The 227,409-nt window shown below is 39.5% G+C and overlaps 4 protein-coding genes across 9 annotated transcripts; all 4 read right to left on the bottom strand.

Annotated features, from left to right (window-relative positions):
• Positions 1-1,851: 1,851 nt before the first annotated feature.
• Positions 1,852-5,497, bottom strand: crx (cone-rod homeobox). Its single transcript, XM_084730623.1, has 3 exons — positions 5,006-5,497; positions 3,515-3,666; positions 1,852-2,766 (listed from the first exon to the last, which is right to left on the bottom strand). Exons 1-3 carry the CDS (start codon positions 5,100-5,102, stop codon positions 2,128-2,130), a joined length of 888 nt encoding a protein of 295 aa, XP_084586749.1. The 5' UTR covers positions 5,103-5,497; the 3' UTR covers positions 1,852-2,127.
• Positions 5,498-13,133: 7,636 nt separating this feature from the next.
• On the bottom strand, positions 13,134-19,224 carry h3f3c (H3 histone, family 3C). The gene is made up of 4 exons (XM_084730626.1): positions 19,066-19,224; positions 16,916-17,059; positions 15,871-16,024; positions 13,134-14,525 (listed from the first exon to the last, which is right to left on the bottom strand). The coding sequence occupies exons 2-4, from the start codon at positions 17,041-17,043 to the stop codon at positions 14,397-14,399; spliced, it is 411 nt and encodes a 136-aa protein (XP_084586752.1). The 5' UTR covers positions 17,044-17,059; positions 19,066-19,224; the 3' UTR covers positions 13,134-14,396.
• A 6,262-nt stretch (positions 19,225-25,486) lies between these two features.
• On the bottom strand, positions 25,487-194,121 carry arhgap32b (Rho GTPase activating protein 32b). 6 transcript variants are annotated; one of them, XM_084730649.1, is made up of 25 exons: positions 193,661-194,121; positions 143,948-144,081; positions 123,046-123,151; positions 114,165-114,259; positions 113,789-113,873; positions 82,211-82,297; positions 77,634-77,771; positions 76,466-76,558; positions 73,949-74,071; positions 73,434-73,511; positions 69,768-69,849; positions 66,116-66,166; positions 64,078-64,152; positions 47,051-47,200; positions 42,040-42,142; positions 39,521-39,665; positions 38,905-38,987; positions 38,426-38,533; positions 36,053-36,198; positions 35,757-35,958; positions 34,421-34,566; positions 34,223-34,297; positions 33,229-34,062; positions 31,306-31,970; positions 25,487-29,392 (listed from the first exon to the last, which is right to left on the bottom strand). In XM_084730649.1, the coding sequence occupies exons 2-25, from the start codon at positions 144,040-144,042 to the stop codon at positions 27,059-27,061; spliced, it is 6,099 nt and encodes a 2,032-aa protein (XP_084586775.1). In that variant the 5' UTR covers positions 144,043-144,081; positions 193,661-194,121; the 3' UTR covers positions 25,487-27,058. The 6 variants fall into 6 exon arrangements, with proteins under 6 accessions (XP_084586775.1, XP_084586774.1, XP_084586776.1 ...); XM_084730648.1 differs by having other exon boundaries at positions 143,948-144,270; XM_084730650.1 differs by lacking the exon at positions 66,116-66,166 and having other exon boundaries at positions 143,948-144,270.
• A 14,947-nt stretch (positions 194,122-209,068) lies between these two features.
• Positions 209,069-219,405, bottom strand: vps26bl (vacuolar protein sorting 26 homolog B, like). The gene is made up of 6 exons (XM_084730242.1): positions 218,678-219,405; positions 214,929-215,085; positions 213,726-213,890; positions 213,418-213,593; positions 213,183-213,325; positions 209,069-209,382 (listed from the first exon to the last, which is right to left on the bottom strand). Exons 1-6 carry the CDS (start codon positions 218,898-218,900, stop codon positions 209,245-209,247), a joined length of 1,002 nt encoding a protein of 333 aa, XP_084586368.1. The 5' UTR covers positions 218,901-219,405; the 3' UTR covers positions 209,069-209,244.
• Positions 219,406-227,409: the final 8,004 nt, after the last annotated feature.

The following is a 227,409-nucleotide window of genomic DNA, read 5'->3' on the forward strand; positions in this document are numbered from 1 at the left end:
GATTCACATGTTATATTTAGGGGCACACAGCACAGGTGGAACAGATTTGAAATGAAGCAGAAGGCAGACGACCTGAAAGTAGACAGGTGAAGGAGGTAGAGAAAAGAGAGAGTTGGAGAGACAGAATAAGGAAAGATGGACAAAGATAGAAAAGATGGAGCGGGGGGGGGGGCAGGAGAGAGCCAGGAAAGGAAGGGGAGGAAGAGGAGGCCGAGGTGGGTGAGATGGGTGAGACACAGAGAGAGACAGAGGGGGATAGGGCAATAATCCTAACTAATTCACTTAGGGCATTGCTGAAGGGAGGCTAAGAGGATTGGGACACTCCCAGAATCAGATAAGCTAAAATAACCAAGATGGACCAGTGAGAGCCATGCAGGCCATATGACGAACATGACGGGTCCAGACCTGACCACAACATGGCCACTTTACATCCACACTGTTCTGTCCAGTCTTCAGACTGTGGGTCAGTTAATAACTCTAACACTGGGCTGCACCAAAAAGAATTCATTTTAAACCACAATTAAATCATAATTTAACTTTATTTTATGTTGCACCTAATTTCACAACAATCTTAAAATGAATTAATTTAATTTAAACCTCTCTTTAAACCTCAGTTTGGTTTTTACTTTAAACCAAGATTAAATATAATTCTGTTGTACCAAAACTTTAAACTCCACTTTAAAATGTGATCCAGTACTAAGTTTATTATATTTTATATAGCTGCCTTTTTTAGATGGATTGAGCAAAAATAATTCTCTGCTGAGCCATCGTGAGCATAAGCTAACTAACATTTTAGCTAGCTAGCAATCGGTATAACTTTTTTGAGCTAGCTAGCAAACTGTTTAACTTTTTTTTAGCTAGCTAGCAAACAATGTAACTTTTTTCTTCTTTTAAAAGCTAACTAGCAAACAATATAACATTTTTAGCTAGCAAGCAAATGTTACAACATTTTTTAGCAAGCTAACAAACAGTATCACCTTTAATTCCTTTTTAAGCTTGCAAGCAAATAAAATAACCTTTTTTAAACCTAGCTAGCTAACAATATAACTTTTCCCACCCTTTTTTTTTTTTGGCTAGCTAGCAAACGGTGCAACATTTTGTTATGGAATACAGAGTAGCTGTAAGTTAATGGTTTCCCCATCTTTTATAGACACTAGTTCTCAACAGCACTCTAATTTATTTATCATTTATTGTAATTTGTGTAAGTAAGCATCTCCATATTGATTTAATTTTGGTTTACAGCAATAAATTTGGATTTACTGAAATGAAATTAGTTTTTAATTGTGCAACAGAGCTCTACTCCATTTTAAATATGGATTAAATCATTTTAAGCCTAGTTTTGCTAAACTAAATGAATCTTTGTTGGTGCAACCCAATCTAAGTGTATCAGAATCAGATTCCTAACAAGCTCTAAACCTGCAAACACAAACTCTCATTCTCAATGATTATCAGTGCAGAGACGTGTAAAGAATAGATCACTTTAATATGTCACACAACTAAAACAGAGGATCTAATGTTTCCATCAAACAGATTGGGATGATCTAAAGGCTAACACTGCAATACGCAACACAAATGCTCAAAAATATCTAAACGCAACCAAATTAAATATGTAAATGAAGCATAAAATAATAATAAATAGTTTAAAATAAGTAAACCCTGAAGGAGGAAGTGACCTACAGGACGTCACAGCTCCTTCCTGTCAAAGCAGCTCTCCACTCACTCTATGACGACGCAAGTTTAAAACAAAATGAAACACATGTAGTGTGTACAGTATGTGTCTGAGTCAGACAGTCATGTTAAAGAAGAGATGGCTCAGTGTGTTTCCATACGCACAACTCCAGTATGTCCCTACAAAGGCTTTTGTTCTCTTATTCAACGGAGCATGAAGAGTACAACAGGTTTGATTTGCAGTCGGGCAGCGTTGATGACAACCACTGGGTCCTTCAGCTCCACAGTCTTTCAAACAAAATGCTTCTCTACAGAGGTCACCTTTAGAAAATCAAACAAAATCTTACAAACGAGAAACTGAAGATCAAAGTTAACGAGTCTTCTGGCTGAACTGCTTCACACTATCTCACACTCTGGACTCGTCGACACACATTTTTCACGTCACCCTTTCACGCTCCCTTAGAGGACCTGGAACTTCCAGGAGTTTTGGTCCTTGTGGTCCAGGCAGTCCATTGTAGTGAAGCCCAGTTTCCAGGCCTGCTGGTCCTTGTAGTCCAGGCAGTCAACAGAGGTGAAGCCCAGGGAGGAGGCGGTGCTGTAGCCCTGCGAGGACAGCGAGGCCGGGGACTGGCTTAGGGAGCCCCCCATGGAGGGCACGGTGATGGGGCTGAGGGCGCCCACAGTGCCGGACAGCTGCGAGTGCATGGGGGACAGGTAGGCGCTGCAGTCCAGGCCAGTGAAGTAGGAGGTGGTGCTGGCGTAGCCCTGGCTGTAGGCGGACGGCTGCCCGTAGCTCATGGGGTAAGGTGAGGGCCGCTGCATGCATGGGGCCGAGGAGGAGGCCAGGGGGTCGGGCAGGGGCGAGATGGCCGGGCTCCAGATGGACACGGCGGTGTTTCCAGTGCTGGAGCTCGGGGCCAGGCTGGGGCCTGACTGGGCGGAGGAGGGGCTGTAGGAGCCAGATGGGTTAGGGACAGGATCGGGGACACTGGGTTCCTGCACGGGAGAAGCCTTCTTTTTAGGGGGGCGTGGTTTGGACTGGCCACTGCTCTGCTGCTGCTGCTGACGGCACTTGGCACGGCGGTTTTTAAACCAAACCTGGAGATGCCGAGACAAAGACACACATTAGTAATTGTCAGACATGGAGACATGTGTCCTGAGCTGTGAGAAAGGACAGTGAGTGGGTCATCATTGCAAAACAGCAGGGTGGTGCGGGTTTATATTGCATTAGTACTCAACTTTGTGAAGTACTTGATTCTGATTTAAAATACACTCTGGAGGAGCAATAAAATAATTTCAAATCCATAAAATCATTTTTAAATTAATATTTTGTGTCAAATTATTGTTTCGTTGGTTTTTTGGTAGGTAACCATCCAATAGGAAATAAATCTTTCCAGGCTGATTCCTACATCACCCTGTCAAGGTTCATTTCACATTAATGACCAGCTCACTGTACATTATCTGCTTGTTAAAAAATCAATAATTTAACAAAAATATTGATTTAAAAATGATTTAAAAATAATTTCTATTTATTTAAAAATGATTTTAATGCCTTTCTAGGGTCCATGATCAAAACTGCATCCATAGCAACAGTCTGTTATTTAGAAATAACAGATCTTCAGATGTCATTATTGAACATCAGAATCAAGTGTTTAGAAAAGCCATGTAATAACTGAAATGAATAAATATGCAGGCGATAACATAAATATAGTGTTATTCTTATTCTGTAGAAGATATATGTTGCCTTCAAAGTTCTTAACATGGCTACTCTCACTCTAACTAACCCACACACACTGAACAGGAACAGTGTGTCCTCCATCTTGGCTGTAGCCTACTTCTTCAGTACCTGCACACGTGACTCGGGCAGGTTGATCTTGAGGGCCACCTCCTCCCTCATGAAGATGTCCGGGTAGCGGGTCTTGGAGAACAGCGCCTCCAGGATGTCCAGCTGTGTGCGGGTGAAGGTGGTGCGCTCTCTACGCTGCTTCCGGGGAGTGGCTGCCAAACCCAGAGAGAGGCGGAGAGGGGATTATCATCCAGGCAGCAGCACAGAAATGACATGAATTATAACTCTTCTTTTGAAGGGAACATTAGAGATTGTTTGGGTAGTTTTCCAGCAATGTGCATGAAGATGAAATAATATATAAATAGAAACATCAAAGACATTTTGATACTTTTCATGATCCCAACTTTTTTTTTCTACTTCTACTTCTAGTGATCAATATGGAGACAGAAGTCATTGTTCATTTTATCAAATTATTATGAGTCACAGGTATATTTGGAGAATTTCAGTTGAAGACAGTTACATTTTATCCATTTAACCAGTTTGTACAGTCAAAGTCATGACTATCTGCTCTCCATGGTACACAACAAAATCCCAAGGTATATTTGCTTCAGAACAAGCAGAGTGAGTAACAATAGATGTAGTCAAGATAATGTGGCATTGAGTCTCCCTCCTCTTTAAATCTGTAGTTATCTGAATGTAAATGAGGTGAGAACATGTGAGATCCTATGAGGAAAAAAAGTGAGAAACAAAAATGTCACATTTTATCTGAGTCCTGACAGACACTGAAGTGAACACAGATGATCTGCGCTTCAATTTCAAAAAGGGTTCAAATGTCAGCCTAATAACAAATGTGTCTGAATTAACATATTAAATATATGTGACAGCAAAGTAATGTAGAAATTACAAGATTAACTTTTCATGAAATCATCAGTCTCTCATGACAAAAGTCAATTTTTGAGAATTGCTGCTCCTAGACTACCTTATCTGAGTTATGCTCCTATTCTTATATTCAGATTGATCTTTTCCCTTTTATTTATTTGCTATAAAGACATTCATTTTATCTTAATTAATTTTCATTTAAACTTAATTATTTGTCTTTATTTTGAAATTTTCATTTTCCTTTTAAAAATTTGCTCATTTTTGATACTGTTCCAATTCCAGACATACCTTTATATCATCTTCTTAATATCTGTGAATGTGCATAACTGTATAATTCTTCCATATAAATGAAAATGAGCACTGACACAACAGTTTAATTTTCTTTGGCTCAATAAAACATATTTGAAACAAATAAGCGCAGTAATGATCATTTATAATACATTTTACGATCTAATCAGTATTATTCGACAATTTTATCGATGCACGGACTCTTATAAAACAAAAGGTTTATCCTCCTGTCGTTTATTTTCGCTGGTTCAGTCGTTACGCACAGCCCGAGCGCGTCTTTACGCATCATTTGGATGCAATGTTGCACTGTAAATTACTACAGTAGCAGATAAATACTTGAAAGTAAAACGGAAAAAGTTTAACAACATAATAGTTTCTACTTACATGGATAAGCGACGGTCGTGTGCAGCACATCCATTCCGGGACCAGGCAAATTTAACCCGTTCATGGTGTAATGAGGTTGCTTTATGTAGGACATCATCCTTACAGCAGCCTTTTAAGTCCTGCCGCTGACTTGTATGTCGGACACGCAACACGACAGCCGAGGGCCCCTCACGGCTCAGCGGGGGCAACAAGTCCGTCCGTGCGTCGGTTCCAAACCCGCAGCGGAGAGAAGCTGGACGCACCGGAGAGAGTTCACCACAAAAACCTCAAACTGTTTTTTTTTTTTTTTTTCTATCTGCAGTTTGAGCTTTTACTGAGTGTCAGCTGAGCAGCAGAGAGAGCACACTGCAGGGCATCCGAACTGCTTCTGAAAGTCGAGTTTCACACCAGTGAAGTCATCACACTGCACAGGTGAAGACGAAGAAGAAGAAGGAGGAGGAGTGGCCCCTGAGTGCCTCCTGTGCGCCCTGCTGAGGATGCTCCACTGAGTTTCTTTACCGGCACACGCTGCTAATTAGAGGGAGCAAGTGGCTCCAGCTAAACCCCTCCCACCATACGCTCACGTACACACACACGCACACACACACACACACACACACACACACACGCACACACACACACGCACACACACACACACACACACACACACACACACACAGCGCGCGCGAAGGTAAATCATCCAAAGCAACAGGCTACATAATAAGACAAACTAGACTCTCACACAAAGTTTATTATTGGTTTGATTCTAGTCTTGGATCGGAGCAACCCAGAAGAAATTTTGTTTCTCACAATCATCTTTTCTTTGTCTTATGAGAAATAAATGAGATTCTTATTTTAAGCTTAATGAAGTCTCATCTGTTTCTCTTAAACTCTCTTTAGGTGAAAAAAGGAGCAAAAGAAAAGAAAAGCAGAAGATCTGTTACAGAGCTCACAGGTGTCTCAGAGATTTCTCCTTGATGACAAATTTAAGATCTCATTCCAGTTTTCTTTTAGATCTCACTGTTATCTCAAGAGCTGATTATATAAAGCAAAATTAAAATCAGTGCAGTGAGACAAAAAAAGAACATTTTAACTAGTACATTTTCTTGGGCTCAAATTATTCTCTTAGACTGAGACGAGACAAAGGCAATTTCTCCGGAGCCGAATTTAAGAAGTATGAGAAAATAGTCTCATATTGATCATAAATTGAGCTCATTTATGACCTGGAGACACAGGCTAGACAAAGACGGGACCTTATTATGAACTTTTCCTTTTTTCTGGGAACTCTTTCTCATTGATATTAAATGTAGGTATAAGTTTACTAAGAAAGTGGTTTAAATATAAAAAAAATGCAAATATTTTCATGAGCAAAATTAGCAGCAGCAGAAGAAGTACTCAAGTACTTTACTTAAGTTAAAGTAGCAATATCACAGTAGAATTACTCTGTTACAAATACAAATACTGCAACAAATACAACATTACTGCAAAATATGTGCTTTTGACTTAAGTGAAAGTACAAAAGTATTGGCATTAATATATACTTTAAGTACAAAAATTAGAAATGCTCATTATGTGGAATGGGCCATTTCAGAATAATGTATACTGTTGTTAATGATATTATAATTATTGATGCATTCATAAAGAAACAATAAGGCACTATTTTATCTATAATAATATCTAATAATTTATTGATGATTATATTTTGTATAATTAATCTAGATATCAATCAAATAAATGTAGTGGAGTAAAAGGTACTATATTTGCCTTGAGTGAAGCGGAGCAGAAGAAGAAGAAAATGTAAATACTTGAGTGAAGTTCAAGTATTTTAAAACTGTACTTTCTGCCTATTTATTTTCAAAATAAAAGTACATTATGAATGCATTCATTATCAGTTAAAGTTTTCTTTTTTTAAGTGTTATTTCAGGAACTGGTGTCCTTTACTTATTTATCTTTTACTAAATATATAACTTATATATTTAAACAAATATTATAAAGCTTCCACAAACCATCATTTTTGGAATATTTCACTTTTCTCATTGAGCGGCTTGAGTGGAGAAAATAAAAAGAACAGCAAGAATCTCAAATCAGAAATGTTTAAGAAAATGCCAGTTTCCTTTCAATTCACACCCTGTTGTCCCTTCTTTTCTTCGATTAATTAACCTGCTGCTCATATGCTGCACTTCATACGGTCACACATAATTGACAGATTACATTTATCTCCAAAACAGCTGCACACACACATGCTGCGTTCACACACACACACACACACAAACACCCAGATGCACAAAACCGACAAAGCTCATTTGATTTATCATAATATGCTTTATCTGAAAAGTAAGTATCTTATCTCCAGATAAAGGCAGGAAAGACAGAGCAATCCGTTCAGTGTTGGAGCAGGAAAGGAGGCTGGAGGGAACTACAGCTGCATGGATGGATGAGTCGCTGTGAAGACTGGGAAAAAAAGAAAGAGACGAAAACAGGAGAAGATGCAGAATGTGGCTATGGGAGGAATCAGAGGTGGAGGAAGCGACGTGGACAGTGGATTCAGAGCGAGGGGGACAGCTGCTTTACCTAATGGACACCTACAGACAGACACATCAGGTTTACATGGACATGGATACAGAAAAACAACAACAAGTGACTCCTGGTGTCCTGCTTTTTTTGTTGTTGACCACAGTGTTGTCAGTGCTGAGAGAATATTGTTCAGGAGATACACACACATGAACATGTACTGTGACTTGTGACGTGTGTGTGTGTGTGTGTGTGTGTGTGTGTGTGTGTGTGTGTGTGTGCATGTGCAGGCATTGCTGTGCACATTATAAGTTTATATCATGCTCTGAACGCAACTGACAAACTTTTAACTCTAATTTAAGAGCATTTTAAACCATGACCAGAGTTGAGTAGTAATGGATTCCATGTAATCAGATTACAAAAAAAAGTAACTATAAACAGCCCAGATTACATCTGAAAACATGTGCAGTTAGATCATTTTTAGATTGTCAATCATTTCTTGATTACATTTTTGATTATATCTTTAAAATTTGGCAATTTTAAAGGATAACCAATGCTTTGTTATCTCATGAAAAGTGCACATGACATATGGGTTGTTTTGGACAAATGCTCCATTTTGTGGTAGACTTGAAGAAATGCATTTTATTTGCATGAAAAATGTGAGAAGAGAAAATAGAGTACTTGTAGAACTCATCATCCCTTATTTTGAGTATGAAATTTGATATTTACAATATTTGATGTTAAAGTAATCTTAAAGTAATCAAAAAGTATTCAGATTTTTTTTTTTTTTTGTAATCCAGTGGATCTTGTTATTGATTACAGTTGCCATGTAATTTGTATTCAGCAACTGATTACATTTTAAAGTAATCTAACTCAACCATGATTTTATTTTGTTCAAAATAATTTTTCTTTACTTTTTGGCTTTTATTGTTTTATTGTTTCATTTAGGACAATCTGTTACACTGAAAAACTGCAGAAATATTAATATTAGACAATCAGAGGCCAAAATGTGGAGTCTGAGGTGTGATTAAGAAAAACAAAACTTTTTTCTCAGACTTATCCTCATCTACTAAAAAAAGAATACGTGTTAGATGAACACTGTCCAGATGATGTTTATGATGGCGATGCAATCTTCGCCCAACAGTGGAACAGCTCGTCTTGCAGCTGCAACAGCAAATAGGGAAGTGGGGAAGAGGACTGAGCTGGTATAATCCCTGCCCGACTGCCCTTCCCCCCTAAAGCTGGACGCAGAGAGACACTCTGAGTGATGCAAGCAGTGCTTTTATTTTAAGACTGAACACAGTTTGTGTTCCACATACTGACTGAGGCCGGAAAAATCAGGAAATAAGAGAGAAGACAGGTAGATGGAAGTCAGGTGGGAGAGAGGAAGGGGGGGGGCAGGTACACAGAGCAGAGGGAGGAAGGCGGGGTGGGGAGGGGTGGAGGAGAAGCAGGTGAAGGGGCAGAGGGTGGGGGAGGCTCCGCTCCTCGTCCCCACTGACACACTGCTGCAGTTAATCCAGATTAGAGTGTCTAAAACAGGTCGGCTAAATCTGCAGGCCAGCCAGCAATACAGAGGCTGCTGTCAGCCCCAATCACTCACCCTGCACAAACACACACACACACACACACACACACACACACACACACACACACACACACACACACACAGTAATAATCTCCTCTGTGCAAACCAGGTGCCACCAGCAGCTCAGCACAGACCGCCACTAACCAGCCCATCACCCCCCCACCAGTCCAGTTGGAGCTCCATACTGTCAGACTGGACACACACACACACACACACACACACACACACACACACACACACACACACACACACACACACAGCTCTTACACCACCAGGCACCATATTCAACATAGGAATTTCAAAGTTACTTTGATGCCCTCCTGCTTTATGAGACAGTCCAGCTATAGGTGGACACTTGTCCACCCTGACATTCAGACTCATGACCTGGTGTGTGTGTGTGTGTGTGCGTGTGTGTGTGTCTGAGCACCTTCAACCTGCTGAGTCACTATTAGGCTTAATATGAGCTGTAGATTAAACATGTCCTGTCAGGGAGGAAGGTGCAGCTGAACACGTGTGAAGGATAGACCCACAGTTTTTCCATCTTAAAAAGGGCAGTATTAGTTTTGTGTCATTTACCACACAATGTAGATGACAGGTGTCAAACTGAAGGCCCGTGGGCTGAATCTGGCCCAGCACTTAAATCTATGTGGCCCTCGAGAGCTTACAAAGAATATAATTTGCACAACACAATACTATGCTGTGTTACGGAATGTGGTGTCCATAAACTACATGCCCCAGAATGCATCTGGATTTTGTGCAAATACATGTTTGTGCTTAAAGGGATAGTTCACCCAAAAATGAAAATTCAGTCATTATCTACTCACCCTCATGCCGATTTAAGGTCAGGTTTAGTTTTTTTAGTCCACAAAACACTGCTGGAGTTTCACAGGAAAACAGTTTTGTAGAATCTCCCAAACAGTTGAAGTGAATGGTGACCAGTCTTCAAAAGGAAAAAAAAAACATAAAATGCCTCCATACTGCTCATCTGTAAGAAGCTACAAACCTATGTATTTAGACTCTAAAGAACTCAGTTCTATTTGTCAAGAATGTGGAGACACATTTTTTCATCTTAGACACTCAGAGTAATGCTGTAATGCTGATACATGGTCCACCAGGTTACCTTAGAAATCTGTAAGAAATTAACGCTAATTCAGAATGAGTATTTTAGCTACAGTACCTAACTTAAGTTAAGACTAAAGCTGAGTTTGGTTATAGATTTTCCCCTGGTTGTTATCTGAGGCCTAAATGACAATAAGGCAGCATTTCATCTCATTTTGAGGAAATGTCTTGATTTAGAGTGGTTAAACTACCTTTAAATCGTATGCATTCAAATGTAAGTGAATGATTTGATATTCAGAATTTATTAATAATTGCTTATTCTGACAGAGTAACTCAGACAAACACGGAAACACTTTGTTTCCACTCAGCTCTGGATTGAACACCTGAAGAAGTTAGCAGTACTCAAAAAGTTGAAGCAATCAGTTGCCACAATTTTTCATAAACTTAAAAGTTGGAGGTTACAGGAGATTAATTTTTTTTTTTTTTTGAGTTAGCGTTACACGCCCTCATAGTTGAACTAAAATATTTAATTAAGCCAACTCAAATATTTTCATTATATGTAACTCAGACAGTATTTTCCTTCACCTCTCTCATTGTAATATATTAACTTTTAAGTATAAAACCGCATTAATCCATGGTCAGTACACACAATGCAGTCATAAATGAACTACTTCATTAATGTATTTAAATATTTGTGTTTTTGAGACCTTTAGACACCCTATTTCCCTCAATAGCTGAAAATTATGAGATTGATAAACACAAAACAAAGACAATTGTACTGGCATTCAACATTTTAAGTTAGCAGAACCTCTACACAAAAGTGAAATTTTCATTACTACAAATAACTAAGTCGAGCATTCTGTTTTACATTGTAATAATAATGAGACTGAAGTTAATTTTCTTAAATAAACCTCTGTGGTCAAAATGGATCATAAAGCTGAGAGATCACATTTTGTAGACACTGTTGTTTCTCTGAGTAGTCTGTGAATAGTATCCAAAGGCAGACTGCATTATCTATTTTTAAATATTGTGTGGATTCAGCTTTTTGGGCTAAAATAATCAGCCTAAAAACACATGAAATGAAAACATTGCAACCTCTCTGTTTTACAGTTTGCTGTCTAACCTGAAGACTTTTTTTCCCCTCAACTTCACTGCTTCTACTGCTTTCTGCCTCTAGAGGGCAGTATTTCTATAGTTTTTGAATGGACGAAGCAGAGTGAAAAATACAGCATTTCCCTCAAACAGTATAAGTGTGCAGTAACATAAAATTAGAATATTCTGACAACATCTAAGTTTCTTAAAAATGTTTCTTAAGAACAGTACTTGTATATCATGCATAAAGCATGGGCTAGTACAGTTCAAGGTACTATGTCAGTTTTCTTTATTCCAAAGTAAAACTTGCCAAATTGTGTCCTACTGTAGATGCCACTTGTGACTGGTGCAGGCAGCTTCCTGCTACTTTGTCACACATGTTCCGGCTCTGTCCTAAAATACCTAATTACTGGAAATCTGTCTTCCAGACTCTATCTGATGTTGTTGGACAGCTGATTGAACCAGATCCTTTGGCTGCCATATTCTGCATTATGGGAGAGGGTTGTCCTCTTCAGGAAGCTAACTGCACAACTGCAGCCTTTATAATGTTACTGACATACAGTTTCCCTTAACTGGAAAAACCGACAGCCTCCCAGTTACATACAGCACTTGAAACTAGAAAAACTCAGATTAACACTTTAGGGCTCTGCTAATACATTTGAGAAAATGTGGCATCCCTTTATGATCTATGCTGAATCTATGTTTTAATTGTCCTCTCATACATCTCTCAATCATTTAGTTATTCTTAAGCAACTTGATCCCCTCTTTTTTTTCCCTTCTTGCTCAATTTGTAAAATTAAAAAAATGTCATTTGCATTGAATTTATCTGTAGACTGTACTTGTCTGAAGACCAATAAACACAATTTAAAAGACAAAAAAGATTAGTACTTGAGTAAATATACTGACTTTTCACAGTAAACTCATTTGGTATCTTTTGAATGTGGCTTTCAACTTTGGGGAGAATGAGAATCAGCTTTATTGTCCAAGGATGTGTAGCTACACATAAACTATGAGTGGACTGTGGTTTTAAGTTTTTCTCAATGTTTCACACAGTTCCAGTAGAAATAGCAGAGATATAAACAGACATACAGCTAAACAAGGACAACAAAACTGAACAATGTTAGGTAAAACTAGACAATTCTAAAAAAGAAATTTTGAGTGTGCCTGAGGCTCTCTGCTGACTGATATCCCCACCATATTATTAGAAGTATTAATAGCAGTAGCTGTATCATTGAGGTTGCATGTGTCTGTGTGTGTGTGCACATGCAGTCGCACGCATGTGTGTATGTATGCAAATATGTGTGTATGTGCATGTGTTATCATGCATGTTTTTTCAAATATCAATCAAAATCAATGACATTATATTCTGTTCACTCCTATATTTTTTAGCTTCTTTTATAAGTAAGTTGAAAAAAGTTGTTCATTGACTGTGTCCATGGAAACACTGATGAATGCAGCCATAAAGGTTTGGTTTTCTTTGATCTGGAAGAGAAAGATCACGCACCCTGGTGAAAAAGTTTGGCTGTAAAAGACAGAATTTGTTGGTCTTGCTTTGAATGGGAAATTTTTTTGCAATTTGTTGTGGAAACAGTTTAGCAAATTGTGCACACACGTCCTGAGTTTTCCACACATTTTGATGTGCTTTTCATGTATGTGCTCCCAATGGTGCAGGACTAGTTACACACTGAAAAATCCGGCAGAAGAAAAATAATCATATGAAAAAGTATGGAGGATTATGTATAGTGTGCCTGTACATCAGGCAGACTGAATAAAGAAAGTACTGTCATACAAACCATACATACAAATTGGCCTGTTACCACCTGTTTGAATAGCCGCTGTAGCACATCAGTACCTCAGTCCAACACTGTAAAGCAAATAAATCACACCAACAAGCATCAGTTTGTTTTAACATCTATTTATTACCACCATAATATGAGAAATTTGGAAAATACAAAGATCAGCTTATTTATACGTCTGAAAATCTCGAGGAATAAGAAAAATATAAAAGAAAACAAATATGAGGTTATATTGTGTATCACAAATTTTGAGAAAGGGACAGATTATATGTTCAGATCTACAGAGAGTGCAAGAAGAGACACACAGAGCCTAAACATGCAGAGTGAAGCTTCACTAGAATGTTGATTCTACTGTTGTGACGAGTCTAAAGACTACCTGTGGAGATGAAGAGAGAGACAGAAGCATCTTGTGTGATGACTGATCTACAGTGAACGTTTGAAGAGACGGGGAGATGGTGAACCATCGCCCCCGTGTGGCTGCCTTTAGAATAGAAGTTGCCTTGGAACAGAGAGAAGCCCTTCCTGATTTTCTATAGCGAATCAGATCACTGTAACAAAAACTGATGTTGACATTATTCATTGCTTTTTTTCACTTAATGTGATGATTTTGGAAGTGGTAAAGAGATGCTCATCCGTGAATTATATGTGTAAAAAAAATAGACACCATATCCACAACGATAATCAATATTCTTAAGCAACCAAAAGATTCTTGTTTGTTGAGGTTTGACAGATCAGAACTCACACGTGCACACGCACAGACCAACAGAGCGCCGTCTCCTCCCAGTCCAGATCACAGACGTGACGGAGGTGGTTTGAGAAGGTGCAGCGAGCCGTCCGGCTGCAGCTACAGAGCGAAGATGGAGTTGGTGTTCAGACGAGGTACAGAGGCCTCAGGATTAGTTTTAATAGCACCCTGCTGTGGAAGTTGCAGCTCCCCTTAAGCAGACTAGCCCCTCAGCCACATCCCTCTGCTTCAGCTCTGTTCGGCGCAGGAATCACACCCACTGGCCTCCCCACACACCCTGGAAGAATCCAGGTGAGCCCAGGTTGAGCCCAAACCCAGTGACGCGTGTTTGAGTATGCGTGCATGTGTGTGTCTGATCTGCGAAACCTTTTACATGCACGAAAAAGGTACCCTAAAACATTTGGTGAAGACAAAAAACCTATGAGAGACCAGACTTCAACATATTTCTATCTCTTCATAATCAGGATTACTCTAAAGTCTACTGAGAAGCTGGGCAGGCTGGGAGGGAGGGAGGGCGATGGGGATGGGTGGAGGTGGGCGGGTGGGTGGCCAGGGTAGAATGAAGGAGTGAGGGAAGGGGTAGGTAAAGAAAAACAGGACAGAGGTTAAACATTAGGCCATCTAAGCGCGCTCGCCACGGATGCGGCGTGCCAGCTGGATGTCTTTGGGCATGATGGTGACACGCTTGGCATGGATGGCACACAGGTTGGTGTCCTCGAACAGACCCACCAGGTACGCCTCGCTGGCCTCCTGCAGGGGGGATGGAGGGAGGGACAACACATATGAGCAGAAGTGTGTCAGTTTTCAGAGTTTCTGCACCTTTTCCAAAGTCAAATTCAAGCAGAATTTTAAGAATTTTCAAGGTGCACTTCAAGATTATCCAGCACCCTACTGCTGAGGTTAATTACATATGCAACGATTAATCAAATATTAAATTAATCGCCAACTAATATGATAATCGATTAAATTGCTTTGAGTCAATTTTTAAGTTAAAAAAAGGTCTGATTTCTGATTTCAGCATCTTAATTGAGAATATTTTCTGGTTTCTTTAATCCTCTGCAACAGTAAACTCAATATCTTTGGGTTGTGAACAAAACAAGACATTAGAGGACGTCATCAAACACTGATCAACATTTTCTGATATTTTATGGACCAAGCAACTAATCAATTAGTGGAGAAAATGATTGACAGATTGATCCTAATGAAAATAATTGTCACATGAAAGAGTTGGAAAAATTGGTCCAACATGTTTGCACCTATTTTCCAGCTGACAAGATTGTGACAGGATTCATTACTCAAGAAATCGTTAGTTGCAGCCGTAATATATTCACTTAAAATGATGAGGTCCTGTTTAATTTCTTGATCACATTAAATCAGATGCTATTGTGCTACAAACAACCACAAATATGTTTAATGATAGCATTCTGAAGAAGGGTGACGAATTAAAGGAAAATACAACAAAGTTTCATGTTTCAAAACATGTCACCTGTCTGTCAGTAGACTTAGTATCACATATATCCCTCCTGAGCCAATTTGAAACAATTACTTGAAAAGGAACTTAAACTTCAAGATAATCTTTACTATGAGTATAACATTAGCCAAACAGAAAATTCCATACTACAGCTTACTCTTACCCTTAACCCTGAAAAGTGCAGACTTTTCCATTAGTATTTTATCCAAAGACTAAGCACTTTTCAAACCTTGAACTCACTACATGCATAATAATGTGTTTTCAAGGATTTCCAGCACCTGAATGAACCTTTGTTCTTTTCTAAAAAATGTGAATAACATATTGATGACTCATCCTGTACTCTGGGGTGTGTACTAATTTGCATTGTAAGAAATGCATTCCCTCTCACAGGAGCATGGATGTAAAGGAGAGACCATCCATCCAGCCAGACTGGAGTGTTACTGGGGAACGGACCTCACTGCAGAAGCACAACTTTGTGACTTTATTCACTGATTTGAGTGAAAATGGATTATATTTTATGGGGAAAATATTTTCAGGTTTTTCCTCTGATGTCCCCCGGCTGCTCAACTCCCTGTGATTTAATTACATACTTCTAATATATTTTGCGCACACACACACACACACCTGCAGGGCTCCAATGGCGGCGCTCTGGAAACGCAGGTCAGTCTTGAAGTCCTGAGCGATCTCCCTCACCAGGCGCTGGAAGGGCAGCTTGCGGATCAGCAGCTCAGTGGACTTCTGATACCTACGGATCTCTCTCAGAGCCACGGTACCGGGCCTGGAACACACACCCAAGTTCTAGCTCAATAAACCATTTCAGTGTTTAGATTATAGCAGATTCATTTAATCTTCTACATTGTTTAACAGGATTTATCTGAATTTATCATCATAAAAAACGCCCCTGTGTGATGCTTATTTTAGTCACTTTTTAAAAAATGCCTCAGTGGTTTTTAAACTCTGAGCAGTACAAATTACATCCTGCTGCCTTGCTTACACATGAAACAATTCATCTTAATTAATCTGTTCAGTATGATTTATTTCACTGGGGGCCCAATGCACCACCTAAAAATAGGACAGAGGGAAGACGAAAAAGTTTTAATGCTGAAAATGTACAACTGTGCAACAAAGAGGTTTTAGTCAATTAATGACAATATCATTTTGAATCATTTGAGATCAAAGTTACAGGAAAAGTTCACCCCCAGATCAAACATTAAATATTTTTCCTTCTCCTTTAGCTTGTGGTATTATTTCTACCTTTTTTGGTGTGAACTGCAGAGTTTTGCAGAAATCAGCCCTTACAGATGGCCCTGGCACTTGAAAAACTCAAATGCAGCTTCTCTCTCCTGAAATAAAGATCCTGTTAGTCAAGAGAATCCACAGACCTTATTGTGAATCTCTAATCGAAATTGCTCACAACATGGTCTGTGAGCCATTATATTGGAGAGAAGGCAGACATCTCTACAGCCAGTATCTCCAAAACTTGGCAACTCACACCAAAAAAATCTAGATGGATAAACAGCTCTACAAGTAAGAGGGGAAAAAATTTGCAGTTTTGATTTGGGGTTGAACTGTCTTTTTTCAAATCCCCATCTCATCTTATTAAAGATGATTTCCTTGATGTTATGATTTGTTAAAGAAATGGCTGTTTGGAGGGAAATCGAGATGTTACCTGTAACGATGGGGCTTCTTGACACCACCAGTAGAGGGGGCACTCTTACGGGCAGCCTTGGTGGCCAGCTGCTTACGTGGAGCCTTTCCTCCAGTGGACTTACGGGCAGTCTGCTTTGTACGAGCCATTACGACGAAGTGTCACCTGAAGGGAATATTGGCACGTGCTATTATCAGTGCTGTTCTTACAAACACTACTCCAGTCATCGTGGTGTTTAATTTACAGTGACAGCATTTACATGTGCACATGTATGCTGGTTATGAGGTTTATCCTGGCTGTGATCATATTCGGGATATCACATTTAAATGGAACATGAGAAACCTGGTTATTCATACCCCTGTATACATGATTCTAACAGTATCCAGGTTTCTGATCATTTGTGTGCAGTTGCATCTCGATCTGTCACCATATCAACCATTCAATGTAAAAATAGAATGTTCAGAAACCTGGACAAAATGTTCTCATGCCACAGTATCCTGGTTTCTATTGAAGTACTCCAGGCTTCATATCCAGGTTCCTCAAAACCAGGAAAATATCTAATCCAGGTTTCTGAAACTAACATGACATTTACATGCACAAAACATAACCAGGATACTTGTGTGCATGTAAATGCACTCAATGTTATCATGGGAACTCTGAACACATTCCTTCTAAGCTAATTTACTACTGACATATTAGTCAAAATTTATAACACAATAATAATTTTTTGTGAAATATTTAGCCCGAATGTGAATTTTTTTATGTTTGGAGCCTGGAAATAGAAAAAAATGGTAAACGATCATCAGACAACTCAAAAATATAACTGAATACATCAATTATAATACTGTCAGGAAAATGGTTAAAATGAAATGTTAGTCCCATAAATAAGTTCGAAAAAAAATTAAACTCATATATTGTGATTATTTTGACTCAAATTGGAATTACGGTGTCGTTTGCGTTTTTAGAAAGAATGACATTTTTACTTTTTTCCCCCTAATGTTCCTTGAAAAACATATCAAAATGCAGGGATCTGTACCAAACAAAGATGTTTTCTTGAGTCTGGAGAATATGATGTGCAGGCCAGGATACATTTGCAATACAATATTTAATTCAAAATGTTTTTGACAGATTTGGCACATTTTACCATCAGGAAAAACTGCATCTCCTGCAATTTGAAATAGCAGCAGACCATATTGTGATTTCCATCGAATTTCAATAAACTGTTGATCCCTTAGCATCTCTATATGCCACACCTGTCAGGTAGATGGATCATCTTGGAAAAGAGCTCACTAAAACGGATTTTACCAAGATTGGGCTTCAAGTTTGAGAGAGATAAATATTTTGTTCTTTTATATTTTTGTTAAGCATACGTTTTGAAGGGTTTTAAGACTTGTGTTTGCTGTTTCTTATCACTATTACCTCCTAAATATCTGCATCAGGGTCAGTAAACTATGATCTTATTTTTAAGTACTCAACATTACAAAACTTCTGTTTTCCCCATATTTAGTTCAAAGTATTTATTTTCAGTCATTCTGGGCCGCCTGGGAAAACTTTCCTCCGGTTTGGCAGCTGTACAGACACACCGTACCGAGCCAATACAGACACCGTGTGCTCCAGACCAACCAGTCACACTGCTGAACAGAGCGTCGTTCTGAAATGCACCAATCAGCCGTATCTGTGACTCACATTATGACCAATGGTGTCTTATTCTGCAGGGTTTGGGGGCGGGACGAGCAACCTTAGCCCCGCCTCATACCGCAAGATTATGGCCGCAGACCCAAATGAACCTTCCGATATACAGACAAGGAACAGGACGTAAACTTTGACAATTTTACTAAAAAACAAACAACATGTGCACACAAGAGTAGCAACAAAACGTAGGAGACAACTGTAGCTATCAAATAAGCGCCAAAGCGTGCGAAACCATGTTATATTAAAGCCAAACAGCGAAGTGGAAACGGCCTCTGAAAGTGGAGCAGATATTTCAGCGGTGGAACTACTGAGCCGTTTTTCTCTCTGCCTGGGCATCGGGGCAGCTGCTTTTTCTCCTCTCTAAAGCGTCGAAATAACACGATATTTCAGCACGAAAACTACTTTATGCCTGTCATTTTCCTCACTTAACTACGAATACTAATGTATGGTTTAAAAATTATGACAAAAATGAAACTTACCACGGGTGAATTTAACGCTTTTTCTCCGCACGGATACAAGTGTGTTGTGGTTGTCTGGCAGTGTCAGATATTTACTATCTCTCACACAATGGAAGCAGGGAGAGCTGGAGCAAAATGGCGGCCGTGTCAATCATCTGTCTCCCATAATGCAACTGCCAACATTTGTAAACATTGTAACTTTCATTTCCTCAACTGTAACTTTTCAGCCCAAAACGTCGCTGGTTTTAAATACAATGTGACCAAACTGTAATAATATCAAAGTAACACCATTATTATGTAATTATTTTATGTTCGACATAGATGTTGTATTTTTGATTTATCCATTTATTCAGCAATATATAAACTGTTAAATAATAATAATAACAATGATAATAATAATATTACCCTATCCGTCAAGAAAGTAAGGACAAAATCTGATAATTTTGGGAAATAATAAAGCATAATCAACAAAATACATTTACAAGTGACATATTAAGTATTGAGTAAATGTCTCTTCTCAGTACTTAATAAATTGTCTTTTTAAGTTATTTTATCAAGTGTGAAGCCAAGCTTTTATCTACTTATTTTATTTATTTATTAATTTCTACTGGTTTAAAAACTATTTTATTGCTTTTCATTGTCATTTTGTCTATATTATAATCTACATTTGTGTTATTATCTTTTCAAATGAAGTTTGTTTAACTAAAGTATTGTTCTGAAGTGCGGTTCAGAGATGTACTTGACTATATTCATTGAATACTACTTTATACTTGTACTCCTCGACTTTGCTGTAGTACATTTAGATCACATTAAAAAAAAAAAAAAAAAACATCTGGCACACTTTAAGTTCTTCTTGTTTTCTTCCTTCCCCACAGTTAGTTACTTTGCAGATTCAGAGTATTAACACAAAATATAATAAACAAATAAATTATGATGGAAAATTATGGATTAAAACTACCTGGCAGTACATAAAGCCCTTGTTAAAACTAGTTAAACCTTTACCAGCTGCAATATTAAAGTGATTCATACATGAATGCCTTAATAATTATCATACATTAATATATATCACTCTGAAATTTTGCATAATGAGTCATTTTACTGTTGGAAATTCAAGTATTCTGTACTGTAAAAGATCAGATTATGTCTTCCACTACTGATTTTGACATGTCACTGAGAGAAAAAAAATAGTAAAAGTAATCAAAAAATAGTTTTTAGTTAGTATTTAAATGGAGGGACATTTTCAGATTTTAGGTTCTATATGACTTTCCAAAATGCATCTGAATGAACACTCTGGAAGAACAAACCACAATTTTCTACCAAAGAACCTTCATTAATAGAATTAGTGACATCTGTGTTATTACATGTCTTACTTTTCTGTATTGTGATATATGAATTAATGAACTAAATGACTTACAACTGCCTTATAAACTGTATTTTATTTAGTTTAAATTTAAAAATGTATATTTATGATACTTTTAAAATGTACTTTTTCAAATTCATTACAGCAGGATACATTTATACATATTAAAGTCTATGGATTCCAATTTGTTGTGACAGAAACGTTCAGTGTCTGTTGACACGCAGATATCTCAGTTTACTTCATTACTTTAGTGACAAAGATAAATCATTAGTGTAGAAAACTGTTCAGGTTATGCTAATGTAAAAAGAGTGTACAGGTGAAAACCAACATGAATGTACATATATCTGCATCAACATCATTACTGAGTTAAATATGTTTCACTCAATATCACAAGTTATATCATCTCTCAAGTGGACTGAAGGTTTATTTCCTTAATCAGTTTATTGGCTTTGGCAATTTCTCCACATATTCCAGTTCACATGGACGACATGGAAAGGGACAGTTAACCCCAAAGTCAAAAAGTGCTGTTTATCCATCTAGATTTTTTTTTTTTTTTTGGTGTGAGTTGCAGAGTTTTGGAGAAATCGGCTATAGAGATGTTCTTCTCTCCAGTGGGACTAAATGGAACTCAGCTTGTGGTGGTCAAACATACAGAAAGAATACATTCGAACAATTCAAAAGCAGCACCTCTTTCCAAAAATCATGAACCAGTTACTGGATAGATAATTCACACACCTTGTTGTGAGCAGTTTCATGTAGGATCCAGTAGATTCTACTGCAGAAAGAAAGTAGTTCCTGCATGAAACTGCTCACAACAAGGTGTGTGGATTATCTTCAGTAACCGGGTTATGATTTCTGGAAAGAGACACTGCTGTAGAATTTTTCAAATGTATGTCCTGGTGCTTTGAGCACCACAGGACTAGTGACATTTAGCTCCGTTATACTGGAGTGAAGGCAGACATCTCTACAGCTGATATCGCCAAAACTCTGCAACTCACCAAAATGATCTGGATGGAAAAACAACACTACAGGTAAGAGGTGATGAACTGAACTGTCCCTTCAAGCATCCTTATCTCAGGGATCCTTATCTGCTTCAGTCCAGTCTTAAAATAAGTGGAGATGTTTTCACTGTGTGAATTGAAAACGTAATGCTCTTAAAGGGACAGTTCATCCAAAAAGAATCAAAAATACATATTTTCCCCCTTGTTTGTTTATCAGTTTAGATTGTTTTGATGTGAGTCGCAGAGTTTTGCAGACATCAGCCATAGAGATGTCTTTCTTCTCTCTAATATAATGGAATGAGCTGGCACACACACACAAAACAAAACAAAACAAAAAACTACTCAACAGTAATGTCAGAAACCAAGACAGGATTGCTCAAAATAATCCAGATCTTGTCAGAGCAGTTTCACGTAGGAACTACTTTCTTTGTGATGGGGAGAAAGTAGTTTCTACATGAAACTGCTCTCAACAAGATCTGTGGATCATCTTGAGTAACTGGATCATGATGTTTGAAATGAGATGCTGGTTTTGAAAATTTCAAATGTAGGTTTTGGTGCTTTGAGCACCACAAGCGCCATTTATTCCCATTATATCAGAGAGAAGGCAGACATCCCTACAGCTGATATTTCAACAACTGCAACTCGCACCAAAAAAACTCCAGATGGACAAATATCATGACAGCCCAGGGGAAAATATGTGTTTTGGATTCTGGAATGAACTGATCCTTTAAGCATGTTATTATACTGCATTTACCAGATGAAAGGTGAAAAGTTTTCATTTCATTTACCTGGTTTGAAAATTTCTTCTTTGTACTTCTTTCTACTTTGTCTGCTTCTGGTCCTCATGAGGCTGATTCATATGCTTTAAATCTGAACAGTTTTTATTTATTAATAAGGTTTTTATTTAGTCTTTAAGTTTTATTGTGGCTTTGGTTGGCATTTTTATTTGGTGTTCTTTGCATCTAGGGGCTTTTATCTTATTGTTTTACTCAGCTACATTATAAATGACATCTGTACTTCAGTGTATTTCCAAGTTAAAATAAAATAAAAAGTTAAAATAAAGCTTGACTGAAAGAATGAATGAAAAGTGAACATGAATCATTTATTTGCACTGAGTCACAAGTGAAAACACTAAATGCCAGACTCTCTTTCAACGCACTGCTTCTAAAACTTTTTCTATCATGCCCCTCTTCAGAGGCTGAAAAAAGTTCATGACCCACAATTTTTTATCTATTATTAACAACGATAGGGGAGGCAACTGATAAAAAACGTTGAATTTTAGTGAAATAAAGGTCAGCACAATATAGCATCAGCAAACTCTCATATCCATGTATTTGTTCAACTTAGTTTCTCACTACATTTTCCCCCTGATCGTTCACCCCCCACCTGCAGTGGCTCTGTGCCCCTCAGGGAGGCCCAACCCACGGTTTGAGCACCACTGCGCTAACCTAGATAATAATATACATTAAGTTAAACACCTCTTTTATCTCTTGACACATATAGCTCAACAGAATGTTAATCAAAAGATTAATCTACTATGCCATTAATCATTTATTTCCTCAAAGGATAATTCCAGACATCCATTTAGATAAAGGAAATACTTCATAAAATAATACGTATTGATCTCTATGGATAATCTTCCTTCACTCTCTTCATAGGGAGGCCATAAAAGGGGGCATAATTTAGGGCTCTGGCTAAAATGTGGTAACTCTTTATCTCTAGGACACACTACACCGTAATGACATCTGCGCTTGCAGATGTTTTTCTGCACCACAAGTTTGGCAAGGACAGTACGTCTGGACAAGTGAGTCCTGAAGGAGGTCAGGCAGGGAGGACTTAAGTTATTGGAGGGAGTGAGGAGGTCATGGAGGTCATGTAGTGGGTGTGGATGAGCAGAAGTTTGTATACTGAGGTTTACTGTGGTGTACTAGAGGATACTGATGCAGTACTTGAACCTGGATGTGATGAAAGCATTAATAAGTTTGTGCAGCAGCAGGTGACAGTTTGGAGGAGGACCTGGTTCAGGGTGGTGAGGGAGTGAGAGCCAGTAGTTATGATCAGTGGTCACAAAAGTACACATGTTCTGTACTCAAGTAGAAGTGTAGATACTTGAGTGAAAAAGTACAGGTTCTGAAATGTACTCAAAGTATAAAAGTAAAAAGTCATCCTCTGAAGGACGTTTCTACTGACTGTTTCTGTGCAAAGCTAACTGAACTTCACCTTTTTCACCTCGTCTGTTTTATCTTGTTACACCTTTTGCCTTTTATCTTCTTTTTGTCTTATGTTTTTTACGTTGCAATCTTCTTGTTATGTCTTAGATATTGTTAGAGTCTTGTTACAACTTTTACATGTTTTTTGTTACTTCTTGTAATGTCATTTTTGTCTTGTTGCATCTTTTACGTTATTTTTGTTTGTGTTGTTTTTGCCATGTCACATCATTTTTATCTTGTCATGTCTTTTATGTATTTTTGTTTTTTGTTACATTACGTATTGTCAAGTCTTTTAGTCACGTTCATCTTGTGTCGCTTGTTACACTGTTTTCATCTTGTTTTTGTCTTGCATTAAAACTGAGGTAACAAGCCTGATTTGAAAATGTAAGCAGTAGAAAGTATGCACATGCATGTATACATGTGTCTTTGTATCAAAAACTCCAGAGGGAACCTTGAAGTTAATGTTCATGTTGAGCAGTTTTCATTTTCTAAAAGCAACAAATTGGGATTATGTCAGTCTATTGTGACTAGTCAGTTACTTCAAAAATGTATTCCAATACAGTTACTAACCACCTGTTAAAAAAAAAAAAAATGAAGTCAGTAACGTAAACCAAGTATCACAATATTAAAGTCATGTAACTTGATTACTTTTGGATTACCTCAATATAAAATGGGGGGAAATTGTTTAGCCTTATAGTGTTTTTAGAGCTGCAACTACTGATTATTGTTATCACTGGTTAATCAGTCGACATTTTTTTCAATTAATCAATTAGTTATTTGGTCCATAACCTGTGAGAAAATGGTGACCAATGTTGATCAGAGCTCAAGATGACGTCCTCAAATGTCTTGTTTTGTCCTCAACTCAAAAATATTCAGTTTACTGTGAGAGAGGAGTAAAGAAACCAGAAAATATTCACACTTTAACACTTGCAAGAAGATTTTAAATTTAAAAAAAAATTCAATCGATTACCAAAATAGATGCAGATTTATTTAATAGTCGATTAATAATAGATTAATTGTTGCAGCTCTAAGTGTTTGTTTGTTGTTAGGCTTATTACTTTGTCCAGTTGTTCCTTTCTTTGTTTTGTGCAACTGATTGATTGATTTAAAGACAAAAAAATGGTGAAATTTCCACTCAGTGAAGTATTTTTTCACTAGAGGTCATGATAATGAATTGCAGGCTGTGTGCAGTGAATGGTAATGCTGCTAGTAACCGCATTTTTTTTAATTAAATTTACCTGTAATCTGATTCCATCTTTTTTATCTGTAACTAATGGAATATCTTTTTTTGTATCCAGATTACATAATCCCATTACATGTAATCTGTTACTCACCAAGTCTGCTAATCAGTAATAATTACAGTTAAACTCTGAACTATCTTTGACTTTGACAAAGACATTACTTCCATTCTTCCTTACAGCTCACTGTGACATTAGGAGAAGAGTACATCACATAAATCAGATCTCACACAGCCATTATGTCACCCTTAATGTTACATGTAACGACAAGTACTTGCAATGTTTTGTGCTCCTTTCTCCTAAACAACATTTTTCTTTTACTTTTAATTTTGTCCTTCTTCCTCAAGGAATAGTTTTTCACAGCAGCCACAGAGACATGAAATAGTACAATAAACACAGGAGTTAAGGGCTCGTTTCATTTAGTGTAGCAGAGCCTTTTGAATAATCTAACACACAATAGCAGCACCTTGACTCTGTCTGACCTGACTGGAATGGAACCATAATTAATATCATTGGTAACACCTGTGTTTACACTACTTCATATGAAAATGGCTGCTGTGAGGAAGGTCTATTGTCAGACTGAATCCAGCAGTGGTGTATTAGTAACATCAGGCACATATTAAATAAAACAGATTATAGCTATTCCTGAACAGTTTTATTTATTTCATATCTAACTTTAGATACCTCTAGTTTGAGACAAGAGTGTTTTCACATTCAAGTACACGGTGCCTTACTTCAACGCCCCCTCTGAAAAGGTCGGGGCTTTAGATAAGGCAAGAGGAGCAAAACCTGCAAGCGATATAGAAGTCAAACAGTTACAGAGTACAACCTGGATTTAGACATATTGGAAACATATTGTAATCCATACATTATGGTGAACCAAAAGGGCATGTAGTATAATACCAGATGAATGTACTATACATCGATTTCCAGCCTGAAAATAAATGGCCCCAGATATTTATAAAAAAAAAAACATTCCCCCTCCCCATCCCTTGTTGTTTTAAATTCAGAACCAGTGAAGAGATATAAAACTAAATAACCCCAGTAGGTCACCTGTCAACCCTGAACTGTCAAGAATCATCAAAAGTGATCGGAAATTGAGATATCACAATGTTTGTGCATCATGACAATGGACTTGACAATGACAGTAAACAAAATATGATCTGTAGGAACAAAATTTAAGGCTCATCGCCGAATTGTTTTTCCCACAAAGCAGCGGCAACATGTTCTTCACCACGTTGTTTGAGAGGAGAAATGTTTTCAGCTTTATTCAGTCAGTCCAGTTCATGAAAAGTACCGTGAATGTGATGGGGAAAAAAAAAAGAAATAAAAAGAACCTCTTACACGTCTAAAAGGTACCACAGCCATTCATCAATCTTAACCTCTTTATCCCACATGTGCAACAACTGCGCCAATTCGTTTGGTCCCTCTTCCAATGAAGAACAAACAAGTACAAAAACATTCCGGTAGAAGTCATTGAAACTTGTTTATAGCAAAGTTACATAAAATGGCACAGTCACAGAGAAAATCAGACATTGATAACCACTATATTAACTGAATGTGACCCATCGCAGCTCCTAGTCAAACCTCACACACCCAGTCGGAGTCTTCAAGACAAATATGGACACACCGTGCCGCCTATTATCAGAGGGAGGGTGTGATGACCTACATGTATCCTCCTTCAATAACTTGTGCTGTAACATCCAGAAAAAACGCAATGGATAGTGAAGTACACAGAACTGTTCTGTAAGAGATAGAGACTGCATGCATTTCTAAAATGCAAACCTTAATCCCAGTTGATGCTCATACCCAGCGCCACACCTAAAAGTAAAAACAAAATACAACTAAAAATCCCTTTTTTTTTTTACTAGTGATTCTATTCATATATATAGTATATATATTTTACATTTTTGTGGTTCCTGTAAAAGTACCTTACGTCTTTCATATCATATACATTTATGACTGGCTACTGTCTCAATCAATCACAATAATATGACCTCTTGGACAATAATTTCAGGTACATTCAGGACTTTCTGTAAAAAGTCTTACAATTTTCTTTACAATTCATTAAAAATACAGAGGAGCAAAAATATTGGTGATACGACAGTCCACTGTCCTGCAGAGGCTGCTCAACCGTAGCTCAACAGAGTCTTTCTTCTACACAGCTAAAGATTATTTCACACATTTATTCCCCCCCTAAATGCTTCATTCTGTACGGATCTCTGTCTCTGGCCTCTGCATGGCCAGCTCAGTCTGGATGAAGGCCCCCTGGCCCAGCGCAGTGGAGTACGCTCTGTTGCTGTGGCTCGCTGTGAACCCCGGGGCGGGGTAGGAGCCGGTGCCTCCACGTTTTTGAACAGGGGCCTGAGGCTGAGGTACTGGGTGGTAATCGTCCAAGTTATCGTAGTGGGACTGCGCTGATTTAGTGCTGTGTTTCTGATATGAGTAGTCTCTGTCCAGCTCAGGCTTGCCCTGGCTGTAGTGCGGCTGCTCCCGGACGCTGTGCGATCGCTCCGGTTTGGAGCGGGCGGCTTGTTCCCTGGGGGCCGACGGCGGCTCGTCTGCATTGTGGTAGCCGCTCGGCGTTTTCACTTTATTCTGGTGGTGGTCAGAGTCAGGACACTCGTACCGTGGTTGGAAGTTCCTCTTGTTGGGATACTCCTGCTGCCAGTGTTTGGACCTGCTGCCGTCTCCGCCCTGCTTGTCGTCGTTGGCCTCGTGGCGGCCGCTCTCCTGCTGGTGGGAGAGGCTGTGGCTCAGAGTCGCTGGGAGAGAGTGAGACGACTGGCATTTCTTGGAGCCGCTCTGCTTGGCGAGCCCGTCTGACTTGTCGGCCGCCGTGCTGCCCTGGACATGCTTGTCAGTCTCCATGTACATGAGGACATCGGGGTCCGACACCATGTGTCTGGGGAGGTAGCGGCCGTCTTTGCTCTCGGCTGTCACCAGAACAGCTTTGCCTGGGTCAGATTTGCTGCGCAGGTGCAGGGTTTCGTAGCCTGAAATATCTGCTGGTGCAAACAAGCCTACGTTGTCATACTGTGAGAGGACGGGACCTTTAATCTTCTGTCTGGCTCTGCTCTCCCTGCGGATGGAGTGCATGCGGAGCCTCTCTGCCTCCTCTGGGTCCCATGCGAGGTAAGCAGCAGCTTCCTTGGGTCCATGACCAGGGGGCATGTCCCTGCTCACAAAGCTGTGCTCCTTCCCCGGTGGGAGAACGTGGCGAGCGAGGTAGTGGTATCCAGTCGCCTTTCCGCCTGGTCGGCCACCCATGGCTCCCGAGTCTCGGCCATAGGTGTGGAAGTGGCGGACTCGGATGGTGCCGTATGGGTCGATGTCGTAATAAGGCGCCTCTAGAGGGCCTGAGCCAGAGTAGGGACTGTAGCGATACTGAACCCGTCCATTCTCAAAATAAGGCTGCAGCTGGGTGACGTGGTAGTCAGCCTGTGAGGACTGCTGTGGGGGCTGCTGGTAGGCTTTGCACGGGTACACGGGCCGGTGGTAGAAGAACATATCGTCATCTGGAGGAACTTCAGTCCTCTGGATGGGCACTGAGCGGATGGTGGAAGGAACGTGGAGCGAGTGCACTCTGCGGATGGTGGGGTAGCCATGTGTTCTGTCATGGCTGTAGCCTGGATGCCCCGGCCCCGGGGACACATACACGCTACGGCTGTTCCCTCTGGACTTTATTGAGTGGTGGTAGGACCGAGGGCCTAAAGTGCTGTATCTGTTGTCCACTCGGGCACTGTAAGGTATCTGAGGCTCAGATTTGGACACAAAGGAGAGGTGTGGGGGGACGCTGTCTGGCCGGTAGTGATGTGGCAGGGACTGCGGGCCCAGTGGGATGGGCCTCTGGTGGTAGTACGCAGCTCCCGGAGGCTCGATCAAGACGGGCTCTCCTTTAGCATGGTACAGGTAGGCCGGCTGGTGTGTGGAAGATTTACGCGGAGAAAGCGGATGATGAGGCTGAGCATCCTCCAAATGGCTGGGCGCCGGACCTTCACCCAGGATGTGGTACGAGGCTTCACTTTGGCTGAGTGCTGCTGTGGCCAGTTTGCTCTCGATGGTGCGGACAGGAGGGGCCGGAGGTCCGTACGTGTCGTGGTACTTTGCAGACTCTGTGCAGGGCTGAACTGGCTTTATGGCCTCCCAAGGCTTCTCAACAGGCTCAGCAGAGGTGGGAGCCACTCTTGCGCTGGCCTTGGAAACGGGCTGAGATTGGGTCTGGGGCTGTGGTTGGACTGGTGTCTGAGGCTGTGATGGTGGATGAGACTGCTGATGAGACTGTGGATGAGACTGCTGATGAGACTGTGGATGAGACTGCTGATGAGACTGCTGATGAGACTGCTGATGAGACTGTGTTTGAGGCTGAAGCTGTGCTGGAGGATGAGGCTGTGTCTGAGCTTGGCTCTGCTGCTGCTGAGTTTGTGTTTGGTGCTGGGGCAGTGAGACAGCGTGCCGTTTGGGCTTCTGAATTGGTAGGGGTGGCTGTTCTGATGGTTTTGGAAGGACCGGGGGTGGTGCAGTCTTCTCTGGTTTGACCTGAGGAAAAAAAAACACACAACAAAACAGATACTTATTTACTGAGGAAAGTTAACAAAAACAAGCTGAATATTGCAGCAGTGGGACACCTGATCCTACGCACACCGCAGCTAGGTACCGTCCAGTGTCACCAGCGTGTTTGTGGGGCAGTTTCACCACAGCAGCAATAGGCCACAGATTTGTAATGTCTGTTTGTTTATGTCTGTATTTCTTATGTTCCTCTTTTTCATGCTGGTAGTGGTGTTGTGGGCGGATTGGGCTTTTGTTGGCTTCAAAGCAGAAAGCAGTGAATATTAAAAAGCACTGGACTCTTGAGATGACTTCAATAATCCATAATACATCAAAGACATTAGTGACACTCACAGCAGGGACTAAATGAAAATATTACCAACACAGGCCAAAAAATGTGTGATAAAATATCTGTAGAGAATATCATAGCATTCAATTTTTTGTCAACCCTTATGGAAAATGTATTGACTCATTTGGTATTCTTTCTGTATGCCACAAGCATTCTGCATTTCAATACAGTTTAGTGTGCAGGACTTGTGATGTGATACAGCACTATTATAAGTCATATTTCCTTTGGTCATTCTTAATCATGGAATTGGGATTAATAATTAATCTAAAGATATGTACAAGTAAAAGAAACAGTTGGCATTTTGGAAAACACTTTCTCAACTCTCACTTTCTTGCGAGAGTTACAGTTGATGAGAAGACTGATACTGCTCTCATGTTTGTATGCTAAATATGTAGCGAGGAGACACTTAGGTTAGCGTAAATAGGGGAAACAGTTATCCTCACATGTGCCACATAAAATATCATGTGCTCATAATGCCAGGCACAAATTTCATCTGACATACAACTTTTTTGACTTCAAAACTTTTGACTTTCTAAGGTTAGAACAGGTTAGGACAGTTTTCAAGTTCAGTTTAATATGTGAAGAATGTTAATGTAAAAGCTCACATTTGTGCTCTGTGCAATTTTCAGGGGCTCTATTCAATGGACTAACATCGTATTTTATTTATCATTTTCTTAAGGCACTAGCTGGATGAGCAGGAACAGAAACCACTTTTATGCAGTATGGAAATGATGCTGCTCCACTTAAACTCAGACAGACTGACTGGCATGGGATGTGCATTGTTTTTGGAAATATGAAGCAAAGTGTAGTCTTTAGAAGTGTATAATTCAATGTTTTCACATAATTTAGCGTTGTGCAAATCGTAATATTGAATGGAAATATTGAGAATCAGAATACTTTATATAATTGTACTTGAAGGTGTTATGGGCCACATTGAAGGACCACCTACTCACTAAAGTAAATACTCATCTGCTCCTAATGGCATCATATTAAAAAAAAAAAAAACACTCCACCCCAATTCTGATTTTGGAGTGAACTGTCCCTTTAAAGTGCAAAACAACAAGAAGCCGCCTCAAAAACAGGCTAATGATCGGACGGAAGTGAGATCCAATCTGGTCACACTAGACATGTGGATTTTAATGCCAGATGTAAACAGACCCTGAAGCAATTAACACGTTATATCTTGTTTAATTCATATAAAAAACAAAGTGTAAAAGTCTTCAGGAGGACATACAAGATGACATATTATTATTGAGCTTTAGAGGTGCTGGTACTGTAAAAATATTTTTGCTGTTTCTCTGTCTCCTGTGTTTGTATTTAGTGTCTGCTGGCAGCAGTGGTATCTATCTATCCCGTCATCTATCTCAAAGCATGAAAAATAATATGTGCATTTCTCAAGATGTTGAACTCTCACTTTATGGCTCCTCGCTCATGTTACACTGCATATGAATTATTAATACAATTGGATTATGCTGACTGCAGCAAATTACCAGAATATAATGACCCTCAATAATTTATAAGTAACACTCCACATATGAAAGTGATATTGACTTACCTCAGGAACAGGCTGTGGTAAGACTCCAGTGTCTTTGCAGCTGCCACTAGGTGTGGTGGCTGGAGTGTTACTGGATGAGCTGGTGTGGACTGGGATCTGTCCTGTGACAGGCTGCTGTCTCTCTGGACTCTTCCTGGTTGGAGAAGTTGAGCTGGTTGAAGTGGGGAGTGGGGCACACTTGTAAAGAGGAGTGTCTGGTGGAGTGGAGTCCTTTTCTGGCTGCGTATCAGGTGGGGTTATAGAGGACTTGGCACTGTCTGGTAGCTTGGTAATCGTGCTGGTTGACTCCAGTGGCTGAGGCTTGATGGTGGGGCTGGAGGTGGAGGGATACGATGAGGCTGGGGTGACAACTGGAGCAGTGCTGTTAGGTGGCGGAGAACCTCCTCTTGCTGCTCCCTCCTCTGAGCACATCTGGAAATGCAGGGCCAGTGGATGCGGCGAGTCCTGGAAATTAGAAGCCTCCTGTGGCTGCGGAGGGGACACCGGTGTGGGAGGCTCAGAGGAGCGGGACTGAGACTGAATGGAGACCTGCTGGGCGGACTCAGCAAGGGCCAGGGCCAACATGCGGGCAGCATTTTTAGGAGGGGGAGGAGGGGCAGCAGTGGGGGCTGTAGAGCTGAGGGAACGAGGGGTGAGGTCCTTCGAAGAGTCCGGAGCTACGACTCCTAGCAGGGGCACAAAAATACAAGGGAGCTAAAGTTTAAGAATGAATAAACAACAGAGACAAGTAGGTGGAGAAAAGACATGACAGCAGGCAGGGCGGTTATTAGGATCATCAAGAGTGGGAAAGAGTTAAGAGTGGTGCTCGGAAATCATATGAAAAGATTTATAAGAGTTGAAATCCATGCAAACCTGGGAAACTAAACCTAGAAAAAAACATTCATATAATTAATGGCATGATTTATCATGTTATTGTTAAAAGGTAACTTAAGTCTTTTTCAACTTGGACCCTAGTTTTTTGATGTTTTTGTGTCTAAACCCTATTCACAAGAAACCAGTATTACCAGGTTTCAAAACATTTAATGAATAATCCTGCATCAGGCCAGTTCCTAGTTAATGGAATGGTTTCTAATGACATAGTTTAGAGTGGTTTTACACTTTCTGAATGTGTTTCAAGCATAAATACACATTTGCAGCTAACCTTCTCTGTCCTCATAATTATTAAAAATGTAAACATGGCCGTCACTGACACTCACTGACAGGCTCAGATTGTATTTCAAATTGTCTGATAAGACAGAACGGATCCCTACAGAGACAGACCTTTTTCTTCAAGAGTAGGATATGTTTTGTTTAGCCAGAAACAGCTGGTTTCATTGCTCTGGACAAACTCACCAGACTCCATTTACGAAATGCAAACTTTTTGTCTTTGCTTCACTGTTACAACAATCACCAGGTTTATTCCAGCTAAACCAGAGTTATCAATTGCTGGCAAAGTGGAAAGAGGAACATAGATGTTTTTGGTGAGTTTTATTTTGTTTCTGTCGAGTCTGAATGAGGACGACAATATAAAAGTTACAGTTTTGCAAAGGAAGTCTGGTCTGGTTAGTTAGAGCAGCTGTTTGTGGTAAAACAAAAAGGATCTTATTCTTGTTTGAATCCTTTCCATAATGTTGCCAGATACCTGGAATAACAATCCGAGCCCATCAGTGGCAAAAACAAGCACTCTTAGTGGACTTACTTCAACTGTATGCAGTTGACCAGAGGGATTTCACTGCAGCTCAGTTTCACTTCTACTGGCTGCAGTGCTCTTTCTCTCTCAATACTGGACCAATTTCAAACATTGTTATCCCCACAAACATAGGAAAATAGCCTCTACGCTGGAAAATACCTAAGTCACCCTTTAATTTACATAAAAAACAAAACTGTGATAAGCCAGAAACATGGCAAAAACTACATTTAAAAAGGTCATTCTCTGCTGCCTACCCTGGTGCTCTTGGTTGCTGGCAGCTGGCACCTGCTGTATGCTGTCCTCTCCCTTCAGCTCTGGACTGTCCATGCTGTCAAAGGCTGCCAGCTTTGAGTGCAGCTCCATTTGGAAAGCTTCGCTCAGTGACGGCTCGGCCGACCTCAGCAGCACACTGCCCATCAGTGGAGGAGAGTCCTTGGCTACTGAAGGAGGAGATAATGGTTGTGGGGAGACGGCCTGCCCAGATGCACTCTTGTCAGGCATCTCCGTAGAGGAAAACTCTGAAGTGGCAAATGGTGTCAAACTAGTGGCTTTTCCACATTTAATAGGTGACACCGCCTGTGTGGGCTTATCAGTGTAAGAATAGGATGTGGTCAGTTTCTTGCTCTCCATCCTCTCTCCAGCAGCCCGGCTGAAGTCCGTGGACAACAATGGGGAGGTCAGGCTGCCCAGGAATGTGGCAGAGATGAGGTCAGAGCCGTTGGTTTTGCCACAGATGCTGCCAGGGCTCCTCTTTAACGTGGAGCCCTCAGCCCCAGCTGGTGAGTCATCGAGGGGGAAGGCATAGGAGGTGTCGGGAAGGCTGCACTGGAAAGACATTGGGTCAAAGTCCAAGGAGGCCATGCCGATGTCTGGCGGGCTGAGGTCCACATCTTCACCAGCTGAGCGGGGAGGTGAGATGAGGGCAGGCACACAGATGGGCCCGTCGTCTCCGTCGCTGTCCTCTGTGGCATCCAGGTTGTCGTAGGAGTTGCAGTGCTGCCGGCTGTCCAGCAGCTCGCCGTTAAATGAGGCTGACAGGGCGTCGCTGCTGGAGCGCGGCCGTCGGGGACGGTACACCTTGGACTCTCCTGAAGGAGATAAAAAAGATAATGTGAAACTATTTCTTTTAAAAGGCCTCATGTATAACACTTGGCTGCACTATACAGAGAGCAGTTTAAATATGCTGTGGACAGCACTGACTGATTAAACACACAGAGTCAAAGTGAGCTTGAAGACACAAATGATTACCTTCAACATTGTGCAGGGAACTCAGTGACTCTTCACTTTTGGCTGACCTTAATGTTGCCGTGTCTCCTCTGCCTCCTGAAACATAACCATTAAAAGGTATCAACATACAGCACTGTTTTGTCAAATAAGCTCTTCTCGTTGCACAGTTGTGAGGTGACTGAAAAACTGTTTCATTGCAGCTGTGGAGGAATGACTCACCAGCGAGAGCCATGGCCTTCAGCTCATTGGGCTCACTGGGGTTGCGGTGCAGCTTGCGCTTGGACATGGAGGAAGACTTGCCCAGGTTGAAGAAAGAACGCCAGCTACCCACAGGAGACTTTTTGGATTTAATAGGAGGCCTCTTCCTATAATTAAAAATGGTAGTGGACAAGCAGGCAGGGAACAGTTAGTTTCACTAAGAGGCTGTTTACACCTGTCATTAACATGCCTCTTGGGTGATCTGATCACAAGTGGACAGCTCAGGGTGGGGGTGTGAATGCAACCAGGACGCACTGAGATCTGAACACTCAGACCATATTCTGAGGTGGTCTGAGCTGCATGTGACCACATTCTTTCAGCAGCGTGTGTGCGCAGTGTGTTCTGGGCCAAATTGTGGGACTGCCTACTCAACTGACACCCTGAAGCACACACGAAACAACTGTCTGATTTCTATTTCCTTCAATGTAATACAAATGACGTGTTTGGGCACTCTTATCTGCCAAGATAAGCCGCAGATGTTTGTGAGCACTGTCTGTTTCAACTGATTTCACCTTTTATCTAGTAACCGCAATATCCCTGGACCCCAGTAAAAAACACACTGCGCTATTTAGTTGCTGAGTGAGGAGCAACTTTATAAACTTGGTAAAATGGCTATGGCATATTCTCATTCTGCCTTCTTGTAAATTCAGCATCAAATGTAATACATTTTTAATGTAATACACCAACATGTTGGCTACATATATTGGGCTGTGAGTTAAAGAGCATTTGGTCTTTGCAAACAGAATGAGGTATCTATGTGTATTGCTTTGCATATAAAGCAAGACAGTGAGATCCAATTACAAATGGTTGCTCAGGACATACTGGAGATGCATTCTAATGCCAGGTGTGAACTGATGCACTTAGAGCTCTCTACTTATGACTGACCACCCAGGATGCATGTTAATGCCAGGTCTAAACAGTCACACACAGAAATCTCAATGACAGACCCTTAGACACCAGAGGAAGATAATTAGAAAAACTGATCTGTTTTTAACAATTATTTAAAAGCTACATGAGTATAATCATATTACATTCACTTTTCTGAAAAGTCTGAAATTGCTGACAGTCCAGCCTGTGGCATTCTTGCTCCGAGACCAGGAGAAAATGTGTTCTGCCTGCAGTCTTACCAGCAACCAGCAGAGGGAGACACATTCCAATATTATTATAGTCCATGTTACATTAAAAGATGTTTTTTGCATCAAAATCTACAGTAGATCTGTACTGTAAGATAAAGGTATTTGTCTAAATTTAGGTTTTATATTGCTTGTCATCTTCACAGGAAGAGGAGTTAACAAACCTCTCGGTGGGAAACTCGATGACGGTGTGGAACTTGCCCTGCAGGGCAGCCGGGCCTTCGCCCACCTCGATGTACTTGCTGTCTTCAGTGACAGGAGAGTTGATTTGAGCCTGGGTCCTGGCCTGGGCCTCCTCCAGACTTAGAAGTTTAGTGGAAGGCGATGACACCAGCAGGGATTTGGGCCGGGACAGTGAGTTGTGACCTGGTGATGTGGAACAGTGTTTATTGCTCAAGTCCAAGCAGCAGTGGGGTGACAATTTGAGCAGGGGTCTTATCTGGCTGATGCCTGTACGTACCTGCTCCCTCTCGGATTAGTGTGCTGAGTTTAGTGCTGAAGAGAACATCCACATGGTTGAGGATAAACTCCACCACCACCGACTGGATCCGGACTTCCATGAAGGCCGCCGTGCCACTGAAGCATGCAGATTCAATCTGTTTCGACCTGAGACAATCAAAGACAAACAAGATTGAAACTAAGTAAACAGCAAGTGTAAAATTTCAAAGTACTGAATCAAGGATTCCACTTGATTACTTTGAAGTGATTTGATTTACAGTTACATAATTTGTGTAAAAATGCATTTCCAGCATTTGATGTTGATCAGTAGCCTCCCACAAACAGCTGCTTAATTCCCTCCATTCAGGCAGAATGACTCATTTAAAGCTGGAGACGGGGTACTTTCTGCCTCACACAGCCCATTATCATGGCTGATTCAAGTCTGAGAAATCGTTAATGTGAGTAGTATTAAAAAAGCCCACATGAGCTCAGCTACATAGAGGTCAAAGCGAAGATCATGAGAATTATCTTGAGATGTACTTAGTTAGAAAAAGCAACTCAAACAACAGGGAATTAGGAAAAAAAAAAAGAAAAAAACGACATCAAGACAGCCTTTATGTGATGATTCACAGTCAGTGTTTCCCACACTTAGACTTTATTTGGACAGGCTGTAGGGTTAGGTGATTGCAATCGGCCATTGCCAGTTGTTTTTTTTGTTTGGGAGGGAGGTGGTGGTGGGGTTGGGTTCTTTGGAAAGTTGTTGTGCTGATGGTGGCCGATCGATTAACTAGCACACAGTCTCCCCCTTAGCTCTATCGCACTCTACCTCTCTCGTAGTCTGACTCACCGGTTCCACACTACAGGTATAAGTCTGCCACTCGTTACCTGTTTCAAGCGGCATCACATCATCCCCTATCTCTGTTTTCACAGACCCCAGGAAACAAAAACAACCTTCAAGCTGAAAATGGCAAATTGGTTCCTGAGATGTTAATGGTATGAATAGTGATGTAGTCATTTTAATGCCAGAGCTCGCCTCCCGATGTGCATTGTTCTACCAAAACAAAAGTTCCCCCTGGACACTATTTTGCAGCAGCACTGTTGCTGCATCCTGAGCTCAGCGCTGTCCAAGGTGTTTGTGATGGGTTAAAAGAAATGCAAACATGGCAGGGTGTTGTTTCCCCTATAGCAGAATGTGTATGTGTGGAGCCAGACCATTCTCCAACGCTGAGCCCTGTGGAGAGAGGTCTGACTATGCGAGACTACCCTTCCTGTAAATGTTTGTTCTGCTATCATGGGAAAGGTAAAGTGACAATCGCACATGAGAAACACAGAGAGAGAGAGAGTCTCCTGTTATGTAGGCCTCCTTATGCCGTTGTTTTGTAAAATCCAATGTAATTTGGTTCCCTGTTTGGTTTTGATCGGCTAAGGCATCAACAACAAGCCTCCTCCACACCCAGCTCACCTGCTGTTGTGAAAACTGAACTGCGGTTGGAAAAATCCAAAACACAACCTGTGTTTTTTTTTGGGTGACTTTATAAAACATACTGCTGTCAAGAGAGCAGACACATACTGTAGAGGCTTTTCCATATTTTCAGACTTTCATGCCATATTCTTATTGCTATCCGTTTAATAACCTTGCAATTAATATAAGAGAATAAACTAGTATCATTTGACTATTGCAGGAAACTAGTTTGAAATAAAATAGCAAAAATGGCATTGTTATGAGCCTAAAAAATTTGTTATTTGCCTGTTTTTCATGCAAAATGTGGTTGTATCATGTTATTGATTTTTTCATTTGATTCCTGGTGTCAAAACTATATAAAAACATAGTTTTACTGTCTTTGTATGTTGTTTCATTCAGGAGTTATGAAAACCTGTGTTTTTTCCTCACTCGCCTGAACCTCAATTCAAGATGGCCGCTAAATGAACCCCACAAGCAATTAGCTGACCTAGACATCAGACACCATTAGGGTCCTAAAAACTAGGTTACATGTGGCTGCATGGGAACCTACTTCTCCTACTGGACTAAGGGAGAAACAGATGGGGTGGAGCAAAACGGTGTGTGTGCAGTAAGTGACCAGATGTGTGTGTGTGTGTGTGTGTGTGTGTGTGTGTGTGTGTGTGTGTGTGTGTGTGTGTGTGTGTGTGCACATGGGGAAGAGAACTGAAGGGAAAAGTAAGGTGAGCAGTTTAAAGTTGTTTGTGATTAAACACTAAAATAAGGTGCAGAAATAAGTAGAATCAAAATGATGAAACCAGAAATAACCTACTAAAAATTGGGTGATGTTTTCTTTCACAGTTGCACTGTCAATCTGTGGGAAACCCTGACAGTACAATCACTACAATGAAAAATATGCACACAAAGACCATGGTATAGAGTAGGGTGGGGCCTCACCTCAGCAGGTTGGGGGCCCAGACGATGGCCAGGTTCTTGCTGTGCATGTTTGTGATGTAGCTGAAGGCTGCCAGGCGGGAAAGGTGCCTCATCAGGAACTCCAGGGTTCTACAAATCAAATATTCATTTATTCAGATTTAATTGGCTCCCACTAGTGATGTGCAAACTAATGGCCATGATAGAGCAACTTCTTCAGAGCATCAATATTTCACTATGTGCTGAAATCTCGAAGGAATGTCACTTAGAAATTAGCATTTGTATGCTTTCACAGAGGACAGGAAAATCAATTCATCATCACCAAGATGAAGGTCCGCTGGGAGCTGTTAAATGATTCCAGTCAATGCAGTGTGGCACCACGAAACGCGTTGATTTTAACTTTAACAGACACACAGCTGGTGTGAATGCACAACGTGAGTGTGGATCTGTAGTGTGGCAGTTCCTGAGTCTGCCAAACAGGGGCGGTGTGCCTCTACACTGACCTGTAATGCGGCGGAGGAAGCTGCTGGATGACATCATGGATTTTGATGAGTCGTTCTTCGTCCGTTGCTGCTGATACAGCATCCTTCAGAGTGAAAACAAAAGCAGAGATAGGGAGATAGATGGCAGGATGTGTCAGTGTATCAACATTAAGCTCATTCAATTGTCATCCCAGGTTGACGCCGCCACATGGAGCACAGAGGGGACATCAGTCTGCAGCCACACCCCCCTCCCTCTCCCCAGCTGCCATAACAACCAGCAAACATTTACTTCATCCTCAGGGACTGCTCTGTTGTGCTTGGAGAAGGTTTTTATTCCAAGTCACACAGAGCGTGGTTTGCTGCATTTGTAATGACAGGGTGTGTCAAGTACAATGCTATGATTTTAGGGTGTCAGTGACTCACAACTCTAAGATAAATTTGAGAAATTCCAACACAATAAATGTGAGGAATTACCTTTTTCATATAGGTCAAGCAAATTAGTACTATAAGTCCCATCCTATCAGTGTGAGCACAGAAACCGAAAAAATAAAAACTCAGCAGTCAATAGACGTCTATCCACACATTATTTAGAGAAGCTGGGGTGACAGAAGCTGGTGTGTGAGAAGTGTTTGCTTACAGAGAATTTCTCGTAGAGCTGGTAGGTGAGCAGGGGGTTGGGCAGCTCTCTGAAGTAGAGCTTACACAGCGAGCCAACACAGTGGATGTCCTGGATGTAAACATCTTTGGTCAGGTCGGGGATCTGCTCTGAGTCAAACTCATGCCTGATGAAAGAGAAGAGGGCAAAGGCAGAGTCAACAGAGTGACTCCTACAGAAAAATGCATCGATCAATGATACCTGTAGTTTTATGGATGGATACAAGATAAGAAAAAGTCAAGCTGCGTTTCAGTGGTGTTTTAGGACAGAAGATGATTGATATGTGCCTAGTTTTTTCTTTCTGTAAAAAAAAAAACTGTCTCAAGTTGAGGTTCTTTGACCAAAACACCTATGTGAAGGCAGTTTATATACTGAACTAGAAAATAATAAATTATAATTAATTCATTAATCATTATAATGAAACTGGTCTTCTTGCCTTCCACAAGTCAAACAAAAGAATTAGAAAGTGGCTTAAAGTTCTATATGCTCCAACCCCTAAAATTACATTTAGTTTCATTCAATTGTGATTTGGCTAAAACAAATACATGCAAAGACTTTAAGACTGATATATACAGCAGTTTTGAGTGATGATTGTTTCAATATCATAAAAAAAACATTGTTACCTGTGTGCAACAATATATGTTTAATGTGTTTTTTATTCTAGTAGTGTTTCTGTAGTGCTACTTATACATCTAGATTTTAGATCCTCCAGATATCGCCTCTAGAGATGTTCTGGGTGATCTGGGTTACTACTAAAGTGCATGTAAATGTGTTCTCCAATCAACTGCATAACCTGGTTTCTCTGAGTAACCTGGTTACTTAAGTGAATGTACAGTAAGTGCACTGTATGTGGCCTGAGAGGCAAAAACCAGGGGAAAAAAAAGACACTCAATATGCACTTGATTCTGCTCATGAAGCATTATATTACTGCCATAACTGAAGGTGACTCAGAGAGTGCATCAACATTTCTATGAACTCTCTTCTAAGATATGGATGTTGGCAGCTTTTTGCATAATCATCAGAAATGTTTCCATTCTTCTGTATAAGGACAGCTGGATGCAATTAACAGAAAATGCATATATCCACCACTATTTCCATGTAGTTTTCCAGCGTTTGAGGTTTGACTGATGCTCTTTCAACCATCTTGTTGCATTCATTACTTTTGGCATGTGAATGGTGAATTAGCACCACCAGCTGTTTACCTCAATGCACCTAACTTCTAATATTCATAAAATATATACAAAAGTATTAAAATAACATTAACATCACATCAACATAACATCTTTTCCTCAATCAACCAAGACCAATCAAACAATCAAAGAAGAAACCACATCATAACCTCATTTTACAACCAGATTGTAAATGATAAATAAAATGTATATATATAACAGGGAAGTGGATGGAAACGTCCACTTAGTAGTGTCTTTCGCAGGGTTTTCTGTAAATTTGCTTTACATTTTCTGTATATAGTTGTGTATGATGAGGATTTGGTCTGTATTATCCATGGTACATTTCATTTTGATTATTGGTACCTGTTCTACTATTTGCCTTTATCCACTAAATCATTATATCACATCTTTGTATATTTTGATAAGAAGCTTTGTATATTTGATTCATTAAAGCAAAAGTTCACCCAATAGTGAAATTTCACTCAATATCTCCTCACCCCTGTGCTGATGTGAGGTTGGGTGAAGATCTTCAGTTCACAAAACACTCCCAGAGCTTCAGTGGAAAACAGCGACATTTTGTGTTTTTTGTGTTCTTTTTTTACATTTTAAAACTGGTCACCATTCACTTCAATTGTACTGGATTTGGCTGCAACACTGTTTTCCACTGAAGAGATATTGAGTGAAATTTCATTTTTGGGTGAACTATGCCTTTAAGTATCTTATCTGCCCAGCGTGATTTTTATTTACAAAGCCTAAACAGGAAACAGCAATGTATTATTATCTGTAATTAATAATAGTAGCATATAATTAACAGAAAAAACTATTAAATTGTTAATCACAAAGTTGTACGACAATTAAAAATCAACAAAAACTTCATGATCGTGACGGACCTAGTCACCCTCACAAATGCAGGCACAATCCCACAATCCTATCCTATATATTTACACGTGAACACAGCATTACCCTCACACATTTGACAGCATAGCAGAACAAACACATCCAGCACGTCCATAACACAAACTGTACGCTGCCTTTTATAAGCCACAACTGTTGCGCCTGACTGACTGCCAAAGTACTAATTTTTCTCTTGGTATGACAACATAAAAAAAACTGTTGACGAGGAACAACTGCTGCACTGCACAATATTATGTTTTTTTTCTCTTTTACAGATGTAATAATCTGAGATGGATTTCACATGAACTATAGTGGGATCAGATTTGTGAATCCTCCTCTGACAAAGAACATTTGTGTGGAAGAAGCCTGCACAGACTGGAGACCCTGACAAATGCTTAAATGAAATTCTGTAATTAATAGACTGTGTGCGTCTCCTACCGCAACTTCTGGATATTTGAGGCGATTCCAGAGAGGCGGTAGATGCCGTCCACCACACCGTGCTTCTCGATGAACTCGGTGCAGCTCTTGAGGACCTGGGGCACTGCGAAGAGAAAAACAGAGTGTCAATATATCTCCAGTCTCCACTCGGTGATATAGGGTTGAGAATAAAATGACCTTCCTTTTGATGTGTGACTGCAGAGTGTGAATAACCAACTTTCTGGTGCTTTCTGACAGAAAAACACTTTTGAGCTGAGGGTGGAAACACTTGAACCTTGCAAAGTAGAAACAAATATATCCTGCAGAGCTTCAGAAAAGTTTTCATTTCGTTATTTGGTGCTGTTTGTTGGCCTTTAACCTGTTGTCTACATGCAGCAAACAGTGAGGTGACATGTTGTCTGTGAGTGAGGCAGCCAATCATGCATGCTCAGCTTCAAAGCACAATGCCAGTGATTGTGTGTTGGAGCTGGACAGACAAAAAAAAAGAAAAACCTCAGAAAAACACATCTTCATTCTCCTTCTGCAACCATGAATCATAGAGACATGTTATTTATCTGTGTTTGTGTGTGTGTGCGTGTGTGTGTGTGGGAGAGAAGGATGGTGTGTATGTGTATAAGGAGGCTCCCAGGCCTCCCACAGCTCACACATCACTCAGACGATGACAGAGAGTGGGACACTCGCTGAAGCAGCTGTTCAGACGAATTCCACACATAGCGAGAGAGAAAACAAGGCGAGATTTGAGGAAACTAGCTGGCATTCTGCAGTAGAGGAGAGGACAGTGAGGGCGGATAAATCCTCTCTAAGTCCTTCATGTGGGAAAAGTCTGTTATGAGGTCCTCTTATCACAAAGATACACAGCATATGTTTGGTTGTGGAGTCAGTGCTGGACACACAACTCATCCACTTCTATGCTAGTTAAAACAACAACATTCAAAGCAACAACTTTCAACTGATTTTAGAGATGGTTTTGCTCGCCGAAACTTAAGACTTAAATGCGTTAAGAAGTGAAAACCAGGGATGCATGATATTGGATTTTTGTCATATTCAATATTCTCCAACTCATTTTGGCCAACTGCCGATGGCTATACTGATACATACACATATTTTTTCCACTTGCAGAGAACTTCAAGTCCCTCCTACAGATCAAACAGTATGAAAATTTAAAATCATGATTATAGTGACCACAACTATCATGGTTATCAGCATTATCGTGGTTTTGTTAAAATGTGCTGAAAATGTTCAAATCTAAATGTTTTATATTGAAAACCTCTTAACGATTTGAAAAGGCATCATGTTTTTTGCAATGTCATTTTTTAGGAGATCGGTGGTACCCAGCTGATGACGCTGCAGCCAGCCAACCTAAGGGCACTGGAGGAGGTGCGTCAGGCAGTATTGTCATTGCAGTATTTCATCTACCTGTACAGTTAATAATTCACTGACGCAAAACAAACCCTGTTGCTGCTGTGTCAGTGAGACTGTTGGTAATTTCTACTGTGGGTTTTTCAAATTGTGGTAATCAAACAATTGTTTTAATGATGATTCAGATTTGAAATTCTAATACCAATTGTCAGGAATTTTTATTTATCGTAAAACTGGTAATCGTCTCATCCCCAGTCTCTCCTGTAGTGGAATTAACATGTTCAACATGTTATTATGCCTTCTCTTATTATGATGTCCCTTTGGGTGGAGCAGACATAAAAAACAATGCTTTTCAAAATGGAAACATTCACTGGGCAAAATAAGAAATCTACTGCTGGCAGGTCTTTTGCTAGTGAGTGTTTCTCTTTGTTCCTCATAAATTTATCATAATGATTGAGATGATGGCCCTTGAGATGGGCAGTATTTGTAAAATCATATTTGATTCTTTTTAAATCAAATTTGTAGGGCTGAAGGAATGCAATGTGGCTCCTCCTAACATACAACTTTGCCATCCATTTCAGACCAGATCACAGACATATTTGTGTTGCACATGATGAAAGCATCATTTTATTGATTTGTTATATCAGCAAAAATGTTCATTTCAAGCAGATACCAATATTTTATTTTAAAGCCTTTAGTGGCTGATACTGATTGCCATTAGCACGACAGCAGAATGGAACTGAACACATTTATACTGACAGTGGAAAAAGAGATGTTTGGGCTAATCACCATCTAATTAATGTACCGCCTCTGTCCAACCTCCACAGTTTGGATGTGAGAGTGCTGTGTAGAGAAGCTACAGTAATTAAACCAAGCAGGAATTACTTCCTAACCTGTGATTTGAATCCTCAAACACCATTATTTCTTGTATTGTAATCTGCATTGTAACATGACTTGGCTTTAGATGTTTTGAATGTTGAAGAATGTTTCAGTGTCTGACAATAATGATAATAATAATACCTTCTTATTTTGTTTGTTTTTATCATGTTCTGTTTGTTTTTAATATATGTAATAATTTATATAGATTATTTTATGTTTGTCATGTATGATGCATCTTGAAGCACACTGAGTTTATGCTTGTCATATGAAATGTGCGATATAAATAAAGTTGACTCGATTTCTAATGCTGTAATTCATTCTTTGTATTCATGTTAAATTGCTTTATATTTGTCTGATGTCTTCAGCTGTGTTATCTGTGCTGCTGCCTGTCTCGGACAGGACACTGTGGAAAAAGAAATTTTAAATGTCAGTGAGTATTTTACTCCTGGTTAAATAAAAGTTGGAGTAGGTTTTGTAAATTACTTTTATTTAAAGGCATTTGATGATTATATTTTCAACTAATTTTACAAGATGTCTTGGACAGATGTCTTAACAAAAGAGCATAAAAAGTAAAATCCTTGTTACAGTGTTAAATGTGGGTTTACTAGTCAAGTGCCACTGCAATAAGGGTGGCTTGTTCACATTCATCCACACACTGGATTTGCCTATATAGCACAAGAGTTTCAGTGCTCTACTTATAAACAATCATAATCATTAATTGCACTTCTCTTGCTCTGTAAGATCTTAGTTACCTTTCATTTCTTACAAGCAGTCAGGATACCTTGACCATTTGACCCAGAAAGGTGTGAGAGAGATGTTAATCTCCACATGTCAAGGCAAGGCAAGATTTACAGAGGTCAACGATTGACTCCTTCACCTATGAATGTGTGACTGCGATGCAGAACAGCCAACATCGGTGACCAGATTCTTGTTAAATGGACAGCACTCACTATACTACATTGTGATCACTGTAAGCTAATGTGCTGGTAAGATGAGAACCATTCGTGTCCAGACACAGAATATGATCCATTAACATGAATAAAAGTCTTTTCAAGCTGGTGTCAACATGAACTGAAATGAAGTTATTGATTAAGCTTCACCAGCAGCAGCACCATAATTATGCTGGATGGAAGTGATGTTAGAGTATAATCGGGACACCATTATCCTCCCGCTCTGTCATCAAGACCATCACATCAGCTCACCTGACACACAGCATGCCGCTGAGAGCTCCCAAAAATCAATGTGGCTGCAGAAGATATATGTAGCAAATATCTTGATTACAACCAGAGCTGCTGTTTACATGCAGTGTGGGCTGTGTGTTTGTTTTGAGATACATACAGTATGACTTTCATCTAAAAACTATTAGTTCATAATTGGAATGGAGGAAGCAGCAGTTGTTTTGGGGCTGGCAAAATTTTCTCCAACAAAATGTGAATAAACAGCGAGTTCTGGCTAAGCCTGTAACTAATCATTATTTACAATTGTTTAATTGTTTACTCTAGAAAAAAAAAAATCCATGAAAAAAATGATGCAAAATTTTGATCACAATTTCCCAGAGTGCAAAGTAACGACTTCAAATTGCTTGTTTTCTCCAAGCAACAGTCCACAACCTGAATGCCAAAGAAAGCAAAGCAAACAGCAAATCCTCACACTTAAAAAGTTGGAACCAGCAGTTTGACACTTTGACTATTTGTTTCAATCAGTTTTCAACCAATTATCAAAATTGTTGGCAATTTATCTTCTTTTGAAAGATTAATCAATTAATCAGCAAATCATTGCAGCTCTAGGTCTGGCAGTGATGAACTGTCACAGATATATGTGAAATTAATAATTACAGCAAAGAAGAAATGGCAAAAGTTATGACAAACTACCGTGTCTTGTACTTCTAAATAGTTTAAATTCTCAAATTTATAGAACATATACATAAAATATACCAAAGCTGGTATTTACATAATAACCAAATCAAACAGCAGGGGATGCTACTTGTTGTCCACTTCGTTGAGACTTGTCATTACTGTAAAGTTTCTAGCCAACTGCCAGAGACTCAATGCAATGATGGCACCCAGCCTAGAGATAGCCTTGTGGATAACTCCCAATAAAACCACAACTTACTCCTTTTACACTCTTGGTTTTGAGCAGTTTAAACAAATGTTATTGAACTTGTTAATTAGCGAGTTTTAAAGAGGCCCAGTTGGCAGATTTTGTTACTTTTCGAAGGAGCCAGTGCAGCTGTTTCCACCTACTTACAGTCTTTATGCTAAGCTAAACTAATCGATTACCGGCTGTAGCTTCATATTTAACAGAGAGATGTGACAGTGGTATCAATATTCTGATCCAACTCTCAGCAAAGAAATCAAATAATTGTGTTTTACAGAATGTTAAACTGTTAACTGCTTGGAGACCAGGATGGCTTTTAATGTGAAAAAGCTGCAGGTATTTCACTGATGGAAAAGCAGAACCACTGGAACTGGTTACTGACTGAAAACAGTATTTCTGTCAAAAAGAAATTAAAAGCAGCAGAGTACAGCAGTGATACATGTGCGAGAACATGACTGGATTTATGCTGAGGTATAGTGGTGAATTTAGGGAAGTTCTGAGTTTTTATTAACCAGGGAAAATCAAAGTCTATCTCTAATGCAGGCCTGCTGCAAACAAAACCCTGCTTTCTCTGGTAAATGAATGTGCTGGCCACTATTTAAGAGTTTATGATGGTAACAAAAAAAAGCATTAGTGGATCCAGTAGTGCTCTCAGGTGTGCCTATATGTTTCTCACCATCATGTCCTGAGTTGAGGAGGTGTTCTCCCAGGTCGCAGCCGAACACCCTCTCCCGGAGGATGCCCCTCTGCTTCAGCTTCTGCTTGGTGGGCCTGGACTTCATGAAGGAGCGCAAGAAGGTGATCAGCTTTCCGTGCTTCTTAGACACTGAGAAAGAAAGGACGGAAGGAGGCATCTTAGATTTCTCACACATCTGTTTACCACTCTACAGTAAGTGTGGGTCTGACACTAGATCAGCTTTCACACGTCTGTCCATCTGTGCACTCGAGTGAAACCACATACAAGCTGCTCAGGATTGTCCCATTGTGCATTTCAGCTTCATTCTAATGCAAACCCTTCCTTTATGCATGTGTAGTTTTCCTTGAGGCGAAAGCTTCGTTCTTAAATACCACCTCCCAGGCAACTACAAAGGAATCCTCCACATCCAATACCAGTATCCTCCGCTTGCCTTCAAAAAAAGACAAAAAAAAGGGAGCAGACCTACTTAAAAACCCAAACCGCATTAATCAGATACTATGTCTGGGAAAGGGTCGTAAGCTTCTTAAACTACACACAAGTTGTTTTCTCTGCTTTGGAGAGATGTGGAAAGGCTATCAAGTGAATCAAACAATCCGCTGATTTTCTGGGGGTGGGGGTGGGGGGGGGGGCAAAGGAGGCGGCCTCGACCCCAGACGTTTGTTCAAAAAATCTTCACTGAAAATCACTCATTGTCAGCCGCTGGTGAGATGACAGTAGCAGAGTGTTGTACTTGACTCAGCTGTGCAGGTGAAAGGAACTGGATCTTGAACTGATAAAGCATCAAATTTCCTTTAACTGAGAAATTGGTTCAGTTTAAGCGGTCTGTCTTAAACAGACACAAAAATCAGAATATAAAACAGTCTACAATCCTTATAAAACAGTTTCACTTGTTTTTCTGAGTGACCAAAAAAGCATCAGAGTGCATCTAACAATCTCAGTGACTGTAGGTGCACTGATAGCAGTCACTTAAATGTCAGGTTAGAGGTTATATACTGTCCAGATTCTGACGCTCTCTGGAGATTATGTCATGAAAATGTGTCACCATCTTAACACTATGCTTACTGGGTTGAATTTTCAAGTATCTTTTAATACAAACCTCTGTGAGGAAGAGGATGCTATGAATCATGATATTTACAAAATCTTTCTCAGATGAAACCATTTTTTAAAAAAAGGACAGTTTTCTTACTAAGCTGTTTAAATGACAAATGAAAAATAAAATTCACATTTACATGCATATTACGATTAATGTAATGATGTCGCTTCTCCTTCAAACCAGAAAGAGGCTCTCTTTTGTGCATGCACCTCTACCCCTGTCCTGCAAACTGCTGGCTAGTTGTTTTATTTACAAGGCACAGAGCTGACTGTAAACAGGCCACAAAATGCAGTAAATGACCAAAAAATGCTCTTAAAACCTGAACAGTATTGGCAAATCCCGCATGTATTCAACAGAAACTGCTACATTCAGAAAAAGGCCTGATTCAGAACATCCAAGCTGGGTATGCTCTTTATATAACCATATAAAATGCAGAATATTGTCATATTCTTAGTAATTGTGGAACATTAGTGTTCATGTAAACCTAGTCACTGTACTTACTGGGTTTAATATTCAAATATATTCTAATACAGACCTCGCTCTGTGAAGAACATCCTACTTAATCCTGATATTTGGAGGATCTTTTTCAGATGAGACCCTTTAAAACTCTTAAAGCAGCATCAGCTGCCATTCCCTTTTTGTCTTTCATACCTTCACAGCTCTGTAAAGCTTTTGGCTCAGACGTAAGACATCTCAAAGAGGACGATGACAGACAATGTCTCCTGGTCTGCTCTCATTTTTTTTGGTCTCTCTGTTCTCTTGCCGGTGTCAGTGGTCTGCCCTCGGCCCCTGTCACCCCTTCAGGTAAAACAGTCTCGGCCTTGGATCTCACCTTTTTCTAGTCTCTTTGATCCTCTGTGGACACTCACAATGTGCTGGCCTTCACACTGACTTTGACCAACAACTCCAATTATTCTTTAAAGCACCAGTCTGCAAGATTTATCAGTTTACTGGCAGATTATGGTAGAATAGAATATAAGAATGTTATCACGAGTGTTTAATCACATAAAAAATAACAACTGTTGTGTTTTCATTATCTTAGAATGAGTTGTTTATATCTGAAGAGGGTGTGGGTCCCTCAAGCCTTATTTCTAAAGATAGTGTTTGGGCCTTTTATGCCTTTATTTAAATAGGACAGCTGAAGGTACGACAGGGAAGGGTGAGAGAGAATGGGTGGAAAATGTGCAGCAAAGGGCCATGGGCTGGAGTTGAAACGATGGCCGCTGCAGAGGACGCAACCTCAGTAAATGGGACGCACACCCCACCAACTGAACCACCAGGGTGTTCCCACTGTCATAATTCTACAAAGCCCATAACAGACAAACATCACACTGGCTCTTGATACTTCCTTTAGTGCTAAAGAAATTATTTCAGTTAAAATATGGATGTGCATTCATAGATATTATTAATCCAATTGCATGGCAATAGATCCAGCCACCCAGCAGACAAAAAAAATCATCCCCTGGCAACACCTCAAAAGTAGCCCAATTCCTCTGAGGAAACGTGGACCTGGCAACCCCACCACTAAATCCTACACACTGCTCTTTGGATTTTGCCGTCATGCGCAGCACAGCTATCCTTTCTGAATGCTGGAGACCTGACAGCGGCCACATGTTCAACACTCATGAAATGTGAAACATTTAAAGTGGCAGTGCACATGGTGTTACTCAAGAAAAAAACAACAACACAGGAACAATCGTTTAAAGTTAACCACTGCAGACAGCATTAAAAATACCCATTAGCGATATGATCGATCATCATCGTGTTCTTTCAGTCAGAGCATCTGGAACTTCACTGAGTGATCACACCAACATCTCCTGTCTGAGGTGCTCCTGGCTAAAGTGGAAAAGCTGCTGCGTCGCATCAGTTCTTTATTTATATTCCAGGACACATTCCTGTAACTGATTATAAACACAGCCACTTTTCCTCATGTGTTTCACAGCCTTGACATCGAATTTATTTGATCTGCTCCAGACTTCAGACCAGCACAAACGCACAGGTTGCATTTTTAAAGAAGACAGCATTTAGAATTCAATCAAATAAATAAGAAGTCCTTGGAGAGCTGCAGACGCAGTCTCGCTGAGCTCTGCTTCGATTGCAATACAACTGAAAGTAGGCCAGTGCTTACCAGACTCTATCTCCAGACACAAAACAAGCTGAGTTCAAGAAAGCTAAGGCTGAACTGTGTGTTTGGAAGATAACAAGAAGACAATAAAAGTGTCAAGGCAGCGTCTTTACCCACAGCTCTTTTAGTGATGATTTGTCGGAAGTAATGATTAATGTATAGAGACTAACACAGCATCATAAAGCACACACACATGTACTGTTATGAATATAATTAACCATCCAAAAACATCTGCTGTGTGAGACTTGGCCCTCTTGCCCAGAGACCATTAGGTAAAAACTAATGAGAGTCTGTCTGTTGTGCATGCTAAATGTACACTATGGAGGTAAGTTGCATGCAGCAGACTTAATTGACAGTCCATCGAGTACATTTAGAATGCAAACATCAAGACTGGAGCGAAACTAATGAGCTGATGGGGATGGAAAGTTACTTTGTAGCTGAATTAATTGAAGTTTATCATTGTGTTGGCAGAATACTAACAAAAACACATGCACACAGTGGCAGTAGATGAAAAATGTCTCTGAAATACTGTGTATGTTTTGTGATGCTTATTACTTTTACCTTATATTTGTTCTCTTAAATCAAACACTTGTCAAGGACAAGTGAAAGTAAAGGGGAAGTTACACATCATAGGCTTTTTATGCACATTTTGAAGTAGTACATTAGAAAAGGTTGATGGAGATGGCAAACATTTCTTCAATTTTGCTAAATATTTTTAATGAGCCTTTGAGGTGGTTTTTGCCTTTTTTGGAAATGAGTTAACGCACTTAATGGGAGATGGAATCACTTTGTCCAAAAAAGGTTCTGAGGTAGCAAACATTTAACTCACATGAGTGACCAGCTGTTTTTGCTCTCCTCGTGGCTCTAATGGATCTATAATACATCAGTGTTTGCTGCACGCAAATCTGATAGAGCCTTCTTCACGACAGTCATGAAAGAAACTTAAATGTCACATTTCCACAATGTTTTCTACGTTGTTTTTGACCATTTGGGTTTAGACTGGCAGTCTTTTAACCATCCGCAATAGTAGAATGATTTTCCGACTGGAGAACTGGCGCCACCTACTGCTTATCTCAATGAACCAACTCCTAATAAACACCAATAAACACACACAACAACAGTAGTGGATGGAAACAAGCATTGATTTGCATTTTGTTTTGCCATTTTACTTAAAATTTGGTTAAAAGTGGAACACAATTGGATGGAAACACAGATACAGTCTGTTTCCTGGTGTTGGGGAGTACCACAGCATATGTGGAAAAAGTTGAATAAAATATGTGTGTGTCCCGAGGGAGCTTTGCCAAATCTGCAAAATGAAAAAAAAAAAAAAAAGGCAGTTTGTGTTTCGAGTGAGCTTACCAGACGTCTGTAGCAGTCATCTCTGCTAGAGGCTCCAGGCTACATCAGCTGCTACTAGCATAACAACCACAACTCTGTGACCAAGCTGTTGGTGGTTGAGTTGTGTTGTGGGTAATGTTGTGATGCCTGGTTGTGACCAAGAGGAAGAATGCATGAAATAAAAAAAGTTGCTGTCTTTGATGATTCAATTTAGATCCTTTTCATAAAAAACTGTCCATTGTCAGTCCAACAATGTTACAGGAGCGCTATGCTGTTAAGTGTCAGTGGGGAAACAACTGGCATTTTTCCTGAAATGAGGTTTAGACTTGGTCTCCATTCTAGCATGTCTAAGCATCTACCTACTAGTCCCTCCGCAAGATACGTCACTCACACTGTGTGATAGGTTTTCACCTTCTTGTAGATGATAATCAAATCTTTTCTGTCAGTCAGTGTTTTCTACAGTTGGATTCTTTTGGCCGATGCTCAAAACACACAAGCTACTATCTCAAAATAAACAAACCCTTGCCAAGACAGATTTAGAACTACCTCATTCCTCCAAGTAAATAAATAATGTATGAATCAAACTTCGAAGTCTCGAGTCTCTATTGTGTGCCATTTTAATGAAGCAGCACAATCAATGAATCAGTCAAAAGCTGGCCTCTGAGCCAGCATCCGCAAACAAGACCCATCGGTCCATTTCAGGAAAAAACGGTGTTACAATTCACCCCTCGGGGAGAAATTCCTTCTATGCTGCTGGACCCGCAGACAAAACCGCTGAGGCAGCTTTGTTTACTCACTGTTGAGGCATCAAAAAGGGCCTTCAGTATCATGTAGAAGAGGAGGGAGGGCTGACTGTGCAACTGTGTTGGCTTACACTGACACGTCGCTTTTATTTAGGAAGCCAGACTGACGGTAAGACGTGAGGAAGAGGAATGCAATGACAAGCATGACTCTCCGGAGGACGGACAGAGACTCCCATCTGCTTACTGTCAGGGTGGATGACAGCCTGAGGGCCAGCAGCTCTGCAAGCATGCTCAGCACTGAACCGGCCTCTGACACACTCACTGCTGGAATCCAACAGGGTACAGGCATTTCATTTAAGGGTAGTGGGACTTATAAAGCCTTTAAAATGCTTTCTGTCTCTCTAATTACAAGATTCATAGCTTGGGGGCACTTAAAGGGGTATTCCAGTGATTTAGTATTACACTTTCAAAAGCAAATCAGATTTGTTTCTCAAATCAGGTCTTAAAGAAAACCTGTGCACGCTGTTATTTGCAAGTGAGCAGATCAGATTTGTGTACCCAAATATCACCAACCCACCTTCATGGGTTATTGTGGTAAAAAGCAGCTGTCACTAGGTGCATTGGTGTTGAAGCTTTCCAGTGCCAAAGCATGTTTCTGGTAGGTTCTTTCCAGCTTTGCCTGTACAGAGGCCTCCACAAACTGCAAGCTGACAATTTATTCATTATCTGTCTATGGACTTTTGTTAGCAGCATAGATTCTGCTCAGTTGCTCTGATGCACGTCCGTCTACTCTGGATTTGACATTATCACTGTATTCCGTATTGCGAGTTTTGCCATTCTAAATGTCCAGACTGAGACTCATCTGTTGAAATCCGATTGGAGTCACATTTCCAACCACCTCAAACTGTGGCTTGGATCCAATTTGCAAAACTCTCACTTCATGCAGTTTCTTGCTGTCTAGACTTTCTAAAATCAATCTGATATGCCAAAAAAACAGATTTAGGCTGGCAGCCTGAACAAGGCCTTGGTCCCTAGTATGAGTCAAACAAAAAACAAACAATTTCCCATGATGCAACTTGACAGAGTCTCTCATGACACGTTCTCTGGCTTGTAAACACACGTCTTTCAAACTCCAGTTTGTATCACAGGCTTTCAATCAGAAATTTGTCATCTTAAGCCCAAAAATCTAAAAAAAAACAAAAGAAACAATCAATGTTTGTTGACAATAACTTCCACGTAGACAACCCCTGCATTACATATATAGCAATTTAATGTCAGCTACATGTTGAGTGTTTTCCTTTCCCATGCTGTTACTGAAGTGTATATATCTCATTCATCTAAAATACTTGTTTTATTCTGTCACTAACATTGGGTTGGAGACCTAATTTACCTGTTGGACTACAGACTAAAGAAAATGACAGCTTGAGTTTACACAAAACTGTCAGTTAGTCTGACCAGCATTGAGTCGTTGGTGTTTGAGTGTTTGTTTGACCTTGTCTCTTTAAACACTACAGTTACAGCTGAAAATGACAACAGAAATAAACACGCTCGCCAAAGTTATGCATATCTGCAATTCTAATTACCTCCCTGTTGTCTACCTGACAGTGATTGTTGTTGTTGACCTGTTGACCCTGGGGACATCGCTATCTGATGAAATCATCAAGGTTATTTTCTCAGACTTGACAAAGCTCCTCCAGAGACACAAAAGACATTATACAACTGTTGTTATTGGAAGCAGAGAACTAACAATTGAACCCTTTTATACACAGAGATAAGATTAAATGGTTTCTGTAGAATATTTCCATACATTTACAAAACTCATAGTCTGATTGTATATTTTTGACATGTGAGACACTAGGAGGGGGGTGGGGTGTTCATAGCTAGGCAAATGAGAGCCAATTTCCCTAACTGGCATTTGCATATGTAACTGATAAAATCCAGACAGGACAAAGCTTAACACAGTGAATGATGGTTATAATGCCTGGAGAACAGTGACAGCTTTCAGTTGCAACCCTGAACTATCTGACTGTGTGACTGTGACAAGGCCTTTCCCCCAGAGAGCTCAGTCATTGAGAGGACATGATGAGCTGGGGCTGAGGAGAAAAGAGGCCAAGCATTACAGCAGGAACAATTACAGACGTAATGGCAAACATCATGCTCTCTTTCCCCCTGCTCCAAACCCAAACCGGCCGCCTCATTCCTTTCAGCTAGCGAGGAGCTTTTCACAGGCCACAGATTGGAGGAAAATTCTAACTTCATAGCAACACAATAGTAGAGCAGTGACAGCATACAGCCAATCAGCAGGCTCCAGCCTGAGATATTTGATACAACTACCGTGCGTGTCAGTGTTCCTTCAGTACACAACCAGCAATGGGCGTGACTGTGGCTCTTTGGGGCTTTACAATGCTCTAATCACAGCTCAGCCAGCTACCCCTTGAGACTCAGAAGTGGCCATGAAGACAGCTGAGCGGGAAATTCAACTTCCCTGTTGTAGTTTCGGAAAATCAATATGTGGATGGGACAGATATGATTACATCATCCATCCCAGAAATCCACATGCTGTGAGAACAAGGGTTTTGGCTGCAATGTGATTTGTGGATACACCAAAAGCTTTTGTAAAGTAAAGAAAATGTATAACAATCACATGAATGTTGTGAGTCTGAGAATGCCAACATATCTATACTAATGCATGGCATGTAAAGCAGTACTTAAAGACTAAAGTCACTAAGTACAGGGCTAAATCCTTTGAGTGTATTCTGTTTGGCAGAATACGTTGGCTTACAATAAAGGCAGTACATTGCTTCACTTCCTACACTAGCACTCCTGCTGCTTCTCTAAATTGTTGGGCATGTCAACTGCCATCTACTGTGCCTCATACACTTACAATTGATAAGTACCTCTTATAACTAACTATTCCTTTTAAGTCACTCAGTGCAAAATGTCACTATTTTCTTTTTGCCACAACAATCATGACAGATTATGTTGAAGGAGTTTTTCCCAAGTAATTCATCTTTCACTGCCACTTAAGGATCTTAACAGGCCAACTTAATGACTATTATAAACATCACTTCCTGACTGTGTCATTGAAACAAGGACAACGGTCCATTGAGAGGTGACTACCACTGAGATAATGTTTGCATTCCTTGTCAAACTAAAAAACAGAAAAACAGACACTGTTTTTTAACACACCCTGACCACAGATCCTGACCATCTCCTGTTGGTGGTTCTGGATGGCCGTTTAGTGTGTAAACAGCAGAGCAGTGTCTGCTTATTAAAAGGCAGTCATGAGTGACAGTGACCTCTGTTTGGACACGAGAGCCAAAGTGTGTGGTGATAGAGGGAGCAAAATGTCTTATTGTTCCAACTCTCAATGCACCACTGAACAGAACTTCAGCAGAGGGAGGAGAGAACAGAGGAGCGACTTCAGCTGGACCCTGTCTGGTCTCACTCAATAACTAGGCCACAAGATTTGACTATACATCACATCAGAGAAATCACAAATCATACACAAACAGAGTCATGAAAGATCAACTTGGGCTGGGCAGTATATGTGATATGAGACTAGATACTGCCCTAGATTTTGGATTTCGTTGGATGTCGTAAGTGGTGTCTGTGCCTGGTTTTGAAGGCTGCATTACAGTAAAGTGATGTCACTTTCTGAACTGAAAGACTGTTCCAGCTGATCTATGATTTGCCTTAACCTACTTAGTCATCTATCTATTTATGCTCACTGAGTTAATATTTATGAAAGCACCAACAGTCATCTCTACAATATTGTTGCAATATAAACAAAATGATCAAAACTGAGATATCAAAAACATTGTGATATTTGATTCTGTCCATACTGCCCAGCCCTTTAAGATCAACAACTATCAGCATCAGTACCAGGAGCATTTTTTAAACCACTGAGCTGCAAATGGGTGTGTTTAAAATTTTAAATAAATGTGAACATGAAATAAAAAAAACAATAGGTATCTTTCTTTAAAAAACACAAGTTTAGTTTAATACCTGGGAAGCTACTGCCAGACCAGGTTAGGCTTTTCTAGGCAGTTAACTATGGCACTGAAGTGAAGGCATGGTTATAAATGTTTATTCAGATGCTTAACAGCTATATATCATGAAAAATATGTCAAATGGATAACTTCTTTCTTTACTAAACAAACAAGTTATTCCAACAAACTTCCCTTTGCTACTTTGTTTTTAAATGTCTGTTACTGTGGCATTACTGGGAAATAAAAATAAATATTTAAAACTTCGGGAAAAAGGCAAATATTATTTTATAAGTTATTGAATACGTGTATTGGGAGAGAGAATGGAAAACGTGGAGTCATGTGAGGAAGGAGCAATATTTTCCACACTTCTTTATGGCCCAGGAAACCTCTTCCATCATTCAAAGTGAAGTCTCTTCACTTTGTTCAGTCCCAATAAAACACGACAGGCTACATGTTAACGTTAGTTAGCGGGAGGTTAACTGAATGTAACGGTGTCCAAATAAGGTATAGCGTATAATGAGGGGAAGACATTACTATAGTGAACAGGTTAACATTTAACTCGACACAATTCAAAGGTATTTTCTTACCTTAGCGCCATGGCTGGACTTGCCTTGAGGCTTTATGACAGGATTTCAAAAAAAAAAAGTCCAAAGTACAACTTGCTGTTAACTAGCTACTTTGTTCTAGCTTTCTTTTCTTGTATCGCCGCTACCCGCACCTGTACGATTCAAAATAGCAATGAGAGCTACAAAAACGACCAAGTCTTTTTAACCAAATGTAAAAGTTAATTTAAAGTTCAAAGTTTAGGTACAACAGGCAGGGTAGCGCCGCAGACTCCCCTCTCTGCTCTGTCAGCTAGTATCTACACACACTCACGCAGAGCTCAGCCAGGCTCCGCTCCGGATTGGTTTACAACACCACACATGCTGCCTTCAAGTGCTCCCGGAAAATTGGAATTTACCGGTCAGTCTAGCAAAGCTGTGAGTTTATTGAAGCAAATCTTACCAGAAATCAATATGATGGAGTGCGTGGGCCAAGACAACAACTTGATATATTAAAGCAAAACACTTGATGCCATGACCGCAGTCAGTGATTTTTGATTTCTGAAAAACACTACACAGAAATTCAGCAAAGAGCTCCTTTCAAGCTCCCGCAACCAAGGTCGGAGGCTGTGAATGCTGTAAAACTTGGCTGCATTTTTGAGTTCTACTGTCCAATTGAAAAATGTGTTATGGAACTGAACAACCATAGTTACAAGGTTATTAACAGATTTAAACCTAGGGGCAAAAAAGCATTTTAAATAACTGAAATAAAAATAAGATCTAGAGTAAAAAAGACAAAACTAATTGAAAGGAGAGTGTGCAGGAAATATTTTTCTTTGTCAAAAGGCCTTTTTATACAGCAGTCATTTCAACATGAGATAATAGAGTAATTAATTAAAATTAATTTTACTTGAGGTCAAACAGAGTCAGGGTGCTGCTATTGTGCATGCTGGCTCACTGCAAAGGCTCCATTACACTAAATGAAACGGGACCTTAATTAGTAACACTGATTATACCTGTTTCCTATGAAAAATGGTGGTCAAATTTGTCGATGTAACAAGCATGAGGAGGCATTGAGTACAGATACTGTCTGAATCAAATGCTATTTATATCGTAATACCTATTCTGAACTTCTTAAATCTTAACATTGACATATTCCACTCAAATTATAATAACATAAAAAACTAAACTAAAACTAAACATTTAGAAAAAATAAATCAAAATGGAATCAAGCAAACCCACTCTGGAAACCAATGGAAACTAAACAGAGTTTAAAACAAAAATTAAAAATGAAATAAAAATAAGAACCAATGAAAAATACCAAACTATGATAATTCTATTGGCTACCAGATCTCCTCACAGTTCACACTACACCCTTGCCCCCAGTCATGTTAGCATTGCTGACTTGCACATGTTTGATTCTAACATTTCTGACAGCATTTGAAAGCAGCAAAAGGGCAAGCTGGTGGTTTACACAGTGGAAAACACTCCTTTGTACTGCACACACACACGCTCCTAACAAGCAGCAACCCTGCTTTTATTCACTGTCAAATGTAAAAATTGCTTAATTACAATCATTACATGTTTATAACAACAGGCTAATTTGTAATTCTGTATACAAGGTACAAATAAAGTTGTTAAAACCCCTAAGACCGGATTAGGTCAAGTTGATACACAGTTACTATGAAAGTAGGAGCAGTTTGAAACTTCCTGTCATTCTTATTTTCTTCCCCTTGACCTAATCAAACACAAAAAACTCATCCAACTGGTCTGATGTCAGGTGGGACAGACTGACCGACAGACTAACCCCGAGATGACACCCGTCGACTGTCACAATGATTCAGTCATATAGGATGGCCTTTCCTTGACTTTAAATCAGCTCTCCCCTCTGAGGGGCCCCTCGGCCCCCTGAAAGCATTATCTTATTAATTCCTTAACTAGCTTAGTCCCTAAGCAGACATGTTGAGTCAAAATAAAGTCAAGCTAATTTGTTGTCTGTCCAGAATCACAAGACTGCAGTCAGACTGTTCCAGTCTGCATGTGATCGCTTCAGTTTGACATCTACTTAACAAGTTACACAAAGACAATTTTGGCAGATCCTCAAATTTCTCTGTGCGTAAAGGTTCTGATATTTTCCATCTTCAGTGGAAAGTACATTTATTGAGCTGTAATGGATGGCATTGGACTGAATAAAAAAGATACAGAGTTTTGTTTCCTCTAATTAATTTGTCCACTTTGTACACAGTATACAGTGCTTTTTATTTTAATATATTTGTCATGACACTTTGGAAATAAAATGATGGGAATTCAACATTTGTGGCATTATTAGAACAGTAGGAAACACATTCAGAATATGACACGATTCTGAGTTTGATACAAGTCATGTAAACAACATATTCTATTAGGCCTTATTCTGAATGGAGCATTTTCCAATTAAGACATGTGGGATACGCTGGTATTATTATGGGTTTAGGAGAATTCTTTGGACATGTATGCATTGCATATGGAATGTGTCTCAGCTGGGGTTTTTACTGCAGTTTGCAACTCACAGCCTGCCTGTTTAAGGTCAGCTCTATGCAAGGCTGAGATGCGTGCACAAAAGAAGAACACACTTCCTGATCAGAGGTACCACAACTGGTGTATGCACTAATGTTGCAATGGTGACATTTTCAAGTTGGTGGTTGAATGAATGAAAGTGCACGGCTGTGTTCACATGATTGAACAAGTCTGCCACCAGTGGAAAACTTTGAAAAAACAATTTGATTGATAGAACACTATCACAGGCATGTCCACGGTCCAGGACAGAAAAACTCTACAGTGGGTTCGTTAAAACCACCAAGAACATCATTGGTACCCATCTACTGTATGTGATACGTTACATCGGGTAGAGAAGGTGCCTGCAGAGCCCAGAGGATACAAAACGACAACAGCCACCTCGGCTGCAGCCTGTTCACCCTGCAGCCATCAGACAGGAGATACAGAAGTATCCACTGCTGTACCACCGGACTGAAGAGCAGCTTCTTCCCTCAGGCTGGGAGACATTATCATTAGTTTGTTCTATATTTTTTATTTATCTCTACAATCAGTTCAAGTCAATCAATCAAAGAGGGAACTACAACAAAATCTCATTTTACAACCTTGTTATAAACGATAGATCAATCACCTTATATCAGATTCTTTGCATTTTGATGCAAAGAAGCAAAATGACTGCACGCATGTATGCATGCCTGTATGTAGGAATATTCATTTTCACTAGCCATGTTAACAGCTTAGGAGGAATATTATTTTTTTAATAATAATAAAAAAAAAAGAATATTCTGTGTATGTAAATGTAGTCAATAAAGCAGCAGGTGTAGTTTGCCTTTAGGCGGAAAATATATTAGCAAGGATTAGGGCCAACAAAACGCTAGTTGCCTATACAGGAAGTAGTGAGCTCCTGTCCTGATGTCAGATAGCATATAATGGCTTTGTGTAAGATTAACTATTATACAGCTGCAATTTTGCATGGATCTGAATAGTATATTTCATGTAGAAAGAACGAGGAAGTGTACTTGTTTTGCAGTTGCGTGCCATGTTCAGTGTAGAGGATCAGAACACAGTGCTGTCTGAGACCTAAACATGGCTGTAAATCTTAATTCCCACCTGCTGTAAGCTTTGAAGCTTTGCAACAACACATTTCATAATAATTTGTTTTAGTGACACCGAACGCAACAGATCATAATAATGATGCAATGCAACTCTGTGTAACGTAACTACAGATATTCATTAGCAAATGTTTCGCAGTAAGTCCACTGAGGGGAGCAAAGGTGTAAAAAATGAGCTTTGTGCTTCACTCGGTTTACAACGCAGCCTGAGTTGTTAGCATGTAATCACAAGCAGCCTCCCCCGAAACAAAGGAGCAGAGCGGTCGACAACAACAGTGTCTTATTGGAGCTGCAGAGCAACACGTTACACAAGGGACCTCAAATAGTTTCACAGCGCAGAACCCGAGCACCAGGAAATGATCTGAGATCCTCGGGAACAGGAGGACAAATCTGACTCTGTCTCACACATTCTCTCCCCGTTTTCCCTTCCTCTCGCCTTCACTTAACCAGCTGTCTTGGCTCATGTACGCTCACAGCTGCCCAAATCACTGGTCCCCAGACATGACGAAGGCCCGCGCTGAGTAGGGGAACAGAAGGGGCTCTACATCTGGGTCAGTAACTGGTAGGTCTATTGGCCTGTCTGGGGAGGAAAGAAAAGAAGGCCGACTGTCATTTATTATCCGGAGCTCACAACTCTTTGTTTTGTACGGAAGAGGATGAAGGCCAAAAGTTTAAAAAAAAGTTAAAAGTTTATTCCTCAGACTTCTAACTTTCTTCCCCTCAGAATTCTTCTTCTTTTTTTTTTTTACAGGTCACATTTCAATACCAGGTGTAAATGGTGTGAAAAGGTCTGAATTCTGAAAAAAAAGAATTCTTAAAAAGTCTGAGAAAATCCTGACTTTAAATTCATAATTTGGGCTTTTTTGTCAGAATTCTGACTTTAAACTCAGAATTTTCTCAGAATTTTTATCTCAGAATTCAGACCTTTTTACACCATTTACACCTGGTATTGAAATGTGACCTGTATCCACATATGTTATCCAGATTGTTGTCTGGATTGTGTTTACACCCACCAAGATCTTCAAATGCTGTCTGGCAGATTGCATCACATTCAGCATTTACATCTTCCATTAGACATGTTTTCCTTATTTGATTACCTGGATACAGATCCATTTTAATACCAGGTGTAAATGGGATCTTTTTCTCAGAATTCTGACTTGAAACACAAAACTCAATTTGTTTCACATGTGGCCCTCTTCAGTAGTTTTCACGTTGAGGTCAACAAGAGAGTTTACTGTGAAGACAGTTGTCTCTGTTCTCAGATTCCACTGCGACAACACAAGCACATGGACCCAAGGACTAATAACTCCTAATAGCTTCTATCGTCTCCATTTTAACTGGAGCAGTGCAGCATGTTAACAATTTCCATGGTTTTACTGGGAAAGGTTAGTGGTGAGCGGCGTGGATCTAGGCAGAGCGAGCATATTTTTCCAATGCTGTGTGGCTCCCTGCAGGAATGTGCTCTTTCAGTCACCATGGAGAGGGAGACAGAGATTCTTACTGTTGCAGGACAAAGCTTAACGCTCAATGGATGGGTTTACAGGCCCCCTCATTGTAAAAGGATTAAATAAATCAAGGCCGGTCGAGACCTAGCACCGCGGCACCCCTGCCGTGGCCTTTCAGCTCCGACCAAACAGACACACACAAACACAGCTGGCCCCCGTCCAGACACAGGGTACATTCAGCGGCTTTGAGAAATGCTGCAGTAACCTGGCTCACCCCTGAGGATATTTGCATACACCTTGAGGTGCGAAGAACAGAAGAAGAACAGGCAGCTGGAGGGATAAGAGTGCTCTCTTTTCAGAGCAACATCTGAAAAGTGGGGTTGCATTTTTACACCACTGCATCTAATCCCAAAACCTTTAGATACAGTATTTTTTTTCTTCTTTTACAGACAGATGTTATGAAAGATAGACTCAGGAACATTCATCCTGACGAAAACAGAAACATATCCAAAATACGGCAGGATGAAAAGCAAAATCTTACAATGCAGAAGGACTTTACAGGGACAGTTTGGATTATTTGGAGTGAGGTTGTATTAGGTATTTATCCATAGTCAGTGTATTACCTACTGTAGATTACAATCAGCACGTACCAGTTTGGAGAAGCAGCAGGAGTAGCGACATGGAAGCTAAGCAATAAACTGCTGTGGACAGGGTCAGCAGCAAAATGAATTTTAGACACTTGAAAAAAATCAATCAGTTAAGTGAACACTATATTTAAAATACTTTACCTTGCCTTCAGACAGCCTTTTCTGACGGGAAATTGCCATTAAATGAGCTAAATATCGCTCACTCCAAAGCCACCAGATTCCTTTCATATAAACTATTTTACCTTGCAGAATACAGGAGTTGCTGGTCTACTGCTACCACAGTCTATTAGTTTGTTTGAGTTATTGTGTGGCTTCTGTGTTTTAAAGGGTTAGTTTGGACTAGGGATGTTAATGATTAATCGCAGTTAGGATTTTAACCAATAAAAAATCCATTATCCGATTAACTGGTAACAATTTGACCTGGTCTGCCTTGTTGAGGTAGAAATTTCAGTTACCGCATTTGACATTATTTTGTTGGGTGGTGACACTTGTTGAATAAGGAAACGAAGACGAGCAGCTTTTCAAGCATTTGAACTGCTTGTCTTTATGTGCGACAAGGTTTGTTTAATTAAAACTTAAAATGAGAAAATCTGTATCTTATTAATAATTGATTGATTGTTAATTATTTCAACTATCGGTTAAGGAAAATGCAACCCTAGTTTGGACTCGCCAAAGTCACACAATAACACAAACAAACTAACAGATCAAGGCAGATATAGACCAGTAACTCCTGTGTACTGCAAGCCACTTCCTGTTGGAAAAGGCTGCCTGACAGAAAGGTAAATTGGTGCTAATATTCTAAATACAGAGAACACTCAAACTGATATTGATTTTTATAGTTGGCTATAATATGTTTTACTGCTGACCCTGTCCACGGCGCTTCATTGCTTCCTACACTGGTACTCCTGTTGCGATACATCAACTACCAATAAGTACCTCTTGTATACCCACTTCAAATAATCCAAACTATCCCTTTAATGTAAAAAAACAGAAAAATTGCCATTATTTGAATCACACAGACTTGTTCTTACACGAGCACATCCAAAGCAAGACAGTGCACACAATCACACACACGCACACACAGAAAAGACCACATCACTGTGTCACACATGCTCTACTATTACTGCATAATCAGACGTGGCTCAAGGCTTATTGGTGAAGATAATGTGGAAAAGTGTGTTAAAGGTCACAGACAGGGCAGTTTATTATGTTGTGAAAGGTCCCTCTTCTGTAATAAACTACCAAAAAAAAAAAAGATTTTTCTGTGTGAAGAGTGAAGCTATAACCCCAGCTATATTCCCAGTTCTAAGTCACGTAACAGATACACAAACTAGTTGTATTAGGGTCACACAGTGCAAACACATCACTCGAAGTTGTGGAGTTAGTTTTTGGTTAGGGAGGTGGTGGTGCAGCACACCAAAGGGGTTTTTCGTCTACCTGAACTTAGGCTGTAGTGGTTTAGCGGGTCGGCCACCCATGCACTGTCCTGTATTACACTCTCCATCTCCAAGTCTGCATGCAGCCCGATGGACAGATGGACCGACAGACAGATGGACGGATGGATGATGGAGACATGAGAGAACCAGCAGAGGGGAGAGAAGCACTTCAAGTTAGAGAACAGAGCAACTGTGTACTTTGGGACTGTGAGGTCAGTAACTTTGCATAGAAATGATACTTTGATGTTAAAGCAATAAACTGCTTTGTGAAGCAGTGCATAGATAAATGTTTGTAATGAGTATACTCAATAAAGAAACTTTGCATTCAACAGTTAAACTTATCTTTTAACATTAAAGTTATAATCCTTAAGATTCTGATAGTATTCACGATCAGCATTTTTCAGCAATAGTCATTCAGTGTGTTTACATTCTGCAATTATCTCTCTATATAGTAGTTTTCATTCTTTGTGGCGGGGTCCGCCATAAAGGGATTCACAGGAAACTATGCAGCATGCACTCCAGCATTACTGTTTGTTTGCAACTGACAAGTACTTTCATGAAAAATACATTTTTAGATTATTTTCTCGATTAATCGATTAGTTGTTTGGTCCATAAAATGTCAGAAAATGGTGAAAAATGTTGATCACTGTTTCCTACAACCTAATGTGACAGGGTTGTCATAGAGGACTAAGTAGCTGAAATCACAGAATTTGGACGATTTTTATTTTAAAAAAAAGACTCAAACCAATTGAGTCAATTCTTTCAAAATAGTTGGCAGTTAATTCAATTATTGATTAATGACTGATTAATTGTTGCAATTTGATATGTTTTTTTCACTGCAATACAGCTAGCAATTACTGGCAATTAAGGAGGCTGACACCAGATATTTGGAACAGATTTACATTTACAGAAAAAAATGAAGATCTTAATGTCAAACATTTTTCTGCTACCTTATACTTCCACTCTGCTAAATTCTGGAGGAAAACAATGTACTTTTTCTCCATGTTAATTACTATTATGGACAATTATGACATATTCATATTGATAAAGCTACCCATTAGTACAAAAAGTTAACTAATCAACAGTCAGATAATGCTGTGGGCGGGACATTGAGTGAGACTACAGACAGAAAGGGGAGGCTGCAATAGTAGCCATAGTGGCACATTTTTCAAATCAACTTATTTTATTAGCAATCTGATAAAAATGTAAAAAATTATGGTAATTGTAAAAATCCTGAATATCGGAGCTGATAGTCAGTCAGCTCCTACTGCTAACTCTCCTAACACCCTATTATTAAAGCTAACCCAACATTTTCCTACTGCTACCACTTTAAAAGCATGTAAAAGCATGCAAAAATGTGGTGGCTTTTACTGTGAGGCAATCATATGAAACACAATGTATTTTTCATTCAAATTAGTGCTAACTTCAATCATTCTTCAAAAATGGGTTAGCAAAGGAAGACAATGTTCATTAATGGCCTTTTTGGATCACTTTATAATGTTTAGGGGTAATAAAAAAGGAAGGAACAACCACAGTGAGTGGTTAGATGAAGAGTTGTACTCCTCCAACTTGTCAGCGAGCTAACCAACTCCTGCTATTGTGTCCTGCTGTTGTACAGAAAAGAAGTCGTGCTGTGTGCAGCATGAAATCAGATGCGGGTTGCTCAGGGCATGATGGAAAAAGGCCAATTATTGAGCTACTTCTTTGTTAAAACAATGGAAGTTAGTTTGCCTGTGCTGTAAACAGATATACCCGTTGCTCATCTGTTGTATATCTGACAAATTAGCTGCTCAAGGAGCGTTTGCTGCCTCTAGAACTCCCGGTCCTGTAGGATTAAACCACACTTGCTGTTAACATCATTACCATCAAGTAAACCAGGATGGAAATCTTAAGGATTATAACTTTAATTGCGTTCAACCTCTAATGAACAAAATGTCATACTAGTCCAAATACGCAAAATGCATTTTGTGTGTGCGAGCGAGTAAAGGTGGAGTGAGTTGGACGGAGTAAGTGGATGGAGTGTGTATACCAACACGCACAGGGAGGGAAGAGACTCCAAGAAGCAGGCTGCAGGCCAGAGCAGGGGGAGGCTGAGGCAGAGGAGTCACAGTCAAATGCAACAAATCAAGACACATGCTAATAATACCACTGTACATCCCTGTGCAGTGAGACAACAACAGTATTAATGATGCATCGCAGTGGACAACAAGCAGTGCAGTTTGCACACATCAACAGGCAGCTTAGACACCATTACATTCAGTTATTTTGTTCAGTAGCCTAATGGGATGGAAAACAATAGATCCTGTAAGTCATTATACTCTAAACCATTATGAGAGTCTCTCATTATCTTGAGATACCATCTCATTGTTTTGAGAAAGTTTAACATTACTCTGAGATAATATGACATTATTTCAAGAAAGTTTCTCATTATTTTGAGATACTAAGTCATTATTTTGGAAAGTTTCTCAGTATTTTCAAACACTATTATTTTGATAAAGTCTGTCATTAATTGGAGACACTAAGTCATTATTTCAAGAAACTATGTCATTATTTTGTTCAGGTTTCTCATTATTTTGAGATACTATATTAGTATTTCAAGACATATTTTCTTTATTTGGAAATACTAAGTCATTCTTTTGATTTGTTTCTCATTGATTTGAGATGGTTAGTCATTATTTTGAGAGTTTCTTAGTATTTATAAAAAATAATTATTATTTTGAGACACTATGTCATTATTTTGAGAAGGTTGTAACATTATTCTGAGATACTAAGTTATTATTTTGAGATACTGTCATTATTTTGAGAAAGTTTAACATTATTTTCAGAGATTACATCATTATTTCAAGAGTTTCTCATTATTTTGAAACACTAAATCATTAATTTGAGAAAGTTTCCCATTATTTTGAGATATTATGTCATTATTTCAGGAACGTTTGTCATTATATTCAAATACTAAGTCATTATTTTGAGAAAGTTTATCATTAATTGGAGGTACTATATCAATATTTTAAGGTCTGTCATTATTGTGAGTAATTATGTTAGTATTTCAAGAAAGATTTTCTTTATTTGGAAATAGTCATTCTTTTGATTTGTTTTTCTCAATATTTTGAGATGTTAAGTCATTATTTTGAGACATTTTCTCATTATTTTCCTATAATAAGTCATTATTTTGAGAAAGTTTCTCTTTCTAATGATTTACAGGATCTTTTTTCATTGCACTGGCACATGGGTATAGCTCTGTCACTGATAATGAACTTGATTCAGGATCTGCTCATTCAAAGTTAATATTAAAGACAACAGGGCATCTGCAGGTTTTAGAAAACAAAATACATACATATAAATTATATAGATTTAATTACAATTAGATTCATTTAAAAAGTGAACAACAATATATTTCTCTTTGAAAATAGCTAAAGAATATAACTGAACAAGAACAAACAAATATGAAAATGAGCAATTAAATAGAAAAAGAAAATCTTTTAACTGTATTCAGGATGCCTAAATAATATACTTGACCTGCGGATACTCTGTAAAGGGAAAAATGCACGATTGACAAATAAGGACACATGCAAAAAAAAAAGATAAACAAAAAACAGCAACAAGCATTAAAACATTGCTCACAAGCAGGGGAGTGTGCAGGCGGATTAAGTCACGTTTGACTGTGGAGTGAGCTGTGAGTGCACTGCAACAGTTAACTCTTCACCGCAGTCACACTGTCTGACAGGCTTGAAAACTTTGGGGTTTGAGTTGATTGGCACATCAGATAACACTGGCGTCCCACAGTACCCAAAAAAACCCGTGCCTATAATGACAACAGGCCCTCATGATTGTGGATCTTGTGGGGTTGATAGTATTTTTTTTTCACTGTGTCATCATTTAATTCAGACTTCGGAGTCTCAGGGTCTTTTTGATGGTGAGGAACCCCGACTCCGCTCCGGTGGTTGTGACAGTGACTCATATCGGTTGAACCAGTCTTTGGATTTGGAAGAGGTGACGTGGATTCAGAGGAGATGTTGAGGTTTGATCACAGCAAAATGACACGAGCTGCTGGGTGCCGCAGTGTGCAACTCAGTGTGAGGCCAAAGTTCAAGTTCGGCTCGAGTCTGTATTGCAGCCAAAGTGTTGTTAAGTGTTCTCTTTGATTCCAAGAGGGTTTATGTTATACATTTGTCGCTGGCACTCAGAGGAGCGTGTTAAAGAGCTTATCTGTTTGCTCTGGACAGTGGTAGATTAGCACAGTTATTTGCAGTGGATTTGCATAGTGCTGAGTCAATATAACATGATTAGTGAGCTATTTCAGGGCATGACGTATCAGAATTATGGGTTTCCTTTCCCTGTAACATGCTCATAAATTTAAAGGGACAGTTCACGCCAGAAAAAAAAAAATCAGAATAACCATTTTCCCTTTTTACTTCCCCTTCCCCTTTTTACTACTTAATTACGTTGCAGATTCAGTTTAACACAAAATATAAATCAACTATCATGAAAAATTATGACCTATTAATACAGAAGAAGCTATCCAGGAGTGCATAAAATAGACTAATTAACAGTCAGATAATGGTGTGGGCGGGACACTGAGTGACACTACGGCCATAAAGAAGTGGCTGCATCAGGGCCAATGTAGCACCTTTTTACATTAATTTAATTTATCAGCAATCTGAAAGGAATTGAAAAAATATTTCTGATAATTGTAGAGATCCTAGAATGACATGAGCTGCTATTTTTGTTGGATGCAAAGCTCAAGTTCAGCTAGAGTCTGTATCACATGTTGTTAAGCGTTCTCTTTGGTTCCAGGAGGGTTTATGTTATGTATTTGTCGTTGGCACTCTGAGGTAAAATCAAAAACACACATTTTTCCCCTCTGTAGTGCTATTTACAAGCATAGTGGAGCTACCGTCTCTATTTTGACGGAAGTTTGTGCTTCGGATGTGACCTTTTACTAGGAGTCGAGAGAGGTGTGAAACAGGTTCGTTTTAGCTCAATTTCCTACATTACCTTCTGCCGTTTATGAGGTTTTATTAGAAGGTAGGTCAGCTCAATTTATGTGAATTCTTAAGGTTAAAATACCCTCTGCTCCCAGCAGTCTTTCGAGTGGAAAAACTTCATTCTAAAAGCAGGTGTTTTTATAGTGGGGTCATAACAAGGTCTGTGGATTATCTTGAGTAACCGGATCATGATTTTTGGAAAGCGACACAGCTGCTGAATTATTCAAATGTATTATTTGATATCTCGATATCTCCAAAACTATAGATAAACAGCGCTATAGGTAAGAGGAAAATGACCTATTTTCGATTTTGGGGTGAGCTGTCCCTTTAAGTTATATTATCTTCAACATGATGGTTGTGTATTGTAATTCAGTTCTATGAAAACAAGACATGACTGTATCAGGGCTCTGTATATTTAAATTCATTTTCAGGTTAATATTTATACCTCCACTGTTATGTCACTCATTCAAAATCATGAGATGACGGTGTGAAGATATACTAGAAAAACACTATAGGTCGACTTGTTTTAATAGGTGTGATACACACCCACATGCACACACACACATCCCGAGCCACATCACCCATCACAGACCTCACCACATCCTGAAAACGCAGTCATATCAGTGAGACATTGAGTGCTATCAGTGATAACTTCCTTCCAACACATTTCCTGTGAATGGTTTCAGAGGAGGAGGAGGAGGAGTACCTGGTTTTGGCACCGTGTTGGTCATGGACTGCGGCACTTTATCATTTATGAGCTCCACACACTCGCTGGGAAAGAAGCCAACCTGGAGACGGGACAGGAAGGAGACATGCAGGGAGAGGTGGGAGGAAATACAATCAGATTTAGATAATAAAATAAAAGACATGACGGTATCTACACTGAGGTGTGGTGGTCACATCAATCACCTGTGGTTGGTATTAGAAACACTGCGACTAAGATGGTATTTCACATTTGGTGTAGACATTTCCTGATCAGGTGATGTGGAGATGACAACATCACAAATCATGAATCCTGTGTACCTGCTGCTAAGTGATAATTTTGTCAAAATTAATTTTTACAGTAAGTTGGTTGGTGTCCTTTTTTTAATGACCAATTTGTGATAACGTAAATGAAAAAGACATTGTTTAAAAAATGACAATGAAATCTCATTACATTCATTTTGCACTGACAAGACAAAGACAACAAAAGACAAAATAGTTAGCTCTCTTCAAGTGGACACTTAGTTCACGATTATTAGCCACCTCTAAAAAAAATCCATTCAGTAACAGGAAACTGAGAAAATCATGACTAAAAAACGGACAAAAATGATGACTAAGACAATATAAAAAACATGACTAAAACAATAATTAAAATTCTGATTAAAAGTGACTAAAATTGACTACAATTGTCTAGAAATTGACTAAAATTATAACTAAAACTCTATCTAAGACTTTCACTGACAAATAAAACAAGACAAAGACAAAACTAGACTAAAACTGGGACTAAAACTAAATTTGAAATTCTTTCCATGATTAACACAGTTGTGAATAGCACCTTGATACAGCTGTGTTTGATAGATCTGATATATGTAACGTTCAGGTTTCCAGGCTGCAGCCAATCACAGGCTGCATCAACAGCCTCTCTGTGTGTTTGTGTGTTCAGAGGGAGAAGCTCTGTGGCCCAGAGGAGGGCAGTGGTCTCCAGCCGCTCACGACTCCTCTGAAATATAACTGAAGTGATCAGTAAAGGGCCTGCTGGCTGCCACCCTGCCACTGAGCCTGACTGGCAGTAGTACTTCTTGTGGGCGGAGAGCCAAAACGCACGAGAGGAGAAGAGGGCAGCAGGTCAGAGGAGGGTCAGCCAGACCTCTGCTCCAAAACCAGGCTGTGGAGCAGCACTGCTCCACAGCCTGGTTTTTTATACTGGAACCAGTATAATCTCTTCAGTAGTTTTACATTGAATATGTTCAAATAATGAGCGGCATTGATAATAACATATATGCACTTTATACATCAACTTTCAAAACACAGGTTTAAACAGCTTCATTCATGAATTAATGGACCACAATCTGTGCTTTTACATAGCTTTAAGCTCCCATTTGCTTCATGCCTCTAGACACACGGAAAGACTTTTTAAGAAAGTGAATGTGTGCAGCATGTTGTCACATATTTAGCAGCTGATTTGCAAAGACTGCATCTCACTCAGGTCCTGGGACTGACATACTGATGCATTTTGTGATGGAAGGTGGTGGAATTTATCTGAGATCACCAAGTTCGGGAAAAGACGTAATAACGTAGTGACCTTGAATCCAAAACATTTACTGTGACACAAAATACAACTCATGAAAGTACAATATCTTTCTGTCCAATTATTCATGCATTAAGATTCACAGGGCACAAATAGGACAAGTCTGACAGGACTGGTCTGAGCTCATTAAATCAAGAGGAGATCATCTACACCAGTGCTTCAGTGCCGAGTCCCGCTGCATATTGGGGCAGAATGTGCCAAATCTGCGCCTGACAAAAGCCCAAAAGCCTGAGGCTGGGTTCAGACTGACTTTACCTCTGTGTGGAAAAAAAAAAGCAGTCTTCTCATTCATTTGAATGGAACCAGGTGGTGCAGCAGGTGTGCCAACACAGAGGGTTCCAGAAAAACAACGCTGGATCGTCCAGTGAAAAAGCTGAACGTGACTCAACTTTTGCTGCAACCCAACCGGACGTCATCCATGACCAAAGCTCTGCTTTGGTCATCTTACACAGTACATGCAAGCCCTTATTCCTGGTAGTTTACTTTGTAATGTGAATTTGTCATGTGTATTTCTACTGTTTACCTCATGACTGTCGTGATGAGAGAGAAAACAGTTGCAGGTGTGGTAACTTTCCAGAATTTTAAAATCCGGTTTGTGAGTATCACAAACCATCGTGCAATGCTTTGGTGGCTGATAAGCCTTCAAACCAGCATTTCCCAAACGTAGGGTCTGGGCCTAAAATGACTTGCAGACCTGAATTTATTAGATCAACTAGCAGAGCAAATACCACATTTCCTCAAATAGGGACAGGCAGCGCAGATAAAGAGACAGAAACCAGCTCTCAGCAAGGCCACCACTTTTATGACATTCAACACAGGGGACAAGAATTTTAACACAAAGTAGCAACTAAGAAGCCAAGTCACTGAGAAAACTATAATCCTTAACAAAAGCTACAATTAGGCTACCAACATAAACCACCGCGTTCTGAACAGAACATGGTGCAAACACAAACAAAAAGTACCATTTATGTTTCGGAACATAAAAAAACAAACTTGTCAAACTGCTCATTCCAGGCATGATGGGAAATGTGGGCCATCACTACAATATTTTAGTACAAAGTCTTGTTTTGGCAAAGTTAAGGGATTACACTGTTAAAATCCACTTCCTGTAACCGTTTCAAATTAAAAACTTTCATTTCAGTTCATACAGCAAGTTTGTGATGAAGTGGAGAGAAACTTATGAAAATGTGCTGCAGTGTATTTTTTATAATGAAATACATACATTTTAATATATTTCATTTAAATTGTTGTCTTCTTTATCAGTTTTCAAATGTAGATGTTTTGGCAATTTATGATGAGGTTTGGTTCCCAGGGAGACACCAAATTTCTTTCTGGGTGTTTAAGAAAGTTTGTGAACCCCTGCTTGAGCTGGATAGTATTATGTAGTGTGTCTCACTGGCACCTTTGACTACTCACCGCCACCACAGCCCTCTATTTTTTCACGCAAAGTTTCCTCCTGTCACAACACCCACTTTGTAAATGTGGCCCACATTGTTTGGTACACATCTGTCTGGATGTATGATTTAAAGTGACTTGCAGTAAACAATGGGCTTTAATTAATTTAACAGTTTATTTGCTTGTACCCTTCGAAAAGATTTATGCTAAAAAATGTAATGGTATGCTATTCTTTTTGTTTTTAACTTACAATTTTTTCACATTATTTCAGTAAGAGGCAAAATTGAGAGTACTGTAAGCAAACAAAGTGATTAGACAACATGATGCTGAGAGCTGAGACGGAGAGAGCTAAAGTGGATTGTAACAGCACAAGTTTCAGTGTGTCACAGGATTGTACTGAGGATTGTGTAGGAATACGAATCAGTTCGGCGTTACAGGGGGGAGGCACACACCCTGTAATCTGCTCCAAAGCGTCACATAAAAGAGGATTTGAATCTTGCTTTGTCTTCCAGCAAACTCGGGGTATTTGAAATCTTGCAATCTGCTTTACAAAGCAGCAATCTCTCCTCGTCCTTGAAATACCTCAAGTACAAATCTGATCAAAAGTCAGAGGAACAGACAGAGGAAAAATAAAACGTGTGTGGGTTTTGTCTCCAGCCTGAAAAGCGTCTCGTGAGCCGTGTTTACCTGGAAGCCATGCTTGCCCCGCCACCATGTGGTGTCTTCTTTAGGAGGCATGTCAATCACTGACACTATGTCACCAACCTGCAGAGAGCACCAGAGGGAGCAAAGAAGAGAAGGTTAAAGATGTGTCTGATTGTTCCTTTACCTCTTAGTCCATAGAAGACAGGAGTGACAAGGCATTATAGTGTGAGGCTTGAACTTTGAATTGCAGTTCAATTGCATCAGTTCTGTAAAGACTGTTCTGAGCAGCATGATTTGTCTAAAAATGTACCTATTCAGCTGCTGAGTTTGCTCACAGTGAACATTTGTATTGGAAGATAGTTTTATTTCTCCTGCAGCTTTTTCTTTCTTACTGTCTGTCAGCTTCATTGTTACAAAATCTTTATGTAGCAAGTAACAACAGACAAATATCAGCCAGGAATTCTAATGGAATCTCAGTGTATAGGCTGTGTGTGTGTGTGTGTGTGTGTGTGTGTGTGTGTGTGTGTGTGTGTGTGTGTGTGTGTGTGTGTTGTCACCTCGAAGGACAGCTCATCTGAGGCCTGGGCGATGTAGCGCTTGATGACGTGGGCAGCAGCAATAGCTGGCACGTTGATGGACGACTCTTCATGGACCAACAGATGATTGCCCTTGTTGTCGACCTAGAACACACACAATGACACACACACACACAGTGGGAGCCATACTGAATGACTGTGAGAAAATAAATATGAACACAAAAATTATTAATATCAACACTCTAATTCCATTTTTTGGGGGTGAAAATTTATTCTATTCTTTAAGGATTTATATACATACAAAATAGCTGTAATTATTATGTTATTATTATTTTTTTTTTTTCAAACTTCCTCTGTATCAGGAAACACTCTTGTCCCAGACAAGAAATCACAACTTCAAACAATCAAAAATGTGTTAAAAGCCTCCAAACTCTAAAATTAACAACACCTGCTGATAACAGAGGTATAAAAATGTGATATTACAATCATCTTTGTTTTAAAATTAATGTTTGAATGAAATTGTTGGCCCTTTAAAGTTGTGTCTGTACCTGTGGACCCCTGTCTCACTTCCTGGTTCAAAAAAGGTGGAATACTGCTCAAGCACTGGTAAACTTTCTATTTTTTTGACAAATTAATGAAATAATATTGCTATAAATCAAAGCTAAATAAGAATAGTGGTTTAAAAATGTGTGTTTTGATTAACATTAAGAGAACTCTGAGCTACTTAAAAAAAAAAATGGTTACCCTCTACGTCTACGCAAAATTAACATTTTGTCAACTCAATTTAATAGCTATATTTAATAAAACATATAATCACTAAGAGGTTGCCCCATTTCAAGGTTTAATAACCAAAAGTTTGATCTTTTCAATATCTTTTCCCAGCATGATTGAAGCATAAAACCCAAACCTCCCTCCGAATACAGTTTCATCCCAACTGTCAAAAGTACAATATAATAGTCCTGCCATAAAACACAATTTTAGTGAAGTGGTTTTCTACCAGTTCATTCAAGGATTTGTGTTATTGAGAAGAATGAACTGAAACGATGAATCAATTACTGGTTATGACAGGAAGAACTTGTTGCTGATATCTACAAGATTAATTCTACAGCAGTACTATAGTATTTCTATAGTAATCCTGCAGCTATAGAAACCCATATTAATCTTCTATATTGAGTAGAAGACTGTGCAGCTCCAGGTCCTTGTTTTGGTTTCTAAAGAATCTTTCTGACTGTTTGTCTACTTTTCCTTTTTGTTGATGCAGTTTGCAATTTATTTCTCAGGTATTTTTCTTTGCTGCATTCAATAACTCTGCAGTGTTTGAAACTAATGCTCCAACAATTCAGACGGCAACCACCGCATGGCTATTGTATTGTGTTAAAAGGATTTTACTCTGCAGTTTTTTTTTAAACTGGAGAGAAGTACTATAAAGATTTTTCTCATTCACAATGCAACAGCATTCCTGAATTTCATTAAGGACCATTTCATCTGGAGGTAAGACTATTCAAAGGCAGAAATAATCAGTGGTGGAATAAGTATTCAGATCCTTTACTTCATCAAATACTCCACTACCTGTAAAAGTCAAGCATTCAAAAACTTGCCTAAGTAAAAGTATGTATCATCAGTAATATATAATGTTTTTTGTTTTAAGATAAATGTTACAATTTACTGCTGTAAACGTTTAAGGTTGAGCTAATTTAACTATATATACTGCCGGGCAGTTTAATGTACAGCAATGCATCATGGTCTATAAGATGATTCTATGTTTGTAGCATCACTGTCCTGTGAAAACCACGTATCTCTAAAGAATCAGCTTGTCATGATGTCAGAAAAACTTTTTCAGCTTCGTGAAGTTGCATTTTCAGCTACAATATACAGAATTTGGAGATACATGGTTTTCACCAGACAGGAAAATTGTAATCTGAAAAGTTACTAGTAACTAAAGCTGTCAGACAGAAGTGGAGTAAAAGGTATGATATTTGCCTTTGGATCTAACGTAGTAGGAACATAAAGTTGCATAAGACAAAAACACTCAAGTAAGTACAAATACCTTGAAATTGTACTTAAAGGGACAGTTAACAGCCAAATCAAAAGGACACATTTTTCTCCTGGCTTGTCCTGTAGTGCTATTTATCCATCTCAACTTTTTTGCACTAAATGGCACTCAGCTTGTGGTGCTCAAAGCACCAAAAAATACATTAAAAAAATTCTAAACCAGTGTCACTTTCCAAAAATCATGCCAAGAATCATGAAGATATTCCACCACCCGTGTTGTGAACAGTTTCATGTAGGAACTACTTTTTTCCTAGTAGAAAGAAAGTAGTTCTGGTCGGTTTTACTGCAGAAAGAAAGTAGTTCCTACATGAAACTGTTCACAATAAGCTTTGAGCAGTGCCATCTTCTTCTATTATACTGGAGAGAGCGCTGTTATCTTCAAAACTAGGCAACTCACACTAAAATACCAAAGACGTATAAATAGCACCACAGGCCAGAAGAAAAACAGGTATTCTTAATTTTTACAGACAGGGGACAGGGACTTACCTCCATCCATGTGAGGGCAGGCCCACAGTTGATCTTGTTGTCAGCGATGGCTGAGAGCCGGGAGAGGTAAGCTAACAACATCTGGGAAACTGACTAAGATGGAGAAAAACACGGAGGAGTTTAGAGTCATTACATGTACTTCAGACAGTGCCATTCACAACTACAATAATCCACCACTAACACACACCACACATATATAAAACATAATATTAAACTTAGCTGTTACAATGGGTGTTAATAAAAAGTCAACATCTCCATTTGTTAAGTGTTTCTTGGGTGACAACGGCAGCTAATTACACAACTTAACAGTGTTGCATGGTAGTAAAACACTTGAAATTACATTTGCAGCTATGACTTCATATTACAAGGGAAATTTAGTTTTATAGTTTCTTTTGGCAAACATCTGCACATTTGAGCTAATGATGACACTAAACTTTAAAGAGAAGTTGTGGCAGGATGCAAGTTTCTGCTCTTGTAGCTGAGATTCTGTTGTCTAAACCTGAAGTTGCATCACGGTTCGTTGTTGGGACCTTCTGACCCCTATAAACACAGCTCCTGGTGAGAGTATAATGGTGTACTGCAGGCAGCTTTGTGAAGCTATTATTCTGAAAGCATCCACACACACAATACCCCTCAGTGATAAACTGGTTTTACCAGTTTGATTTGATACCCAACCTCTGCATTCCTTTTAAAGCTTCAATCTGACCGTTAAGGTTTCGTCTGGCTCAGAATGCATTCCACAGGCGAGCTGAAGAGGGAATCACGGCCCAAATATCAAATTGTGCATTCCCGAGACAAAAGCCATGGAGATCATATTGGATATCAAAGCACAGGTGCTGGAATAGGTTTGATCCAGATAACTTATACCGTTATCTTGCATTTTGAAAGTATATGGGCAGCAAATGCTATCATTCCTTTAATTTTAGGGCAGGGATGGTTCAGTGGAAGAAAGCTGTGTGAGATTGGAGAAAAGCGAGGTTCCCCAAACAAAAAAGAAAAAAACAATTTGCATACTAAACATGAAACAATCTCATTTTAATAAGCTTTTACCTGTGGCCAAGATTAATTTGAAGTTAAAATCTAAATCTGATAAAGCTCCTTAGTGTATTATTAACACCAAACTGGAGCATTCAGGCCTGTAGCAAAAATAGACCAATTTGTTGTTTACCTCTGACTGATCGGTCAGACTCTCCAATCGAGGCAGCTCAGGCAGCTGGGAGAAGCGTCGGTCGTAGATGCAGAGGTGCAGGTGCTTGTCCAGGACACGGAAATCCTCATAGCTGCGCTTCACGATCCAACTCCGACCCTTCAGAATGACAAAAACAACACAGGAGTGTAATCAGACAATGATAGTGTTCATCTCAGCACCACATGGCCAAAACTCGGTGGTCGTGTGTGTTAATAAAATAATAATCAGTAATAATCTTTAGCCAGTATTTTATAATTAAATGTATCCATCATTCAGCTCATTGTTTTGGTTGGTTTCGGCCCCTAACTTCACTGTTCTGGTTGACTCTCACCTGCATTGTTTTTAGCTGCAGCAGGCAGCTGTTTTCAGCGAAAAAGATCTAAAAACACACAACTTTCTAAACGCCAAACTGCAGAGAAAACAGCAACTAGCCGATGAATATAGTGGAGCATTTAGCAGCGAAAGAGCCAGACATTTCTTTCAGGAGTCGGTGGAAAGCTACAAAGAGAACAAGTACCCGACTAACAGTCATCAGGTGCAAACAAACATGACTCCAAATGCAGCTGCTGGATGTGTAAATAGGCACCTGTTTGCTCACAGGTTTAACATTGCATTTATCTGTCTTCTTTTGGTCCAGCATCTACCCTTAAAGTGTTTTGGATCTGCGCGACTACAACTCTTTGATTAAAAAAATCAATTGAACCAGACATTTCTACCAGCCAGTTATCAGAAAGCACAAATAAATAAATGAATGAATAAATAAATAAATAAATAATATGACTGCTTGGTGGTACTTTTGTGGCTGTTTTTTGTGTTGAAGAACAAATTAAGAATGCTGTGCACATTTTCTGGCAAATTCCAAATGACAGAAAATTATTTTTCTGTCATTTCAGTCTCCTGCTGATTAACATGAAGTTGTGTGCAAATTCTAATTTTTTCCCCATCTGGACTATTGTAATGCACTTTATGCTGTTGTTTCATCTCATCATGCTGCTCCACTTATATTATTTTATGTTCTCATATACTGTTAACATTGTTTTATGATACTAGTTGTTGTTTTTTCTTGTATTTCCTTTTTCATTGGAAAGCACAACATAACTCTTAAAAAAGTGCCAAAGAAGTAAGGTTTATATTATTAGCATAATAAAAATTACTTGCTGTCACATCATTATCTGCTTACCAAACCAAAGCAGGCTTCTTAGCTTGTCAGTTGGATTTGGAAAACTGATTTGAACACTGACCCCAAATATTTTGTTGCCAGTAGATGAACTTTGTGGATACATTTTCAGAAAGAACCAAAAGTCTGCATCAGCATGAAGACAAACCAACTAAAACCTTTATCAGCTAAACTACTGTGACTCTCCTGTGTTTTCCCTGTTTTCTCTTGGATTGTGTCTTCCATTTTTGTCCCCACAGACACTCTTCTTTTCATGCCTGTGATACAATGGCAGGTCTAGCAAAAATCAAAAAGCAAAATGGGAATTCAGCGTCCCATGGACTTGGATTCTTTGATATTAGAAAGGTCTTCATAAACAAAGAACATCAACAGCTTACTCAGCCCTTCCTAGTAAAATGCTGTGATTAAATGCCAACAGCGCAAGTGCAAACCAAGAGAATTTTGCCCTCAATCCACCACATTAAATGTAACTTTCCTTTCTTTAAAAAAAAAAAAAAAATCTGAGAGTTCTTCCATGGATTTGTTGTTTCTTTCTCATCCAGTAAAACAGGACTCCAAACCTCAAACCCCACTGAGAGAAACTGGTGGTGGAAAAAGTATTTCGCTTTGATTTGGCCTAGAAAGCTCCGTCTGTACCGAGGCCAGGGCTTGTGCGACTGGGACTGCAGTGCACCACTCGGCCCACCGATTCTAGTGCTGTTTTAAAAGTGCTGCCTGGTGGAGACGTGCAGGGAGGGCTCAGTGGGCTGGGGAAACTCTTTATGCTTTCCTGCCCCACTTACAGACGGTGCTTCTAGTTTCCCCCCCTTTCTGGGTCTGTGGAACTGAACCAATCTCACCGTGCTGTGCTACTTTCCCTGTTGAGAACTCTGAGTGCAGACCATGGCCAACTCTTTGCCATTTTTTCCCCTTTTCAAATAGATCTAGTGTAGATTTAGCAGTTTTCCGATGGCTGTAAGAAGCTGGAGTTTCCAAGTGCACAGCCGCATACTTGTGTGGCGTTGCCAAGGTCGTGCAAATGGAATATGATCTGTAGAGGGAAATGCATGAAACCAGAATCAAAAATGTCACTGGAGGCGGCTGGGGCAAAGCTTCTGAGCAGCTGGCGTGCATGTGTGTGTTCTACTTTAAGGCTATTGGGTTAATCAAATTTCTTGCAAAACTTTGTATATGATGTAATCATAAATAATTTGGCAGTTACTTTACCCTGACATCTCTCCTTAAAAAGGAATTTCAAAGATGACTAAGCCAACTTTTTTCCACTTTGACAAGCCCTCTGCAATGAGACTAAGCATGCAGTACACAACTATTTGTAAGAGGATGACAACCATGGACACAGAGCAGTGCCAAATGAAAGGAAAGTTCCACAAATCCGCTGCCATCAGTAACAGAAACCGATACTCTGTGGATGCTGCCACTAGTAACTGTTGCAATGAATGACTTAATATTACAAACTGAAGCGTGCACTCAGAAGAGACTGACTGCCAGATGCAGATTTTAAGTGTTTTTGTTTAGTACGGTCTCTATTTTCTTAACAATGTATGGGACAGTGTAAAGGTACTGTAACTCAGCCTCTTGGGTTCATCTAAATTAACTCTTCTTCTAACTTCAAACTCCTCAATTTAAACATTGCTGTTTATTCAGAACATTTTGTTATTTATTTAGAATATTCCAACAGGTGGCTTTATAACAATTATGCACATACAAATCTACAGTTTTGGAGAAACAAAAAAAAAACTGAAATTCTAAATAACTTAGAGTTGATGTTGCCAGTTCACAGGTCGGAACGTGGAAGTTGTGGCTATTCAGAACACACATTTTTTGGCATAAAGCTGATTAGATCACCCCTAGAAACTAAAGTTAAATCCAACAAGTTACTACTATCATGTTCAAATTTTCATGTTTAGAACAGACAACATTTCTTGAAAACTGGTTCATAATTAAGTGAGATATGGTCAATTTTGTAGTCAAGTCTTCACCTGGTTTCTAAAGGACTTTGAGTCCTCCAATATGGCGACCATGCAGATGTGTAGTGGGTAGGAATGTGATGATACATTGATCTGGATCAATATTTTGATTCATTGTTCAATGAACCAATATGACTGATGCAAAGTAAAAATATCAAACTACATTATCATCTTTAAGGTACTCTCTTATTTTGAAAATCCCATGTTGTGTCTGCATCACAAATGTGTGGAAGATTTCAGTCATAAAATTGTTGAATCATAATTTAGTTGATTTTTGTAAGTAATGTAACTGACTACATTAAATAGATTTATGATATTGTCTGGTATCAAACGCAGACTCCTGAATTGAATCATGGCAGACAAAGAATCCATATAAAATTGTATTGTAATGAAGCTTGTGATTTCACGCCTAGTAGCACGCTGCTTTGTTAACAAAACAGGGATTTATTCATCTGGTATTGTGTGCAACTTTAGTGGATCATTACATATCAGGTATGGAATTAATCTGCAGATGCTCCAGTTGAAAATTTTCTATGGATGTCACTTTTTGAGACAAAGTATGGCCTGCAGACTACAGAGTAGGTCAGCATTGTTTTCAGCCTTGCAGTTGTTGATCCCTTGTAAACCATACCAGCCAGTTACCATACCAGTCAGACTAAAACAAAGCAGTCAATCAAACAAGTTTTTCAAAAATCGTGAATCACCGCAACCATGAGAGATCCTTCAGCATACAGTCATTAATGTGCACAAAATATGCAAGATTATCAGCAGACACTGACAGTCACTCCAGCTCTGTTGGTCATTCACACATACTCATACACGACCCAGCGCATGACCTTAGGCCTGGGGAGATGATAATGACATATAAACATCTTAAAACAGAAAACATATGGAACCTATCCTCCAAGAGATCAAGCAATTTACTCAAAACAAAAAAAAACCCCAAAAAATCAGCCAAGGCACCATCATAAAATATGCAGAACAATATGTAAAGTATGTTGTAAAAACTCAACTCGACTCAACTCTCTGAAGCCCTTTCTTTCCAGCATTCTTCAGAACCGTTCACCCATCCTGGCATTCATCCACAGCTCTTTTCATTTCAGCTCCAAATTCCCACATAACTTGGATTTTTGAAACAATAAGTTAGGTGTTTCAGAAATGTCTGAATCGGAGCCAGCTCTCTGCTCACAGAGAGGACTGCGCAGGATAGCTGAACAGGTTCTACTCAACCCTCATTTGTGGGTTGGAAATCACATCTGACAAGTTTTGAGCGAAAAGCTGAAAGCATAGATTGTCAAGGCGTGTGTGTCTGAGTGAGAATTTGCATATGATTACAGTACATCTACAGTGTGTGCATGCTGTGGGAGGTTAGGCGTGTATCTGTATTTCTAAATGGGTGTCTGCTGTCTTACCTGGCAGTAAATATGAACTAAGTACACCAGCTCCTTCGACTCATAGCCGTTCCGCGTCACTTCACACTGTTCATCCCCGAGGGACAACTGAAAGACACAGAGAAAGAGAAGGGTTGGAGCATTAGACAATGATTTTTCATTCCAAGAAAAGAGATCAAGTCAGATAGTAGTGATTCAGAAAACTGATTTCAGCTTCACAAACCATTTGACAGGTCTGTTATTACTGTACAAACTCATGGGTGGACAGCACTACAGTATGCACAAAACTTCAATTTAGATCCTGCTCACGATCCTGAAGTTTGCCAGACATGTCAGGCAGGGAAATGTGCATAAAACAAGACAAGAGAAACCAAGATTTTCTCATTTCATTTAATGATGCAGCATGACTGATTCAGTCATATTCCAGTATAATATGATGCAGCTTTGATGAAGTGCAGGCACAAGACAATACAAAGGCAATATCACGAATATTAGGTTTCACTTCAGGTGTCCAAGATGTTAGCAGAAATAAAACATCTCTCAGACCTACATTATACTTTCTGACATCCGTTTCTCCCCTTACAGACAAAGCGAGGATGAAAGGCAGCTTTTAATCACAGTACTGACCTGCAGTATACTGTGTGTGGAAAAAAAGGGAGCAACACAAAATAAGTGAAAGAAATGGGGAACATGTTCAAACAGTCCACTGACAGGAAGTGTCTGAAAATAAATGGATATTGTGTAAGATGATTATACAGATGAGTTCCAAGTGGAACAGTGCTGAGCGCCCACATATTGATGAAATATAGATGAGGAAACAAGCATGGAGCGCTGGCACCGCTAGAACTGCTTAGTAGAAAACAGAATCATACGGACAGCTGTGTGAAGAAGTGGCTGACGGGAGGTCTCCTTTGACAGCTTCATCTCTTCACGACTTCGCTGTCTCGTGTGTTTTAAGAAACAGATCTCAGTCAGATGTGCACCCTTGAAGGAAAAGTTCAAACTCAAATTCTGGACCGCATTTTTCTTGAAATCAGCATCAGTACCATTGTTTATTTTTCTTTATTATTAATTCTATACATAACCAAAATCATATATCAGGGTTACATAACACAACACCTATATAAAACTAGACAAGCAAACGGACCACACTGTATTACTGAGAATGAAGCCATAACCTACTAGTCTGCATTATTCTGATAAATAATGATACCGCATGTTGACTGTTCAATTCTCTAAGGACCAGGATGATCAGTGCCGCAAAGCCCACATGCACAGTAATATATTTGCCTGTATTTAATCAAATCCAGGTACATGAGAGAAATCACACAATAAACTGAACCTAGGGGACTGTAAGAAACAAATCCCCAGATCTTTGATGTAATTCCATATATTTTCCCTAAAGAGCAATCCCACAAACCGTGGAGAGTCCCATGTGTTCTCTTATGCCACCAAAACATATCGTCCTCAGTTAATCCCATTCTTTTAAATCTTACAGATGTGCAGGAAACTTAAACATAAAATCAGGTAATGCAAATTTTTCTCATCTCCAAACATCACTGGTCCCCAGTGGTGCTCAATTTCATCTGCTGAAAAGATAAATACATCACTGTTGTGCTGATTTCCCACTGAAAACTGGGACGCATGGATGAATCCTTTTGCTTAATAGGTTCTTCTTTAATTACCCCCATCAAGAGCCAACCATACAGTTCTGGAGAGGTCAAGGATGGGGCTTATCTGACGCAAGAAATTGTATCTCTTTTTTCCTGAGATGGCCCTTGTAGAGGTCTGAATGATGCTACCATTTGGCTCTCCGATCAAACTTCAACCTAACCAAAATCACTGCCACCCTGCTCAGCTAAAAGTATAAATTTCTAGATTTGGAAAACCCCAACAGCAACAACTGTTCCATTTTAATAGTATTTGGTATGGTTTGTTTTGTTGACAAGACCTATTTGTTTCAAGCATCTTGAATCAGTAGGATTTGTCCAAGCTGTAAACACAACAGGAGGTCCCAGGACATCAAATAACAATGTTTTGGGTTGGTAAAGAATCCCAAGCACAGCAAAATAATGAGGATATACAGGAAGAGAGCAGGATCTCTGCCACTAGCCACCACCACACACTTCTTGAGGGTCGTAAAACATTGCTGAAAGGGATTATGTTTATATGAGTCGATACATTCTTTTAAGAAAAATGCTGTATATTATGCTTTTGATCAAACTTTAATCATCAAGGCCTTTCCCACTTCCTGGACTTAAAACCAAACCCAAGTTCCTAAACCTACATTTGGACGCTGTTCAGCTGGTGGTACTACATCCAATTTCCAAGGTCCTGTCGAGGGAACTGCTCATTTGCAACGAATCAAATACTGCAAACAATAACAGTGGGTCCTGTGTATAGATAGGCACTCCATGGAAGTGTGTGTCAGTATACAGGCAGAACTGTGATTCAGAGTATCCATCATATGTGTTTTGCTGCCTTGTTCTACATTTGTCATTTGTTCATGTAAACTGTAGACCGTGTGCACAGATACTGTGGAACACAGTCATAACAGAATAGCAGAACATAACAGAACAGTCATAAGAGTGAGTGTGAATAAATGTGAAAGAAAATCTCACACTGCATTTAGCCCAGGGCGTAAAAGCATTCTTAGACTCTTCTTAGCCCCCTGGCTAGAAATCTTTCATACTGGCACAGATGTGGCACATTCAAAAATGGCCTAACTCTGACTTTAGCCTACAGCTTGGTGGCCCTGCATCAGAGCAGTGTAACCACCTAGCCCAACTGTAGAAAAGAGTTAATAGGCAGTAGGGATGTTGATGATTGATCAATTAATCAGTGTTTTTAACTGAAAAAAATATATCACTCTAGGGATGTCCCGATCACATTTTTTTGTCCCCGAGTCCGAGTCATTTGATTTTGAGTATCTGCCGATACCGAGTCCCGATCCATTACTTCAGCAATGCATTAATAAGAAGAAAAAAAGAAAACGCATCCACATTTTCACCACGCGAAATGCCCAATTTGCACACATTACAAGTGGCTGTTGCACTGCCTTCGCTGTCCAGTTTAAAATACCTCCAAACTGCAGACATTTTTGCTGTCCGAGGTGACATGTTTGCCCTGCGTTAGCCTACCAACTACCAGCTCACTACTATTATGTTGTCTGAATTCCCTGCCTGCCGTAAATTGTGACGTTTACAGTGTTGTTTCCATCTGTGCAATAATAAATATTGATGTTGTGGAACTTATTAAAATTAAAACTAAGTCATTGTCATTCCATTTGACAGTCTCTTTGTACCTCAAGATGAATTTAAAACGTGAACATGGCCATGCTTGTTGTTTTGTAAGATTAAATCCGATAATTTCCACCGGATTCCGATCATTTGAAAATCACGTGATCAGCCCCGATTTCCGATTTCTGATCAGATTGGGACATCCCTACTATACACTCTATAATCAGTCTAATCCACTGGGGCACCAAAAATCACACTTTGTCTGTACTGAGGTTGTCAACATTAGATCTGCACATGTTAACTAAAATCAGTCAAACTTTATTTATATAACACTTTTCATACATACAGAATGCAACACAAAGTGCTTCACACAATACAATACCGGTCCCCACCCCTCCACACACACACACACACATAAAGCGAGGACTTTGTAATGGTAAAGACTAAAATAAGAACAGCACTCATTAAAAACAGGAACTGAGGAAACACTATCATAACCAAAACCCCAATTTATACAAAGGTCTGTATACAAAATTATTTCCTCAATCAAAAATAGTAGATTGCGATCATAGGCCACAATCCTGTGACCTCTCAAGCTCTGTGATAATGAATCATTACTATTCTTTTAGTAAGGATGAGTGTTGTTTGTTAAAAGAAAACATGTTAGAGTCATACTAGAAGGTAAAAGTTTTAAGACTGGAAACAATTATAACTGATTGTATGATTATTTTTGATATATTTTTCATGTGACATTTGATTTTCTTTTTCTCTCAGGAGCATTCCTCAGTGTGGCAGAGTTTTACCTACTGAGCTTATGAAACCAGATCATTCTATCAAGATTAGGATGTAGCACATCACCTAGCCAGGTGAGGTGAGATACTTTTACAAATGCAATTAATTCCAGCTCCATGAGAAACAATGGTTATATTGTTGAAAGTCACTGAAACTGGGCCTGGCAGTACCTGCTGTTCAGGATTGGCTTTCTCTGTGTTTATCTCTGAATGCTGGTACATCTTAGTCATCTCTCCCTTACAATCCATTGCTGGGTTTTCTTTTTCTGTTCCGTTTGCTTCAGTTTTTTAGGTTAAATCTGTTTCACCAGTTTGTTCAGACAAAAGAAACTTTTTCTGCTTTCGCAGCAGCAAGCATAAAAACTGAGACTGAAGGTATTTATGTGCTCTGAAGGTCCACTAAACAGATATTGTCTAAACAATGTCATGGTGCCAGTGAGGGAGGGGGACACATGGAAGTGTTTTTGTTCCCATTAAAGAGGGCTTGATTTAAAGACAGTTGTTAATGGAGGGCCAGCGGTAAATCGAGCCTTTACAGAACAACAATGTCCTTTTCTGTGGCTGTGTCTCTTTTCAGAGACACAAACTAGTATGACAGCAAATGACCTAATTACCTCTCTGTTGTTCAGTATCAGCACCAAGCAGCCCACAAATGCTTTGCACTCCACGCACAAGCAAAAGCTTTTCTCTTGACAGAGCAGCCAGCAAAAGCAATAAAAGCAAACTTTAGAAGAGGCAGCAACAAGGCTTCCTCCCCTTTCACTGGAAGGGTTTAAGGCTTTGGACCTATACTTTAGGGAGAAGGACAGCTGCCCAATGACTAACTGTGACTGAGGAGACATATTGTTTTCATTGACTGGGATCACTGCTGTCGCAACAAACTGAGACATCATGTAGGAAAACAGATGGAGATCTGCTGTTTTAATATAGAAAGTAGAAAAACTCAAAGTTCACTCTAAGACTGGATAAGAGCAGGATTACAAACCTTGACATGATCATTATTTGGAAAATTTTTGCCATGATGGATGATACCACGTCTGCTTTAAATGTATTCAGCCCCATGTCCTTGCACACAAGTTGCTGTTTAAGTTTTAGCATGGACGTTTGTTGGATTTTTATTCATGTTAGTGGTGTGCTAAGCACGTCGGTTGGTCACATCGCTACAGACCAAGTCTGCAACTAATGTTTATTTTCATCGTCCTTTTAATCTATTGATTATTTTCTCAATTGATTAATCCTGTCACAATCTTGTCAGTTGAAAAACAGGTCCAAACATGTGGAGCACCACATGTTTGGACCTGTTTTCCAAGTCTTTCCTGTAACAATTATTTTCATTATCGAGCAATCTGTCGACCATTTTCTTCACTAATTGATTAGTTGTTTGGTCCATAAAAAGTCAGGAAATGTTGATAAGTGTTTCCCAAAGCCCAAGGCAGCGTCCTCAAATGTCTTGATTTGTCAACAACCCAAAGTTATTCAGTTTACCATCAGAGAGGGGTTAAGAAACCAGAAAATACTCATATTTAAGAAGATGAAATCAGAGAATTTTGCCTATTTTTCTTTAAAAAATGACTCAAATTGATTATCAAAATGGTTGGCAATTATGTTAATAATTAATAATCGATTAATCATTGCAGCTCAACTACAGACTGAAATGTCTCATCAAGTACAGGCTCCTGTGACCTCTTGACATTTGACTCTAGCGCCACTGGCAGGTCAGTTTTCACATATCTTGGCAACCAGCTAAACATCTACTAGATGGAAAGGCACAAAATTTAGTAAAATGTGGATAATTCATGTTCCCCTCAGGATGAACTGTAGTAACTTTGGTGACCCTTTAACATTTCATCTAGTGTCATCATCCGGTCAGAAGAGTCTGGATTATGCAGGTAGGTCTGTCTGCGAGGACACAGTACTACAGGACACACCTTAGACATGACACATGCGATACAGATACAGGCTGGTTAGATTTAGGTACCCAAAAAAAGTATGGTAATCCACGGCACTGTGTCAGGTGACATGTTGTGTCGTCTTAAAGACTGCAGATAAACCCTTATCAGTATATTTATTTATTTTACCCCCATTTAACCAGGAGGTCCCATTGAGATTGAAAATTTTACAAGAGAGATCTGGCCGAGATAGCAGCCAATCATGACATATTACACAAAAATCCCCAATAAAACAACAGCTATTAAACATAGTGGCCTCTCAAGAAAACACAAGCTCATGTCTCCATCACCACATTCTTTATGATGCCCTTAAATTCATCAATGGATACACATGTATTTAATTTTCAGGCTTTTTGTACATTGTTTCATGCCCATTGTGCACAACAGCAAAATGCAGTTTTCCCCAGATCTGTCAAAACCTGGGTTACATTAAAAACCAGCCACTTGGAGAAGCATAGCTGGTCGCTACCAGAGCTGACACAGAGAAGGGTACAGAGGTAGGCTGGAATAACCCAGTTTTGCTTTATAGATGAAAATTTACAAGCGCTGCTGTCTGCAAGTGGGCAATGACGTCCAGCCTGCCGAAACATAAAGAATGTAGAGGTGAGTAGGGACTTTGCGTTCATAATGAATTGTAGAGATGCATGGTACAGTGAATCAAAGCTATGTAAAATGGAAGAGGTCACAGTAATTAATCACAGACAGAGAAGTAGCTTCCACAAGTCTTTTCTTAGCGCTGAAAGTGAAACAAGATTTATTTCCAGAATAAAAGCCAGTCTTCACTTTGAGCTTCGTAACTAGATTAGCAATATGTGCAAAGGCTAAAATCATCAAGCAAGTTTGAGCAAGCTTTTGAGAAGACCATGAACTTCCAAGTACCTATTAAACTGATGACATTCTCATCAGCCTCTGTACTTTGTGTTTAGTGCAAGTTGGCAAATGTCACCACAGTGAAATGCTAAACTAAAATGGCTTTCTTTAGACAGTGAGTTTAATTTTCTTCCATCAGGATGAATGTTTTACTTCCCTAGCAGCGACACTAACAGATATGAGGTCATACTTTATCCTATCCAGCCTTTGTCTTAGTGACTGTTATGTGAATGTTATTTCTCAACAATAAAACAAAGAAAAGACATGAAGTCATTTATTCCACCAGCTATTGGCTATTTAAACTAAATGCGTTTTGGCTGGTTACTTTGACTACTTCTTCCTCTCTCTGCTTTCTCCAGATGTTTTTTTGTGACAAGTGAAAAAGACAACAGTGACGATAACATCTGCGCTTTCTTGAGTTTATTGCTGTTTTCATTCATTGTGCTTTTTGGTATTTATTATTTCTGACTGCTGTGCGTCGGCCAAACATAAAAACTTTGCTCTGCTTCACTGCAGACAGCGTGTCTGTAATATACTTTCATGTGAACTGTCAAGTGAACTTTGGGACGTTTAACATTTCTTTCTGCGATCTAATAGCAACTCTAGATTGGAGCAGAATTAGAGCTGCAACAATCAATTGATTACTAATGGAATATTTAATTAATTGTCAAGTATTTTGAGAATCAATTAATTGTTTTGAGTCTTTTTTTGTAAAGAATGGCCAAATTCTCAGATTTCAGCTTCTTAAATGTGAATATTTTCTGGTTTCTTTCCTCCTCTCTGACAGTGAACTGAATATTTTTGTGGACAAAACAAGACATTCGAGGACGTCATCTTGGACTTTGGAAACACTGATCACCATTTTTCACCATTTCTGACATTTTATGACCAAAAAACTAATTGATCAATCGAAAAAATAACTGTCAGATTAATCAACAGTGAAAATAATCGTTAGTTGCAGCTCTACATGAAATGGTGAAAAGTGCACTAAAATTTTGTTTTAAAAAATGTGAAAACATCAGAAAAGCTGTGATCAGGATCAAACTGTGTGTGGCTAAAGCAGCTCATTGGGAGCATTTCAGGTATCAGTCAACACAAAGTGATATTTGCTCTGGCTCTGACTTGAATTTCATTCAACACTCTTGTAGCTACTGTACAGTCAGTCCCTGTGCGACTCCACACACAGGACTCCACGATAATCATTCAACACAACCACCAGAGGGTGACACGACATTCAGTTTTTTTCTGCGGATAAACAAAGTCCACGCCAGGGCTTTAAATTGATTAATTGCTTACCGCAGTAGTCTCCACCTCATAAAATTCACACAGCACACGTACGAACAGAGTACATGTACAGCTCCACTCTTCGGAAGGAAGACACATCTTTTGTCTACATATTATGTCTAAACATAGTTTATTCTCACAGTATGACAAATTTAGCCACACATGTCAAGTCTAAAACTGTCCACTGTAGATCTGTTCATAAATTTAAGGTGGGATTTACAGAATTAGCAAGCTAGAGAGGAAACACACTGTAATTGGCACCCAGCTGCATAATAACAGAACTGCATAGTACAACAAACATTTATAAAAGTATTCTAAAGTTAGTCTTGGCACAAACATCATAAGTATAAGATGCTGACACTGGATACAAAGACCAGTGCCTGCTCCACATGACAATTCTTAACCATTTCAGCAAGTGCTTCTGCTTTTAGCCAGCAGTTTAACCAAATTACAACTTATGACGAGATCCAGTGCCAGAGCCTGTGAGCCCGGACTGAGTCGCTCGCTAGACAGGTCGTTTACCATTCCAGCCCTGTTTTCTGCAATGCATGCAACACACCACATTATAATTTGATTCCAGTCCAACCTGCGCTGCACTAGCACACGCTGTCCCTGTAGCCCCCAGCAAAGCTTAACGGCAAAAAGGGGGCTGCAATCCTGCCAGCCTGTCCTGAAGTGGATTTTTATAACTATAAGCAGCAGAATAATAAAGTGGGGGCAGGTTGTCCTTCACAAAATGCTAAATATTAAAGAAGTAGCTATTTTGGATGCACTGGGTTCAAGTTCAGCTTCACATTAAGGGAACAATGGGAAGACAGACATGAAGGCAAAACAACTACCCCAACAAAGATCACTATGACAACTAGAAAAATAACTGGAAAGAAAGTTATAGCTTTCTCTCTGTCCTCAAGCTGTATATGGTCATATTAAAGAAAAATACACATCAATGTGTGGTCTGGGCTTTCCTCTTGTTTACATCAGGCTCAATAAACTCCCAAAAGCAAGAGAAATCCCAGCCATGGTGGTCATGTTCCAAAGAAAGCAACTTACAGACAGAGGTGAAGTTGCACTGTCCCTCTAACAAAGGTTTCTGCAGAGGAAAAATAGCCATGTTTTGGACACAAGCAGGTTTTGATGAGTCCTCCAGGCACACAAGGACGAGGGGGCAAGAAGCATTGCTCTGATGACTGCAGAGCAGCAGCAGAGAAATGAAAGAAAATAACGGACTGGCAGTCAAACAGACAGAAATACTCTTTGTACTCACAGGAGCTTAAGTCTGGTGTCCTTGTTCTAGTTCCTATACTTTCCTTGCCTTCACGCCGTGCAGCTTCATGCTCAGAGTCCGCCCCTCCTTAACACTCAAACACCTGTCCCCTGCCTCGGTTTCTCTGTGCAAGTGTGAGAATGTACATCCCTGTTTCACCGGTCCAGAACACAATTCCCCTCAGCAGGACATAAATGTCAACTCTTTAGCAGACAGTGTAAGCTCTCCCAGAGCAGGATCCAGGGACAGAGGGGCGGGAGGCAACAGTATTACCAGCGGCAGCAGGAGCAGCAGCAGCAGCGAAGGTGGCGGTGGTGGTAGTGTTGTTGGAGAATGAGAGGACGAGGTGGTGATTTGGTGGATTCCTCAACAGGACAGCTTTCATTTCCTCCATTTTGCTCCCATCCCACCATTGTGATGCCCCATCCTGGATTTTATCTTCTTGGCTTCTTTTCTCTGATGACTGGCACCACAACACAACTTTAACACCCAGTTTCTTTTTGCAGCAGTTGATAATGAGAGAAGGCAAACAGATGAGAAAAAAAAATCTATTTTCTTTCAGTCCTCTGCCGACCTCACAGTCTTGCTTTCTCTGTCCCTCCACCACATGCTATTCTCTCCCTTTTTCCCTCCTCTCTCCTGTCTGACATGCTGGCTCACCCCTCCCCCTTCTCTCCTCCTCTTCCCCCTCTCTGGTTGGTACGTTCCCAGGACAAAGAGAAGGGATGGAAGGAGAGAGAGAGAGAGAAAGAGAAGCAGAGGGCAGGAGGTAACACAAAAAGGGGAGGGGGTGCGCTGCACTTGCAGGAGAGCGTTTCTTTTCCTTCCACATGTGCAGTCCTCTCCATGTTGTCCTCCTGCACAGTGGCATTACACTGAAGAAATCTGCAGCTCTTGCAAGAAGAAAATCAAGGCACGTCCAGACATTACACCTCAAAGCACATTTAAGTAAGCATGTCAATAACTGGTGCTTTGCAAGTGCAGCAAATAATAGGAAGCTCCTTCAACTCCAGGCGACCAAACCCTGCATCTAAAAATTCACCCCACAATAAATAACCACAGAGTGTGGAAGCAGCTCGCAGTCTACCGCACTTGCAAAGAAGTAGAAATAGAGTCACCAAAAATATAACCTAAAAAAGAAACGCATGTTCTCAGGTTGCAGCCAAAATACCTCAAAGAATTAAAAGAAGGGAAAGAAAAGTGTAGGTTGCATCAGCGGTGATGACTTCACATGTGCCATCCACACATGAGATGGATTAAGAAGACCTATTGCTGGAGAGGAGAGCGGAAATCCAAGCACACAAGCCAGCCTCACGGAGGAGGACATGTGGGAGCCAAGAGGCCACAAGGATACAGAGCTGCATGGGACCTGCAGAAAATCACTGCCTGCGCTGCTTGAAACACATGCAAAGTGTGTGTGTGTGTGTGGTTTTTTTTTCTGTGCAGGGAAAAGAAATCTAAAAACAAAAGAAGAAAAGTTCAAACAGCCACAGAAACTTCAGGTTCACCCCAGTGAAAGTTTTCAGTAGAGAGCAAAGGCTTCTGTCTTTTGGTCATCATGTTGTACGCTTGTAATGATGTCTTTATTGTAAATTTTACAAGTAAAAAAACGTAGTGGCAACATTCGATAGTGCCTTGCTCCGAAATGTACGTGGGAAATTGTTGTTTGCAAGAATCCTGTTTAAAATGATCTAAAATAAAAACCATAATAACTAGAGCGTTCTCTCTTCCTGTAGCGTAAAGCTTCTGTCTTTCACATTGTCATGTTTGGTGTGAGCTTCAGCTGTACATATTTTAGGGATATGAAGCATTTCAAATTATCTAGGAAAAACAATCACAAGAAGTAAAAATACCAACTGGCACTAGGGGAATATTTCTACTGCAAATAAAACTATAAAAATGTCTTTGCACCCATAAAAATTAGCATATCACTCAAATTTAAAAAAATGTTAACAAACAATTAATGGAGTTTTAAACATTTTGTTTGGTTCTGTATATCTATATTATATTTTTAGATTTAGAAATCATTTGGATCAATATGTTTTGTGTATTTATTTGGTAAAAAACTGATGAAAATACATAACTGATTTTTGTATTTTTATCACTTATGATACAATGTCAATACTTATATTTGATATTATTTTTCAATGACTTACATACTTAATGAGGTGGGAGGGATTTCTCCCTCTCTGCTTTGGATACCCCCCCAATAAATGCATGCATTTTCAGAGCCTGTCAGTAGATGGTTCAAGTTGATAAGCCGTACTAGTTATCTAAAAAACACGCTCCTGAGTGGACTGAGCTCCTGTATGTTAGAAAGGCCATGATGACTGCGCCTCACACTTGGAATAACACAATAAATCCAGTTCCAAAATTGTCCCTTCCATTGTCAAGTAATTATTGCTATAAACAGTAATAACTATACTTAGTATTCACTAGCACTGAGTACCAGTACTCCATTAAGGTATCGATTGAAATAAGCCAGTGCCGAATAGTATCAAAACTTCTCCAGTCAAACGATTCAATCCTTTTGGCACTCAGATCTGGAAAAAAATGAATGTTTATGTGGTTTTGCTCGCAACTAATCACTGCAGGTGCTCTTCATAAAGAAGAACCATCAAAATAAAGGTACTGAATGAAGTACTCTGATGTCTCTCTTAGCTTAGCTACACAGCTAACTGAGCTAACAGCAGCTAGGAGGGCAGCAACAGCCAGAAAGAGTTACAGATGGCCTTGTTTTACATGTCACTCCTTCAAACCTCAGAGGTTTATACAGCAATGTCATTGTGCAGAAACCTACATCACGCTACATGGGAAAAAGTTCTTAGAAGGGTCAGGGACAAGAGCATTTTGATGCTGACACCTATGTACTTGGACTGAAATTTAAATGTCTGGATTTGAGTACATTATGAACACCAGTGGGAAGCTACAGAATGATATAAACCCCATGAAAACTGACTAAATAATGCACCTACCAGGGTACTGGTATTGATACTGGTATCAGAATTTTTCAAACAATACCCAGCAACAGTATTGATATAGGCTATCAATTGTAAGTGAATATCAATATGAAATTGCAACAGCTTTGCACTGAAACGTTCTCAGGAAAAGTCACAATAGGTCTATGCCTATATTATAAGAACAAAAAAATGTATTCAGGAGCATGTGAAACATTTAAAAACATTCCAAGAAATGGCATCACAATAAGCAAAAACAACGATGTAAAGCATTTCTATTGCAGAGTTCAAAGGGTTAAACACTGCAACCTAATTGACTTACTTTTATTGCTGCAACCTTCATTCCTGAATTGACTCTGTGACCAAAGCTTCAAAAATGTCCCTCAGACCGCACCTGCCACCAAACATTTACAGCGGAAGTGTGGTAATGTGCCAATCTGCTAACGGTCGCCACAGAGCCAAACTCCCAGCGTTCCTGAAAAAGCAGCGTTCGCGACGAGCCGTGAGTCAGTCGCTCCTCTCACTTAGCTGGGACGTCTGGTCGGACTGGCTGCCGTAGCAGAGGATCAAATCATTCTCCACTACAAGTCTGCTTATGAATATCAAATGATAATCCAATGATGACCCAGTTCATTCAGCCCTCCGCCCTGCTGTGCTGGTGACAGCCTGGACCGATTTATCACAACCCACATGTGCATGGGGAGGTCAGATGTTGTCCAGGAAATGCAACCACGGCCAACATTTCAGCTAAAACCCTACTCAAATTACATTATTTTTCCCTACAAAAATGAAGATGCACCAGGAAAGCTTTTACTATGAAATATGACTGCACATTTTGCCAAAACAGAACCGTGGGAAAAATGTTTTTGTTTTCATTTCATTGTTTGATCCTGCAGAATTAATCTTACTCTTTACTGTGAATCCTCCAGGTGTGCTCTGGTACTGAAGTAATGCACTGAGACCCAGGATGAACTTCAATCCCAAATCTGGGGACTCCTGACTTCACTCAGGCATGAACGACTTTGAATTACTTCCACTGCACTGAGGACTACAATGTCATCTTTGCAATAGACTGCATGAGACATCACAGCAACTTGTAACCCACTAGCAAGTTACTTGACAAACAAGAAGTCCAAAACTTTAGAAAAGAAAAATAACAAAACAAAAAAAACTGTAGTTAGGCACAGAAGTGCTTTGAGTAACTGCCAGCATCAGCAACTGTGCCATGCTATTGTTCCAACAGCCCATTAGTCCAAAACCCCAATAGTCTGAAAAATCTGACATCCTGTTATCCCTAAAACAAAGAACTATTGCCCAGAAAATACACAATCTATTAAAGTATAGGTATACTATTAAGGTTTCAGAATAATGTGCAGTCCCCATCCTAACATGCTTACAGTTTTACCTGCTAATAACCAGCATGCTAGCAGTGTTATGTTTACCATGGTCATAGTTTACCATGGTTAGTTTAGATCAGTGATTCCCAGATACTGGCTCGTGACCCGCAGGTGGGTCAGAGGACATTTTATTTGGGTCAGAAATATAAAAGACTTTGAAATAAATTCTGCAAATTTAAACTAATATCTGCAGTAGAGCTTTTATAAAGTATTTAAAATGTATATATTGTTTTACTGATTAAAAGAAGCAACCTTGCCTGTTAATTCAGCCTATATGCACTTATTTTGTCTCATTTATGAATTTGGCGAAAATGTCCAATATTGTTTTACTGATGAGAGGAAGTGAAAACAGTGAGACAGTATGTTAAATCTGCCTAAATGCAGTCATTTATCAAATACAAAGTATTTGGAAAACTGGCAGTAAAAATAATCAGGAATTAAATAACTCTTAATTAACTCCTGAGATTTACTGATAAGGCCTATTGTGAATTGGGTTGTGATTGTAAAGAAGAAGGTCCCCAGAAAAAAGTTTGGGAAACACCAGTTTAGAGTGTTGCGCACTAACAGTTATTAATTAGCACTAAATATTAAATGCAGAGGCTGATGGGACTAGTATTTATTTCACAGGCATTTGGGCATAAATCAGAGAATCAGACAAAATTAAACTTTGATTTGATGATGGATGATGAAAAGACGAATGTCTGAACCAAATTTCCTGGTAATCCGTCAAATAGTTGTTGAGACAGTTCATCTTATGGTGACTCTAGAGTGTAAGCCAGTTGGATATATTGTATAGAAACCATGAATTGAGTGCCAAACCATCAAACAGATGTTGAGATATTTCAGTCTAGACCAAAGTGCTGCACCAACAGACCAGTATACTGACAGCGCCATACCTCGAGCCACACTGCTCGCCTAATAAAAACAAGCCCAGCACTGTATTTTTCAAATAATCCTCCATTTTCATACATTTATGGGCAGATTCTCCGGAGAGTTTGACCGTAAATGATCTTGCGGTTATAAATACCAACATCATCTCCCAAAGTGTTCCTCTGTGCTTTCAATACATTTCCCATGAGTCTCCCCCTTCTCTGCTGCGACCGTGACTGAAGAGAGTTGGTGAGGCCAACTCAGCTCTACACCAATGACGCAGAGCTATGCTTTCAAACCAAATGCTAAATATTGATCACTGAAAAACTAGCTCAGCTGGTGCAAATTCATCAGGGTTGTCAGCGGGGTTAGGGTAAGAATCTCAGGGTAAGACAATTTACCAATTACCATGGCGATGGTAGAAGCTTCAAAGCTTTGAAGCATTCCAGCCAACCCTAGCTGGTGGATGAGACGTTAGTCTACCACAACAAATCCCAAAAAAAGCCTTAAAAGACGATTGCTACCATTATCATAACACAAAACCATGCAGGCTCTGGCAGCGAAACCACTCTGTTTAATGAATTGTGATATAAATTTGTGTTTGTCTTTCTAATTTAATCTGTGAGGGAAAAACAGACCTCAATCCATTAGTCTAACCAAAGAATGTGAGAACTTTGATTCATATCGTTAGTGGTGAGTCATCACTAATTAAGAATAGGCATTAAATAGGCTGAAGCCTCTCATTAATGTCAAAAAAGTGAAGATGGAAATTTGCAGAAACTGGGAGAGTAACGTTGCGATTAAAAATAATGGCTGTTCTCCCATGACACTATGTTCACGCTGAGGTATTTTTGTCAGACTGCAGAAGTAGAGGGGTTTGGAGTGCAGGACTGCCTGCGGGGCTTTGCTGCAGTACTTCAGAACTAGAGGAGGAGGTGTGAAGGAGCTACGACTGAAATCACTGCTAAAGCTATAAAAATGGATCTAGTAAAGGGACTGAGGAGCACAATGGGATTTAAACATAGCGATAGATTGCTGAAAGGGGATGAGATCATGGCTTGGAGAAGGTTCACAAAAACAAATCCCATTACGAGAAAGATCTGTTTACTGTAGTGTACACGCACTCACACACAGGCTGTACACACAGCACATAGATAGGGAAGTACAAGTGGAATGGCAGTGACCTAACACACAATAACCCGCAGATGAAAGGGCACTGGATGGGGCTAAAATGGATTTCCACCTTAGTGCAGCGAGTTTATTGTCGATATGTGCATCCTACTAATTCAGGCCACTCTGCACACTGCTGTTATCTCACCTCACATTAGCTGTAGGTCCATCAATGTGACAGATAATGCAGATAAAAGGGTAGTATGGACTAGGACAGGTCTGACATATGAAGCGAAATGGACTGCATCCTTTCAAGACACCTCAGCACTTCAGTTTTGCAGAATGAATGGAATGCAGAAAACACCAAATACATCTCAGTGTCAAGAGGATATTGCGATTTTGCCTTTTCTATCTTGACTTAATTTTCAGGAGGCCAGAGAGGGGTAAGGAGTTCCAAACATGCTTTCAGCGCTCCTGGAGTGGAGCAGTGCACTCCAGCAGCTCAGCAGTTAAAACGTTCCCACGTCCCAGGCATTTCCCCCGCTGGAGGCCCCCCAGGTCAGGTAGGCGAGGAGAGGAGAGGATGGTTTGTCGAGTGTGAAGGAGGAAGAGGAAATAAATCAGTCTAGTCGAGCTGCAAATGCCATAACAAGAGAGAGTACATGGAAGAGAATTTGGCCCAGTAATGTTTCTTGCTGACTGGCTGGATGTCAGTTTAGAGGACAAATCACAAACAGTGAGGAGAGGATATGAAAAGCACTCTGGGAACATTCTATACATCTGTACACTGCCTTGATGTGTTTGACAAACATGTTTGGTACATGAATACATACACAGACAGTTTTCATATTTGCTGAGCTAAACAGATGGTTCTTTCCCTGGAAAACTCCTCTGGTGCACAGGAAGTGCTTTACAGTTCCAGTTTAGCTGGAGGTGTAAAAACAACATTGGGGCATGTTTCTTGCTAGCTTAAAGGCAGACGGACGGGACTTAATTGGAAAAAGGGGATGTTAGTCCTTTAATCACTCGTAGTTGATGACATAGACGGTTTTGGGTTTTTCGCTGATGTTGCTGAGCAACTGTTGATCTGATCAAATCATACAAAAAGTCATGGTGAGGCTGAGTTTTTTAACCATCACCAACAGACATGATCCCTTTAGCATATTCTCTGCTGCTGCCCTAAGGTTTTGGCTGAAGGCCGGTATCAGTGGCAGCGTGACCTTGAGCTCAAGACCATTGCAGAGTCCATCTCCTAGACAATCATTGACTGCCGCAGGGCAAAACCAGTTAGCTGGACATCTGCTTTATTAAAGCAACAGAGAGGCCAAGCAGAACACCCAAGGAAGCACCAGGGGCTTCTCAACTCAGCACAGGCTTGGCAGCTGATGGTCATCTTGGGGCGGCAGCTAAAGTTCCTTCAGCATGCAGCTAGGACCCGATGTTGTTCTGGTGTCAGTGGCAACGAAGCACAACATTATGATGGAGCTCACTGTGCCATGAGAGGAGCACATGGAGAGGAGAGGAAGAGCAACGCCTGCAATGGCCTGGTCAAGGTCAGGTGTGGATGTTTTGCAGGGCAGTCTTTCTGCTCAGCCGATGCAGCACTTGGCATCACAAGACAGAAGGAAAGGAGAGCCATCCAGAAAAACACAGGCTGCAGAAAGAGCCTCAAGAAGCTGAGGTCTTATCAACGCCAGCTGTTGCCTGGGTGACGGTGTATGTTGTTCGAAAGACCTATAAGACCTGATGACTCCAGAATGCATCACTGATACTCTGCCCCAGCCCCCTTAGCATCAGGAGAAGTTACACTACAACAACTTAAACTGTTAAATAAATAATACTGAGAGTGTTTTTGTCCTAAACTTAAAGGGGTGGAGTGCAGCAGGTTTCTGTGTGGAGTTTCTATTGGTGCCTGCGTGGGTTCAGTTCAATTCAACTTTTATTAATCCCACTAGGGGCAATTTGTGGAGCAGCTTGACTGAAGTAAAACAAACACATACAACAGTAACATATAAACAAGTCATGATTCCAGGGAGGTGATGTGGAACAGAATCTATAAATAATGCCAGTAAATAAAGTTGCTAAAGCACCGTAAAAAGATCATACAAAACATATACTAACAATGACAATGACTTAAAAAACTACAAAGCATTTAATAGATGGATTGCAGAGGGAATCAAATATTTAGAAAAGCAGTTTATTTTTACAGGCAAATAAAATATAACGACACCCTGATGGCAGCAGAGAAATAAGCAAGAATGTGTCCAGAAGAAGCAAAGATACTTGTTGCTTCTCAGAGGATTTGATGGTTTCAGAGAGAAGTTGGATATCTCTGATGATCTTAGAACAGGTTTTAACAATCCTGTTCAGACTGTTTCTGTCTTTTACAGTGAAGCACTGAAACCAGCACTATTTACCACTATTTAAATTAAACATTTTAGAAAGACATGTCATTTTTTGGTTGAAATCCAGGGGGACTTTGCATTGTTTTAAAAGATCACAAGCCAAAACTCTTGGCAAAAGATGCGAGTCCTTAGGCAGGCAGACAGTTTTACAAAACAAGACTCTTATTTTGACATTGTCTGCAAATTTTAATGATTTGCATATAATTTCACAGATTTAAAGTCTCAAGAACTAATGCTAGATTAATATCCCAGTCCAGTTCATTCTTCAATAACCTGCTGAACCTAAATGGACAATTCACCCCCAAATCAGCTCGGTTTGGTCGTGGTGTTGAAAGCACCTAAAAATATTGTTATATTATATATTGTAGTCCTGTTATATCCAAGAGAAGGCAGACACCTCTATGGCTGATACATCCAAACCTCTACAGTTCTACAGGCCAGGGGATACATATGCATTTTGGATTTGGGGGAACTGTCTTTTTAATTTATGCTGGTTTATAACAAAGCGCAGCAACATGTTTGGCATTTAAACTAAAAAAAACAACAACTAACAAACAAAAAGACTTAATTGGAAGTATTGATAAAATATGCAAACACTGTCATTGTCATGACTCACCAAGCTGGTTTTCCATAGATGAATCATATCTTTATCAGACCAACCAGAGTGGATTTTGTAACATTTTCTAATGTGCATTATAATTTTAAGGCCAAACACATTTTCAACCACTCTTGTTGTCCTCCAATAACGACCATGAGAGAGAAAGAGAAAAGAGAGAGGTTATGTGTGATGTGTATGTGCGCAAGTGCGTGTGTGTGTGTGTGTGTTCGCTCTGGCTGGTCTTTTGTTTCCTCTAACAAGGGCAGAATGAGTCTAACCGTTACATCATCCCCTGCTCACAAGCAGAAGAGAGAGCTCCTCTGAATGACCATGTGTTAGAGGGTCTGACATCATATCTGTGCAGGCCGTGGCTCTGTTTGCTTTGTCCAGACGGACAATTAAACAGTTCACACCAGTCGCATGTTGCAAAAAATGCAGATTATTGTCATGAATATTGTGTTAATCCACTCTGTGCCTTTAAAGGACAGCCTGCCCAGTTGGTTGGTTGGTTGTGTGTGTGCTGCCCAGTGCTGTCTTCAGTGTGGTGCTGCAGTTGATGGATTGGGTCCCACTGGGGGAGGGAATTCATCTCTATGCATCTCTCCTGGTCCTTTGTGAGTGAAGGAGGCAAGTGGGCAGTGGGAGCATATTGTGTCACGATGCTGGGCTACCACGGCGGATGCAGGAAGGCAAGGGATGGAGAGGAGGGTGGATGGACTGATAGATGGATGGGCGAGAGCGCAGACAATATGATGAGCAGATCCCCTCCCCCTCCAGACTGTTCCCGTCACGTCACAGTGTGAAGGTAGAAGCAGCTGAGGCGCTTCAGCCGTACAGCGGCGCGCACAGCGAGCCGGCACGAAGAGCGGCTGAGAGGGGCGTCAATCTTTATCACACACATGAACGGACGCATACATGCAGCCTACAACGCTCATTCTCCCGCACACTAAAATCAGAGCCTTTATAGCTGCACTGCACTGTTGTTGAGGTGAAAGAGGGGGGCTCCCCTTCACAGCTGTTAAACTCTGATTGATCGGCCGTGATTATTGTCCAGGGAGGGATACACCACCCTTCTGTCTTTGTTTTTCTCTCTCACACACAATGTCTCCAGCCACTTATCACGCTGCATGTGTATGATTAATCTATATCTGAGAACACCCTTATCTGTAAAATTTGCTTAATGCAGTTTGTGTGGGAGTAAAATTCTTGTCTCAAAATTCTATTCATATCAATTTCTTTAGTGCATAACATTTCCTGCCTACACAGCCATTAAATGTCTGGCCTCTGGCTGTGTGCATGAGGAGACAGAGCTCCTGTGTTGAAGGGCTGTCTACAGTATCTAGCTGTGACCTCAGCACCATGGTGGAAGCCCTGAAAACAAGTGGATGGCAGTAAAATTGAAGATGGTGGATATCAGGTTGATGATACACTGATAACACAAGGCTGGTTGAGCATGAAACCAACTTACAGTATGTAAAAAAGCAGGGAAAAGTAGGGCTGCAACTAACAATTATTTTCATTATTGATATATTGTCAATTAATCGTTTAATGTAGAAAATGCCCCCCCCAAAAAAAGAAGAAACGCATAATTTCTCAGAGCCCAAGGTGACATCTTCAAATAGCTTTTTTTAGTCTGACCAATAGTTCAAAACCCCCAAATAATCTTTTTATAGTGGTGTAAAACAATGAAAAACAGCCAATTATCACAATGAAAGAGCGGTAACCAGTCAATGTTGAAAAATGATTGAAATGATTAATCAATTATCGCTATAGTTGCCCAATAATCCTCTGTTAATTGACTCAATTTATCAAATAATCATTGCAGCTCTGATGAAAAGCACTAGAGGCTGCCTTCTGTAGAGATCCATCTTCATAAAAGGCTGCGTGATTAATCAAAGAGGTGGAAGTCATGTCACCACTGCAGACATTTTGACTTTTTTGACTTGTCTTTTACATTATTTTATGTCTTGTTGTATCTAGTTGTGATGCCGCAGAATTCTGCATGTGTTCATTTTAAGGTGAGCACACAGAAACTTTACCCGTGTGAAAACACATGCTTGTATTGTAAAATTCTGCACACACAACACAGAGGAGCCCAAACCCTCCGGTCAAGGAACAAAAAACAAAGGTTTTGAGTGGAATTACCCTTTAACAATCTCCAAATAACTTCAGATGCTGTTAATCACTGAACACCATACAGTAGTTGAAACCTGTGACGGCAGTTTTGGACAGCACCGGCTCCTGTGGTTTTGAAGTGTCCATTAATAGTAAAATGTGTAAGAGCTCGAACCTCAGTGTGCGACAAGGCGGGACTAAATGCTAGGGTGTAGATAAACCATATAGAAGAGCGGGGCCCAGCGGTATAGTATGTTGAAGTCAATAAAGTTGTTTCCCTGGTGTCTGGATGAATGCAGACTGGATCATGTCGAGAGTGGCCTGCAGGGCTGGGAGAAGGCTGAGGGGAACAGAGTGGAAAAGAGGGACGCTGGAGGCCATTCAACAGAGACATCAAGCAGGGCAGAAGCCATGGACAGTGACTGTCAAAGTGTCTGGAGGATAACAGTAGATATACGGTAAGTACCGTAAAATACTCCTGTTAAAAGGAAGAATAATAAGAAAGTGCCTTTTTTATTAGATACATATGCTTCCAGGCAAACCGCCTTCTCCTTTCAACAACAAACTGTGGGGCTGCAGCTCAGTATAAACAGCATGTGGACAGGCTGGGGTCAACAAGTCCTTTTCCTGCTAAAGTAGACGTTAGAATGTGAAACTTTAAATGTTATATTGTGCGATTTTTTTTCGTTGCCGGACACAGTGGTCCCGTCATATCGTAAATACCTTCCCCCTGGTCATTTTTAGACAATGCGAGGACGATCCAGTAAACCAAATAAAATAGACACATTAATAAAACATGCAGTCCACAGCAGATCTGTGAGCCAAAACTCTGTGTCAACGTGCCCGGTCAGAGGAGAAAGGCCAGAGGCATTCCCACAAATAACAGCTCGGTTCAGCGGTGCTGCGCACAAAAGGTGTTTGTCAATATTTCATTCTTGAGAATGGGGAAAAAACAGATTTTGAGGGGGTTTTGATTTTTGCTCTTCAATTATGCTAGCAAACATATTTTAAAAGATTAAATTCTTAATAGGCCAACCTCCGAGCCGTAACTTTTTTTTAAATTAAAAGTAGACATCATCTCCATCAGATGAAAAATCTGATGAACTTGACGTCTTACAGAGATGACAAAACAGTCGTATTCAGCAGCCATTCTATTTTCTTAAGTTGCTCACAGTTCTCTTCATGCTAATCAAAATACACATTTTTAAACCAGCTTTGATTTAGAAGGACTATAGAGTTGACATGTTATGGTTGAGACACATCGTATAGCAATATTATTTAATGAATTAGTTGAAAAATAGGAAGTTTACCAGTGTCTGAGCTGTGTTCCTGCCTTTTTTTTACACCAGGAAGTGATCTGGGGGTCCTTAGGGTATAGCTAACCGTTTTTAAGCCTGATTAAATCATGTTTTTGTACAAATCTAGCAGGAATCTAGGACACAACTTTAAAGGGCCAACTTTTTCATTAAAAAAATGAACAAAGATGATTATAAAAGCCCATTTCATACCTATATTATCAGTGGGTATTGTTAGTTTTAGATTTAAAAAGGCTTCAAACACATTTGTACATTGTTTGAAGTTGCAAATTCTTGTTCTATTTATTTCATACATATAAATCTTTAGAATATTTTCACCAAAAAAGTGGAATTAAAGTATTGGTATTAATAATTTTAAAGAGTTTATTTTATAGTACAGAATTTGTCCCAATTCTCAAGAATGGGTCCACAGTGGACATGTGATTGCTAAAACTGAATGATTGAGGAGTGGAGGAGAATCTGCGCATAAAGACATCAGGAATGTGTGGATGCATTCAGCCTTGTGTCAGTGTTACAGACCGTCAAGCCGTATTGGGAGGGTTTCTTTCATGCATGTACAGTGCTCAGTGCTGCAGCATACCTGAGCTTTATTGATGACCATCTGTGTCGCTTCATGGTCAGTCTACAGTTCTCAAAAGCATGCTTCTAGCACAGTTATGTGATATGGCACAAAGCCTTCATCCATCACTAAAGTTACAGAAACACAACAGTGAATTCAGTTCACTGACATTGCTCTACATTCTCCAGATTTCGACCTAAAAGTGCGCCTCTGGGATGGGGTGGAGAGAATATGTAGCACGACACAGCTGCCTAACTAGGAGTGATGCTAAAGAGCAGATTTTTTCAGTTTTTCCTAACCTGCTCTGTGCATCAGAGAACAGGCTGAGCAACACGATGCTAGTTGGAAATAATGCTCCCCCTGGTTCTATTTTTGCAAAGATTCGAGCAGTTTCTTCACCTTCAACCTCCACCTCCAATTCCAAAAAAAGGTTGGGATGCTGTGTGAAACATAAATAATTTTTTTCCTGCTCCATTCACTACAGGTCTCTTGCTGGCTGTATGTTAGGAAGAGGTGTGACTGTGTGGCAGAGAGATCTGCAGGGACTGATGCTGCTGAGTCAGCATGGATCTAAACACATTTCCAAAAGGAGGGTTTCCAGCCATGGCTGAAAGGATTCAAGCTGTTGGTTGATCAATACCAATAAATCAACCATAACCTTTTAAATATGATTTAATAGCTTTAAAAGCTCCCCTGCAAAAGTTTTGACATTCAATAGATTTCTAGACAGCCCGTGCCAACAATAATGTGCCAAAAGGATAGATATGATTGATAGATTTTTTTTTCTAGAACATTTTTTACAAAATATATTTTACAAAGAATGATGACAGCTGATGCAGAAACGAGGAACTGTTTGCTGAGACTACTTTACGACTGTAGCAGCACCTCCATCAACAGAACAAGCTGTTTCTGAAGGGCTGCATGAGATTTAAAAGTAGCGCGTCTCCCACAGGCACACAGATGAGCTTAAGTATTCTCACACTGTTCTGGCAGCCTGATTGGACAATTGTGTCTGATAGCACAGCTTTATCATTATAAGTTGTTTTCTTCTTCCAAGAGCCTCTATGCACAGTGGAGGAGGTGGAGGATGGAATCTCCGGGCCCATCAGCTATTTTCATTATATAACTTTCATGCAAGAGGCCTCAAATCCTCTTTACTGATTAGAAACTTGATATGGAAATACACAGTGGAAAAAAGTAAGAGGCTGGGAGAGTATCTAATGTCAAAGCAAGTTAAGTATGCAAAAAGTTACATTCCAGCCTTTTATTTTGGAATCACCAATGTGACCACTCTGAAGCTGTTGGTCCCCAACTCCTGTCTTCCCCTCACACTGACATGCAGAGGCCATACTTAGGCACAGCAGTGCTTTGACCTACATGCTAACATGATCACAATAACAATGCCACTGTGACTGACAGGTATCATGCCACCATCTTAGTTTAGCATGATAGTTATCATACTAATCAGTACTAAACACAAAGTACAGCTGAAGACGACGGGAATGTTTTGCAGATATTTGGTCATAAACCAAACAACAAAGTATTGTACAAATTCAAATTTTGAGCTGATAACAGAGCTGCAGGAAGTGGATTACCAAAGTTGATCCAATAGTTGTTGAGATATTTAAAGTGGTGACATTGGATAGAAATGGCCAATCATAGAGCCACGCTTGAATTTATAGGGACAGTTCACTTCAAAATCCAAAATAAAAATTTCCCCTGGCCTGTGGTGCTATTTATCCATCTATACTGTTTTGGTGTGACTTGCCTAGATTTGTAGATATTGCTATTGGATATCGTCTTCTGCCTTCTCTCTGATATAATGGAACTAGTCCTGTTGTGTTTAAAATGCCAAAAAATACACTTGAAAAACTCAATGTCAGTTTCCAAAAAATCATGACCTGGTTACTTCAGGTAATCCACACACCTCCTTGTGAGCAGTTTCATATTGGAACTACTCTCTTTCTGCAGTAGAATCTCCCAGAACTACTTTAAAATCTACTGGAACTACTTTCTTTCTATATCAAAGAGTAGATCCTGCATGAAACTGCTCATGAAGTCAAGGTCTGTGAATTATCTTAAGTAACCAGGTCATGATTTCTGGAAAGAGATGCTGGTTTTGAATTTTTCAAACGTATTATTTATTTATTTATTTATTTATTTTTTGGTGCTTTGAACACCATAAGTTGAGTGCCCATTTGTTCCATCATACTGGAGAGAGGGTAGAGACCTCTACAGCCGGTATCTCCAAAACTCTGCAACCCACACAAAAAAGTTCATCTGGGGATGAACTGTCCTTTTAAGGAGTTCCATTAGAAACCAGGAAGAGCTGAGAGTCTGATTCTGTGCCGTCATGTGGCAAGATTAAAGTCAGGACTGAAATATCTTCTATTTGCAAAACCCTTGTGAGATTTCTTCATTGTGCATGTTGTATAAACTAATTATCTTTTATACTATGACAAATCTATGGTGAACAGACAAACAACACTTGGTTATGGAAAGATCATGGTTTGGGTTAACATGATCACACCAGCGAGATCTTTTTGATGGATCTACAACTATCTTTCCTGTCGTCTGAATCTGACTTTATTGAGACATGCAGCTCAATTACATCTCTCTAGGAACCCTGCATTATACTCTGTACTCAAACACATACAGAGACACACAATACACGCATAAGTGTAAGTGACGCAAGTGACTGTGCTGACTCATTCACAGTGATTGAACGTAGGCCATTAAACATATAATCTGTGAACACTTTACCTCAAATCACCGTAAAATAACATGTCTGCATTCACAGTGAGCTGGCCTGGAGCTGAACTCTCCTGTCACATTTAGCAGCAGTCTGTGCTCAGCTGAAAGGATCAGCACACAGCTACAGGTAAACCTACAAATGATGCTGGAAATATTTACACTGATTTCCGTAAGAATGAAAAATATATGTATTTATGCAATCACTTACAGCCAGTTACATTTAGATTAGAGAAGTTATACATCGCACAACCTTGATGATATCCAGACGGAGCTCAAAGATAAATAAGAGTACAGGAGAGGTGTGACTATCTGCCTGTCTGATCACATTAATTGTCGTTTATTAGCACACCTTGGTTGCACAACTAGGTGAAAAATAAATGTGAAAGGACACGGACTAAGCTCACGAAACACAAACAAAATATCAAAATCTGATGAATTATTTACACCTTCTCACCAGCTATTCTGCAACATAACAGCTGAAGGAGAAAAAAAAACAACAATCCCCCTTTGCCAAAACATCTGGCAGGGTACCAAACAGATATTATGTAAAACACCAGTATCTTGAGGAAAAAAAAAAAAAAAGTGCCACGCAAGTGCTGCTCTGAATGCTGGCACACTCCTCTCTGGCCTTTTGTGACTATGAGATCCTAATGTTTCCACAACAAAACCTCGCCTGACTCAAATTCTCCTTTGGCAAGGCTTTTTATTATGGAAATGAAAGAATATGTCTTCCAGCAGAGGGCCAAACGCCAGCCTGAGCCCCCAAGTCCTAACCCTGCCTGAGTCCAGTCCGCTGCACACGAAATCTTTATTCTTGATTTGATGCAGAACTTCTAATGGGCTTCTAACACAAACATATACCTAAGCTTCACCAGGTGAGCCTGTATGCACGGTGGAGTAGTGGAGCCAACAGAAGTGGGTAGACTCTTAATTTGTGTCCCAGTTTATTTTAAGCAAAGAAGAACCGCCCTGTGCTACAAACAATGACAATCAAGACTATTTTGATAATCAATCATTTTGATCAGCCAGATTCTTAAAGATGAGGATTTGCTACTTTTCTTTGTCCGAAATACAGAGACGCCATATTTCGCCCCATTGCTGTGATAAGTCAAAATCATGACCATACTGGACAAGGCAAGACTGGCCTTTAAACAAACACAAGCAAATGGGTAAGCTACTGTTTCTTCCTGGATGAAAAGCACTATAAAATTTACATTTCTTACCCGATTTTTCAATAAGTTATGTTATATTTAAGGGTTTATGACCTACAAGGAGCAGGGAACTTCCTCCACATGTTGCCCTGTCTGATACAGCAGCAACACTGAAGATCCAAGTTGAATCCAAAAGTTAATGCGGCATCTGTGCACATGTGTAAACCCTGGCTTGGGGTCTCGCAATTACATGTAACATGATTATGTAACTGTATTTCATTACCATTACAGATAAAAAAAAAAAGACAATCAGATTACAGACACATTTTGTAAAACCGGGGATTATTAGCGGGATTACAAATTAAAAAAAATAACAATATCCTACCATGCACAGTGCACACAGCTAGCAATTCAGTATCATGGTCTCTAGTGAAAAAAATGTCTCACTCGGTGGAAATTTCACCATTGTGAAAAATGGTGAAATTTAAATTGATCAATCAATCAATAAATTGCACATAAAAAAAGTAAGGAACAGCTGGACAAACTAATAAACCAAACAATGAGCATAAACCACTTAGAGGTGCAATGATTAATCTGTTATTAATGGACTATTAACTATTGCATCTATTGTCATAATCAATTAATAGTTTTGATTCACTTTTTAATATAAAAAAAAGTCAAAATTCTCTGATTTGAGCTTCTTAAATGTGACTGCTTTCTGGTTTCTTTACTCCTCTCTGACAGTAAACTGAATATCTTTGAGCTGTGGATGAAACAAGACATTTGAGGATGTCATCTTAAGCTTTAATCAACATTTTTCACCATTTTCTGACATTTTATGGATGAAAGCATCAAAAAAGCACCTAAAAAAGCACCACTAAAAATACTAAATTAGGCCAAACAATTTCACCATATTTCATAAGGAGGTAATCCAAAAGTAACAGAAAGTAACCAAATTACATTACTGACTACATTTTTTAATTAGTCACTGTACCAGCCAGTCAGAGGTACAGGAGGGCAGATCATGTCTTTCTAAGGAAAAAAAAAGATCTTGTAGCAAACCACTGAATGATGCACATCAGGGGGGATGTAGAAGTGGGTGCAGGAAATAGGAACTGAATAATAAGTTGGTATACTGCGTCTATCTGTGTGTACCCTGCACTACAAAACTGTCTGAATATGTGGGGAACATTCACAACTCGATCAAGAAAAATTGGTATCATGTCGCACTGCAGACACATCAGTCAGAACGGCACCATGATGAAGGTAAAAACATGATTCAAGGAAACACTCCCTGAATGCCTAACAGAGCAGGAATGTTTTGAGTCATCAAACATATTAAGTATTTATAACACGTCAGAATCATTTGGGCAAAACAAACAGAATACATTTGTGACCAACTCATTAAACAAGCAAACATGTTTGGATGAGGAGAGATTATACATAAAACATACTGATTGACACGGGCAACAAATACAGATTAATTAATCCCCGAACAAACAAAGAAGACGTGAGTTTTCGCTTGGGGTTCGCTCATGAAGAGGCAGGAGCTGTGCTGAATGCTGAAAACCATAGAGCTGCAAAAACCCAAGCAAAACAAAAGGACCAGGATACTTGAAAGCAATATGAAAACCACAAAGGGTAATGCTGCTCTGTGCCAGTATGAGCAGCCAGCCAGCACGCACAGCTGGGATAACAAAAGGAGAACCAGACTACCGACTACAGACAATTCATATTAGCTCAGGAGTTTCCTTTATGCAGGGAGTGAATAGATGGATTCTGTGGTGTAATCGGAGTTACATCAACAAATAACCTGCAGGTGAAGTAGATGTGAGCTTTATATCAAGCTCTCTCTCCGTCCTCCTGACAGCACTGAGGAATAAATTTAGCTGACTGCTGACCCCTACTGGTTTCTTAACATAATGACAAAGTTGTCATTAGCGTGAGGGAGGAAAGGCTCTCACTGTCAGCACAAGCTTTAGGATGAAATGACAAAATTCTGCTGGACGATTCTCATTCAAACTCTCATATGTGTTTTCTAAAATTGAAAATACTTTTCATATCAAGATGAAACAGCCATAACTACTAAAATTAACCACCCTTTCATTCTCTGCAGCCATTATTTCAGTGCATCCTCTGCATGCATTTGGGGGAAATCTAGAGAACAACAGCTAAATTAAATGACTAAATAATAATTCTAATTATAAACTTCATTTGTATAGCACCTTTCATATAAGAAACGCAGCCCAAAGTGCTTTACATCAAAGAAATTACATGCACTAAGTGCTTTACATAAAAAAAAAGACATAGAATGATAATGTAAAATACGATGAACAATAAAACCCATGTGTAATGGTAAAAGTAAGATAAAAATAAAGATAAAAAATAGAATACAATAGAATTAGGGCTGCACAATTAATCGCAATATTATCGAAACCACAGTATGGCAGTTTTTTATAATGAAGCACTGTAGTGCTGCAGAGATGCTCTGGCCTAAATATCTTGTTCTTCTGATGAAATAAAACATATTTTTCGGTACAGACCCTGACAAATGTTGCATCAAGAGATATATTTTTATCTTTCTTTTAAAAATATTTCGCGAGTTGGCTTCCCTGACATCTACAGGTAGTGTGTTCAAGAGTTTTACGGCATAACTGACAAATGCTGCATCCCCGACTTTCTTCCGGCTGTTTCTGGGAACCTCCAATAAACCAGCAGCAGACGATCGCGGTGTTCTTGAAGGCAAGTAGGAGAGAGAGTTAAGGGAGTTAATGGAGTTAAGGGTTTGGTATGCAAGGAGGCAGCTAAAGTTGCTATAGCGTTCTATCTTCATACTCCTTACTTTTTCTTCCATATAGAAAAAGTACCTCTGGTCTGTCAGACTTTTCCTTTTGAGCAGCACATACCTGGAATACTACACACACAGAACTAAGGATCAACACATGTCTTAACTCTTTCTCCAGATCTATAAAACAGTGGTTACTGGGACAATCAAACATGCTGTTATATTCTACGGAAGCAGATTTGTCATAGATTTCCTAACTGTCTGTGCTTTTGTATGTTTTCTTCATGTTTTTATATGCTACATGTTTATGTCATTGTTTTACTATTTGTCTCTGCTTGTGTGCTTTTATTTCTTTTTCTGAAACATTACAGACTCAGTTTTCTCATGTGAATTCATGTATATTGTCCCTTCTTAGATAAGATAAATAAACATATGTGAATAGTGCATACTAAGCAGCACTGTGAATCATAATGTCAGTTTAGGCCCAATTTAAGAAGAAGGCTAGGACTGCAGCCAACAGTTATTTTCATTATCGATTAATCTGTTGAAAATGGTGAAAAACGTTGATCAGTGTTTCCCAAAGACCAAGATGACATCCTCAAACATCTTGTTTTGTCCACAGCACAAGTATTTTCAGTTTACTCTCATAGAGGAGTAAAGAAACACATGTTGTTATCAGCAAAGTGGAACAGATGACAGCTCGTAAGAAGCGCAGTTTGGCAGTATTTTGATGTAGGAAATGAAAGGCTGCGTCAGAACAGACTGGTATATAACCACTCGACTGGAGAAGTGTGTGACCACATTCAGCGCAGACACGGACATTAACCTCCAGGCAGAGCAGCAGCTGCTGCTAGCACTGCTAACGTTAGCCACACCGTCAGCTCCGGGTAAACAACGTTGTTAACCCCCAGACAGTGTGGTCCCTTTTCAGTCTGAAAAGCTGAGGCATTTAGTAAGTTGTCATGTTTTGAAGGATAGCGTACCATAATTATAATGCACGGCGCAAAGGGGCACACATTTCAGCCACATTAAAAATACATTCTGGTCATTGAAGAATGTGATTAAAGGCTTACAATAGTGTACAGTAGTTTTTTTTTTACTGTTAGACTAGTCAACTAGTCTAAATTAAAACTGTGTTTAATAAACAAGGAAATCATTCACCAGGAGCATCCCTAATTTTAATCCTCACTGATTCTAAGTTGTAGTGTTCACATTTTTTTCAAAACATCCCTTCATTAATGACAGTATTTACCTGTATGTTCAGAGTGAAGACAGACTATTCTATAACACCCTTGAAAGAGTTTGTTTTCATGAAACTATGACTTAGACACACATTTTAGCTATAAAACCAGTTCTGCCAGTTCTGGAATTCTTAAGACTTTCGAGTTCCAAGCAGCTGATGATGGTAAGAAAAAAAAGATTAAGAGATAGAACACATCCATGGGAAAGGAACTGGTGCGGAGAGGATCTGTGAGAAAACTGCACGAAAGAGCTTCTGGCTCTTCAGTAGTGTGGTGTGAATCAGATCAAGTCAGATGGGGGGGGGGTCTGTGAAGGTTCTCTGTACTGAGCTGTGTGACTCCACAGCTAGACGGCCACTGACAGTTAAAGCCAGAGGGGTGCTTTCATGTCAGAAAGCAATTTTAACATTAATCACCTAACTCGCAAAAGAGGCTACAGCAGCTACTTGTTTAATTGGCAGGTAGACAAGTGGTAGTTAGATCTATCACTAACTTCAACCGATTCTACACAAAGAAACCTCAGTGTGTGTGAAGCTGGAGTGAATGAGGTCGTGCTGGATGGGATATTCAACAAGATATCAAACAAATGCAAATCATCAACCATCTTCATGAGATCAACAGCAAGAAGGATGAATCCTGCTTGACGTCAATTGGAAGAGACATGTGAGTCATACTTGTGTCTTTATGAACATCATCTTTCCATTTCTCACCCAACACTGCAGGGGAATAACTACAGAGAACCTAAGTCTTTGAAAAAACAGCCAAGTTCAAAGCTTCGTCTACGCCGTGATTGACATCCATGCTGCTGTAATCTTATACACAGTTCCACAAACATTTTTAAAAACACCCTGCTCTGAGGGCTGATCAGTCCAGGCTGCAGGTTGAATTCTGGGATATATGTGATTAGACTTGTCATTAATGTCATGAAGCTTTAAGGTCTTTACCTGAATTGTGCCAAAGTCCACATTTTCATAGTGGAAGTGAGCGCACTCTGCCAGTTTCGGGAAGTGGCCCTTGGTGAAGCAAAGTCTGAAAACACAACACACACACACACATGCACAGTTTGGTTGGCACTTCATCCTCTGCTCATGATAACACCTCGGACTGTGTGTGACTAGTGTAAGAAGGAGAGCGCAGTGCAAACAGAGGGAGTGAAAAGGAGGAGGAAGGCACAGAAATAGACTCGGAGTGGAAGCAGGAAACAGAGGCGATAAACAGTCAGTTAGGAGCGATAAATAAAGATGAACAGAGGGAAGGAAAGATGTGAGAGAGGTGGAGGAGACAGAGGGCAGAGGCAGGTGTGTGTGCGTGTCTACTCACTTCTTGACATTCTTGACCTTCATGCTGGCCGTGCTGCTGCTGCAGGAGCGCATGAGGGGCTCCGTCCTCAGCTCAGGGATCTCTGCGCTCCTCGCCTAAACACACAAACACACACTAACATCAGCCATCCAGCTGGTGCATACAAATGAATCTTCACCGTTGCCACCGTTATATTGTTGGGCAATTTACCATTTAGGTTTTGCTTCACAGCAACAGTCAAACAGCCGACAGGCTTTTAACTTCAAATAGATTCACGTCAGTTGGTCATAAACATCAGTGAAGATGAAATGCCTTTCTTGGTCTTTATGGTGTTTAGTGAAATGGCTGTGAAAAGGATGATAGCCTGAGCACACGAGGCAGTGAAGTGCTGCAGTTTAACTGATTTGACTCATTCTTGAGAACTGGGACAAAACTATATTTTGAGGGGGTTTTGATTTTTACTCTTCAATTACACTGGAAAATATATTTTCAAAGATCAAACTCTGTAACAGGCCAACCTCCTAGTGATCTAATTTCTTATTAAATTAGACGTCTTACAGAGTTGACAAAATGTTTTTAAAGTTGCTCAAAGGTCTCTTAATGCTAATCAAAATACACATTTTTAAACCATTAATCTTATTTAGCTTTGATGGCTACGGAGCTTTTTTATGGTTGATATACATCTGATAGCAATATTATTTAATGCAACTTTAGAAAAAAAGAAAGTTTACCAGCACTTGATCAGTATTCCTGCCTTTTTTAAACCAGGAAGTGAGACAGAGGTCCTTTGGGTATAGCTGATTAACTCATGTTTTTATAAAAAAAAAAAAATCTGATTAGTAGGTATTGCTAGTTTTAGTTTCTTTTCAGGTTAGGGTTTTTTTCTGGCACAAAGCAAGTTTAGAAATTATAGAAATAAAGCAAAGCATAACATTTCATGAATTATATATTTTATATATACACGAATCCTTAAAAATACATTTTCACCAAAAAATTGGATTTAGAATGTTGGTATTTACCATTTTTAGAGTCTTTTTTTCACAGGACATGATTGTCCCGATTCTCAAGAATGGGTGATTAAAATCAACTCCAATTTTATTCTGAACTCAGCTTTATTTATTCAGACGAGCCAGTAATGAACTTCATAAGAAACCTGTATAAAATACAATCAGTGACAAAAGAGTCTGATTACAGAAGTAGATTGTGAGGTCAGTTAGGTCAAGTGAAAAGTTGTTAAAGCTCTTTCAACTTTAATTCATGACTATTTCTGAATGTTCTATCAAGGCTATGGTGCATCTGTTGTGTTACAGTATATTAAAGCTGCTTTTGTGACCCATCACCAGCTAATGGAAGAAAACACTGATTTGCTTCTGTTTGGATCTCAGTAGCAATTAAAAACTTCTGACTAGAACTTGTATCTGATACAGAACAACATATGAGCTCTGTTTGCTTCTTTTGATATTTACCAAATATACACCTATCAGTCACCACATTAAAACCACCTGCCTAACATTGTGTGGGTCCTTCTTGTGCCGCCAAACCAGCTCTGGACTCCCCAGACCTCTGAATGTTTCCTGTGGTGTCTGGCACCAAGATGTTAGCAGCAGATCCTTAAATTGCAAGGAGGGGCCTCCATGGATCAGACTTGATGTTCCAGCACATCCCGCAAATGCTTGACTGGATTGAGATGTGGGGAACTGCCAACACCAGCCCACCTTTTTCCATTGCTCCATCGTTGTTACGACACTCATGTTGGAGGCGCTTCCGGTGGTTGGCAGGGGTCAGCAGGGCCACTCTGACTGGTCTGAGGCTAAACAGCTCCACACACAGCAAACTGTAATTACACAGTGTCCTCTGACGTCTTTCTATCATAGCCAACATTAACTTTTTCAGCAGTTTGTGCTACAGAAACCCCTCTGTGGGATCAGACCAGACAGTCTAACCTTCGTTCCCCACAAGTAGAAATGAGCCCTTGGGCGCCAATGACCCTGTCGCCTGGAACACCCCACAAGACCTGCTGTTTTGGAGAAGCTCTGACCCAGCTGTCTCGCATCGCAATCTGGCCCGTGTCAAAGTCACACAGATCCTGACGCTGCCCAATTTCCCAGCTTCCAGTTAACTTGAACTGACTGTTCACTTGCTGCTACCTGTCAGTGGTCTTGATGTGGTGGCCAATATCATTTTGCAAAGTTTTAGTATCAAAATCCCCCTTTTTTCTATCTTTAAATGGTATAATATGTTTGATGACTCATCTGGACCTCTAAGCATTTGCATCAACTTATCAAATATGATTTGGGTGACTAGATAACCCGTCCATCATATTAAAACTGCGTTGACCATTAAGTGTGGGCTGTGGAACAGTAGCTATCAAATTATCTTAGTAGGAGGTGTGTGTCTGGATGTCAGTTGGCAAACATTTCTAACTCTATTTCCAAAGAATGTGGTTGAGGTCTAATTTATTCATTTCTCCCTCATCCTGCTCTCTCTCATTCATTTGAATGAGGTCACTCCACTGCAGCAGCAGGGGGTGCCAGCACAGAGGGCTTTAGCAAAAAAAAAAAAATCCACCCATCTATCCATTTTGTTCTGCTTATTTGGGGTTGGATCACTGTGGCACCAGGTTGAGCAGGGTATTCCAGAAGTCGTCTCTCTCCAAGCAACACTTTCCAGCTCCTCCTGGGAGATCCTGAGGCACTTCCAGGCCAGATCTGATATGTAATCCTGTACCCAAGTTCTGGGTCTACCCCAGCGTCTCCTCCCAGTTGGGTGTGCCTGGAAAACCTGGAAGGAAGGTGTCAGATGCCCAGACCATCTCAGCTGGCTCCTTTCGACGCAAAGGAGCAGCGTTCCTCCTCCAAGATCTCTCTAAATGTCCGAGCTCTTCAAAATTTCGGCTGCTTACATTCGACACCTTAAGCTTTTGGTCACAACACAAAGCGCATGACCACAGCTGAGGGCTGGAACGTAGATCGACTGGTTAATCGAAAACTTTGCCTTCTGGTTCAGCTGCCCCTTCACCGTGACAGTCTAGTATAATATCCACATTATTTCTGACACCACACCAATCTGCCTGTTGATCGCATGCTCCAATTCATCATCACTGGGGAACAAGACCCTGATATACTCCTTTGCCTGGGTAGTAATACATTCCCAACCCACAGGGAGCAATGCACTGGTTTCTGGAGGCAACCTTGGTGGACTTCATGCTGAGGATATGGACGCAGCTCTGACTTTGCATATACAAGGACCAGATGGCTCATAGTAGGGTTGGGTACTGTTTACATTTGAACCGATATGGTACAGACACTGGGATGTCGACGCCTCACTTAAAAGTTTCAGTGTCAGGTTACACTGTTGAGACGCTGGCTGCAGGCGTGCTGACATTAGCTGCACCTTCCATGGGGGATCTATTTTTTTGGCTATGAAAACGGTGCACTCTTTAGCTTTTACATGCACTATATTTTATGTTTGGTTAAACATTTTGTCCTCGTCAGCTTTGCATTTCATATTTCATACAGTATACTGCAGCAAGGGTTGTCTGTGTTGAGTTTTGAAAAGTTTAATCACACTTGTGAGCAATTTTGGCTCACTACCACTGACTCACTCACTCCGCTGTTGCCCGCTCTAACACCGCTCTCTCTCTCTCTGTCTTTTTCTCTTTACCCTTAGATACTCTCTCACCCATATGCGTCCCCAGGTATCAAAATTTGGCACCGACTGATTTAATGTGAATTGGTACTCAATAGTACGTACATAATTCAGTCTGTAACCTTTAAAGTACAGAGTTCCTTACCCAACCCAGCTCCTAGCAACAGGCCCAGTACCTCATATTTCCACAGTACCCCCCAAAACAATTCCGAGGGGGGCATGGTCCTGAGCCTTCTCTAAGTCCAGAAAACACATGTAGACTGGTTGGTCAAGCCATGGTGGCCATGAACCCCTCCTCCTCCGGTCCATTGTTGCAGCAAGTGCAGGACAAAAAAAGTCACAGTGCGATGTTATCTGGCGAGGCACTGCATTGACCAATCAAATAAGTGCAAATGTACGTTCCTCGTAGATTAGCCTCAGTCGTAATATTCATTATATTCATATATTCATTATATTATAACCTTTTGTGCAGTGTTTTGGTGTCTGATAAACATTCAAACTCATGGATCTCCTCCTAAACTGCCTGGATCATATTTTGTATTCACACCATACCTGCAGCCTCTGGCTTTCTTTTAGTAAGGCAGGGCTGTTCTGGGGCCCATAACAAGGCAGATGAGGGAGGTGTGTGCACAATATATTCATTATTATATTCATTTCTAAGATGAATCAGTTCCAGACCTAACTTGCCGAAGGTGTGACAGGACCACACAGGCGGGGACTATAAAGACAGAGTGTCTCCTAATGTCTACTGCCTCACCATATGGTGTGCAAGCTCCATGCTGCATATGCGGTGTTATTAAACAATCAGATTTCACCTTGCTGTGTACTTCATAGATCTTTACTCAAGTTCCTTTCTGTTTGTAGTATATTTCTGTGTTCACTGGTATTGATCAGCGAACGCCTGTTTGCTGCCATGTTGTCTCCCACATCGTTTGTTCGTTGGCATCATGTCGGGAGTGAAACTTGCTCATTTCAGTTTTGTCCTACATGAGATTAGAAACCTCTCAGAGGAGAAGTCTGAGCATCAAGAAGTATACAATAGCTGCTTTCAGTTACATTTTCTAACATGACACTGGCAGGATGAATAGGCACCTACTAACGCTGCAGAAACTGTTGCTAGACATAATATATGCTGCTCATACATTACAACCACTTCATGAACAATCAGCCGCTCACCTAAATTAGGCTTAAATTAGAGTGAAAATCAAATGCAGCTGTGGTCAACAAAACATTCTCAGAGTCTGGGGAGTCTGTTTTGCTGCAAGCAGATTTTATCAGTGGATATATTCTTTGTTGAATTTTCATTTCAGTAATCTGACTGCAGTTTGTTGGGAGACCTGGAAGACAAAATCACTTCAAAATGAAGGTAAGGAAAAAAGATAAAGAGATACAAAACACATCTATGGGAAAGTAATTGAAAAACTCTGTGAAGCGAGAAGGATGCAGGAAAACTGCATCAAAGAGCCGCCGGCCGATTGAGGTGTGAAGAAGATTACGTCAAGGTGGACCAGAGCTGTGAGAGCTTCCTGTATTCAGCCTATGACTCTACAGCCAGACGGTCAGTGGCAGTAAAGGTGGTATGCAGATGAGGTTGTGGTTTTTGAGACAGCCGAGTCTACAGCACCTCTATCCAAGGTGTTAACTGGACGAGGCTGACAGAGTTGTGCAGACAAAGCAGTTATTTTAATGGCTCATATACAGTATAGTCCAAAGACAGGAAAAAAAAATCGATTCATTGTTTAAGACATTTTTTCAAGCAAAGATGCCAAACTTCCAGCTTCTTACTTGAGTGGATTTGCTCCCTTATCCTAGCCTGGCACCGTGAGACTAATTCACAAATGTGGGGTGGTGCTTGATTCGTTCTCAAGCAATGCATATCTGAATGTGTTTCTGAAAACATCTGAGGCGAGCACACCGGCACTATAGTTTGACAGTTTTATTTGAGTTTTGTGAGCCTGCTGCATAAAATCCCCTTCCAGTGTGCCTCATGGAACCTAAATTCTGAAAAAATATTGTCTAGGGCGTGAGTTTGAATTGTGGCACAAAATACACACATGTTGTTTGTCAATTTAGTGCATAATTTTACAAGTCAAGAAAGTTGCAGTTTGTGTAGGTTTGTTGTGGTTTAGCTTAGTTTTGTGTGAAACCACACAGTAAACTACAGCGCTTGTCTCACATTATAGTTCAGTTTATTTGATTTCTAAAAGGATAGTGTGCAATGACATTGATCATTTACAAGAAATAAAGATATGGTTGCACGAGATTTAGCAAAATGCTAATTTCCATCTGCAGTCCTACACATAACAAATAGACGCAATAAATAAAATTAAAGGTGAAATGCAGACTACAGTAAATATACGTCATCAACACCAATCTTGCTGCCCCTTGTAATATATCCTCCTGCCGCTTTTATCAGCCATGAGGAGAAAGAACGAGTGAGACTTGCTGTTGTGTGACAACATCCTGGTACAAAAACACACACAGGCATCGTAGTCATTGTCATTGGCTAACATTAGCTTTTGGATGAAGAAAATCTAACTGTGTGTCTTCACAGTCTGATACTTCAGCAGTTTAACGACAAAATGTGACTTTCTTGACTTGAAAAAATATAGTTGAAACTGACAATTAGTATATGTTTCAAACAGGATCAAAAAATATCAGTCTCTCGCCAAAGGTAGGTCCCATAGCGGTCTACCAGAAGGGATGTAACTTTAGCACTTGATTGCGCCTGAAACATGTGATGTCACTGTCATGTAGCTTTTAAAATCTGTGTGATAATATATTAAACAAAAAGCTGTGACTGGGCTGACAGGAAACAGGTCAGGTGTAAATCTGTCTGAACAAAAAGGTGACCAGAACTATCTGCCAGAGCAAATAAAACAAGCTCACAGAACAACAGGGACCACAATGGAAATAGGTCCTGGACTTTATCGCGTTATCCCTGACAATGTCATGTACGCTGGTATTTCTTTTTATTATTGCATTTGATCCTTTGTCGAAAATACTTAACTAAAACTAAACTAAATTTTCCCAGTTCCCAGGCCAGCCTTATTCTATTTTATGTTAGAATAAAGTAAACAGCTCTGGGTAGTGGACTGCTGGTCACACAAAATATTTTGAACACATCACCCTGGACTCTGGTCAACTGTGAGGACTATTTTTTCACTACCTTTATAGAACAAGGTATTAATCAATTAATCTCCCACAGCACTGAGCTAACAAGCAAAGCAATAGTTAATTATATATGTATGAAAAATCAATTCAGCAATCAAAAAGTCAATTCAGGAATCATAAAAAAAAACAAGAATCAAAATACTTAAGAGAATCGATTTTTTCCCAACCTTACTTTAAATTAAATTGGTGCCAAAAAGGACATGCGAAGATGTCTAAAGAGTCAATACTCTTTTAACTGGGCTAACTGGTAACTGGAGTTGAGGTCTGTGGTCATCTCCTGAGCAAAGGAGAAGCAGTTTGTCACTGAGAATAGCTGGCCTGGTCCACTTTAAAGGTCAGTGATTCTGGGTCTAAGTTGTCGTTAACCCACTTCAGCAGCATGCAAAGACACAGGAACTTGGCTTGGGTCTTGAGGAGTTGTAGCATTTATTCACTGACAAATAACCTAAATTGAACAGACACTGCACTGCTACGTTCACAGCTGTGCTGTCACACACGTGCTCTCTCAACTGCATACTTGCTAACGGCTATGTTAGAGCGAATTAACGTTATATGAATACCGATAGCAGCACCATTCGTCCAGCATCAGTATTTTGGCACTGACCAATCAGGAACCAGTACCAATTAAGCACCAACTCTCAATACCCATCCCTACTGCATACAGATCAGATTTTAATATTAACAGGGTGTGCAAGCTCATCCAAAACCTGCCGTGGATTCACAACTATGGAACTTGAGCTTCTTTAAGACTTTCTGCCAGTAAAATGGTGTGTGTGAGTGTGTGTGTGTGTGTGAGAGAGAGAGAGAGAGAGAGAGAGAGAGAGAGAGAAAGAGAGAAAGAGAGAGAGAGAGAGAGAGAGTGAGTGTGTGTGTGTGTGTGTGTGTGTGTGTGTGTGTGTGTGTGTGTGTGTGTGTGTGTGTGTGTGTGTGTGTAACCCAAAACAGCCACAGGCACATTCCAAATGCTTTTCTGACTGTGTGACTACGATGCTGTAAATGAATGTGAAAGCTTTGAACTTGTTGGAGCCTATTCCCAGTCCATGATCTACAGTAAATGCTGAATGTCATGCTGAATCTATAATTATTGAAAATGATTTTACTGTTCATTTGATCATTATGTTGCAGGGATTGTGGGAATGTTTTGTCCCTTTACACCCTGCTCTGCAGTCGACACAGAATACAATCTAACCAACACAGTGCAACAGGGCGTTGGTGTGACAGCTTACACTAAGTTGCTTAGCGCTTCTCATCACCTCCTCGAACCACCGGAGACATGCATAATGCATGCCACTCCAGTACAGAGTCCCTCTCGTATCAAATATTCAACAAAGAATAGCAGACATGCAGTATTAAAAGCCCCGCCTCTGTGATCAATATTCATTAGCCTGGTGAGGTTGTTGTTTCTCTTTCTCTCTGTTGCCCGATCGAAGCGAGCCGTTGCGATAGGGCTCCAACCACGCGCCGACCACGGGTGGCTCGGCATGTTACCATGGAGACGGCCTCATTTTCACCATGCTGTTGATGCAAGAAGCGAGCCCCGAACCAAAGATGGGAGGAAAGGAAATAATGAATGATGTTGTCTGGTGAATGGGATCCAGCGTGGAGAGACAGACTGAAATAAATAAATAGACAGGCAGGCAGGTGACTATCTATGCAAAGAGTTTGGAGCGGGGGAGCTTTAGGACGCCAACAGTCACCTGCATTAATCATGAATGTGTGATAGAGTTTCAGGAACACAGGAGACACAGTGTAGACAGGAGAGAAAGAGACAACTAATCAATCCACAGACGCAGATAAGAATGAGACAGGCAGCAAACAGCTGATCACAGCTGTCATCACTGGATGTGACATGTCAGGAGTGATGAGACTGTGACACTGACACCTACATGAACTTTGGTTGATCTGGGATGAGAGCAGGACATTGATGAATGCACTGGATGTATTCAAAACAGAGACCGTCTCACATCTGTCAAAGTGTGTCAGTGCAAAAGAGAGACCATCACAATGCTCTGTCACTCTGTGTGTGTGTGTGTGTGTGTGTGTGTGTGTGTGTGTGTGTGTGTGTGTGTGTGTGTCTCACCATGGCACTGATGGTCTCCTCCCAGTCAGGTCTCTCTCTGGGATGGATGTGAGCCAGCTCAGGCACAATATCGTCGTCCTCCAGGTGACGTCCAGGCCTCAGGCCCCTACAGCCAACACACACATACACACACACACACACAAAAACAAAAAAAAAAAACAAAAAAAAAACTTAGAGCTAAATTCATTTCAATTTCACACAGATTAAACTTGGCTGTAATTTCTTAAACGATTTCCAGCCCTAATGGATTCTTGCTGATATCCAATATGTTAATATTTTCCAAAACCTCCACATAGCAGACATACTTGCACGGCGTGCACATAATTAATTGATCATCTTATCGGCCGTCATATCCGTAGAAATATTAATGTTGGGTTGATACTGAGATTTTAAATCCTCAATCACCCACCATTGATGATCTGCTGCTTACATTATTGTGCATCCCCAACTATTATTTTCATTACTGATTTATCTGGTGATTATTTTACTATTTAACTTTATTTTACTGACATATATACTTACTTACTCTTACTCTTACTTCATATATAACAATATATCAATATATATCAAACAATAAAATAATTCTCAAACTACTTGCAGAATAGCTTCTTTTCAATCAACAAATCCATGAATTGTTTCAGCTCTATTTTGCGAAGTTTAAATTTGCGTATCAAATTTAAAATCAGCACTTGAAGCCCAGTGTTGTACCATGTTAAAAAACCTCAGGGAGAACAGCAATGTAATTAAGCACCGAGCATTTAAGATCCAACATGACACATTTCTCACGTTTTATTGATTTATACATATCCAAGAAGATGAGGATCATTTGGGTATTTGAACGGAAAAGCTAGAAATGCATCAATGTATCAGTCAGCAAATAAGATGACACTTGCCAGTGGGCATTAGCTGATGTTATCTGTTTGGCTGCATAAAATTTTGCTCACTAAATGCTGTGTATTTGCAGTTGGACTAAGACATCAGTATCTAACACACCCAGCTGTTGCTTCAGAGAAGAAGACACCGGCTGGACATGAGTCTGGTATGATTCAAGAGGCCATTGGGTGCTGTGTTTTTTATACTTAAGATTTTTTTACCCAGCACAAGAGAGGGGATAAGTAACAACAGAAACAACATAAACAATCACAAAAAACATCAGTATCTGCACCAGATATCAGCCAAATTGTCATTGACTTCTACCCATAATTTATCTCATTTTAGTTGAGAAAATAGAGCTGCAAGAACTAGTAGATCGACAGATTTTTCTGCATTTTTCAAGCAAAAAAAAAAATTTTTTTCTTATTTCAAACTTCTCAAATGTCAGGAATTTAAAAAATGTCAGAAGATGGTGTAAAATGTTGATCAGTGTTTCCCAAAGACCAAGATGACGTCCTCAAATGTCTTGTTTTGTCCACAACCCAAAGATATTCAATTTACTGTCATAAAGGAGTAAAGAAACCAAAAATATTTAGAAGAAGCTGGAACCAAAAAAGTTGGACTTTTTTTTCCTTAAAAAATTACTCAAACTAGGTAATTGATTATCAAAATAGCTGGCAATTAATTTTATAATTGATTAATAACTGATTAACCATTGCAGCTTTAGAGAAATTGCTGCATTTCTCTGATTTATCATTGTACATGGAATATTCCTGACTGCTGGTCAGACTACATAAGCAATCTGAAGGTATCACCTGGCCTTCAGGAAGGTTTTTCATTAAGTTTTGGACATCTTTTAGACTAAACAATAAATCAACTGAATTAGAAAATAATTAGTGGATGAATCAATAAAGAAAATAAATAAAGAAGAAGATATGAAGTCTGGGTGAATCAATTACCAAGGCTCAGCAAGAAAAAAAATCTTCAGGACACTTTGAATATAGGTTAATGCGGTCAGCGTCCAGAGAAGAACAAAGGAAATGAAACAGGACAAGACACTGGACAATTTGATGAAGGTAAATTTGAGTTAACGTTGCCTTCAGAGAACAACTGGAAGTTGATTGAGACTACGCTCTACAAAGACTTCTCATCAACTTCAAAGACCGTCCTCGTTTCCAGAGAGGAGAAGCGGAGGACAGGGATGGAAATAAAACAGACCAGCACAGCTACATTTTCCAAATTGACTCGTGATAAACACACAATATCCCAAGGATGATTTTTAACCATTATTCTGAATGCAGTAGTGACGTTACATCTACACGAGCCCAACAAACAGGAGTAGACAACAAAGGAAACAGAAAGAGAAAAAGACCTCTGTTTTGGGGAGGATGAACAGTCTGGAGCAGCTGCAAGATGACAGCGTCTAGCAAACACTGAAACGACGTCTGTGCATTGAGATAATTGGACTTAAGGGCCGGGGACTCTGAGTCAAGAAGTTTAGCAAAAAGCAATTCTCTGTCTGCGTCTCCCCACTCTCCCAAAACCCTCCTCCTCTACTACTCACTGATCTGACTTCAACATTCAGGCACATTATGACACTATTTCCCAGAAAAACTATTTTGAGCCTTTATACCCACAAATTCAAACAGCAGAACTCACAAATACAAAAAGGAAGCTTTCCCAGTAGTCTTCAGACGAAAATGAAAGTCCTGATTGTAGTGCTCGGAGACTGTACTGACAGTTTTAGGGGCTGTTTATGTTCAAGTTCAGTTCATTAATAAAAAAGGAAATTTACTTGGTCAGTGGGTGAAAATATACGAGATAAAACACCACTGCATTAGAGAACAATAAAAACCAAGGACCTTTTAAGCAAATGGTGCTCAAAATCGACTTTTGCCCCATAAAACTTTTAATTCAAAGAATGACTCATCTACAACAAGTAGTTCCAACCAAGTGATCTGATTGGTCAACTAGACACTTGGAACGTGATCAAATGAGCATGACAGCACACTGTGCTCATCACTAAAAATATCACACTGCCATTTAATTCATGGTGCTGTTAGACTGCTGCTAGACCACCTCATTAAAGGACCAGCATGGAGGATTTAGTGGCATCTACTGGTAAGCTTGCAGCATCACCCTCCCCTTCCAAGTGTGTAGGAGAAGATACAATGGTCATGAAATTGGTGCACAAAGCAAAAGCCCATATCTCGAGTCTGTGTTTGGTTTGTCCGTCCAACAAAGTTGTTAGGCCTAGTGGCAAGTATCTTTTGACGGGGGCCAGCAGGCGAATGTCTTTTTGTTGATGGGAGCTGAGCGCCGGCCAGCCACAGACTGATGGCAGCATGAAGGAAATAACGGCCCTAGTTTTCTGTGACAACATAATCATGGCCCTACATGAAGTCAGTGCTAAAAGCTGATAGAGAAAATATACAAATATACATCTCTCTCTGAAAATAACATTCCTAGATGCCACCGAGATTGCAACAGATTGAGGGAAAACCAACCATTCTGGGCTACTGTAATAACATTTTGTACAACATGGTGATACTCATGGAAGGGGACCCATACTCTCTGTAGATATCAAGAGCTCATTTTAAGGTAACAAAAAACGCAACAATTCTTATTTATTTTCAGGTGAATGCACACTAATGAAAACATATACTATACTAACATATACTGAACCTTTAATACGTGCTTCCTTTGTGTGTAGCAAGCCAGAGAGAAACCAATTTTGTGTAAAAATGTTGTTTTTGAAAGGCTAAACAAACAAAACAAATATGTACTGAAGCAGAATATTTCGTTTGGTAAATTATGCTGTGAATTTCAAATTTGTCCATGGAATTTTTTTTCAACAGATATCTAAGAACAAGACTGAGCTAGCAAGGCAGTTTAGTGTTTGTGTATGTGGTATTTATTCAGTTTGAGAAATCCAACAATCTCTTCAAAGCATTAACATTAGCGCAAGCTGGCTGCTGACTCAACAGCGACTATAAATCGTCTCTGTTGCCGGTTATTGCTAAGGTTCAGACTATTTGCTGGAGTAGTAAACTAGGTTTCATTACATAGGAGTTCTACTGATGTAACTGATTATTTTCAAGGTATGAGTCAGACCCTGTGTGTTTCCAGGGAAACTGAGATAACAAGCAAAAAGTCATCATTGTGTATTGGCAATATTACACTTGAGGGTTAACTTTGCTGTCATTAGCACTTCAATGTGGCATATGGACTTCATCACCGTCAAGCCAATAACAATGGTAAAGGTCACCCTCATGTAAGATTGCTTAATCAGACAATAAACACACTGATACATTCAAGGTTCATCAAAAAGTAGAGCACTGCTAGTATGAAATACAAAAACATAGCTATGGAAAATGAAAATAAATGCAGACTGCATGTATTATATTCCCTCCAGCTGCACCAAATCCTGAACAAGGTACAGAACGCACACACCGACACAGCCCGAGTCCCAGTGGACCTTGTTAAAGCCAGTGAGGCTGAAAAAGATCACTGAAATTCTTAAGCAACAGTGCAGATACTTCACAGCTTTGGGACCCACCAGGTCAGTAACATAACCTTCATTAGAAATTACTCAGCAAGAGGTCAGAGAGAAAATAAGGCAGGGCAAACAAAGTGCTACAACAGAAATGTAGTGGGAGATAAACATTCATTAATATTCAAAAAAAAAAACTAAGTAATCTTCTGACATTCTTAAAGTGACGCTTCAATCAAACTCTTATGTGTATCAAATGCTCGTCCCTGTAGTGGCTTTAAAACATTTGCAGTTGTAGTCTAAAGATGAGCTCATTTGCTGGTGCTTACAGAGGAATCAAATCATCAACCAGGTAAAGAGCAGATGATCACCTACAGCTGTACTCAACATCACAACACAACTGGAAGATTTAAACCATCACCTGAGTCTAAAAAAGGCAGAATTTACTTCAAGTCTGCTGTATTGGATTACTTAAAAAAAGGTGTTGCATTTATCACACTGACTCACTTATATAGGGTGTGGAAATATTACGTTATAATATTTAGCTCTTGCTGGTTTAGTGGTGCTTCATTGGCAATGAATGAATTGTCCTCTGTAGTGATATTTCTACCATATGGCTGAAAGCAGAGGACAATAAATATGGCAAGTTTGTCACCTTTCATCAAAGAGTATTCTTACATTTGCACAGTGGTGATTGATTTTGTATAAGGCATTTTATTTGTGCTATTTTGTACACCATTAAACCATTATAAAATGTTTATTTTAAAGGGGCCAGTGCTGTGTTCATTGTGAGTAATAATGAACAGTATCTTTTATATTTAACTGTAACTTTATTCATTCAGTGCTGCACATCCATGTTGTTTAGGTTGTTCTACTTTTGCTGCTACTATCGTTGCTACCTGCATGCAGCATGTATGGTACACTGTAAAAGATCACGTTTTGGACATTGCCAACAAAATATTTGATCACAATTCAACATGGCAATTCAGAAAAGGTGACCAACAGTAGACCACTTTTGACCATTCCATTATTAGAGATCTGGCCATTATTAGGACTGAATATTATTAGTGTCTGGCCCACGGCAGCCTGATCTCATCTCATCTGGTCTCCCATGAAAAATAATTACCCAACCCTGCCTTAGCCAAAATGATTGCATAAATGCTTAACTAAACTTTGAGCAACATGCTGTAGAGAGAGAAGTGTGATAAGTAATATAGATTTTGAATGTCTGAACGGTACTGACCAATCAAAAAAGCTGCTGAAAGTTAAAGAAGCAGCAGTATTGCATAAGTGAGTCATGTTGTGGGCTGTGTATTTCTTCCTTCATGGGAGAAGAATATTTATTTCACAGTTTGAACATGATGTTTTTAGGTGGCTACGTTAAGAAAAGTGCATCAGTGTATTATTAACAGCTCAGTTGTTTAAGAGAGAGGGAAGAAGACAATGTTGAACTGGTACCGGTATGGACAGATACTCAAGGTATTGTTACCCATATTGGACTTGGGAAAATGGTGTCAAGCATCCCTAATTTGACTCTCAGCTCTGAGTGAACAAAGAGGCATTTTGAGCATAAAAAACTTATCCACAAGTTGTATTTTGTAGGGAAATGTGTAAAGCACAAATGAATCTGAGCAAATAAAAACCCCTTCTGTTTGCTTAGAGAATTCATTTTTTGAAGATACATTAATGGTTTCTATACTGTTTTTACATTGCACAGACTTTTGACACTATTTATACTACACATACTGTTTATCCTGTCTTTATACTGTGCATGCTGTTTTTTTAATCTGGTTTATACTGAACATACTATTCTTATATTGTTTAAGCCTTGTCTACTTCAGTCATCCTGTTCTCGTTTCTTAAAAGCTAAGAATTTCATTGTGCTGTGTTTATTTTTGAATATGACAATAAAGCCTTTGAAAACCTTGGTTATAATGCTTCAAGTGTTACTGACAATTATTGAGTTGGCCAATAAGCTGCTGATTATCTGGCAGAAGTTAGCTGGCAACGTACCTAACTTAAAAAGGGAAATTTAAAAAGATACAGAGTACCAGGTATGTAAACTGTGTAAAATACATACTGTGGTTTTCCCTCATAACACTCTACCAGCATTTCCTTACGTCACTGTGAGGGCAAAAAACTCAGAGATGAAAAAGTTGGTTTGCAGATAAAACAAAACTGACACAGACTTGGCAAGTGCTGGGATGCAGTAGTGGCATTTTCTTTTGCTGATTTTTTTTGCAAATTTGGTTAAAATTTGTGCTACGTTTGGACGGAAACCTGGCGAGTGTAACACTGTCAGGTGGAGTGAGCATGTAGGAAAACTTGTTAGAGCAGAGAGCAAAGATGTCGAAAGAGCAAGAGAGACACTGAACAAGTGTCCGAGGGTTTGGCGGCACACAGAGCAGAAACATGTACAGAGGGCAAAAGTGTAACTGTGTGAGAGTGGTTATCAGAGAGCACTTGTGTGGATAATAGCAAATAGGATAATATATTAACACAAAAAACAGATGTTTGTTTACTTAAATCATTCTTTGACAATTCCTCTGCAAGTCTGTGCAGCTAAAATGATGTGATGTGCTCTAAATATCCCACCATGTGTGCAACAGAAATGAGACGCAAATAAAATTCCATGTTGTTGTTTATCTCACAGTGTAAGAAAGTGGTTGTCTTAGCAATGTAGATTCTCTGTCATGTGGTGATAAGAAATCATTTGTGAGGAAGCTTCCAGAATCTCTGGCCCACTGACTGACATCCCACAGCCACAATGACTCTAATGACATGCTTTAAGCACCACTTACCAGGGAAGGCTTGAGAACGACTGACACAGTGTGAAGCACTTTCAGATGCCAGAGACACAGGCCAAGCTTCACTCTCCATGTATCACCTTCTCTGTTCAGAAGTGCTGTGCACTCCCGGCATTCCCAGCATTCCTTGGTGAGGAGGCATGTAAGGAGAAAGGAACTACTGCACCTGCTCCAAATGCTCTCAATAACACCGCAGCCTGAAAACCTTTTTTCAACCTCGTGTTGAGCAGCACTCTCGAATGCTGTCCGCCTACCCTCTCCCCTTCTAGATATAAGGAGAAACTGTCGGAGGAGGAAGGACGAAGGCTTCCCTCAGACTTCTTAAGCTCCTTGCCTGCTGTGTCTAATGTTTCTCTCTCCAAGAGAAATAACCTTCCGTTTAAAGGAAATGTTTTAAACTTAACTACTTTCCAAACATTTCCAAAACCCAATCAATTTTGGTGCATAGAAGCAACAGCAGCTCCATTTTGGTCAGAAAATGACAGCCATGAATCTTTCTCTGCATTCATCTTCAGCCACCACGTTTTCATGTCTCTGCTATTAGGCTGCCTCGCCACTGAATGCCTGACTCAACATATGCTCGACCTCAAACAGAAATCATGTGAATCCTACGTGCTAATATTTCAAAACAGTTGCCATGGACAGTTAAATCCCCCCACAGAGACCAACAGGTTTGACGGTGGATGAGATGTGCACTTAGAAATCTGCCAGAGGAAGTACTGCTGTCAGACAACCTCTGCTGCAATGCTTTGGGGCAGATTCATTTGTAGAAACTTGATCACTCTCAAAGGAAAATACTACACCACAGCAGCAGGAGTATTAAACACAAGCACTGTGCACAGCTAATTCCAGAACATGGAGTGGTTCATCGCAACAAAACCAAAAGCACAAACAAACCAGAACTATTTCCAGCTACTAAAATGTTGCCTCGTGAGGCAGCTGGATTTGCGAGATCACGTGAGAATCCATCTTGCCAGACTTCAAGTTATCCATTTGTGCCCGCACCAAACGTGGTGCAGCCAGTCAGCATCCTAGGAGGGACTACTGGCAGCTACAGGTGTGGGACAACGAGAAGCATCCATGAAAACACTGATCTGATTGGTTAAAGTTAACCAGCCTGAGACGTGATAGACAGATTCAGTGCTAACCACTGCACCACCACCATAGATTTTTGTATATATTTGTACATTTGTGACATATTAATAAAATCTAATTAATTCCTGTGACCAGTCCTGACTACTGTAGATATATCTTCAGCTTCCGAAGTCCTTTTTATGAGCAGCATTCATAAGGGGTGGGTGTGTGTGTTACTGGAGTCCAGAATGGTAGGCAAAAATGAAAATATTATTTTTTTTTTATAATGTGAAAGACAATTATGTTAGAAGCTTTTATTTGCAACTGAAACCACTTTAAACCTGATAAACAGCAAAAATCTATTTAGGAGGCAGGAAATGAATAAAAGCAGCCAAACTCAGGCAACAAGTGCTGCCAGTTTGGATGGCTGTGATCAATGTTTATAAGAGAGCAACTCTTAAGAGCATTGCATGTTTTCTGTACTGGACTGAACACACATGGATACATGCCACTTTTAGAACTGCCAATAATACCCTCCAGAGAATATTATGGCACTGGTCTGATGAAAGAGATATCCAATGAGTGGTGACTGAAGGCTGAGGGGAGCACAGTGCTTCATGTTCAGCTCTAAAAGAATTAAAAAGTGTTTTTGGTTTAGTTGAAATTGTTTTTTTTTTGTTTTGTTTTTTGTAGTAAATAATTTATCCACAAGGAATACACGGCTGAATGACTTTCTCTCTTTGAAAATAAAGCTGTTCAAATTTTCAAGTGTGATTCTGCTAAAATAAACCATGTGTTAAGAAGCAGTTATGTATGTTGTATATAGTGGTAAGTGTGTCTCACATGCTTGTCACAGAAGAGTTTCTTTTGGTGCTTTGGAACTATGATCCACAAATTATATTATTACATATCATAATATAATTATAAATATTGTGAGATAAGTTGAATAATTGTTAGTTTTAAGGGTTTGACTTGCTTTTACATGCAAGATCTTCTATTGGTTGATCAGTAAGGTAAAGTGTGACAAGTCTTCTTTCCTTTCTATCTGAAAATATGTTCCTGAGTTCGCCTATGTTGACAGGAATTCATTAACTGTGAACATGAATCATGACTCTGGCAACTCACTTGCCTGATGAAAAGTTAAATTATTAAACTATTTTGAAAATGTATTAATTGCTGAAGTAATTTTAGGGGGAAGTTAATCTGGTCACTCACTTGCCTGATCGGGCAAGGAAAAAAAAAATATTAAACCATTCTGACAATGGATTAATTGTCAGTGTAATTCTTCATGCAAAAATGACAAAAATGATTCTACTTTCAGCCCTTGACCTGAATATCTTTTTGACTGGGACAGACATTTTTCACTTTTATCTGACATTTTACAGAAATTGAAAGCCTAGACTAAACATGACAATTAACTTTAGTCTTTGTTGTAATTTTGTATCCACTAATAAATAAAACAATTTATTAGGGGAAGTAAAAACTGACCCAAGGAAAATAGATTTCTGACCCACTTGCCTGATAAGGCAGGTGAAAAAAGCATTGACGTTGAACCCTGTAATGAGTTTGATTTACAGCCTCAAGGAATGTTTGAGCTTTAATCCAGACAGAAGATTTACTTTAAAAGAGTCACAGATTGATAACAGTGCCGGCTGCGTCTTTCTTGCTCTGGGAGATATACTAGCACATGAACAGTGGCAAATCTAGGCCAAGCTATCCAATATCTTTAGTAAAAACTTATTTTCGGGTGGATGTTGCTGTAATGTCAGAGTTTCTACTCGCTGCCTCCGGCTGAAGCTGTGACAGCAGAATTTGTGAGGGTGAAATTCAAGCTTGGTTTCGGGGTCGCTAAAGACGTTCAGTCAATGACGGGGAATGTCTTTGTTAACCTGCAGAGCTGCAGGGAAGTGGAGATAAATCAAGCTACAGGGTTTCTCCAGGGTTCACCAAGTTCAATTCAAGACTTTGCAAGTACTTTTGAATACTATTATAGAATGCTATTTAAAGGTACAGTTCACCCCTAAATAAAAAATACATACCACCCCCCAGCCCATAGAGATATTTATCCATCTAGATTATTTTGGTGTGAGTTGGAGAGTTTTTGAGAAATCGAATGCAGAGACGTTTGTCTTTTCTACAGTATAATGACTATAATGACTAAAGAAATGATATTTACACCATGTTTTCAGCCTGAATTTTCACTGTAGATTCTTAGCTTGGAGCCACGTTCACATGCACATGCACAACATCTGAACTGGGTGTGTGTGGTGTGACAGTGTGCAAATGGCATGTCAGGGCTTTAAGAGACTTGGATTACAACAGGCGAGCAATATGGAGGCATTTTGTTTTGGGTTTTTTTCCTGGTTGTTTTTTCCATTTGAAAACTGGTCACCGTTCACTTCCATTGATTGGGAGATTGTACAACGCTGTTTTCCTGTGAAACTCCAGCAGAGTTTTGGGGACTAACAAAATAAACCCGACCTTCAATCGGCAGGAGGGTGAGTAGATAATGACTGAATTTTCATTGCTGAGTGAACCCTTTAATACCTGTACTGGAAAACTAGTAGGGACAATATACATGTCAGAAAACTGCTGGATTGATAAACCAATTAAAAAATGAGAACACTAGCCTATTGTCTATGCCTAAGTCAATGAGCTTCCCAGCTAGTGTACCTTAAAGTAGTAAATGTCTGCTGGAGCTGACTCAAACTCCACTTTTAGATTATAGGTGTAACATCTCAGCCGACAATCGCATACAGAAGCATCAACTAAACTCTGACCCTAAGACAACTACCCTAGACTGAATCAAATGCGTTTTTTTAAAACTTTTCAAGAGCTGCAGATACCATGAGGCAAAGAGCACAGTCTCTTCATGTTTTCTATTGTTTGAAACTTCAGAGTCTCTCTTTGTTGCTTCGTGGCTTAGAAGGTATAAAAGGCAGATGCTTGTTACCCCTTGTCTTCGTTGGCTATGCAACAAGATTAACATGTCAGAAGCACAACAGCAGCACCTCTGTCATCCCTACTGTACTGCTGTGCAACCAAAAGTTAAACACAGAGCTCACAGCCCAAAAAAACAAGCATGTAGTTATGTGTACAAGTGAAAACAAAAAAGATTTGAGGCATAAAAAGATGCTTAGGGTTACAGGTATACACAGACTAACGTGGCAGGGGTAGATAGCTGGGAAGTGTAGCAATGCCCATTTTAAGAGAAGTAATCAAATTAGGTGGTACATTTACTGAAGCTTAATGTCAGTTCTATGACTTAGAAAAATGACAAAAAAGAAACCTTGGCTATGGCCTGGTTATTATCCTCACTCTGCATGCTTTTGTATGTCTGTACATATTGATAAAAGATGCTTTTTTCACCAAGGCAGAAGGTGCCACTCTGTTTAATTTTTGATTTTTGAAAGACCAAGAGAGTGGCAAGTCTTTTTTTTACATAATCAATCTAAATAATCCCCTAAACACCAACTCTAGACCAACAACTCTGCAGTTGTTTGAGTGTTTTTATACCACAATTAGCATGTACTTCTTCTTTAAACACCGGTAAACCTGCTAAAGAATGGGCGATCAACTCCTTTCCCATTGCCAGTAGACCCAATGGTCAGTAGAAAGCAGCACGGAGGCTTACGGTGGTCACTTTTTAAAAATCTTCTACTTCAGTACCTCTTTAAAACTCAATGCAGACTAATTTGGAGAGATATTCGTGCGCTGTCTGAATGGATATGAATGATATTAGTGACTGAGATGAGTTGCAGAAGTTACTGACGAAGGCAAAAAGCTTTCATTGCATCGTGCCGGAAAAAGGATGAAAATGACTATGTCCACTAGAGTTTGGCAATGAGAAACATCACGATGGACAATGTTGTTGTGGGAGATGTTTTTGACTGTATTAGGAAAGCTTTACCATAGCAAAAAAATCTGTCTAGGGAGAAACGTCAGTAGCTCACCACTAAGGAAGGTAAGCTAAGAGACCAATAGCGTAAATAATAACTGCACGATTTTAAGAAACATCGCTGCCACCAACGTAACCAAGCATCTTGGGTTTGCATAACTGGAGACATCATTCGCAATGACAAGCAGAAAAACCTTCTTTTATTTTCTCTCCCAAAACTGAATTTCGCCGACAGCTCCTGCCTTATTGCAACTCTGAAGGGACACACTACCTCAATACAGAAGGCTTTTAAATCACAATTCCAGGATGGCAGAAGGCTCACTAGTTGATGACTGTCAGCCATCACAATGCACTGTCCTTCAGCCCAACCCCAGTGTCCACCTGGGTTTCATGTTTCCATCACTGCCAATTAGAGCCGGAGCCAATAAATACCCGAGACTACTTCAGAGTCATGTGACCTGGGAACAAATGCTGATTGTACCCTTTCCCACTGAAGACAAAAGCCAGATGTTAGTGGGTTACTTGTCCAGTGGGAAGGGGGCTTTAAAGAAATGACAGACAGCTGATGAACAGAGTCGTCAGAAGCTGCCAGTTAAACTTTAAAGCAACAAAAACATACCATTGTTTTAATCCCATCACCTAAAAACTGATACTGAAATGAGGCCCGCAGGATTCTGGGATGTAAAGCAGTCTGTCCCGTCAGTCTGTGAAGCTAAAGCCGCTACAGAGCAGAGCTGACAGCAGGAAGCATTTGGGGCTGAGAGTCTGATATCAAAACATTGTCAGATGTGATTTATTTACTTGTCAGCTCACCAAAACTGGCCAAATGTGTAGCTGTTGTGAATCTCATAATTATATTTAAATGTTTCTGAGTAATGCCCAGCATATCACTACTGTAATAACTTAATAAATGTAGACTTAACTGTTCGGTTTTATCCATAACACCAGAAGTTTTCTTTTCTCTGGCTGACTGCTGAAAACAACAAGCAGCTGTGTTATTTGACATGATTCTTTTAATGGTTTGCTATACTCTTTAGTACAATCTTATCCTGTAATGAAAATGACATCATAATTCAAATGACAATCATAACTTTAAACACAAATGACAATTAGATAAGTTAGGGTGGTATCTATTTTTTCATACCTTCCTGACATTTTACTGGGATATACCATAAATGAGGTAATAGAAGTAATATATGGCATTGTCTAGTGAACAATGTTGTGTGTCTTGCTAGGTTTAAATATTTCTGGCCCATTGAATAATGCTGTGGTTCCCAAACTGGGGGGCAGGCCCCTCTGAGGGGTTGCAGAGCCACTGCAGGGGCATAGAAGACCAGGGGAGAAATAAAAAGTTACACAAATTTGAATAAATATGATCTATTTAGGGGAAATAAAAACACAAGAGTTTGCTGATTCTATCTTGCAAATCTTTATTTCACTAAAGTTCAACTTTTGAATTTTAACTTTTTTTTAATCAGTTCCATCCCCAAGTATTGTTAATGGGGCCTGAACTTTTGTTTTTTGGCTTCTGTAAAGAGGGGCATGCCAGAAAAAGTTTGGGAACTGCTGAGTTAACAAACATAAGCAACCTTACTCTAAAGGACCAGATGACACTTGTTGCCGTGGATACCAAAACATCATCTAACTGTACAAAGGTAATTAGTAGGAGTATCATGTGGCTAATTAACTGATTTTGTAGTTGGAAGAGATCAAGTCAGTCTAAAAATCAAGCTTACTTGACAATATTTTCATGATTCATATCTGGTCATATTTAATTTATTAGCTAGGAGACCGAGACTACAGAGCAGGAATAATAAGCCAATTATTTCTTTTCTGCCTACGAATAATTCTCCTATTATTCACAATGACGGTATTGAAAATCATACCTTCAGGAGTTCTAAATATCCTGGTATACAATAACACCTGGATACCTCCCAAGCCTCAGTCCTACTATAAACCTAAGAGTGGACGAGTCGAGACAGTCTCAGTAAATAAGATACAACTCATTAGAGCAGTGCTTCCCAACCTTCCTTTTTCCTTTTTCTTGGAGTCCCCCCCACGTGTACCTAAGCTGATAATTTAACTGATTAAACATGTATTAATTGTTAATTAATTAATTAACTGATTGCACCTTATTTGACATTGTTTAGTCTGGTGGAGCCATTCACTGGATAAGGAAAATTAAAACTAAACTTAAAATAAGAAAAAAAAAAATATAGAAGAAAAAAAAAGAAAATGAGAAAACCAGAGAAAAGACATTTATTTTATAGCTATATTAATTATTAATGATTCATCAGTTAATCAATTGTTTGCATTTTCAACTAAGGAAAATGCATAAAATGCATAACCCTAATAGGAAGTCTCGTTGACAGGTGACACATTTTGACATTAAACTTTCTGTCACAAAACATCATTTTAGTTGGCAATAGCACAATAACATCTGGTTTAATGCAATGAAGAGGTGAAATAATCATTTTGTATATAAACATGTCATTTATCACAACTATAAGGTGCTGGGAAAGATTGAAAATCCTTGAAAAGCACTTGAATTTGACTCTGGAAAAGGCGTACGAACCCTGAAATTGTGCTTTTAGTTAACATGTGCAAATCTGATTCTGAGGACCTAGAGCAGACTAAGTCTTGGGGACCCCCTGTGACTTCTGGTGCCCTCCCAAGGGGGTCCTGGACCCCAGATTGGGAACCAGTGCATTCAGGACCTCTAATGATACATGAGTTCATGGTAGCCTGTCCTCCTGAGTACATAATCAAAAGTCAAATCAGTTATTGGGCCCTGCATGTTTCCTTTCCACTGCGAAGGAAAAGCCGTGGAAAGCAACAAGCAGGGGAAAAAACAGGGAGGAAGCCATTAGTAGGCAGCGCACAGGATTTCAACCTTATGCATGTTCTGGACCTCGTCCACTGGCTGGAAGACTCTCCAGTCAGCCAGCAGTTTAAGCTCCTATCCCACTGAGGCCGTTTATCTGGCCTGCATATGGCATAGTAGACGAGACACGAGTCAATTGTCTATCTGTTCCTGTTTCTATTAGCTTCTGTCATCCAGATATTTACACCAGTAACTTTATGAATTGGTGTCTTCCTACAAGAGGAAACTACCCGAGCAATCTGATCTGGCTTATTGCGATGTTCCAGTTGTATTTAAAATCAGCTCAGCCAGCCATCCGTGTTAAACTGAAATATGCCTTGATGTCTCCATAAATATTACTCCGCTGTTGATACAAATTTATAGAAACGACTCAACACTTGCATGGTCACTGACTATAATGGTTATTTTTTTCCCCCAGCAGAACTCAGGCATGGATTAAATGGACAGCTGTGTTTGTAACTGTTCACTGAAGGGCAGCATGGCTGTTGTGCAGCATTGATTGCTAGAAAAAACATGGAGGAGTTGTGTGAGAGCAACCACACGCTTGTTCAGGTGCAGTATGTGATGTAGCTGGGAGACACTGATGGAGAAAATATATACAAAAATCATCTTTGGAGGTCACATGCTCTTCACACATAATAGGTCTGTTTTAACATGTTTTGCATGTATGTTATCTAAATGTTATGGGGTTGAGAAAACCTTTTTGTTGCTTGCATCAAAAATTTCAGTTTCACAAACCGAATGAGCTGCAGCTCCAACTAGAGATCAAGCTTGTGTTACCTTCACATGTCTAAAAGAAAGATCCATTTAGAAAAGCCCGGTCTCATGTTAAAATTATCAAGCCAATACATAATCTTGAGAATTCAACAACAACCTCTTTTAAATAATCCCATAATGGCCATTTCATTTTAGTGAGACCACTTTTTGAAACTTGACATCACTGTATAAAATGACCTATCATGACCTCTAAGATAATCACAGCCTCATGAATCTTCACAACCACAAACTAGAGACCTGGGGCGTCGATAGCTTACTGACAATAAGGGTGTCTTTGAGCAAATCCCAGAATGACAGTGCTCGCAATCCAAAGCGATTCTATGTTGTTCTGTAAGGTAGTGGTGTCTTACTGTGGTATTCTGGTGAGATATTTGACAATTTTATCAGTTCTCCAGAGGTAAAAAATGCAAACATTTTGCACCAAATTTGTGTAATAAATGGTTAAATGTTGCGTTAACTTATGAGACATAATAGAGCATAACCATCATATACTTCTGTCCTAATGTTCTAAGCCATTATACACTGTGAAACTTCAAATTCTGAATAGGCACGTAAAGAAAACACAATATTTACTACAGATTTATGACTAGATAAACCTGGCACAACGCTGCATCTTAATCTTAAGGTTCAGATGATGTAAACCACCTCTGTGAGGCATATACTGTTGATCTTCTATGTCCCTCTAAAAAATGGCAAAAAGGGTCTGTGGTAGGGAGTGGACGGAGTGGAAGAGCTTAAATTCTTTAACTTTGCTCAGATGTGTTAGCAAAAGCTCAAAGTGACGATGAGCAACAGTATCCATGGGATACTACAGAGAGGATTTTTGATTTTTAGACCCTCCCTGCCTGCTAAATGCCACCAACAATTCCTAACACAGGAATTTCTGTCAGACATTTGGTAATCTCCAGACTGAATCCAAAAAAACACCCCAATGACATTACTGTGATGCAATCAGGGTGTTTTCCCAGACTTGACAAAGCTTCTCAAGAGTCACAGATGACATTACACAACTGTTGGCACACACTGAGTGGGACAAGCACAGTGAAGCTACCCCCTTAACTAAAAGAATGATGGCTTGATAAGACAACATCAGAATCCAGACAAAATTAAGCCTACAACCTAAAATAAAAGATAAACACAACTTGCTTAGCTCAATGCCAATTTAATTACTAAAAACAACAAATTCCTTATGTTCAATTGACTCCCTGTACAAGCACATGGAAAACTACACCCCTCGCTGCATGTACGGACCTTAAATTAGCAGCTACATGATCTGTTTAGCTACAGATTCAGGAGAGCTTGGTTGCATCCTCCTCTGCACAGAACTGCTCTGTTGTCCACTCTTCTGTCTGACTACATTAGGGAATTACACACAGTATTTACTTTAACAGCATTTTCATTCCTTCCCTCTCTACGTCACCTCCTGGGGGGGCCTCGTGTCCCCAATCTGCCCTCCTCCGTCCTGGCTGCTGATCCTCTGATCCACCCCTGTCCACCAGGATTCACCGGACAACTTTTGTAATGCCCCAGCCCCGGCCAAACGCCCTCCCTGTCGTGTCCGATAAAAGAAATTATCTGCTGCAATGAGCACGCACACACCCTCGTATATATACTGTACATGACATCATCCACCAGCTATTCGGCACGAGAGAAACATCTTTTTCCCTTTTTACATTTCATTTCCTCCTTCTCTTCTTCATCTTTCTCTCTTTTTTTTCATCCTCTCTTCTTTTCACTCACTCACTCTCAGTAGTAAATGTTGGACCGCTGTCTAATGTATGCTAAGCTGCTGCTGCCATGGTAACCCCGGTGCAGGATTTAGACCCAGTTCAGGACTGGAGGGGCGGTGTACGAGGGGCAGGTGGAGGGACTGAGCAGCCTGAACTGTAATCCCCCCCGCCACCACCCTCCAAAAAAAAGATAATAAACATCAGCACACATTTGCAAAAAAAACACAGACAGATGTACACAAGTGTATACACACATACACACACACACAAACACAGACACACACACACACACACAACTAATCCAGCAGTGGGAGTAAACCCACATCAATGCTGCCTTAGCAAGAATGTAGGGGGGAGAATCCATTGGCTACCTGGTTGGACAGCGTGAGAACATGCAGTTGAACATGTCTGTATATTTCGGTGTGTTTGAGAGAAAGCTGCTGAAGTCAGAATGTGAGCGCTGACTAACAGAAATAGTAAGGAAACGACAGCCAAATGAGTCACGGACTTAATTTCCATCTCTGATTGTACAGTGTGTCAAAGGAGATCCCCAGGAGGTGTTGGGAGATTAGTTATCCCTCATTGGCAGAGAGAGTAACAACTGTAATGTAGAGGAGATAAGTGATATCCCAACAGCACCTGATAGATGGATGATGAGAGAGCTCGCCGTGCACATGTCGGGGAGACGTGCGCGGGAGCCCCTGACGACAAAGATTAATGGCTGTTTGCTGTGTGTGTGTGTGTGCTGTGTTTATCACCTACATGTGTGTCAGCGATGTTTGTCCTAAACATTTCAGCGAAGTAAGGCTAGGTATCAGTGTTCGATGCCTTCAAGGTATCAAGTAGTATCGAAACTTCTCCAGTCAAACGATACCTGCAATTGATACTTTTTGTACTCTAGAAAAAAATTACATGGTTTTGCCCACAGCCAATCACTGCAACGGTTCTTTGATATAATGTGACGTGTGATTGGCTCACTGCAGCAGCAGCTACAATCCATGCAGTCTGTGGTGTGGTGAAGCCGAGCTTGGTGTATTTGACGGAGTTGGTGTTTAATCGTGCCAAGATGCCACCAAAATATTAAGTATGGTAATGACTATGCGCCTGTGGCAGCTAATAAAAATAACTGCATAAAATGCAGGATTATATCAGAAACACTTCCATTTAGGGGTATAAAATGAAGTAGAAAAAACAGGTATCAAATTAAGTACTCTCTTGGTACGTTGAGGGTATTAGTATCATAATTTTGAAATGATACTCAGCCCTAAAAGTGATATCCCAAGGCAGGAATTATACCACAGCCAAACAGTCAGAGTGTGGCTGTAAAGCCCCTTTTATCCACATGGCAAGTGTGGCATACCCGTTTTGAATGTTGTGGATTTTCTCATTTAAAAACTGTCACGCCCAGAACGCACTGCAGCACGTGTGCACTGTGGAACCTCTTGCTTCTCATTCTGGCGAACGTTTGAACAGGTTAGAGAAGCCACACAGCTCACACAGAACAGCTTACATCAGCACCTAGAGATTTGGCACCTCCGCTGTGGTGTGAGTGATTCTAAGCAAAAATAGACAGCGATGTCATTGTGTTATTGACATCATGACATCTTTCACTACAGTTTCAATCTGTAGAATATGTCACAGACATGAAAATATCAGGTAAAAGGTGGCATTTTTCCAGTGCGCTCTCTCTCTCTCTGGATTATTACTGATGCTGAACTGACAAGAAGACTGTCGACATATGACACCTTTTATCTTGAGTTTGCAGTTATGTGTTTTTGCAGACACATAAGGAATCTTAAAAATGTTATATTTCTTAAATGGAATTTGGTGTAATATTTTCCCTGGAGAGCGCACTACAAAAAAACTCAGAAACAGTTAAAGTATGACAAGTTTATTGGTTTAATTGACTGACTTTATTGGTGTAATTCATGTTTTACTGTCTAATAATGTGTGTTTGCACTGTTTACCGACAATGGCTAAGTGTACTAATACTGTTTTGTCTTCATGCAATGAAATGATCACTTATTGTTATCACACCACTGGCTTTAGCCTTAGTTCCCTACATTTTGGTCATGATGCCCCAAATATTAAAGGCCAAAATATGATTTATTTTGAGGTCTGATATCCAACAGCACCTGACAGATGATGAGGAGGGCTGGGTATTGGTACTCAATACCTTTAAGTTATTGACTGAAATAACCTAGTCCCAAGTAGTATTGAAACTTCTCCTGTCAAATGACACCTGCATTCAAACCTTGTGATATCCAGATCTAGCAAAAAATGCACTAAATTGGTATCAGTATCACTTTAAGTGTACTGGTATCGTAGTCTTTTACCCAGCCCTAATGACGAGTGAGCTCGCCGTGCATGGAGAAACATGCAGAGAAGCCCCTAACAACAAAGATTAATGGCTGTTGTGTGTGCATTCATCACCTGCACTTGTGAAAGTGATGTTTGTCCTAAAACATCCCTGTCAAGCATGTGTATGTCTACTGGATACACGTTTATATGTGTATTTGTGAATGTACATGCTTGAGGGTGTGTGTGTGTGTGTGATGACAGTGCACAGGCATGTGGGTGTACAGCTGTAATGATGACGTAACTAGCTGTAAGCTGATACACTCGGCCCCTTGCTGGAGCCAGTGGTCGGTCGGAGCTGGGAGCCAACCAGCTCCGTCACTTGGTGAAGGAAATCTGAATGAGGGGTTTCCAGCGGTGACGGTTAGTGATGGCTGTCACCCAGTTGCTATGGGCTGATGGGGTGAGGGTGGGGGTTAAACAGGGGGTGGGGTGGTGACTGTGCAAACTCGCCCTATCGGCTCAGCTACGGCGCTCAGGCACGTCTACCGATTGCCTCCCCCTCCTCCCCTGCATGCGCATACCCTGCTGTCATTTCTCCTTGAGGCATTGAGGAAGCCAAGTAACACCCCCCTTCTATCACACACACACACACACACACACACACATACTCCGGCACATGCACGCACACACACATGCACACTCACTTTATACACTGGTGCTGCTACGAGCACAAACCAGATTCTCCAACTGTCAAAACCTGAGTGTTAGCCTCACATACAGTGAGAGGAATGATACAGAGGAAGACACACACATGCACAGAAAGCATAGGGAGATATACACACACACACACTCAAAACACACATCAACACACTCTCCATGCCCCCTATTCTGACTATAAACAAACTAGCATGCTCACCAAACCACAACCCAAGGTGTGGTCCTCCTCTTCTCTCCATACATACACTCACATTCACACTCTTCCTCCCCTCTTCTTCACTCTGATGGAAAACGGGGGCAGTCGGCTCCTGAGGGCGTGCACCGGCCTCATCCCGTGCTCTTTCTTACCTGTCCAAGATGTCATGGCTGGACGTGGCTGTGGCTCCCAGCAGTCCTAGTGCTGCACTCCCCACCGCTGCGGCAGCCCCGCTGCCTGCCTCCATGATACTGACTCACTGCAATGAGCAGCCTGCCAGAGAAAGCTGAGAGAGGGAGGGGGAGGGAGGAGGGAGAGGAGGGAGGGAGGGAGAGGAGGGGAGGATGTGAAGAGGTAGATCAGGAGGGAGAAAGAAACGAATGAGATAAAAGAAATCACATGTAGAGGCAGGAGGGAGGATGACAGGGGGGAAAACAGCAGAGGAATGTGGGGAATAATGAGAGAGGAGACGAGGCTGTGAAAAAAGATGAGTGTTGAAAAAGGGAGAGGAGGGAAATGAGCGGGAAGATTGGCATGGGAGCAGGATGAGAGAGGGTCGGAGAGGGGAGGGGAGAGAGAGAAAGAGAGAGATAGAAAATCATTAATTGTGTGTGTAGTCTGTAGATCAAATAAGTCATGCTGATGGAGGATTTCACTTCGCTGTTAACACATGGAGATTCTGGCACACACATTCCAGTGTGAATCAACAGTCAAACACCAGCATGGGCTTCCCTGCTGCCCTGTGGTGTGACTGCGCTCTGCTCGCTGAGGTCTCTATCCTCAACCCACAACAAGCAACGGTCAAGTCCGTTCTTTTGCAGATAAGCCAGATTTAATTCAAAATGACATTTTCTTTCTATCTCATCTACAACAGAAGGCTGTCCAGACGTTCACTAACTTACTGACAGCTTTCATGCAAAAAAGATGAGCTCAGTGCTCAATGTTTCAAGTTAGTCTCACACAGGCAGACCTTCACATCGCTGGAGAAAGACCTGGGTCCACACATTAGAGAGCAATGAAGATACCGATACTAATGAGCAAAAATAAATTCCAATACTCACTGGTAGTTTTAATGTTAAAAATATTTGAATTAAGAAAAATTATAAAACTAGGGCTGCAACTAATGATGTCTGACTGTCATTGTCAATTACATTCTCAATTAATCGATTGATAGTTGTTCGATCAGAGTTTCCCAAAGCTCACGGTGACATCCTCAAATGTCTTGTTTTACCCATAACCCAAAGATACTCAGCAAAGGAGTAAAGAAACCACAAGATATTCACATTTAAGAAGCTGGAATCAGAGAACTTTTACTTTTTTACTTAAATAGTTGGCGACCAATTCATTAATCGCTTTATTTACAATTATTTACCAATTGCTGCAGCTCTAGATCAACTCTACCTATTAAACTATAATATAGGGCTGTACCCTAATAGTCAAGTTAACTGTTAGCCAGTGCCAAGCGTCTTAGTCAACCATGTTTTCATTTATCATTAGACACAGCCAGCGGACTGCTGTTAACTGTGCTGTATCTACCATGAGCAAGTTAGCTCGGGGATACAGCCTATGAGATCAATAGAGGCCAGTTGCAGGAGAAGAGAATACAGTACTGAGGCGATGTAGTGTTACAGTGGCTCCGACCAGAACTCTGAAGACATGACAGGTTCAGGTGTGGACAGAAGGTGTGAAGCGGTCAAAAAGCGAGTTTGTAACTTAGCGACTTAATTCGAAAGTACACATTGTCCATAGCGTTGACAAGTCGACAAGTATCTCTTCTTGTTAAGTTATTTATTCCCATGTTTTTGAGAGTTGTGTGGTTATTTTTTGAGTCATTACTCTGTCTGCCAGGTGGCTGCCCCAAAAATATGTGTTTAAATTATATATTAGTTGTCACATTGGAACAAGTCAACATATACACTGATATACCTGTGATTGGCTGACATAATCAGATGACCAATATGTCTGCTTTGCTTTAACCACACAGTGTCATTCTGTTACAAGGGAAAGATTGCTATGGCTTGTACGGATTTCTTCAAACCAAGCAAAATCGTCTTATGTGGTGCCAAGCCCAAGATGCAGCAATGGTACCACTGCTAAACAGTGTTGGGGAGTAACTTGTTTTGGTGGAACATTTGCACGAGGTGGCAACCAGGTGCTACCTCGCCATTTTCAGCATGTAGGTTGCAAGCTCTGAGGTCGTTGTTGTTTCCCATGTGTAGGGGCAGAGAGCAGATGCTGTCTGAAATAAGCCGCAAATGGCAGGTTTATACCCACAGTCTTCATCCGGTGAGTCAGACTAGTTTCAAGTGTCAACCGTCAAATGTAAATTTCAAGCAATTCCTCACCCGAGACTAATATTCAAATGCAACATAATCCCACACAGCCTAGGACCACTTGTTGTTGTTGTTGTTATGCAAAACGAAACTTACTATAAGATTTCTGCAAACACAACAGACTTTGGAAGGCTCAGACAAACATAAGGCACTACAGTATGTTCCCAGAATAGCTTCAAGTCAGCAATACTCGCAGCTAGCTTGTGAACCTTGCCCCATTACTAATGCTTGGAAAGCATTCTATTTTTTTGTCCACAAAACAAATCTGACATGTAGGATATGACATAAGTATTAAGAACATTGTATTGATGGTATTGCAGTGCTGTGTGGCTTCATGCTTTGATACAGGAAAGACAACATGGAAGTAAAGACAGTGATTTCTATCTCAGACAAGCAGATGTTGAAGAATGTCTGCATCAGCATGTGCTGCAATCAGCGATTCCAGTGATGAGTCTGTAAAATGCAAAAATAGTCAAAAATCCAAAGTAACAATTTCCTGAAGCCCAAAGTGACAATCTCACATTTGTGAATCTAGAACAATGGAACGTCTGGCACATTTGCTTGAAAAGTGACTTTAAAATTCATCACTTATCAAAATTGCTGCCGTTTATTTGTCTATCAGCTATACACTAATCAACTCATCATTTCAGCTCTAAAAAGCACGTTGAAAGGGGAACTAATATGCTCATTTCCAGCTCTAAATTTTTAGTCTGGGACTCCAGTGGAATAGCTTTGCATGATTCACAGTTTTAAAAATTCCTTACTTATCTCACACTGGCCTTTTATGCAGCCCCTCAGTTCATCCTGTCTGTGTGCTTGTTGGTATATGAATATGACGAGACCAGATTACTGTACACAAAACACAACTTCATTCATTTTGGTGAAACTGGGTCAAATTTTAAGGAGAACTTGATGATTTATAGAATACCCTGACAGACAGCTTTACCTGTTGTTAAAGTAACTGTTAGCTGCTGCTAAGTGTAACTAAATTAGCTAGATAGCCTTGTTAGCCTGAAGCTAGTGGCTCTATCAGCTGACACAGGAGCTTTGGACCACCACGAGATTTCACATTACTAACTCAATTAGTCTGGCTTCAACACTCCACACTGAGCAGCTACAGCAACCTCAAAGGGTCAGGTCTTGGCAGGAGAGGGCAAAGCACATATTTATATTTTATTTATTACTGACTACTTTGTGAACAGGAACAGCTTGATGTATCAGTTCTACTTCAAAAAGTATACTTTTTATTCATTCTATTGTACATTTTATTTACCATGTTTATATGCAGACAACTCCAAGGCTTTGAAAGTACAGTTGAAAAGTTCAATTTCCCATGTAAAGGACATTATTCTAAAAGCTCACATTGTGCTGTGCACAGTTTCCAGGGACTCTGTTCATGTTGCTAGTTTATTTATTATTTTCTTATGGCACCAGCTTGATGAGCAGGAACAGCTTAAGTTTACTTCTACTACTTTTATATGCAGTATACATAGTAATGAAGCTACTGAAGTAAAAATTCAAAGATTGACTAACATATAATGTGGACTGTTTTTGGAAATATGAATTATGTTATACAGTCTTTTTCCCATGGCAGTGTTCTAAACACAAACAAAAATCACAATCAATCATAATATAAAATCGCAATACATACAGAATCAGCACCCAAGTATTGTGATAGTAACAAATCAGGAGATAAGTGTATCGTCCCAACCCCACAGATCAGTCTGCAACCTGAGCTTTTTGCTAACAGGGGTTACTTTCACACACGTTTACTTCATTATTTGAAATTTTGGCTACATTAAATATGAACATCCAACATCGACACATTATGTATAATATAGAAAATAAGGGAAAGCATAGCTCCCCTTTAACCGTATTAAAAAGAAAGGCCTCCAGACATTTAGAACTGACTCTTCTCCCAGTTATTTATCCCAGTTCCTACCAATCAGACAACCAGTAAGCATCTCTTCTTATGTTCTCATTTATTTTTATGTATGCACACTACTTTCCACACAGTACATGTGTTGCTATCTGTCATTTAAAACACACATTTACTGCGATTAAGGTTACTTTGAGGCTATCAACAGTGCTCATCTCCTATCCACTGAATCATCAGTGTACCCATAATCACAGCAGAGAACGCCCTCTCGGGTATTATTGCTATAATACGAGCCGCCACATGACAAACTCCCAGAGAAATTCAAATGTGACGTTGTCAGCAGACGAAAATAGACGGCAGGGACGCAGCAGGAATGACCCAATAAAACAGGGGAGGAGAGAAAAGTCCACGCTGCCTGTTTTTTTTTTTTTTTCTGTGGCAGTCAATGGCTATGCGCTTAAATCCCAGGAGGATGACGCCGAGAGGAGAGAGATGGAGGGAAGGTGGGAGGGGGGGCGCAGGAGGAGAAAGCGTGGGAGGAAAGGATCCTCGCAGGCCACACTGAAGCAGCTGGTTCTACATCTGAGGAAGACTCACTGGGCATATATAATCCCCAGGGCTCTGTGTGCTGTACAATTTAGCCAAAAAAGCTTCACACATACTGTAATATACATACTGTTTGTAACAATAGACACAAGCAGAAAACAAATGTATCTATTCTAAAATACAGATTTTTTTTCTTTTACTGTAACAGGAATCTCTCTAAAATGCTGGCGTTAATTTTACATCTTTACTAAAGTTTTTCATTCAAAGTGATTCAGGGATCTTTTTTCTAAAAATATCAAGGCAACAGAATGAATCATGAGTGATAAAGCCTCCCTCTGAACCAATCAAAAACTAATGCATCACCGTGTTTTGACCTGTGATCGTCCACGGCATAAGAAGATCCAGACAGCCTGCGTGGAAAGATTATCAACTCCTATACGTCCTCAGCGGCTCAGTTCATCTATTTAAGCCAACACAGTATTGACCAGACAACTGCAGCGCGTGGTCATATCGACTGCTATGAACAAGTGAGCGCTGTGACATGTGCACGAAGGCCGGGTGAGTTGTGGCTACATGTTGAAATTCATCTCATGTCCTGGGTTTACAGTAACCTCCTGCCCAGTAAATCACCCGCAAACAGCTGGAAGGACAGGAGCTCAACCAGTCTTGTGTGGCAGCGCCTGTATGCATACGCTGCGGGCTGGAAAACACACATCTCTTTTGTTATTGTGTGCAGAGGGAATAAAGTGCGTGCATTAGTTAGAAGGGGAAGTGAGTTTGTGTATGCCAGGCAGGCAGGCAGGGCAAAGCAGGCTGAGCTTCCCACAAATACCTGATGCAGCAGAAAACCCATAAAATGGCCGACCTTGGGAGAGGACAGAGCCTCGGCTCCGAGGAGATTAACAATCAAGACTGAATAGTCCCTACACAGTAAACATCCTTCGCTCTCATCAGGAGGGCGGCATAACTGATGACAATGTTAGAATCCAACATACCACAGCTCTGAGTCAGGATATGTTGAACTTGTCCAACTTAACAGTGTCTGACAAGGCCGTTCTGGGTTTATTTAGGCCAAAAGCTTAAAAGGAATGTACAAACATTGTTTTTGTTTTTTTCAAAATGCATGTTTTGTAATGACATCTGTTGGGACTGAGATAGACTTTCTGTTTAACCACATGTTCATCTGATCGCAGTGTTTCATTATGGACATCATCATATGCAAATTCAAATTCCCCCAGTCAAACCCCATATTAAAACAGGTAAGTCCCACATCAAGTTCCAAGTGCTAAACCCAAAAGTAATTTTAACAGCAGACCCCTCACCTATCGTTCTTTGTGCGACTTTAAATGTCAAACAAAATTTGATGTTGCTGTGTTTCACTCTGTAATGTTCAACCTGCACATTTTGCATTCTGCAGTTTGTTGATGACCGCATGGTTTTTGTACGGAAACAAAACTATCTTTGGTATCATTTTTACAACTGGAGCTCAGTAACCTAACTTTAGTTTCATGGTTTTGTCCTGCAACTTGATTGGATGCTGTCAGATTGGTTTAAACAAAGTGGATCAGGGGAATTAAGTGTGGACTTGATGAGAATGGATAGCATTAAGGTTCAGGAAATGAAGGAAATTGAGAGTTCATTCATTTCACACTTTTATCATCTTCAGGCTTGGGTGAAGGTATCAAGTATTTTTGAGTCAAAAGACTCAAGTTCAAGCGAAGTCACAAGTCACTGGTGTTAAAATCCAAGTGAAGTTACAAATCTGTCGAGTTCTGTCAAGTGTAAAGTCATCAAAACCCACCTAATAAATAATTGCTTTATTCCACAACAAACACAAGATTAAAAGAAATAAAAAGTATGATGAAATGTATTGTTATTTTATCAACAAAAAACTAATCAAGGGCTAATTATTATTTTAATTCAAAGTCCTATCCAATGACCAACAGGCATCTGTGGAACTGCACACTGTATCCACCTGATAAGTGAAACAGTATCCTCCACCACCAAAAACTGTCCTTTTCAGATGTTACTTTAGTATTTTTTTTCAGCATAGTTTTGTCTCTGCCAGTAACGCTACCCAATATAACCAGTTCTTGGAATGAAGAAAGTAATAGACTTATCAACTAAATTCTCTTACAATGCCACTGAGAATTTAGAGAAAAAGGAGCAACAAAACAGCTGGGTGAACCTAAGAAAACATGCAGGCAGCTCTCCAACATTTATAAAATGGTACGCTAAAGTTAAAGTAACTTTATCAAGAGCCACACTGTACGTGGGTGTAAAATTAATGTTACTTTCAAATGCCAGACGAGCAAGACTGATAGTGAGGGAGCCGCTCTGTTCACACAGCAGAGTTTGGGAAGGACGACTGGATTTAGTGATCAGAGTCAGCCTGTTGTGTTAATGCAGAACACGGACGTTGTCTGTGCAAATTGTACAGTCTGGTATAAACAAGTGAACAATGCCTTTTCCACTCACCTCTCTATAGAACAGAACAGCAGCTGTAACCATGGTAATTGGACACATCAAATATGGTGACAGCTGTAGCCTCGAATAAATTGAGACTAACATGCATTTAGTTTCTGTCGAAAATAACTAAATTTTAAATAAAACTATTAATCATATTTGTAATAAGACTAAAACACTAAAAACTAAATCAAAATCAGGTGCCACATGAACAGTACCAACATAAAAGATGCGTTTACATCCCATGAAGTCTGGAAATTTCTGGTTGACATCTTGCTGCTATGGCTGCATTTCCTCTCACAGCAGACTCGCTCTCATTCTGAACTCCCCGGCTGTGAAGTACACGAGTGAGTCATGTAAATGCACCAGTCCCTCTACATGAAATCAATACTGAAGGCAAAGTTCACTTACATGTTCCTTCCAATGTAAGACACTGCAGCTACGATTTAAAGAGAAAATACAGACAGAAATTCTATAACGAGGCCAAATATGAGTCATGGATTTTTCAGTTAGAGGTGAGTGCTTACTTTTGGCATATGGTTAAATTCCCTAATGACTGAAGCAAAAGCAGTTTGAGATTGAGACATGTCAGTCAACCCAAACAACAGATGGTGTGCGGCAGGGTCGGTGACCTTTCTTAATTCCTGCTATCGTTACCATTGGTCTTAATCTGGGCAGCATACACTGGATGTTTGTCCTTCTATTTGTACTGCGCACATTATTACTATTACTGATCAGCCAGTGGCATTAAAATGATCACAACTGTGATTAAAAATTCATCAGCTGTTAAATTCAGTGTAATAATGCAGGAGCCTACAGAACAAATTCAACGTGCTGCGTTTACTGTCACATTTTATTGTTCTGGGGACTTTCCTGCTACAGTATTTACTGTCCATTCAGATTAACTGGGGATTTAATTCTCACAAGTGATAAGCATAAGTGTCAACCGACCAATAAGTTCATCTCTTGTCTAAACTGTACAGCTATTAGCAATTTGTACTACTTGCTTATCAAATACAAAGCAGTGTGTTTACTACATTCAGTCAAACATGGCAGCCTGCCAGGCCTAAATTTGCAATCCTCTGAGCTTAATACTGCCTTATTTATCACCATATTCCAGCAGTCATTCAGTTTCATTTGCTGCAGTAAGCTAATGTTGGGTAAAGTGTTTGTGACTGCATCAGAGAGGCCGTCCCATTGCAGAAAAGCTGACTTGATAAAGTGAGTAAGGAGAATCCTCACCAGCTTTTATTGTTTTTTTGTTTTTTTTGTTTTTGAGGCTAAATAAAGACTTTTTTAAAGATATGTATTATTTACAAACAGGTTCTAAAAAAATTGTGCTCAAAAATTTGAGAGAAATAAGCTTTTGAATGCACAGAAAATGTCACAGAGCTTTTATTTGTGAAAAACAGGAGATAAAACAGAAGTGCTGTGTTTATTAGAGCTGCAACAACTAATGGTTATTTGCATTGCCAATTAATCTGTTGATTATTTTCTCAATGAACTGATCGGGTGCTTGGTCCTCAAAATGTCAGAAAGTGGTGAAAAATGATGATCAATTCTTTCCCAAAGCTCTAGATGATGTCCTAAAATGTCCTGTTTTTTCCACAACTCAAAGATATTCAGTTTACTGTCATAAAAAATGAAAAATGAGAAAATATTCTTATTTAAGAAGCTGGAGTCAGGGAAGTTTGACATTTTTCTTTAAAAAACATCAAAATAATTGATGGATTAACAAAATAGTTGGCAATTAATTTAATAATCACTTAATAATGGATTAACCTATCAATCATTGTAGATCTAGTATTTATTAAAGCACAAACTTTGTTAGTTAACTGCATTTACTTGAAGTATTTTATAGTCTTCTTCTTGAATGTAATGAAATAAGTGTAATTGACTGGTTAATCTCTGGTTAAATGTTTTTTTGTAAAAGCAGGAGTTGGTGTGTGTGTGTGTGTGTGTGTGTGTGTGTGTGTGTGTGTGTGTGTGTGTGTGTGTGTGTGTGTGTGTGTGTGTGTGTGTGTGTGTGTGTGTGTTCTGGAGTGCCCCGCTGTGCTGTTGTCAATGTTCGGTCTCCAGCAGTGGAGAACAGCTTCTCAGCAGCAGCGTAAAGCCTTTGTTACTCAAAAAGCTTTGGGGCTTTGGAAATGAAAGTTATTTTCTTCACCCTTCGTGCTGGAGTTTGGTGCTCCTCTGTTAAGGCTCATTTATGCGCCCTTTATGTATGAAAGCAGGTACGTCTGTGTCAAACGACATAACCTGACCTTTACAGTGACATGGATGTTAAGCAATACATCCACTAGAGCTGAACGTAACCCCCAAAAAAGAAGAAGTAGAGGAGTCAAAAGTTGGACAACAAACATGGCAACGCTGGAGGAGGATGTAATAACGTACCTCCACAGAAAAGAGGTAAAAGTGGAGGCAGCACTGTAGACAGTGGTGGTCTGTGTAGTGTTGCTGCTCTGTTTTGTTCATATCCGTAGGCTTTCAGAAAATGGTCAGAAATACAGACGAAATGAACACAGAATACAGACAGAAGCCTCCGTCCATATCTGTCTGCCTAGATTGAGTCTGTAGGTGTGCAAGTACATGCTATATTCACAAAATACTTATGCTTTGTCTTGCAAAGCTAAATATTTAAAACAGTAAATTAGGGCTGCAGCTAACAATTATTTTTGATTAATCTGTCAATCATCGTTTCATCTATAAAATGTCAGAAAATGGTGAAAAATGTTGATCAGTGTGTCACAAACCCCAAAATGACTTCTACAAATCTCTTATTTTGTCCACATCTCAAAAATAGTCAGTTTGCTGTCACAAATGAGTGAAAAAAACAGAAACTATTCACATTTAAGAGGCTGGAATCAGAGCATTTTAACATTTTTTTTCTTAAAATATTACTCAAACCGATTAATTGCAGAAGAATCAGAATATCAGAGTAGCTGACAATAAATTTAATAATTGAAAAATAATCAATTAATTGATTAACCAGTGTGTGCACACTGTCCCTTCTCCGGGTGCTGCACTGTGCCCTGGTTGAGTCTGCCATTTTTATTCCATCAACATAATATTTTAAACTACCTTTATTACAAAAAACTATTTCAGGCATTTTTGAACTTACTTGTATTTGTAGAAGGTAAAAAACCCAATTCACATGTGAATCAGTTTTTCTCCTACAATGAACGCCTGATGACCACAGCCCATCCAGTGTAACCCCTCTCCCTCCATTGAAAGCACCACTATTCAAACATATTGACATGTAAATTAGGCAATGACGTCTCCTGGGCACTTCACGGCCAGGTCTCGGAGCACCCAGCAACAGCATTCAACTTTACGTGGAGTTTGCAACTGTCAGTTGTGCAGTGTGTCAGACCGCCTGGCTGAATGTCAGCACTATGTAGCTATTTCATGGTTTTCATGGTCTCTGATATGCACAGCAGAGAAGCAACTTGTAAAGTTTGTTGTGCTGAAATATCAGGAGGGCATTAAATCACCACAGAGCTTCTCCGCTACAAACTTAATTTACCACCTGACAGCACGACAAGCTGAGCAGCATGCAGACTCCATCTGTGGCAACAATATGAGGTTTCTTTTTCATGATTCCTTCTCTCTCCATTACATTCACATTGTCAACGGTGGAAAACTCATCTTTTCAACACAGTAACACCATGCAGTGGCATCTGTATGTATCTATCTGTATGTATAACTGGTAATTACCTTAACACAAGAAAATCTGTCCTGCAACAAATTGGACTAACAGCTTGGAAACAGTTTATATGCTACATATTGAATAATTCATGTCAAGCTCTTTATAGGTCTGTCCCAATAACCACAAATTTGAAACACCACGTAATTGACAACAGCAATGTTAACATTTGTTTATGTGGCAAGACCATGTTTTTTAAATGAATGAACCAATTCTTCAACAAGCAATATGACAGTAATATTTCAAGCTCGAGGATGGATTGACACCCACTGTGACCCGACTTCAAGCTTGGAAACTGTACAAGTATTATGTCATTTTACTGTTTATTTTGTAGGTTAACCTGCTGAACTTGACATTTTTCAGGAGCTCATTGTTTAAAACAATGCAATACTAAAACCCAATGGTATCAAAAGTGTCAAAAGTTCTCGTCAAGCCCTCAGTTCAGTTAGGTTTTTATTGTTCTGCCTGAAAAATGATCTATTTGGTGTGCTTAACCCCTAATTTCCACCAGGCGTGCGCCACCACACTCGGACCGATTTGTGGGCATTCTAGACAATGCTTGTGTTTCCACCAGAAGCGCCACATTTCAGGTACGTCCCAGAAGTGGCTCGGTGCTCTGCTCCACAGAGAATACACAGCAAGTCTATTTTTGACGGATGATGCGTCAATTAGCACAGAGCAGGTCGAACGGGTATGAAGTCAGGCACGGAAAAAGCAGGGAGAATCTGGTTAATTTTCAAAATAAAAGACCCCGTGCACAATCATAAACAGACAGAAAACTATTTAACTAAGTAGCTTGCTTATCCATGGTAGAAGCTCAAAGAGCAAGGAAAGAGGACTTAATCAACAAAATCAGAGCAGGTAAACATAATCAGACAGGCAAAACGCTCCGCTGCTGTAACGCTTCTGAAACGCTGCTGGTGGAAACTGCAGTCGCTCGTATGACGGAACACAACCGCATCTGGTGGAAATCTTGGGTAAGACTTTTTTTTTTCTTTTGTCACGGTTGCGAAAGCGGTAAAGTTATTTTTTTTTTTTAATACCACTGTTGTATCAGAGTTTATAACTGTGGTATTGTGACAGCCCTAAGTTAGTGTGCTGTGCAGCTAATGTGGCTATAACTGTAAGCTAGGGCGATGTGGGACTAATGTTGTAATACTGAGGTGCTGTCAAAAGAAACTGTGAAACCAAGTCATTAAAACCCAACTAAATAACAAGAATAGAAAGTCAGATGCTGGTTACTGTTTTTGCATGATGCTTTTTCTGAAAAATTTAACTCCAGCTTGAGCTGTTAGCTTTGTTGTTGTACGGGAGCCAGCTGGTTCTGCTCTGTGATCTTTGTCACCAGTGTGTGTGTGTTTGTGTTGCTGCTGTATATACATTAACTTGATGGACATGCCTTGAAGGTAATGATACAGCTACATGTGAAAAACAAATGGTCAAACTGTAGGAGTTCATTTGCTTGGCAGCGTAGTGTAACTATGACTAACACCCAGCACTTAGCTTGCTCAGACCATAAAATTGCTGTGCAGTCAGTCCAGAGTCACAGATAATGTAACACTTAGCATTATTGCACCAGATTATTTAATTCATCATAAAAGTGTGAAAACAATCCAAAGAATATAGCTAAAACTAGGGCTGTGTATTGGCAAGAACTTGCTGATATGAAAAGAAGAATTTTTTTAAATTAATTTTTAGGAAAATTGCCATAATATAAAGAACACACCACCATATGCATAAAACCTGAGTTCTAACAGTTAGCATTTTTATGCAATCACACACTGCTATCTAGCGGTTATGGTTTTAAACAACATAAAATGAATCGCTGCCACGAATATTTGCATGTATCACGATACAGCATTTTTGAGAACTGACAGTCTCACAAAACATTATATAAAAATGTTCAAGCATATTGATATTTTCTTACATCCCTAGCTAATGTAGCATGTTGGGCAGGGGAAAGTCCGTCACCCTGACAGCCCGAGCTGCCTCACCCGACATTTCATTCAGCAAATCACTTTGAGAAATACATTTTGCATTGAATTATCTATCTACGCAGCATGGAATCATCCTTGGCGCTTATTCTGAGATTCCTTGGTCTTTTACTTAAATGAAACTCTTCTGCGCCTCTGTCAGACCCTGACATTGCCACCTAGTGTTTTATGTTGAATCAGGGTGGAAACGCACTCAAAATTCCTCCAAATGCATCAAACTGTTCTGCATAACCATCCATAACAAACATCCTTGAGCCAGCCAGCAACAATGCGCAGGCTACAGTCAGAAGGGTCCTCATTAAACACTTGATAAGATGGAATGTGATCCACAGCTGGCAGCAATGACATTGATGTTTATAAGACTTCCTTTACAGCTAATGTATGTACTTAGTCATATCCGTGCTTCATCTCATCTTTTTCTCTATTCACGTAGTTTGATGTGCAGCAGTGGAGAAAGTAGCAGGGCTGCCTGCTGATTAGAGAGAGACAGTGTTCCCAAAGGTCACTCAGCATAACTCAAAGGTTACAGGTTTAGTCCCTGAGAAAGCCATCTGTTCTGTCAAAGTGTCCTTGGGCAAGAAACAGAAACTTAAGGAGTTTTACAGTACGCTGGTTTGAAAATTATGTAAGTATCCAAAAGTACTTTTGATGGGGTCCCACTCAATTAAAACTGTGTGAGAAGATGTGAACCCCCAAACAATGTTCAGCTACTGTCAGAAAGGCGAAGATCTTCATCATCAAATGAAAATTACATGATTGCATTGACATTGCAGAGACACAGTCAAAGAAACAAAAAGAGTGCGTGCTGATACTCCAGTTATAAAATCCAAGCACATCACGGAGCATCTCTCCCACCAGGCTCCTGATTGCTCTGTCAGCTGAAGAGTCAATCACACTGGGTGGCAGTAGGGGAGGTTGTACCAGCATTTGGTTCACAAGTAGTTTAGCCAGCTTTGGTAAGATTCAGCACCGGAGCAGCAGACCGAAAAGAAATGAGCCGCGCTGTCCTACCCTCCGTCAACCTCTATTTCACTCTGAGACAACAATCTGCCTGTCATGTCCTTATTCTGTTTTGCTCTTTGTACAGTGATGCAGCAAAAAAATAGTACAGTGATTCAATTGATAAAGACGTTCGACTTTGGGCTTCTGATGATTTAAATCAGCTTTTAGGGAGAAGGATGTTCCACTCAACCAGTCAACATTTTTTCTTTATAGTCAATAGTAGTGGTATAACGTTGCATACACTAATCTGGATCAATATATGATTCAAGGTTCAATGATCCAATATTGTCAATGCAAAGTGTAGTTTGCAATCTAAATCTAAACATTTTTAAGATGCACCTTTCGTTCTGAAATTCCCATGGGATGTCTGTGTCACAAATCTATGGATCAGTCATAAATGTGTCAAATCATAATTTAGTTGCTTTTTGCGATTTCATATAAATTAAACTGATTGTGTTAAAGGGACACACAATACTGACTTATATTGATCACAGATCCCTGAATTGAACTGGATCGAAATCTAATCTGGCTGGCTTTGTGATGTCAGCAAATATCTTACTGTTGGCCAAAGAAGTGATATAATATTGTATCATGATGAAGTAAGTAAGATGAATATCAACATGATTTGATTTGTCAGCACACATCAACCATTGTGTTTTTAAGTCCATGAGTATTTGTTTTTGTGGAAGTTATTTGTTCCTGTGTTTTGAACAATGAGACTTGTGTGAGGTTATATTGTGTTGAAATAAATCTTGTTGTTGTGACACATGAATCATTACCACTTGCATTACCATTTAACAGGTGGCTTTCTATGTGACCCAAAAATATATATTTTAATGATTAAATTAATATCATAAATATGGGATAACTAGTCGACTAATGCCTTGAACTAATGACTACTAGAAGACAAGGAAAATCTTTAGTTGGGCGCAGTCCTTGTCAATAGCATTACTTAACAATCTGGCATCTAAGTCAAAGCTACAATTATTCTCATGCAAAATTAGCTTGATTGTCAAATAATTTGTTTTGCATATGTTCTCTGAACTATACATTAAGAATCAGATCGGCACATTGTACGAATGTGCCCTTTCACACATGCAGCACACGACAAGATTTCACACGTTGGAAATTCTCTGTGATTCAGGTGAGGGGTTGTACCTGCAGATGCAGGAGGAGTGGGAGGATTCACCTGCAATGATGACCAGTTCTGCTTTTATATCAATACTAAACGAGTCTCAAAATTGACTGTGATGGAAGACGTGAAGATCAGCTCCAGTCTATCTGCTCTGTAGGAGAGACACTGCGCTGGGATTTGCAGGATGCACACGAATGTAGAAAGGCATTAAAACATGGCATTTTAGTTAGGAATTTTAAGTCTGACAGCAATCTGACAACAGTCTCTTGTGAGTCTACACTTCTGTCCAGTTTCCAGGTAACTTTGACCTCAGATAAAAAGCCAAGATAGGATCCTAAAAACTTCACACAGTGTCCTTCAATCACTCATTGTTGTGATCTTGCCAGACTTTCTCACCTGAAACAATAAAGGAGACAGTTTGCATGAGGTAGAGTTTAATTAAGGTTGTACACTATGTGCACAAAGTACCAGATGGAAAATCAAGGCTGTCACTTGTGCAGATGTTCACAAACACTTATCTTTGAAGTCGCCTTGAAAACAATGGCCTTGCTCTGTGCAATGCCATGCTCGTGTGTTTGGTTTGAAAGCCCTGTTAGTCATAGAAGCCTGTTTAATACACTGGCATGTGGTTGGGCCTCAGGAGATAAACCATTGGATTTCATGAACTAGACTACATTTGGGTTAGCATCAGGACAGCTAATCTCACAGGCAGCAGAACATGTGAGGCTGCCAGCAAAAGACTGCACAAACCCACTGTAGCATGAACATGTCAGTGTTGGTGTATAGGACGGAGCCTGAATTCATTAGGCTTTGACTATTGATTCATTTTGCATAGTTCAACAGGAAGAGAATTCAGAAAAAATGCTTGGAAAGAGAATTACTAAAATCAACCAGAGTGGTAGTAGAAAATATTCATTGAAACTGGGCCAAATATTCACACGTTCACACTCTTTAGCATAAATCATCTGCTTTACTGTCATAAACAGATGAAAAGATATTTTTTAAGGGAGCTCCAACTGATCTGCCACAGATTGTTATCAGAAGATTTTTGTATTAAATAGTGGTCTCTGTAGAGGCTGATCAGATGATGAAGTAGCAGGGTCCAAAAAACATCCGCCAAGCATCAAATGTGGGTAGATTTTACATTTGGCAAGTAAATCTCTGAAGGCTATCAACCACATTTGCGAATAAATGTTTTTGCCAAAGAAGGCATATAATAAAAAAACTATGCTGAGAGTCTCGACTGTGTTGTGGAGTCATTTACGGGCACAGTGCTTCTGTCCTCTGCTGTCCATGTCAGAGTCACACAAATGTTTATCACAACTGCAATATGGCCTCCAACTGTCAAATCACAGGAAGCACAATATTTGTTTAAGATGTGTGTCAAAATACAATTTTAAATTAAATATAGTTGTACTGCAGAGATGTCCTGACCTGCACACTGCATTCTACAGACTTGAGAAAATATCTTTCTTTGGTATAAATCACCACAAAAACCAGTTCATAATCTTATAATTTTAATAGTTTTCAGTGAAAATGCAATAAAAGATGCAAAAATCACAACTGCAGTATCAGTCAAAATAACTGATTATATACTTTTTAACTATTCATCCATAACACACATGTACAGGGGCTTCATGGTGCATTCAGATGCACCTCATAAACTCTGAAATCTACATTGCTTTCTACAGCAAAGCACGTGGGTGTGACAGGGACTTCATGCTGCATTCAAGTAAACTTCGTAAACTGAGAAATTTACACTTGAATGGCTCAAAGGATCATTTAAAACATGAAAGTTTCTATTTTTTCTTATCCTTTTATTCTTGCTGAAATACATACGCATACATCTGTCATTACTTTGTCTTTCTTTCTTTCACTGGTATTTTTAAATAATTAGACACAAAAATCATAAAAATATTCCATTCATAGGCAGATTTTTAAAATTCCATTTAAAAAAAATCTTATTCAATTAGCCAACTCAACCATAATCTTGTACATGTGCCAAAGTATCTCTGTGGTAATTTTCAAGTTCTTTTATACTCTCAATAGAGAATATTGTTGTAAATGAATAAATAAATAATGCTACACGATAAATAGAAAGCTTGTGACCTGCCCAAAAAACCCTGATCGGAGCCATCTTTGATTTGATCAGCCTGTGAATAATGTCTGTTTAATTGTTATAAACAGATTAAAAGTTATTTTTGTTCCATGACTGGAGACCTTCAGTGATGTCACATGATATCATGAGGTTAAGATCTGTCCCAGATGAGGCTGACCTCATCTAAGTGATAGTTAAGATCGCTATGAGACATGCACTTACACCCCAGTGGTAATCATTGCTGTGATGAGTTCATTAAAATATACTGTAATTTTGTGTGCAGCAGAAATCAGTCATCTCTCAACCCACTCACAAAAGTATGCAGAGGGAGCCTCAAAATACACCACATCCGTTTTTCAAGTTTTAATTGATTATTTTGGCCCCAGCGAATACAAGATTGGCAGGAGAAAATGAAAATATGAGTCACTTGGACTTTTACAAAATGCATCCAAGTAAAGAGATGACTGACCTTGAAGCAGATTTGGAGGCTCTTGAGTAGAGCTGGGTAATAAAACTTGTCTTGATAATTAGCAGGCTAAAATCTGATAAGATACCCACTCATAACAGCTCACTATGGGGCGAGCACGCTCTGTGAATTACCAGAGAAGATAATGCAATAGAAGGTGAGATGTGAATCTAAATTGCTGCATTGAAAAATGAGCAGACCGGAGCAGCAAAAATGACAGTAAGTGCATTCATTCATATGCACTCGGCTGATTCAACTACATTAGTAAGGTAATAGTGGTCATTTCAGATGTCAGGTAAACATCTCCATCTAATCAGAGCTTAAATTACTCTCACCACGTACACTCCATCGTCTGGTTGCTTTCACTGTTTCAATTCTTCACACGCACACACACAAAGTCGCACAATGAAGCAGATATAAATGGGGTGTTTGAAAATAGAAAATAGAAACTTGTTTTTTGAGGCAACAGCAAAACCACCTTCATATTAAAACAAATAGCACAAGTAAAAGGAAATGAATTGTAGTGCTCTGTGAATCCATCAGCAGAAAAAACAAACCTCAACATAATGCATCCATTTCCTTTGCCTTAGCCTGGAGACTATCAAATATTCTTCCACAACTCAAAGGGGAAATTCACCACTTTTTATGGTGATGTCCAGTTAGTATTAACGGTAAATGTAGTCAACTGAATTGATACTGACCAAGAAAGTTTTGTTCGCCATGCTGGCAGTGCCCCAGGATGCATTGTGCATGATCTTCTGACACCCTATCAAAGATATCTGACAGTCATCAGCACCTGAACCCTCTACTTTAGTAACATTTTGATTTAAAAGCCTCTGAGTGTCCACTCAGAGTTGAAGTACCATTTTTGACATGTGGGATAGAAAACTTTAAAAAGCTGCTGGTCATTGGACTACGTTGCCACATCCCATTTATTATTGCCCTTCTTTTGGAAGTCAAGTTGCTCTGTTACATTAGTGGCAGCAGTGTCTTTTTTTCTGTGGGCTGCTGTTAGTGTTTCTTTCAGTCATGTTGTCATTATTTGAATATTATTTTCTTAGGTTAGCTTCCTTGATATAGCTACCCTGCTAACTTTGTTTCAAGCAACTAGCCCAAGTTACAGACATGTGGTGCAGAGACAAAGACCCTTTTAAACCCGGCACTCACCCCAGGGATGTATGTCAGACACTCTCCTACCAGGGATACAACCCTTGATCTGCCTGTCCCCCTTTGCTGGTGATGGGAGTTTTCTCAGTAGTGTGAGACAGTTGGAGGTTACCATCAGAGTGACAGTGGGAAGCTGCCCTCCCCCTAGAACAACATCATTATATATCAATTCAGTAGACATTGCCTATAGCTATTCATTTGTTGGCCAAAACATAGGATTAGGTGACAAAAATACTCTTCTAGCACGCCCCTGGCTACCCAGAGGAGGAGAATAAAAATCCAAGCTGAAATAGGCTGTTGTTCCTCCTTAACACCTACTACACTGTGACATCATTGGTGCCAGAGGAACAACAGATTTTGCAGCAGGAGAACTCAGCCTTCTCTGTCAATATGGCAGCACTGAGGTATTTATTGCTTCAACCTGACTACATTTACGACAATAAATATATGTCAACAGTGAAACATCATGATGGATGATGATACTGTTGCTGGGTATAAAAGGGTCTTTGTTTCAGCACCACATGTCCATAACAGTTGTGTTTGAAAAGAAAATAATTAATAGAACATCAAGACGTAGTGCAATGAACGGCAGCATCTTTCTATTTTCTCTCTTGCATGTCAAAAACAAAACTTGGGTAACAACTCTATGGCAACTTTGAGGGGACACACTACTTCAAATACTGAAGACTTTAGATCACAACGTTAAGATGGTAGAGGGCTCAGTGGTGCATGACTGTCAGCCATCACGATGGACAATGGCATCATCAACAGTGACTGCACATCCTCATAAAAAGTAGTGAATTTTCCCTTTAGCAACTATTACACAACTTATGTAAATTCAGGTTACTGAGGATGTTATGTTACTGCAAACTATGTAAATACTTTAACTTAGCTGTTACCTTCACCTTGGTATTTATAGTATTCAGGTTTGTGTATGTGCACAAAAGGACTTAAAGATACTGAACAACAGCCACCATGAAAAAAACAGTTATGTCAGACAACCTCTTTCATATGAAAATGGGTTTGGAGATCTCAGGTGTGAGCAAGTCTCAATGCAAAATATGCTGACAGACTGTGTTTATCAGCTGACACAAGTCCAATAATAACCAGCGGCGGACTGTGTTTACTGTAAACTGCAGTGAACAGTGTCGCCTTGCAGCAGGAAACACAACTTCTTGAAGCATGGGAATATCAAATCAGATGGTAAGGGTTTAGGCTCAAGAACAATGTTCATCAAAACTGAAGATGGAGCATTTCTAAATGTGAAATTTGTTTATTATCAACATAGTGCCACATCAATATGTGCATCTACACTGGTTTAATACCACATGGTGAATGACAGACACTGAAACAGCCAGACTGTCCATCAACAGAGCTGAGAGGATTCTCTCAGTGCTGTTCCACTTTTGGGATACTCTGGCCAATCCTCTTGACAGATTTTTCCTTAAATGCATTTTCCACCAGAACACAAACACATACATAGTAAATACATCAAGGATTTGCTCCCCAAGCCAATTTGTGTCACCAGTCCCAGCTTGACCATTAGCTGTCCAATCAAATAAGTTCAACAGGAAACAATGCTGGCTCAAGTGAAGACAAGAGAACACACAGTGAGTTCTAGACAGTGGAAGTTCAATCGGATCAGTGAACACAACACAGATCGAACATCTGTGTCAGAACAGTAAGAACTGGAAGAGTGCACTCAAAAGAGCGCAGAGTGCACCAGGCAACAGATGTGAAGCACCTACTGCAATGCCACCACAACTGCCAGATGCAACCAGCAGAGATCCACATAGGTTATCAAGCTGAAACGAGATTGTAGAAGAACTGATGCAGCTGTTGATCACTTACTGCCCCCCACGGTTGGTTAAGTTGGTTAAGTGAACAAGTCAAGTTACAGTTTACGTCCATGTCTGTCCAGACATAATGTATGTAGTGAAGACTTTGAAGGGATTTGATATGAAACTTACCACTATAGTGACCTGTAACTTTGAAGGAACTTAAGAAAAGGTATTAAGTGTATTTTTTGGCAAAATGGAAGTTCTCACTATACATGTGTGATTCCAGTGAATAATCTCCAGCAAGAAACATGCTGCCTTCATTGGAGAATATTTTTACAGAGGAGCACAGAGGACTGACAGAGAGCTGAACCTGATGATGTCACAGTCAAGTTGACCTTTTGGATATAAAATGTAATCACAGTGACCTTGACCTTTGACAACCACAATTTAATCTCGAAAATGTTGAGTCCAAGAAAATGTTTGTGTCAAATCTGAGGAAATTCTTTCAAGGTGTTCTTTAGATATGACGTTCGCAAAAACGGGATGGACATGAGGTCACAGTGACCTTTGACTTTCTGACCACCAAAATCTAATCAGTGCATCTTTTCGAGTCAAAGTGAACATTTAAGCCAAGTTTGAAAAATATCCCACAAAGCATTCTTGAGATAGTGTTCACAAGAATGGGATGACCTGAAATATAATGCCATAAAATACTTAAAGGATAAAAGTAATATTTATAAAAATATTTTTCAAGGGTTTGCAAGAATTCTGAATCACAGAAGTCATTCAGCATACAGTTATGAATGAGCACAATAAAAAAAAAAAAGGCTGATCAGTCCAGTAGTGTTCAAGATTAACTGCAGACAAGATGTAGATCCATCATGCACACATACACACACACGGAAGCGATTACATGCCCCCCTCCCGGCTTACGCCTGGTGGGGATAATAAACAAAGTTTATCAAAAGCAGCTCTGTGAGTCCTACATGGCAACCCATCAACTAAATGAATGGGGAAGAGGAAGGCTTCTGAGAAATCAGCACCTGCCATGCAAAGTCTACAAATTACAACTCCATGTTAACAAATCATTCTGTTCTTTAGAATGCCAGTTAATGGTTGTAAGCCCAATCAAGTGGAATAGTAAAAATACCAGAGCTGCTTCTGTGTTTGCACTCTCAATTATTCAGGCAGACTTATCGTCCTACATCCACTTGACGTCTTTACTGGAAACTATTATTTTAATTGCAATGTTGACTTGGCAGCAGCTGCACATGCTAATCACTTGGCACTCCAGAAACATAGAAGATAAGACAGTGAGAGGAGAGCGCTAACTTCGTTGAGGCTGGGGCTTCATGTTCGCTCTCTTTATGGCCTCTGCAGTGCATCTGTGCTATGCCCTGCCATGGAATAATTCTGTCTGAGAGTGAGAAGTGTTTTGCTGAGGCGTGTCACCGCCACTGTGTTAGAGAGAAAGAGGGACGAGTCGCCCTGCCCCCAACGCAGCATGCTGACTCACTGTGACAAACACTAATAAATAAGTGATTTATCAGGCATCCTTCGACATAAATCTCCTGGAAAGCTGTGCTGGAAATGCTGGAGGGTTCAGCTGAAACTAATCCTCTGTCCAAGTGTGGCATCTCTCCTGTCAATTATCTCTGACAGCCATTGCGACAACAGAAAGGCATGCTAGCACAAACCCATGGCTCACTGATTGGATGCTTCCCTGCATGTCTCGTCTTCATTACCTTCCCTCCTGCTCTGATTAATGAGGTAAGGGTGGCTGCCCAGTGCTGCTCTCTGTCAGCACAAGTGCATCACTGACCAGGCTTTCACACCAGCAACGATAAAATGCACAGTTTGTGCCATGTGTATTCTTTAGTCCATTAATCTCACAGTTTATTTGCACAGATTTATTAATGTCATGCACAGTACACATCATACAAAGTAGTTCAGTCAGTCAAATGACTCATATCCAGACAGAAAACAGATGTTTTCTAAGACATGTTAGTCACTCAGGCTACATGCCAATCAGGGTCGGTACTGCACCAGTCCAGAAGGTGGTGATGGTGCACCTGAAGCTGTCTGGTAGCTGAGACAAACACCAAAACATGAACCTGTGTACTTCAACGGTACTGACAACACGCTAAGGATGGAGCTTGTTCATTAGCGCAGCTGCATATTCAGCATTGTGAAACTGTTGCTGTTGGGTTTAGACGAACTATGAGCAAGTCAGAAGTTGTATTATCTTCACAGGCTCTCGCACACCTTCCTCCCTCATCCATACAGATTAATGCTCTCTTACCCACAAAATAGAGCTCTACCTGTTCCTTTATATGTGACAAGAAGACAGATGCTTAATATCCGTGTAGTCGAATTTCACACCTTAAAGGTCTAGTGTCAGTGTCAGGACCAGTAGCCAGCTAGCTGCATGGCTAACTGAGCTAAGACGGCTACAGATAACAGCAAACATGGTAAAATAATAATAAATTATTTATAAAAATCTCAACCCCTCCATGGACAACAAAACTTAAAGTGAGGCATCGACAGGTTTGTTGATAGTCTTCAGCTGAATAATTTGCTAGTTAGATGAGACAACTGTTTTTTCCCCCATTGGTTGACTTTGGCTTAGCACTTTTACTAGTGTTAGCTAACACTCAACCTCGAGGGCACTGCAGTGGAGTGTGTAAACTCACTTTTACAGAAAAAAAAGCAAGAAAGTGCAGCTGGTAACAGAGTATATAAAAAAGAGTAATGAAAGAATTTCACATATGCAGTATTACAGTTATTGATATAGGCCCTATCTAACACTATTTCAGTATGCAAGCACTATGGTAGTAATGACAACAACAACATCACACTGTGTGTAAAATGTTTGGACTTATTTTTACAACTGTAAAAATACAAGCTTTTTTGGAGTTTTTACAGAGAGCATTAAGTGCCAAACATGCACCTGAACCAAATCAGTTCAAATGTAAACGGTGCTTAACACTTCACTACCACATGCCACTAAATCCTCCACACTGGTCCTTTAACAGCTGCAAGGTAAGGCATTGTACAGCTGTCATTATCTCAAGGCACAGGGACAGATCTGGTAAGTGGTTGTTTTCCACTGATCACTTAAAGGCTCGTCTGTCTGTCTCGCACACATCTGATGGCACAGATGCTCTTTTATTTCCGTCAATACAGTTTTCTACAGAGGCTTCATAACGTCTCACATTTTACTCAAGTTGTATGCACACGTATGACTACAACCTGAAGTGTATTTTCATGCTTCAGCTCTATTTTCTTTCATTTTTCTGTGGAACTACAGTGAGGAGTACTGGTCTCTGAGTGCGGCCAAACACATGATAAAAAGACAATACAAATCTTAACCTAGAATCAACATCCTGTTGCAAATTTGCATATGAATTGTTTTGCTAGTAAAGGCGCAGTATGATTGTAGTGCACAGATATAAAACTGGGTTTCCACTCTTCCATGCAGTCAGATTTGGCACAAAGATGCCATTGGACGGGCCCCACAGAGGTCAGCCTTCTCCGAGGTCAAAGTTGACGTGTGGCTATAAAATCTGGTAGGTGGTGCGTGCTGCTTTCACTTGCACAGCTGTTTAGGAGCGTGCAGGACGCTTCTCAGGAGAAATCAAAGCCTTCCTCTCCAGAATGCCTTGCTTGTCAAAGCCCACTAATGCTACATCCTAATTTAAGAAGCTGGAGAACAGAGACTGTTCCATGTTTAACCAAAGCTTCTTCTCCACAGCCAATCATTTATGTAACACACCTCTTTAGTCATACATTTCCTTTTGAAGCCATATCATTTTTCATGACAGTTGACTATTTAAACTGGAAGTAAAATAAGTGCGTGGCCATTTTCTGCCATGAAACTGTGTTATTAAGAGGTGAATATTTTCTCAAGTTTGCACTCTTCTTTTTAAGTCTTGTAAATATAGCAAACACTGATGTGATGACTGTGCGAGACAGATGTGACACATTGAGAAAGCTTTGTCAGAAACAAGTCGGACATGAAATTAGGAAGTTAGGACTGTGAGAGGGGCTTTTTAAAGCAACATTATGCAATTTTAGCGATTTGGCGCCAGTTCTTACTGCAATACATACTACTTATACACAATACTAATACATCTGCTGTGACCAAAAACAACAACTTTTGTCAAGTTCAAAAGCTTGGCGTCTGTCTCGCGGCTTTTTATTTCACAAAGTTCTCGCCAACAGCTCATCTCTTGCTTGGTCACTCTCTTTTTCTCTTCTTAGCTTCCTCCATCAACATCCTCTTCAGTCTCTTTAGGTGTTTCCAGGCCAAACAGTTCTGGGGACTCCTTGAAGAGGAACTACCCACCAGGGAGTTCCTTGAGAAGTACACATGTTAATGAACTTTTTTCTGTTTGCATTCGCACTGCCAATAAGAACCTTAAGGGGACGGCAGCTGGTAAAGCACGGTCTTCTGCACGAAATACAACAACAACTGTTACTAATGGCAACAATCAACAAGCTGGAGGACACCATGGTCAGAGCTGTGTGTTGTGGATTTTATGATTATAACAGAGTTTAGATTATGTGGTTGAAAGAGCGAGAACATGAAGTCATTTGGTGTTTGGCAGCACTTCATATTCTTCATATTGCTCATCCGGGTTCAGTGCCCGTTCCAGAACCACCGAGAATGTTGGCTGGGTCTGAAAACCTCTTCCCCGCGATCCAAAGCTCCTGTGTTAGCAGTGTAAATGCCAACACTGGCCCGGTCCTCCAAGCTTACAGTGTGGGCTGGGCACAGTTAGCTGTCTGCACGGGCTAACGGAGTTTACCAGCTAATGGCAGCTACAGTTAGCAACATTCAAGGGTTAGTTTAGTAACCTATCGACTGTCCATCAGAAAATTCATCAGAAAAAAAAAAAAAAACAACAACACAAAGTTAAGGCAGAGCAGCAGGAAAACATCAGGCGGGAAGAAAATATTTTCTCAAGTTTCACCAAAATCAGCAACATGGTTGGCGGTGCGTGACAGTGCAATGCATTACACACTGAGATTGTAGTGGGCAACCCAAGTTAAATAGTGCACTAACAGGCATACAGGGGCACAGAGAGGGAATGACAGAGGTACCACTCACATCAGTGTTGCATAAACATCAATTTGAAGGTAAAATAGATACATAATGTTGCTTTAGGCAGAGAATAGTCATCAATTTAACCATGAACAACTTGTGTTTTTCACATTGAACAGGACAATAGTTTTATTTGAATGACTAGGCAGGTAAAGACTCATGTTCCTGTCTGGCAGATAAGAGAAGATTCTTTGTTAAACCAGTTGCTGTAAACATCCTCAAGCTGACTATTGAAAAGAACAGAATAGATGTTTCTAATCAACAACGGCTAGCCAGAGTTTTTCATTTCATTTGGAACACCTGGTAGAGAGAATCAGACAAGAAAATGCATGTTTGGGTCATGCTGATGATTAAAAAATATAAGAAATGAACAAATGTAAAACTATTTTATCTTTGATTCATTCATTCATTCAATTTTGTGATTTCTATTGTTTTCTAAACCTGCAATCTTTTGAATTATTGTTTTTTAGATGGCAACCCGCGAGGGGACAAATTAAAACTTGATAAACTAAGCAACTTTAACTAACAAATTTGATTTTGTGTTGTTGTTGTTTTTTTACAGAATAATAACAGTTTGGGGGCATCTGTCAGCTTCTGTGCATAAATAAAACTTATTTTTAATAAATGTCCTCTCTGGTAGGCATGAAGGACAAGCTCCATTAACAGTTCTTTCTACGTTTTTTCTACATGAATAATTTATGCAAGTGCTGAGTGTGGCCACCCACAGCTCAGACCTTTTGTGAAAGGAAAAAAAAAGTCCTCTCGTAGAGACATAGAGCTCTTCCTTTGCAAACACACAGATTAATGTGAAAAGCTAAGAAGAGTTTGAATAGAGGAAAAAAGGCTTTCCCTGCAGACCTCTTCTTATTCAAAAGAACAGAACACTAAAGCGTGAGACTGCAGGAGTTGTGACTTTCTATTCTAGACAAGCAGCAATTTCAAATAAGACATCAGTGTGAAATATGCTGGCAGAAAGACAGGCTATAAAATTAGCCTTATTAAATCAAAAAGAGGAGAGATTTAATGTTGAGAGGAAACAGTACGTATTATAGTGCCTTCTTGAACTAACCATGCCAATATATCACATATGTCATATTTCCACCTGTTTGTGTATCTCACTACCTTTAATCTCCAAGAAGTGATTTTTTGGCCACCTGGCTTCAGCAGGAACAAGCTGTGAATTCTGATTCAGTTTTTCTGATTCCTGAATCCATTTTAAAATTCCCAAATTGATTTATATATTTATATAAATAAATAGGTGCTTGGTGCTAACACATAATAGCAATTCCATGACATGCTAACAGAAATTAGCATTGTGATTGGACAATATTATCTTAGTGGATCCATTTTACTTCAAGTGCTTAACCTAAAAAGACATCTGTGTTCATACTTAGGCATATATTCCCTCTGATCGGTGAAAACAAACTAATAGTTTAATACTTTCCCATTACTAACTTGGTCTATTTCTGGGGCTTCAACACTCCACACAGCTACAGCAACTTCAATGGGTCAAAAACTCAAACTCAAAATATAGCTACTACTTAGAAGAGACGCTGCATGCCAGGAGAGAGCAGCATATATAGTTATATTTTATTTATTGCTCGCTATATGCACAGAAACAGCTAGATTTAGCACTTTACTTGAAAAAGTATAGATATTTTTATTCATTCTATTGTATATTTTATTTACCACTTTTGCATGCCATTACATTCCAGTCCAGGGTTTTGAAGGGACAGATTTTATGTCCATAAGAGAAGAATGCTAATTTAAATGCTCACTTTGTGCTGTGTGCAGTCTTCAGAGGCTCTATTCATTTTAGCCTAACAGCTTATTTTATTTATTATATTTTATGGCGCTTGCCTGATGAACAGGACCAGCTAAAGCTGCCTTCAAGAAGTATTTAATTGATTTGATTTTTATGTGCAATGAAGCAATGATGCTGCTAAAATAAAGCTCAAAGACTGACAGGCACATGATGTGCAATGTGTTTTTTGAAATATGACTCATGATACAGTCTCTTAAAGTGTTTGGTTCAGTGTTTTCCTATGGTTTGGTGTTAAAAAAGCAAACTAAAATCTCAGTGCATCATAATATTGAATCACAATGTTTAAGAATCGCAGTACATATTGAATCTGCACCTATGTATTGTGATAGAATTGAATCAGGAAATAAACGCACTGTCCCAGCCAAAACTGACATATTACTGCCTTTTGATGTGATATGTTGATTATGGTAGCAGGAAGTTGCCTATTTACTCTTCAAGCAGACACGGCGCAAAATTAACATTCATTTTGAGCTGAGTTCCACAAACTCAGCATCTGATGCACCAAATCTAATATTCATTTTAGCACAGTTTTCTGGTCTCTGCACCTCCTGAGGGAAATATCTGTCTCTTTACCAGCTAAATGCTCCACTATGTTCAGCAGCGAGTTCCTGACTGTGTCTGGCTGCTTTGGTGCTGAGTAGGTAGGATACATTAGAATTTTAGAGCTTTTCTGGTGAAAACAGCTGCCTGCTGAGACAAAAACAGTACTGTGAGAGCAGTGAGAGTGAACAAGAACATTAAACTTGTGGGTCGGAAAACCAAAACAGTGAGGGGAATGAGAGTGATGAGGGGGAGGATTTGCAAAGTAGTGATGCCTTGCATATAGAAATAGACATGATCCATTGTTATAGCAGCATTAAAGGTCCAGTGGGTAAGATGTAATGGCGGAATGGAATATAATATTCATGAGTATGTCTTCATTAGTGTATCATCACCTGAAAATAAGAGTTGTTGTGTTTTTGTTACCTTAGAATGAACCTTTTATATCTACATAGTCAATATCATCTTTAATTAGATCCTCCCTACTCAATGCCCAATATTTTCAGACATCATACCTCAAGTGTCTAATGTACACTTTTCTGTTGAAAACTTAAAAGGAGAAATTCATCATTTTTCATGTGGCTGTCCAGTCAGTGTTGCTGGTAAATGTAGTCAGTTGTAGCAAGAAACAGGCTATTTCGTCTTGGATTTCTAACCTCTGCCTCTGGGTAGCCAGTGGGTGTGCTAAATAAGTATTGTTGTCACCTAACACTATTAAGTCATCGCTATAGGAGGGTTCAGAGATAAAGGTTTTTTTCACTTGCTTGGTTGGGCCAGTGAGTCAGATATCTACTTTCCTCTGCACAAACTATTTTATTTATTGGCGGTTATCAAATAACGACAAAGAATCAAGTTAAGTGTCATGTTAAATCTATGGCTGCAACATCTAGGCAAGTAAAATGCCAGATAAAAGTGAAAAATGTCCTTCGCAATTTTTCAAAGTCCATAGTGATGTCTTGAAATGTCTCATTTTATCATTCCAAAATGCAGATATATTCAGTTTAATATGACAAACAAAATTATGTGGCGTATCTCCATATTTGTAAGAGCATTTTCTGCCATATTGCATGAAAAAGCACTTTGATGATTAATTGGTTATCAAAATAATTCAGTAGTTTTCTGTTAGAAATTTACCACTTCCCCGAACAAGTCAAAACTGGCCCAGCATGGCATTTTTCTTTCCCTGGGCAAGCAGACAGTCCTTATTGTTGAGCCCTGGTTATATACCAGGGTGGTGATTAGGGATGTTCCTGGAGACTAATTTCCCTGTCGATTAAATGCAAAATTTAGATTAGATTAGTCGACTAGTCTAACACTAAGAAAACAATCAGAAAGCAGTTAAAATTTAGCAGAATTTATTCATTTATAATGTTAAACACTGTCCGAAAAAACACACTGTGTGTATTAAGAGCCATTTGAAGCTGTTAGTCACAGTCTACAATCACCAAATCGTACTTTAAATGCCGCTGAAATGCATTCTACTTTGCGCTGTGCAATACAAACCTTACACATTAATGTACAAAACATGACAACAACTCAATAAACGCTTCACCTTTTGGACCAAAGCGGGTCACAGTGTCTGCGGGTAGAGGACCTAGAGCTAATGCTGCTGCCAGCCTGACACACAGTGTGGCTAACGTTAGCAGTGCTAGTAGCAGCAGCAGCAGCTCCACTTGCAGGTTTATGTCCGTGTCTGTGCTTAATGTGGTCACATGTTTATCCAGTTGAGTGAATATATATATCAGCTTATTCTGTCACAGTCTACGTTCATCTGTCCGACTTCGCTGATATAAACATCCGGAGTTGCCAGGGCGATCAGGGCATACGGGCAACTATAATTGTATAGTTGACTAATCGCGTGCATCCCTAGTGGTGATACACCGCAACATGAGTTTGGGTGTCAGAAGCTTGTGTGCAATGCATCCTGGTACATGTAGGCACTGCCAGTATAGCTCTGCAAGTAACAGAACAACTCAACTTTCTTGGTCAGTATAGCAGGCACTGAGGAATTTATTGCTTCAATTGACTACATCTACCATCAATACTATCTAGACATCCAGATGAAAAGTGGTGAATTTTCCCTTTATGTTTTATGGCAGGGTTGAGATGATGGCATCATGAGGGTAGTTTGGAAAGTTCCCTTCAGAGTAGGGCTGAACGATTTTAGGAAAAGATCTAATTGCGATTTTTCTGGCAGATATTGCGATTTCAATTCGATTCACGATTTTTTTTCTTCAAATCAAGCTTCAGTGCAATATTCACAATGTATAGTAACATTTACAATCATTATTAATTATTCAAACTAGGTATTTGTGAGGGCTTCAAAGAAAAATAACATTAAGAGAAAAACTACTGACTATACTGAAGACAATTCGCACACATCATCACATTAAATCCGTATAAATAAATAAATTAATAAACAAACACACACACACGCACACACACACACACACACACACAGGTCTGGTCCATATGACGTTTGCTGCATTGTTGGTTATGATGCACGTCAGAGGAGTGTAATTACGAAGCGAGATTAATGGGTTAGCGAGCTATGTTGAGTCTAAAGCCAGGGTTTTCAGTGTCACGAAAGTGTCTCTCTTTTAACCTGCTAGATCACCGTGGTAATTTATGCTAAACTCATGACCTGGTCGGCAGCAGGTTATGTTAAGAGTTTCAGATTAAATCGTCTGTAAAACGCGCCGTTCTTTAATTTATAATTGTCCTAACAAGGTTGTTTATGAGCGATATAGCTTTTAAACTGAGGGAAGACATTAAAAATGAAAAGCTTCTGAGCTGTATGTTCGTAATATCACCGAACGAATCCATATAATGTAAAAATGAAACAGCGGCACAAACTGTCTGCAGCGCGCTGTCATGGTAACCTCTGTTTGGTGATCAGAGTCATTTTTCCCGTTTGCTCCAGATCATATTAACACTTTAAATTGTCATGGTATATAATCCACACATTAAAATAATGATGAAGCAACTACAGACACTTTGAATACTTTTTACTGTTATCTGTTTTGTTTTGGTGATATTGCAGCTCAGATCACTGATTAGAAAATTCATCATCATTTATCACAGACAGTCTTACATAGTTACACTCATTTTACGTTCGTTTAGCCAAAAACTTCAGTGATCTCCACGTTTCTGTCATCATAGGACAGTGTCAGACAGACTTCATCATGTTTAAATCTGCTGTATGGAGTTTTATTGTTTAATGTGCAGTTTTCATGTTAGAATAAACGGCAGCATTAAGACCACATTTAGTCCATCAGTAATTTTCTGACATCATTCTTCTTCTCCTGCTTTATTTGCAGCAGCAATGTTGCTTTTTGCCGTAATGTATTTAGTATATTATTATAACAACTTGATCATTTTGCTTTAAGTAAGTGGCTTGCGATCGCTTCATTTCATGCGGAAGAAGAGTGAAATGACGCAACAAACGCCCTTTTATGTGAGCGCGCACAGAGTCTGAAGACGAAAGCCTGGATTAAGAAAGTGAGTTGATAACCACCATCATGATACCCGTTATCTCCGATTGCAGTTTTAGGCTTTGTCGATCCAGATCATGCATAGGAAGCCTGGCTGTGTTGAGCTTGCTTCGTAGTACAGCCCTCACGAGCACTGCAAAAAACCGCGGCTTTGGCGATCACGTGATCGCGTTGTCTGAAATCGCAATTTCGATCAGAAAACGATAAATCGTTCAGCCCTACTTCAGAGACAAAATTGACATTACACATTATAACACATTCAACTTAGTAGTAAACTGAAACTGAATAAACTGAATTTCGTGTCTAAAATCAGTGGAGTGCCCCTTTAAATTACAGTACGTTTCATATTTAATGAATATGGGACTTTGGGACTGACTTCTTACTAGATTCTTATTCTTGGTAATAAAGAACCGGTGGTAAGTCATCTTAATCAACGTTCACATGGTGAGTCATGCTGAATGAGAACATAACTTATAACCCAATCACTTGAAATTCAGTGAAACCCTGCGGTGTTGTTCTGCTCATACAGCACCCAAACCAGTATGATACTGACCGCACTGACAGGCATTGACCCTAATTCTGTCAGTGGTGCATATTCATGAAGTAATTTGGAGCTTTACAGGAATTAGGCCGTGACAAAGCAGTCTGCTCAGCATCCTTGAGTGACATTAGCACTTTGTGTTGTAGCACTTTGTGTTGTAGCTGCAGCTAAAGGCAAACTCCAGGTTCTGCGTTTAAAATGCTGCCCAATGCGAAGCAAACATTACTGTAGATATCGTCAGACATTAACTGGAATGACAGATTATAATCTCATGGATTACTCTCTAAAATGATTTCTCAGATGTTAATTCATCTGCCATATGAAACATAGTCCCAAATGATTGTAAGGCAATCCACATCTGGACATTAGGCCGTGGTCTCATATTGATGTCCAAATGTCCACCACACCCCGCTGGAGTCAGCCAGCCGGCGTTTAGCTGTCCCAGGACAAACTTGAGACAAAAATCAATGTGTGACAGAGCCATTTCACTCTTCTTTTTTTTTTTAAACACTGCGTTTTTATCTCCCTCCTTATGCTTGTCATCTGACGCCTTCTCTCAAGTCTACTGTCTTCAGCCTCTGGAGGCTGGATGTCAGCGGCGTGACCTTGTTAATTCAATTCACCTTCATAAGATGAATACAAAGTCTGTCTGCTGAGGGACGGTGTTGGGTATCAGAGTCAGGTACTTTATAGACAACTTAACAGCTCTACACCCCAGAGTTGGAGTGTGAAACATAAGCTGGATTTTTTTTGTGTGTCATCAGTCATTAAAGCTCCCCAAAGTCATTTTTCTATTAACATTGAATCATCGATTGAACTTTGAAATGACTCCCTGTAATGTGGAAGCTTTGGTAGTATAGTCGATCCCACTGAGAAGCAGCACTTCAGTCTGCAGCTCTGTGCAGCTTTGAGCCAATTTCAGTTCATTGTTTTGGTTCTCTGGTCCACATGGTTGAGTCCCAACAGCTCTCACCCACCTCCCCCTAATTTAAAACATCGAGCAGCCATTTCAGGTCACCAGCTCAGATGGATAATTAGTTTACAGACTGTATGCCAAGTTCCCAGTACAGAATGGCAGAGAGCCAATGTCAACGACTTTTTACTGGCGAGGAGAGTCAGAAATCTTGAAGAGAAGACGGGTCCAGATGTTTTCCTCTGGAGCTGGTGTAGCCTGATAATCACACTGCATTGACTTTCCACTGTCATCATTTCATGTCATTCATTCAGACATTGTGTTCATGGTAGATCATGCCTATTTGGTTTTCCCCTAATCAATGGACAGATGTATCTGTCCCACCAGTGTCATTGTCACTTGATATGGTAGGTGCATGTAGCGGTTGCTAGGGTCAGTTTAAAGATCTTGTAAAGTAATAATAAATGTTTATTCTAAGTTTGTCACACCACAGACACGTTATTAAATCCACTTAAATCAACTTACAAAATCTTATCTTAAATTTTATCTTGCTGTTTTTCAGCAAAGTACGCTAGCTAGCTGCAGGGTTTCTGACAGTGTATTGCAAGCTGGCAGCCCACCAGAACTAAGCACTGGGGATTTAAACCAAGACAAGTTACACAAGTAGCAAAGTCTTTTAGAGCTGCAACTAATGATTATTTCTATCTATCAATATTGATCAGTGTTTGGCAAAGCCTAAAAGGTCTCGTTTTGCTTGTTTTAGCCACAGTTAACTTTCATAAAGGAGTAAAGAAACCAGTTGATAATCACACTTAAAATGGAATCAGAAAATTTTGGCTTTTCTTCCAGACAGATTAACTGATTATCAAACTAGTTGGCTATTAATTTGAAAACGTATTAATTCATTAATTGCTGCAGCTCTAAACTCCTTTAAGGAATAACTCAGTTTGTAGGTTGTGTGCATTAGTGTGAAGTTAAGAGACAAAGAGAGAGAACGCGTGTGACATAACTGTGGACGCATAGCAGTGCATTGTGAGTATAGTTTAGGCTGCTTGTCTGTGAATAAATGCTTTAATTCCTCAAGGCCGAGCAAAGATACTGTGTACTGCTTGCTGATAAAGGCGGTTAGCTCACTCCGAAATTCACAACACAATTGCAAGCCTTGCAAATGCTGTCATGATGAAGCATTTGTACGAATTGTGTACTAAAATCTTTAACAATCTGGGATGTTAGAAGATAAAAAATTACCCCTAAACCACAATATTTTTGAGTGCCCATTTATTTCAATATCTTTGATGAGTAATGGCTGGCAAGTCTCTCCATTCCAGTAAACATAATTTTGTAAATGAAGTGAAATTGTACATTTCTGTATAGCTGTCTCAGCCCTTTGTTCTTAAATTTCCTTAGGAAATTAACATCTTTTCACCAAAGCTTGCAGGTGTTGGAGAAGAAAAGACAACTTTTCTTTTAGTAGTCCATCTCAGTCAGTGCATGTAGTATCAAGGGCAAGCACAGTCAGACATTCTTGGAATCTAAAACTTTCTCTGTTGAATAGTACCTAAACAGCATTGAGAGAAAAACATATTTACGGACTTAGGACAAGAGATCTAAACTGGACTTAGTCAACAACAACTTATGAGGCAATCAAGCACAGGTCAGTAGCTATTCAAACAGCGTATATTTACCAATCCTTACCCTTCAACTCCAATAAAATATTGACTTCACTTTTCTTTGAGGGAGATGCTTGATAACAGACAATTTCACACCTTCTGAATAAAAAAGCAAAGACGGAGGACAGCAATAATGCTGTATTGATGAATAGATACACATCACCTAGCCCCTGTATGGATCTTCCTTGGAGCTAAAAGTCTTTGGGATGTCCGATGGACTTAAAACTGATGGATTAAGAATGGATTAATGCTGGGAAGTGAAGAAGAAAACAGAAAAACAGGGGATGTTGATTGAACCAGTCTCAGAATGCACACAAAGAAAAAACAAGTTAATCAGACTGTTACTCCTTGTCTTGAAAAAGCATAAAATAAAAAATGTGTTTGGGTTCGAGGCCTATAGCACAATACATGACTTATGGTCCTTTCAATAGAAAAGACAAAGAGACAAAAAGAATGGGAGAGACACATCGTGCTTCACTGACCGGACAGTTTAATGCTGTCTGCCACATGATAAGGAAGTGAATAGCTCTAACTGCTGCCAATGATGCTCTGCTTTGCTGTTACAATGAAATCAACTGCTGTTCAACCCCAACTGTGCAGTCTATAAACATTACTCACATAGCATTTCACACAGTGATTCAAGCACAGGAAACAGTACCATCAATGTCTAGGGATAAATAAGCTGCTAACTCTGAGGTAATATAAGTGAACATAATTCAATATACCTTGCTTAGCAAGCCTTTTCATGGGTATAAAAATAAACAGAAGAGGATGGGAGCCTGGACAAAGAGGTACTAGGGGTCTTAATATTCTTTGGTTGTACAAAGGCCACACTCACAAGCGGGGCAAAAGGGCTACTATCATCTGGGTGAGATATAAGGTACTGTACAAATGGGGATAAAATCACAGCAGCTGTTGCAGGGTTCAACAACATTTTTTTCAACTGACTGATTGGACAAATAAGGTAGAAATGTACTTGCCCAAAGTAAATTTTTACTACAGTAAAGGCGAACCGGTGTACCACACAGGCCCATGAGTCACTTTGGTGAATGCTTCTCACTGTCATAGCACATAAAAACCACACCTGGAGTTGCCACTAGTCCCTCTTAGGATGCTGCAGCCACAAACTGGTAATTTGAAGCCTGACAAGAGGGATTTTTGCATAATCTTGTGAATCCAGCGGCCTCGCAAGGCAACAATAGGTACAGTGCATGTGCAACTCAACACAGATAACAAGGAAGTGAGATGGCTCACCCCTTAGCTATTTCCTTCATCAGCTCCAGGAAAAACTTTTTAACATTTAATTCATTTTTTACCACGTCTGATTGAGCAAGTGAGTTCCTAGATTTACTAGCCCAACATGCCATTTTTCTTGCCTTGGGCATTCTGGCAATACTTAATGTTAAGCCCCGTTTTGGACAGTGTCTCCTCGAAATCTGTTTACTGTGTTGCACAAAAAGTGACCAAAGTAGTAGTAGTAATGCAAAACTGTAGCAGTGTAAAACCTGCCTTTCACATGGCCAATCGCTGCATAAGGAGGCTGTGGCTCTGGAGTGTTTTAGAAAATAATAGAAAGCTGGTTCAGAGCCCGACCTGTTTAAAATGCTAGCTTAGTGAGGCCTCAGGAGATGCAGCACAGACAACAGGCCTTTTTTCCCCAGAAAACATTAGGAAGACTGTTGGAAAAGCACAGGTGTAAATGACAAAACAAATAACGGCAGAACTGCTGCTTCAGTTTCAGGGTCCTGGTATTATAATACATGTTGGCTCAATGTCACCACTTACGCTTTAGACTTTTAAATGCGGTTTACCACAGAGAAATACAAAATGGAGGGCTGAATGCACCAAACAGCCTACGAATGCAGTCACCTCTCCCATACAGGATGCCAACTTTACTGAGTACTGCCAACTCATCTGTCCACCACAGCAGACCATCAGGCACACTTAAGCTTAAGACTTTCATACAGTTAATTCTGCTACAATATTAAATAAAAACTCACAAATTTAAGTCCTTCATCAACCATAAAAATATATCAGGCCTTGAAGTTATACAATTCAAGATATCTTAGAAACCTTTTACAAAGACCCGTCCTGCAGAGAACGAGACACAAGTGATGAAGGTTTAACATTGAATTGAACATTTCAACTAATGGTGCGATAAAAATCTGAGGAAGAGCAGTGCAGGGCTGGACCAATCCGTTTCAGACAAGATACACCACCACAGAAAATAAATGACATCAAACCCCCTGAGGGAATGAGGATTCTGATGAGAAGCAGGAAAAATGTGTTTGATTTCTACTTAAAGCGTATCACTTCAAAATGATTCAACAGAAGCAGGCAGAATTATGAATGAACAAAAAGTTAAATAATGCATACACTTATCAAATTCTTATAGATCTCATCAGATCGAAGAATTATTGTACAAAACATAGAGGGAGCAGATAAAAAAACACAGCGAGACCCTGACATGACTGATTCATTTTAACCAGTCAAAAGCTATTTCCCCCACATTAAGTTGATAGATACTTATTTAACGCTTTTTCCCTGTTTTTACTGCTTTTTTCTTTTATTTGCTCTCACTCATTCTTGAGCATTGGGACAAAACTGTATTTTGAAGGGGGTTTGATTTTTATCCTTCAATTATGCAGGAAAATATATTTTAAAAGATCAAACTCTTGGCTATTAAACCTTGTAATGGACCAACCTCCCAGTGATTAAACTTTTTATTAAATGTAGATGTCAAACGTCAATTTTTGATGTCTTACGGATATGAAAAAAATTACTCTTTTGATTTCACAGCACAGTCACAGTGAGTAGCCATTGTAATTGGTAAAGTTGCTCAAAGTTGACATGTTATGGTTGAGACAGATCTGGTAGCAATATCATTATCATTATTCGTGAATTAAAAAAAAAAACAGAAATCTTACCAGTGCTTGAGCAGTATTCATGCCTTTTTTTAAACCAGGAAGTGAGACAGGGGTCCTCAGAGTAGAGCTAACCCTTTTTATGCCTGATCAACTCAAGCCTTTGTAAAATTCTGATTGAGCTGATGGAAATCTGGGAGACAACTTTAAAAGGCCAGCATGTTCATAAAAAAATCAACTCTAAAACAAAGTTATAATAGCACGTTTGTATGCTTATGTTATCAGTAGGTATTGTTAGTTTCAGATTTTGAAGGCTTTTAATAAAGTTTTAAAACGTTTGAAGTTGTAAATTATTGTCTAGGACAAGGGTATTTTCTGACACGGATATATAAATCCTTAAAGAATTAATTTTCACCACAAATTGGTATTGGAGTGTTGATGTCAAGAACTTGACATGACATGACTTGCCTCAGTTCTTAAGAATGGGTGTGCTACAATAAACTTATCTCATATCTCCTCAGAAATTATTATTACAAAAGACTTTTTCCTAAACTGACTAAGAAGACATGAAGATCACTTCCTTGTCCAAATAAGGTATTGACAGGAGTCCTGTCGTGACATGATAGGTGCATTTGACCTTAATGCTCCCTGACAACATGACACCCATCGACCTAATTAGTGGGATGGCAGAGGGGAAAAAAGGGGGATGTTGGAAAGTGGTTGTCCAATGAACGGTTTCAGTGAATGCACAAGTGTGACCCACTAGACAACTCTGCTTAAGGGGCGGTTTTGCCTCAGTGGGTCTTTGGTGTCTGGACTGGAGCCCCAGGGCTTCAGAGCGCCATGGAGCTCAGGAGCTCGGCCTGGAAAAAGAAAAATCAGGCTACAGTGCGACCAAAACAGGAAGAGCTAAACACAAACGCATGGAGGGATGACATGTCAAGGACACTGGAAGAAAAGTAATGACATCTCCTTAATGGGGTGGGTCTAGATCTCATTGTTCTAACCACTTTTACTTTGAATTTGAAGAAGAAGGGCATGTCAACTCACTGCAATGTAGGACATCTCTGTCTCATGCTTAGCATGTGGACACCTCGTAAAGGAATATGCCAATCATGAAGAGTTTAACATTTAACCCAGGAGCTTTTTCGCTCACCTTTATCTCAGTTACTCAAAAATGTCAAGAATAGGTGTGGCCACTTAAACGGCTGAACCACAGGCCAATGTGATGCTTCATTAAACTGTGGTGTGAAGTGAATGAAAAGACCGTTTTTTTAATGTCTTCAAACTATTTTAATAAGCCACTTCTCACACTAACTGGCACTGAGAATAACTACTGTCCAGCAGTGGCTGAAAGTCAGCTCTTCAATGAGTAAAGCTTCAAGTAGCTTGAATGAAATTTATGGATGAGTCTGCTGGCATAGATCATTTACAGGAAACAATTCATTTAGTGCTGCAGCAGCGTAAATATGGGGACTGTGTCATGATTTAAACCTTGGCATGACATTAAAAATGCATTTTAGAGACATATTTATTATATTTTGGGGATTTCTGCCTTCCTTAGATAGCTCTGGAAAGATATAGACAGAAAAGACACTGGAGAGAGGGGAGGGGTGACACGTGACAAAGGTCACTCACTGGACCTGAACCCAGGGAACTGATTGCAGCTGCTCACATGCTCATTTTAACAAGTGTAATAATAATTGACAGCAGTGACATCATCACCACGTGAACTCTGAAAGATGCTGAAAGGACATAAACAACAATACCGGACACTGATCACAGTGGAGTGGAGTAATTTTACACACACACACACAGGTCTGATTTACACAGAAGTAAAAACTTGTTACTATCAATTTTGTCTGATGAAATGACAACTTTTGCATTCAGATTATATAAGCTGTAGCTAGCTAGCCAGCTAAATAATTAACTAAGTGAGCTGTCTGACAGCATGGCAGTGAAAATACACTAAACGCAGAGTACTCTTAAACAGTTTTTTCTTTTTTTAGGTGGTTAAAATACATTTGCTGCAGACCCTGTCCACAGGAGTACACTGCTTAGCTTCTGTGCCACTACTCCTGCTGCTTCTCCCAACTGTGGGCGTGTCGACATCTGGACTGAATCATATAAAAAGAGATCTTAAATATTCCTAGAATGGCTACTACATGATATAATGCTGACAGACTGAGGCTAAACGTTTCAGGCAAAAAGTGACGTATCCTGGCTAGCTGATGTTAGAAGATGTGGGGAGCAGCACTGGTTTTGTTTTGAAGGGTGAAGCTAGTCAGTCATAGTACACTACAGTATTACAAAAGAATGTGATTAGAATGTTATTTGTTAACATAATAACCCTGTGTAGATGCTTACTATAGATATATATACACTAAAAAAAGCAACCCACAGGACATAAGTTTGCTGTTCTTATTTTCTGTATGTTTCACTTACACAAGAGAAGGACTGAGAACAAAGACAACAAATTAACAGTTTGGTTAACATTACACTCTCTCAGACAAAGGATTTGGGGGGTAATGGAGTGCAAGCTTCCCCAAATCCAACAGAGAGCAGGACAGACTAGGTAACTTTACCCCAAAGTCTGATAAACTGTTATCCAGGACAGACTCACCCACTAAATGCTGACACTTTCTCAGGAATCTTATTGGATTCCCACAGGATGTGAGTCAGTTTTGCTATTCACCACATGATAGGAAAAAAAAGTCAACAGGAGCAGACAAGACAGAAACCTCAATAACAATGTGCAGTTTTAATATAAATAAGCTCTAGGCCTGTTGTCATTATTTTAAACATAATACTTGTCTTTCTGCTGTCTTTTTTATTCTGTTAATTTTTTACTCTTCGATCTTTTCATGAGCTCCTGTCTGCCTTAATGGTTGGCTGCAGCCACCTGATCGGTGCATGACGTGTGTGGAATGTGAAATGATGACACACGGTGCAGCCGCCAAAATTTTTAAAAACTGAACCAAAAACACACACACACACAACATAGGACTTGGATGGGAGTCATTCTTCTGGGATTGGGACAGGTCGGTATTTATGAGGGTGTAAGATAGGACAGCAGCAAAAATCCACTCCCCTGTCGTCTCTAACTCTCTCACAGTGGATGTTCCAGTCCTGAACGGGGCTGGAACCTGCTGCCCCATATAATAATGTAGTTAGCAAATGATATACTAATTGGCCTCTGCTGTAATGCTGTGTTAGGGTACTATAGTAGGCAGTAAGATAGTTAGATGTGTTAATGTTTGCAGCTTACACTGGAGCTGATAAAAACACACTTACTCCTTACATTCTTTTTGGTTTTGGAAAATTAAAAAATGGCAAGATGCTCTAACAGGGTTCCTACAACTTTTCTTAAGTCAAATTCAAGCACTTGGCAAGCCTTTTCAAGCTGTTCCAACACCATACAGCTGTAGTAAATGACATATTTATATGCATATATATGTTCAAATTGTTTAAATCAGATGTTACTGTGCTATAAACAACCAAAATTGTGTTTCACGACAGAATTCTACAGAGGGGAAAGAAATTAAAGGAAAACACAACAAAGTTTCATGTTTCAAAATGTGTCATCTGTCTGTAAGTAGACATGGCATCCTATTACAGCTGCAACAACTAATCAAATCAATCAAATCAAAATTTTCTTTCTTGATTTCAGCTTCTTAAATGTGATTTTTTTTTTGGTTTCCTTAGTCCATTCTGACAGTTAACTCAATGTCTTTGAGTTGTGGACAAAACAAGACATTTGATGATATCATCTTGGGCTTTGAGAAACACTGATCACCATTTTCTGACATTTTATAGGCCAAACAGCAAATTGATTTAAAGAGAAAATGTTCGGCAGATTAATCAACAATGATAATAACTGTTGCAGGAAAGACCTGTAACAGACTTCACGTCAGCTTCCTCTTCTTAGGAATCATTGCCAAAAAAAAATCTCTTTTAACTCAGACAAAACTCTTAATATAGTGAAGGTGCTATATTTAAATATTTCACCTCATTATATTTTATTTATGTCTTGTACTGCCTTATTCCTTTGCTTTTCAGTCATATACTTTTGCTCCCCCTGGCTTTGTTCTTTGCCGCAATGACCCAGTTTCCCCCCAGGGATCAATACACTTCATGTTTTTACCCTGTTCACCAAAAAATAAATAAAAATTGGGTAAGACTGGAAACTGAGGCAAAACACATTTTTGCTGCACCACAGTTTTGACATCACCTTGCTACTGTAACTCCAGAAAAAGTGCTGTTAAAGTGCTGACAGAAAACATAAGAGACAAATCTCTGAAGTCAAGTACCAGCGGCTCTGACAGCTCTCAGTGCCTCCTAGACGCTCTCAGCACCTTCTCAGAACAAACTGTTGAATTTAGACACTTTCGGTGAAACTTTCAGCTACATGGCTTCGCTAAACCAACAAGCAGTTCCACAAAACTTGTTGCCAACAAAGTCTTGAATGAGAACTCCATTTCGTCAATCTGATCTCATTATCCTCCACTGGGCCATTGTGGGAATACCCTGGCAACTCACTAATCAGAGCCTCCGTCAATGCCAGAATTGTTTACGGGGGAATGGAATCTCCTTTGGGAATGTCACGGCATCCTCAGAGGCCTGTGACTGTGCAGCGAGCTTGCAGTGAGATGCTTTTTCACGCCGAGAATGAGAGTCTGCGGCTCTGTGTATGTGTGGGACAAGGCCTGAGGATAGCTGCGTATGCATTATGCATCTTTAATGAACATGCGGAAAGGAATCACAATGCACGCTCGGCCCTGCACAATGCGTCAGTTTCTAAGGCTGGGGGTCGGAGGTCATGTCTGGCTTTGTGCGTGGATGCTGAGGACGAAGACAAAACAAGGAGACCTTTGAGAGTGCAGGAGGTTTCATGTACATAACAAGACAACAAAAGAAAGCGGTTGGTTGCGTAACAGGAGAAGGACAGTCAGTCTGCACACAGCTCTACAGTATGTTTGATTTACTACTGATTTAATGATTATGTATTTATTTGGATACACCCTGACACTCAGTCACACTTTATCAGTGTCTCTCTTATGTAAATAACTGTACACAACAAGCTACTGACCTACATCTGTAAACAAATTAAAGCAAAATTTAGCTTTAGAAGTGACTGCAAGGTGATAGAAAAGGTATTATGTTATCCTCAAGGAAATTTAGCAGCCTGGATGGTATGACTAATCCGTATATTAATTTATGCAAAAGCAGCATCCCTGTTTCAGAACAAAGACGGCAGACTGTTTACAGGTTGAGACTCATGACACATCTGACGCTAAAGCTGGAAAACACACAGTCAACACAGGAAACTGGCATCCATCTTCAGCTTCTTAGAAAAACATAACAGAAACTAGACCATTAACAATTCTGTTTCTGCAAGTAAAGCCACCGGCTTCATCCAGGATAGGCAGCTATCTGGTTGACAAAAACAAAAATCACGGACCAGAGCACTGATTTGAAGTCTAAAAGAAAAGAAAACACCTGAATGCTTTCAAATATGCTCACTTACAGCGGTGGCCTCCCTGTGTGCTGCTTATTGAACTTTATCCGTCTACAGTCACGCAAGCAGAATGACTGTTTGCACTAAATTTCATGGCAATCTATTGTTCAGACATATCGGTCAAAACCACAGAGGATAACCTCATGGTAGCACTAAAGGAGAAGCCAGTAAATGTCCAACAATCCAATATGATCAAAATATTGATCTACATTGTCAATTTTAAGATACACCTTTATTTTGAAATTCCCATGTCATGTCAGTGTCACATGTCTGAAAGAGTTCAGTCATAAATTGTCAAATCATAATTTAGCTGCTTTTTGTGAGCTGACTTAACTGAATGTGTTAAATGGACATATGATATCATCTGATATTGATCGCAGGTCCCTCAAGTGAATCGAATCAAAATTGGAATATAGCAGACTTTATGGTATCAGCAAATATAATTTTGTTGTCCAAATGATCAATATAATATCGTATCATGATGGAACTTGTGATCTGTAATCTAGCAAATCAGTGAGTTGGTAAATCGGTTTGAATTCATTCTCTGGGGGCCATGAATGTCTATAAAGAATTTCATGACAATCCACCTGATGGTCTAAAGCCCCTTTTCCATACATATGCTGGCCTGGTTTGACTTGCTCTGCCTTGGCACCTCAGCTCAGCTTTAAAACAGTGGATAAACACATAAACTTCCTATAAATCCTCCACAATAAAAGTTACAGATTATTCTGTTATTTAAAATCATTCACTATAAAGCAGTAAAATCAGGATATGTTGGGTTTTTATCTGCAGTAACTTATCATAAGTCCTGTAGAGCTGAAAGCAAGACAATATAAATACAAATATTTCAGTCTGGGAACTGCAGTCCACATAGTCATGCTGCTAACCTGACTAAAGTTTTTTACAGATGGAGTATTTGAACAGACATAGGAAAACTAAGTATTACTCACCTACCACTAGACAAGTTCAGGCCACTTAATGCAGTTACTAATGCACAGTCTGCTTCTCTGCTGCTCTTCACTATTGGAACCTGATTTGTGTTCTGTCTGCCTCTTCCTTTATCGTGTATTAGTCTTACTTCTCCACTGATACAAAACCTTAGCCCAGACACCAAAGCAACAGCTTAACTTGTGTGACAAATGTGCTGCAGTCTCCAAGATTTGCATCAGCCATAATCAGCTACAGCTACTTGGACCCTCTGTCTGTTAAGATACGGCTAATCCTGAAGTTACCACAGCAGTGAATCTGAAATCGTTTGAGCCTTATCTATTGCACCACAGAGTGTGCTGTTATTTCAGCTGCAGCTGGCTGTCCAACCTTGTGACACTGACATTAGCTTTGCTCATTTCCTCCTATCTGGTAACTTACTTTGGTGATATAAAGTCTTGTTTTCGTTAGCTCAATCTCACATTATATTCTATGGCATCTCATCCTGTTATTAAGGATGAATCTGCCCCGTATTTGCTGATTTCAATCAAAGGAATACTGTGCTCTACAACAAAATTGACCAAACAACATCATGTATTTATTATGCAATGCTACAGTATTTTAATACCAAATCAAACAGTATTTATACACAGGCCTGTGTTACATTAAGGCGCTGTAGGTAAATGAAATGTTGAGACAAGGCCAAACAGCTCCTTCTCAATGCTTCTATGCCTCCATGTCATTTAAACAGTGCCACATTCATCTGCTGCACCAAATCAAATACAGCCCGAGTAGACGAGCCGGTTTGCTGGCAGTAATCACCTGGCACAATGGCCTCTAAGAGTTGGACGACATCGCAGCTTGAAAGTACCTTCATATATTTTTCAAGTGGTTGGAATAAAAATGTTACTGTGGTATATATCAGATGAAAAATGCAGTGTTTAGTCAAACAAAATAATTCACAATGACTCATCTGATGAGTAATTTATGCAAAACAGCGTGTCTGTTACATTTATCTAGCTGTAAAATTTATCCTCAGCTATAGGAAAACAAATTTAAGAACAATAAAAATGAATCATCTGGTGTTTTAATGCCTTGTCAGCTGAGAACAAATTACATATCGCAATTACAATTGCAGCATCATTTTGTGTGAATCATGGTCTAAATCTCCAAATAAAAGCCTTTGGTCTAAAACTGCAACAATAGAAGAACTCACTGACCCAAAATTACCTCCAATGTTGACGTCTACAAAACACAGTACATGAGAAATTTAGTTGTGACAGACATGAAAATTGATTGTTATGATAATTGTGTATAGCTCTGACTTAATGTCAAGTAGCCTGAACTTAATAAGGTCAGCAGAGACTTGTTTAACATTCATGCTGATCAATGACCCATGTGATCAAAGATCTGATCTCATTAAAAATACCAGACAGAATATAACTTCTACCTGGAAATTCACAGTATCCCTTTGAACTGTGGCTATATATTTTTTTACAGAGATGATTCTATAATAAAGTGTATAATGGCGTAGCTTTTTCCCAGCAGGCACGGCTGCGTTGCATTATGGCCACGCCACTACTGCCAGAGCAGATCACTGTGATTCCACCGGCAGTGTCTCAGTGTGTCCCTGAAGCAGCTCACTGCTTCAAATGCGCGCCGAGTCAATTTGTGACGGATGCCACGTCAGTCTGCGCAGATCAGACCAAATGGGCAAGAAGTCAGACAGACACAGAAAAACCATGGAGAATGTGGTTAATTTTCAGAATAAAAGACTTGCGATGACTCGCGATCATAAAAATCTGTGCAAGTAAACATACTCAGGTGGGTGAAATGCTTCTCAAACACTGCTGGTGGGACCTGCAGCTGTGTGGAGGATGGATCAAAAAACCATGATGCAGATGTGCCGTGCCCAGTGGAATCAAAGAGTAAGGGCTGTGGGTATTAAAGCTTCTGGGAATTTGGCTTAAAAATCGTATGCATTCATGACATCAAAGTTGACTGTCTCAATAAGCATCCACAAAAAACATGAGAGAACGTTAACGGTCACAGCTACTAAAAACCTGGTATTTTTTTAAAAAAAGAAACAGCTCATTTTGCTGTGTAGACCATTCTCAAGACTGTGTAGGTGGGGCTTGTTTGGACTGACATTTCCCTCAAGAGTACAAGCACAAAAAACAAACAATGTACTGCTGTGGACAGCAAAACATATTTTAGCCACCTAAGAAAATCCAGTATTTTTCACATGAGGTTGCACACTTAATCTAAATATTATCGAAATCATGATATGGCCAAGTGCAATATCCAAATTGCAGAAGCTGTAATATTTTGATAAAGGAAAAATGTGTGACAAAACAGCTTTTACTGAAGTACAGTAGTGCTACAGCTTGTTTTGGTACAGAAAACAAATGTCACATCATCATGCTGTTAATAGTTTTTTCATCATAAATGGAAATTGTGATGTAAAAATGATCATTCCCACTAATTGTGAATCACATCACAAACACAATATCTGTCAGAATGATCACCATATGATCAATTTACCACTTTGTCCAGCCCTATTTTCAATGCTTGACTCTGTAATCAGACAGCCCCTTCCGACCTGGAACTGAAGCCATCATCTATGCTCTCTTTAAAGCCAAAAACAGCAATTTCACCTCATAGAAATTTGAAAGTTTTTGGTTTGCTGCTGCCGCCTCAATTGGTTAGTTCTTTGATTCTCAAACTGTGTTACGTGTACCACTGGTGGTATGCAGAGAAATATCATAGTTTGTTAAATTGAAATAGATAAGTAAAACTACATATAATACTATCAAAATGGCACAAAATTTTGAATGAAAATATGAAAAATATGAGATAACTGAAATCAACGTTAAATAAGTTTTGACTGCTGTATTTTTGTTTCATCATCAAACTGCTACAGAGTCTTGATCATGCACCTAGCATCCACATGCATGCAATTAGGAGCTTAACTGTGATAGTAAGATAGTAGACAGTAAGAGGAGGTGAAACAAAGAGACTTAAAATACATGCTTCAAAAAGACTGCAATTGTGGCTCCAGACAGAAATTATTACAAAAACAAGTGCAGATCGTGAGGGGAATATTTTGAGCCGCTATGTTGAAAATGAGGTGGACGACAGTGAACTGAGTGCTGGCGGCTACTTAAGAAGCGTCAGTGAAGTCTCCACAGCAGCTGCTAGCACCAAGTCACACAAAACAGTAACATGGTACTCAGAGAGCTTAATATTTTCTGAGGTGGTACATAGTATAAAAAGTTTGAGAAACGGGTTGGTTAGTTTGTTCATGCTATTGTGACTTTGGTGTTTTAACACATTAGCGTGTATCCGAACCAATGTTACTTGCTGTTGACCGAGGCAACTGTAGACAACAACTCCCTTGTTCAGTGAGGTAAATTACTGCTTTTGTCAAAGGAGTTTGGTGGCTTTGAAGGAAGCGTTGTAATGGCTCTAGTTCTCCCTTGTTGAGTTGGCTCAGACTCAAAGAGGCAAATCGAATGGGAGGAAAGAGGTTTTGTCGCACCCATTTGTTTTGGATAACTGACATGAAATTTTTGCGATTGATTGATGAGTAGAAGCATGTCCAATTCAAACCTAATATCAGGAAAGTATACAAAAACTTAGATGTCAATAATTTGAATTTATTAAAACTAATTTCTAATACTTTTTATATGCTTTCTAAAATGTACATAAGACTCTAAATTACATAGAAGGCTACTGAGGATTAGAGTTTCCAGGGGCTTTAGAGGAAGCTGAGTAAAATCTAAACCAGAGAAGAATCGATAACAAACCAGAGTAAAGGGCTGGATCAAAATAACACCAAAATGGTAGGAATACTAGCACAGTTGTACCAATCCAGATAAGAAGTTAGTGTTTGTTTTCACCAATACAAACACAGCCAACTGATGCAGGTATGTTTTCTCCTGCTGCACTGAAAACACGTCGCACTGAACCGTGACCCTCAACAGCAAAATGCATAATGAACCATGGCTTGTAAGCTGTTCCACCCCAATCACGGTGGAGGCAGAAATGTAATAGGTTTCAGAGGCGTGTTGCTAGAACTAATTAGTCAAGCTGACCGGAAAATATTACACAAGGGAGATGATTGGAAAACACTTCATCCTCCTGAGAAAACCATGCTCAAAGTGCCCGTGAGCAAGGCATTTAACTACCCAAACGTTCCACTGGAGATGTTGCTCGATGGTATAGCAGTGCTGTGGCTGGACAGTATGGGTGTGAATGGCGTGAATGTTCAGACCCCTCCCTGTTTATAGTTGGTTTGCCTAGTTAAATAAGGATTAAAGGCCGCCATGCATATCTGATTAAATCGTAATCGAATACAGGGAGTGGAGCATCAGAAGAGCATTGGAACTGTGGATCAAATAACATGTGAGGGACTGGGTAGCTTCTTTTAAGACGTTCCCCCGTGGATCACACCTAATTTAGGATTCAGCATTTCAGATTAAATCATTTTAAAAAGAGAATAGCAAATAGAAAAACTCTTTTCAGTTTTTTCTGACAGAAGCAGTGGAGCCACTACAGTATATCAGTGGCTGATGATGGCATGTTTAATAATGTCACGACACTCACTGAATGAATGGTTTGCTGCCAGAGTGAGACTGACTTCACCATACCAGCCAATATACAGTAAGTCTCGCACATGCACTTCTCAAGTGTGGAGAAACCCTTCAACCAAACTCCATTCAAAATTTAGCAGTTTAATGTTTTCTTCAACTGATGGTCAGTGTAAATAGTTAAAATTCATAAATAATATCCTTTTGCAATTCGACAGGCTCTCAAGCTGAATTTGGCTTCATTCAACTGACCAAGCAGCATGTGAACAAAGTATATTTATATAAAACTTTTATTGCGCTTGTAATAATATCTGATTTGAGAGATTATGCATTAAGCATAAATTCTGGAGCAAAATGCTCTACGAAAGCCAGAGGTTTTTTGATGTACTTTACTAGAAAAACCAAATGAATATTTGAAGAGTCAGAACTGTTCATTATTTTTATTATAACAGTGATATCAGTTAGATTTTGTTTGATTAGAGCTGTGGAATATTAAATCATCCACCTTTACACATCGTATCTTTTTTCACCCTCAGGTTTGCATAAATTAAAACTTATATCCGCTTCTTTTTCAAATACAAAAATGTGAAATCTTCGGTTATCTTCTCAGTATCAGCCATGAGAAGCAGGTAATGATCGCTGATTTCCATCAGCTGAAAAAATCCATATCGCACCACAGCTAGGCAGACCTCAACATACGAGCCCCCATAAACCAAATTCCGTTCAAAATCTAGTAGTTTTTGTTTCAATGTTTCATGGTGAGCGTAAATAGGAAAAAGACTAAATTGATGAGCTTTCACGAGTCGACATAGTCTCCATATGAATTCGGCATATTCATATATTCCCACATCACTTCACTGGACTCATTACTGAGTTATGTTAGTAACTTAGTTGGATGTCTAGCCGAACAAAAACAAAAGATCAAATTCTACTGAAATATTGTTGGTATGTGTGTTTTGTATCGCTGAACTCAATGCAGCGTTAAATTACCCAGTTTTTGAATGGGGTTCTGCATACGACTCTCTCACTACAGGAGGACTGGCCAGCTCCATGCAAGCCATGACTGACTGGGGAGACCCAATTCTCGCTTTGGCCAATACTCGCTTCACACACAGCACGTCCACTCTCTCTCACATACACACAGACAATACACACATGCTCGCCGTCTAACATTGGCAGCTTTCGCTGTCTGGCCACTAAACACCCACTACAGCCCGACATAACATTATCTAGCAGAGTAATGTGAAGGAAAGCAGAGCACACAGCAGAGCATGTAGCGTTCACGTGTTAAGTTAAAGTACCTGTGTTTCTGTGGTCGGTGACCACCGTTGGCTGGCTGACTGCTGAGATGAGCTTAGCTTTCGCTGTCTCCGTCTGGCGCTTCTTCACCGCTGTTAAACGCTCTCCTCATCACAGCTGAACCCCGCACAACTCAAACACGTCAGGCTGAAAGTATTTCTGAATATTTTTCAATTACTCTCCAAGCCGAGGGAAACCGCGCCAACAGTATTCATAGTTAGGTTCACCCTAAACAAAAAAGGCTCCCCCGGGACAACAGAAGGCTCACAGACGGCACCGTTCAGTCATTTGTTCTGTTCTTTTGGGGGGCTGCTGTCGTCCTCCAAAAAATTCCCTCCCTTCCGAAACAACAGTCCGAATAAATTCGACTTTCGCTGGACTCACAGTGCGATATTTCCACGCTAAAACTTGTCGAGAGACTCTCCTCCGTGTGCAACTCAGCGGAGAGCTCAGTACACCTCGGACTGGAGACTGACTGACTGACTGACTGGAGCAGAGGAGCAGCGCTATCTCTGTGCTGCATTCACGGGCTGTCGGATACGTGGGCACAAACAATTCCAACGGCTGAGAAAATAGGACGCGGAAAATGAATTTGCTAATATATTCCAGTTGCCAAGGCGTATTTTTAGGGACGTGTCTGGCTTTGAATTAAAATGACTAATGAAGTATGAACATAATGAGTTAATCTAACAAAACCGAGATAACCCAGCTGAAGAGATGTTTTTCTCCTTTTCATACTGCTGCTGTAACATAAAAGATCTAACAATAATTTAATTTCTCTCTTTTTTATTAGTTCATGTTGACATAAAACAACTTGTATAACTACATGTATAGTTTTTTAAATAATTCAGCTTACATTGATTCATGGTCTATTGTGTACATACATAACAGTAGTGCAAGTAACAGCCTATATGCATATCCATCTATACCTTACCATCAAATGGCATGTATGCATAAACAGATATAGATGTAGACTTGCATGCATACACACATACATAAGCAGGGCTGCAACTAACAATTATCTTAATTGTCAATTGATCTGTTGATTATTTTCTCAATTAATTGATTAGTTGTTTGGTCCATAAAAAATCAGAGAATGGAGAAAATCTGTTAAACAAAGCTCAATGTCTTGTTTCAGCCACAGTCCAACCACATTCAAGTTATTGTCATAGATGACTAAAGAAATCAGGAAATATTCCCATTAAAGAAGCTGGCATCAAAGAATTTTGATTTTTTTCAAAAAATTATATCGATTAATCGATATAATCGATTAATCGATTATCAAAATAGTTGGCGAATAATAGTTAAAACTTCACTCCAAAATGAAAAATACTTATTTTTCCTCTTTTTAAAAAAAAAATAAAAGGGAAAATTCAACAGAAATGTCTCTTTCCAGAAATCATGACCTGGTTACTCAAGATAATCCACAGACCTTGTTGTGAGCAGTTTCATGTGAGAACTACTTTTTTTCTGCAGGAGAATCTACCGGAACGAAAGTAGTAGACAGACTACTAGAAAGAAAGTAGTTCCTACATGATCCTGCTCACAACCAAATCTGTGGATTATCTTTATTAACTGGGTCATGATTTTTAGAAAGAGACACTAGTTTTGAAAGTTTCAAATATATCGTTTGGTGCTTTAAGCACCACAAGCCGAGTGCCATTTAGTCCCACTGTAAGACTCCTCTGCAGTCGATATCTCCAAAACTCTGCAACTTGCACCAAAAAAATCTAGATGGACAAATAGCACTACAGCCCAAGGGAAAATATGTATTTTTTGGATTTTGGGGTGAACTGTCCCTTTAACAACTCATTAGTTAATTGTTGCAGCTCTATACACAAGACCTAAATTCATATACAATGCATGCACACATTCTTACACCGTATAAGGCATGGACATACCCATGTGCACACACACACACACACACACACACACACACACACACACACACACACACACACACACACAGAGAGAGAGAGAGAGTGAGAGAGTGAGAGAGAGAGAAACACACAGAGTCTCATTCTAACTTTGTTTTAAATCTGGGTCTGTTTTGTCTTCACAAACTAAAAGCAATTAATTGAAGCAATTACATCACAAATACTATAAAAGTAAATTTAATGGTTCGTCAGTTTAATTGAGCAAATGTACTCATATGTAGTCATAGATCGAGTCATGCAAAGACCATGTCGCAAATCCATGAATGCTGTTGTTCTCACAGGGAGCTTTTAACATCTAATCTGACAACCAGAAAGCATGTTACATAAGACATTATATCACCTAAAAGGCCTTTAACAGAGGCAAGTCATCTGTATTAATTCAGAAAGAAGTAGGAACGCAGGAGGTGCACCTGAAGGCAGCATGGAAGTAGCTAAGTGCACCCAAGAGCCCATTTTTTGTTACAGGATGCTGATCCCATCTGCAACAAAAGTGGGGACCGCTTAATTAAACCGCCAGTACATAATTGCTTTCCCAAAAAGATAGTAATTGGACTTTGAGGTAATTTTCTTTTTCAAGAATGAACTTTCATGCTCAAGGAGGACTCTTGGTTTTCTTTACAAACCTAATGTAAAGGCATTTAATGGTCTTTCTCTAAAGGAATAGTTCACCCAAAAATGAAAATTCAGTCACTAGCTACTCACCCTCATGCCGACTGAAGGTTGGGTTTAGTTTTTTACACCGTTGGACTTTCACAGGAAAACAGCATTGCAGAATGTCACAAACAATTTAAGTGAATGGTGATCAGTTTCAAACATTAAAAAAACATAACATGGCTTGTCTGGTGTAATCCAAGTCTCCTTGGATGCCAACGTGACTTTAAAGATGTCATTTACGCCACGTTTTTAGCCTGAATCTTCACTGTAGATCCTAAGCTTGGAGTTAGGTTCACGTGCACATGAACACCGTCTGAGCTGGGGTTGAACAATATGTTGGAGCTTTAAGAGACTTGGATTACACCAGAAGAGAGGTATGGGGGCATTTTATGGGTTTTTCTGGTTGTTTTTTACTGGTCACCATTCACTTCATTTGGAAGATTCTGGAACATTGTTTTCCTGTGAAACTCCAGCAGTGTTTTGTGAACTAAAATAAACTAAACCTGACCTTCAATCAGCATGAGGGTGAGTAGATGATGACTGATAGTGCATTTAAGATTAGTCAGCATGTTAGAATATTGTGTTATAGAACAAAAATCTCTTATGTAACAGTTATTTAGTATGACAGGATGGAACGACCTGGTTGTATGAAAGATAACCCAGCACTCCCATGCAATCCTTAAATGAACTGACGGTTTAACTACATTAACACATTATTTAGATTCCCCCAACAGCTTTGTGTTTGTGCTGTGTAGCTTGTCAGGCATGATGCAAAAACCAGCTGGTGTAGATGGTCAGATGAACACTTTAACTCCATTTTCTTTCTTGCACATCATTCGAACACAAACAGCTCACAGGAGAAGTGTTAATTAACCCAGAGACAGCAAATTCAACATTATTAGCAATATGAAATGCTGTGAGAGACGTTATAATCGCAGGTTTGAGAAGTGGGATTTTGTGCTGTTTCAGTCACACGCATACTGTACAAAGGCAGCGTGATCTTCTGAGAGCAATGTGCTTTTTCGAGAAGTGAGTCAAGCCTAGAAAGCAGTGACACAACAGGTAAGAACATGACTGGCTCCAGCATCACCTGATCAGTGTCACTCACACATCTCTGTTCTTTGGCGTCAGTGCTCTCACCTACAAACCTCACCTCTTCATTGGTCTCTATTATTATTTCGACCTTGAATCCTCTAAGCAGAAGCTGATCCTGGATCATAGTGCCTTTGTATAAAAGCAGAAATATTCGTCATCTAAACACCGAACGGAGGCTGTGTGGTAGAGATGTGAATCTACAACACAGGGCTCAAAAATATCATTAATACTTTATATTCTGGGATGTCCAGTGACCTGAAGGAAGCCATTCATGCAAGATGTTCCCAACTATCAATGATCTGAAACAATGCTGTACAGAGAAAAGGTCCAAAAACACATTTCAACTTCAGGTCTGATCATCAGCTTCATGCACGTTGTCTGTCATTTTTAGGTTAAAGGAGCAGTTCACCACAAAATCAAAAATACAGATTTTGCATGTATTTTGAAAGTACTTTATTTGCAGTAGGATAACCCCGAACTACTTTAGAATCTACCTGAACTACTTTCGTTCTACTGGAAAGAAAATAGTTCCTACACAACAAGGTGTGTGGATTATCTTGAATAACCAGGTCATGATTTTTAGAAGGAGACACTGGTTTTGAATTTTTCAAATGTAGTTTTGATGCTTTGAGCATCACAGTCAACAAGCTGAGCGCCATTTTGTCCCATTATATTGGAGAAAATGCAGACATCTCTAAGGCCGATATCTCCAAAACTCTGCAACTCACACCAAAACTATCTAGAAAGATAAATAGTAGCACAGACCAAGGGAAAAATATGTGTTTTTTATTTAAGAAAGAACTGTCCCATTGCGATTATATAATAATTTTGGGATGTCTTATTGGCAGTTCTGTACTTGTGAAATACAGTTAGATTGGCAGGCTGACAAGTAGATCCACTGGCTGGTAAAATAGTTTGAGTGGCTGGTGGAGGATCATGAAAATCCTGCACAGTTCCAGGACAGCAGAATCTAAGGAAGAAATTTAAATCTATGATGCTCGTCTCAGAGAGATGATGACAGACCTGTGTCAGTTCACCCCCAAATTGAAATGACATAATTTTCCCCTGGCCTGTAGTGCTATTTATCCATCAAGATTATTTGTGGTGTGAGTTGCAGAGTTTTGGAGATAAAACTGATGTCAGCCCTCTCTCCAATATAATGGGACTAAATGGCACTCAACTTGTTACTGTTACTAAGGATAATCCACAGACCTTGTTGGGATCAGTTACATGTAGGAACTACTTTCTAGTAGTTTCTAGAGTAGTTCTGGTAGATTCTACTGCAGAAGGAAAGTAGTTACATGAAACTGCTCATAATTAAATCTGTGGATTATCTTGAGTACTTGGGTCATGATCTCTGGAAGGAGACACTGGATTTGAAAATGTATATTTTCTGTGCTTTGAACACCACAAGTCGAGTGACATTTAGTCCCATTATATTGAAGAGAAGACAGACATCTCTACAGCTGATATCTCCAAAAGTCATACCAAAAAATCTAGATGGATAAACAGCACTACAGACCAGGGGGAAAATATGTACTTTTGATTTTAAGGTAAACTGTCCCTTTAAGAAAACAATTGCAGTACCCCCATTCAAAATGAATGAGAAGACCTGTGTTTTCACTGTAACACCTGATTCAGTCGAGGCCTTAGGGACAGACTGTCTCAGCCTGAGGACAGAAGTGAAGAACCATACTGTCATCAGTGACAGAAATGACCTGCAGCCAACAGTCACAGATTTCTGCATCTCAAGTCTCTAGCACAAGACGCACAATCCACAAAACACTCTGAATCACTAACAACCTCTGCATGTATGATTTATACATTTTGTACTTGTACGTGGTATGCTCTTGAACACACATATAGTACAGTGTGGCATTTACAATATGCACTTTTTACAGGGTTCTGTCATTAGTCACTCCTCCCATCTCAGTACGCTACATGATTTACTTAAAGATCGTGTGAAGCAAGAATAAATGTGTTCTGAATTTGTCACATCACAGAAACATGTGTTATTAACCACCCAGACAAATTTAAAGGACATGTCCAGATATGTTTGAGCCACCAGAGCCAGTGGACAATGGATGGTGACAGGATGGTATTTTCTTTTTCTTCTGTGTCAGGTTGTTGGTTGCTGAGGGTAAGTTTGGAATGGACCATTAGGGAGGATGAAGGGAGGGGGAGGAGCTGTTGTGGTGGGGACCATGGCTCCGGCATGTCACTGAGCCATGTTTCAGGGCCGCCCAAAAAATCCCAAACCCAGAAAATGTGAAACATGAGCAACTATTTTCTAACATGTATTTGTGCAGAAGAAAAACTCCCTTTTTCCTTTACAGAGACTTTATTTTATTATTTATTACTTGAACTGTTATATGACTGTATATTACTCATTTGCTTTAAAGGTACAATATGTAAGAATTTTAGTTTCAAACATTGAAAAATTAACTAAAATTGTCAACAGAATGTGAAGAAATAATGTCTTCATGTTTTCCCAAAGACGTCTATGTATTATTTTGAAGAGAAGCATGCTAACAAGCCATAGCAAGAATTAAAGGATTTCTGTTTGGAGAAGATACAGGAAAAACTTGTTCATGCTTTCGTTTTCAGCAGGCTGGACTATCGTAACAGTGTCTTCACAGGTCTGAGTAAAAAACCAATCAGAGATCTGCAGCACGTCCAGAACGCTGCTGCCAGAGTCACCAACACCAGGAGAGTGGAGCACATTACACCAGTGCTTAAATCACTGCACCGGCTTCCTGTGTGTCAAAGGAGAGACTTTAAAATCTTGTTACTTGTCTACAAAGCACTAAATGGTCTCGGGCCTAAATACATCTCTGATTTACTTGTACGTTATGAAGCACCCAGACCCCTCAGATCATCTGAAACAGGTTTACTCAGTGTTCCCAGGATCAAAACCAAACAAGGTGAAGCAGCCTTTAGTGTCTCTGCTCTCCAACTGTGGAACAAACTTCCTGAATATCTGAGGTCAGCTGAAACTGTTGGCTCATTTAAATCAGGTCTTAAAACATTACTGTTTACTGCAGCCTACCAGTAAAGTGGATACGTTACATATTTTTAGGATAATCTGTAGCTATTGTTTTTATATTTGTCTGCTGTTGCTTTTGTTTTATGCTTGCTCTTTAAATGCATTTTCTGTAATGTTTTAAACTATTTATTGTCCTGCTTTTAGCTTTTGTTTTTAATCTCAAACGCAATTTTAATGTTCCTTTAATGTTTTTATTTTAATGTATTTTCAAGTTCTGTAAAGTACCTTGAATTGCCTTGTGTATGAATGGTGCTATATAAATAAAATTGCCTTGCCTTGCCTTCTGTCTCATAATACCACTTTGCACCTCAAAAGGTGACAGTGAGTCACTGTAGTGTCCAGTCTGCCCTCAGTCCAACAACATAAAGGTGGTTTTCTTGCCAGGTTTGGCTCCTGGCACCTTCGGGCTGACTGCAGTCTAACTCCTGCTCAGGCCTCCGGAGGTGGGTGCTGACTGATGTTAGACTGCCGTCTAAGTCCTCTCCTGCCTCACATCCCTGGGGTCAGAGTCCTCGTCGGAGCTGCTGTCAATCTGGCCTCTGTCAATCTCTGAACTAGACAGTTTATTTTTGGTTGAAATTCTCCAAATAGTTCAGAATTAAGTGTGTGAACTGAGACAGGGCTGGTTCCATGTTGGTGGAAAAGGCCTAATGGAGGCTGCTGAGCCCGGTTCTGTTGCCTGCTTGTTAGTGTTGAATAACTTAAAAAAAAAAGTCTAATTGATGATCAAGATATTGCATTTGCGATATGATTTGCAGTATTAGATCAAATTATCGTTTTTGCATTATTTTTATTCGAAGACATATTGGTTGGACTTATTGAACAAAGATGGTTTCTTAAGTCCGTAAAAAATTCTATGTAGGCCAGTGCATCTCAGCAGCACAACAATACTTAGTTTAAAATGTTATTTTGACACACATTTCCCCTTTAACAAATATTGCACCTCCTGTGATTTGGCCATATTGCGATTTTGATAACATTTTGATTAATCGTTGCTCTGACTCTAGCTAATGGCAGCTACAGTTAGCAGTGACTCCAGTAGTGCGTTTCATCCATTTGTTTGGGGTATGAATTCAACGGGTGGCCAGATCTGACATGCTGCACCTTTAAAAGTCATCCCATATTCATTTGTGTTTTATCTCAGAGGTGTGTTGTCGTCACATTTGTTCATTTTCAGAGCAAAGATGACATTTGAGAACGGACAAGCAAAGAAGCTGCTGCCCTCGGGCTGTGTGAGCAAGTCTAGACAGGTGTAGCATTTGGACATTTGCATTTGTAATTAACACTAGTACTGAGGAACTGCTTTCCTTAGTGCTGAATTGAATTTATTTGCTTCTGTCTGGTGAACACGGCTGAGCATTTTGATGACGTCCATCTCCTCTTTTGCCACAATGCAATAACTCTTATCTCCCTTTCTATCAAACAAAGAGTTTTAGAAGGAGCTCACTGTGACAGATGTCTCACTACATGATAGAAACTTCCCTCTGAATTCATTTAGGAACATTTTTTTTCTAGAGCAGCAAGGTTTTCTTTTACATAGCAGACATATTTTCTAGATATCGAATCGGCCTGTTCATCAGATGACGCTGTGCCACGTTATAATTCCTGTGGATTCTGTTCAACTGCTAGAGTTTCACTTCCTGTTTAACTTAATGAATGAGTCACTGGAAACACTTTTAGCTGTCTGAACGCTGGATAAAAGCAGATTTTCCCCCAGAAGTGACAAGTTCTGCTTTATTTCTGAGATTAAAATAGCTTTGCTTACACTCTGTTTAGGAGTGTAGACTTTAAATGAGACATTTAACACATCATAATTGCAGTTTACCACTTGGTACAAATGTCTAAACAGCCCCTCTGTACTGTTACATCATCTGATACATTTTAAATAATGCAGATTAACAATGGCCTTTACTTACACAAATTATTTCATCCTTTGCCCAGAAAAAGCTAGTCCCTAAACAAATCTGGTCCTACCCTGCCCTCTAGTGGCAAGACTAGTTCCACACACAACAGTTATATCGTATGGATATCAGTGGGACATTTACTGAGAACAGCCACCGTGTATTTAATTTCCCAAATTGTTGCTTGTTTGTTGATGACAAAGTGGGAAGTCCAACACAATTAAAAAGTTTGAGAGCGTCCCCATCACTGACAGAAGGACTAAACATGCAGCGCTCAAACATGAGCTTCTCATTTGAGGCCAAAGCTCCTGTAAAAGTCTGATTAAAAATCATGAGACTGTCTAAAATTTAAGATTACTACAGAAGAGCACAGTTTCACTTTGTCTTTTTCTGTGTGATCATATGTGTCCAAAATGGAAGGACTTGAAACAAAGTCAAACAAACATACCTCTCCAATCTATTGTGGGAGAAAAATAAAGTATTGAAAAGAAACCAAAGTGTGGGTTGCGGCCCTCTTGTGGGCTGTGAGGGCCCTTGAGAGGTCATGAAAAACAAATAGATAAAACTGTTAGGTTCTTATTATACGCTTGAAATTACTTAACAACTCTCAGAGACATGTCATTTAGGGAAACATGATTCCTTCATGTATCTTCAACAGAGACCTAATTTTGACAAAAAGATTTCAACTTCTGTAGTGAAAGCAGGTTGATTAGGAGATTCATCGCTGCATATAAAGGTAGTACTAACAGATTTAGGAATCTACCATAAAATTAATATGGTTAAACATTTTGTCTCCCAGCTCAGGCTCAGATCTGTGGAGGGAATTCCAAGAATTCCAAGAATAAAACAGAGCAGTGCTGGTCATTTTCATATTTTTTTTTAGGAGTCCTAATATTTTGTCTTCTTGGGTAGACGTGGTAACAAACATCAGATATATAATCAGCCCTCAGCTTTATTTTTATTTCAGCGTGATACATTTGGGAACCGTCCCAAATGGGCTGAAAAGACAGTACAGAAGACTTTTTGCATGCAATAAAAAAGTCATCAAAGAAACTACAGCTAGTGCAGAATGCTGTGGCCAGAGTTTTATCCAAAAGCAAAAAAAAGTTCATCACATTACTCTGATTCTTAAAACACTACACTGGCTACCTGTCTCTTTTAGGACTGACATACATCAGAGCTCTTCTTTCATTTTATGTTCCAGACAGATCAGAGGTCCTCCACTGCCTTTCTTCTAAATGTTCCTTATGTGTCCCACAAACGTGCTGGTGAGCGTTCCCTCTGTTTTCATGCCCCTAAAAACTGTGGAACTCTTTGCCTTTGGACATTTGATCAGAAAGCTCTCCCTGGATGTTTAACAGGAAAGTAAAGACCTATGTCTTTAGTCTGGCTTTTAATTGTTAATTTGGGAGGAATATTATAACTTTGGTCTTTTAAGCTTCAATCGCTGTTTTTTATATTATTCTATTTCTAAGTGTTCCTTTTACTTAATTCTAATGACCTTCATTTTATTGTGGTATTGTTTTAATTTTATTCTTGCATTTTTATTTGATTTTATTTACTTGTATTTTTTTTAATCATTCTTTGCTTGTTTTTATTTGTTTCCTGTCTCTTGTTTTAATTTTGCTATGTGAAGCACTTTGGGCTGCATGTGTGCATGAAAGGTGCTTATAAATAAAGCTGAGTTGTGTTGAGTTAAAAAAGCAGTAACTAAAAACATGCCACTGAAAATGTGAAAAATACCAGGAAAACTTGATATCTTCATTTGAATCTGAAGTGTTTCATTTATACTTATTTTGACTGGAGAACTTTGTCTTATTTCCTTCTGTATGAATGAGTAGGAGACATTTCATTCTTTACTATTACCTTTGAATTGCTTGAATCAAACTGACGGATCATAAAAACAAAAAATAAAGTTAAAAAGACTGTCTAACATTTAGAATTTAGAGATTTTTTAGAAAGAAAATAACTGTGTTAATAAGTCTCAACATTCACAGGGACCCAGAGATCTCACACACAAATCGATGTTACGCAATTAACACAGAGCAGAAGCACTTTTCTGTTACTCCCTTTTAATTCAAAGTAAAACAGGAATATAAAATGATTAAAATCAACATTTGTAGACATGAAGATAAAATATGACATGATCATAAACAACAGAGGAGGAGGGATGCATTTACATTGTGCATTTACACTGTACATTTCATCGTTCATTCCTATTTTAATCTCAGTTTAGTCTCAATATCAGTTGGGTTAGTTTAGCTAAAGTGTGTCTGTACCAGTGCTGGCAGAATTTAAAATCACGGCCACATATCAGCAAAATAACATGAACCGTTTACACTCCAGAGTTGCTTTGGGTGACCTGAATGGTACTTTTTTTTTCCTTCACACAGGTTTCAGTGAAGTGTTATTTTATCAGTGAAGGTAACTGCTGAAATAAAGGAAGCAGAGTTAGGCAGTGAAATAATGCAGAATATGTTTTATTCAACTGAGGGACTGTAAGAAAATTATTAGGAGGGGAGGTGGGGTCAGAGAAAGGGTGAGGTTATGGAGGGATTTTTAATACGTCCATGCCCCAGATTTGAAATTTATTTGACAATTTTCTGATAACGTTTACTGTAAAACAGAGGACATCATGTCTTTGTATTAAGGATTGATTTTTTCCAGTTAATATGACCTGTTCTGAGAATTGTAGTTTTGGGTTTTTGCAGTTAGTAGGGAACCTTATCTCTCTTAAGGTGTTAGTCGCACAGTGTAGCCAGATCTTTGCGTCACTTCATGCCTCCCTGGGCAAATTTACATCTGATCACTCTGTGTGCACTCATGCTACTTGAAAAAGTCACTTTGTGCTTCCTATATTTTGCACATTTCATCCTCCTCACTTCAAACACTGTGCAACTATTTTCATTTGAAAAACTGTTTTTTTTCCCACGTTTTTATCGCACATTTTTTTTTATATTCAGTCAGTCATGATACTTTCACCTGTTGTCAGTTAACCTGTTTACCTGTGGATTGCAAGGATTAAAGGAAGAAATATTTGTGAGCCTGGAAAGTTGTGCAGGAGAAAATGTGTCCGATGTTTTGAATTAAGAAATATATGAATTTAAAACTGCTCTATGCCTGAAATCAGTCCTGACCTGAGAACTTAAAGCTCTTCAAACAGATGCTTTTAGAGCTTATCACAACTTCCCCAGTCTTTTGTTAAAAACTGTTGCGTTATTCATCAGAATTAAAATATACTTACAAAAATCAATGAGGTTGAAGACCTAATACATGAAATATATTCTCTTTGTACTGTTTTAAATTATGTCATGTATATGTCAAAAGAAAATTATTTCAAACGCTTAACATACATCTTTTCATTTAAAAAACAGATAAACTTTAATTCATTTTTGATGACATATTTATAGTTTACATTTCAGATTTATTATTGTACATATTCTTCTATTTTATATTTATAATTCTTGGCTTTTGCGGTACTTGTTTTCTTAAATAGAACACCTATTTAAAAAAACTTTGAAATTTGCAATAGGTAAAAATGATTGATCCCCTAACATTTTTAAAATCAGTGTTGAGTTGAGAAATTAGGAGAGCGTGTTGTCATTTTTTGCAAGGGAAAAGGTCCAAAAAAAACTTTTTATTTGTTTATTTATTTTTTAAGTCAAATTTGAGTTTCATCCCACCCAAATAATTTTAGTACAGTCCCTTAATGCAAGGCAGTGATGTCTACCACCATCAATAACAAGCCAAAGGAAAGAAGGAAAACTCTATTAACCCTTAATTCAAGCTACATAAATCCAAATAAAAGTGTTTTGTCGGCTCAAGTCAGCACATTAGGCTGGTGTGTCCTTTATTTTAGCAGTCACCTCAACAGCAGTCTTTTGACAGCAGACATGCTTCTTTCAGCACAACCAACAACACACTAAAAATTGAGCTTACTGCCAGGAAAAAAAAAAAAAGGCTAAAACTTTAGTATGATACACAGTGATAGGTTGTGCAAAGTTGCACAGCGTAAGCTTGTCAAGCAAAGAAGTTGCAGGCTAGGGCGACGTAAGGACAACAGGCCGAGTTTCAGTGCTTCACTCTTTGTACTCATAGTGTGCTCTTCTTCAGGATGGAGAAAACAGATTTTAGAAAAAGGGAACAAAATAAAAAGAAGTCATGCCACAGGAATTTAATTATCTACTCTGCCAGACCAGAAATAATACACAGTTTGGGATTCTTCCGTTTCTGAATTTGAATGAAGTGCTCAATATGACTGAGAAGCCGTTCTTATACATTCATTTTTTTTCACAATAACATTATTTGAAACCCATTTTGAAGTTATGAAAAGTGACAGCAGTGGATACACTGATGAGCACAGTCTAAACAGGGAGAAAGGGCTCAGCCGTACACTGTGGCAACTGTTCTCTAGTATTGCACTGAAACATTTTGGCAATAAATCCTTAGGCACGAAGCTAGCTAATCAGACGGAGCGGTCAGTCCCAGCAGAGGCAGGACTCACGAGCATCTTTGTCAACTGTTGGAACTAAACACAGGAGTAATACTGTCTATAACAGATCTGAAGTGACATCCGGCATCGTCACTGTACTCCTGAACCCTGCCATGAGTGCAGTGAGCTCATAAACAGCACTGAGAGCACAAACAAAAAAGCAGAATGAGATCATAGTGCAAATAAGAAAGCAGGGCTTCAAACTATCAGAGACTGGAACAGTGATGGATGTTAAAATCCCACAGCGCTCACAATGAATGCCTGGTTTGTTTTAGCAGCAGTGGCAACACCTCACACCTACAGAGCCACAACCGATGCATCAAACATGATACATGCTGGTTTAAAATGGAGTTTTCTTCAAAAATAAATACTCTACAGTCACGCCCGTTTCTGATGAGAGCCTTGGAATGTATGAAAATATTTAAGCTTCGTCTTATACAAATATGTAAATGTATTTCCTTTCATTTAGAGCGTTTTTTAAGTCTTATTTCTCACTTCATTTTCTAAGAGTTGCTGCTCATTTTTTTTAAAATGAAAAAGCTTTAACAAAATATTGAATTAAAACCAAATAAAAAGCAGCTGATTCTCAGCACAGGGCATGGCAGCAAAATAATCATAGCTGAATTAATGTCACAATTTCACATTCCTTTGAGGAAACACTTTCTATGAAGGTAACATCTAATGCATTATAAGCACATCCATAATACATTATAATGCATTTATAGTGCTTTATAAAACTCTTTATAAATGTTTGGACTCATGTATCCAGGGTTAAGTCAGATTACTTTGAAATGTAGTCAGTGACTGAATACAAATTACATGGCAATGTTTGTAATTAGTAATGTAATCCACTGGATTACAAAAACAATGTAATCTAATTTAAATACTTTGGATTATTTCAAAGTCAAACTGTGTTTACACCTCAAACTAAAAAAAAACTGATGTAGACAAAGATTTCGAGTTCTACAAATATTCTTTTTTCATCAACTATCTCAAATAGAAAGTTTTTTTTTCTCTTGCCAGATCTGTAATCTGCAATTAGTTATCATGATTTTTTTTATTTCCATATTTTAAAAGCATTATCAAAAAGGTATCATGTAATCTTTAACAATGCAACTATAACCTAATTACATTTTTTTTTTTTCAAATGTACTCTGGTCTGATTATAGTCACATATTTTTGTAATCTTATTAGGTAATTCAACAACTTGTAAGAAGGTTTCATAATTAAGGAAAATATTACAAGTGATGGACATAAGTTCAGCATTCTTTGTAGTGCCGCCACACCAAAGTGACCACAGTGTTATAAAGAGGAAACTGAGTCCTGGGTTACACACAACATTATAACTACCACAGTAGTTCCAAAACATCTTCAACCCCCAACACACAATTATTACTTATTAACAATAATTGGGGAAGCAACTGATAAAAAAAAAAAAATGATTCAAGTTAAACCAGTTCTACAGACACACAGAGAACTGCTCTAATATTTCATGTTATAAATTCTCATAAGTGTCAGTAATACACTATAACATAACTACAAGTACAGTATGATGTTTATAAGACATTCAATTTCACAAACCTGTGTTGTTCTCCTCTCACACACTGCTGTCATTTTGGCATGGAGCTATAAAGCATTATGAATGCTTAACTTATAACTGATTATGTCCACCACAACACTTATGATACTTTATAAGCCTTATCATAAGTTGTCATGCATAATTAGAAACATTTATAAAGCTTTATAAATGCATTCTAGTGTTTAAAGAATGTGCTTCTAATGCATTATAGACATGGCCTTCCTGGAAAGTGTTATGACTACAGTTTCTGCACAGCGCAATCTTCCAGTCAAGTAAGTAGTTTGAAGGAAAAGGTGGTGTTAGAAATACACCCGAGGTGGTTCTCTGCCACAGACTGTACATTCATACACACACATGTGAGTTCAACATATTGGTCGAACAGTATTTGCAAATGATATTTAAGTGCATCTAACGGGTGAAGTTTGCCACACTCAACTGTACAATAAATGCTAAAAAAATGAAGTTAAGCACTTAAAAGTCAAATCTGTGCAGTTACTTCGTGACAGAGAGATTTGCTGACGCTGTCTCATCAGTCTTGATGTGGTAAACTCCACCCAGCTGGTACTTCAAGGTGGTTAAAACAAACACTAGCCCAAGCCTGGTCTGACTGTTTGTTCCCTTGACACACACACACACACACACACTTCAAAGCCTCACACACACACACACACACACACACACACACACACACACACACACACACACACACACACACACACACACACACACACACACACACACACTTACAAACATCCTGAAAAACACTGCAGCTCATTCTATCTCGATGCAAACAGATGATCTTCACATTCAGAGTCTGCTGACATTTTCTGCACCGTGTTCTCTCACACACTCACTACACCAGGGTCAAGTACGAGCTGGGCTTTAGCTGTCGTCTTGCGCGTTTCTCTGGCTCGGGGTCTTCTCTGGATTGGAGGGGGCTTCGAAGCGCTGGGCGGCGATGACTGCTTGGTGAGACATACTCTTCCTCACGATGTCACCTTTCCTCCACAGGGTGATCTCCTGAAACAAGACAAGACTAATGATATACAAGATGGTGTAGTGGATTGTGTCCATGGTGATTTCTCACATCTACCCTGCTGGGAATTGTGGGTCAAATGTTGATATAAATATCATACTATTCGATGCCTGGATAATAGAGATTCTATGACACAATTACACATATGAGAACTGCTGGATAAAAATGATTTCATGCTCTTGTCTTCAGCATGTTCATGTTCATATAAAATTTAACTGCAGAAAATCTTAGAATGTTAATAGAATTACACGGTTTTAGTTGTTTAACCTATGTGCTGATGACAGCTGTATTCTCTTGTACGTGAATATATGATTGACCTTGTTAGTGTCGACAGTATACATGTTAATAATGAGGTAGCATATCCTGCCAGGCAGCTGCCAGCCGTCAGCTGCATTGAGCTAGAACTAATGACCATTAATGATTAATCGATTCATTGTTTACTCTGCTAAATGGCAAAACTTTGCGGGAAAAAACCCCAAAACATCCTCATCAGACTATATCAAAGTCCAAGGTGATGTCTTCGTATTCCTTGTTTTGTCCAAAACTCAAACATTTTCAGTTTACAGTGATGATAAAACACAGAAAAGAAGCAAATCCTTGGTTGGAACCAGAGACAGTTTGGCACTTTTGTGTGAAAAATGTGAAAAACTAGAAAATTTCAAATGAAATTTTTAGTGTGCCTGAGGCTCGCTGCCAACTAGTATCCCCACCATATTGCCAGAAGTCTTAATAGCAAAAGCTGTATCACTGAGGTTGTGTGTGTCTGTGTGTGCACATGCACGCGCTGTCGCACGCATGTGTGTATGTATGTGAGTGTGTGTGTGTCTGTGTATGTGCATGCGTTATCATCCGCATTTGTATGTATATGAGTGAGTGTGTGTGTCTGTATGTGCACACGCTATCACGTGTGTTTGTATGTATATGGGTGAGAGTGTATGTCAGTAAAAGTCCCCTTACAGACACAAAGAACAGTTTTTGTGTGTGTGTATATATGAGAAGTTGTGTCAATAAGCAGAACAGAAGAACAATATGGCTGACATTAAAAATGTCAGTAGGCAGCCATGAATATGAGACTTAGAGCTAGACATTCAATTAAGCCAATCACAATCAGCCTTGTCAATTTCTGCCCAGCAACTGTGAGTGAACATGTGTCCACTGTGTAGGCAAGATGGACATTTCATGAATGAATGAATGAATTTAACATTAACCAGCTCAAACTTTGAATTTATTAACAGTTAAAAAAGACTGCTGTCTAAAATGTCCAAGCTGGACACAGAAAGACACAGACAGAGACAGACAGACAGATAGGAAGTGTTTTTAAACTGTTAATAACTTCACTCTTTGAGCTGCTTTAGGTGTAATTCTCTCTGTATGAGGTTTTAACTGTCAAAAAACAGCTTTAGGTCAATCCACCAATCAGAAGACAGGACCAGCCTCAGGTTGGTGAAACTGGCCAATCACCTGTATGTTACAGCACAGAGAACTTTGAATACGGCAAGGATCGAAAGAAAGAAAGAATTTAACCTGAAGCAGATCAAGGTTTGAATTTATGAACAGTTGAAATAGACCACAGACAAAAATGTCAAAATTGGACACAGAAAGACAAAGACAGACAGAAACAGATCAGCAGACAGAGTGACAGACAGAGAGAGACAGATGGACAGACAGTCTTTTTAAACTGTTAATAATTTTAAACGAGCTGTTTCAGGTGTAATTGTCTCTGTATGAGGTTTTAACTGCAAAGAACTCAGGCTGGTGAAATTGACCAATCACCTGTGAGCAACGGCACATTCAATTTTAAATACTCCAAAAAGAGGCAAAAATTGAGACAACGTACCTTTCAAACTACAGCTGTTTAATGAAACACCATAAATGCTACAGCTAAAAACTGCATACAGTGAGTGAGAGGACAGCTGCTGAACGCGATGGTGCAAATTTTATTTCTGTGGTGTGAAAAATGAGGCCACCACCACGATGGAAAAAATGGGGATCATCTGCTTTCTTCCATAAATGCTGGCTCTTGCTTAACATGGGAGTGAATGGGGCATTTGGTTGGACTTGTCCTTTTGGACCTTAGCCAGCCAACACCATTTGTCCGTTTGCTTCGGCGGTCACACCTCTGCGACCAGCACACCCATTATAAAGTCTGAAACAGACTGAAAATCTCCCAAAATGAAAACTGTGATTTCATTGAAACCATTGTAGTTATTCAGTTTGAACGATTCACCAGACTGTGGCCTTTATTCACAGTAAACAGCATTTTCATGACTTCTCTACGTTGAAGTATGGTGAAGCCACATGGTGTCAAAGAGGGGCGATTTTTGAGTGTTTTTTACAAAAATCCCATTCACCTTGAATGGGGAATTTTTCGCAGTTTTTTGCAATTTTCGTGGAAACGGTTTACCGAATTGTTAACAAAAGTCATAGCACACTTGTCCTGAATTTTCCATGTTTTGATGTGCTTTTCGTGATGTGCCTCCATACTGCTCGTCTGGTGTAATCCAAGTCTCTCAAAGCCCCAATATGTCAAGTTAGCTTGAAAGACGTCATTTATGTCATTTTTAGCCTGAATCTTCACTGTAGATCCTTAGCTTGGAGGCACGTGCACACTGTCTGAACTGGGTGTGTGTGGCGTGACAGTGTGTGTCCACTAATGAACAGTTCGTCAGGGCTTCAGGAGACTTGAGTTTGTTTGTTTCTTTTTTTTTTGGATGTTTTCTCCCTTTGAAAACTATTTACTGTTCACTTACTTTGTTTGGGAGATTCTGAAATGCTGTTTTCCTGTGAAACTCCAACAGAGTTTTGTGGTCTACAAAACTAAATCCGAGTTTCAGTCTGCACGAGGGTGAGTAGATCATGAACAAATTTTCATTTTTGGGCAAACCATCCTTTTAAATCATTGCATGTGCATCTAAGGCTGAGAACTGACCAAAAATAAATAAATAAATGAATAACTAAATAAACCAAAAATAAAATGACCCGCAAACAGCATATTCAACAAAATTTAAGGTTACTTCATCAATTAGGTCCATAAAGTTGGGGGATTAAAATATCAGCTGTCAAAATTGTGGCAGCAGAGGCTGAGATATCCTGACTTTCAGGCCCAGTCCCATTTTCCCCCATAAGGCCTAAGCTCCGAACCCTCACGGACTTTGCTAAATAGGAATGGAACAGCACACTGCAACATACCACATTATTTTAATGGCACCAACACATGTTATGTATGACTGGGTGTTTTAGACTTTTTTATTTTAGCCTCTGTTATTTACTTTCCTCACAGCCAAAGCACCAAAGGAACCAACCGCCTGATTCCAGGCTCATGCCTTACAAATGGGTAAGAGGTAATTCTCAAATACTCATCAATAAATCAATCAATCAATCAATCAACCAATAATAAGTTTTTATCAAAACTGCATCATACTCTCCCATGTTCCTTCCATGTTTGTTTTCTGTTTTTAATTCTACTGGGTTTCTCCTGGTAACCCCTCGTTTAACTTATTCCCTCAAACAAAGAAATGCAGACTTAAGGAAAGTATATAAAGGGCTCAAAAGTGTGTGAGAGAGCTCTAGCTGACTTGATGATTTGACAGTGGAACAGCCCTAAGCCTTTGCAGACTTAGTGACAATGCGCCTCAAAAGCCCCTCTTACACAGCCTTTTCATGTCAGGAATATTGTGCCTTTCTTCTGCGTAAAAGAATCAAGAAAATGTAATGAATGACCTGAAGGAGTGACGACCACAGATAACTTCCAAACCAATATGAAGCCATAGCGCAGTGTGTATACCTGCTGTTTGAAATAGCGTCTTTCCTCTTCATCAATGAGGACCAGGTTGAGGTAGTACCGCACCGAGAACTTCTTGTTAATATCCCTCATGGTGGGCGTCATCTCATAGCCTGCCAGGAACAGCCTGATGGGGATGGACTCTCCTGCAGCACAGCAGGTCAGATGCAGGTTTAGTAACTCACAACAGAAACACAGTTCATTACCCAGTGAGGACAATAATAAGCCTGTTCGTTACCTCTGACTGGTGCACCGTCCATGATTTCATACTTTGCTATGGTGTCGTTCTCGTGGTAGACGTTTGGCCCTGTGCCTGTAGTCTCCCGCTTGATGATGTCGATCTCCATGTGTTTGATCTTAATCCTCACCAGCAAAAAGTAAATCTTCCCTACAATCACATCTTTTAGGTGATACCTGCAAGCAAACGGTTTTATCTGTCAAAACCAAACCCTTTATAAAAAGATCACAGGCAGAATTCTAATAAAAAGGAATAACTGATACATTCAAAGTTATTTTAGTGGATTACTGTACAAAAAAAAAACATACTTGGACTTATTGTACTCAAACTCTATGTGTAGACAGTCCTCGATCCCAACTTCCATCTTGATGGAGGAGTTGAGTTCAGGGTAGGTGCTGAGTGTGTGAACCACGATGTCCAGCTCTTTGCTGATGTCATTCAGTCTCCGGCCCACTGTTGCCCTCAGAAAGTAGCTAGAAGGAGAAAAAAAAAGAGATCATCACATGACTATGAACCAAGACTTAACACTGTAACACTATAAACAGCGACTGGCCCTATGAGGCTGTACTGCTGACAGAAATTACAGGATGGATGAAAAATGGTAAGAAAAACTTGATATTTTTCAAGCTTTATCTCCTATAGCAGCAACATCAGGACTTGTCAGACTCAGCCTGTCAGGCTCTGAGTGAACATTTCATCAGCCTAAGCTGGACTTCAGCAGGGTTAGTGCTGAACCTCAGTTACCTGTGCAGTTACCAATCATGCCAGAGGAATACTTCCAACATTTTAGGAAATATGCTTATTCACTTTTTTGTCAAAAGTCAGACTGATACCACCTTACCTTTATTTGATAGGGACAACTGAAGATATGACAGGTTCTACCAACTGAACTACAGTGGTGCCCTATATCTTTCTACTGTTAATTTTATTTCCATACTCTAAATAGCTTATATTTGTACCATATTCCATATTTTATACTTTCATACTATTATATAGAGTGCTCGTTTTTGTACTGTCACTTTAATTGCTACAGTCTCTAGACTAGTTGACATTTTTCACCATTTTCTAACATTTTATGGACCAATGAACTCATTGATTAATTGCAGAAATGATCAACAGATTAATCAATGACAAAAATAGATGTTAGTTGAAGCCCTAGTTACTACTTCAACAGTGAAATCAGCTGATACAGTGTGTTCACAAACATCTGCTGTTTATCTTGGCAGGTAAGAGAACACAAACAGGTCATTTGCAATACAGTAACCAAAGAGAAATCAGACAGCTGTTTCATGTGGACTTTTTTTTTTTTTTTTTTTTGCCTTCAATGAGTGTTGGGTGCATTCACACCTGCACATAATCCTGTACTTATGATCAGATCGCCCAGGACACGTCAGTGTTGCTATGAACCATTACGTATGGTGCTATTAAATGAAGTGTACAGTGTATGTGAGAAATTCCTACATCACAAATCAATCACACACACCACACGCAGAGAACACAGGAGAGCTTACCGTAACTTGACGTTCTGGCCAGTGTAAGACTCGTAGGGTTTCTCCACATGCGTGAACTCAAAGTCAAACGTCTGTGACTGTGTGAGCTCGCCTGGCCGAGCCAAGTCTTTCACAAGAGACACGAACTCATGGTGGTTTCCTCTGTCGTAGTACAGCTCTAGCAAAGACAGAGTAATAGCATCAGACAGCTGCAGCGAAGCAGTTTCATACACAGATCTGATAAAAAGGCTGTACTTTTCCTTCAATGCTGACAGCTGCAAACAGTCAAGATTTGATCTGAGGACAAAACAAAACTGTAATAGATTTGTTGTTGAAGTAAAAATCCCTGTAAACTGTTTTACCTGACAGACCACAAGGCTAATGATCTAATGACTGGGCCATCACAGTTCAGCCACTGCAGCTCTAAACAGCCTCATGCGAGGCGGCCTTTGTCTGCAACAGTTTCTTCTTAACAAGGACAGAGTTTAAAGGCTGCCATTTTTGCTCTTCTATCTCTGATCTTAAGTACTTCTTCTTCTTTATTTGAAGACAAATGGTGGTGAACAGAAAAAGGGGAAAGGGTGGGGTGCAGCAGTAAAATTTATGCTTTAAGGGTATGGAAAGAACAAAGTAAGAGGAACTCCCGACTGTTGCTGCAAACTCAGCTTAACTAGATAGACTGCTTTTAAATAAATTACAAAAGAAATGAAAACAGGGCAGTATGTACATTTAAAAGAACACAAACAATCTGCTGCTGCACTGAATCAGGGGCTATCTTGTTTTCCCAATCAACTGGGCCCTAAGGCTGGCTTTACACAGCACAGCCTTTGTGCTGTTATTTGCAGATTTCAAATGATTTTTTTCTTCCTTTTTTAAAAACAGCTCACCATTTAAATCAGTTAAGCCAACCTTTTTTTCTTAAAGACACACTCCCTTACATTATAATAAAATCAGGGTGTGTATTATAAAATGTATTCTAGCTTGACTAAATGTAAATTAAAGGACCTGTGTGTAAGATTTAGTGACATCCAGTGACGACGTTGTATACTGCAACAAACTGACTACTGCTCGTCTCACCCTCCCCTTCCGAACATATAAGAGAACAACGTAAAAGGACATCATGAGCACAACTGTTTGGTTTGTCTGTTCTGTAGAAACATGGTGGTGCAACATGGCAGCCTCTGTAAATCTAAAGGGCTCAATCTAAGGTAACAAAAAGACAGTGAATCCTATTTTCAGCTGATTATGCACAAATAATAATTAGAGCATAATCAGCTGCATATTACATAAAAATCTTTCTAAATCTTACGCACAGGACCTTTCCCTGATTTTACATGGTGCAACCTGAATTCCAGTGGTGAAAAAAAGTATTCAGATCTGTGACAGGAATAGAACAATGCAAAAATACTAAATGCTGCATTCTTCTGTATTATCATAAAAATTTAGTATCAATTTAAGTATCAAAAATAATAGAATTCATTATGCAGCTGATTGGTGTAACACCTGTCTGTGCTACATTTTATATATTATTATAGTGTTATTATTACTAATGCTTTAAACATGTAAACAGCACTTTAATCTTGCACTTGATCAATTTCTGACTTTCATTCACAGGACCAGCTCATCCATAATTAAAAATACACATTCCTCCTCTTACTTGAAGCACTATTTATCCATATAGCTATTTTGGTGTGAGCTGCAGAGTTTTGGAGATATCAGCTGTAGAGATGTCTGCCTTCTCTCCAATGTAATGGAACTAGATGACACCCATCTTATGGTGCTCAAAGTGCTAAACAGCAATGTCTCTTTCCAGAAATTATGACCCAGTCTCTCAAGATCATCCACAGACCTTGTTGGCAGAAGTTTCATGCAGGTACTCTTTTCTTTCTACTGAACTATACCTGTGTGCATCTACTCATAGAGGAGAGGATTATAACAGCATGGGATGTAAACATTAATGGTGTCCTCCTACTCTTGCTAATAATCAGATGCACGCTTCCTTCTGTGTGGTGACATGGTTGGCAGGTGTAGTTCGGTAAAAAGAAAATGATTTAATGTAATGTTGTAATGATTTCTGGAAAGAAACAATGCCGTGGAGTTTTTCAAATGTATTTTTTTGGCGCTTTGAGAACCACAGGCCAAGTGCCAGCTAGCTCCATTATGTTAGAGAGAAATCACCTCTCTCTGGCTGATCTCCAAAACTCTGCAACTCACATGAAAATTATCTAGATGGATAAATAGCAATACGGGGAAGAGGAAAAATGTGTATTTCTGATTTTGGGGTGAACTATCCCTTTAATATATTACAGGGCAGTTTAATGTTTAACTATAGACCTTTTTCACAGCAGCCGTTTTGACATGAAATATTAGTGTCAACACTAATCAAAGTTCCATTACATTCAGGTCAAACAGAGTCTGGGTGCTGCTATTGTTCATGTTGGCTCATTGGAAAAGCTCTGCTACAATAAATGGAATGGGACTTTAGTATCATTGGTAACATCTGTTTATACCCTACTATGACATATCAACAGCTACCATGAAAAAAGTTTATTCATTATATTTTACAAACTCATAACTAATAACTATAGCTGTCAAATAAGCAGAGGGATGAAAAGTAAAATACTTCAAATATCAAATACATACATACATATGCAGTACTCAGGCAAAGAACAAGTGCCTCAAACTTGGACAAAAAATGTATTTGGTTTGTAATGTCACCATAGTAACTTTTACCTGTAATCTGCTATGAGTTGCATTAGCCTTATGTGTAACATCCAGGCTTGGGGAGTACTGGATTACAAGTAACAGAATTACATAATCTGGATACCAAGAAAAGGTTCCTATACTCTGTTAAAGTTACAGTTTAAAACAACATAATCAAATGAAAGATTCATTTAGTGAAAATGGGAATTATATGAGGGATTATAATTTTGTTTTTAATTAAGAACGATATACTACCATGCACAGTGCACACAGCTGCTGGTTCATTATCATGGCCTCTAGTGAAAAAAAAAAGCTTCACTGTGTGGAAATTTCTAAAGCTGTTCCAACATTTATTTGTAAATCAATCAATAAATCAGTTGCACACATTAAAGGAAGGAACAGCTGAACAAACCAATAAACCTAACAGTGACCATAAAACATTTAGAGCTGCAGTGATTAATCTACTTATTATTAACTATTAAATTAATCCACATCTATTTTGATAATTGTCTTGAGTCTTTTTTTATTTTAAAAAAGTCAGAATTCTCTGATTTCAGCTTCTTAAATGTGAATTATCTTCTGGGACATAATCGCCCTTAATTATGAAAATAAACGTTAGTTGCAGCCCTAAAAACACTAAATAATTTCACCATATTTTATACTGAGGTAATCCAAAAACTTTTATCAGTAAACTACTTGCTCGTATGAAAGTGACAGCTCTGAATTGACAGCAGAGCTCCGTATTTTGAACACGCGGGTCAGAGGTCAGTGAGACAGCCAGCCAATGGCTGCTGAGTCAGCTGACGTTAGCTTCACCCACATCTGTCACGAGACACGCTGACACTTCAAACTGACACTTGTTACCACACTACAGTACACTACACTGTCTGTTGTGTGAAGTTTAAGTGCTTCACACGGAATTCACTTAAATAAATGTATTAAATTTACAGTGTGGGTGTTTAGCAGTGCAGTCAGAGCCTTTAGCCAGCTCCATAACCTCTCCTGTCAGACTTTGGCCACTTCTCTCAGCGGGCTCGGTGTGAACCGCAGGCCCCGGAGCCGCTCACCTATCTGGCCGATAAACTCGATCTTGATGCCGTTGTGCTCCAGCCTCTTCCCCGGGTACTTGAGCGTAACGTTGACTTTCCCCGACACCGTTTCCCCGTCGTAGAAGAGAAAATACTTGTCCTTCTTGCCGTCTTCGCTCTTGTGCTCAGCTTTCTTTCTCGTTTCGGCGTCATTCAGAACTATATCGATGTCCGCACTCTGACCGAAACCGAAGAAGCTCATGGCTGCTCGTCCGTCAGTCTGTCTCTGTCCCTGGACCCTGCTGAGAAAGACAGACGCCCGCCTGTTGTGGAAAACAGCAGTTTCTTGTCGTTTTGCTGTGATATGTCCAGTCAGTGCAAACAGCTTCCCAGATTACTGAACACTTCGAGTTACAACCGCTTCACCGCGCATGCGTCAACAGTCATGTGAAGGAAAGCCGTTTATGTCAAGCATTTTTTTTTTCTTTTTCCTCTCCTTTTTAAGTTTCAATATTAAGCTTTACTCTTAATGGCAACTAACACAACAATATATGCTTGAAAGTGACATTTTTGGAAATTGTGTTATCTTTTCTCCTTTCAATATGTCTGCACTTTTTTGGCGCAGTATCAACAGGCGGAAGAAACAAACAACGAACCCTAGGCTTTGTGTTGATCTACCGCCCTGAGTTCAGCCTGTCAGGCACATGCAGGTATCCTCTCCTTCAGGGGTCCGACACCTTTCTGGCTTGTGCCCAGTGGTGGAAAGTAAGTCCTTTTACTCAAATAATGTACTTAAGTACAATTTATTGCTCCTTTACACTTCTGGTACTTTATATCAGAGTTGGGAAGTAACCAAGTACTTATACTTTGTTAGTGTACTTTGAGTTTAAGTAGAGTTTTCAGGTATTTGAACTTTACATGAATATTTATTTTAAGGAAACTTTTTACTTTTACTCCCTACATTTTAACACAAATAACTGTGCTTTCTACTCCTTACATTTGCAAAACAGGCGCATTACCTTAGTTTTAATGCATCTGAGGGGAATTATTGATTATATCAGTTTTGCATCACTGTGTACTGCCTTCCCAACATCAAGACCAATTTCAACCAAAATGGTTATTATGGAAATAATAATGATGCAAACAACATAACAAAATGAAAATGATGTAACAATATGTAACAAGATGAAAATGACATAAAAAATTGATGTGCGTCAAATGGTGTGATATTTTTCAGTATAGTACCTAACCAGCTGTAAAGGTCCTGCCAAAATTCTTGTGACTGAACACGAGTAAAAGAGATGTGAGAGAGGCTGGGCAAGATGGCGGCCTGCGCAAACACTTTGCTTTGAGCTTTTGGGCACCTATTGCTTTTTAATTGAGGAAAAAAACAGAATGGCAGAAAGAAGACATGGTTAAGACACTAGTTTAACATCATTGCTGTTAACTGTGAGGCAAACTAAATTAAACTTGTTATGTTTTTGTGGAAAGAATACATTATTTACATACTTAAGAGAGGCACTACTTCCTGTTAATTGATACAGTGGTCAGTATACCTGTTAAATAATCTTAGTGATACACTAGCGTAATGGTACCTATGTGACTGAACTTGCACATGCACAGTAAACAGTCACGTAAACTGTATCTCATGGTTCAGCTCATGAAAAAAAACATAACAAGCCAATTCGTCAAAGTGAGGAAAGGACAGAAGGGGGAACATTCTGATGGATTTAGAAGACAGATCAACATTTTCTTTGTGTTCACCTTTACCCGAAACCCCTGGATCAAGCCCTAACCCCCAAAAAAGTGTGTTCAAGCGACCGTGAAGATGAAGTGTCCAGTACGGACATTCTGAAAGCTGTTCAGGAGCTAACAAGCAGATTCACTTCACTCGAGCAGAAGATAAGTAAGAACACCACAGATAATCTGGCTATCAAAGAAAATGTCAAAGAGATAGAACATCTGACAAAGATGCCTAATGACAAAGAACATGCATTAAATCAGCAGCTCTCTGAACAAGATATTAAGGCTGAAGAAGTGGAATCTGAAACTTTTCAGCCTCCCTGAAATTGCCAATGAAACCACTGAGGATGTAAGGAAACAGGTCTTTCAGATCTTCAGGCAAATTGCTCCAGATGAGAAAAACAAGCTGGGCTTTCTCATTGATGTGGTACATCGGGGTGGACGTCTCAGGGAAAGACAGGCACCCACGTCCGGTAATCCAGTTCACTATGCGGGACCTTCAGGCAGAACTATGGAAAGCTTTAGTGAATGCAGCGGTAATGAAAGAGAGAAAACTTCAACTTGCGGAGAATTTGACATATTGGGAGAACAATGTTGAAAAAAAACCTTGGCCTCTTGTTGACAAAGCTTGCAAAGAAGGGGAAAAAACTGCATTTAAAAACTTCATCCATATTCCTTAAGATATATAAGCGAGCCTATTCTATTCCAAGACTTGAATCTATCTAATTTTTGCTTTCCAGACACTGTACTCCTTTTTTGCATTAAATTTTTATGGCCAACTTTAACCTTTTTACAGGAAACACACTCACGTAAAACAGATTTGATAAATAAAGGAGAAGGCAGTGGGGAGATCAAGCTCATTTTTGTCATTCATCACATCTGCACTACGTACTACGAAGCAGGATTTGTGATTAGCGTGGTTGCACCATGTCTATTTTATAGATGGGATCTGACTGACACGGAAAATTAATCACTTTGGATTGCACAATTACATAATTGAATATGTTTGATGATCTGTCAGCAGATCAGATGACAGACAGATGATCATCAAATGTATTAAATGGTCTATTTCTCTCCCAAGTCAGTTTGACACTGCTGAGTGCTGCTGAAAGAATAAGACTAACACTGTCTCAAGAACACACATAAGCAGTAAATTAATGTTATGGACCAGACAAATGTAATTATAGTCAGATCTACTCATGTTCTAGTGATGGAGCAGTGATATTTTAAGGCACTGTGTCTACAGTGTTTTTCACAGCTGAAAACATCAGGCACCCTTGTGAAAACACGCAGCTGCAAGCACATGAGAGGCTTTGGAGATGCAGTGAGAAGACTATTAACTAAGATTAATTTATGCATTGAATTGTTTTTAATGTGTGATTAATGATGTGTGTTATATATATGTGTGTCTCTGTGTGTGTAAATACATATATATATTTAATTTGTTGTCCTCTATGATCATTTTAACTTCTGTAAAGTGTCTTTGAATATCCTGAAAAGTGCATGATAGAATAAATATATAATCATTGTTATTATATAAAAAAAAAAAGTGCTTATAATGGTTATGATCACCTTCTTCTTTATTATTTGCCTAATATTACAGTTTGCTCTTCATTTGTAAAATATGCTGGTGTGCTGTCAGAAGTCTTGTTCATGTATTGTGATATGTAGTGAGATGCTGCAAACGTTTATGTGAACGCGCTCATGTCTAGATTGGGAAACCCTGGATTGATTTACTGAGTTGGTAACCAGCTTCGTGTGACCGCTTATCCTTGATGGCTTTTGTTAGGTTTAGTCAAGCCAGATGACTTAAAGATACCCAGGTATGTTGAACCTTGTTCGTAGTACAGGCCCCAGGTCACTCTTCTGGTTTAACAAATTTGCAGGAGATATCTTAGAGACTTTCAGCTCTGAAGATGATACTGCAGCTAGCAAGCATATACTTGCAGAATTGCTGCGTGTGGCTACGTGCCTGCCGGACATTTCTGATGAAGCCGAGTCTACTGGATCTGGTCACTGGAGGAAGACTTGGAGGGTTGCGTGAGACTGAGAGGTGACTCAGAGAGACTGGAGTGTACTGAAGATTGACAGACACTGGAGTGTGCTGGATGGTCGCTGCCAGAAGGAGTTGGACCAGGGGTGCCTGTTTGGGAGGTATCTGGAAAACCAGACGCTTCCTGTTTTACAGGTTCCTGCTTGACCATATCGATGTCGACAGGTTGCAAATGATCATATACAATTTGATGCCCCAAGTCCAGTGAAGATACCATTTGTACCTCCGGCTCAGACATCCTGAGTGTAGTCAGTTGCTGTATGGTACATAGCTCTCTTGGCTGTTCTCATGACAACCTCTTGTTCATCCACAGTTTTCAGATCATGCTGATCTTTTAGATGTTAGTCCAGCCTGGACAGCTTTGTTTTGCCACAGATGGGGCAGTCGAGGCTTTCTGAGCTTCGTGCATTTCCATATTTTATCAAAGGTTCTCGCCCCTCTTGGTTTTTCACATGGTGTGACACTCTGAGGTGTTGTGTCACGTTCACATACTCACAGAAACATATTCCACACAGTTTACCACTCATCTTGTCTCTCTCTGTTTACACACCTGATACCATGCGGTCCACAATCCCAGCTATCGACCGACTTCCTGCTTCCATGCGGTCCACACTCCCAGCTGTTGGTCATTAATGGACCATAATGATGGACTTTTCCACCTTCACACCCTTGGAAGAAGCAGGTGGTGATCTCCTTGTCCGTGGTGCCTGAGCTTCTCCAGCAGCTTAATGGTGTTATGACCCTGGGTCATTTGTACATTTTTGTACCATTTTGCTCCAGTTTCCTCTCTCCCCTCAGTGTGTGTGAGAATGATCTCTCTCTTTCTCTCTCTCCACTGAGGAGTGATTGAAACTGTGAACTTGATGTGACTATCGTTAAATACGAAGAAGCAGGAGTTGAAAGAGCTTCTGCATAAAAAGCTGAGGGTTTTGTTTGGTACATTAGTTTGGCACATCGCACTAGTCCCACTTCTCAGAGAGTCCGAAATGGATTCATATTTCAATGCCTTTGAATGCATCGTTGCTACATTAAACTGGCCAAAGAGCATCTGGCCTCTACAGCCAGAAGACAGAAGTATACAGAGAAAAAAAACTGAGAATGTGAAAAAGCTTCCACCCAGAAATATGTGTTTTGTGAGGGAGAAAGGTGTTCTGTTTGATAAATGATGTCAGGCCTGTAAAGTTCAAACTTTTCATAATAATTTACTCATATTGATGGGAGAATTTAAGAATAGGCTTCCTGTGGCACTTGGATGGCTCAGTTGGTGGAGCAGGCGCCTCATGGAGGCTGTGGGTCTGCGTGTCATTCCCCCGCTCTCTCTCCCCATTTCCTGTCACGTCTTCAGCTGTCCTGTCATTAAAGGCATAAAAAGTCCAAAAAATCCACGTGTCTCGCTGATGCCACTGTGCTGGCGGATGAGTTCACTTTGATGCGCAGGAGAGTTTTCTCTCCCCCCTGTTCGTCATGATCTGGTCTCTGCTGACCCAAAAGTTAGATACCCTACAAGTAACCATCACAACCCTGTGCTGATATTAAACTGAAATCCTTTTTCCTTTGGAGGAAATACTGTCTGATGATGATGATGAAAAACACTTGACAACATGTACTTACTAGCTGTGAGCACAAGAGGTCAGCAGTGCGCAGTTTTACTGGTCATATACACTCAGTTCAACTAATTTGGTGTGTGGAACTGTCACAATAGCAGAGAATGCATCAGTGTACTAACATGAACATTTACAGTTTATATTTTATTTTTCCATTGAATCCACTTTAGTCTAAGCTTTCACTAAGAGTTTCAATAAGAGTTTGTCTCCAGTGGGTGAGAAAAGAGGACATACGTCTGTGATGGCAGCTCTGCACCACTAGAGGGCAGAGTTTAACAACAGCAGGAGAGGATCAGCCTGAGTGCCCTCCTTAGGTCAACTTCAGTTAAGAAGATTTCTGCATTCCTGATATTTTGTGCCATTATTCAGTATTTTAACATTTGCCCGCCAAAATAAATCCTGGCCTGCATTAATAAGCACTGCAGGGTTTTTGTTGTTGTTGTTTTTTATTATTTTATTTTTTTATCCCAGATTTTATTGGAAAAGCTTCTAAGCATTAAAAAGATTTCCACTGACATCTGGTGCAGTGCTGGCATTTTATACAACAGACTGGTGCATTTCACATTTTTAATGAAAAGCAAATATCAGACAAATAGTCAATTAAGCTGTCAATGAAAGAAATCAATACCAATAAGCCACATTTCACACGCTTAACATTTATACTGTTGAAGCATCTATAAGAGTAATTATATGAAATACTAAGTATATACACTGTAAAAATAAAGGATCTTAAGAAATAACTTAAAGTAACTTTAAAAAGTTGACTGAATTTGAAAAGACAACTAGAATAGTTGAAGTAATCTTTTCTACTCAAATAAACTTGATAATAATTAAGATGTACCTGAGAAAACACCTTCAATAAGTTTAAGATGTTAAGTTGAACCGACAACTTCTGTAAGAAATCAGTCAAAGAAATAAACACCTATCAGCCACATTTCACACACTTATCAGATATATAACTGACACATCTACAACTGTGAAATATTATGTGCACACACTGTTAAAATAAACTGCTTGTAGCTTAAAATAGTTCGTGTCTAGACTGCCACAAAAATTTTGACAGAATTTGAAAAGACAAGTTGAGGTAGTTTTTAATTCAAAACATAAAGTTTTTTGTCATATAAACTTGATATTAATTCAGTTGAGAGACGTTTTTCAGTAAACTTAAGATATCAAGTTGAACCAACAAGACAACATGTGAAACTGCTCCAAGTGAAATTATTTTATGTAATTTGATTTCAAGTGTAAGAGAGTTTGAAGTTTACTTTTGATTGTTGTGAAAATAAACCATGTCTTGTCTTAAAATGTATTAGAGACACAACAAGTTTTGATCATATATGTTTTCTTCAAATTATAAAAAGAATTTTAACTCTCTGATAATAGTCATGTCATGGTCATGCTTCTTTAGAAACTTAATTTAATGAGTTAATTGAACACCACACGGTACATTCATTCAACTCATTATTTCAACTCAAAAGTTTACTTTTCTTCTGATCTCTCTCTCTCTCTCTCTCTCTCTCTCTCTCTCTCTCTCTCTCTCTCTCTCTCTCTCTCTCTCTCTGTGTGTGTGTGTGTGTGTGTGTGTGTGTGTGTGTGTGTTTGTGTGTGACATTAGCTCATTATGAGGCTCTTCTGGAAACAGATTCTCTTTAACTGCATAATTAGTTTTGGTGACTAATAAAAAATATTACAGTGATCCTCTGTTTGAACATAGTTTTATCAGACTTGACAACAGTTAAATGAGTCCTCTGAGCCTTTATGTTTCATGGACCGAGACATAACACTGACTCACTTTGAGGACTGTAAAAAACAAAAATCTAAAATTGTGCCTCGCCAGTCAGCTGGGACATCTGAGTGTCACATGGTGAAATTCTATGACTGCTTCTCATGTTTGGACAAATGACTTCCAACTTTTAACAAGCAGACAGAAGCCTTCCAGCCGTCCTGAAACGGCTGAAACCAATTATTTATGTACGGTTGAGAGCAGAAGGTGCAGCTGCAGCTCTGCTCTGATACAGACAAATATCTTGTCAATGTGTCACTTCATCACATCAGGCTGTGATATTTTCTAAATGGGCTCCATCCTTCTGTCAAGTACGATCTTCTCCTGTCTTGTTTTGCTGTACGCTGTGAGCTCAGCTCTCTGCTCTGTCCTGTATTTGTTCACTGCAGCCACAAATAGACAGAAAAAGTGAAATCAGAATCACAACCAAAAAGTTAAATACAAGAATCATGTACAAACAAGATTACTACACAAATTAGGAATAAAAGGTACAAATTAGATAGGGATAGTAAAGTACAGTACAAGTTAAGAATAATAGTAATATCTTAACTGCTGTAATATTGTAGCCAAATTCTAACAGTAATTTGCCGTTCTGCCTAAATACAGGGAAATACTGTACATTTTGGACATTTTTTTTCTTTCAAAAACAAGCATTAACCACAGGATACTGTAAGATTTGACATCACAATGCAGTATTTTCAAATAAATCCAGTTCCATCAACAGAACTCAGAGAGAGACAAAGTTAACATGAGCAGAAGGAGAAGCAGAAAGGAGTGTGGAGTGAGTGAGAAATTTAAAAATATCTAAAGTCTGTATCTGAAACATAGAAGTACAGAAGACAACAGGCAAGAGTGGTGATTGAGGCGATCCAGTGGTGAGTGAATTTTTAGTTAAGTCAAGCTAACGCAGCTGATATGAACTCCTGTAGTGAGCTGGTGATATCAGACATGTGGCACTGAGTGTGTAACTCCTGTCACATTTCACTGCTCTTAGATATTAAACAGTGTGGAAAGTTAAAAGATAAATTGTGTATTCACACTAAATGTGCAATGCAGATCATTTCTTTTATTTAGCTGCTAGTAACTGTCATCTTAAAGGAGCATTTTGAGAATTTAATCTTAATTTTGAGAATTTAATCTTAATTTTGAGAATTTAATTTAATTTTATGATTCATTATGGCCATAGATAAGATTTCAGGACTGAAAGCAGTAGTTCCAGTGTCGACATGTGGGCCAACAACCTGTGGCTCCAGAGCTGCATGCAGCTCTTAAGACCCAGTGACTCCCTGTGACTTTGGTGAAAAAAAACACATATGGAAATGAACGAGTTATTTCTTTAACATTTGAATTTTCATTTATCATAGCTGTCGGTCTACGAAAAAAATTTGAGACAACTCATAATTTCAAGGTAACATACTGCAATAGATTTTTGAGTTTTGAGCCCAACTCAAACTTTTGAAAAAGTTTTAGAAACACTAATCTTTTACTTTTCTTCTTTAGGTAAACTTAAATCTATGAGCAATAGAAACACCAAAAAGTTGTATTCCAAAATTATGGAGTAAATTTATTAAAGTGAAAGGGAATGTTA

This window comes from Lutjanus erythropterus, chromosome 11, assembly GCF_056507025.1.
Source record: "Lutjanus erythropterus isolate fLutEry1 chromosome 11, fLutEry1.hap2, whole genome shotgun sequence".
Taxonomy (NCBI): Eukaryota; Metazoa; Chordata; class Actinopteri; order Lutjaniformes; family Lutjanidae; genus Lutjanus; species Lutjanus erythropterus.

What these genes read in the sequence shown, in the direction of transcription:
- arhgap32b (XM_084730649.1), bottom strand. Translation starts at nt 144,042, where the DNA reads ATGGAGGCAGGCAGCGGGGCTGCCGCAGCGGTGGGGAGTGCAGCACTA. An exon ending in CTTCCTCCGCCGCATTACAG is followed by an intron (nt 38,534 to 38,904) that starts GTCAGTGTAGAG and finishes TTTGATTTGTAG; the next exon opens with AACCCTGGAGTTCCTGATGA. An exon ending in CAGCAACCAAGAGCACCAGG is followed by an intron (nt 31,971 to 33,228) that starts GTAGGCAGCAGA and finishes TGCCCCTGCTAG; the next exon opens with GAGTCGTAGCTCCGGACTCT.
- vps26bl (XM_084730242.1), bottom strand. Translation starts at nt 218,900, where the DNA reads ATGAGCTTCTTCGGTTTCGGTCAGAGTGCGGACATCGATATAGTTCTG. An exon ending in GGACGGTGCACCAGTCAGAG is followed by an intron (nt 213,326 to 213,417) that starts GTAACGAACAGG and finishes GCTGTGCTGCAG; the next exon opens with GAGAGTCCATCCCCATCAGG. An exon ending in GACGCTATTTCAAACAGCAG is followed by an intron (nt 209,383 to 213,182) that starts GTATACACACTG and finishes GTCTTGTTTCAG; the next exon opens with GAGATCACCCTGTGGAGGAA.
- crx (XM_084730623.1), bottom strand. Translation starts at nt 5,102, where the DNA reads ATGATGTCCTACATAAAGCAACCTCATTACACCATGAACGGGTTAAAT. An exon ending in CACGACCGTCGCTTATCCAT is followed by an intron (nt 3,667 to 5,005) that starts GTAAGTAGAAAC and finishes TGGGTTTGGCAG; the next exon opens with CCACTCCCCGGAAGCAGCGT. An exon ending in TGCCCGAGTCACGTGTGCAG is followed by an intron (nt 2,767 to 3,514) that starts GTACTGAAGAAG and finishes CGGCATCTCCAG; the next exon opens with GTTTGGTTTAAAAACCGCCG.
- h3f3c (XM_084730626.1), bottom strand. Translation starts at nt 17,043, where the DNA reads ATGGCTCGTACAAAGCAGACTGCCCGTAAGTCCACTGGAGGAAAGGCT. An exon ending in AAGAAGCCCCATCGTTACAG is followed by an intron (nt 16,025 to 16,915) that starts GTAACATCTCGA and finishes TGTGTGTTCCAG; the next exon opens with GCCCGGTACCGTGGCTCTGA. An exon ending in CCGCCATTGGAGCCCTGCAG is followed by an intron (nt 14,526 to 15,870) that starts GTGTGTGTGTGT and finishes TCCCCCCTGCAG; the next exon opens with GAGGCCAGCGAGGCGTACCT.